Raw genomic sequence first — 231,943 nt, 5'->3', positions numbered from 1 at the left:
AGATATCAATGATATATTAATATTAAGCATTTTAAATCAGGATGATACCATTTATTGGGTAACGTAAAAGAATAAACATAAGTAAGCTTTCGGCTTTGCAGCCTTCGTCGGGGTTACAATCATGTATGCTTGCAAGCTGATGATACAGACCTTTATGTAGCCCTAGCATCTTCAGTGGCATTGTATAAAAGCATACAGGGTATAACAATACAAAATAAACAATACAGCAGTTAATACAAGACAAAGGTGGATTACCGCTGATGCAGTCAACAAATCAACTACAGATTTTTACACGGGGAGGAAGATACGCACACACATTACACAGCATTGTGAGACAAAAGGGGAAGAGAGCCCTGGCCAAAAAGCCTTACAGTCTAAAGTGTACCTGAGACGAAGGGGGACTAAAAGTTTTATACATACCTAGGGCTCTCTCCAGCCCCCTCCACGCAGATCACTCCCATGCCGGCGCCTAAATCCTCCCAGCAGCCACATTTTCCGTGACAAGTCGGGGCCAGTAGGCGAAGACGCAGTGCAGCTAAGCGCACTCCCCCGGCTGGGTACGTTCTGTGCAGACGCCAATGGGCCAGGGAGAACGGGGCTGCTACCAGAGCATCTCGGAGGATTTAGATGCCAGCGTGGGATCGATCTGCGCGGAGGGGGCTGGAGGAAGCCCCAGCTATGTATAAAACTTTTATACCCACTTGTCTCAGGGTCTCTTTAAGGGACAGGATTGTCACGGAACAGCCGTGAGAAACGCGGGCGAATTGGAAGGATCCGCACAGTCCAATTTCTGATCGCTCTCTGGCTAAATTTGTGCAGCCATTGCAGTAATCAGAAAACGGCATCCCTGGTTTTTCTTTCTTTTTTAAATAAAGACAGTCCTTTCCCTCCTACCACCAAAAGGCACAAGCCTGCTGCAGAGTGTCCCTGGCTTCAAGCTGTGCTGATGGCCCATCCATCAGGTATCGTTGATAAGCACGATGGCAGAAGCAATTTAGTTGCGGAAAAGTCAGACATTCTGGCTCCCTCCCAGCAGGGGAGCTGACACGTAGCTTGCTGCCACAAGCTTGAAAGAACAGTCACCTAGGAATGACCTGCTGTAAATCCCAGAGGTATATCATATTCCATAAACTGCTATATATGTCATATTTTCTGTGTTGCCAGGCTGGCAGACCCTCCAAACTAACAGAACATGATGGGCCCTGGCTGGCGCTGGTTCTGAGGAAAATTTCAGAACATTCTGAGGTAAAGACTTCCAGTTAGGCAGTTCGAAAGTGCCCTGATGATACCACAGGGGTCCCACCCCTCATGTTTGGTATCAGGCTGCTGGGTAAATCGAGACAGACCTGAAAATGTGAGTAAATCTGCCCTGACCTGTACGGTTCTGTGAGATAGAGCCCATATAGGGTTAGATATGATTTCTGGTCCCCAGGACAAGGGGAGGACTCATCTCATATTCTAAGGGGGTGTGTGGCTCCCGCCCTCACTCCCTCCTACTGGATCAGGGGCATAAGAATGGCAGAGGAGACAAACTCAGTGTCCTCCACCCTGAAACATCATCCTGATTTCGTCTGTGCCAGCTTGAGGATATGCTGGCATCCACCTGGTCTGAACTCTGAACTTTGAACTGAAACAAAGGAACTCTACAAGTTTTTCCCACAATAGGACATCTTTCCACAAATCCTAAGTATTTTCTCCCTTTTATTTCACACTGGCTATTAATGTTTCAATAATTGTTGATTTTAATAATTTTCTGTATATATTAATTATTTATATTGCTTTCAATAAACCAATGCTATCGTCAGTTGTTGTTCCAGCTACCCTATTATTCAGCATACACAGGAACTGAACTCAGATCTCTGAAGAGACGCTACTATTGTTGATATCTACACAGAATAGAGTGTGTTTAACCGGTTTATTCGCAGGACTAGTCAGTCAGTCGGGTCCACTGGCCCATACCAGTGGTGGTGGCAGTTATACCCTGAAATCGTGTGTACGTTGTATTTCCGTAACCCCACAGGCTCCCTTCTGGTCGGGCTGCTGCCCAAATTTCTGTCGGTTTCTGCGCAAAGATCGCGCCCAAAGCTTGCATGGTCTGTGTGCTGAAACCGATTGGAAGGCAATTTGCGGTCTGATCACTAGGGCTCCTGTGACAAGGACATTAGGTAAAGGGAAGCTGTGTATGAGATGGTAGAAATGGTGGTCAGAGGCCGAAGTGTTTATTAGCCTAGCACTTTTGGAATTACTGGCAATTCCTAGAAAAAACAAATTGGTACTGAAATCTTGTGGGCCCCGATCCTCAGGGCTGTTTCGAACCAAAAAGTGCCAGTGATTTTTCTCAAACAATTTTCACAGTGCTTTTGTTATTCAGTACTTGTTACAAGATCACAATAACTCTAATGCTGGGTACACACGATGCAATTTCCCATGCGTTCGCAGAGGGCCCAACCGTCTCGATCTCGTCGGGACTGTCACGATTTGGGGGGGCTCTCCCGCTGTCACGGTATGAGCCCCCCAAGTCCCGGCGGCAGTGGGCAGCAGTAAAAAAAAAAATGATCGAGGCGCCAGCCGCGCCTAAGTGATATGCGGGATGCCGGCCATAGCATTACTACCTCCCTCCCTCCTTCCCTTGAGATCTGCCCCCCCTGTGTCCCCGTTAGCAGAGTGCGCAGCGAGCGGAGCGGGCTGTCATTACCTGCGTCCATGCACGCATACCGATGTCCGGCTTCACTCTGCTTCCTGTGACGTCACAGGAAGCAGGAAGCTGGAGAAAGACATCGGTATGCGTGCATGGACGGAGGTAAGATGACAGCCCGCTCCGCTCGCTGCGCACTCTGCTAACGGGGACACGGGGGCAGATCTCAAGGGAGGGAGGTAGTAATGATATGGCCGCATCCCGCATACCACGCGTGGCTGGCGCCTCGATCATTTTTTGGCACCCATCCTCACCCTCCTCCCCACCCACGGGCACCCTTACCCTCCTCCCCACCCACGGGCAGGGTGTATGAGGGTATATTTAATAAAAAAAAAAAAGAATAAGGGCATAAATATTAATAAAAAAAAATATTAAAAAAACGATGGTAGGCGTGTCTTGGGGGTGTGGTTGGGGGTGTGGTTAGGGGTGTGGCCAGTGTCCCGGTTTCTTAGTTTAAAATGTTGGGAGGTATGCGTTCGACAGGTGATCGGACTGGAAGTTGCATCGTGTGTACATGTCGAAAGTGCGCCCAATCGATAAAGCGATAGATTTTCCAATTATAAGTGCGCAAAATCGATCACTTTTTCGAATGGGATCCGATCAGACATGACGGAAATAATCGCACCGATTCCCATCTCTCGGACGGGAAATTGCATGTGTGTACCCAGCATAAAAAGTGTTACATGCAGGTTTTGCAATTTTAATAAAAACTATTCCGTGTGGTGTGAAATAGCCTCTGAAAAGAAAACAGATTTTTTGACATGTTCTACCTGGAGTTCCCTTTCGGGTAGTAGAGAACAATCCTAGAAATCCCTTACCAGTAACACATATACAGCAGTCATAAAACCCCAGAAAACCTCCTATATTGCTAAAGCTTTCGGGCACGAAACCAGCTGCCCCAATGTTTTATTAGACTATAATATATGTTACTACCACCTTCCACTGTAGATGAACCGACCCAAACAAATGCCCACAACAAATATGGCCGCTGATGAACTCCGCGCGATGACGTCATTGACAAGTGCCGACCGGGGAGGGGTTGCGGAGGGGCAGTACGAGTCGGTTCAGTGGACAATTCTTGGCGGTGACGTTCATTTCCTGGGACGCCAGGATCACAACATGCTGGACAAGCAGATTATCTTCGTAAGTGGGTCGTTTGATTTGCTGTATGCTCAGGTTGTCACTCAGGAGCTGCTGGGAGTTGTAGTGCAGTAGTTTCCAGCGGGTCACACTGTATGATGTCTGCTTCCCCTGCAATAAAGCTAGTCCTGACCAACTCAAACGAGGGGATGCTGGTTGTTGTAGTTCCACTACACTTGAGGCATATATGTTTCCTTACAGACAGAGGCAGAGCTTGTTCTGTCACCTGTGAAACGTTATGTGATTAGATAATGAGAAATACAACTTCTGCCTTCCTCAGACACTTCCTACACCAGTGGCTTTCAGAGCTGCAGCTATCCTAAAAGTCTAGTCTGTGGCCCAGAGTTTGTGGTCTGAACAATATGGTGATGGCTAAACCCCACTTCCAGGAATTAATGATATGTTAGGTTTCAGTAGTTTTCTCTTGAATACTTTTATTGTCCTTTGCCATTGTCTATCATTTTCTGTATATACCTGAAGAAGGAATGGTATTGCTTGTAACACACACAAAATAGATAACTGACCACAAATGCAAATGTATCCATATGATCACTTATCAGGCTAGGTCCCCAGTATGGCAGATTGGCTCCCGATCTGATGTGCGGTTCACTGTGTCCATTGTATATATTTTCGTTTTCCTTGGGTATCTGTTGTAGTGTATTCGTTTTGATGGTCAATGAGACGGCTCTCGGTCACTAGGGTTCCGTGGCTGTGCTGGGGATCACAGTCACATACCCACCTGAGCCTAGACTGCTAGAGGGGGAGAAGGTGAGGAGGGGGAACACTTTTGTTGAAAGAAGCTTGAACAGAGGTACCAGAATAGAGTAAAACTGTTTAAAAAAACGTTTAAAAGGGCAGCAGTGGTGGGCTTACCTCCCCAAACACAGACTGTTGATTAAAGTTCAACAAATTTACCATTTATTTAAAGGGATACTGTAGGGGGGTCGGGGGAAAATGAGTTGAAGTTACCCGGGGCTTCTAATGGTCCCCCACAGACATCCTGTGCCCATGCAGCCACTCACCGATGCTCCGGCCCCGCCTCCGGTTCACTTATGGAATTTTAGACTTTAAAGTCGGAAAACCACTGCGCCTGCATTGCCATGTCCTCGCTTCCCCTGATGTCAACAGGAGCGCACGGTGCAGGCACAGACCATACTGGGCCTGCATAGTACGCTCCTGGTGCCATCAGCGGGAGTGAGGACACGGCAATGCAGGCGCAGTGGTTTTCAGACTTTAAAGTCTGAAATTCCAGAAATGAACCAGAGGCAGGGCCGGAGCATTGGGGAGTGGCTACGCGGGCACAGGATGTCTGTGGGGGACCATTAGAAGCCCCAGGTAACTTCAACTCATTTTCCCCTGAGCCCCCTACAGTGTCCCTTTAAGTACCCCACAATGCAACGCATTTCGCAGGTTATATCCCACTTCGTCAGGGGAGCAAAAACAAATCTGGGTCCAAGCCAAACTACTGCTGCTCTTTTTAAAGTTTTTTTTTTTTTTAAATGTTTTTACTCTATTCTGGCGCCTCTGTTCAAGCTTCTCTTCATATTGCTAAGTCGACCTCTGGTGGAGGGGTGTTGCTGTGTTTTCCTTACTTCCTATGCATAAGTTTAGGTCCTCTTCTTCTCCTCCCTCCTCCTCCTCCCAAAATGGAAGCCTAGTTTAACCTCTACCGTACAGGATTGCTAACCTCCCCCTTTACAAGCTTACCTATCAATCAAGGGCACAATTTAGTAAGTTCTCCAAAGTTTTTGGTATATGGGTTGATTCTCATGATGCGGGGATTTCTCACCTTGATAATAATGCCTCAGTTCGTGATCTTCAAGATTATCTGCTTTTGCTATGAGATAAGACACTACAATATCTACCTTATGTGTCCCCCCATCCTTTAGATTGTAAGCCTTGGCAGGGCATCCCCCCTCCCTTAGTGTGTCCTTCTTAATTTTACTACCCCAGCAATTACTCCCTTCTCATGGACTAACTCGTACTTGTTTTTCCGGGTCTCTGTAAACCGCATTTTATACCCTGATTGTATGTATAACCTTGTGCTATGTTGTATAACCATTTGCTACCTCTCTGTCTGTCACCCCTTGTTGCAATGTATGTATCCCTATTTATTGTCCAGCGCTGCGTAATATGTTGGCGCTTTAAATACAATAAATAATAATAATACAATGTTATAATGTTATACAGTGTAATATACTCCTGTATATTTCACTGCTAATTATGCACCTATGCTTTCTGCATTACCTTTGATATGTATTATGGATTTTATTGTAATGTTTATTACCCTCTGGACCCTCTACATGATGTTTAGTTTGTCTTGTTTTATTTTTTCATTGTTGAAATATCAATAAAAAAAATTCTTTAAAAAAAACAACAAAAAAAACAAAACACCTGACCACTGCGGATTACATGCTTCTTCATAAATGTCTGTAGAATAAACTGATCTTCTGCAGCAGTTATGCATACCGACCAAGCTTGTTTATTGTACACACAGGAGGATGATGATTTGCAGTATGAGGAGGAGATCCTGCGGAACCCCTACTCTGTCAAGTGCTGGATGCGATATATTGAATACAAGCAGTCTGGCTCAGCACATGCACTGAATCTTATATATGAGAGGGCACTGAAGGAGCTGCCAGGAAGGTGAGTGAAAAAGCTTATGTGAAACCCATGTCTCTTTTGTAGGATAGAAGATACAGCCTTTGCTACTTCTGGCTGAATAGTGCACTGGTTAAGGGCTCTGCCTCTGACACAGCAGACCAGGCTTCAAATCTCAGCTCTTCCTGTTCAGTAAGGAGTTCTTGTGTGAGACTCCCTAACACTGCTACTGTCTATTGAGCACACCCCCTAGTGGCTGCAGCTCAAGTGCTTTGAGTCCGCCAGGAGAAAAGCACAATATAAATGTTCGGTGTCTTGACTTGGTACTGCAGGTGCAATTGCACTTCCTGTGCCTTTAACCACTTCACCACTGAGGGGTTTTACCCCTTGAGCACCAGAGCAATTTTCACCTTTCAGCGCTCCTTCCATTCATTCATCTATAACTTTATCATTACTTATCACAATGAAATGAACTATATCTTGTTTTTTCCGCCACCAATTAGGCTTTCTTTAGGTGGGACATTATGCCAAGAATTATTTTATTCTAAATATGTTTTAATGGGAAAATAGGAAAAATGTGGGAAAAAATTATTTTTCAGTTTTCGGCCATTATAGTTTTTAAATAATGCATGCTACTGTAATTAAAACCCATGAAATGTATTTGCCCATTTGTCCCGGTAATAAAACTGTTTAAATTATGTCCCTATCACAATGTTTGGCGCCAATATTTTATTTGGAAATAAAAAAATTTTTTTCAGTTTTGCGTCCATCCCTAATTACAAGCCCATAGTTTACAAAGTAACAGTGTTGTACCCTCCTGACATAAATATTTAAAAAGTTCAGTCCCTAAGGTAACTATTTATTTATTTTTTTTAAATTGTAAATTTTTTATTTTTTTTTTTAATTACAAAAAAAAAAAAAAATGAGTGTGGGAGGTAATGAGTTAATTTTTTGTGTATAAGTAATGTATTTGTATGTGAAAATGCTTTAGGGTGTAGTTTTACTATTTGGCCACAAGATGGCCACAGTAACATTTTGTTTATGCGACCTGCAAGTGTCCGGAAGGACGCTTGCAGGAAGTACAAAGAGGCTGGGAACTGTTTTTTTTTTCTTTACAATGATCGCTGCTTCTCGTAGAAGCAGCGGATCATTGCGGGGCTTAGATCAACGAACGGGAATTGATATTCCCGTTCATTGATCTCCGGGCGAGCGGGCGGCGGTGTGCATGCGAGCGGGAGTGCGCGCATAAGCGAGCGGGAGCGCGGGAAGTACGGATTTCTCCGTCCCTGGTGGTAAAAGGATGGAAAAAGGGACGGAGAAATCCGTACGGGTGGGGGTAAAGTGGTTAAATTTGCCGACAGGCTTGCGTGGCAGACCATTTTAAAGCCAGGTGGTGCTGGCCCAATTTCGGCTAGTAGAATATCGGGAAATGTATAGATATTCTAAGAATTGAAAATGTAAATTACAATAGTAAAATATTGGTAAATGGCACAGATATTTTACTAAAACTAAACCTAACCCTATTTTCACACAGAACCCTCCCTCTACTGATGCCTAACCCTAACCACCCCCTTCCAATGCCTAACCTTAACCCCCACCACCACCACCACACCTTAGACACCCATGCCTAGCCTTAAAAACACCCTCATGTCAGTCTAACCTTAAAGAGGGATTGTCAGCCACAAAATCAAATTCCATTTACCCTCGGCTCTGTGTTTAATATGCAGCCTGCAACCTTACCCTGCATTGCAAGCACTCCAATCTATTCAGAAATGTTTCTTATGTAATCTAGTCAGCCTGCCTCTATTTTTGCCATTGCCAACGTGAAAGAAGGTTGTCATCACCCCTCCCACATTCCTGCTCCTCACTGGTTGGCTGAGGGCAGAAAAAAAGGGTGATGGATTGGGTTCAGTTAAAAAAAATCAAAACGCAAAAAATAACTATCAAACCCTCAAAAACGTATATCGGCGCCCCCATAAGGGCCTATACAAATGATTGTTTATAGTGTGAAATTTGGGTACCGAAGGCTCCCAATAAATAATGGGTGCCAGGGCCGTTCGCTATAAAAACGATCATTTGTATGGGTGCCTATAGGGCAGCCAAATTTCTGCTAATAGCAGCCACCCACATTTCCTGCTTTTGATTCCAGAGCATTACAAAGGACTGTGGACTTTACCATACACTTTACCAGGATTAAATTACAATTTATGACTAGTGAAAATTTTCACTAATCTTTGTGTGTGTTTTGGTGGGAAAGGGTGAAGATGCAAAAAAACATTGGGAAACTGCATACTGTTCTTTAGCTTTTGCCCTCTGCTTTTCTTGTCACTGTTTGTACTAATCTCGTCCATCTCGTTGCTTCAGCTACAAATTATGGTATGCATACCTGAAGCAGCGCAGGAGGCAGGTGAAGAGGAGATGCGTCACTGATCCGGGCTTCGAGGAAGTGAATAACTGTCACGAGAGAGCCTTGGTCTTCATGCACAAGGTGAGAACACAGACAGGGGAACCGCCCACAAGGACATAGCGCCCACCACCCTCATACTGCTCACCTCTCCTGCCCATTTCTATCATTCCATCTGTGCAGTGTTCAGCATGTAGCAGCTTAATAGCTTCCAATAGTTATCAGCCTCCTTTCAGTATTGAGTAATTGGATACAGCTTAGTGTTATTAGTAAGCCTGGTAGAGGACCCTCAGCAGACAGTAGAAAGGTGCCTTGTCAGATTGGAGTTGGATTCCAGACCTTTGAATGGTCAAACAATCCAAAAATGGTGTGTCCAGGTTTTTGGTTGAAACAGGGCTGTGGAGTCGGAGCAATTTTCGGCACCTGGAGTCGGAGCAATTTTCGGCACCTGGAGTCGGAGCAATTTTCGGCACCTGGAGTCGGAGCAATTTTCGGCACCTGGAGTCTGAGTCGGTGGTTCTAGTAAACTGGGGAGTCAGATGATTTTTTTTAACCAAATCCATAGCCTTTGTAAAAATTAGACTTAAAGAAAACCCAAGGTGGGTTCTAACAATGCTATCAGCATACAGAGGCTGAGTCTGCATATACTGCCCAGCCTCTGTTGCTATACCGATCCCCTGCGCTCTGCTATGCCCCCATAAATCATCAGCCGAGCTGTCAAAACACAGCATGTCCCAGCCGGCTGTTTACCTCTGCATCTGTCACTCTCGCCGCTCCCCCGCCTCCTCCATAGCTCCGGTCTCCGCCCGCGTCCCTTCCCTCTCCGCTGATTGGAGGGAAGGGATGCAGGCGGAGACCGGAGCTATGGAGGAGGCAGGGAAGCGGCGAGACTGACACTTACAGAGGTAAACAGCCAGCTTCGACTCGCTGTGTGTCGACAGCACGGCTGGGTGATTTATGGGGGCATAGCAGAGCGCAAGGGGGAGCTTAGGGGGATCGGTATAGCAACAGAGGCTGGACAGTATATGCAGACCCAGCCTCTGTATGCTGATGGCATTGTTAGAACCCACCTCGGGTTCTCTTTAACCTCCTCAGCGGTATGGACGACTATACACGTCCATCACCGCCGGAGGTCGCCGCTCAGGCCCTGCTGGGCCGATTTGAGCGAAATAAAAAGCAGCACACGCAGCCGGCACTTTGCCAGCCGCGTGTGCTGCCTGATCGCCGCCGCTCTGCGGCGATCCGCCGCGAGTAGCGGCGAAAGAGGGTCCCCCCAGCCGCCCGAGCCCTGCGCAGCCGGAACAAAAGTTCCGGCCAGCGCTAAGGGCTGGATCGGAGGCGGCTGACGTCAGGACGTCGGCTGACGTCCATGACGTCACTCCGCTCGTCGCTATCGCGACGATGTAAGCAAAACAAGGAAGGCTGCTCATTGCGGCCTTCCTTGTTTATTCTGGGCGCCGAAGGCGATCGGAAGAACGCCTCCGGAGCGCCCTCTAGTGGGCTTTCATGCAGCCAACTTTCAGTTGGCTGCATGAAACAGTTTTTTTTTATTAAAAAAAAACCCTCCCGCAGCCGCCCTGGCGATCTTAATAGACCGCCAGGGAGGTTAAGGTGGCCACATGCGATACAATAAAAAGATCAGATTTTACGGCAATTCGGTAAATATGATCAGATCTCCTGAAAAAAATTGAAAGCTTTTTTTTTTTTTTTCCATTCGACTGAAAAATCCGATCGGATTTCCATTTTTTTTTATGATTTTTATCGATCCGGAATGCTAGAAATTATTCTTTAATTTTTCTAAAGATTGTATGGTGTGTGTTAGTTTGTCAATTTATTAATATACACACCCTAGCAATTTTCTCAGTTTCCAATCATTTTTATCATAATTGGGAGAAAATTGTGTATGTGTGTGTTACATTGGTCATATGTTTGAAATGTTAAAATCAGTCAGAAAAATTGATTGCAGTTCTTGAATTGAACAGATATTTAAAAAATTGTATGGTGTGTGGCCACCGTAAGGAGTCGGAGTTGAGGAGTCAGAGCAATTTTGGGTATCTAGAGTCAGTCAGAGTTGGAGGTTCCATAAATTGAGGAGTCTTGAGTCAGATGATTTTTGTACTGACTCCATAGCCCTGGGCATCTATTTAGACTTAAAGAGGCATTGTAACGACGAATGTTTGTTGTTGTTTTTTTCTTTTTTTTTTTTTTTCTTTTTCTTGAATCTTTTGAATCTCTAACTTAACAAATCCTTTACATAAGTAGTATGTTAGATTTGGGGTATACTATTCTAGGTCTAACTACTATTCTTACACAGATCACACAATTCTTATGTACAGGATACGTTAGATTTGAGAATCTTTTTGGATTCACGGAAATTTGGGATTTGTCCCATCTCTAGTAACATATAGTAGAATGCTATAAATTATACTGGATACCCACTTTAAGTGCATTTTCCTGGATTCAGTGTCAAAATGTCAAAATCACTTGCTATAACTATATATTGGTGTATAACCCCTCCCAGTGATGTCAAGCCTAAGCTGATTAGCTACTCCCCCTTCTTCTCCCGTTTTTTTCTATTCTCTTCTCCTTTTTTATTCTCCCTCCTTGAGTATCCTACCTAATTATCAAGAAGTTTTATATCAGGATGATACCATTTATTGGCTAACTAAAAATGAATAAAAATAAGCAAGCTTTCGGCCTTGCAGCCTTCATCTGGCTTATATCCTTACAGGATATAAGCCAGACTAAGGCTGCAAGGCCGAAAGCTTAAGGATATAAGCCAGACTAAGGCTGCAAGGCCGAAAGCTTGCTTATTTTTATTCATTTTTAGTTAGCCAATAAATGGTATCATCCTGATATAAAACTTCTTGCTTTTACTGATGGCTAACACGGTACAATACCCTACTGCTGCTACTACCTAATTATGCATCCTGTTCCCAGAATAACATGAACTTACTTGTACTACTACTCCAGTGTATGTATCTGACATTGTTTGTCTTACTGCATATTACCTGTATTGCGTTGTCTGTCACCCCCTGTTATTGTCAGTAACCTTATTTATTGTCCAGCGCTGTGTAATAGGTTGGCTCTACATAAATCCAATAAATAATAAAATAATAATCGGCTCAGAACACTCAACACCTAACCATTCCTCAGCAAAGTGTGTTGCCAACACTAAAGATGTTACCACCTGTGATAAATGTCTGCTGCTCTAGTTAGATGCAAGAAAGTACGACCGATGGCGAATGAGTGGGCTGTGCCCTGCAGTGCGGGGGAGAAAATTATTATTTATCGTATTTATAAAGTGCCAACATATTACGCAGCGCTGCACAATAGATAGATTGGTTAACATACAAGGAGTTACAACAAAACAAGTTCATGCAAACGTAGTTGAGTGTCTTTGGTCACAATAGTCTGTACTAGTCCGCAAGAGGGGTGTCAGACAGCGAGAAAAGAACAGAACACAGCCTCAATTCTGGTAGGGTTATCAAGCAAATTACCTCATGTGAGGTAATTTACCTCATGAGGTAATGACATTTAGCAATTCTGGTAGGTTTTAGTCATGTTTTACCTCATGCGGTAAATTATGAGGTAATTTGCATTAATTTTACCGACAATAGCTATTCTCATGGAAATTAGGGGCATTTTAGCACATAATTTACCAAACAGTTCAAGACCTGCCTGTACCTGGAGGTAAAGACAATTTGTGTGCATTTTGCAGTTTTTATTGGAGTTCCAATTGGTGTTTTGGGTGTGAAGATCATGGGTGTGAAGATCGTGATGACCACACTTGTTCTATGACCCTCCTGTGATGGGCCTCAAGGCTGTGAGGGTCACAAGGGGAAGGCAAGGGAAAGGGTGTGAACATCGGGGGGCCCTATCAAAGTTTTGCTGAGGGGCCCCATGAATTGTAGTAGCACCACTGCTGCAGCAGCCATTCAGGTCAGAACATTTGCTTGTGATGTCATTTTTCCCGTTGCTATAGAATTTTCTTTCCCACATTTCCCTACTTGCTTCATTTTTTATTTGTATTCATTCTCCCCTTCTGGCAGATGCCCAGGATTTGGTTGGATTACTGCCAGTTTCTCATGGATCAGTGTAAAATCACCCGCACCAGGAGGACGTTTGACCGGGCCCTCCGTGCGCTCCCCATCACACAGCACCATCGCATCTGGCCACTCTATCTGAGATTTGTGCGCTTGCACACTCTCCCGGAGACGGCAGTGCGGGTCTACAGGCGCTACCTGAAGGTAAGCCGCTGTCAGGCTGTACCTGCTGGGGATGTAAGGAAATGATTGTGCCATGTGATGTCATAGTAATGCCGGTCTGTATTACAGCTCTCACCGGAGAATGCAGAGGAGTACATCGAGTATTTACTCTCTATAGAGAGACTGGATGAAGCAGCATCTAGGCTAGCAGCTATAGTCAACCAAGAGGACTTTGTGTCAAAGGAGGGAAAATCCAACTACCAGGTAAGCAAAGAGTATGTGCAGGGGGGTCCTAGCACCCATGCATCCGCTACACTCCCCCATGCATCCGCTACTCCCTTCCATGCATCCACTACACACCCCCATGCATCACTCCCATGCATCCACTACACTCTTTCAGGCGTCTGCTACACACTTCTGTGTGTCCCTTGCACACTCCCAGGCACACGTTAGCTGTCCAGCACTAAGTGGGTAAGCTTATGATCCTGGTGAAAGCAATCACATCCACAGAACAATATGAGTCGCCAACCACTGACATAAATGTATAGCTACACTCCTCCACTGATGTCCGCACACACAACACGCCGTTCCTAGCTGGCTCAGGAAGTCCACTGTCCATTAAAGGATACCCGAGGTGACATGATGAGATAGAAACGTGTATGTACAGTGCCTAGCACACACATAACTATGCTGTGTTCCTTTTTTTTCTTTCTCTGCCTGAAAGAGTTAAATATCAGGTATGTAAGTGGCTGAGTCAGTACTGACTCAGTACTGACTCAGACAGGAAGTGACTGCAGTGTGACCCTCACTGATAAGAAATTCCAACTATAAAACACTTTCCTGGTAGAAAATGGCTTCTGAGAGCAAGAAAGAGATAAAAAGGGTCAATAGTTCATAGATTTTAGTTCTGGCATACTTCAATGAATGTGTCATTGAGCAAAAACAATAAAACAGTTATAACTTTAAAAAGTAAAACAAAACAGTGGAATATCTTAAAAAGTAATTTTTAGGAGAAGAAAGATAAATACAAACGCTTTCTTCATTCGTTTATTTTCACCTCGGGTGTCCTTTATTGGAGGGCAGTGTGTGACATCACCCCATGTGCGAGCAAAGTACGAAGCACACGCATCTGTATACTGAATACCAGGCTAGCCTGTGAGTTGTATGGCAGATCTCCTGCTAGGAATGGCGTGTTGAGTGTCCACAGCTGGCTGTGTGTTAATTGTTTGATTGCAATATCGCTGTTGTTTCATGTTTTTAAAGGATACCACAGCCCACAGGCTGTGGTAAAATAAATGCAGCATGTGTAGGGGAAAAAAAAGGACATACTCACCGCTCCCCTCGCTCCCAGCCGCCGGGTCCCGCTCGTCTGCTACAGCTCCCGGTACCGGCCGACTCACCTGACCCCTGACCCGGACATACTGCACTGCGCATGCGCAGTATGTCCAATCATCTTCCCTTCTGCCGTCGCATCATGACGGCAGAAGATCGGACACTCCCCCGCCTCCTTCCTGCCCAGCGTGTGCGCTCCACTAATAAAGCTAGCGTGACATGCTAGCTGGAGTCACGCTGGGAGCGGCGATTTGGAGAGAGAGTGGAGGGGGAGTGAGTTGGGATGGACGGGAAGCGGGCACTTTCATAATAAGTGCCCGCTTCCCGTCCATCCCAACTCACTCCCCCTCCACTCTCTCTCCAAATCGCCGCTCCCAGCGTGACTCCAGCTAGCATGTCACGCTAGCTTTATTAGTGGAGCGCACACGCTGGGCAGGAAGGAGGCGGGGGAGTGTCCGATCTTCTGCCGTCATGATGCGACGGCAGAAGGGAAGATGATTGGACATACTGCGCATGCGCAGTGCAGTATGTCCGGGTCAGGGGTCAGATGAGTCGGCCGGTACCGGGAGCTGTAGCAGACGAGCGGGACCCGGCGGCTGGGAGCGAGGGGAGCGGTGAGTATGTCCTTTTTTTTCCCCTACACATGCTGCATTTATTTTACCACAGCCTGTGGGCTGTGGTATCCTTTAAGGGGGGGGGGGGGGGGATTATGGTGGTGATGCATGTATCTGCAGTATTGCCAAAGCACGGCAATATTGCACTTACTTTCACCAGTAAATAGCTTGAGTTACGCTATTAGCACAACTTGCGGTACTCGAGTACGAGTAGCATGACAGTTGTAATGGTAAAGTGCGTTAGTAATGGTAACGCTTGTTAGCAACTCTCGTTACCGTAGCACTGGTTGCGTTACTTTAGTACCGTATGTAGCGGAAATGGCGTAACTTGCAGTACTGCAGGTGTAATGCCGGGCATACACGGCACGTTTTATGCGCCGGATCGCGCGCATCCCTACTCGTCCGCGCGATCGATTGCCGCTCGTCCCCGCCGGCGCTTCCTTATCAGCGCTCGATTCCCTGCCATTGTCCGCCGGCGGGAATCGAGCGGGTGCGGGTCGAGCGGCATGATCAGGCCTGCTGAATATTATCAGCTGGCCGGATCAGCTGGTCGATACACGGTACAGAAACGTACCGTGTATCCCCAGCATAAGTTAGGGTAATAATTGATTACTGCAGGTGCGTTCATCAACCCATTTGCATCTCATCATTTGTACAGTACAGTTAACTGTGTTTAAGACACCTGTTTTATAGTTTGGTATGTTGACTGTTAGTTGATTCCACCTCATCTTTAAATAATCACAAGTGTAATTCGATCTCTCAGCTGTGTCAGCACAGAAATTCAGCAGTCTTCCGCAGACAGCTATTATGTAAACAAAGGATGTTAACCGTTTGTCTGCTTCCATGAAAGCAGGAAGTAGACACACAGCATATTTATTGCAGGAGTTCTGTAAGCTGTAACAAAGAAATGTTTTTCTTTAAAGGTTATTATGTTGCTGCTTATCTTGTAGAGCAGAGAGAAAGTTCTGAGTTCAGGTCCGCTTTAAACCCTTTTTATATAACTGACCATGGTTTTGTTCTTTACAGCTGTGGCAGGAGCTTTGTACACTTCTTTCCCAGAATCCCAGCTCTATCCGCACTCTGGACTCTGGAGCCATTATCCGTGGTGGTCTCACCCGCTTCACAGACCAGAGGGGGAAGCTGTGGTGTGCCCTGGCGGAGTACCACACCCGCAGCGGCCATTTTGAAAAGGTATTTACTACACAGCATTTCAATCCATGCTATCTCTAGACCATTAGCCTTGGCGTAGCCTGTAGAATGTGGTGCCATTTCCAGTGATCTCATTATTTATATCCTGACGTGAGAACTCTCAGCCTACATATCTGCTCCTGTGGAGAAAATAACAAAGGCAATTCCTATATATTTGTCCTGACTGGGTGGTGTTGATTCATTAAGATTAATGTGAGCAGAGCGAGTTGTGTGCATGCTACGCACGGTAGCTCAAGTGACAGGCAGCCTATTGGGCCAGTCAAAGTGCAGGGATCCACATGAAGCCACTGGACAGGGCTCAGGGCAGGATCAGTGGAGCGACCGTTATGTGAATGGAGTGTGCGTAAGTTACCAGCGCATGCAACGCAGCACTACCATGCACACAACTCGCGCTGCTCACATTAGCAGCTTAATGAATCAACCCCTATATGTTTATAGGCTGCATCACTGTAGAATTGAGGCAGGGTCATGCCATCTGTAACATGGTAAAGCTGAACTCTGGATTGTGGATATGTGGAGTCCAGATTACCTCACATTCTCTGGCTACTGCTGTCAAGTGTGTAAATACATGGAGATCCTATGTGTATAATATGTATGCACATGACCACTGGTGCAGCTAATGTAACAGTTGCTGCTCTGTGGCACTGGGAAGCCACACAGTGATATGGGTGCAGGCTTATGCAAATCCATGACGAAAGAAACACTTTCTGCATTTTGATATGCCCCATATAACTGACTATAAAGTAATTGCAGTATTAGCTGAGCCCTCCCCACCTGAGATAACAAGTAGAAGGGTTGACTTGGCTATAAGCCAAAGAGGCATTTGCCCTCACACCACACTGGGTTCATCCTACTACTCCAGCATTTACTTTTGTCCCCTGGCTGGTCCTGCGGTCAGATGCAGAATGTGTGAAATGTGTGCCTGAAAGATAGGTGTATCTTTTTTTATTTTCTTCTTATTCTTTCCGTCAGATGTAGTCCTCCTCCAGTTGCTTACAGTCACTAGCCCTCTGCACCCAAACCCTTAGAACAAGTTTGGACTCTAATGATAACAACTTGAATACAAGTATTCAATTCCACTGATGGACGATACTCAGCTCCACAATGGTTTTCATGCAAAAAGCATTCTGAATTAAACCCTTTCACCAGCGTTGAGGTTCCCTCTAGGTGTAAAGGGTCCCCACTCTACCTACACCAGTCAGTAAGCAAGCATTACATGCTCACAAGCCTGAGATTCATGCAGAGGCATTCCAGGTTCTACTATTCGATGGAACACATTCATACACATAAATCAGTCTAAAATCTCCAGGGAGTGACAAACTGCACTACTTACACCATTATATAAATGGCCTGTGCTGGAGCAGGAGCAGAAGAGCTGCAGCCTGCTGCCAGACCACATTGGCTGCTGAAATATACACACAAGCGAGGGAAGCTGTGCTCATCCTTTTGAGGGCCCATAATTTAAATGGGAAAGGAGGTGCTTAGGGGAGTGGTCAAAAAATTTCCACGGGAAATAACCCATATACCGTGTGCAGTTAGCATGTCCCTTTCAGTATGCAGGCATAGTGTTACTGGCTGCTAATCAGTGGCTGTTCCTGCAGCTGGCATAGTGGCAGCTGCTAAGCAGTGGCTGCCACTGCTACAATGGTGGCTGGTAGCATACAGGCAAGCAAAGGGGAGGCAGAGCGATGGTACAAGGTGGCCCCTGCATGTGGCACTGCAAATACGGCCTGCCGGCCACTTGGAATTAACAACTGTAGAGTCCTTTGGGGCCACCAGAAAAGGCTTGGCGGGCCACATTTGGCCCCCGGGCCGTACTTTGCTCATGCCTGTTGTAAGAGGACCCTCACTCCAACACACAGATCTCATATGAATTAGTAGCAAGGAGGATCTCCAGTTTAGGTTTGAGCTGCTGGTCCCCAGTTCTGTACAGCTGCAGTCCTCTCCTCCGTACCTTGCTGCTTCTTTATCTCTCTATGTACAGCAGCTATAGCTTGCTGACATGCTGTTTATTGCGTCTGGCAGGCTCGGGATGTCTATGAAGAGGCCATTCAGACAGTCACCACTGTACGGGATTTCACCCAGGTGTTTGACAGCTACGCTCAGTTTGAAGAGAGCGTCATTGCAGCCAAGATGGAGACTGTCAGTGAGATGGGAAAGGAGGAGGAGGGTGAGCTTCAGTCTGAGGTTACGGATCTCTCCTTTAGTCTGTTTTTACTGTTTTTCTCATTGTCATCCTGTTTTGTCAGATGACCTAGACCTGGAACTGCGATTGGCTCGTTTCGAGCAGCTCATGGAGAGGAGACCTCTGTTACTGAATGGAGTGTTACTGCGACAGAACCCACATAATGTACACGAGTGGCACAAGAGGGTGCAGCTATATGAAGGCAAGCCACGGGAGGTGAGTACTCTACATGCAGGCTCTGTCTGGTTGAGAGGCCTTGTTCAGAAGATTCTAGTTCTGTATAGCTCAGGCAGCATCAATGCTGTATTTACTCATCTGTAGTGCTATAGAAAAGCATACAACTGCTTTCTATGGATTATGCTCTTGTAAAACTCCTATAAGGATACTTGACTGAAGGTGTACACATGTTTTTACAATTGATACTGTTACTATTTGTCATCACTCATTTATGTACCCATCTTTTATTATTGTCTTTATATATGTAACCCTTGGATTTCTGTCCCTTTGTTTCCCCCCCCCCCCCCCCCCCCCCGTTACCTGCCCCCCTCCCCCTTCCTATTTATACAGGCTTACACACCCAAATAATCATCAAGTGTGTACATAGGTCTCTATAGACGCACACATTGTACCTAGTTATTCAAATCTCAACCACTGGGTGGCACTAACCCACCATCACACGAATTAGTAACTTAACTTTACAGATTCACGTAGCCTTTTGCTTATACATTTTTAACTAGCTTCAATCCGTATTTTCTCTCTTTCCCCTCATTCTCTTATATCCCCCTTCATTTTCCAACTAATACGCCGTTTATATTCTCTCTTTTACACGCCCTATTCTTTCATGGGCATATTGCCCACGTCCAACATGTCGTACTCATACTTCTGCACATGCGCATACAGCGCTAGAGATCCCCACCACCCGCCCAGTTTTGTCCTGACGCACACAGGAGCGCCTGAGCCAGGGTTGTCTAGACGCTCCCTGTACACTGTTCCACCCACCCAGTGCGCAGCTGCAACGCGGCCTCTGAGTCGCACGCAGCGTTGTCCATCAGCCCATCTCCGCCTCCCACATAATCGGATTGGCCAATCGTCACCCCCCAGATTGACCCCGGAAATGCACGCTACGGCTATTAAACAGGTTCCACGCTGGCACACAGCACAGGGGTGCCAAGCGTGGTTTGGACAACTAGCCGGTGAGTTCTAATGATTTTTATATGTACTCCCCACTCACTCCTCTATATATGATCTTTACTATAGTACCTTCCTATACCTACCAGTCCATACATTCTACCTTTTCTCCCCTCCCCCACTCTTTCTATACTAGTTCATTGGTTTCTTCCCCCCGTATTTGATTATCTGGCCTCTACAGACTTATTTCTGCATCATATTACACATAATGCCCACAATCTTACAGCTATCAATTTACACAAACGAAGTTTTGTTCCCCCATCTACCGCATCACACTCTATTGACACTTTCCAGACACACATATACCCCCATCTACCTGGCCACTATCAATTACCCATACCAAACCTATCAACCTTCTTGCATTATCCCTCTCCACCTCATCACCTATGTTACCCATGTCAATTTTGTATGCATATCACATTATGTACGTGCTCACTCAGAATAATCATGTACCACTATTATCTGTACAACTAGATGTACATTGCATGTTGCTGACATGCTTCCATCTCTGTCATTTTTTATAGTGATACTCCGTATGTCTATTGCCTGATGAAGCGGGATTGTGCCCGTGAAACGCGTTGCGAATTAATTGTGGAGTATTAAATTAAATTGTCTGTTTCTCAAGTGACAAAACTTCGTGTCCTTTTTGGAGTGACCGGTCCACCGCCGCCACCCAAATGTTTTAAACTTTTTAGCATACTTTTATTCTTTTGGCGCCTCTGCACAGCTTACTACTTGACTGAAGGAGCACACGTTAACTTCAAGGTCCCTCCTCTCCGAAGACCTTATTTGTAATGTAGTGATAACATTTATGTATAATTTTTCTCCTGTCGGATTCAAAGCACTTCAGAGCTGTAGCCAGTAAGGGTGCACTCAGGCCACCCTAGAGCATTAGGGAGTCTTGCCCAATGGCTCCTTACTTAATTGGTGTTGGCCCTAGCCAGTATTCACACCCTGGTCTCCTTTGTCAGAGGTGGTGTCTTTCATTATTCTTTAGTCTTTAGTATGAAGGTTCTCGGTGGTGACTTTCTCTGTGTTCTTTTGTTCTAAGATCATCAACACGTTCACGGAAGCTGTTCAGACTGTGGATCCAGCAAAGGCCACGGGGAAGCCACACACACTCTGGGTGGCTTTTGCCAAGTTTTATGAAGACAACAAACAAATAGCTGATGTAAGTAGAATCTCTAATTATTTATAGGCACAAACTGCAGTTTTTGTTTTTTACTGTATTTTGTTTTTAGCTATGAATTGTATTAAACATTTACCTTAAAAGAATACTGTAGGGGGGTTGGGGGAAAATTAGTTGAACTTACCCGGGGCTTGTAATGGTCCCCCGCAGACATCCTGTGCCCGCGCAGCCACTCACCAATGCTCCGGCCCCGCCTCCGGTTCACTTCTGGAATTTCAGACTTTAAAGCGCCTGCGCTGCTGTGTCCTTGCTCCCACTGATGTCACCAGGAGTGTACTGCGCAGACCCAGTATGGTCTGTGCCTGCGCAGTACGCTTCTGGTGACATCAGCAGGAGCGAGGACACGGGAACGCAGTCACAGTGGTTTTCAGACTTAAGTCTGAAATTCCAGAAGTGATCCGGAGGCGGGGCCAGAGCATCGGTGAGTGGCTGCACGGGCACAGGATGTCTGCGGGGGACCATTAGAAGCCCCGGGTAAGTTCAACTAATTTTCCCCCCGACCCCCCTACAGTATTCCTTTAAATGGATAGGAATTCCTAGAGAGGGATCTATCAAAAGGTTCATACATCATTATTTATGTTGCCATTCAGTGATTGGGACCCCATCTTCTAGGGCGACATCGCTGGCCGGCCTGTACACACGCGTGTCAGCTTTATACCTGACAACGTCTTCTGTTGCTATGCGAAGGGGGAGGTGGAGGGACGACGGAGCAGCGCATAGGTGAAGTCTCATGGGGATACAGTCAAACAATGCGATTGGCCATCATGGGTGCTGAGTTGATCCGCCAGGGAGATCGCTCGTGGGTTGGGGTTCCGTGGCCGTTGTAGACACGCCTATCGTCTCAAACAGTCGTTTTTAGCAGGCGTGCGTACGGGCCTTAACAGACGATCTGGTGGCACATCGAGTGATGTATGGCCATCTTATCTTTTCCTTCCTCCCCACTTCAGATGTGCATCTATCAGCAGTGTCAGGTTACAGGTACCGACTGCCCTGACTGCTTTATTTGTTGGATAAGGCAATTTTGTTTCAGGCTCTGTTCCCACTATACTTCTGCATCACATGTGCCAAGTGGGAGCGGACAGTATAATGTGGTCCGCAGTGATGTTGTTGGAGCCCGGGGCAGTTGTGCTCTACCATTGGCTATATGGGGGAACACATCCTGGCAAGGGATTATCGCAGAAGCCACAGAAGTGGGGTCCGCTTCCTGCAGTGAATCCCGTGGATCTGGTGCAGTATGACAAGTGTTAACAGCTCTTATGTAGCTCCTATGTAAGCCGTTCACTGACCGCTTACCAATGAGCGGAGAACGGACAAAGAATGTCCACACTCCGCTCTAGTGGGAACAGAGCCTAATGCTTGTCTAGCTGAATCTCAGACTTGTTTTCCCTGGACTCATTGTTGGTATGTAGGATTGTGCAGGTAGTAATAAGGAGGTGATGCATTTCTTTTTTATGTGTTTCAGGCCCGGGCCATACTGCAGAGGGCCACCCAGGTTCAGTACACACATGTGGACGACTTGGCCTCAGTCTGGTGCCAGTTTGGTGAGATGGAGCTGAGGCATGAGAACTACGACGAGGCTCTCTCCATCCTCAGAGTAAGTGAACAAGTGACTGGATAATGGTGAATAATACATGTTTTACTGACAAATGCTTGACCGTCTTCTCTCTGTTCTATAGAAAGCCACAGCAGTTCCCGCCCGCAAGGCAGAGTACTTTGACGCCTCTGAACCTGTGCAGAACAGACTGTACAAATCCCTGAAGGTGTGGTCCATGCTGGCGGATCTGGAGGAAAGTTTAGGTACCTTTAAGGTAAGCTGCTTGTGATGCCATCACTTCCTGATTTCCAAGTCTATTGTAGAACTAGGGTATGTTGTTCCCAGTAGTAGAACAAGAACAGTTTTACCTGTGGATGGACTCCAATCAAATCTAACATTTTAGTTCCAGCCACCGTGTCAGACTTCAGACAAACTGCACTCGCCCCGTGGAAAGACCAGAAACAATTGGTGCATCATGTGTGGCACAGTAGCATAGCAGATAAAGCCTCATAGTCATGCCACACTAAACTTAGCAGAGGTCATGGCATCTTTGCTGAGGATCTAGCATGCATACTGCCATCCTGATATGTCCTCTAAAGATCCAGAGTGTCATCATCCTGTGCCAGTGTATTGTTCCTCACCGTACTCCTCCTGCTGGAAGCCCGAGTCTCCCCCCTGCCCCTCCATAGCAACAAAACCCCTCCCTAGGCTGTAGTTTAACAAAGTGTCTGTACAGCTCTCAGCCCCGAACTGTCGCCAAGGGTATCGCGTCGCCATCCCTACGGTTCAGTTTTGTGTGTATGCATGGTTACAGTTTAGCTGTACTGTACTAAGACCACTGGTTCAGATCTGGGCCAGAATACTATAAGCATGGAATTTTCACATCAGTCCCGTGTTTACATGCATTTCCTCCAGTCTCCGTGGTTTCCTCTCAATTCTCAAAAGCATACTGCAAAATAAAAAAGGCACTGTCGTGACATATAGTAGAATGCAGTAAATTATTCTGGATACCCACTCTGAGTTTTCTGGTTTAGCATCAGAAACCCTCCCGACATTTATATATTGCCTGTAGTCTAGGCTGATTAGCTATTCTACCCAACACCCACCCCCGAGCATTCTGGGAGGTCAGGTTTTGTATTTGCTTCAGATCTTTGGTGTTTGAGAGAGCAACAAAAGTACAGTGTATACATGATTCCCTGCTTGTGCTGTGACATGTTGTGATGAATCTGTGTTCATTACCTGTCTGATCTCACATTTTTGTCTTCAGTCCACCAAAGCTGTGTACGATCGGATCATTGATCTCCGCATCGCCACGCCGCAGATCATCATAAACTACGCCATGTTCCTGGAGGAGCACAACTACTTTGAGGAAAGTTTCAAGGTGAGTGGCAGTTTGTTTGCACTTAGTATCTCTTATGCCTGGTACACACTATAACTATGAGCTTTTCTGGCAGATTTACTATCAGATCTATTATTTCCAACATGTCCGATCCGATTTTCGATTGATTTCCCACTGTTTTTTGTTCACTCGTAATGGAAATCGATCGGACATGTTGGAAATAGTCGATCTGACAGTAAATCTGCCAGAAAATATCATAGTGTGTACCTAGGGTTAAAGTGAATGGGAACCGCTGTTTAAAATAGAAAGCCAGATACTTGCCTAAGGAGAAGGAAGGCTCTGGGTCCTAATGAGCCTTCACTCTCCTCTCCCGGTGCCCTCGGTGCAGCGCTGTCCCCGGGAGCAGTATTTGACTAAATTAGTCAAATACTGCTCCATCTGCCAGGCGAAGATGTCTTCGGAAAGTCTTCGGGAGCCGGGGTACTCCTGAACACGGGACGCTCCACACTGCGCACGCACAAGCGCCCTCTCACACGCGCAGTAAGGAGCCGCCTGTCTTCGGGAGGACTCGGTCCCGTAGTCTTCTGAAGTCCCCCACGGTGGGGGATTCAAACGGGGGATCCTGCGCTGCATCAAGGGCACCGGGAGAGTAGAGGGAAGGTTCATTAGGACCCAGAGCCTTCCCTCTCCATAGGTAAGTATCTATCTGGCTTTTTATTTTAACCCCCGGTTCCCATTGGCTTTAAAGCAAACCTGCAGCAAAAAAAACCCTTTAAGATAAAATGAATTGTATGTGTAATACGGATAAGGAATAGAACATTAGTAGCAAAGGAAAGTCTCATTTTTTATTTTAAGTTATATAGCTTTTTTGTTGTTATAATATTGCATCATTCTGTCATCTTTTCAGTTTAGAAACCCCATTGTCTTTTGAGCTGTAAAACAAAGCAGAAATAATGACCCTTTGAGCTTTCCTGCAGTAAAACCTTACTGCAGTGTTTCATGGCTGGTTAACTGCTTCACAAAATAGTTCTGTATTCGACCCATGTTGGGTCAGAGAGCTCAGAGAAGCTCTTTTGCATAGATAACTGACGTTTAACTCTTCCTGTACTGAAAATGCAATATTTGCTACTAATGCAATATTTCTTAGCTGTACTACACATACAAATCATTATATCATAAGTTTATTTTCGCTTCAGGTTTACTTTAAGACAAGTCAAGCTATTTATTATAATACATGACATTACCATTTATTTCCTCACCTTGTATTTTGTATTTTCTCAGGCTTATGAGCGTGGCATTGCCTTGTTCCGCTGGCCGAATGTGTACGATATCTGGAGCACTTACCTGTCTAAATTCATTGCCCGCTACGGAGGGAAGAAGCTGGAGCGCGCCCGTGATCTCTTTGAACAAGCTCTGGATGGCTGTCCTAGGAAATTTACAAAAAGTGTGTAATGGGAACTGCATAGTGGAGATGGGTGGAGATCGGGAATGGGTATTAGTAGCTGTATATCTCTATTTTTCTTTCCTCCCTGCAGACATCTTCCTCCTGTATGCCAAGCTGGAGGAGGAGCATGGACTCGCGCGGCATGCTATGGCATTATATGAGCGAGCCACTCAGGCCGTAGAGCCAGCAGAGCAATACGAGATGTTCAACATCTACATCAAGAGAGCAGCGGAAATCTACGGAGTCACCCACACTCGCAGCATTTATGAGAAGGCTATTGAGGTAATGGCTTCTGAGGGCTTTACTTTGTGTCATTATTATTATTATTTTTTCCTTTTGAAAATGGTATTGTCATCAAATGTCATCTATAGTCTAAAGCACATGTGTTGAACTCCAGGCCTAGAGGGCCGGATCCATGCCAGTGTTTAGAATGGACTGAGAAAGAGAGGAATGTGTTCTGCCTGATTGACCACACCTTTCCTTATTCAGACCCACCAATTGATTTGAGCTGTATCAAAAATGTGTGAGGATCTCGGCCCTCGTAGGACCAGTTTGACATACCTGGTCTAAAGCATAAAATTAACAGCTAAAACCATTTACATGCTTTACACTTTATTTAGCTGCTAATTGATAAGCCTGCTTTTGCAGAATCATCAGATTGCGCTGGAAGTATATGCACTGTGTAAACAAGGCAGAAACATTGCTGCTGTTGGGGGCGGGGGGAATTACTTTGTTTGGAGTACATCTGCTAATTTGTCCTGCAGCTGGCAATGATATCAGTCAGCTTCTCTCTGTACAGACAGTTAGATTACATGCTAATTACGCGTTTTGTTGTAATGCAGTGGGGCGGAGGGCTGACAGGGCGGCGTCGGTGTCACGTCATGTTGTAAGAACAGAGCTTTTGGCTGTCGCTTGGCTAAGTTGATCCGCTTGCCGGATTGCTGGCTGAGCGTCGGTCGAGGGCTGCTGTACATACGTTGGATTAACGGCTGAGGTGGTCGTTATCCGCCACCTCAGCCGTGTGTGTGTGTACAGTGTGTGTGTGTACAGTGTGTGTGTGTGTGTACAGTGTGTGTGTGTGTGTGTACGTATGGGCTTAAAAATGCATCTGAGGGGAGTATCTCATATGTAGATGTTGCAATAGTGGGCTGTACTTGCGGAGGTGAGATCTGGGTGAGCTGCTATTAGTCATCGACTACTCATCTGCATTTTACAAGTAAATCCTCTATCAGACCCACTCCTGTTTTGATTGGTCAGATGTGAGTTGCTGGCTGCTCATTGGCTAAAATAATGATGATCATTTGCTGTATTAGATGACCCTGTGTTTTACTAGACATCAAACAAGTGACAACACTCAAGTCTACAACTAAAATGAAAACCAACAGACACATGCAGAGCCCTATATTATTATTATTATTATTTATTGTATTTATAAAGCGCCAACATATTACGCAGCGCTGATATTATTTATACTGAAGTTAACGCCCTCCTTTGCTGTACCTGTTTGGAATGCAAGTTGTGTAATTTTGTCCATATTCTGGAGCTCTGCACATCTTTGCAGGTAGCTAATTCTTGTACAGCCTCTGTCTGGAAGCGCTGCCAATTTCTCCTGCGGTGTGATACTAGGTCTGTTAGGAAGTGGCTAGACTTCAGAATGGGGTTGTGGCATCTGCACCGCTAGTTTACTTTAGGGCACCCAGCAGGAAACCTCATATGGAAATTCCAGTACCGTGATTAAGTGGACTCACCCCCTGTAACTTCTTGGTTTCAGATCGGTTTTAGTAAACGGTGCCCACACTAGTCAGCCGATCACAACTGCTTTGAGCTGTATGTATGAGGTGTCCTGCTGGGTCCCCTAAACTAGACTAGTGCTTCATCTGCTCTGAAATGCCCCCAGCTATCTATCATCCACTTTCCCAACAATAAAAAGAGCATCATTACTATGTGGTGGTGCTGGCAGCCTTCTTTCTGGATGTTACAATAAGTGAGAGATGAGGGCCTGTGTAAATTGAATATAAAGTATCTAGACCTGTGTGTAAATTTATACCTAATCTCATCAGGCATTTGCCTAGAATGGTGCTTATGACGTGTGTATTTCCCCAGCTGCTGGCGGACGAGCAGTCTCGGGAGATGTGCTTGCGTTTTGCAGACATGGAGTGTAAGCTGGGAGAGATAGACCGAGCCCGTGCCGTGTATTCCTACTGCTCTCAGATATGTGATCCTCGGGTAAGTGCCTCTATAGATGGGACTATACAATCCACTTCCTGTGCTTTTGTGCTGTGTCTGCGTGTCGTGTGTGCAGCTTACAGATTCCCCTTCCTGTCTCTCTTCCCAGCTAACAGCCGGCTTCTGGCAGACATGGAGAGACTTTGAGGTGCGTCATGGTAACGAGGACACAATCCGAGAGATGCTGCGGGTGAAGCGGAGTGTACAGGCCAAATACAACACGCAGGGCACTTTCCTTGTGTCCCAGAGACTTCGGGCCGAGGGAGTAGCCGGCCAGGAGAAAGGTAAAGCACTAAGGGAAATAAAACTTACTGCACCTTTGGGGAAACCGATGGTGATACGTTCTAGTAGAATTCCAGAATTAAAAAAAATAAAATCAAACCTTTTTTGACTGAAGCCCGCATTAGAAGCACTCCTGAAGTGTTGGGTAACATTCGATAGAAAAACATGATGGGCTACAGAGTAGGGATGATCAATGACATGCAAATACTTCAGTTTATGCAAATGTATATGCAAATATATGCAGCTTGAAAATGGACCAATCAGTTTAGACCTGGGTGGGACTTGATTGGTACATTTTCAAGCTGCATATATTTGCATACAAATTTACATAAATTATTTACATGATATTTGCATATCATTGTTCATCCCTTCTACAGAGCACCATTATTATATGATTACGCTCCTGCTGTTTGTCTGGGGTCTTTCCCGTTCCAGGATCATTTCCCTTTCCACAGCCTCCCAGATGAACAAGCTGTTCTGCATTGGGAGTGTACGACTTCCGAATCGCGCATGCCCAGAGAGCAAGAAACGATCGTGCACTTTTTTTTTTTTGGTTAAAAAGTGCTTCATGTAGAGTATTTGACTGCGGGACCAGTCAAATAGTAAAGATATGGGGAACGAGAGGGACCCCAAAGTCAACAAGCAGCAGGATGGTCAAGAGCAGGCAGTCTAGCTCACCATTGGCTTAAGTGAAAGTTTTTACTTACCTGTGGCTTCTTCAAGCACGCCGCAGTCTATCGGGTCCCTCATACAAAATGGGGGGGGGGGAGAGGGGGGGGAGAGTGGGGGGGGGGAGAGTGGAGGGGGGCCAAACAAAAGTTAAAGTGCATCAAAGATAAACTTTTACTTATTGCATAGTTGTGTTCCTTTCATATCGTTTATAGGGCATTCCTCGAGCCAAATACTTTTTTTTGTTTGTTTTAATACTCTAATTCCCTATAAACTAAACAAGCCACGCCCACAGCTCCTCCAGTGCCTTCGCACTCTGAGACCCATGTAGCAAGGGCTTATGGGAGCTCAGTCTGGGCAGAAGAAGGTTACTACCGTAGCCAGATTTTAGAGGCAGAGGGGAGTAAAGTTTCACAGGCTGAGGGGTGGAGATGCAGAGCTGCTTGCCTGTGTGTAATTATCACAGGCAGAAAATGGCTGCTGTCATTTTATCACAGGAAGTAGTAATCAAATACTCTTGAAGCTGTTTGCAGCTAGATTTGCTGTGTAAACTACCTAAGCTTCAGATAAGATATATCGGACAAGTTACTTGCTATAGTTAGTTTTTCATCTCGGATCCGGTTTAAAGAAATACATTTGACACACAAAGGACAATGGCCTCAATTCACTAAGCTTTATCAAACACTTTATCAAACGTTTGATAATTTACCTCATGGGTAAAATCTAGTTTTGAATTCACTAAGGTGTTATAGATTTATTGAACATTTTATCGATAAAACATTCAATAAATATACAGTGGTGTGAAAAACGATTTGCCCCCTTCCTGATTTCTTATTCTTTTGCATGTTTGGCACACTGAAATGTTTCTGCTCATCAAAAACCGTTAACTATTAGTCAAAGATAACATAATTGAACACAAAATGCAGTTTTAAATGATGGTTTTTATTATTTAGTGAGAAAAAACACTCAAAACCTACATGGTCCTGTGTGAAAAAGTGATTGCCCCCCTTGTTAAAAAATAACTTAACTGTGGATTATCACACCTGAGTTCAATTTCTGTAGTCAGCCTCAGGCCTAATTACTGCCACACCTGTTTCAATCAAGAAATTACTTAAATAGGCGATATCTGACACAGAGAAGTAGACCAAAAGCACCTCAAAAGCTAGACATCATGCCAAGATCCAAAGAAATTCAGGAACAAATGAGAACAAAAGTGCTGTAATTGAGATCTATCAGTCTGGTAAAGGTTATATAGCCATTTCTAAAGCTTTGGGACTCCAGCGAACCACAGTGAGAGCCATTATCCACAAATGGCAAAAACATGGAACAGTGATGAACCTTCCCAGGAGTGGCCGACCGACCAAAATTACCCCAAAAGCGCGGAGAAAACTCATCCGAGAGGCCACAAAAGACCCCAGGACAACATCTAAAGAGCTGCAGGCCTCACTTGCCTCAATTAAGGTCAGTGTTCACGACTCCACCATAAGAAAGAGACTGGGCAAAAACGGCCTGCATGGCAGATATCCAAGGCGCAAACCACTTTTAAGCAAAAAGAACATTAAGACTCGTCTCAATTTTGCTAAAAACATCTCAATGATTGCCAAGACCTTTTGGAAAATACCTTGTGGACCGACGAGACAAAAGTTGAACTTTTTGGAAGGTGCGTGTCCCATTACATCTGGCGTAGAAGTAACACAGCATTTCAGCAAAAGAACATCATACCAACAGTAAAATATGGTGGTGGTAGTGTGATGGTCTGGGGTTGTTTTGCTGCTTCAGGACCTGGAAGGCTTGCTGTGATAGATGGAACCATGAATTCTACTGTCTACCAAAAAATCCTGAAGGAGAATGTCCGGCCACCTGTTCGTCAACTCAAGCTGAAGCGATCTTGGGTGCTGCAGCAGGACAATGACCCAAAACACACCAGTAAATCCACCTCTGAATGGCTGAAGAAAAACAAAATGAAGACTTTGGAGTGGCCTAGTCAAAGTCCTGACCTGAATCCTATTGAGATGTTGTGGCATGACCTTAAAAAGGCGGTTCATGCTAGAAAACCCTCAAATAAAGCTGAATTACAACAATTCTGCAAAGATGAGTGGGCCAAAATTCCCCCAGAGCGCTGTAAAAGACTCGTTGCAAGTTATCGCAAACGCTTGATTGCAGTTATTGCTGCTAAGGGTGGCCCAACCAGTTATTAGGTTCAGGGGGCAATTTCTTTTTCACACAGGGCCATGTAGGTTTTGAGTTTTTTTTCTCACTAAATAATAAAAACCATCATTTAAAACTGCATTTTGTGTTCAATTATGTTATCTTTGACTAATAGTTAACGGTTTTTGATGAGCAGAAACATTTAAGTGTGACAAACATGCAAAAGAATAAGAAATCAGGAAGGGGGCAAATAGTTTTTCACACCACTGTATAACACCCTAGGGAATTCAAAATTAGATTTTATCCATGAGGTAAATTATCAAACGTTTGATAAAGCTTGGTGGATTGAGGCCAATGTGTTTTTTGTGGGACCTGCCCCTTTAGATTTATAGAACAGCTGCACGCATGGACTTGGAGGGTCCGGTTAGGCACTTGAAGTCAGTGCGCACAACTGTGGCAGTGAGCGTTCTGTGCTTCTGCAGTTACAAGTTATATGAATGCTCCTGGCCATTGGAGCGTGATTGAGGAGGCATGAGCAGCCAAGACCGGGTATGGGGTGACAGCAGCATGGATCAGAACCACAGTGAGGGACCAGATAAACTGTAGGGGGCTTGGAGAAGCCCCAGGTAAGGAAAAATCATTTTTTTTTTTTCAATGAAGGTTCCCTTTAACTTGGGTATTGAAAACATGAAATTGCAAAGCCTGAGTAGAGGGCGGTGGAGCAGCGGGTAACGGGTCTCTTTGTTTTCCACAGAACCAGCGGATGAGATGCAGGCGCTGGAGCAGAAGGCAGCAGTGGTGGCAGCAGAAGCCGCCAGAGATAAGCCGCAGATGAAAGAGAAGATCCTCTTTGTCAGGTTTGTGGATTACTGGAAATTGTCACACCCATTGTGTGTCCTGTAACAAAGAAGTGACATTGTGTGGTCGTGTGTCACACCCGTTATGTGTCCTGTAACAGAGACGTGACATTGTGTGATCGTGTCACGCTTGTTGTGTGTCCTGTAACAGAGAAGTGACATTGTGTGATCGTGTCACGCTCGTTGTGTGTCCTGTAACAGAGAAGTGACATTGTGTGATCGTGTCACGCTCGTTGTGTGTCCTGTAACAGAGAAGTGACATTGTGTGATCGTGTCACGCTCGTTGTGTGTCCTGTAACAGAGAAGTGACATTGTGTGATCGTGTCACGCTCGTTGTGTGTCCTGTAACAGAGAAGTGACATTGTGTGATCGTGTCACGCTCGTTGTGTGTCCTGTAACAGAGAAGTGACATTGTGTGATCGTGTCACGTTCGTTGTGTGTCCTGTAACAGAGAAGTGACATTGTGTGGTCGTGTCTCACCCATTGTGTGTTCTGCACCAGAGAAGTGACATTGGGCTCTATTCTCAAAGACTTCCCGCATGTGGTAAAGTACATGCGGGAAGTTTGCGACCAAAATACCGTCAAGTTGACATTCTCAAAATGTTTCACATGTTTTTTCCACATGCGGAAAAAGTGTGGGATTCATGCGGAAAAATTTCCGCAAAAGTCAGTATTTTTCGCAATAAAAAATCAATTCTCAAAAATGTTCAGGCGCATTATTTCGGCGTTATTTACCGATTTTTATTTTTTTGTTTTTTTTTTTATCACCTACAAGTAGTAGGTGATATATTTCGCATCCCATTGACTTTAATGAAGTCTGGAGGCTTATGGGCTGTGCTTGCTGGACTTTAACATTTTTTTTTTAAACACTTTTTCATGCGACCTTTTTACCGCATGATTCCCACATGAATAATGGCTGTTTCCGCATCTTTTTTCCCGCATGCGGAAAACATGCGGAAAATATTAGTGAATGTGGAAAAAATGCGGAGTTTACCGCTGACGGAAATATAGCGGTAAAATGTTGCTGTGTTTTGTCATCTTTGTGAATAGAGCCCATTGTGTGGTTTTGTGTCACACCCGTTGTGTGTGACATTGTGTGTCCTGTAACAGAGAAGTGACATTGTGGTCTTGTGCGCAGGTCTGATGCTTCCAAGACTGAACTGGCAGAGATGGCGCTGCAGGCCAATCCAGATGAGATCAATATCGGGGATGAGGACGAGTCAGAAGAGGAGATGGAGCCTGATGGTGAGTGACGAAAAACTGCCGCAGCCAAATTTCGGCACAGGGTGAAGCAGAAAGATGGCTCACCCTGCGCCTGGTGAAAGTCCAAGGTGGCATTAATGCTGTTCCCCCTCCCAGTTCTCGGGGGGGGGGGGGGGCTATTGCCGGTGGCCGAATTACTGCTCTTCCCCCCCCCCCCCTCCTAATTTGAGCTCCGGCTATTGCCGGCACCCAAATTAGTCACTGAGTGCCGCTATAGCCGTAATTCTCATGACTGAACCCAAATTATCGGTGCAGCGCTGTCTGTCTCGAGAAATATATGGAGGCTGCCATATTTATTTCCTATTATACAATACCAGTTGCCTGGCAGTCCTGTTGGTCTATTAGGATGCAGTAGTGTCTAATGTCAGAAACAAGCATGAAGCTAAACTTTCAGATCTGACAATGTCAGAAACACCTGATCTGCTGCATGCTTGTTCAGGGGCTATTGCTAAAAGTATTAGAGGCAGAGGATTAGCAGGATAGCCAGGCAACTGGTATTGCTTAGAAGGTAATAAATATGGCAGCCTCAATATCTCTCACTTCAGTTGCCCTTTAATGACTAACTGTACAAGACTTCCTTTCAAGCTTTCAAAACAAACGATAAGTTGCTTCTTCAGGCAAGATACAGAACTGTAATGACATGACTTTATATGGTTCTGATTCAGTTCTGTATCATGCCTGAAGAAGAAACGTAGTTTGTTTTGAAAGCTGGAAAGGAAATTTTCTACAGTTAGTCATTAAAGTGAACCAGAGACGAAGCACCCTCATGTATTTTACCATATATATCAGTGGGAACATTAGAGAAAACACTTACCCTGCTCTCTGTTTCATCCTCACTGCTAAAAGTGTCTGTTATCAGCTGTGATAGGAATCCCGGACTGAGCATTCAGTCTAGCTTTGCAGGGAATAAATTATAGCTGAGTCATTATAGCAGAGCCACAAGGGGGCAGGCTTGGGCTTGAAAAGACACCAGAGAAGACAGACTGAGCTATAATCATTCCGTAGCAAAGCTAGACTGAATGCTCAGTTGGGGATTCTTATCAGAGGTGATAACAGTCAGATTAAACGGAGAACAATGAAACAAAGAGCAGATTAGGTGTTTACTGTCATGTTCCCACTGATTTATAAGGTAAAATACATGCGGGTGCTTAGTCTCTGGTTCTTTTTAAAGGTATCACCTAAACAACTTTTATTGGTATGTCTTCAGAATGAATTAATCAGAATTGGACTTTTCCATCGCTGAAAACTTGCATGGCAAACGCACTGAAAACAATAGCATGTTTGCGATATGTTTTGGAAACGCCGCAGGAACGGCTTTGAACAACTCCCCTGACTCGGCAGTGGCAGGGCTTGTGTGTGTCTGTCAGATAATGCCTAATGATTTGTGAAATACCCCTTGAGGACCTCCCACTTCATGGCCATTTCCTGTACTATAGGCTGTAATCTACAGATCCAGTGTGTGCCATTCCCCCTTACAGTGTGAACAGTGGGCTGTAAAGTGTTAGTGACTCTTCTGTGAGAATGATCAAACACACTTCTGCTCTGAAATAACATTCCCAGCTGCTTGGTTTTCTGTAGAGCTGATTGAGGGCTCGTTTCCACTATCGCGAATCTGCATGCGTCCAACGCATGCAGATCCGCACATGTAATGCAAGTGGATGGGCCTGTTTCCACTGTAGCGTTGTTGAGGTTCGTTTTTTTCAGCGGTAAAAAAACGCACAAAAGAGCCAACGAATTTGCCTGCGAGTGGAATGCATGCGAATCGCCGCTAATGTATTTAATAGTAAAAACGCATGCGTTTGTTACATGCGTTTTTACCCGCGATTTCGCACCTTTTTCAATTTTATTTTGCCCTGGCAGTGTCATGGTTAATTTCGCATGGCATCCTGCCATGCGAAATCGCACGCGAAATCGCGGGTAAAAACGCATGCGTTTTTACAAGCGTCGGAATGCCGGCGAAATCGCGTCGCAACAGTGGAAACAAGCCCTAAAGAACTGCATGTTTTTCTAAGACAATGCAATCTTTGTTGGAGTTTGAAATGGGTGGTGTATTGGTCAGCACTATCTGCACTGAGTATGTGCTTTCTGTGTGGGTTTCCTCCATGCACACAGGTTCTCTCCCATCCCAAAAAACATACAGAGAAGTTAATGAGATTGCCCCTTGAAACTGCTGCTCGTTTGAATTGGTCAAGTTCTGCATACAGATTGCCTCAAAATTAGCATTAAGTCAGAAAAATGTGCAGTTCATTGACCATCTCTGGTTCTGGGCTCCTAGATTGTAACTCAAGCAATCACCTGAGTTTCTCTCAGTTACTAAACCATCTGTCTGTAGCTGTTTATCAGCCTTCCTTGGAAAAGAAGTAGAAAGAGGTGGAAATTCAGAGTAGGTTATGGAGATATTATATATAAACATAAACCTTTTACTTCCTTTGAAAAGTAGCATCTTTGTGTAATTTGACTGTAAGGGTGTGTACACTCATCCAATTTTGATTGGCCAGTTTAACCACTTTCATGTTATGTGGGAGGGACAGCAGATTGTGTAGGTAAGCTCCCATGTGTGGGAGTGGTAAGATTAACCAATCAAAATTGGATGTGTTGATGTACCCTAAAGCTTGGTACACACTTTAAATTAGGATTGGCCAATCACTGACCAATTTTACCACCTATGTTTACCTACACAATCTGCTCATAATATTCAATATTTGTTGACTCTTACTACATGGAGGTGGTAAAATTATTCAGTGATTGGCCAATCATAATTGAAAGTGTGTAACAGGCTTTACTCAGTCAGTCGATTGAACTTATTAATTGAATTAAGTTAGGCAGGTTCTATAGTGTAAGGTTAGATGAGCACTGATGAACATTTCTCTACTTTATTCACAGAAGTACAACTGGAGCAGAAATCGGTCCCTGCCTCCGTCTTTTCTGGCCTTGGTGATGACTGAAGCCAGCCAGCCCGCCCCCCATCTGGTAGTAGGTTTCTATCTGAAATGAACTTTTATCTTACAATAAAATACAACACACATTTTTCATTCTCATTGATTCTTTTTATATACAAATAATTGCAAAATCATTTAATATAGATATTTATAATAAATCTGTATGTATATTATAAATACAACAGCGGTGGGCAGCTTGTCATCAGCTATGGAGTCCAGACTCGCTGAGACCGCACCACCTACGATTCATCCTCGTTATTAGCTGTAGCATACTTATAAATAGTGTATTATGCATCACTTGTGTTCAGTGGGGGTGTGGCCTTGCTCCTCGGGGGCATGGCTAAGCACCCAGTAAGTTCTCATATTGAGTGTAGAAATGAAAAGCAATACATACACACCCACCCCCTTATTCAGGGCCCAAAGATGCAAAGCTGCTGTTGCCTTTTAAGTTAATCAAACTCAAGTATATAAAACAAAAGGAAAGTGGGGGGGAAGTGCTCTTATTGGATTTCCCACTCCGGTCAGAGGTAAATTCATTTCTGCTATTTCAGAGGCAATAGTAACAGCTGTGACATTTCACCAACCAGAATAAAGTGTGCTTTAGCAGCAAAGGGCAGATATGAAGCTATCCAGATTCCCTGAACTGCTATTCTGGATTTTGTGCGGATAAGTATCCAGTATTAAATAACATTTCTGTAGAGACTGTGGATCTAGGTGCCAAGCATTGAATTACCAGCTTGCTTACTAGACTACTTTACTCTGCAATAATATCACTGGGAAGCCTAAAGACTAATGCTGGGAATACACGGTTTGTACAGCTCGATTATGCCGCTGGATCGATTCCCGCTTGTCCCCACGGGCGATTCTCTTATCTTCTGCTCGTGTTCCTTATCTTTTTCCATTGTCCCGCCCACGGTCTCAAGCGCGGAATCGATCCAGCGGGTGATCGGACATGTCGGAAATTATCAATCGAGCCGTACAAACCGTACTGTGTATTCCCAGAACCACTGCATGTTTTAGATGACAGAGTGATTTTTTTTTTTTTGCTGCCACATATCCTGCATCTATGGGAGTTTCCCATACTTCCTGTTACACAGGAAGTAGGTACTTCTTTTGCAAGATTGCAGACACAAGGCAGCATGTCTGCACAACGATCATTCACCAAAAGTGTGTATCCAGTTTAAAGTCCTGGTAATGGAGAGCCCAATAAGTGGCATTGTTCAGGGCGATTACTTCAGTCGCAATAGATTAAACTTCATAACTATAAATGTAATTACAATCCAAGCAAATATGTTTTCCTCCCTTCTCAGGCTTCTAAGCTAATGTAGGACAGATTCCCTGTACTGTAGGGAAACCACGACCCTCCTACCTGTCTTGTATCTCCCAATTAAGCTGAAGAAAGTTTTCTCCATGGTGTGGGACTGATCATGTTTTTCCCCACCATGCTGCTTGGAGTGGCTTTGCCAGGCAGCAGGAGCAACCTTAGAAAGAGGAGGGGAGGTCCTTTGGACCAGCTTTCTGGAGGAAATAAACTTACAAGCATTTTAAAGGACCACTTATGCAAAATGTAAAGATGCATGATTATGCATTTGTTCCAGAGTAAAATGCACTATAAATTGTATTCCTATGTCACTTACAGTAGGCAATAACGAGATAACAGTTCTGGTTTTGTACTACTGTATATACTCGAGTATAAGTCTAGAAATGTAGGTCTGATTCACTTCATAAAAGTATGGGAGATTACTTATACACAAGTCATTGCCAACACTGAGTTATATGTACTAATAGTGACATTTCCATTTGCTGCCATTTACCCAGGAGTAAGTGATACTTTGAGGAAAGGAAATGCCAAGACAACACAGGTCTGAAAGTCCTGGCCACAACAATTAACAAGGAAGAGAGGCAAGGGGGAAAATACTGGGCTGCAGGAAGGGGAGTGAATAATTGCAGCACTTGGCCTGGAGGAGGTATTGGCTGCACATACGGGACAGGAGGGGTTAATGGCTGCAATACTGTATGCAGTGCAATCATTAACCCCTCCTGAGCCCCAAGTGCAGCCAATAACGTTACTGGGTAGACTTAAGCTGGATTTTTTTATTGACTCCAGTATAAGAGGGTTGAATATTGGAGTTGACTTATCGAGTATACAGTAGTCTGGTTGGACTTGATGGACGAATGTCTTTTTCAACCAAACTAACTATATGTATAGTCCATCTCCTCATGGGTAATTCTTACAGTTTTCTTTATTTTTAAAGCGCTAATTGAATGGCAGTTGCACAATCAAACTGTCAAAACAGTGTGCAAACGAGTAGTTAGGCAGGCCAGCATCTTTATTTAAATCCATTTCATGGAGTGCTTTTGTAAAGAAAAAAGAAAATATTGCAACTCCCCCATGAAGCGTTGGACTAGTCCAAAACCGGTCAGCTTACTGTAAGCGACCGCACCCTCGGAGAAAAATAATTTATAGTGTATTTGACTCTGGAAAAGTAATATTAAATATATTTTCTAATTTTTTTTGCTATAGTGGTCCTTTCAGTTAAGATTACTGTTATATTTCCATTACACTCTTATCCTTGTTAGTAGGCGTTTGTGAGCCAACCACTACTAACACCAGGTCCACATAAAGCAGGTGTTAGGGCAGATAACCTTGCCTATGCAGAGTCAGGATCTAAATAGTCTCATAGATGTGGATAATCTAGTATGGCTAGCTGCAAAGCATCCACTGTTAGCAATACAAGGTGACCAGTTTGGGGAAATGTTGCACTGAGGATTATCACCAATTACAGCAGGACAGGCATCCCTGCTCCAACATCTTCATTGAAGTGCAACTTTGTTTATAAATACAACTAGGAACAGGCATAACAGGTCCACTTGAACCAGAATCTGCTTACCTTCCAATTAGTTAAACTTATTAACTACTATCACTTTGGTATTCTATTCAGTTCACCATAAACACTGATAGCCTTACACTGTACATAGCCTTATAGGAACATTGTAGTGTTTTCAAATAAGACATCACTGGGGCACCCATAAAACATCCTAACTTCAGAAATAGGTACCATATATGTGAAAGATATTTATAAATTATAAAATAACTTCAACCCACTACTGAATAATCCCCCCCACCACACTTCATACATATAAACATCCATCCAGGCTGAATATACACATCTTATATCTACATTTACAAGTGAGAAAGAGATACTGAGTGATTCTTACAGCTCCATCCAGTGGCAAAACATGTAAACTGCACCAAGACCATGTCATGCCTCACCAGAGAAGTCAGGGCCACCCAGGCTACTAGGATCCAGCCCCTGTAACATAGGCTTTGTTTAACATAAAACAAAGATGAATAATCAACAAATGCAAAGGCCAGACTGAAAAGCTAAGTCTGTACTGTAAAAATTATCCACACCAGGCACTCCAAAAAACAGGAGCAGGTTCTTGTGCTTAATGTCCACTACAGAGCATGATCTAAGCAAGCACAGTGACAAAACACAAGGGCAGTTCTCTGTAAATACAAAGCTAAGCATGCAGGATTAGAGATGGAGCAGGTAGAAAGGCAGTGGTGGCGTATGCATGCATGGGGGCAGGCAGGTAGGGAGGCAGTGGTGGCGCATGTCTAGGCGGAGAGGCAGTTGATGACAGTGTAGATGGCAGGAAGTTAATATTCTATAGGCTGCAGCTTGTGATAACAGGCATTTAGAAAAACAGCTTTGATTTATAGGTTTTCCTAATGGCTACATTGTTTTGGCTAGTGTGTTAAAATGTGTAGATCCCCTCTTTTTTGTGTGGGGGAGGGGGGGGGGGGATCTCCCAAGGAGCAGTATTGCAAGTTTTTGCATGCATGGCTACAGTATTATACTAGTTTTGCTTAGCTCAGCTGGCAGCAGAGATGCACTAGTGTAAACTGAAGCTATAATCACATGTCTACGAACAGACACTTGGGATTCTGATACCCCTCTAGATGTGACCACTCCTACTCACATCAATGACTCATTCATAGCTCAGAATCTGTGTTTCACAGATAATGCAAACATGAGAATTTGGTAATGATATATCCACCAAATTGTGGACTGCTGTCATGATCCAAGTAAGCATAATTTAAAGCCCAGCTAATCCTGATTAAGGCAAATTCTAATTGCAATGCATATAGGTATAATAGACTGTGTATAGCGTTAAAGTGCTCTATGGACCAAATGTGATTTCAACCAACACCATTCCTTCTCTCGTCCAATGCTCCCTGGATACAGCTAGTGGGTGGGCCAATCACATGTGACACTCAAAGTAGGAGGAGCAATAGATGCGCCAGAGTAAATCTCCCAGAATGCCTGAAATACAGACAGTGCAGAAGGTGGTGACAAAGGACAGTCATGAGGTGAGTGACTGAGCATAAAGATAACACCTCCACCTTGTCATTTCGTGTTGGAGAGGGGAGCAGAGCTTACATGTGCTGTTCTTAATACTTCTGCAGTCCCACAATGTAGGTTTGGAAACTCACAGATGGGGTGGCCACATGAGAGGTGGGAGGAGAAGACAACTGGTATGGTGGAATAATGACAGTGAGTTCACACGAGACCTCAGTGCGCTCACAGGAAACTACTCAGGTTCTAAAGCTCTCACATCCATATGCAAAGGTACAAATGCAGCTTCACAAAGGGTTTTCGAACTTGAAAACTTCAACTCCAAAAGGTAACACTTTGAGAATTTGCCTTGTTCAACTTCTGGATTTAGTTGTGCTTTAAATCTTTTTTTTTTGCAGGTCCTGAAATTACAGGCAGCTGCATATTCTAAGCGGTCATATTAAGAATATTAATTTACAAAATGATGTATCTAACACCATATGTAATGTCATGCTGACAAAGGTGGAGGTTACACTTTATAATGGAAGGTAGCTATTGGAATATTGCGTTTTGGTGGAGTGGGGTAAGAGGCTGGGACTCTGGCAGCGATAGCAAGTGACAGATCTTCCTCTGGAATATACAGGCCTGAGCAATTCTCTTACAGAATACAAAAGTTAAAAGTGGTGGGTGAAAACTGATCAGTCTTGAAGATTAAAGCCTTCTCCACTATTGCTAAAGCTATTCTGTAACCCCATGGAGGAGGAGGAGGATGATGATGATGATGATGATGGGAACTGGGAAGCATCCTGCACCCAAATGCTGTGTTGACATTTTGGCTACAAAATAAGCAATCTGACTTTTCTGCCAATTTTTTGAAATCCATGCCCCCCACACACAGACTCACAGCAGGCAAGCTCTGTGCTCCACCAGTCAGGCAGAAGCAGCAGACGGGGAAACCTGTAATGGGCAGCATCAGCTCTACACTCGGCTGATCTTTTTCAGTCTTCTGCCCTGAATCATGTGATTCAGTCCATTTCATGGTAGGGCCGGCCCTGCTTATAACCAAATGTTTGCTCTCAGGTCTGAAACACGGCAAGGAGAGGATGAACATTAGAGCTAACGCTACAGAGAGGTCAGAACTGGCAGACTCCACAAGGGTAATTCATTAGAGATGCTGTGAAGGTTCACATGCACCATTTCAAGAAGTCAAGAGTAGAATAAATGATACAGCCAGTTAAGGTTCATTTCATGGTGATCACATCAGAGCGTCTAATAAATTAAAGACGCTTCAGGAAAGATTCAATTCATGAGATTAGTTTTCTTTTACGATAAACTGTCACAACAGCGAGTATCTCATGCAAAACGCAGAGTTGGGACAAACATTTAAAAGCCATTGAAGAGGTGCATTTGGTAATTGTGTAAGGACACCAGTCCATTTGAGGAAGTACGTACTCGCCACCCACCTGGTTCACTTTCCATGGACCTGATCCCACCAGCCCACCGTAGTTCAGACTCTGTTATATGGACACTCCATTTATCACTGCAAACCTGTACAACAGTTTTTTATGGGTTTTTTTTTCCCACTTAAGAGCTGCTTCTATATGTTGGACTTAACTCTACTTTTTATGTCTGAGCCTTATTAATTTGACAATATTGTAACAAGAAGGCTAATCTTACAAACGAACTCTTTTCTGAGACAATGTTTTTGATCGGTCATGAGGTTGGACGCCTGAAACCCCCTGCCCCCGGGACAGGACGCCTGAAACCCCCTGCCCCCGGGACAGGACGCCTGAAACCCCCTGCCCCCGGGACAGGACGCCTGAAACCCCCTGCCCCCGGGACAGGACGCCTGAAACCCCCTGCCCCCGGGACAGGACGCCTGAAACCCCCTGCCCCCGGGACAGGACGCCTGAAACCCCCTGCACTGGGATTGTAGGTCATTGAAAGGCATCTTCACTACATCTGTGTTGATAGAGCCTGTGTTGAACCTCCATATTGTCTTCTTACCAGCATTACTTTAAAGGGGACTTAGACCAGCAAGGCAAAATAGGGTGGCAATCTAATTTAAAGGTGTAGATTTTTCCCTTAGAATGGAAACCCATTTTCCATGCTTGTCTTCTCTAGGAATGCTATGAAATGAAAACTCTTTTTAGTAGTTGCTGTTTTCAGTAGCTGCCAGTTGAGATGAGAGAGCAGATTTATAATTACCTGTGCAGATTTATTTAGCATGTGTTACTATACAACTTACAGAAGTGAGGCGAAGCTTGGGAGGTGGCACCGTGATAGTGAAAGGCAGCTGCATTGCATTAATGGGCAGTGGGTGGTAGCTTGGCACATGTTACAGTGGGGCAGTGAAAAGAAAATAAATATATCCCACCTGAGATCGGGACTTCTGCTAGAGCTAAACTAAAATTAGACATAAGGCAATTTTCCACTGATAAGGTTACAAAAAAGACAAACAAGCCAGTTCAAAAAGTTGCATACAAGTGTCAAGATAGCCAATCACCTCCAGAGAGTAAGCGGTGACCACTTGTTCTGCCTACGTTGCAGAACGGCCACCACTCCATGTACCAGACAACATCTAGAGTACAACAGTCTCAGTGGGCCAGGGTAGAAGCAGTGTGGCTCCTAGAATGGATGACCCAGGCTTAGCATCCAAGGGGTTGGAACGGAACACAAAAATCCCAACACAGATGGAAATGAGCCATCTGACTAGTGCCATGCTGGAAACCGCAGGCGGCCCTTCATTTGGGCGTGCTGGCTTTTTTGGGTGTGGTGGGTCTCTTGGTCTGCCACAGATGGCCCTGGATGGTGAAGGCGTCAACGCTCATGGACATGGTTTTGCTGGGGATCTGGGTGAAGCGCTTCCTGTCGGAACTGTACTTGAAGATCTCTTCCACCATGGACAGGGTAATTGTGCGAGGGCCGTAGCCCGCCAGCCGGTTCAGTTCATCTGTCTCTGGTGAAAAAGCGTAGACCGCTCTAAACTGGCAACTGCTGTCACGGAACAGGATGAGGAAGTGGTTGGACTGGCTCTTCTCCATGTCCTAATGGGAAATAAAGAGGATTGAGCTTCAAAACCAAAAAAACTGTTATGGAATAATACAGAATTTTTAATGTACAGGTTCATTCACATGCAATAAAATCAGCTGTTCTCTCAGCCTCTAGAGCAGTGTTTCTCAACATTTTACTGTTATGTACCCCTTTTAAAACCCTGTACTCACCAAGTACCCCCTAGCATAGTAAACGTTATCACAAGTACCCCTTGACAAATATATATTTGATGGTAGTACATTATAATTGGTTCTAAACACTTTCCAAGCATGTACTATTGCTTTTAATTAGCAAAAATATTCATTTGGTATTGTTTAAATAAGATTTATCATTTTCTTAAACTCTAAATTTGTTATTATTGGTAACGTTTATCAAGCCGAGTAACCCATGGAACCATCAGAAGTACCCCCTGGGGTACGCGTACCACATGTTGAGAACCTAGGCTCTAGAGCATACATGTCAAACTCTGGCCCACAAGCCAAATCTGACTTGCAGACCTATCAGATTTGGCCCAAAAGAAGATTCCCCACTTTGCATTAGGTTTGGCCCTCTCCAGATCACCAGGAAAGCTATATTGGAGGTGAAACCCAGATCACCAGGGAAGACATATGGGGAGGGAAGGGGAAACGCTAGACACCAGGGAAGTGTATATGGGAGGGAAGTTGGACCACTAGACAACAGGGAACTGTTTAGGGGTGGAAGGGGGACCATTGCACACCAGGGAACTGTATAGGGGAGGTAAGGAGGGCTAGTAGAACCAAGGAACTTTATAGGGGAGGAAGGGGGGGCATTAGACACCAGGGAACTGTATAGTGGAAAAAGGAGGCCATTAGACATCAGGGAACCTTATAAGGGAGGGCATGGCCATTAGACATTAAGTTTGGCCAGATACTTGGTCCCAGTGTTCATTTTTTCCCACTTTGTATTTGCGTTTGACACCCCTACTTTAGAGGCATATTCTGGAGATGGGAGAATCCTCCATCTCTTGCTCTGAAAATATAAGTACAAGACCAGGGAAGCTTGCAACACCTTACTCCCCAATGCAAAAAAGTCACAAAGCCCCACCTAAGTCTAGTCCCCATCTATCTGATGATGTTGCTGCTGGAAAGAAGGTTTATGTTCCTCTGATGATGCAGCTAGGGTACCAGGCTGTGATTGGGTGCTGTGGGCAGATCACTGTGAGCTCCAAGACAAGGATGGCCAATCAAATGCGAACAGTTCCAAGATGATGCATTTTATGCTAGTTTTATATGCATTTATGACGCTTGAAAGTGGACCAGTGCATATTAAAGTTGCAAAACATTTGCATTAACTGAATTATAAGCATCCCATTGACCATCCCTACTCCAAGGCAAGTACTTCCAATTAGGTTTTTTGCTAAACTAAAACATAACAGTGTTATAGCTTCAGCTTTTCATGAGAGGATAGCAGAGGCCAAATCAATATGATTTCTGCCCCTCTGATCCTCCTAAATGCCCTCCGGCACCCTCTTACTGGTCGACCAGGTTGGGAATCATTGCCCCTGCACTGGCCCAGCTGCATGCGTCCTACAGAGCCAGATCGTGACAGGGAGCGCTCTGCGCATGCATATGACATCATACACATGCATAGAGTACTCCTGGCTGCAGTCGCTCGTGTAGGCGCTGTGATGCCCGTCCCAGCCAACCAGGAAGAGGGTGCCGGAGGGCATTTAGGAGGATCAGAAGGATAGAATGGAGAATGGGGGGGGGGGGGGGGGAGGGACTAGCGGTGAGCATCAGGACAGCTCACCATACATGCCTAAGTCGCCCCCTCCCCCCTATATTGATTTGGGCCCTTTAAGCTAATAAAATGAACATCCTTTCGCGAATAAAAAAAAAAAAAAAAAAAAGACTTAAAAAGGTGACATTGAGACAAGGCACAGCACTAACTGACCTCTAGAACTTTATTCTTCTGCGTTTCGTTGACTTTGCCTGCCAGGCAGCAGTGAGATAGTGCGTTGTGTATGATGAATTTGTTGGACTTTGCACTTGGTTCCTTGTACAATTTGGGCCCTGAAACAGAAACAAATACTTGATATAAATCACAAGGAAAGACACCTGCGTACATGGCCACTATATCTAATGCCTAGGCACATCACCTCAGAAACAGCTGAAACTGGTGCAGGGGAAGACAGGCTGTGGGCATTTTGTATAACTCACACATTATTAGAAAACTGAACATCATGAGGTATCCCTGAGAGAGTTGGAGGAGGCGGGGTCACATGGGGCATTCAGGTAATATTGGATTTATAAACAAAGGTGGATTTCAGCCTGATCACGCTGCACCATCCCGGTGATTGTGCTTTACAATAAACTGTCACAAACTATTACAGAGTACTGTACTGCGCTTGTGCTTAATAAACGGAGTGTATAGAGCCTGGGCTCTATAGGACTCAGGCTCTATAGGCTCTGGGTCCTATAGAGCCTTCCTGCTCCTCTCCCAGTCCCTGTTGTAGCGCTGGCTCCACCGTAGCAGCATTCAACAAATTTGGTCAAATACTGCTGTCCCCGCTGCCGAAGGGAGGCTTTGGAAGTCTTCGGGTGCTCCAGACTGCACCTGCGCAAACGCTCTCTCTCGCGCACTTGCGCTGTTCTTAATATGAAGCCACCTGTCTTCGGGAGAACTCCCGTAGACTTCTGAAGTCCCCCGGGGCGGGGGATTTGAACAGAGGAGCTGCTGCAGCCAATGAGGGGACCAGGAGAGGAAAGGGAATTCTCATTAGGACCCAGAGCCTTCCCTCTCAGAGTATCATCTGGTTTTTTTTGTGTGTGTTTTTTTTAAACTTGGTACAGGGCCAGTTCTAGACTTTTTGCTGCCTGAGGCAAACTTCTGCAGATGCGCCATTATTCAAACAATGCCGCAATTGCTCAACGTTCATTTTTTGTTGCTCTATGTGTATGAAGAAATTACAGCCAGTGATTAAAGAGCTATGCTATACACCCTCTCTGAGTGGAAGACACAGGGCAGAGCAGTGAGAGATTACCGGTGTATTCTGGGATGGAGGCTGGAGAGGACGCTGTAGATCCCGTCTCCCAATCCTTATCTCCGTTCTGTGCAAACACACCACGGCTGGGAGACATCAGTCCAGAGGGAGACAGTGCTCTGTGAGAGAAAACAAGATGCAGCACATTTTGTTACAAGTTTAATATGTGGTCATACATCAGTATAGTAACATTAATTCCCCTTTGACAATTTAAACTCAACCCCCCCCTCCTCTTTTCCACTGTGCCTTGACGCAAACATGTTTCTTCCTAATTTCCATGGCTGCAATTCCACTGCCATCAGGATGTACAGTGGGATTGCAGTGCGTTTTTTACCAAAAAAAAAAAAAAACCCTGAATACGAAATTAGAAAATCGTGAAGGGGATAAAAAAAAAATGGCATAGCGGTGCAATTAGTATGCAATTTTCCTGCACTCCTATACAAAGTATAAGAGCTGAATTGCACAGAAAACACAGCAGAAAGATGATTGTGCTCAGGAGACAATCGCAAGGCAAATGGATTGCACTAATAAACTAGTAGGAGGGAAGTCTGCTCAACTCAAGGATTAAAAATCTAATCTTTATTTCTAAAAGGTTGTAGACAAAGGCATATCAGCTACATACGTACTTCGGAGCATACGTGCGATCCTTACACATAGCTGAGTGTATGCTCCGATACATTTCAGTTGATAGTCCTTTGTCTAGAACCTTTTTGAAATAAAAATTAGACATGTAATTCTTAAATTGAGTGGACTTCCCTCCTACTACCCGTTAAATATACGGTACTTGGCTGCTATTGGAAAACACGAAGCAAGCTTTCTCCTGTAGGAGCTGTAACAGGAGGTGGACTTTATCCCAGGCAATATTGGGAAGTGAATGAAGTGTGCACTGAGCTGCCTCTACTGTACATTATGTTATATCGGGTTTCAACTGGGGGCTCAGCTATGTGTTGTCCTTCCACAGAGAGACTTTACCTTGGCGATCTGGGAGATCTCTTCAGTGTTCCGCTACCATTCTCATTCCCCACTGTGGACAGGGACATGGTGGACTGAGAATACACTTTACTCAGCTTGGAACCTGAAATTAGACCACAAAACCATCAAATTCTGAAGCACAGCAGAAGCCAAGCAGAACTTGTAGAAGACATGAGTGCCTGTTTAGGGAAGCAATAATGTTTTTTGACTCACAAAGTGAGAGGATTTCACTTTGGCTTCAATTCATCAAGGGCTGTTCGATAATAACCAAGTCCTTAAAATACCGCATTCAGTCATTTAGACTTGTGTGTGCGAATTCATCAATATTTTCACACATGTGGTAGATGTTCAGTAAGGCCCAGTGCACACCGAGCGGTTTTTGGAGCGATCCGCCGGCCGCATCCGCCTGGAAAAATGCTTGGCTAATGTATTGCAATGGGATGGTGCACATCGGCGGTTTGAGGTTTTTGCCAAGCCGCAAACGCGCCTCCTGCTGCGCGTTTGCGGTTTGCTAAAAAACCTCAAACCGCCGGTGTGCACCACACATTGAAATACAATAGCCAAGCGTTTTCACTGGCTGATGCGCCTGGTGGATCGCATACAAAATCCGCTTGGTGTGCACCCGGACAAATATCTGCCCTCTGCTCCCAAAACCGCTAGCATTTTGACGATCTGCTAGCAGTTTTGGTGTGCACTGGGCCTAAGTTACCGAAGAGGTCCAGGCAGTTACAATAGGAAAGAGGCATCCCCGACATCCCAATAGATGTGTATGTTATGTTATACGGCTTCTGCTCGTGCTGAATCTGTCTTATTAGTCTTAACATTCTATTACTTGCCACAGCTTAGATGAACTGCCAAGAAACATTACACATTCCCTGCTTAGGTCATTTTGCCACGAGCTCCCACTAGCATCTCTGCATATTCAAACAGGCACTCAAGGGGTTACACTACCGAAGGGTGCCTGGAAAATTTCTGTTATTCTTTTCTCTCTGCTCGCTGCCTGGGGGGGGGTCTAAAAGCTTGTTCCACCAGAGAAGCCTGTGCAACCTATCAGCGGCACTTGCAGGGGACAGGGGTCGTTTCTATTGGTCGTTCCATGCTCATCCCTGCCAATAGCTTAATCACTACTAATCACAATGAAATGATCTATATCTTGTTTTTTTTCACCACCAATTGGGCTTTTTGGGGTTGATATTTGTTTTCAGTAATTACTTGATTTTTTATGCATTTTAAAGGGAAATACAAGGAAAAAATACACTATTTCTCCAATTTCATCCCCTATGGATTTAATATAAAACACTGCTACTGTGCATAAAACCCACACATTTTAGCTGCCTATTTGTCCTGGTTACCACAAGATTTTAATTATGTTCCTAGTACAAAGTATGGTGACAATATATTTGGAAATAAAGGTGTATTTTTTCTTTGGAGTTATTTTTTTTTCCATGTGCACGGGAATGCATGTGCGGGAACGCGCACGTGCACAGCGGCAGCTGCACTGTCTGACTTATAAAAACGTCCTGGAGCCATTAAGAGGCTCTAGCAGGACACTTCTATAAGTCAGCATATCATTAAAGGGAACCTTAACTGAACGGGGGGTTAAGAGTTTTACTTACCTGGGGCTATTACCAGCCCCCTGCAGCAGTCACTTAGTTTCGTTTTTGACGACTCACCAGTCGCCGGCCGCCATGCGTATTATTGGACGCATTCTCCAATGCAATTAGCGCATTCCGCACGCGTAGATATGCGGCAACGCGTATTTTTGTACACGTTGCGGTCCGCAATAGCGCTAATTGCATTGGTGAATGCGTCCAATAATACGCATGGCGGCCGGCGACTGGTGAGTCGTCAAAAACGAAACTAAGTGACAGCGGGGGACCAGAGGATTCCAGAGCGTCGCCGAGGGCACAGGACTGCTGCAGGGGGCTGGTAATAGCCCCAGGTAAGTAAAACTCTTTACCCCCCGTTCAGTTAAGGTTCCCTTTAAGTGGTTAAACTGTACTTTTATTGCTTTATTCTTAGTTAAAAAAGATGTATGTATCAGGGCCCTTAGATTTTTCTCACTTTCTCCACAGAATACCTTTTTGAGCATCTACCACTGATAATTAACTACTAAGGAGGCTAATGCTGGGAATACACGTTAAGTTTTTACTTTAGATAGATGGGTTCGATAGATAAATTCCAACCTGTCGGATCTGGTCGATTCTACTTTCGATTCGATTCTCCTCATTCAAGTGAATGTAATTGATAAGAAAAGATAAGGAATCGAAAGGGGAATCGAGCAGTGAATCGAGAGTAGAATCTATCGAAAGCGAAAACGACGGCAAAAATGAACGCAAAAACGCATCGTGTATTCCCAGCATAAGGATCAACCTTCACTAAATGTTTATTTCCATTTTTTGCAAGTTTTGAATACTGCAGAAAGAGTATAAATACTGGGAAGGATTGGGCGGGGCTGAAGTGCCCTCCTACAGCTGGACACTCCTGCTCCGCTATAAACCCCGGTATTACCCAGCAATCCTCTGACAGGGCTCCGGGCAATCATGGAGTCATCATGGAAGACAGTCTTGGGTCGAGGTTTTTTAACAGCCCGGACGGTCATGGGTTTCTGCCGAAGAACCTTATCCAAGTCTTCCATGATCTTCAGCTGGTGGCGGCGCTGGTACTCCTGCCTTGTGAAGTCCCCACGGCGGAGGATCACATCATCCTCTTTCCGCTGCTGCTGTTTTTGTTGCTGCTGCTGCTGTTGTGGTTGTTGTTGCTCCTCTTGCACCCGACTGTAGTAAAGCAAAAAGGAAATGTTCATGCCAAAGCAAACATGCCAAGAGAGTAAAAACTCTTCTGTGCTGTCTATTGCAAGCCCACACTCAGCGAAAGCCTGCAGACGCCCAGTGTTCAGTAGTAAGGACAGCAACTGTCACCAGAAATATACGCGTTGGAGTCAATTTCCAATAAAAGAAAGTAAAACTTACATCGTGGGTCCATGCACACTGGACCCCTTTGCATAAAAATGATTGAACACAATTGCACAGTATCCAGTAAAGTGGTAGTGCTCGGTCATCACCAGATTATAGGTCATAAGAGATGCCTGTTCCCGACAAGGTGAATTGTACAGAGTATATACACAGTTTCTATTTTTACAGCAAAGTCCCAGTTCTCCAGAACTCAACCAACCAGAACAAATCTTCGGCAGTACTCAGTGGTGAAGGCCAACTTTTTAGGCTGTGTATGGGCTCTGCTGTGCTTAAAGACGGGATTTCCATGGCCCTCACAAGGTTAATATACTTTCAATTACTGTATTTTAACCACTTAAGCCCTCAGTCGTTTTCACTTTATGCATCCGAGCAATGTTCACCTCCCATTCATTAGCCTATAACTTTATCGCTACTTATCACAATGAACTGATCTATATCTTGTTTTTTTCCGCCACCAATTAGGCTTTCTTTGGGTGGTACATTTTGCTAAGAGCTACCTTACTGTAATTGCACTTTAACAGCAAGAATAAGAAAAAAAAACTGAAAAAAATTCATTTCTCAGTTTTTGGCCACTATAGTTTTAAAATAATACATGCCTCCATAATTAAAACCCACGTATTGTATTTGCCCATTTGTCCCGGTTATTACACCGTTTAAATTATGTCCCTATTACAATGTATGGCAACAATATTTTTGGGGGAAATAAGAGCATTTTTTCCGTTTTGAATCCATCACCATTTACAAGCTTATATAAAAAATAAATAAAAAAAAATAAAAAAATTTCATCTTTACATAGATCTTTAAAAAGTTTAGACCCTTATGCCTCGTTTACATCATCACATGCAGATGGCCATGCTATGGGAACGCAGTGTGTACAATCGCACGCCATCTGCGTTTCCGTGCATTGTGTGGCTGATCCCATTCACGGTAGGGAATGGGTCAGCCACACGTTTTGCCAAAATATGCATGCAGCGTGCGTTTGCGCACCATACTGGAACAGAACACATGCAGTGTGAACAGCAGACAGTGCAGTCTATGCACTTCTGATATCCGTGTGTGTCTGCCTCCTACATGCGAAATACGGACAGCAATGCGTGTAATGTGAACGGGGCCTTAGGTAAATATTTATGTGGGTTTTTTTATTATAGTATTTTTTTTTTATTATTAAACATTTTGTGGGTGTTTTTGGGAGGGTGGGATGTAAATAGTATTTTATTTGGGTAAATATATGGGTATTTAATTTTTTTTTACATTTAGATGTAGTTTTACTTTTTGGCCACAAGATGGTAACCTTGAGTTTGTTTACATGACGTCTAGGAGTCAGAAAAAGCGAAGCTTCCGAGAGAAGCTGTCGCTTTTTCTGCGGGGGGGGGGGTTAGAGGAATCAGTGATCGGGCACCATAGCCCGATTCACTGATTACCTGGCTAACGAACCGCGGGCCGGTATACATACCATGAACTCTATATAAAAGGAGGACAAAGTGGTTAATATTTTATATAGAGTTCATGGTATGTATATAGAGTCAGGGATTGTACTGTATTAGTTAGGCCCATTTTTAACATTCAGTCTCAAGCAACCAGAAAGCACACTTATCCGGCATTAGCCAATCCCTGTTGGTGCTGGATAACGAGGACTTTGCTCTACATTGTTTTTACACAAATAAAGTTACGTTTTATCAGGCTAACCAAGCCAACTAGATACATACTAGGCTCACTCCTGTGGGACCTTGTGTACCAATATATTTCCTTGTATTGCTTCTTGAAGTTTTTGTTGGTCAATGAGGTCATCATACAAGGACGGCAGGCATCTTTACATGCTGCTCTCATAGACCATGAAAACAGGATCATCAATGAAGGTAAAACAATCTAGCATCAGCTACTGTGATTCATTCAGCCCTTATGGACAACGTACCTGGCCTCCTCTTTCTTTTCTTTTTCTTCCTCTTGCCACTGTTTCCTCTTCTTGGCCTCCTCCACCCTCTGCTGCTGCTTCTCCAACAAGGCTGCTCTCCTCTTGGCCATCTCCCCCTCTGTCCTCTCCTCACCCTGAGGAAACAAAACAGACGGAACCTCATCTCTCTCCTCCATCTCCAATATCCTAATCGCCTACAGAAGCAAAATGTGCACATGGGAGATGCTAATGGATTTAAATATTTAAAAAGTAAACAGACAGGAAGTGATTTACTTTTGTTGGCATTTTAAGGCTTGTAGAATGTAAAGGACAACTGAAGCGAGAGAGATATGGTGGCTGCCATATTTACTTTGTTTTAAACAATGCATATAGCCTGGTTGCCCTGCTAATCCACTGCCTCTAATGCCTGGTACACTCCTTGCAATTTCCCATCAGATAGATGGGTCGATAGATAATTTCTGACAGATCGGATTTATAATCATTTTTCTGATCACTTCTATGCAAAACGATCATAAATCAGATCAGACCTGTCGGAATTTTTTTATTCGACCCATCTGATGGGAAATTGCATGTTGTGTACCAGGCTTAAAGAGACTCTGTAACAAATTTTTCAGCCTTAGTTCTTCTATCCTATAAGTTCCTATGCCTGTTCTAATCTGCTCTGGCTTACTGCAGTCTTTCCTAACTGCACTGTCTCTGTAATAAATCAATGTATCTTTCCTCTGTCCTGTTTGTCGGGCTAAGGCTTGATTGTGTGGAATGTGCAGGGCTGCTTGTGATTGGTAGAAGCGATACACACCCTCTGCAGGCCCCCTGCACACTCTGAATGACTCACACACTATGCTTAGCGGAGCCTATTAGAAGCTGGTTAGTTTGTTTGTAAACACTGCCTAAAACTGTTAATTACAAGCCAGGATTGCAGCAGAGAGTGGCAGAAACAGCACAGAGGGGCACAGGAGAAAATAATGAATAGAATGGTATGCTTTTTATTGTAAGAATATTAGAGTACAGATTCTCTTTAATACTTTTAGCCATAGCCCCGAAACAAGCATGCAGATCAGATGCTTCTGACAAAAATCTGGCAAGATTAGCCACATGCTTGTTTCAGGTGTGGAATTCAGACACAACTGCAGCCAAACAGATCAGCAGGACTGCCAGGCAACTGGTATTGTTTAAAAGAAAAGCTATATATGGCAGCCTCCATATCCCTCTCACCTCTGTTTTCCTTTAAAGTGAACCAGTTGCAGTGTACAAAAAGAAAACCAACTGCCTCACCATCACAGTCACTACAGCAGGATGGCCAAAAGTAACAAACAAACAAAACAACAACAGCACAGACATCCCTGGTATGTTTACCAAGACAAAGGTCCGACAGTTTATGAACCAGTACAGAGGTGATATAAGGTGAAGAATTAACCAGTTACCACCTTTTGATTTCGGCATAAATCATCATCAATCTTGCACATTTTTCTTATGTGCCTGAGCACGTAGTTCCACTAAAGCCACTTCGTCATGCACCACGCCTCGTCTCTCCTCGCCGTTCCATAGTAACAGACATGTCGCTAGCCTCCAGGCTAGTGATGCATCTGTACAGAAGTTGGCCTCAAACTGTTGCCCAAAGGAATAGTCCCTTCGGGCAACAGTAAAGCCGGACGGCCACTGGGAGTACCACTTCAGCTTGCTGAAGTACAAATTCTTTGTTTATAATTTTCAGTCATGATTTGTGGCACGATTCGCGCCCTGTTCTTTCTAATAAAGTAACCTACATGGCGGGTCCTTGTGCGCCACCTTCCGGAGTGTCACCCCGACCCTTTGCACATAATGTCATTGCTTCTGTGCAAGAGGGCAGGCTACTGGCACACAGACCCGGCATGCTGGTAAAATGTTATTCAACCACAATCACGGCACAAAAAACACTGCAAAATCACTTTAGATCAGCAGGGTTGCCCTCATTGATGATTGGCGATTCCAAAGCGCAGCTAAAGCACTCTAGTGGGCCATTGTCCTAATTTGCAGCATGTGTGTAGCTGTAGGAAGGACAGTTTTATCTCTACAGATAACTAGCTGGGTCGTTCTAGAGGACAGTCAGCCAAGGCAGCCATTCAGGATCACCTTGGATGTGAACCAAATGTGTGAACCGGTGTCCCCTGACATCCTTTAAAGTTCCGACAAGCTGGATCCTGAGTGACAGCGACACCCGACTGCCATCCCAGCCCGCTATTCTCCTCGTCCTCTGGAAGCCATGTGCGATACTTTCTGCCAAGCAGAATAGCTGCATGAATCAGGCGCTAAACTGCTAGTGCAAGATTTACAAGTGAAAAGAATAACAAAGCTTGTTAAAGGGAATAAATTCTATTAAAACACTTTTTCCGTGCAGTGAGCATTATCACAGAATGATGCACCAAACCGCTGCATAAACGCTTGCCTTGAGGACAGAATCGGCAGTAATGACAAATGTTCCACAGAAAACTATTTATACCACCCTTAACCACTTGACGACCAGTGGATTTCTGTCTGATCTGTGCTGCGTGGGCTCTCCAGCCCGCAGCACAGATCAGGATTATGCCAGGGCGATCAGACTTACCCCCTATTTTCCCCACTAGGGGGATGTCCTGCTGGGGGGGTCTGATCGTCGACGGCTTGCTGCGCTTTGCGGGGGGGGGGCTCTTTAAAGCCCCCTTCCGCAGCGTTCTCTGCGCTCCGTCCCTCTCCCTCCCTCTGTGAGCTGCGCAGGACGGATATCCGTCCTGTGCATTGAAGGATAGGCTTCAGCCTATCGTAGGCTGCCGATCACCGGCCAATCAGAGGCCGGGGATCGCCGATCTGCCTTACGGCGCTGCTGCGCAACAGCGCCATATGATGTAAACAGCGGGGATTTCTTCCCCGCGTGTTTACATTTTGCTGGCGAGCCATGACCGGCGGCTCTCCGGCTGTTCACAAAGACACTCTCTGTGAACGGACATGGAAACCCGCAGATGACCAGTTTACGCCAATCGGCGTTAGCTGGTCGTCAAGAGGTTAAAGTGAACCTTAAGTCTCATAAAAAAAAATGAGTTTTACTCACCTGGGGCTTCCCTCTGCCCCCTGAAGCCGATCGGTGCCCTCACCGTGTCTCTGCGATGCTCCCGTCCCTGCCAGCGACCACTTTCGGTTTCGCCATCAGGACCAGACAGGCATGGGAACGCGAGTGATTATTCGCGCTCCCAGCCACAATATTGCCCCCTATGCTGCTATTGCTATTACTCATTTTTTTTAGAAGACTTAAGTGCCTCTTTAAAGGATACCCGAGGTGACATGTGACATGATGAGATAGACATGTGTACAGTGCCAAGCACATAAATAACTATGCTGTATTCCTTTTTTTCTATGTAAACACCAGGTATGTAAGTGGCAGTTCCTGTCTGAGTCAGGACTGGGTCAGACTACAGTGTGATCCTCACTTTTTAAAAAAAATTACAACTCTAAAACACTTTCCTAGCAGAAAATGGCTTCTGAGAGCAGGGAAGAGATAAAAAGGTTCAACAGTTAATAGATTTTAGCTCTGGCATACTTCAATGTGTTCATTGAGCAAAAACAATAAAACAGTAAAAACTAAAAAGTAGATTTAAATAAAAAATAAAACTGGAACATTTAAAAAAGTAATTTTTAGGAGGAGGATAGAAACCATTGTTTATTTCATTCGTTTATTTTCACCTAGGGTGTCCTTTAAGCCAGGTACACACTTTCAATTATGATTGACCAATCCCAGACTGATTTTACCACCTCCGTGTAGTATAAGGGTTTACTTACACAATCTGCTCATACCGTAGCATTCCATATCTGTTGACCCTAATGCTACATGGAGGTGGTAAAATTGGTCAGTCTTTACAGTCAGGCTCATCTTATTAGGGACAGCTGAATCTCATTATATGGTAACTCTGCTTTCATTCAGAGGCAACAGACAAGACTCCTGCAGATGCGTTACGGATTTCTTTTTATTTACTTTTTAGGTCATCGATGTATTATCCATGCCTTTTTCAATCTCTTATTTATGTGTCCTTTGATGTATAAAAGAGTACGTTTGGACATTTCAATGACACTCAGTTCCAGCCAGTTAGCTCCCTCAAATATGGTTTAGTTAATGGTCTTACCTTAAAGAAGAACCCAAGTCCTTTCTGCGTTCCGCCTTCGTCCCCAGGAGTTCCCTCAAGTGAGTCCATTCCATCTACCTCTGCATCTTCTGTGGGCTGAAGATCAGACAAAGGGATCTCTATAAGGCTACTTCTCTTTCCATCCCTCTCCTCCCCAGTGAATGGCCCGATGCCACTACTCTGGGGAACTACAGAGGCTACTGGCCTTGAATTGTTTCCATGCATTTCATAGGTTATCTGAGCCTCCTCATTTTCACTCTCTCCTTCCACATCGTGTGAAAAAAGTATAGAGGACCGTGTCTGAACCGGAACTTTGCTTGGTGAGAATTTGCGTAGGTGAGGTATAGTGTCCACATTGTGGGGAGGGGTCAGTACTCTGGCAACAGGTGGAATCTTAAGTTCAACAGGGCGGGTATTTTTGGGGCTCTTAGGTGTTATAGGAACAGGTTGCAAAGACCTCCTAGTGTTGGGTTGGGGAGATTTTGGAGCCATTCTTGAGGGCGACTGAGAAGGAGATACAGGTGTGGAACGAGGAGTTTGGATTTCCCGTGTAAGCCTAGTAGGAGGTGAGGACTTCGGTCGATGAGGTGGAGGGGAAGACTTTGGAGCTGGGATGACCCAAGTCTTGCTCTCTTTCTTCATTAGCTTCTCCTGCTGATCAGACAACCTTTTCATATCTGTTTGCAGGGAGGATAGTGCAGAATTTAACTTCGCTACTGCTTTATTATAATCTCCTAGATTGTTATCTAGTCCAGCTTTTGTAACCTCAGGAGAAAAGCTTACTTGCTTTTCTACCCGTGGTTTCACCGACCCATCATTTACTTTCCCGCTGTCTTTCTCTTCTTCATTTTGGTCATGCTCTCTTTCGGCTTCTATCTCCTTAGGAAGTCCCTCATCTGGAGAAAATTTCAAATCATTTTCTTCATCATCTTCCTCTCCTTTTTTTAATTGGAGAAAGGCATTCTTTCCAAGACGCTGACGATGCTTTGTAAAAATTGCTTCAATCCTCTTCTTCTGAGCTTCAATAGCCCTTCTCTTCTCTTCAAGCCTAGCACCAAGTTGGTTCATCTCAGAGTTCAAGGCTGGGCTCTTAACAGGGGATTCCTCTGCTTTCTGTGCCCATGTGGTCGTATTGGGCGAACTATTAGACAGTGGAGACGGGAAACTATCGGGGTTCACTTTGGCATCTAATTTCTTCTTGCGTTCTGCAAAACTGGTCATCTTTGTACCCGATCCCGTAGAAGAGTCAGCCTGTGAGCTTAATGAGCTTCGACTGGACTCCTGAGTAACTTTGTTCTCATCTGCATCAGAGTCCAGACTATTATCCCTTAGCACAGAGTCATCATCTCTTGACAGTCGTCTAGAAGTATCATGTGTTCTATACACACCTAGATCAGGGACTAGATCATCCTCTACTTTAGATGGCTTGGACTCTTCTGGAGAGTGGAGGTAAAATCCATCTGGTGCTCCCTCTGGGTGGAGACGTGTTTCTGAACTGTGAATGATCTGCAGAGCTTCTTCAATGGTAGGCAATTCCATTGGTGTTCCTTGTCCACCACCTGGTTTCTCCTGAACCTGCAGGTCTGTGTTGCCCTTCCCAGTCAAAGGGACCTTCTTGAAGGTGCGTGGTTGAGTTGGAATCTCAGCTGCATCCTCAGGAGGTGTGTAGGTAGCTCGAGTAATGCATTTTGGTGATTTGGGGGAAGAGGGAGCATACACCGGAGGTGTAAGGCTATCTGAGCTGACAGAACGAAGAATGTTCACAGGGTTCCCCATAACAATGTCAACATCACTGTCAAGGCCAAATGGTATACTGAAGGAAACTGCTTGGGACAGTGGAGAGCTGTGGAATAGAAAGAAATAGGTTTAAGATGTAATTCAGCCCACCTGTACAGTACATTCAGAGCAACATGACTGCAAACAAATAAAACACCCTAAACAGACCTACCTTAAAGGATTTTTTGCCCAGGACTTTCCAAATCCATCCATGTGGGACATTGATGAAGAATGAGGAAGAGATCCTACCATAAAGAAAGAAGAAGGAAAAAATGAAAAATTAATAGAAAACTCGGTAGCTGCATTTAAAACCTTCAAGTCAGTAAGTCTATGAACAATTTCCCTACATTTTGTCCACTCCTGCACCCCTATCCACTGCATCACATACATACAAAGAAATTCAAGGAAAAATCACAGAAAACTCTTACTTTATGGCCCAAATCACTGTTCTATAACCTCCAGCAAAGCTTTTGTCTTGGGAAGGAAAGGGGGGGGGGGTCATTTGTGTCCATCAATACAGGATTCTCCACTGCTACCCTTTTCAAACATCTTAAATCAGAAGGCAATAGGTAAACAAAGTCAGACTAACAAGGAAGGGACACTGAACTGGAGGAGGGCTGTCACAATTTACCTATTCAGTGTGTTATTTAGTTAGTAAAATAATTGCAGGATGTTTCGGAAACTATTTCTCAAAGTTACTGGATTTTTAGCCTGAGCAAGCTGAATGTGGCATTATTCCATTTCTGCCAACGGGGTTACTCTTTAAAATGTCAGTGTATGTATAAAAGAGGTCCATTGGGGATCCAATTTCTCAAACGATCTGTGCTATTCGATCACGGCCATAAAAAGGAACCGATCGGGGACTCAAATGGAGGGGAAAATCACAAGCAAACTGATCAAACCAAAATATGTAACTGTTCCGAAATTTGGATTGATGGAACAAAATCGATAGAAGGATAGTTTGTCGCTAATCGGCACCATTAATGGTAGTCTATCCATCATACAGTTGATCGCTCAGGTGATTGTACAGTTAGTGGGCACCTTTAGTATGCGTGAATGATTTAAAATACGATACTGAATAATAATAATAATTAGAATTAGTTTTTACTAATGTAAGTACTAATAAAAATGTAAGTTGGAAAAAAAAACGTAATAATTAAAGATAACAATTTTAGATCTCCTTCATAACCCTACCGCCTACCTCCACCATGTACAATATAAGTTATTACTCTATGCCTATACTGATTTATAACTAGTTACAGTGGGTGTTGATCCCGGTTTGAAAAATATCCCTCTAAGGCCCGGTTCACATCTGTGTTTTGAGCCAAGTGGATCCGGTGTCCGCTTCACCGGATCTGAATGACTCGTCCGTGGCCTTGTTCACATTAGTGGAAACGGATCTGATCAATGATCGATCGGATCAGTTTTCACTCGGCAATACATACCTTATCTTCATAGGCAGTCGGCGGTAGAGGCTTCCGTCTTCTTCCGCGTCATGTGACTACACAGCGCGTCATGTGACTAGTCACATGAAGCGGAAGAAGACTGAAGCCTCTACCGCCGGCTGCCCATGAAGATAAGGTATGTATAAAGCCTCCCTAGCCCACCCACCCGGCTGCTGCACCCTCCCATCGCTAGATTCACGTCGGCCCATACCCCCATCCCCCGTGGAATGGTCCATTTCTTCACTAGTGTGTGCCGCCAATGCTGTAGTATTTTTTGTCCGGATCCATTCCTCTAGGCAGAACGGTCAGGAAAATTAGGCATTTTTCAGATCCGGGCACCGGAACGTATCCGTACCAACCGACGCATGTGAATGGATCCATAGGTTAACGTTGGATCCATTCACATTCGTTCCGTTTGTACAGTATACGTTCCGGTTACGTTCTGGAAAAAAAACGCTAATGTGAACCGGGCCTTAAGCTGGGTACACACGATGCAATTTCTGGTCCCATTGATGGGAATCAAACGATTATTTACATCAGGTCCGAACTGTTTCTGATCGATAAAGGGAACGATTTTGCAAAGTTATCATTGGAAAATCGATTGGAAGCAGTTTGGACCTGCACACATGCAACTTCCTGTCAGATTGCCCGTTGATCGGACGGGAAATAGCATCGTGTGTTCCCAGCATTACATCTTCCCCAATGTTCTTCCTTCCTTTCCTTCTGTTAATTTGAACTGCTTATCACCCCTCTACAGATCTTATTGGCACTTCAGCAAACAAAGTATGGAATAAAGAGAAGTCATTTGTTAGTGTATGAGTCCCATGCCAATATTTTAAAACAAAGCTAAAAAAAAAACTGAAGAAAGAGCACTGCATTAGAGAGTTATTTTCAAACATTTAACCCTGCTTGTATACAAGTACAGTAGTGTTTTATCATACATGCTGCAAAAGATACAAAACAACTCTTAAAGAGAAACTCCAACCAAGAATTGAACTTTATCCCAATCAGTAGCTGATACCCCCTTTTACATGAGAAATAGAATGATTTTCACAAACAGACCATCAGGGGGCGCTGTGTGACTAATTTTGTGCTGAAACCCCTCCCACAAGAGGCTCTGAATACCGTGGTACTCTGGGCAAACTGCCACAATGTAACAATGTTCACAGACAGGAAATGGCTGTTTAAAGCTGTCTGTAACAGCCAGAGCAGCTAGAAACAGCTACATAACTTGCCCACAGTAACAATGTCACCATGTAATACATGTCAGAATGTGAATCTGGGAGAGGAAAGATTTTACAATGAGCAAACACTGACTAAATCATTTATACATAATTATTGTAAAAATTAAGCAGTTTTTTTTATTAAATTATTTTCACTGGAGTTCCTCTTTAAATCCTTATTAGTGTTGGAAATTGAATCTCACCTGTGGTTCCAGGTCTAAATGTGAAGATAGGGGAGCCCCTAAGGGAAGCATAAAGGAGAACAGAGGTGAAATTAGCTCCATAAAACATTGGCATCCAAAAAATGGTGTGCAAAAAAAATGTGTGTGTGGTATCGTGCTCACAAGTGCGAGCCTAGCCTAAGGCCCCTTTCACACCAAAAACGGCAATCTGCATCGCAAACGCAATCCAGTCTCAATTTTCTTTATTCACACAGTGTGCACTGATTAATGTGCAATCGGGTGCAGGTGATTTACCTGGCAGGAGCCTATAGACACAGATGTCCTGGCACCCAAAAATGAACCATGTATTCCCAGCATAATACTAAGTAGCTAGAGGTGCCCTCAAGTATTAGGTAGCTAGAGGAACCCTGACTGAAGGGAGATCTGGTTAGTGGAATGCCGAGAGCAGAGTGAGTAACCTCTCATTTACACTCATCAGGACACTGCATAGGGAGGGAGGGAGGGAGGTACTAGGTGAGGGAGGGAAGGAAGGAGGGAGGGGGGGGTACTGGGGGAGAGGAGTGAGCCGCCTTTCCATCAGGTGCCTGTAGTCACGTGTTTACAGTGCCTTATGGTAATTCCGGCACCGATCGGGTGAGTTTAACACAATGCCCTTACGATAGGCAAATTGTGGCTGGTCCACGAATCCCAACACAGTTGAAGTGAAAGGGCCCTTCCACTAGCTGCTATCTACTTTAAAAAAAAAGTGGATCGCAGCAGTTTTGCAGATTGCCAAGGCACCGCGATTTACATTTCCCACTAGTGCTCGCTGTTTTTTTCCCAGAATGCATTCGGCTGCATGCGTGATTCTCGTTGCAATCGTGCTCCGTTCCTGACGGCTATCGCAAAAAGCATCTTGCGTGATGGCAAGTGCAGGCGATTGTGCTTGCGATCGCACTTGCTAGTGGAAAAGGGCCTTCTGTGAACCTTTGGCAGGATTTGCAGGTGGGAGACAATTAGTGCTTACTGAGCGGCACCTGAGAGCATCTCAGAACATCATGTAGGACACAATTAGATCCTCTTGGGTTTTTGGTTTCAGCTCTCGTCAGATACAGTATATGGCCATATTACATTACCTTGTGTTTATTGGTAAACTACATTGATCTAGGAAGCATTTTATTGTCCTTGTGGTGCTGTAAATAAAATAGATTTGAAGCTCTTTATAGTGGCCACTGAAATGTAAATAAAGCATTGATTTTTTTTTCTTTTTGTACATACTCTGCATTCAGTTCTGCGTTTTAGTGCGCTATGATGGCCACACTAATTGTATGACCCTTGTATAATAAAGAGTTGTGAACATTAAGGACTCATCAAAGTTTTGCTAGTGGCCCTTTGATTTGTAGTTACGCCCCTGCATTCGGGGAAGGTAACTTTGTAGTTACGCCCCTGCATTCGGGGAACGTAACTTTGTAGTTACGCCCCTGCATTCGGGGAAGGTAACTTTGTAGTTACACCCCTGCATTCGGGGAAGGTAACTTAGCCCCATGGTCAGAAGGACAATAGTTTTGGGGACAGCTGTAAACTCTTTATATTTCCAGCTGAAACAATCAGGAGTGATTGTTTCTGCAAAGGAAAGTCTGTAGTTGCAAGTGAGGCCTACATGGACTAGACTTGGTGTATTGGACCTTGAAATTCCCCAGACATCAGTGCAATGAATGCTGCTGATCAAAATTGCCATTCTAATATGTTCCAGAATGTTTTTTTGCTGGTGCAGGTTAAACCAGATGAGCAGACATTGATATTAGCCACAGGCCAAGGGGGTGAGGGGAATCAACCAAGAGAAATTGTTGCCGAGAAAAAAAGGCCACCGATTGGCGACTACTCAATCGTTATACGTACCCTCCGCTGTGAGCACTTGATGGTGTGGGGGTGCTACTCTCAGTGCCCGACTGCAAATCTGAAAGAGAAGAAACCAAAAAGTTCAATCTCTGTTGCACAAGCATCATAATTCTATGGACTGATTGGTGCAATGTCCACAGACTCACTTGATAAACACAGAGGGACTTGCCTTTAGGTTGTACAAACTCTGGTTTGGCGACTTCGAAGCAGTAATACAGGTCAGCCAAGAGTCCAACAAGATTTACCTGATGACCAAAAAGAAGCAATTTAGCATACGTTTACTGTTCAAGGTACCTGGGCAGTCGGGTCACTAGGTAGGTGTGGACCACACCAGGTGTCAATAGCAGAGGGGGTAACATCAAGCTCCAGGCTAAGGGAGCGTGGAGTAAGACTATATACCAGGATATTGCTTGATGTACTTCTCACTCCTGCTTTTCTCTCTTCTGGCTGCTAATGGAGATCAGAGGCCACCAGAGCCATGTGGTGATAACCTTAATATCTCAACGTGTGGACAGTATAACAATCCCCATCTCTTTTCTCTTCCCATAGCTAGGGTATCCAGTGTGGTACTTCTTTTATCCCCCATAGCAACCATCAACACCCCGCACACACATACAGAGCAAAGTGTGTCCAGTGTAGTACTGCACCCTCACCCCCACAGCAAGCATGGCCAGAACTTCCCACCCCCAAAGTGTGGCCAGTATAACAATCCTTAACCCCAACATCTCTCTCCTCTTGTAGTGAATGGGTCCAGTATAACCCCTTCCAAACCCCATTCTCAACAAATGTTAGTAACACGCAACGTCAAATATAATTATATATATATTTGAGTCTGGTGAGAATGGAGGATAATGTGGTGAGAGAGGGTGACACCAACCCTAGGGACGCCTCTGCACCTGGGTGAAGGCGGTACACATGGGGGGCCTTCTGCTTCTTACCCGCAGGGTGGAGGGCACATACAGCAGGTCTTCCAGGGTAAGTGGGCACGATGGAGGTAGATGCTCGACATAGAAATCTCGCAGGAGCTGCAGATTGTACAGACTGTCAGCCACAGACATGGTATCCTTCAAACAGACATCTGCAAAACGAGAGAGACATGCATGAGGCTTGGTGAGACTGCTGCACTCGGGATCCCCATTACCAAACAAAAAGAAATGCCGTTATCTGCCAATATTGTGGTGACTGTAGTGCAATTTTACTAGACCATTTGCTGCCCAGTCTCCACCCCTCCTACCCATTATCAGCCACAAGGTAGAGGTACTCTGACTGGCGGGGAACCAGCCTGTATTTCCTTGTCTGCATATATAACCTGATCCCTCCCATCTCCACCTACTACTGATAAGAGATTAACTCCTTGTGCTCCACAACAGCAGGGTCTTATAATTATACCAATGTGCTGAGCTGCAGTGCTGGACAAAGAGTTGATCTCTAAGCCGGAAAAAGCAGCTAATCTTTTTGATTTCTGTCAGAACCCTCCTACTAATACACTCCTCTCTGATAAAGGGTTCCAGCCTCCAGACCAGGTGTTTTTGCGACTACACTTGTTATAGATGTAGAGATTTCGATGTCTACACTTGTTTTAGGACCATAGCAAGATGGCCCCCGGACTGAGGGTCACCAGGGGTATGCAAGAGAAAGGGTGTGAATATTGGGGGCCTTCTTTAAAGTTATGCCCCGGTCTATGGGAAAAATATTAGCGGCAGAGGTTCAGCAGGCCAGCCAGGCAATGTGCATTGTTTAAAAGGAAACACATATGTCAGCCTCAATTTGTCTCTCACCTTGGGTTCCCTTTAAAGGGGAACTGAAGAGAGAGGTATATGGAGGCTGCCATGTTTATTTCCTTTTAAGCAATACCAGTTGCCTGGCAACCCTGCTGATCCTCTGCCTCTAATACTATTAGCCATAGCCCCTGAACAAGCATGCAGCAGATCAGGTGTTTCAGACTTTAAAGTCAGATCTGACAAGACTAGCTGCATGCTTGTTTCTGGTGTTATTCAGATACTACTGCAGAGAAATAGACCAGCAGGGCTGCCAGGCAACTGGTATTGATTAAAAGGAAATAAATATGGCAGCCTCCGTATACCTCTTACTTCAGTTCTCCTTTAAGCAGCTTAGGTATTAGTTCAGGTAGTGGTAATGTGCAGGCAAAAGTGTTGCGGACACATCTTTTATTATAACACTATTCCAGCCCTCCGCCTCAATTGCTCTTGCGCAACCTACTCTACCTAATTACTAGGAATATTATAAGGGAATGCTTTGCATACAGCAGAAACGGTGCATTATGGGAGTCCCTGCTTGCTCACAGAAAGCTGAATAATTACAGACATCTTTTTGTTTTTAGAAGGCAATTTTATGTACCTGATCATCATTATTGCTTTACCAGAACATCAAAGAACTCCTACTGCTAGATGTCCCTCAGCAGGGCTCACGGTTTAATGTACCTACAGCCAAGTCTCCACAGACTTCAAAGGAACCTACAAGCTTCTAGCGCGCTCCGAGCATTTCTCTCTCATTGCCTTATCGTGAGCTTAGCCACACAGCTCTACAACTTCAAAAACTCCAGCCTATCACAGAAGGAAAATCCTTGCCGGAACGCTGAGCAAATGCCCGACATTTTTATGGGAGCTGAAAGCCGAGTACATTCTGTATATTGAGGTGAACGGACACAAGTCATTGCTGCATGCCACACTGAGACCAATGCGAAGCAACACACCACTTTCTTGGAGTAAATCAAACTTCTGTGATGCTGAATTTCGTATGTTTTGTGCATTTTTAAAGGAGGCAGGTCCACCACTGCCTCCTCAGCAATTTTTAACCTTTTTAGCTACTTTTTATCATTTTGGCGCCTCTGTTTTTCCTCGTACAGTACCACCCTTGGTGGAGGGGTGTTACCCCTTTTTTCTGATCTACAGAGAGCGACTTCTTACTCCTGAGTGGGGACAGGTCTAATCTCCCCACCTGCCTTTACAGTGGTTGCCTTAGTGGTAACCCAGATTTGTGTGTATTCATTACTTACCATACACTACCCATCCTCATACCAATACTTACTATACTATAGAGGGCTCTCGTTGTCTCTCCCCTCCCCCCCCCCTTTGCAATTTAAAATACATATGTACATTAACAGATGAAATATACCTATATGACTACTAGGTATGTGAAACCAAGTTAAAACTTCATTTATTTATTATTTTAAGATTTCCATAACTTGTAATAAAGAACAATCCCCCCTTTAGGTTATCATGCTGTAGCTAAGCATTTAGAGCAGAGAAGTAGTTCTGAGTTTAGGTCCACTTAAAAAAAGATAGTACATGATGCATTTTCTAATTTACCTGCTAGTCTCTGCCTCAGAGCAGTCAGCCCGTGATCCTGGCACATTACAGTACAGAATGCATATAATATTCCATCCCATGTGTGGTTGTGTACTCACCCTGCAGTCGGAGCTCGGCTGGGCAGTAGTAGTGGATGGTGGCAGCCAGAGCACTCCCATTAGACAGGTCTCTTATGGAGGACACTGAGGTGAAGCAGGGCGTCTGCCTAGAGAGCGCCTTGTCCTTCCGATAGCGGATCTAGCAGAAAACAGGAAATGGATTTATTATCAATGTCGTGCTACCTGCACATCTACTGTGTGGCTCTCTATAAACACTAGCGTGCTATCTAGGCACTAATGAAGGGCTGTGGTACCGCCATTCTCTATCCCTCTCCAGCAACGACAGACAAAGCGTCCCTGTAACCTAGAGAGTGCAGTGTGCAGAACCTCACTATTCCCTCCACATGGTGTATGCTGCGTGCTGCTCTGCAGACAGGCCAGAGTATGAACAGGACATGCAGCCACTACAATACAGATATACATTCAGCAAGCCGCCAATACACAATGCAAAGGTGACAATGCATTACAAAATAAATAAATCAAAAAGTTAATTTGTTAAAACGGGTTTTAAGTGACGTCCACAGAAATAATAGATACATCCAACAAATCTGATTTTCTTCCCTTTACACGGTTATAAAAAATGACCGATAATCCTGGTCCTATGGCATAAATTGTCCACACAGAAGGGTGCCCATTGTGACTGGCAGGGAGGCGATATGGTGAGGAGAGCACACAGTGACTAGATAGTATTATTCCTGATGTGCTATCGGTCTTCAGTACAGCTGGCTGGAAATCTACACTGAGATTCAGAGCAATTAGAGCAGTGTGTGGTATAGCCATAATACAGTACAGTGTATTGGTGAGCAGCAAAATGTAAGGTATAAGGAATAGTGTAGGATATATTGTAGAGAAATGTACAGCATAGTATAGATAGTGTAGGATATATTGTAGAGAAATGTACAGCATAGTATAGATAGTGTAGGGTATATTGTAGAGAAATGTACAGCATAGTATAGATAGTGTAGGGTATATTGTAGAGAAATGTACAGCATAGTATAGATAGTGTAGGGTATATTGTAGAGAAATGTACAGCATAGTATAGATAGTGTAGGGTATATTGTAGAGAAATGTACAGCATAGTACAGATAGTGTAGGGTATATATATATTGTATACATTATGGGACTGTAAGGTACAGCATAGTATTATAGTAGCGAAGTGTAGGTTATACATTATACATTTTGGGGCTGTATGCAGAAAAGAATGGAGATGAAATGGGGTCCTAGGCAAGAGAGCATGGTATTTTCTGTAAAATTTAGAGGGGGTTAGCATCCACCAGGCCCCTAGACTGACTCCAGGCATATGTATGAAATTGCTGCCGGGAGACTTAGGCACAGGATACAGCTGGTATGGCTTATGCTGCTGCTGCACAAGTCCTGGCGGCGTTAATTACTGTTCCCCCTTTAGGTCCACGTGGATAGTGGGGAATGATGTAATTCGGCTGCCAGCTATTGTCGTCTGACGGCGCAGAAGTTACTCACTGTGCGCCGCTACAGCCGTAATTCCTTTCTCACAAGAAAAGATAACCATGACTGCAAAAAACCTATGCACACAGATCACAAGTTATGTAATAATGAATAAGTTTATTAAGGACGTATCCCAAAGATAAAAATAAAAACAATCCACATTGCCAGACTCGGCTGAAGTGTAAAGTGCAAAAAATACAGTGCTAAATAACAACAGAGGGCAGTGTTACAGCATCAATACAGTACACGAGATCTGTGACACCCGCCTGTTTAAAAAAAGACCCATCTCCAAATATAAGGTCCACAGTCAATTGCAAATATATTGACAAGCGTTGTGTAAGTAAAAAAATTTTAGCCAAGAAAGCGCTGCTTACCACTGTAACCCGCTGGCACTGCTCCGTCTGGCAAGGGAAAAGCTCACATGTATCACACCTCCACGGTGCTTCTTCGGAGATAAAAAATTGATAAAAACGGGAGCCTTAAATAAGTTAAAGTTAAGTTAAAGTTAAATTATTTAAGGCTCCCGTTATTATCAATTTTTTATCTCCGAAGAAGCACCGTGGAGGTGCGATACATGTGAGCTTTTCCCTTGCCAGACGGAGCAGTGCCAGCGGGTTACAGTGGTAAGCAGCGCTTTCTTGGCTAAAAATTTTTTACTTACACAACGCTTGTCAATATATTTGCAATTGACTGTGGACCTTATATTTGGAGATGGGTCTTTTGTTAGACAGGCGGGTGTCACAGATCTCGTGTACTGTATTGATGCTGTAACACTGCCCTCTGTTGTTATTTAGCACTGTATTTTTTGCACTTTACACTTCAGCCGAGTCTGGCAATGTGGATTGTTTTTATTTTTATCTTTGGGATACGTCCTTAATAAACTTATTCATTATTACATAACTTGTGATCTGTGTGCATAGGTTTTTTGCAGTCATGGTTATCTTTTCTTGTGAGAAATAGTCTTTTATATATCCATGACTATGATGTATATTTGGTTGCCCTATTTGTTGGTGCATGTACAGCCGTAATTCCTATCACGGCCTATGGTGGCACCGGCTGTGCCCAAATCTCCTGCACTGTTATTACAGCGCTCACTCTCCAGGCCCTAGGCAACTGCCTAGGTTTGCCTTGTGGATGATCCGGCTCTGGCTGTATGGTACTGCATAGGATACAGTATAGTATCATATAGAGCAGTGAAGTATAAAAAGTTATTTGTGGGTTTTTCTCTGCATCCTGAACAATTTTTATGGCATTTGTGGCTGAAATTTTAGCTGGTCTACCTGACCATGGTTTCAACAGAACCCATCATTTTCCACTTCTTACGTTCAGACTATACGCGCTGCCGTCCGCATTTTGGCAGCGCGTATAGTGTGCGACACGCAAGAACGGTAGAAGGGCATAGACAGCCCTTCTACTGTTCCCATCATATGCGCTGCGTGGCAGCGCGATTGCGCTATCGCGTGCTGCACGCATTTTTTGGGAATCGCAGCGCAGATCCCATTCATTGTAATGAATGGGATCTGCAACGCAGCGCATAGGAGCGCAGATGGCGTGCGATCGGACGCGTTGCGTTCCAATCGCACAGCCATCTGCGCTAAATGATGTGAACGAGGCCTTAGCGTTTGAACACTGCTGATTAGCCTTAGCAATTCCTTGGATTTTTTCATATCCCTTTCCTGTTTTATGGAGTTCAACTACCTTTTCGCCGCAGATTCTAATATTTTTTTATTTTTATAAATTTTTATTTTTTTTGCTTTTCCCATGACTTTGAATCCAAAAACATCAGAGCAGCTCAGAAATTAAGACAGAAGGGTCGGTCAGGAGTCCAGAAACTCATTGACCTTTTAATACACTTCACAAACTACAAGCAGACAGATAACAGGTGAAAAACGAGTTTGTGTCAAGTGGTGTGCATGTTACCAGGCCAAGTCACCAGGGTGTGTTAACTTTTGTACAGGGTCATTTGGGAAGTTTGTGTAGGGATTGTGATTTAAAAAGCGTAAACACAGCTGTTTGCTAATAAATGTCTTCAGCCAACCACTAACCATGAGTGAAAGAAAAGTTTTTGAGTCAATATTCATGAAAAATGGGTAAGAAATCAAATTCTGCCAGGGCATGTAAAACTTAAACTATGTTGTGAAGTGTGGGGTACCTACAGTATCTCACAAAAGTGAGTACACCGCTCACATTTTAGTAAATATTTATTACATCTTTACACAGGACAACAGCGTCATGTGCGTAAAGCTGGCCGTAGAGATCCCATAATATTCACTAGCACAAGGTGATCTGATTGTTAAACAGCTGAAGGAAATGGCTTGCAAAAATATGTTAAAGAATTTGGTGTGAAAATGGACCATTTTGGAGATCCAGAAAATGCCAGAACAGTTGAACCTGAATGCCCCTGATCTTTTGATCATATTTTTTGAAACATTGCTCATACATTCTTAAAGGACTAATCCCCATAGTCCTAGTGTAATGTCCCCAACATAGTCTTGGACTGTTTTTCTTTTAGCTAAAAACAAGCTCAGGTATTGTCTGCCTATTCAGATGAGCATGGAGTCTGCCTGTAATATTCCAGAAGATATACAATAAATTATGCTGTAACCCTATAATCACAAGACCTTTATGAGCACACCCGCTATTACAATTGTGGCCACTAGATGTCCTCGTTGCACCAGTTTTGTACAATAGATTAGAAAAACAAAAATCTGCTTTCTTAAGTTAGGGGGCTTTTTGGACCATTTTAGCCTCTTACCATGAACCAGCAAGCTCATGGTAAGAGGCTAAAATGGTCTAAAAAGCCCCCCATCTAAAGATTGCTGACAAATGATCACAAAAATTGTAATGGGACAGTGTTCTAATCTAATGCTACGCATTGACTTGCAGTTCAATGCGTAGCATTAGATTAGAACACTGTCCCATTACAATTTTTAGTGATAATTTGTCAGCAATCTTTAGATTGTAAGCCTTTGGCAGGGTCTTTGCACTCCTCCCCTTAGTGTGTCCTTAATATTGCAACCCCAGCAATGACACCCTTCCCATGGACTAACTCAGACTTGATTTGCTGGGGCTCTGTGGACCAACTGATTCGGCACTTTATCAAACCAATTTCAATCTGCATTCAAAAAGCTAGTAAAAATGTGCAAGAAACTGATTAGAGGCCCTCCTAAAATATTCCCCCTTAGTAAATCCCACAGCCAGAAGATCCATCTGCCAGGGATCATACAAGTAAGGCCACAACAACTGCTCTGCGGGGGCAGACCCAATGTTTGAAAGTGGGAGGGCAAGATGATCGGAACCCCACAGCTCTGGGTCTCAGTACAAGTGCAGAAACTGTACCTTTATAGTTACACCCCTGTCAAGGATCATCTAATGGGATGTGAGGATAATAAAATGCCCGATCCTTCATCCAACATCTATTTACACAACAACTCAGCGGCCTCAAGCGTACCGGATCCCTCAAACATAGCTCCCAACTGTTCCTCTTTTGGAGGGACAGTCCCTCTTTGGGAGCCCTGTACACTGTCCCTCTTTAATCCTCATTTGTCCTTCTTTCAGGACTTTGTCCCTCTTCTATGTAAATATATATATTTCTCTACTAAAAAAAAAGTGTTTGACTCTAAACTTTATTTCTATCCTTTAAATTGATATATTACTAATTTTAAAATGTTAATATGATGGAAAATGAACCAGGATAGAAAGGACCAGTGTGGTTTGAATTATAAAACAACATTTTTCTTATGAAATTTTTATGGTATGCGTGACAGGGGTGTGACGGTGGCGTAATCAGGGGCATGGCTTAAGTGTTCCTCTTTCTTATCTCAAAAAGTTGGGAGGTATGCCCTCATATAGTAGACCCTCCTCAGAGGAGATACAGACCGTTTCCCATTCATGTTATATATAAGCTACTGTCCCTTATCTCAACACTCCTTTCCTTCACACTCATAATATTCCCTTCAGGCTGCTCCAGTCAGCACAGCCTTTATCTCGAGGTGTTTAGCAAAACAAAAATCATTACATTATCTGGAGCGACCTTGTTTAAGGAATTTCAGTTCGCATGCTCCACTTTTAGCTGTTTACTTAATTTACATGAACTTGCTGCCCTAGTTTACGAGAGACAATTAGAGTTGCATATTTTAAAACCCAATTTAAGCCAGGTTTTTTCTTCCATTTGTATGCATTCAGCAGAACATGATTTCTTATACATAATGCATAAAACACAAGCTTGCAGAATGGAAAGGGAAGGAACCTGCTCTCTATCTCATTCCTGCTCAGCAATCTTTAGCTGCCTTCTACCTCCCTACCAATATAAACCCATGATAGGCTGTTTGTCAGTAGGGAGGTGTGGCTTCAGAAAAATCTCCACCTGCCATTCATGTTGCCCATGTGACAAAAAAAGGGAGCGTTTCAGGCTGTGTGTTGTCAAGCAAGTACTTGTTAGACACTGAGGGTCTATGCATTGGTTTCCGCTAACAAAAAAATATTGTGCACAATTAGTTTAAAATTACGCTTAATTAAATACATACTGAAAAAAAAAAAAAAAGAAAAAAAAAGTAGGCATGAATAGGTGCCAGAACACCAGCTACAAAATCCTGAACTACCCATACAGGACCCTTGAGATGTGTTTTATATCTATATACTGTAGTAGTAGCAATAGTAGGGTATTGTACCGTGTTAGCCATCAGTAAAAGCAAGAAGTTTTAAATCAGGATGATACCATTTATTGGCTAACTAAAAATGAATAAGAATAAGCAAGCTTTCGGCCTTGCAGCCTTCGTCGGGCTTACATCCTGTTAGTTTGCAGGCTGGTGGTACAGACCGCTCTATACATGCAACATCAAAAGGGAAAACAGATTTTTTTTTTCAAGCATAAATACGTGTCATTAAGATTCCTTAATGTAGGCATGGGTAGGGGCTATACCTGCTATTGCCAAAATTCTGTTTTGTCCCCATGTTTATTGCCTGATGAAGCGGGCTTGGCCTGCGAAACTCGTTGCACTGCACTTTTTGGGGAACTATATAATAAATGCGATTGCTACTATTCAGACAGCCTTTCGTGTCTGCTTTATGGAGGCAAGTCCACCGCTTCCTCCAAGCAAATTTTAAAGGTTTTATCCATTTTTATCCTGCTGGCGCCTCTGTTCTCCTACTGCTTTTCTGATTGGCCGGCCACGATCAGCCTAAACATGGCTACATGATCAGCCACGTACAAACAGATTAGAAATCTGGTAATTCCTCATGAATTTTTTTAGCAGAACAAATTTTCTCAGAGCTGATCATCTCTAAACTTGCAATCATATCTCCGTAAATTGTCCCAGCCACATACAGGACCACGGTTTGTGGAAGCCAGTAAACATCCATGTAGGTTTTTGGGTTGCAGAAGGACCAGTTACCTCAAGGAACCCCTAGCCCCCCTGTTTCTAACTATGTGGTAAGAGTTTGAAAGGTAGTAAATGGCTTGCTCAAAGCCAAATTATGCTTCCTAGAATCCTCCCCCCTTCAACTACATGAAACACGGCCCCGCCTCTCTCCCCATCCCCCACACCAATGCAGCAGAAAAAAAAAAATAATAGAAGATTACCCCTAACTCCACACTTACTCCACCCCCTCCCACCTCCATTTTACTCACTAGCAACATGAATTTCCAGTGAGGATGCTGGAAGAATCTGATTGGGCCTTCCTTTGCTCATGGATGGGAGCATCTGTGCAGGATTAGCAGCTGATTAAATGCACCACTCACCCCTCCCTACAGTGCCAAATGGAGGGGATGCATTACCACTAAACTACCCCCCCCCCCCCCAAAAGGAACTCCCCCAACATATTTGTTGATGGAGGTGTCATTCAGTGAGTGTTGCAAGGAAGGAGGGCTGAGAAGGTGGGACTGGTGTGTGGGCTGTTACTGGGAAACAGAATGAGCGCATTCTGGGAGGGGACTGGAAAAAGGATAGCATCGGCTATAGTCAAAGTGGCCCTTAGTGGCTTTGAAGTCTATAGCTGCCACACTCTGCTGGGGAAGGAAATTACAGCATTTGGTCATTTACAAGTTAACTAGTTAGAAGAAAATTAATCTTAGAAAGGAAGTTAAAGAGTTCCAAATATGTAGATGTAGAAAAATGTAGATGTAGAAAAACGACATCACCAGATTTGATCGATGTGGTGTTTCCTCATCCAGGTAAGGTTCAGCAATAGCCAATGGCCTCCTCTTCCTGCGCCAGGTAATTAAACCAAGTCTTTTTGCAGCAAGGACCCCACAATCGTATTTCTTTCTATTACCATAACTCTGCCATGATCCATCAGATGTATGGCATGATTGCGGTGCGTTTGTGATTTCCGATGGCAGGAAACAAAGTTAAAACAAGAGAAAAAGGCGAGCATGCATAAATGAGCAATTCATATTGCTTATTACGTATATTAATGGGGGAAAAGGGTCACAGACCCAACATGAGACATGTAAACAAAAAAGAAAAAAAAGCAATCCCTCTATATATAAAATAACAGTGAACACTAATTGGACCAGGATACCAGAGAAGTATAATATATATCTTTATTAAAGCCAAAAATTACCCCATATTTGCTGTACCCTTTATTATCTGCGAGGCCAACCGTACTATTGTTACTATTGGGGCCTTATATAGGCATGGATACGGCTTGCTTTGTTTTAGAGGTTTTTCATTTTTAAATGTTTGGCTTTAATAAAGACATAGATTATACTTCTCTGGTATCCTGGTCCAATTAGTGCTCACTGTTATTTTATATATAGAGGGGTTGCTTTTTTTCTTTTTTGTTGGCAGGAAACAAAGTTGGTGGCCAAACAAGCTGAAGTGCTGAATCGCGGGGAAAATTGCGTAGCTGCGTGATTGTTACACGGCAATATTCTTGTGCTCCTATAAATGTGTTACTTTATACTTAGGCACAGGAGAGCAAATGCAGCAGGCCAGCAATTGAGAACCTTTAAAAAGAAAAAAAAAAGCAAATCGCACTAGTGGAAAAACAGCAAGGTGATTTACATGCTAATGGCGGTGCCGATGCAATAAGCAACTGATCCGACGAAAATGCAGCAAGTGGAAATGAGCCCTAAAAGTTACGCTAAAGTCATATTTCTTGTTGTAGGCCAGGGGTGTCAAACTCAGTCACGTAAGGGGCCAAAATCTAAAACATAGTCTAAGTCGTAGGCCAAACTTTATCAGGATTTAACATTTATTGACTAAGTGTCATAACTATAGCAACCATGGGGAGCCTGCTCCTCCCCCTTCTGCAGAGTAGTGCAGTGGAGCTGTTTAATATTTACCTGCTCCAGCACTGCTTTGGGTTTCCTCCGATATTCTTGACGCTATGCTGCATACCTGAGGCATGTCACATGATTGGGAAAAGGAGGCGTGGGAGCACAGAATAACATGTGACTTCCAGGAAGAACAGAAGAGACACAATGGATCACTGAAACAGGTAGATTTTACACTGCTCTTCTATGCTATTCTGCTATGTGAGGAGATGGTGCTGGGGGGGGGGGGGGGGGGGGGGGGTTTACAAGCCACCAGGGATGGGCTCAAGAATACTCATGAGTCGAATTCGTAATTGAAATGAGCCGTAATTGCCGCAGCTGTGTGGCTGGATGATAAGGGGTATTTACCCACAATTCTCCCATACTGCCTGCGCTCCAAATAGCTTGCACGCGTCCTATTGCAAGCCCCACCACGGCACACTTCCTCCTTCCTGCTTGAAGGAGGAAGAGCGCGTAGAGAGGCTTGCAACGCGCCCAATAGGATGCTATTTTAACTATGAATTCGAGTCCTTACGGACTCGTGATTATTCCTGAGCCCATCCCTGCAAGGCACATGGGGATTTGAGGGGTTTGGATCTCCAGAGCTTGCCCCTGTGCTAATTTTGTTGGAGGTGTCTCGTGAGAAGATTTTGTCAGAACTGAAACATATCAGTTGGTGTCAGTTATAACTGAAGTGATGAGCAAGGTAATGTCCATGTTTCCCTATGGCTCAAGTGGGCGATATTACAGTTTAACAGTGTGCTGACCAGGAAGCCTTTTTTAAAATTGAGAACAGAGAATTCCATTGATCACAGTTGACAAACCAGGTACAGGAGAGGAGAGAAGATTGATGAGTAGACTACAAGGGAGGTAACTATGACACGTGTATGTTTATTTTGACTTTTAATCTTCAGTTCAGATTTGCGTTCACTGGACTTTGTTCTAAGGCCTCGTCCACACTATGGGCTTGATTCACTAAACAGTGATAACTCATAGCACAGCTGTGCTAGCGTTTTCGCGCGCAATTTCACGTTTTGCACGCATGTTCACTCGCAATCGTGAATTTTTGTGCGCAATTGTGGGTGCAAATTTGCAATTGTGCTTGAAAATTCGCGATTGCGCGCAAAACGTGAAATTATGCACAAAACCGCTAGCGTGGCCGTGATATGATATCACGGTTTAGTGAATCAAGCCCTTTACGTGTTGCCGTGTGCATTTTAGCAAATAGCCTGATATGCAAAGACCTCAGGGTTAGTGTAACACAATGCTGTATGCTTTTTTCTTTGCCCAAAGTAGAGAGAAATGGCAGCGCATCTAAAACAAAGCTGTGAGGTCATTCCTCTCTACTGTGTACAAAACTGTTCGCTTTATTTTTTGTTCAAACACAGAGATCAGCACCACAACAAAGAGCAAAGCAGAGGCTATCTGCATTGCATAGTGTGAACGAGGCCCACCGTAAATATTTTTTCTGTGTAAGCGGTAAAGGCCTAACTCATACCACACTGGGTGGCCCTGAACAGTTTCTAGCTAAAAAAAAGTAAATAATTCACCAATATGCAATTTTTTAGCGACACATATATAGAATATAATTTATTTTATAAAAAGCAATCTTTTTGGCTATTTAATGTAAAAGGAAGAATTTCAGATTTTTATTTTTTAAAGCAAAGGTACAAAAATGTGTTTATGCAAAAAAAGGAAAAAACAAAAACCAAAAACAACTGTAGAATTCTGGAAATGATGACGTGCACAATACTTTACCACAGGAGGCTTATTCCCAGACTCCTTTAAACAAAAAGCGATGGCATGCTAAACGCAACGGAAAAGAGCAACGGAGAAAGTCAGGGGGCAGCTTCATATCAGAGGGAATGACAAATAGACAGAGAGAGTCTGGACAGCAGGGCCTAGAGCAGAAGTGTCCTTATTTTCAGTCAGGTGTTACCACGACAGGAACATGTGTCTGCCTATAGAGCAGCAACCAAAATGGAGGCGTGTCAGATTAAGGCTAAGGCAAGCATGCTGAAGATATGTCTCAAATAGCTGCTTACGTCTTCACAAGGAAAAAAAGAAGCAGGTGGGCTTTATTATGCACTTATTGTGGTTCAATTCTGCTAATTTTTCACACACACTAGCGATTCAAAGTGTTGCTATATCATCACCAGAGCAAATGGCTAGTTTTTTTTCCTTGCATGGATGACATGCCTATTTGGAAGACCTAAACCCAAGCTTGGGAAACTAGACACAAAATTACTGCAATAATGTGGGCCTGACATTCTACACTGACCACAGTTCTGAATACCTATACAGGTTGCATGGTGTACTGACTGGGCAACCCACACACTGCAGGCAGCCAATGTGGAGCTGAATCAGGATTTGAGAGGATGCAGGCTTTAAGAGAAAAAAAAAAAAAAAAACTAAGTACAGGATATAAAAAAATGAAATAAGAAATCTAATAAGTGGCCATACGCATCACTAATACTTCTCACTTATAGTACTGTTAAAACCTACCCCCCTTTCCATGTCCAAGGGTGCATATACATCCAATTTTGATTGGCCAATCACTAGCGGATTTTACCACCTCCATGCGGTATGAGAGGCCCCCTACAAAGATTGTTCTTGGTATTCAAAACCTGTTGATTCTACCACTACACAGAAGTCGTAAAATTGCCAAATCAGTTGGGCAATCTAAATTGGACATGCGTACACACCCTAAAACCAACCTCCCCCCTCTCCAGGCCTAGCACTAACCTCTCCCTTCCCCATGCCCAACAACAACGCCCCCTCCACACCTAACACTAACCTCCTCTCTCCTGTGCCCAACACCAACCTCCCTCTACACACCTAACACTAACCATCAACCTCTCCATGCACAACACCAACCCCCCCCCCCCTCTCACACTTACATCCCCTCTGCCTAACACTAATCTCCAATCTCCTATGCCTAACACCAACCTCCACCCCCCCACGCATAACACCAACATCCCCCCCCCCCTCCACATTTAACACCACACCTAACACTAACCTCCCCTTCTCCTGTGCCTAACATCAACCTCCACCCCCCATGCATAACACTAACCTCCCCCCACCAAACCCAACACCACATCTAACACTAACCTCCCCTCTTCTGTGGCTAACACCAACCCCCCCTCCCCACACCTAACACTAATCTCCCCACTCCTGTGTCTAACTCCAACCTCCACTCCCCCCTCCATCATCCAATCATGCATAACACTAACTTCCCCCCCTCCACACCTAACACTAACCTCCTCTTTCCTGTGCCTAACACTAATCCCCCCACCCCTTCCCATGCCTAACATTAACCTTCCCCACTCTCCACTCCTAATGTTTGGTACACAGCATGCAATTTTCTGTCAGATTTTGTGTCTAAAGGATTATTTCTGACAGGTCCGATGGGATTTCCGATTTTTTTCTGATTGATTTTGTACAGAAGCGATCCGAAAATTCGATCAGAAACACAATCTAAAATCAGATCGGACCTTTCGGAAATGATCATCTTGACCCGAAATCTGATGGGAATTTGTACCAGGCATAGCTCTAGCCCACCCACCTCTCCATACCCAACAATAATGTTGATTCCTGCTACCTTGCGTCACCTAACATTGGCTAGATTATAGCTGAACCTTGGGCCCTATCCCCTCACACTAAACTGCCTGCCCTGTATCACAGCCAATCGCCTGTGCCAAAAATAAGCATCCGGTGCCCTATAGTTGCAAATTTGCAATGCAGTATATCGTGGCGCCAAGAGCCGGTGCAACAAAACAACATGCTTTGATCTTTATGTACTGTGACAGGTCCCTGATCTACTGTAAACACATTTCATTTATATTAAAGCTGCCACATACCTATATTCAATTATTTATCTGCACAGTAGTCCTGATCTTCATGCAGATAAGGCATCTAGGAGGCTGTGCAGCTAATAGGCAGGCCCTGCATCTCATTCAGTTTGTGAATAGGGTGGGGTTTTCAGGCTGCTGCATACTGTCAACACTGGCCTGTGGGTGGAGTTGCAGAGCTCTGACTCAAAAGAACCACCCACTGCTCTCCAGATACTCATACTTTGCATTCTAACAGCAAGCCTGACACCACGGTGGTAAATTCCAAAGCAAATTTTTTAGAAGTGTCCAGATTTTCAAGCACTGGGGAAAACTGAAGAAATTATTCAGAATTTCAGGAGTCATAAAAAACTACTTCATTTTGACAGATAAACATTTCTTATGTTTTGTTTCAGAAAAACACAGGCCCAGGAGCACCAACACTGGCTTCTAAACGATAAAGTGTGCCACGGTCACACCCCAGTACCAAGGGGCCACAGCAGTAAATGTCCTCAAAGACCGGCACCACGAGAGTATTGTAGCTCAATTACTTTATTCTGTCATCCAATCGCAACGACAGACTGCTGTTTCGGCCATAACAAGGCCATACATATGTTGTCTGCAACTTGATAAAGGCCTTGTTATGGCCGAAACAGCAGTCTGTCATTGCGATTGGATGACAGAATAAAGTAATTGAGCTACAATACTCTCTTGTGGTGCCGGTCTTTGAGGACATTTATGTTTTGTTTCAGTAACAAGCGCTTTACAATATTGCTATAAGAACTGTATACACACATATCAAAACAAAACGGTACGAGAAAGAGCCCAATAAAAACGTGGCCTAGTTTTCCTTTGTCGAAGACTGAGAACAGGCATCTGTCATACTGCAACAGTATACTGACTAATCTATACATACATTTGGTTCAAACTCGGCTTAAAAGGTCTTCTGTACATCCTGACCAGACACGCTAGCACCAGGACTTCCTGATCGCTGAATAAATGAAATTACTCTGTACAAAATCCTCTAAAAACAGGACATTGCTGCTTTAAGCACTGTACCATCACTCTCACAAAAACAAGGACTTATTACCAAAGAAAAAAAATACAAAAAATGACAGGCATGCCATGGATTTAATCAAACCGAGATATGGACTGGGTCTGTAAACGCATCACCTCTTAGCTGCGGCGTTCACTTTATAATGCTGAGGTGCTGCGAGACAGCTCAGAAAACTTCTACCACATTTTATTTCCACATAAATTGAGCATAGCCATACGCCATGGCCTAAGAGGACAGGCAGGCTGCAAAGGATTCTGGGATACCACAAAGAGGATTAAACTTGTAGAAAATAAATTATGATATTACAAAATCCATAAGGAGGGAAAAAATGGAAAGAAAAGTGGTAAAAAAAAAAAAAATATAAGAAAGAAAGAAAAAAAAAAAAAAAGGCGAGAATAAGGACCGGTTTACACAGATGTCTTTTAAAAGTAACCAGAGTTGAGAGACATATGGAGGCTACCATATGTATTCCTTTTTAAATAATACCAGTTGCCTGACTGTCATGCTGATCTTTCTGGTCAGTAGTGTTTGAATTCCAAACCTGAAACACGCATGCAGCTAATCTAGTCAGATTGTTGTCAGAAACATCTGATCTACATGCTTGTTCAGGCACTATGGCTAAATGTATTAAGCCCCGTCTACATGAGGCGATCCGGCGGCTCGTTTAGCCGCCGGATCGCCTTTTACGCATCCCCCACTCGCCCGTCGGATTCGATCCGCCGCTCATCTTCCGCTCGATTCCCTGCCATTGTCCCCTCGTGGGGAACGAGCAGGGAACTGGCGGTGGCGAGATCCAACCTGTCGGGTCTTATCAATAAAGCCGCATTAGCGGCTCGATTGATAAGTCACATCGTGGAAACCTCGCTCCGTGTAGATGGGGCTTAAGAGGCAGTGGATCAGCCAGACAGCAAAGCAAGGGAACCTAAACTGCAATGCAAGGGAACCTAAACTGAAAGGGATGTGGATTTTTCCTTGTAAACAATACTAGTTGCCTGGCAGCCCTGCTGATCTCATTAGCTGCAGTACTGGCTGAATAACACACCTGAAACAAGCATGCAGCTAATCCAGTCTTACTTCAGTCAGAGCAACTGATCTGCATACTTGTTCAGGGGATGTGGCTGAAAGTATTTAAGACACAGGATCAGAAGGAGAGCCGGGCAACCTGTAATATTTTAAAAGAAAAAATCCATATCCTTCTCAGTTTAGGTTCCCTTTAACTGCTTGCCGACCGTGTCACGCCGATGGGCAGGACCGCGGCGGCAGCCCCAGGACCGCCTAACGCCGATCGGCGTAAAGTCCTGGGGCTTCGTTTTGCAGGAGATCGTGCGCATCTCCTACTTGGTAGGCGGAGCTCGGCTCCGCCTTCAGTCTCCCAGCGGCGATCGCCGCTCGGAGACTGTTGGACGGCCAAACCGCAGACTATTTACCGTGTACAGCGCTGCGACCTACAAGCAGCACTGGACTGGGGACAGCCGGCTGTCCCCTCCAGAGTCTCAGCAGTGATCCGCTGTCATAGGCTGAAGCGTATGACAGCCCATCACAGTGATTGGCTGGCAGGAGGAGGGAGGGCGGGGATGTGATAAAATTAAAGGGGAACTGAAGTAAGAGGTATACGGAGGCTGCCATATATATTTCCTTTTAATCAATACCAGTTGCTTGGCAGCCCTGCTGGTCTATTTCTCTGCAGTAGTATCTGAATAACACCAGAAACAAGCATGCAGCTAGTCTTGTCAGACCTGACTTTAAAGTCTGAAACACCTGATCTGCTGCATGCTTGTTCAGGGGCTATGGGTAATATTAGAGGCAGAGGATCAGCAGGGCTGCCAGACAACTGGTATTGCTTAAAAGGAAATAAACATGGCAGCCTCCATATACTTCTCTCTTCAGTTCCCCTTAAAAAAAAAAAAATAGCACAATGTATTTAAAAATAAATAAAATATTTGTAGAAAAGTAAACAAACATCCCAACAGGGATGAGACCCCACCAACAGAGAGCGGTGTTGTGCGGTGGTGTGTGGCCCTGCAGCTTGGCCTTAAAGAGAGTCTGAAGCGAGAATAAATCTCGCTTCAGAGCTCATAGTTAACAGGGGCATGTGTGCCCCTGCTAAACCGCCGCTAAACGGAGGTCCCTTCACCCCCAAATCCCCTCGGTGCAGCGGGGGAGCGCTTCCTGGTTGGGGCAGGGCTAACCGCCGCAACCCTGCCACACGCGCGTCTGTCAGCGCGTATCTCCGCCTCTCCCCCACCCCTCTCAGTCTTCCTTCACTGAGAGGGGCGGGGGGGGGGGGGGCGGGGGAGAGGCGGCGATGCGCCGCTGATAGACGCGACTGGAGGCAGGGCTGCAGCCGTTAGCCCTGCCTCCAGGAACGACCAAGTCTTGCGGGGTTGGTTTGGGGGTGAAGGGACCCCCGTTTAGCAGCGCAATAGCGGCGGTTTAGCAGGGGCACACATGCCCCTGCTAATTATGAGCTCTGAAGCGAGATTTATTCTCGCTTCAGAGTCTCATTAAAGCTGCAGTGGTCTATTTTACAAAAAAATGGCCTGTCTTGTGTGGGGGGGGGGGGGGGGAGTGGTTAAAAGGACTATCAGACTCCATAAGTCTCTCACCTTGGGTTCCCTCTACAACAGCTGGAAAAGCGCATACCGTGTAAGTATGCATTTGTATCAGTTCAATCAGACATTTTTCAAGCATTTATCAGATGACATGAGGCACCTGGACACATTGGAAGGCATTCGGATGCGATGTATAGCCTGCTGTATGGTCCATAAAGCATGCTGCGTTTAATTGGCTGCCCTCAAGCACGGTGCACAGAAATGTCTCTGTGGTTTACCAGCACATTACCACAAGTTGAAAGCTAACCAAAAGGTTAAATTCTAGGGCACGGTCTGTGTAAATCAGGCCTAGAATGGCTGAACTACTGCAAAAGAGAGAGGAAGAACAAAAAAAAAATCTATGCCTTAAAATAAAATGATCATTCTAAAATAGGAGTAAGAATTAAAAGAAATAAATGTATAACATTTTATCCCACAACCCTTTGCTTACGACCCTGGTCTAGTTATGTCGCACATGCATTTGTAGCATAACAAAACAACTGCACAGGAACAGGCATGGACTAGTAGAAGAGGGACCACTGATATACCAAAATAAGAAGTATAACTGGCACTTAGGAGTTTAGGGAGAGGAAACGAGAAAAGCCACTTACAGGGACCAGCTTCCAGTACCAGCGGGAGGGGCACTGGAGAGAAAGAGAAAAATATGGAAGGGTGGAGTAACAAAGAGAAACATACAGGACAGAATAGAGCTGGGGTAGAACAAGAGCAAAATAAGAGGGGGTAGAGGATGCCCTGCAGCCTTCAACCACTGAGACGGCAGCCATTTTGCACTTTGAGTCTCTCAGAGACTTGGGTGGATTTATCAAGACACTTGCACAGACAACTGGAGGAAACAATGGCCTCAATTCACTAAGCTTATCGCCTGTCTTTAATAACGTTTTTAGAGTTATCACCATGGTGATAAGGCATGTAGTATTCAGGAAACATTTTACCTCAGGCAAACCTAAAGTTAACTCCTCTGTCTTTAAGTTAAGGTGAGATCGCTAAAGTTAACTCTTCAATCCTTAAATTAACTACAGAATTCTAAAGTTATGCTGGGCATACACGGCTCTATTTTGCCGTTCGATTCTCTCGCTTGATCGTTTCCCCGCTCAATTCCGCAGGCAATTCTCTTATCTTCCGCTCTTTTTTCGTATCTTTTTTGCATTGTCTTCAATGCAGAATCGTTATCTATAGAGCTGTGTATTTCCGGCATTAAAGACAGGCTGTTAATTAACTGCATGTGAATATAACTACAAAGGAAGTGATAAGATAACTTTCTAACTGTGAAAACTTATCTCTACACCTTAATAAGGCAAGATCGATGTGTGGTGGTAAGTTTTCTCTTGCCTTATTATCTCCAGCATGATCTTAGTGAATTGAGGCCAATGTCTTTGCCAAGAGTAAAAAAGTGGCCATACATTAATCTACTTGGCAACCAATCGACCTGATTCGATGATAATGAAATCAGATGAAAACCAGTGCCGCCAAGAGCATGCCCAATCGATGTTGGACATGCTGCAAGATGTCGGTCCGTTGTGGTCAATCGGGTGTGCAGCGGTAACATTGAGCAAACAACGAAACCTCCGGTGCTGTCCCCCCTAATGTCAAATGTGCCCCCTCAGTGCACCATATTTTGCCTGTCCGTGTCCACCGCTGGCTCCGTGCATACACACGCCCCATGCGATTGCCAGTGTGACATCACAAATGTGCCCAAGTAAATCTGCCAACCATGCGGGGGGGGGGGGGGGCACGTGTATGGACAGAGCGCAGAGCCATCGGAGGACATGGTTAGGTGAAGTATAGTGCACCGGGCTGGGCACATTGTGTGACATTAGGAGGGACAGTGTTGGGCTGGTGAGGTAGCGTCACAAGGCAGATTACAGATTGATTTCAGAATTAAATCGATCGAGAATCTTCTTATGGAGTATGGCCAACAGATCTCTCTCTAATCAGATTCAAATCGGAGAGAGATTTGTTGCTTGATTGAATCTGCCCATCATTGCTAGATGTATGGCTACCTTAACCAAATCAGAATCAGAGGTCTGAATGCATTCTTGTTCTAATTCTTCATGCAACGGTGTTGATGAATGTGCCATTTTGGACATAAGCTTTACGAAACTACGATCAAACAAAATGGAAGCCATCAAAATGGAGGCAGTTTATGTATACATCCAAAACCACGGCTAGAGAAAAATAAAGGATTATTTGTACAAACTGGTGTACAGGATACTTGCTGGGAAAAATATCACAACCCACCACGCCTATAGAAGTGATCTATTGTCTATCATTAGAGTCATTATTAAAGAAAAACAAAACAAATTGGATACAGTCACCTGGGCAACAACACCATTACCTGTACACCCTTTGTCAACATGACTATCCCACACAACAGGTGAATGAAAAGAGACGAGAACAAAATAACAAGTGACAAGAACTGACAAGGTGAGGTGGTTTTTCAGCAAAAAAAAAATCCTGGGATCATAAGGGGTCGTCCACTTTAAACAAAATATACACCACCAGCAACACAGAGTCCCCTGTGCCTTGTATTCCCCCACATAACGTACTCTCTGGCATGTTGTCCTCATACCTGCTGCAATGCTTAGAGAAGGCGTGGTAAGTTCTAGTGATGGTAGTGTCTAGGAGCACTCATGGAAAGGCATGTGATTTGTTTAATCAGCTGATAAATTTGCAAAGCTCTGATTTGCTGTTATCACATTCTGCTTTAGCACATGATCATGACTAGCAAATCAGAGACTTACATATCTATCACCTGACCAAACTGATCACCTGCTTCTCCATGAGTTCTCCTAGACACGACCACCACTGGTGGTAGCATTATAGGCCAGGAGAAGCACTAATGTTCAATCAGATGGGAATCTTGTTTTGCAGAGTACTGGAATTGTGTGAGGAGGCCCAGTTCTGAGAGACAGACGGGGTGCACTTTTTGACTGAAGTGTACAATCCCTTTCATGTAAATAAATAATAATAATAATAAAACCCAGAAACGAGGATGAAGGGTTATGGGTGGTATGGATGCCAGGAAAAGCTGGAGAAATAATATTTCATCGGAATATTGGGTAGGAAGGTGGCCATGGGGAGAGGAAGGAATGGGGTAGAGTGGAAAATGAATGAAATGAGAACATGTAGCAGAGACACACCTACAGACAAAAGAAAGAGGTAATCTAAGCGTATCTTATGATACATACTGTCCCTTGAGTCAGATATCTACAGAACCAGAGAAATAACAGAAATTAGCTTCATTAAGGCACTTTAAACACCTAACGTGAGGGAAGGAGAGAGGGTATGAAGACTGACACTGAGAACTGTACAGAACAGACTGTCTGCTAAACACACAGGACACGTACATACATAAACTGGACCACACGCTACATAATACACAGCCTGATACTTTGAGGTACAGGTGGAGGTGCTACAGGACATCCAGAATCACTCACACACATATATGCCTCTCTTGTACTTGAAGACACTTACCCCGGCCTGGTTTTGCCCCTCTGGAGCAGATAGCTGTTTGCGCCCTTGATCCCGCTCTGCTTCTTCCAGTAGCTGACTGTTTATCTAGCAGAGGTACAGGAAAAAAAATCTATGTTAAACTAGCAAACTCTACACAATGTTTTTTCACTGGTTGGATGTTTGACCCCATAAACTGTCATAGTATAACGAAAACTGATTAACCCATTAGCAGCTTTAATAGAGTGATCTTTAATAGAGTGATCTCGTTTGAGATAAGTGCACTGCTTTTGACTTCAGTCAGCAGAACTGGTTGTGCTGTAAATTCTTGGAATGCTTTGATCTCTCTCTGCAGAGCAGAGGATATAGAAACAGAAATCAGAAGTCCCCTGTTATTGTCTCACACTGCCCTCTAGTGACAAGTGGCCATAAATACACATTACAGCAGAAGCAGGAAAATGTAACAAATAAGAAATAAAAAAATGCAAATAAATAAATTGGCCTGGAGCACTTACAAATCTCTAAATAAATTGGCTGCTAAAGGGTGAAACAGATGCACCTGATTGAAAAAAATGAATGTTGAAAGGCAATATAGATTTACTACTGCCCAGTTATTTCTGATCAGTGATTCTTAATCAATTGCTTATCAGGCTACCAACGAAACACGTAGCATAGGAGAGTACATATATTCCAATATGACTTGAACCATCTAAAATAAAAAAAATAAAAAAAAAACTTTATTAATATGAGGGTCATCCGGAAAGTAGTAGAAGATTGCCTTTATCTGCTATGTAATGCATTCTTTCAGTGCAATTTAACTGTCTGTCGGGTTAGCCTTTTCTCTCCATGCACCGCCTGTCACATGATTGCAGAATGCCAGTAGCTTCTTGTACACTAGCATTAACATGACAACCCCCTCCGGTCAGTTCCTCTTACCTAAAAAGTAAAGCCGCGTGCTTATACCTGCCATGCAAAGACATTCTTTTTGTGCTATTTAACCACTTAAAGGACTTACGAGCCCAAATATAAAAAAAAAGACAAGTACCTTAAACACTTTTAAATGCACGGAGGACCCCGTCCGCGTCCTCCGTGCAGTTCCGCCGGGTCCCCGCAGTCTGATCGCCCCCCGTGCCGCTCCCGACCCCACAGACGGGGTCGGGCTCCTCTTCCTCTCATAAGATGGCCGCCGGAGCTGGCCGCGGCTGCGCAGTCCGCATACACGTTAGTGCGGCTGCGCAGCTCTAGGGCCCTCCCCCCGATCCACGCACAGTAGCGTGGATCTTCAACTCTTAACCACTTCTGTGCTTTGGGAGGTTCCAGCACTGAAGAACCATAGGTGCATCCTTCTGAATAGAGTTAGCGTAGGCGTGCATACAGTACGTAGGATAAACGTACAGAAGACACTCAGCTATAATGTATCATCATCTATTATTAACACTCCCCTTCAGGCCCAACACGCTACAAATGAGACTGGAAAATATGTACTGAACCTGTTCATAAGTCCTCAACAGCGTACAGCTGTCTGCTCACTTTGACCAGCTTCACTGTCATCTATGTTCCCATTTGTTCTGACTTCCTGTTGCTCAATTATTCATTGTGGCTTTAACCATTTCAGCCCGCAGGGATTTTTCACTTTATGCATCAGCGCAATTTTCACCTCCCATTCATTTTTCTAATAACTTTATCACTACTTATCACAATTTATTGATCTATATCAGTTTTTTTCCGCCATTAATTATGCTTTCTTTGGGTGGTACATTTTGTTAAGAATTATTTTTTTATAAATGCATTTTAACAGGATTAATAAGAAAAAAATTGAAAAAATTCATCATTTCTCAATTTTCGGCCATTGTAGCCTTAAAATAATCCACGCTACCATAATTAAAACCTATGTATTTTATTTGCCCGTTTGTCTCGGTTATTATTATTGATTTATAAAGCGCCAACATATTCCGTGGCGCTGTACAAAGTAAGAAACAAACATGGGGTACATAATAATACAGACAATGGTGTACACCAATATACAAGATACATAATTAGTGACAAAATACAAAGAATGATACAAAATACAAATTATAGAATTGGTAATGACAGTGATAAAATTAACATGATGAATAAAATGTATAATGGTTACCAAGACACAAAGGGGGGGGGGGGAAGCCCTGCCCTTGCGAGCTTACAATCTAAAGGGAATGGGGGAGGGGGGGGGGCAGGAGGAGGGGTGTTATGCAGCAAATATATAGAGGCTTTGTGTTTTAGGATACCTAGTAGGAGTGCAATTTGGTCTTAGTACAAAGGGAAGTGGCCTAAGGTAGCGCATATGTTATGTTATGTCATAGGTTATGACACCATTTACATTTTGTCCCTATCACAATGTATGGCGCCAATATTTTATTTGAAAATAAAGGTGCATTTTTTCTGTTTTGCGTCCATCATCATTTACAAGCTTATAATTTAAATTTTTTTTTAAAAAAGTATACCCCCTTCAAATGCATATTTAAAAAGTTCAGACCCTTAGGGCCCATTCACACTTGTGCGTTTTCAGAGCGATTTCAGCTTTGCTGAAAATCGCTAGCGATTTGAAAAACCTGTGCACAATGAAAGTGTATGTAAGTGTTCTCATCTAAGCGTTTAGCGATTTGCTGAAACGCAAACGCGTTGCATGCAGCATTTTCTGAGCGATTCTGGAGCGATTAGCGTTTCAATAAAAGTATTTGAAGTGAACTAGAAATCGCAAAACGCTAATCGCTGGAAAAACGCTCTCTATACAGTGAAAAATCGCTAGGAAAAAACGCCAGAAAAACGCTCAGCGTTTTGCGTTAGCGTTTAGGGCCCGTTCACACTTAAAACCGCAGAACGCCGGCGATTACCGCCGGCGTTCTGCGGGAGTGATTTTCCCGCGATTAGCGCGGAAAAAATCACTGGACACTGCGGCGGGTTTGGAGCGATCGCGATTAGCATGCTATGCACGCTAATCACAATCGCAAATCGCGGAACGCTCGTCGCCGGCAAACCGCTGCATGCAGCGCGGTTGCGGTTATCGCTAACCGCAACCGCGGCAGTGAGAACACTGCCACTCGCTACATTGTGTAGCGGTTCTTGCAGAACCGCTAGCGGTTTGCCGTGAGCGGGAATCGTGCGATTCCCGCTCAGGTGTGAATGGGCCCTTAGCGTTTTCTAGTGTGAATGGGCCCTTTAGGTAACTATTTGTCTTTCTTTTTTTTTCTTTTTTTTTAACCCATTCGCGTTCCGTCGTTTTCACTTGAGCAATGTTCACCTCCCATTGATTAGCCTATAACTTTATCACTACTTATCACAATGAACTGATCTATATCTTGTTTTTTCCGCCACCAATTAGGCTTTCTTTGGGGGGTACATTTGGCTAAGAGCCACTTTACTGTAAATGCATTTTAACAGGAAGAATAAGAAAAAAACTGAAAAAATTCATTATTTCTCAGTTTTCAGCCATTATAGTTTTAAAATAATACATGCCTCCATAATTAAAACTCACGTATTGTATTTGCCCATATGTCTCGGTTATTATACCGTTAAAATTATGTCCCAATCACAATGTATGGTGACAATATTTTATTTGGAAATAAAGGTGCATTTATTCCGTTTTCCATCTAGCACTATTTACAAGTTTAAAATAAAAAAAACATATAGAAATTTCATCTTTCCATTGATATTTAAAAAAAGTTTAGACCCTTAGGTAAATATTTACATTTTTTTTTTATTGTAATTTTTTTTATTTATATTAAACATTTTATTTGGGTATTTTTGGGAGGGTGGGATGTAAACCATAGTTTTATAATGTAAATGTGTGTTTATTTTTATTTTTTTTACTTTTAGTTGTAGTTTGACTTTTTGGCCACAAGTTGGCGGCCATGAGTTTACATGACGTCACTCTAAGCGTAACATACGCTTAGAGAGGAGCATGGGGGATGTTGCAGCCATAAAAAGCGCAGCTTCCGAAAGAAGCTGTCGCTTTTTCAGCGGGGGAGAGGAATCAGTGATCGGGCACCATAGCCCGATTCACTGATTGCCTGGCTAACGAACCGCGGGCCGGGAACACGCGTACACGCGCGCGATCGGCCGCAGGAGCGCGCATGGTTCCTGGACGTAGAAACTACGTCCAGGAACTAAAATAGGTTAATTGTATTTTTTTTTTCCATTACAAAATTTATATGGATATTTTGGTGTGGGAAATAAACAGTTAATTTTTAATGTTATTATATGTGGAAATTGTAATTTAAAAAATATGTAGATGTAGTTTTACTATTTGGCCACCTTGAGTTGTTTTTTTTTTCTCTCCTTGTGCTTCTCGCTAAGCGGAAGTACAAGGATGACGCAGAAAATTTTACATGCAGAAAGACTGAAGCCTCTTGTAAAAGCGCTTCGGTTTTTCTGCTGGGGACACGGATCGGTGATCGGGAACCATGTTCCCGTTCACTGATCCCAGGGCTCCTGGGGGACAGCACGGAGGCGCACCCACGATCACGTGCGGAAGTGCGCCAAAGCAGCCGCCCGGATGTGACCTTCACGTCCGGGCGGCAGAAATGGTTAAAGGACAACTGGAGTGAGCAGAAAAATGGAGGCTGCCATATTTATGTCCTTTTAAACAATACCAGTTGCCTGGCAGCCCTGCTAATCTATTTGGCTGCAGTAGTGTCTAATACTGGGCATACGCGGCGCGATAGTTGTTATCAATCGAGCCGCTGATGGCTCGATTGAGAATATTCAACCTGTCCGATCACTGTGGCGGATCGACTCCGTGTTTGATCCTCGCGGGCGGACAATGGAAGAAACGAGCGGCTGATAAGGAACTGCCCGTGGGGACGAGCGGGAATCGATCCACGCGCCCGCACACGCGAGCGGGGATGCACCGGCATCGAGCCTGCGGCTCGATTCCGGCGCAGACTTGCACAGTGTATGCCCAGCATTAGAGGCAGAAGATCAGCAGGGCTGCCAGGCAACTGATATTGCCCAAAAGGAAAATAAATATGGCAGCCTCCATACCCCACTCACTTTAGGTGTCCTTTAAAGGACAACTCAAGAGAGAGAGATATGGAGGCTGCCATGTTTATCTCCTTTTAAGCAATACCAGCTGCCTGGCAGCCCTGCTGACTCCCTGCCTCTAATACTTTCAGCCATAGCCCCTGAACAAGCATGCAGCAGATCAGGTGTTTCTGACATAGTCAGATCTGACAAGATTAGCTGCATGCTTGTTTCTGGTGTGATTCAGACACTTCTGCAGCCAAACAGATCAGCAGGGCTGCCAGGCAACTGGTATTGTTTAAACAGAAATAAACATGGCAGCCTCCATAGCCTTCTCACTTCAGTTGTCCTTTAAAATGATACAATGATTTTATTTGTTGCAAAGGAATACCCAGATAGCTCATGGTGTCCCACTACCACTTGCAAAGTATTAAGGGCTAAAGGAGACCAAAATACCCTCTACTAAAAAAACAAAAAACGGGGCTTTTTGGTTACTTTTAGCCCTTTATACATGACGGTTCTGGGTCACCGTGAGCTATCTGGGTAGCTTGTAGTACTACTGGTCAGTACCCTATACCATTGAGCCACATCAATACATACTATTGGAAGCAGTAGTGTCTGAATCACACCAGAAACAAGCATGTAGCTAATCTTGTCAGATCTGACAATAATGTCAGAAACACCCGATCTGCAGCATGCGTGTTCAGGGCCTATGCAGCTTTATGCATTACGTCATCTTCACTACAGTTCCTACAGCAAAATCCTATTTAGGAGGCAATAACTGTGACCACTGATGTAGCAGGGGGCAGTATTGGACAGCACTACTGACTAAAGAGACATTTGTAGCCTAACGCTTTTAAATGACAGGACGTGCTACACAAAACACAAACTGATTCTTATCAATAAACACAGAATTCATCCGTTTGAGAGGTAGTTCTATTTATAAAACATAACTTTTAATAATTTTGCATTAAAATTTCATACAACTGTTTATTCACTTCATGAGGTTAGGCTCCTATATTTGTGATAAAATATTACTGCCACTGGGTTCAGGTTGCATAAGACCAAACCTATTCCTCAACTAGATTGCTTTTTCTCTCCTATTCAAAAAAGATGAAACCCCCCCCCCCCCCATCCAACATGTTTCAACCCCTAAAAATTGAGCCGTCAGGGAAAAAGTGCTCAGTGCTAGGGTGCTAAATGCATTTGAGAAATTACATTGCAATCACAATATATGAAAAACAACAAAAATGAGAGCATGTGCTCTCCAGCTCAATCAGACATCAACTGAGCCTCTCATCCAAGCAGCCTTATATACTATCCAGGGAGGGCGGGTCATATCCATCCTGAACCGCCCTTCTTTCTACTCTTCCCATTGGCTGGTAAGCCTTTCAATCTTCAAACTTGGATAGCTATTGGCTGTACTATATTTTACCATTATTCATAAAAACACTTTCCAGGCAAGTATGTATTCCCAGAAACACTCAAAAGGAAGCACAATAGACAGATTTAAAATGTTATTCTTCAGATTAATACTCAACTGACGGCCCAGGAAGATGGATCCCAGCGACTTCCCCCAGCGACCACCCTTCCCTGATCCATTTTCCTGCAGGCGGGTACAAGCGACGGCACATGAGGGGCGCGAACGGGAAGTCAAGGAGTCGTTGGGGATCTTAAAGATCCAATCCATCATGACGGTTGTTTTCCCCGCGTGTCGGGAAATGTCGTCTGCGTAATCACGTCCCTGGACCTACATCGAGAGATTGCTGTTTATGATCGATCAACGCTATATACCAATCGCCTGAAAAATAAATCGCGTAGTGGTAGCCTTAACTCATCGCCCAATCCAGTCACACTTGGTAGAGTTCTCCCTTAACAACGTGTCCCAATTTCAGAAGGGCAGCTGTCATCTCCAGGCTTGGAAAGGGCAGGGCTTAGTAAGCAGGGTGTAGTTTTACCCAATTTGTTTTCTTTATCACAGCGTTGGCAGGTAAGCCTGAACAGAGAACAAGAAGATCTTTTATGACTTACCTTATCAACCCAGGCAAGCAGCTTACTCTCCACCACACCCAGGCCGGGCTCATCACTGGAAGGGAGGGACTCAGTGCAGTGACTGGAGTACACAATCATCAGAGAGTCGATGACCGCCACATGTGCAGCCTGCAGGAAAACAAACAGTACCAGATGCTCATTACTATACAGAACAGCCTTCACTATGCAGCCTGTCACCTTCTGTCTATTAATAATCGCTCTATCCCATTAATGCTACACACCATGAGTCAAACACCAAGAGCACATTGTTTATAGATAATCCGCTTCTATACTTTCCCATACATTGAAAGCAAATAATTTATTATGGATTAAAGTGGTATGAAACCCAGCATTCCCTCTTTGTTATAAAAGATTATTTACAGCATAAAATCTAATACCACAAAAAAAATGTGTAGCAGAAGAGCATTCAAAAAGTTAAACACAGCACTTTGTTCTTCAGTGGAAAGCTTTTGGCTGCATCAGAAGAGGTGATATCTTTTGTTTACATTCCTTTATCAGATACATTTAGTAAACATTAGCAAAGAGCTCTCTCTACTTCTAGTGTGTGTGCAACTGAGAAGCAATCACTAGATAGATTTTGTTTTTCAAGCAAGACAAAAATAAACAATATACATGACCTGTGATGGTCCATAGTATACAGAACATGGTGCATTTTTAGGGGTAACAAAAGTCATTTTAAGGCAAGGCTATTGTAGGTAATATGAATATTGTATAGTTTTCAACCTACCTATACATACATAAATAGACAAAAAGAGGGTAAAAAAATAATAAAATAAAAAAAAAAAACTTTTGAAGGTAGCAAAGGAGGCGTATTCACTGGCCTGTCCTTGAGGTGCCATATATACTTTAAAGATTTGAAGTGCAACGCTGATGTCTTTAGAGCAAGACATTGGATAAGCGGTATGAACGTTGCATATCATTAATTCACCCCACAAAAACCCAGCAGAACCACCCCCCCCCCCCCCCCCCCCCTCTGGTCGGATCCCCGCAGCAGCCTCCCACACATTGTGCACATAGTAGCCTGACGATCAGTGACCGTCATACACCTTAGTGCTATATTCTGAATTGGGGTATTTTCAGTACTATTTAAGGAGATGCAAATAATTCTGGAGGCAAATTTTTATACTACTTTGATGCAAATTTACACAGCTTGAGAGAGTGATCCGATCACATGACGCAGCAGGATTTGATTGGTCCGTTTTCAAGCTACATAATTTTGCACCAATCTGGGAGGATTCAGATCGAATTGCCAATACCTCTAGTAGCCATGACTGGAGGTGGTTAAAGTGAATGTTTACCGGATTTAAAAAGAAAAAGTCAGATACTCACCTAAGGAGAGGGAAGGCTCGGTCCTAATGAGCCTTCCCCCTCCTCTCCCGGTGCCCGGTCCCGCGCAGGATCCCACGTGGCAGTATTCGACCAGTTCGGTTAAATACTGCCACTTCCGCATGCCTTCGGGAGCTTTCGGAAGCCTTCGGGAGCACTCAGGCTCCCGATGACGCGGCCGCTCCATATTACGCATGCGCGAGCGCCCTCTATGAAGCACTCGCGCGTACGTAGTATGGAGCAGCCCGTCTTCGGAAGCCCGAGTGCTCCCGAAGACCTCAGAAGTCCCTGCGGCGGCGGACTCGAACGGGGGAGCCAGCGCAGCACCGAGGGAACCGGGAGAGGAGAGGGAAGGCTCATTAGGACCGAGCCTTCCCTCTCCTTAGGTGAGTATCTGACTTTTTCTTTTTTAATCCGATACCCATTGGCTTTAATGGAAATGCACATAATTTTAGCTAAAATGCATAATTTCATGGAAATGATGTGCAGTTTGAAACTAGACCAATCAGAAATAGCCAGGAAATGCATTCCAGTTTTACATTTACACTTCAGTTTTACATTTCCAGTCAGCCATGAACTGTTGTCTAGTGTATAGTCCCTCTGAAGTAGACCATGGGGCTGCTTCCAGCCAGCTAAATAGCTCGATTTTCCTAGTAGCCCACTTGTCTCTACACAGGCAGTGTGTACAGATACACTGTTTATTCAGGTGCCAAAAAGCACATCCGTACAAGGATCATTCCAAAAACCTAACCCTTAAAGCAGATCCGAGATGAAAAACTAACTAGAACAAGTAACTGGTCTATATATTTTATCTAGAGTTTAGATAGTTTACACAGCAAATCTAGCTGCATACAGCTTCAATAGGTTATGATTATTTATTCATGTGATACGAGGGCAGCCAGGTTCTGTTTGTCACAGGCTGAGGGCTGGAGATGCTATCAGCTTGCCTGTGTGTAATCCAGTAGTGGTAGGTAGTGTGGCACCCTTCCTTGCTTCCAGATGGATGTGCCTCGGTCAATCCACCAGCACTGCAGATGTAAACAACTTGAATGAAGATGACCGGCACCATCCGTAATTATAATGCTTTTTTATTAATCAAAGATATCATGTAGCCATCCAGCGACGTTTCAGAGTTTACCTCCTTTATCAAGCAAGGCTACACATGAACTTGCCTGTGTGTAATGTGACAAATTCAGTCCCCTCCTCCTCCCTCCTCCACTCTGCCTCTGAAATCTCTGGCTAGTAACCTCCTCCTCCTACCCAGACTGAGCTCCCATAAGCCCTTGCTGCAGTGCCAAGGCACTCTAAAAACCTGTGGGCAAGGCTTGTTTAGTTTATAGGGAATTAGAGTATTAAAAGAAAACAAAAAAAAAAAAAAAGTATTTGGCTTGAGGAATGCCCTATAAATTATATGAAAGCAAACTAACAACTATTCTGCCCAATAGCATTCTAATGCCAAAGTAATGTCACATTTTGCATTTCCTTTTGAATGCTACTGTATGTATATCTTTTTGGCAAATAAAAAACTAATGTTAAAAAAACAAAAACAAAAAACAATTATGCAATGAGTAAAAATGTATCTCGGATCCACTTTAAGGATGTGAAAAAGGTCCAAAGTGTGTATGGGTCTATATAGTATAGTGTAGTATAGTATAGTATAGAATAGTATAGAGGGCTGTGGAGTCGGTACAAAAATCTTCCGACTCCAACTCCTCAGTTTATGAAACCACCGACTCCAACTCCGGGTACCCAAAATGGCTCAGACTCCGACTCCTCGACTCCTTAGTCTAATACTTACCAGGGCTGTGGATTTTGTACAAAATCATCCGACTCGGACTCCCCAGTTTATGAAATCACCATCTCCGACTCCAACTCAGACTCCACAGCCCTGATGGTATAGCATAGCCGGTGTCTACCAATGCCCTTGAAACAGGAAAGTTAGTTTCCTTTCTTTGTAGCGTCCTCCTCCCCCATCCAAAAAAAAAAAAAAAGTTAAAATAAGTTGCCCTGGTGAAGTGAAGTTTGAATCTCACCTCACCAGTTGGGCTGGGAGCTCAAACCATTGTGTTGAGAACGTGAACAAATTATAGAAGAGCCCAGATACACTGGTCTCTTCCCAGGAGTTAACTCCCTGGTGTTCTCATGCTCACCTTATTTCTATGATAAATTTTAGCATCTAGCAAGCACAAAAAAGGTGAGAAAAGTAATATAACACTTTAATCAGAAGCAACTAATTTTGAGCATGACTGCCTGCTAACGCATCAGATTGTTAAAGCTGAACTGTGAGATTTAACTTTTGTCTTATACCTCTCTCCTATCTAGCCTAAAGATGTACCGCCGTACCCCCCCTCCCCCCCCCCCCATTACCTCTACTGACAGGGGCACTCAGGTTTGGCAGCTCAATGACGGCGCTCAACAAAGTGGACTGCATTATTCATCCAAATCCCTCAACCTCATCCTCACCATCCAAATATGCCGCCCCTACATAACTGGGCCATACTGGTCTTCCACAGGAAAGTGATTTGATAGGTCAGTTATACTCCCTCCCACAGGTAGGAAGAGTAGGGAAGAGAATTGTAGGAAACAAAAATCAAAATTGAGGATTTTAAGGCTCAGTAATGACAATCAGATAAAACATAACATTTAATTACAACTCTCGTTAATAGCCCGATAGGACAAACAATGTAAAAATCCATGAGTCACAACATTTTAGCATAGATGGCCTAATGTATATATCGCGGCTCTTAACATGGCCGTTTCTCAGAGGCATTTTGTTGTAGATCCCAGAGTTCATGACTATGGATGATTAAAGGGGCACTATGGCTAAAGATTGTGAAATGTAAAATATGTGTAAACATAGACAAATAGGAAAGTACATTTCTTCCAGAGTAAAATGAGCCTTAAATTACTTTTCTCCTATGTTGCTGTCACTTACAGTAAGTAGTAGAAATCTGACAGAAGCGACAGGTTTTGGACTAGTCCATCTCTTCATAGGGGATTCTCAGCAGGGCTTTTATTCTTTATAAAAGATATCCCTAAAAAGGATTTAAATAATAATGCAGGCCAGCTTCCCTGCTCGCTACACAGTTTACTGGCAGTTGGACAGAGCAACTGCCATTCACTAAGTGCTTTTGAAAATAAATAAACCCCTGAGAATCCCCCATGAAGAGATGGACTAGTCCAAAGCCTGTCGCTTCTGTCAGATTTCTACTACCTACTGTAAGTGACAGCAACATAGGAGAAAAGTCATTTATAGCTCATTTTACTCTGGAAAAAAATGTACTTTCCTATTTGTCTATGTTTACACATATTTTACATGTCACAATTTTTCGCCATAGTGCCCCTTTAAAAAACATCTACAGTATCAAACACAGAAACAAACTCAGTAGGTTGTCATTCCATAATCACGCAAGTCAGTATGACTTGATAGGCCAGCTTTACTCTCTCCCACGAGAAGAACAGTAGGGAAGAGAATTGATAGTTGGCTTTAAACCCTTCCACAGGGAAGAGAATTGATAGGCCAGATATACTCCATCCCACAGGGAAGAAGGGAAGAGAATTGATGGGCCAGCTACAATCCCTCCCACAGGAAACAGAATTGATGGACCAGCTATCCCTCCCACAGGGAAGAGAATTGATAGGCCAGATATACTCCATCCCACAGGGAAGAAGGGAAGAGAATTGATGGGCCAGCTACAATCCCTACCACAGGAAACAGAATTGATGGACCAGCTATCCCTCCCACAGGGAAGAGAATTGATAGGCCAGCTATACTCCATCCTCCTCCCACAGGAAAAAAAAAAAATTGATGGACCAGCTATAATCCCTCCCACAGGAAAGAATGGTAGGGAAGAGAATTGATAGGCTAGCTATAATCCCTCCCACATGGACGAAAGGTAGGTAAGTAAATACTGTAGACAAACCACCTGCAATCCCTCCCACAAGCTTTCATGGTGCATTCCAGAAACTATCACCCAATTAACCCTACGCACCCTACTGGGCAAAAGTGGGCAAAGTGGGAGAAAAGCTAATGTTATAGCCCCATTTACAGATGTTGGTAAAAGTCGGAATAGTGCATACAGACAGTATGCTCCCTCTAATGGTGGGAATACATGGTTTGTTTCCGCCACAGATAGATGGCTTCGATAGATAAATTCCGACATGTCCAATCTCCAGTTCGATCGTTTCGCCGCTCGATTTCTGATAGAAGTGAATGGAAAAAGATAAAAAAAACGAGCGGAAGATAAGAGAACCAACGACAGAATCGAGCGGCAAAAACGATTGAGCAGAAAAGAACGGTGTATTCCCAGTATAACAAATAACTGGGGACGGAGTGGCTGTTGAAATGTGGCTAGCCATGAACTGGGGGAAAGTAGCCAAGATAACTAATATGAAAACTGTTAAAACACACCAGAGCCAATGTCCCATCTTGTGACTGGAGCAATCATCCAAGCCGTGACAGGAATACTGTCCCATGTCCTTTGTGACTGTAAATCATCTGTAGAAAAATACACAGCAGCAGACTAGCGTGAGCAAACACTGCATGAACAATGTATCTGTACACACTGCCTGTATAGAGACAAGTGGGCTAATAGGAAAATCAAGCTATTTGGCTGGCTGGGAACAGCCCCACGGTCCACTTCAGAGGGACTATACACCAGACAACAGCAGCGGGTGGAGCAGTTCATGGCTGACTGGAAATGCAAAACTGTAATTCAAAATGGCATGAAGGGAAAGTGAGTGCCGGGCAGGAACAAGAATAAGAAAACCGCTTTTATTAGATGCAGAATTAAAGAGTTTGGGTCTTCTGCCAAATCTTTCTCTTTCATGGTGCGCGCAATACACAGACACCATTAAAATGGCTTCTGGTGCATCCTGGGATATCAGCAGACGGCTGCACCTTCCCTGCACAGAGAATGGGGCCTTTGTTCAAAGCTCACATATAAAATTACTTCAGTTCTCCTGCTTCAGGAGAAAAAGGCCGCTTTCTCCTTTCAGCTCCAGATTAACGGGCCATTAAACCTAAAGAGGCAGCTAATAACGTACGACCAGTTTCTGGGAGAGCTATAATCATCTATGAACAATATTAGCCTTCAGAACACAGAAACAATAACTAGTCAAGGAAAATTACAAATGCACCAGCATGCATTGCTTTTTAAAGTGGCTGTATTGGCACCACAAAAAATAAACAGTGTATAAAACTGCTTCTTAGGTAGCACCAGGGAACGCATTATTCTCAAAATAATTCCCCGTGCAGACCACAACTGTTGCACTATGCCGCTGTCTACAACTGCGCTTCTCACACTAAGCCACTGCTCACAACTGTGCCACCCACGGGCGCATCTGGCGCCTGCAGCTGTGCGCGCACACCACAACCACCGCACCAAGCCACTGCCAGTACTAAGACACCGCCTACAGGTGCGTACATGCTCCTGCAGCTGTGTGCGCACACCACAACAAGCCACTGCCAGTACTACGACACCACCTACAGGTGCGTACATGCTCCTGCAGCTGTGTGCACACACCACAACCACCGCACCAAGCCACTGCCAGTACTACGACACCGCCTACAGGTGCGTACATGCTCCTGCAGCTGTGCGAGCACACCACAACCACCGCACCAAGCCACTGCCAGTACTACGACACCGCCTATAGGTGCGTACATGCTCCTGCAGCTGTGCGAACACAACACAACCTCCGCACCAAGCCACTGCCAGTACTACGACACCGCCTACAGGTGCGTACATGCTCCTGCAGCTGTGCGCGCACACCACAACCACCGCACCAAGCCACTGCCAGTACTACGACACCGCCTACAGGTGCGTACATGCTCCTGCAGCTGTGCGCGCACACCAAGACTGCCACACTGAGCTGTCACTTCAAGGTCAGTGCATATTTACAACTCTCTGCTAATAGAGAGGTTTCCTAGCAGACCGGCTGTTGAATGAGCAGTTGCTGCTCTCCAACTGTGCAGTTTTACTGTGAACTGGCTGCAGTGTGTCCATGCATAATTACATCCTTTGTTTAGTATATATAGGATTACACACAGTGTAGAGGGATTGCTTTACCAAAATAGTGAGCCAGACACCTCCCAGCTGAACCTCGGCGTTTCTGACTAGGATCAGACTCCCTGCCCTATGTGATCATACTGTGGCCTCTGCATACTGCAAGGGAAGGTATGAAAGTTTGCAGAGGACACGACAGTAGGGATGGCAATGCTACAGAGAACTCATGGAGAGGCATGTGATCAGCTGATAGATGAGTAAGGCTCCGATTTGCTGGTCATGATCATGTGTTAAACCAGAAAGTCATCACAGCAAATCAGAACCTTACAAATCTATCAGCTGATCAAACTGATCACATGCTTCTCCACGAGTTCTCCTAAGCTTTGCCATCCGTACACAACAGTACTTTGTCTCATACACAATGGGGATAAGTCGGCATACAGGCATGCAGGGGGACAGCTTTCTACCTGGTGCAGCACCAGTTGGAACTTAATATTCTTAAGAACATGGAGATAATAGACCTTAGGAGAACTTCCTAAGCTGTAGTATAAAAACCCACAAGAACCAATCCGAAATAGCTATACAAAAAGAAGCCAGTACAAAAGGCATTCGGATTGGTTGCCGTAGTTTACTTGGGGACAGATTTTCATCCTGAAAATATTCAAAGGTTATACGAGACAACATTACAAACGTATCTTTTTCTTTTATTTCGCTACATTCTATAACATCAGTGACTCATCAGGTTTGTAAAACTGAGAAGTATCTGACAGCGGAACGTTAAACTATTTCTGCTGTATCCGGCACCAATGCAGATAAATGTCAGCGCTGTTTGCTTAGGTAATCAGAGCAGTGGAGTGGAAAGGGGACACGGTAGACACTTGAAAAGAAAGCCAGAAGGGTGTGTCTGCAATACTGACCAACCAATTTGCGCTCTCTGTCCTTTTCGAAAGACATGCCTTCTATACTGTATACAGGTAGTCCCCGACTTACAAACGACCCACCGATACGAACGGCATGGACTGTTTCCATGGGAACAAGTCAATTTTTTTTCCAAATTGGACTTGTAGTTTTTGATCAAATCGATTTTAAAAAAAATGCAAAGAAAAATGGCCTTTAAACTTGTATAAGCAGGTACAGAAGGCAGAGGTGACACAGAGGGTGACACAGGAGGCACAGGGGACAGAGATGGCAAAGTGTTCCGACTTAAAGAGACTCTGTAACAAAATTTTCATCCTCATTTCTTATATCCTATAAGTTCCTATGCCTGTTCTAATGTGGTCTGGCTTACTGCAGCCTTTCCACAGTGGCTGTGTTATCTCTGTTATATGATCTAATCTTCTATTCTCTGTCGGGCTGAGGCAGATTGGAATGTGCAGGGCTGCTTGTGATTGGCTAGAAGCGATACACACCCTCTCCAGGTCCCCTGCAGGCTCTGTATGACTCACACACTCTGCTTATGTGAGCCTATCACAAGCTGGTTAGTTTGTTTGTAAACACTGCCTAAAACTGGCAATTAAAAGCCAGGTTTACAGCAGAGAGTGGAAGAAACAGCACAGAGGGGCCCAGGAGAACATAATGAATAGAATGGTATGCTTTTTGCTGTAAAAATTTTAGAGTACAGATTCTCTTTAAGAACAAATTCAGGTTAAGAATAAACCTACAGTTCATATCTAGTTTGTAACGGGGGGGGGGGGGGGGGGGGGGGGTTGTCAGCGGCTACCTGTATACTCAAACTAAAGCAATCCACCATATACATAATATTGTCAACTCAGATGAAACAGTTGGTGGCTCAATGACAGACACAGGGGAGTAACTACTACAAATCATGGGGCCGCCAGCAAAGCTTAAATGAGCCCCCTTAATGGTCACACCCCTTCCCTTGCCTCCCCTTGGTGACCCTTGCAACATGGGGGTCCATCAAACAAGGGTCATAAAACAAGTGTGGCTATCAGGATCTTCACACCCATATCAAGTATAGCCACAAAAACACCTGATCTGGTGTATCGGAGGGAGGGAAGGTTAGTAGTTGGGGGGCACTTCCCCACCTTTCATCCCCCCCCCCCCCTCCTTGAAGTCGCAGGAGCTGCTCCCCTGTGGTTACGGCCTTGGACAGATGCCGAACCATTCCATATAGCTTTTCTGCAATTGCTTGTCTTTTCTCCTTTTTTTCATTTTCTGAATGCGGAACAGGTTTGTGCTGCTCTTCAACCGTGTTGATGCAAAGTAAATGATTTCCAGGCCCAAGCTGCCCACTCTGTATTTGCCCTCTAACTCTTCGGTTTAGTTCTGTCAGTGGCTCAGGCCAGCCCAGTTCCCACGACTATTGACAGCCAGCTGATGGCCTGGGGCCCACAGGAGTGATTTCTAATGTGGTTTGGAATCGACGAGGATTCCAAAAAGCGCTACATTAAGGGCTCGTTCACACTATGGGCATTTGACATTTTGTAAGCGCTGGCAATTTTCAAAATCACCCTGAAAGCGCTTGTGCCATGATTCTCTACGAGAGAGTTCACATCTGAGCGGTTCGTTTCCAATCCGCTCAGAAAATCGATGCATGGGCTAATTTTGAGGAGATTCCACCTCAATGGAAGGTATAGTAAAAACGCGAAACTATCACAAAATCGCTTTGTGCAGCGATTGCATGAGCGTTTTTAAGAATAAATACATTGTATTAATTATTTTCCGGATCAAAGAGTTTGAAAAAAAACTCAATCGCTCTGCAAAAGCGCTTAAACAAAACGTCCAACGCACAGAAATCGGGGGGGAAAAAAAAAGTGTCAAAAAATACCCAACGCGAACGTGATTGGAGCGCAATGTGAATGAGGCCTAATAAAAGTGGATAGAGGGGAACCCACAGGAGTGATTGCGATTAGGCCATATCTCAATTGTGGGTCCGGCAGCATCTTTGGAGTGTTTGAGCTCCAATGAAACGCTGCAAAATCGCTTTTGATTTGCTGTAAAAAAAAAATGATTTTACAATTAAAGATCCTCTTAACCACCTGCCGGGTCTGTAACCCCTCCACGAGTTCCAGCTATAACCGAATTTGCCTGCCTCCCCACCCCCAAAAACACAATCGCAAAAGCTGTATTGCTTGTAATTGCCAGCAGTAGATAGCACTGCGCTTCAAATCTCCTGAAAATCGGGTTGGAAAAAGCAGCAGAGATACACAAAAAGTGCCAGCTCTGATCACAGTGAGCCCCAGTCTGCAAGTTTCTGTGAAGGGTCTCATTCATCCAGGACAAGGTAGATCTCATCTCTGTGCCCAGCACCCACTGTCTGGTTCCATCTTCCACCGCTGCATTTTCTTCTGAACCGTCACAAACTTGTGTTTGTTTTTGCAGAATAAACTCGGCAAGCAACTTTTTCACAAAAAGCGCCAAGTGATTATTGCCTCTCCTCATACATGGTAAATCATTCTATAGCGCCATCTGGATACCATTTCATATTCACATATTCACACAAAAGGCTCTCCAGCTGAAGATACCAGATTTTCATTTTGGTTAGAATTTTTTCAGATAACTTTCAAAGGGCAAAGAAAATTGGAAAGGCATAAATTACAAGTGATCTTCTGCAATGCCTAATCTAGTAAAACATTCACAAAGCCTCTTTTTTAAAGTAAACCTGCATTGTGGGTGGGGTGCTGACCCTCTTACTGTAAATCACTGGCTGACAATGAATTACATAGGTCAAGTGTTCTGACTCATTTCTCTGAAGTTCCTTCTAATGCTGCAATCAAGGCAATCCTGGAGGATGATGGACTCTCAGTGGTAGAGCACGTTTTTTTGTCTGTGTAGAAGCTCTCCAATTAGCTTAGGTCACATAGATCACTTGTAAAGTAGGTGCTCAGGCAATGCCTACGTGTTGTAATGCCGCCGGTGAGCTGGGCGCAGGGCGTGCTGAAGGACTGCTCTCCCTGCTGCCACTGAAATCCCTGGCGGCGTTAAATTCTATTCCCCCTCCGAATAATAGCAATTCGGAAGGAGAAGTAATTTGGCCCAGCTTTGGTGCTAGGTTTCGCAGGCTATGGTCACTTTCTGCAGCAGTTTGTACATGCTATAGGTTGCAATCTTGTCTGAGAGATTCAGTCTGTTCCATCCTGCTTACAGTCTGAACAGCAGAATGATGTAATCCGACCAACCGCTGCCACACCCACTGAGCCCAGAACTGTGTGCCCTGGTCTTTTGTACGTTACACAATACGTAGAAAGACTCAGGACCAAGAGGAAGCAGGCAGCTGTAGCATAGGATGATCAATGGCAGACCTATCGCTGAGCTTCCCTGCTATAGGGAATCAATGGCAGACCTATCGCTGAGCTTCCCTGCTATAGGGAATCAATGGCAGACCTATCACTGAGCTTCCCTGCTAAATGGAAAATAAGTGGATAAAATGCAACTGCAAGGGAAGCACAGGACGGGAGAACCAGGAGGGAAGGGAGAAGTTCAGGTGCCCCTCCATGCGATGGCAGGGATTGCTTCTCCAGTACTTCTGCCACTGATCTCCACTGGTCAGACTGCAAGGGGACAAGGAAAGTCTGAATTTGTCTGAGAATATTGCAGCTTACAGCAGTGACAGTGATGCTGGAACTTTAAATGGTAGCGAAATCTGGTCAAGATTCTGAAAGAAACCCAGGGTGAGTGATAAATGGAGGCTGCCGCCTGCCACATTTATTTCCTTTAAAAAAATAAGGGCTTGCTCACATTTAGGGCGCCCTTTTTTAAGCGCCGGCGATTTTCAAAATTGCCCTAAAAGTGCTTGTGCAATGATTCGCTATGAGAGTGTTCACATCTGAGCGGTTAGTTTCCGATCCACTCAGCAAAGCGCTGTCTGTACCATTTTCTAAACGTGTTTGCTCAATGGAGGGGATAGGGAAATCGCAAAGCGCTTGAAAAAGCGATGGGTATAGCGATTTCCCACGGCGCTTTTAAGAATAAATACATTGCATTTATTATTTTCTGGGTCAAAAGAGCTCACTTCCTGACTTCAAAAAACAAAATCGCTCTGTAAACGCGCTTTGAAAAACACTTTACACAAAATAGAAGCGCGCAGGTAATCTCCGGGAATGGGTGGGGGGAGGGGGAGCGGGACATGCATGCAAAAAAAGAAATCGCTGCTGATTTTAGATGTGAATAAGCCCTAACAGTTGCCTGGCATCCTGCTCATCTTTCTGGTCAGTAGTGTCTGAATCGCACACCTGAATTCAGATTGTGTATATTAGCATTAATAGCTAATTATCTGTATTAGCATGCAGCTAATCTTGTCAGATTTTTGTGAGAAACATCTGATCTACATGTTTGTTCAGGGTCAATGGCTAAATGAGGCAGAGGATCATCAGAACAGCCAGGCAATGTGCATTGTTTAAAAGGAAGTAAATGTGTCAGCCTCCATAAGTCTTTCACCTCGGGTTCCCTTTGAGTGTGAACGGAATATTCTTGCCAGGAATTGGCATTTTAATTCAGCAACAGGTTTATCAAGACAAGTGCAAATAAATAACTGGAGGAGTTCCCCAGAGCAATTGTGCAAGTTTCAGCTGTAATCAATTAAGCTTTGTCTGGAATTTGTTCCACAAGTTTCTGTGTACATCTTGATAAGTCTGCCCAGGTATTTGTCAGACAATAAATACAACATGTAGCCAGTTTCCTCAGACCACCTAGAGTCCAGTCCCGCTACCCTGCACCCAGCATGGGGGAAATTTACTGTAATGCATTTCAATCAAGTGCTTCATTCACATTGCATTTACACAAGAATGGCAGATGCAAATGCTGCAAACAACAAAGGCTGTGCCTGGCCAGATGACCTATAGAGGCTTTGTATGAGCACAGATGTTCAGGGGATAAATCTGTAGTTATAAAACTCCTGATGGCTGATAGCACCAGACGGCATTCCAGCAAGCAACCAATCAGATCTATGGATGTGGATGCAGAAATGTGAAAGACTGGCATGAATACTCTACTCTGTATTAAAAGGAGACCTGGGGTGAACATAAATTGACGAGAAACAATTGCATCTATCCTCTTACTCCTGACTTTTTAGAATCATATACTGTAGTTTTCTTTTTAAAAGTGAAAAAAATAAGTTTAATGATGTATTGTATGCTATAAATGATCCAGTCTCACGCGCAGTCTGAGTCCCAGGGCTAAAATATATGAACTATTGGCTTTTTTTTTTAATCTATCATGCAGAAGATGTTCTCTGCCAGGCAAGAGTTTTATGACTGTGATTCCTTATCAGTGAGGACTATGTTACACTCAAACTGGGTCCCAACTGGAGAGAAAGAGACTTGCATAACCAAGTTAACACTTTCAGGCACAAAAAGGACACAACCTAGTTATTTGTAAGCTTGGCACTGTACATCCACATGTCTATCATGTCACCTCGGGTACGCTTCAAAGAGGAGCTGTCTGCCATACTATCTCAGAAAAAAAAAACCATATATAAGTAGATAAATACTTGCTCTATTTACATAACATATGTATTGCACTGTCCACGTTTTGATTTTAGTGATTTTTCTAAAGTAATCTGCCTGATTCGCCCGCCCTTCACTATAGAAAGTGCATTTTCTCAGCGTGAGAAATATTGGCCAATCAGAGAGGAACAGAGGTGTGGAAGGGGGAAACCAGGAGAGAAAGAGGCCTCAGCCAATCAGGCTGCATTAGTTAAGCTTGAGGAGAAGTACAGAAGCAAAAAAAAAAAAAAAAAGGATAACCCAGCATGCCCTGCAACTTCCTTTTTGTGTACTAAATTTTGTAGTTACCAAATAGTCAGGTAAACTGGGGAATAATAATTTATCATATGCATCAACTCACTGGACTAGGATCCAATTTGAAATATATAATATGTGAGCATAAAGCTCATCAAAATCAACTCACATGGGCCCAAAAACCAAAATACTAAAAACTTAAACAACACAGAGCAAAAAAAAAAAAAGTTTGAAAAAGGCCTCAAAGGGATCCAGAAAAATACAATAACCTTTATTATGGACCAATTCACAGTAATCAACACATAGTTAAAATCAATTGAAAATAAGGGTCCCCAGAGTGCCACAACCACCCCTCACACATACATCCGCACCCCACATTCAAACCACACTCCATTTCTTATATTAGTATGCTGCAGCAGTTGGAAATATGCGGGTGAATGTCAATGAAACTATGTAAATGTCCCCTTTAAGCGCTAATAGCTGCCCATAAAGTATGCTTCAACCTCCTGATAGAGGGAAGGAAGGCAAAAAAATTACTGGATAAATCAGATACTGAGTGCACTCAGAAAGAATGGCAAATTGAAAAGTTCTTTGGTAAAGAACAATTTGATGATTACTCAGTCCTAGTAATTGCAAACATATCTCTCCCTCACAGGTGGCATATAAATGACGATTTCACATAGGTAGCAAACAGTTCCCGCAGCTTACTTGCATCTCCTGGTGAGTCAGCGAGTTAGATACCACTTACGAAATGGAGACCGAGAGCCCAATATAGTGTAGTATATTATGTATAAATGGAAGAAATCTAAATTGTAAGTATTATACTTACAAACCTCAAGGCAACCACTGTATATGCAGGTGGGGAGATTAGGCCTGTCCCCACTCAGGACTAAGATGTCGCTCTCTGTAGACGGAAGAAAGGAGGGTGTGTCACCCTTCCACCAAGGGTGGACAACTTTATATGCAAAGATACAGAGGCGCCAATAGGATAAAATAAGATAAAATGTTTAAAAGGGTTTAGGTGGCGGTGGTGGACCGTCCACACACAAACAGACCAAATTGCTGTTGATTGTAGAAAAATAGTTTATTCACATACTCCTATGTGAATAGGAGTTTCACGGGCAACATCCCGCTTCATCAGGCAATGAACAATCGGAGTATCTCACAGCTCTGAGTCAAACGATAGCTTGGCACCTCTGTACACAGAGGTGCCAATACTTACGATTTAGATTTACACAGAGGTGCCAAGCTATCGTTTGACTCAGAGCTGTGAGATACTCCGATTGTTTATTGCCTGATGAAGCGGGATGTTGCCCGTGAAACGCGTTGCACTTTTATGTAGGAGTATGTGAATAAACTATATTTCTACAATCAACAGCAATTTGGTCTGTTTGTGTGTGGACGGTCCACCACCGCCACCTAAACCGTTTTAAACATTTTATCTTATCCTATTGGCGCCTCTGTATCTTTGCACATAGATACCACTTACAGCTGACGGGACTCGCAGGTCCTCGACACTCTGCGGTCATTGTGCGCTGGTACCAACAGAAATGCTGCTCCCATACATCACACTACTGCTCCTCCAATGAGTGGCGTGGTTTGGCGTCAGTGGTGAGCGCGATCAACCCGCCTCTTGCTCCTAGGCATCAGCGTCATGGCGGGGATCAAGCGCTCCTGTGTTCCTGGTAGTGGGCGAGACCTGCCTCCTGGGACTCCTCCCACTTACATGATTTGCCAATAGGCTTGGCTTCCTCAAAGTGACGTCAGGGGCACTCTGGGGACCCTTATTTTTAATTGATTATAACTGTGTGTTGATTACAGTGAATCGGTCCATAATAAAAGGTTTTTGTAATTTTCTGGATCCCTTTGAGGCCTTTTTTGCTCTGTGTTTGAATAATAATTTAACAACAAGAAAAGTAATAAGAGATTTTAACTTTTGGATTGCCTGGTTAGCATCCTTATTACTTGTTTACCTTGTTTCATATACACAGATGTTTGTCACCCAAAATAATGACTGATTTAGGGTGAGGATAGCCAGCAATGATGGTACAGAGAGGGTGCTTGGCTTTCTGTGGAGCAGCAGGCCCTGGCATGTTCTATGGGAAGGAGGAGGTGCAGCAAGAAAACAAATTAGCAATTTGCCAACTCAGCAGGTTTCCTAAAAGGAGAGAGGGGGCATATGATCATACAGATAATCTGCCTTTCAATGCTAAAGTGCTCTGTGTAAGCTCAGGGACCTCCTCCTGACACTACAGAGACTACGAGGAACATGATCAACCAGTCACACGGCCAGCAGCTTCAATGCTAATTTTACTAAAGATCTGTGCCTTTTTTCCTTAAAATAATGGTTATTGCCTAGCAGTTTGCTTTCTGATTGGAGTTCCACATTAAACAGACTTCAATTGTAAAACCATTAACTGTCCCTCCCATTGATTTGGGGCGTTAAATGTTAGGAGAATCCACTTGCCCTATGGAAAGTGCGGCTCATGATGCCACATAGCAGCCAGTCAATTTGCCAAAAGGCTAGATACTTGTACACGCAGTCTTAAAGCGGAGCTGAACTCTTGCACAGGAGACTAGGACAGCGATCTGCAAAACTTGGCTCTCCAGCTGTTAAGGAACTAAAAGTCCCACAATGCATCTGCCTTTATGAATCGTGGCTGTCAGACTCCTGCAATGCATTGTGGGACTTGCAGTTCCTTAACAGCTGGAGAGCCAAGTTTGCCTGGACTAGGAGAACACAGAAAAATCCATGCTGTGTTCACCCTGAGTGTGCTTAAAGAGAGCAGCCTGTCTAATTTTTCCTTCCCAGCAAATAATGAGCTAGTGTAATTAGAGCAGTCAGCTGAATTCTGAGTTAATTTGCAAACACTGGAGGTTAACCCTTTCTGTGCTCCCAGCAAACCAGGTAGGAACCACTCTGCAGAATCTCAAGAGTTCTATAAGTTGTAACAAGGAAAGGTTTTTCGTTAAAAGGTTATTATGCTGTTGCTTATCTTTTAGAAAAGAAAGGAAGTTCTGAGTTAAGGTCCACTTTAACTAAAGAGATTTCCCAAGTGGCAGAACTGGCCCATCAGCTCCTCCTCTTCAGCAGAGATAAAAGGATGAATGCTTAGGATTGGAGAACCACCTCTATTGGAATCAACAGAACAAAGAAAGAATCCATCCAGACGTATTAAATCTACAAGCCCTCAGCCAGAAAGTATCTGAACAGGTCAATTCACAGATAACAGGCAGGCCTTATAGAAGATCAGTTAAAGAGAACCTAAACCCAACGAAAAAAAGGAGTTTCACTTACCTGGGGCTTGTACCAGCCCCCTGCAGCCATCCTGTGCCCTTGTCATCACTCCTGGATCCCCTGGTCCCCCAGCTGGCAGCTCGTTTAGTTTTTGCCGACTTCCCACAGTAACAAGACGCTATAGCGTGTGTCAATGCGTACAAAGATACGTGTTGACACCCGCTATAGCGTCCTGTTACCGCGGTAATGTGTGCAATGATATGCGTGGTGGCCTGCCGACTCAAGAGTCAGCAAAAACAAAACTAGCTGCCAGCGGGGGACCAGGGGATCCAGGAGTGATGTCAAGGTCACAGGATGGCTGCAGGGGGCTGGTAAAAACCCCAGGTAAGTGAAACTCTTTTGTTGGGTTTAGGTTCCCTTTAAGGTGTGCAATGATCTCATATCTATGGGTAATTTGTGAAGAAACAGATCAGAGGTATCCATGGCATACACAACAAATGCTGAACTAAACAGAACATTCCTATCTCTGCTTGGGGAGGAAGTAAAGCCCTTCCCCAGAGCAAACAGTCATGATCCAGTGGACCTGAACTCTTGCACAGGACAAGGAACATGTAACAGAAACACACTCTGTATGTATTTAAAGAGTTTAGGCTGTCTAATTCCCCCTCATGTGTGTCTAATCACTAGTTGCAATTTGATCTCCCCCCCTGTGTCACATGACTGCCTATGGCAGATAAGCCCATTTGAAAGTACAGACTGTAAACAATATGCTTCCATGAATCAGGAAGTAGAAACAGTGCAGATTTTAGAAATTGTATCAGTTGTAACAAAGAAATGTGTTTTTGTTTAAAGGTTATTATGCTGTTGTGTATCTTTTAGAGCAGAAAGGAGTTCTGAGTTCAGGTCCACTTTAATTGAAAGATTCTGATTGCTCTTTCTCTGCAGCTTCTTCCCTTCTGCTCCAGTTCTCTTTGCCTTTGTTTTGATGAATATGCCCAATGTGTTTATATGGCATTAAGCAACCCCTGCCTCCTCGTCTACCACCATGACGACTTACCATACGAATGGGCTTCTCTCTCAGGTCACTGGTCTTCACCGGCTCCCCCTGGTGGACAGGAGGAGAGCCCTTCCGAGTCAGAAGTAGCAGCAGGGCAGCGTTGTCTCGAGGAGGGGAGTGGTCATGGGGCATCGCTTTGCGGTAGGCTTTGCAGTAAACATCCGCAGACAACAAGAGGCTGATCACGGCTGGCTTCACGTGTTCCTGTTCATACTGGTCTGTATAGCAGGGGGAGACCAGCTCCTCCGGGACCTCTGTAACAGATACACAAAAAACAAAGGCCAGGTTAGTTACCAATCATCTTACATCTTCACCGGATAGTTATGGGCACTTTAAGAAGACCTGATATGAGAAAAACCACTGTGGACTTCCCTATTTGCCCGACTGTTGTGCTGATGCTCTGAGTCTAATACATCCAGAATTATAGCCTCAGGAACAAGTATGCAGAACAGGGGATCTTTTTGCATGCTTGTTCCAGGTATGAGACTCTGCTGAAGTCAAAAGATCATCATGTCAACCAAGGAACTGACCTCTTCACAAGGAAATAGTATACAGTTTTCATTTGCCTTTCAATGCAGGTTTCCTTTAAAGCTACACAAAAGTTAAAGGTCACTTTTTTTTGTACACAACACTTTACATAAAACAGTAGAATAAATACACGGATAGCTTGATAAACATTTTTTGCTAGTCATGCAGTGTAGCTGTTCGGAAGATGTAGCCACTTCCTGTTTACAGTAGTTCCAAGGCATTAAGAGCAATCAAGAACTTTGCTACTGATTGGGATGAAGTTCAATCCATTGTTAGATACCTCCTTCCCATGGGAAATCTTTACCTTTTCTCTAATAGATCACCAATGGAGTCTGTGTATGGTAAAACTCCTCCCACAGTGTGATGTCATGACCATGGTCCTGACAGAGTCTATGACCCTCATGTAAATGGCCTCAATTCACTAAGATCATGCTGGAGATAATAAGGCAAGAGAAAACTTACCTCCACCAGTAAGAGAGTTATCTTAACTCTTCATTCCTTAAGTTACCTCCTCTGTAGTTAATTTACCTCCTCTGTAGTTAATTTACCTCCTCTGTAGTTAACCAGCCTGGCGGTATGGACGAGCTCAGCTCGTCCATCACCGCCGGAGGCTGCCGCTCAGGCCCTGCTGGGCCGATTTTCTTCAAATAAAGAGCAGCACACGCAGCCGGCACTTTGCCAGCCGCGTGTGCTGCCTGATCGCCACCGCTCTGCGGCGATCCGCCGCGAGCAGCGGCGAAAGAGGGTCCCCCCAGCCGCCTGAGCCCAGCGTAGCCGGAACAAAAAGTTCCGGCCAGTGCTAAGGGCTGGATCGGAGGCGGCTGACGTCAGCTGACGTCCATGACGTCACTCCGCTCGTCGCTATGGCGACGATCTAAGCAAAACAAGGAAGGCCGCTCATTGCGGCCTTCCTTGTTTATTCTGGGCGCCGGAGGCGATCGGAAGAACGCCTCCAGAGCGCCCTCTAGTGGGCTTTCATGCAGCCAACTTTAAGTTGGCTGCATGAAATAGTTTTTTTTTTATTAAAAAAAAAACCCTCCCGCAGCCTCCCTGGCGATCTTATCAGAACGCCAGGGTGGTTAATTTACCTCCTCTGTAGTTATTTTCACACGCAGTTAATTAACAGCCTGTCTTTAACTCTGGAGTTATTTAAAGGATTGAAGAGTTAACTTAAAGACAGAAGAGTTAACTTTAGGCTTGCCTGAGGTAAAAATGTTTCCTGAATACTACATGCCTTATCACCATGGTAACAACTCTAGAAGAGTTATTAAAGACAGGAGATAATCTTAGTGAATTGAGGCCAATTGTGGGAAATAACTTGTTTTTTTCCCCAAGCAAGCAGTATCTCCCTGTGTGCATAGAACTCTCAGTAACGAACATTCCATTCAGATCACTGGACAGAACTAAAGATGTAACCTCTAGTGACACCAGGTAGAGGAAAAAAATTTCAATGTGCAAACGCTGACTAAATATTTAAAAAAAATAATAATTTTATTCATTATGTCATTTTCACTACAGTCCCTCTTTAGGTAGAACAGGAAGTAAAAAATATTTCTGCAACGGACTACGATAAAAATGGAAGAAAAATCTCACAGAGGTTCAAACCCATCCACTTTTTTTCTTATTGTGGTATGTGTCCATGCCGAAGCTGTGCACATGTACCCTTATTTCCTGTACTTTAACACTTATTAGAGCAACTGGAAGCAGGCCCGTTTTTAGGCACATGCCTACAGTGCCTTATGGTAGATTTGGCCCTGACTGAAAGGCCATCAAATTGGATCACACTGGCAGTTGAATTGTGATTGAGACCAAACATGTGGAGGAATAGCTTTGCCAATTATGTCTGGTGGGCAACAGCAACCAGCTCAGAGAATATTGATGTTAGTCCAGCACTGTTCAAGTTGTGCAGGAAAAAAAAAAATGAAACACTGGAAAGTATGTCTATTACCTGAAGATAAGGATAGTGTCAGATTTGTCTGATGTGAAGGTTTGTCTCAAGTTACTTCTGGTTCACTTCCTTAAAGTAACCCTCACGCTGTACAAATCTCAAAAGTAAACCTGCTACTATAAACAAAGGCCTGCAATATACACAGTATAATCTATATACTACAGGTGTCCTTATATTAATAGCAGCAAATGACTAAATATTTGCAGGAGTCTTTAGCCCAATCGCTGCGTCTGAGACGTGCGCGGCTGACTGCAAGCGCCCCAGTGCCAATAACACTTCCGGAATTGTACGTTTGTACATTTCATAACAATGGCCAACAATCTATGTAGACAGATATAAAGACCTGACATATATGCCATCAGTACGCATCTGCTACATACAGTAAGGACTGCTCCTCAAGGTACCCATCAGTACACTGGGGGGGGGGCAATGTTCGCACACACACACAAAAAAATACTTACCTGAGCAAATTAGGCGCCAGCTCTTCATAGAATAGTGGTAGAAGCTGCTGTCCATCCCAGAAGGACTATCCTTGCCCAATCCTGATGGCCGAACGCGCCCACCCGCAAGCGCTTTGCTTCCTTTCCTCACTGGAGCTCAGGGCAGGGCAGAATGGGTAGAACAGCCTGGCACTCCCGGGTACTCCCCAGGATGACTTGTAAGATAACTTTGTCACATGGGAGAGACGCAGGGAACAGAGGGAGACTACACAAAACAGTCCCCTTAGAAGTAAGAGGCAGGCTAGTAATTTGAGAACAGCAAGGCTTCCCAGATGCAGCCTTGCTATACCCTCGAAATCCAATGAGGGGCAAAAAACCAGGGTGGATTCGTTGCTAAGTAGCTCTGGCCCAACTGAACACCATAGTGCCAAGTATTAGCAGGTTACCCATTTGTCAGTGCATGACAACATTAGCAGTAACACTACACATTAAGCCTGGCGGGCCAGCATGGCGCTAGCTAAATACCAGGAATTTATAATCTTGTCAGATCTCTACATTACAGAGCCGAGAACCACTGAAAGCAGATAATCTAAAACCTGATTTATAAACCTCATTAAAAGACCAAACCAACGGCAGCACAAAGGAGGATTTGTATAACATGATCAATCGTTCCCACCAGATTTCCCTCAGCACAGGGCACCCCCACCTGCAGCGAGGCGTTCAACATCCTCCCTAATGAGGGAAGGAGGGAAAAGGATTGGATGGCGGGAGTCAAACACTACCCAGAGTGCACTAGAAACTATCAGGCCTTTAAACATGAATGAAAATATAAACGCAGGCTGTGGCCTAAGCAAAGCAGGCTGACTGGAAAAACAAGTCTGTTAACATTCGTCAAAGATAATAACAGCTATGCTGTCAGTGGACTAAAACCTCCTTTTAAAGTGAGACGTTCAGACAGATTTCCTGTCACGCTCGGCCCACGACAGAATAATTACTATACAAATACAAGTTATTTTATTCATTAGCATGCTTTGCACTTCCCCAGACCACAGTTTATGTTAATAACGCGTTCTGAATGTCATTCCTGTCACAGCTTTGCAAGTTCACAGGTATAAGTGGTGACAATCTTACAAACAGGTCATCAAGTGTTCCTGTGCTCTGCAAAGTCTATCCTCCCATCCCCAGTGACCTTTCCCTTCCCCAATGACCCCTAACCGTGAATCCCAGCTTTGCAGTGCCACATAACCCTGCCCACTCTTTTAAAGTATACCTGCACTGAGAGGGTTACGGAAGCAGCCATATTTTTTCCTTTCAAACAATACCAGTTGCCTGGCAGCCTTGCTGATCTCTCTGGCATCAGTAGTGTCTGAGTCACACATGAAACAAGCATGCTGCATTGTTTTAAAGGAAATAAAGGTCAGCCTGAACATTGCTTTCAGTTCAGGTGTCCTTTAAATCTTCAAAACATTATGTTAGGCAGACACCACATAGGTCAGTGTAGAAATCTAGCACGGGAACCATAGTCTCTTAAAGTGAACCTCCAGACTGTAAATCTACTCAGCAGCACTGAAAAGGCTTGTTGCTCCTTTATCAGTTTCACAGCATCAGAATGTTTTTCTTACCCAAGCCTCATTTTTAGCTGCACAGAAGCTAAGCTACGCCCCATCAAAGAAAACTGCCTGGGCAGTTTTCCCCTGATGCTGTGCAAAGCATGATGGGATTTCTGATGATGTTGTTCTTGCTGTCTAGCGCGCGCAGCTGGGAGGGGTGATCAGGACACAGGACAGTTGGAACTGTGCCTCATGCTCCCAGTCACCTCCTTTCAACCAAAAAGATGGCTGCCCCCCATGAAATCACAAACATTTGCCTGTTCTTTTAAAACAGGGTGGGTAAGAGATTATATTACCTATCTATATAACTAATGTAACTTAATGACAGTATGTTTGTTTAGGCTGAAGTTCATCCTTAAAGGCGCGTACACACACCTGATCTCTTCAAACGACGGGTCGTTATCAGCCTGCCGACAGACTGTACACACGCGGAAACTGTCGGCAGAACGGCCGCCCCACAGGCAGGTCTGATGACCCGTCGTTTGAAGGGATCAGGCGTGTGTACACGCCTTAACAGGCGTGTGTACGAGCCTTTAAACAACACTGAAGTGGGGTGGGGGGGTTGGGGGGAACAGATACTCATCCTCTTTCAGCCTCCTCATTCCAGCGCTGTCCTCACAGTGAAATTGTTCAATCTGCAGGTCGAATAAGTCTTCAGCCCAAGTCCAGACTCATGCATGCACCAGTAATTAGAAGCATTGTGGGGCCCGGGACTCTCAAAGGGATAAAAATTTGAATGGGGGACAGCGGGGAAAAGAGGAGACATACCGAGGACCAGGAAGCTCTACAGGATGCAGAGCCTTCCTACTTCTTAGGCGAGTATCTAAGTGCCCTAGAATACCAGGAAAGCCATATGGGAAGGTATGGGGAAAGCACTAAACACTAGGGAACGGTACAGGGGGGTGGAGGCCTCTAGACACCACGGAGCTGTTTAGGTGTTTAGGGAAGCAGGAAACTGTACAGGGGAGGGTGGAAGCCCTCTAGGACACCAGGGAACTGTACAGGGATTGGAGAAGGGGCCACTAGACAACAGGGAACTTTATGAAAGGAGGAAGATGGCCTTTAGACAATGAATAGGTTCCAATGTACAATTTTGGCCCACTTTGGATTTTAATTTGACACCCTTGACCTAAAGTAACCATGCAAAGTACATTCAACAAGTTTTCCCTTCTACTAAATAGATTTGATAAGATTGTACAATCACGATTGGGTCATTGAAGGGCACCTATAGTGGAACCTAAACCAGTGAATGAAACATGAGGAAAACACACAATTTTCTACATTCCGGTAATGTGGAAAAGAAAAAACCCTGTTGATAATATTTTTTTTATGTGAATATTGCAAACAAGAAAAATCCAGGTTCCACGTGAATTTAATTCAGCTGGCAATTGGGCCAATCAAAGTTCAGTACTTCCTGCAGATTCTGATTGGCTCAAATCCAAGTTGCACACAATTTGCAATAAAACTGCATGCAAGCCAAAATGAACATCTTAATTATTTCTTCCCACTAGTGAACTGGAATATAGTTTGTGCTGTCCTTGTATGACCCACGTGGAGTCCTCGGTGACTGCCTGCAAACAGAAGGAGAAGCTGCTTTGTAACCCGGCCTCTAATATGGAAGCTTCTTCACACATGGCTGCAGCCTCTAATCATTTTAATAACTAAAACGTGAGGATTTTAGCCAATAATTACATTGCTATAAAGTGATTTAAACTGTTGTCTGTCACTGCCTGCAAATGATTATTATTCTTATGATTATAATTCTACTTAATCATTTTTTTAATGATCTTTCTCTTATTGAAGCATCAGCACTTTTCATTTAATTAATATATACCAGCAAGATAAAAGATACCGGCAAGATATCAGCCCTGAACGATAATGCTGTGTGTGTATAGCAGCCCGTGACACCCCCTACCCCCAACCAGCGATTTGCCAGGCGAATCAACTCGCTCGCCCTGCGACGTCAGATCTGAGCCCTCTACCCCTCACATTGCAACAGAGCATGTCGTTAGCCTACGGGCTAACTACGCGTCTGTACAGCCTTGGTCCAGTGATGTCAACCGAGTGATGATTTCTCAATCTAGCATGTGTTCGGGCCTTCAGACTTATGCAACTCACTTTTTCTCCCAAGTTTCCTTCCTCCTAGGACATCGATAGGCAAACTTGGCTCTCCCGCTGTTAAGACACTACAAGTCCCACAATGCATTTGCTTTTATGAATCATGACTGTCAGACTCCTGCAATGCATTGTGGGACTTGTAATTGCTTAACAGCTGAAGACCCAAGTTTGCCCATCACTGTCCTAGGAGATAACCTTTCAGCATCTGCGTAAAGTAACTTTTTAGCACTCTGCAATTGAAAAAGTACCAAAAAAGTAAGTGAAAAAAGTACTGTCAAAATTATTATAAGTATTTTCTTGCTTGCTGATGGCCTAAAGTGATTCAGAGCTGAAGCTTGGGATCAAAGTCAGATACAAACCTTGAGGCCGGAAACCCACTAGGATCGATTTCTAATCGCAGGCGATTTGAAAAAGCTCTTGCTAATGCATTGCTATGGGGGATTTTTATAAAATCAAATCGCTCAAGTGGGATCACACCCATAGCATTACATTAGCAAGAGTTTTCAAATCGCTCAGAAAATCGCTCCTAGTGGGTTTCTGGCCTAAGAGAGGTAAGCCTCAGGATCCTATTGAGGTTTTCCCTCACTGATCTAAAGCCCCCCATCGCCATCGGGGCAGCTCTTCTGCCTGAAGTAGGGCCGCGCAAATAACCGTTAGAGGCGACCCACCCATGAGCAGTAGCACGGAGCCCACAGCTCCAGCTTACTGCGCATGCACAGGTGGGCTGTATTGGCTATTGCGCAGCCACGCTGCTCTGCCCCGATAGGATTGGCGACAATGCATAGTTGCTAATCTCCCGGGGGGGCTGCGCTCAGCGACAACACAGCAGGGAGGGAAGCCTTAATAGGATCCTGAGCCTTCCCTCTCTTTAGGCAAGTATTTCATGCCTCTTTAAAAGGCATTTTATTGATAAAAAGAGTGAAAATACCACCTAGGTGAAGACTAATGAGAAAAAGTTAATTGAATAGGGGCCAAAGGTCCATTATCCTTTCTGCTGGTACAGCAATTTCAAAAATGTGCAGCTATTTGGCAGATTATTCCATGTTTTTTCTATCCCCTTTGCCGAGATCCATCCCTGATGCCTCCACAGCACATAAGGAGGAGGCCACTAGTCAGAAGAAACATTGAGGAAACATTGAGCAGCAGAGGGATTGACTCAGAGCTGCACAAGAGCCACCATTTTTAATAACCTCCTGAGCATTACACCGCTCTGGAGGTTTTGCTAGTTTGTGTCCCCCATGCTAAATGTATTTGATTAAATGGCTGCAAAACCTTTAGCTAGCACTAGGCTAGCTAGTACAGGTGGCCGGCACCCCCGCTTATACATTACCCAGCCTGGCTGCAATCAACGCAGCCTCCCCGCACAGCTCCGCTTTTCTCAATGGGGAGGATCGCACATGACGTAATGACTTCATGTGCAGGCCCGATCCTCCCCATAGAGCTGTGCGGGGAGGCTGCGCTGGAGCCAGGCTGGGTAATGTATAAGCGGGCGAATCGGGGGGTGCCGGCCACCTGTACTAGCTAGCCTAGGGCTAGCTAAAGGTTTTGCAGCCATTTGATCAAATAAATTAAGCATGGGGGACTCCTGAGGCCAGCAAGCGGTATGCCCAACACAGTGTCCGGCATAATGCTAAGGAGGTTAACAGCAGAAGCAGAGCAGGATCATCCACAAGGTGTCTAGGCAGGTGCCTGGGGGCTAGTGGACATCAGGGGGCCCAACTGCCAATTTCTCTGCCACGTCTCCCACTTCAGATTGCCAAAAGATGAAGCAAAGCTACTATCTTGCCTAGGGTCCTATTAATTAATCCATCACTGAGCAGAAAGATGTATTTCCCAATTGATAAAACTAAACTGGTCTATTGCAGGAAGTATACTGGAAGAGCAGCGAATCAGCAAGCTTGTTTGGCTCTGTGCAGCTGACTGTAGTCTCTGCTCTCTGGAATCCTGGGCAGAGGTAAAATACCAGAGAAATGTGACCTAGAAAGCACCTACAGATTATCCCTTTAATCTGATTCACCCTTTCACTGCACTGAAAGATGGGAAAACACACAAAGCTCGCTTCAAATTATGTGTCAGCATAAACCTGGTGCTGCCCCATTACTGGCCATCCAGTCACTCCAATGTATATACGGTACATTTACAGGCCGTACGTCGCTGCTGGCAAACTCGTCTGAAGCTGTTAATCACAGCAAGGGGCTGGCTTGTCATCCAAAATGACACTAAAGAGGGCTGATTTCTTATTAGGACAGACAGGTCTAGTTCTCAAAGCAAACTTGTGACAAAACTAAAAAGAAACGATACTTACCTCAGAGGGAAGCCTCTGGATTGCTGGGACCCTCTTCCCAGCCAAGCACCTGTCCATGCACAAGTGCAGCTGCACTGTGCAAGCGCAAGTACAGCCCACGCCTGCACAGTAACAAAGCAGACCTAAACCACGGACTTCCTTACTGCTCTAAAAGATAACAACAACAACAACATATATCCTTTACCGCCAGGGTGTCAAACCCAAATACTAAGTGGGACGAAATTGTACACTGGGGCCTAGTCGTGGGTCAAACTCAATGTCTACTGGCCACCTTCCACCCTTATAAAGTTCCTAGTAGTCTAATGCGCCCCCCCATACAATTCCCTGGTGTCTAGAGGTCCTCCCTCCCCATACAGTTTCCTGGCGTCTACAGTTCTCGATACGGTTTCCTAGTCCATAGTGCTTTCCCCCTACCTCCCCATATGGCTTTCGTGGTGTTCTAGGGCTTCACCTCCAATATAGCTTCCCCGGTGGTCTAGGGTGGGCAAAACATAATGCAAAGTTGAGGGTCAAATTCAATGGCTCTGAGGACCAGATTTGACCAACGGGATGGAGTCTGACATGTATGCTTTACAGAAAAAACATTTCCATGTAAAACAGCTTGTAGAGCTGCTGCAATGCAATCAGCTGTTATCTCTAAATACACACAGGGTGGGTTTCTCTGTGTTTTCCTTCACTTCTGTGGAAGAGTTTTAAGCTACTGCACAAGCGTGAAGCCGTTCAAGCACCTGCGCAGCAGGAAATAACTGAGTGCAATTATCAGACCCGATCTAGAGCTCATCTGTAAAGCAGGGGTCATATTTCAGCTTCAATTTAGCCAAATCTCACTTGGCTGCAAATTGAAATAGAAATGTACTTTTTTTAGTAATACAATATTAAATTATAAAAATTCTTGTAAAGCACAGATATAGGTTTGTACCAATTTTCAACGGAATCGGAGAAATGCCTGTCAGAGGACGTCTCTGTGATCCATCTACCTGCATAGTTAGGTGAGTATTCAGTTTTATTTCCTATAGACACACACGCTACTGAATGGGTTAAGAGCGACAAGAGGTATCACACACATGGCACACACCTGACCTACAGCAACCAACCAGATCCCAGCTCACCACAATCAGATCATCGCCATGTGCATTATTTAATGTGCTGAAGCAGCCAGGCCTTCTAATGAGAGCAGCCTATTCAGCAAGGTGCTTGGGCCACTAAGCCATGTGATCTCCCAGCTGCCCCCCTGTCACCCCGCCGTGTGGTCACTGCTCTCTGCCTGCCCCACCACCTGACTGGTATTAACATTTCATGAGCCAGACTCCCATGGTGGCTGCATGCCCCGGATTACAGAGGTGGCTTCTCGCACCAGCATCCTGCTGCCACAGTCACCATGGCAACCAAGTGGGCAAACTAGGTCAGCGCCGGCCTGTGTATCCCAGACCGCCCTCTCCTCACAGCCGTCTCAAGTTCAGCGCAGGATTTAGAGCATTCCTTCGGCCACAGGCTGGATGGATAATCACTATCTCCATTTCCTGGATGCAGCAGCGCTATTATTCCTCAGATAAACTGATTAGTGAGGAGATGCTGCCGGAAAGCAGAAGGGTCTGCACAGTGCTCTGCTGAGTCTGATGTCTGCTTCTGCAATCCTCAATGCAAGCCGGTGACACGTGGTCTCCTCTCCAATGATTGGCTGCACCAGAAAATCTCTGACAGATAACGGAGGAATTTTACATTTTTTTAAAGGGTCACATAAACAGCAATTGAACTTACTAGCAGATTTAAGTTGGCCACACACCATACAATAAAACTATCTGATTTTACAGTACAGTGTTGTGTCGTGTTAGCCATCAGTGAAAGCAAGAAGTTCTGAACCAGGATGAGACCATTTATTACCCATCTTGGATATAAATAAAAAAGTAACTATCTCCAAGTTAGCCAAATGGTATCATCCAGATTCAAAAATTGCAGATTTTACAGCAATTTAATAAAAATGATTGTTTCTACGGAAAAATCGATAGGTTTCTTTTTTTTTTTTTTTTTGAGTCAAAATCCAGATTGGATTTTCCTTTTTTATTTTTCTTGATCAAGAGTGGCGAAAATTTCTGATAAATTTTTTTGCAACATTGTATGGTGTGTGATAGATTGACAATTTTGTAATGTAGAGACAAGCAATTTTTTCAGAGTTTTCAATAGTTTTTCTTTCTTTCATAACTGGGGAAAAACATTTAACACACGTTAATACATGGGGCAATTGGGGGACATATGCGCTGCGACTGCCAATCGGCAAATCGCTAAAGTAGGGTGTTCCTGGGGGGGGGGGGGGGGGGGTAATTCACACTGTAGCACTACGATTTCAACATCACTGCTTGTACCAGGAACAAATCGCAATGTTATTCTGATTCCTGGAATGAGAATCGCAAATGCAGTTGCCGAAAGCGATATCGATTTTTCTGCATATTTTTGGTGTGAAAAGGCCCTAAGGGCTGTTTTTCCACACAAACACTCCGTTCAAAGCACAAGGACACTGGTTCTATTATGTGAATCACAGGTACAAGTTTCCATTAGCTCGATTAGATTTCAATCTGACTTAAGCTCAACACACACCATACAATCTTGGTTGTACAGATTTACCAAATCTATGTAGTATAAGGGCCAACAGATTGAAAATACCTTGAATGATTAATTGGATAAGCTTTTATACTACATGAAAGTGGTAAGATTAAACAACCAAGTTTGTATGGTGTGTGTTAAGCTTTAGCCTGATAATAAAACGTCTGTCCTGCTACTATTTCTTTTCAAGTGTCTGAGCTGGTTTAGAAAGTACACAGGTGCAGGAAGATAGCAGCCATATTGCTGTGCATTGAGATTTATTTTTGCAATATGCCTAAAAGAAAACAAAACAAACACTTTTAAAAACGCATTTTTTCTCTAGCTAATCTAGTAAAAATAAACGAATTGCAAAATGCAGCTGCAAACACAGGGTTGTTAAGTTTACATGAGGTTACACACAGACTAGTCCTTAACCCACTGCACGTTCGACTCACATTAATATCAGCACTGTTGTCATTTTTATCAGCTATGAATTAAAACGTTAAATTTACTCTCCTCCATATAATGTTAACTACTTGTGTAGTAGCAATAAATGATAAAAATTGCAGTGTTTTTTTTTTTGTTATTTTGAAATATTTTAGAACGTAAAAGGTGCAGTGATGCTTGCTGCTGCCATCCCCACCTTCTGTCGTGGTGGGTTGCCGGGGTGGGAGGAAGGGGATAATCAGTGGTCAGCCCCATGTGGGAAAGCCTTGTACTGCGAATGATTGCCAGCTTCTCTGCCTAGAGGTCAGTCCGACTCCCACCATAACAGCAGCAATCGGCAAGATTTTGCACTTTGCAGATCAGAGATGCCTAAATTCATCTGATGAACAATAACAAGCTCAACAAAAGACCAAGACGCAAGAAGCGGAACCTCTGTCATGTGCGATGACGAACCACGCCGAATACCAGAACGCCACTATTCCGAATACACGCAAAATGGATACTAGCAAAAGGAAAAATAAATACTTCAGATGTTGTCAATGTGAATGACCCATAATCAAGGCTTGCACCAGAGGTTGTCGCTGAATGTCAAGTTTTACGACGGGTGTGAGAATCCTGGCAGGCACCTGACCTCAAGGCGTTTTCTTTAAAGTAACAGGCACACCTACTGGAGGTAGCGAACGGTCTGTAATTAACAAGGAGTCAGCTGCGGAAACAAACCAGAACTGGGCATCGCTTGAAACAGACACAACAAGGCTGCGGCCCAATACATTATTAATTTTATTATGGAACATGAGATGAGCTGAGGAGCGGAGCATCTCTGCACAGCAGGCAGCTTCATGAATTCTACGGAAAGATCACTTCTGCTTATCCAGCTATAAATGAAACAAGCGGACCTTAAAGAGGAACTCCAGTGAAAATAATGTAATAAAAAAAGTGCTTCATTTTTACAATAATTATGTATAAATGATTTAGTCAGTGTTTGCTCATTGTAAAATCTTTAGTCTCCCCGATTTACATTCTGACATTTATTACATGGTGACATTTTTACTGTGGGCAGGTTATGTAGCTGCTGCTAGCTGTTTTGGCTGTTGGAGACAGCTGTAAACAGCCATTTCCTGTCTGTGAACCTTGTTACATTGTGGCAAACTGTCAAAAGTACCGCAGTCCTCAGAGCTTCTTGTGGGAGGGATTTCACCACAATATCAGTCATACAGCGCCCCCTGATGGTCTGTTTGTGAAAAGCAATAGATTTTTCATGTAAAAGGGGGTATCAGCTACTGATTGGGATAAAGTTAAATTCTTGGTTGGAGTTTCTCTTTAAAAAAAAATAAAAAAAATCCTATCCTATACAATAAAATGCAAGTGTCCCTGCATCATCAACTGAATGGTTGTGTGTCCCTGGCTTTTTTGTACTGAGCATGTGCGCAGCCAGGGCAGTTAGGACACGGGGCTGGATCTGACAGTTTGCTGTGTGTGGTTCACAGAGGTTCTCATTGCATTGTGGGAAATAACAGCCTTTTCCAACTGCCAAGCAAGCAGCTCCCTGTGTGCATATACTTCAGACAGTGGTGTGGAACGAGCAAGCGGGACGCGTATGTGCGCATTGCAGGGGGTAGCGGCTGTGACCTAGCGCTTGTTTAACGGGCGGGCCTTTTTACTAGTAAATAATATGGTCAGTTTCCAAGATTTTATGCACAAATACTGTACTACCCCTCTACCCATACGAGTTGCATAAAACACACCTGGACCCATATGCAATTAACTTTTTCTCCTGAGTTTTCTCCTAGGAGATAATTTTTCATCTTTAATTAAAATAAACTTTTAGCACTGGAGAAAGTACCAAAAAGTAGGTGAAAAAAAAATTACTGTAAAAATTTTGAGCATTTCTTTGCTTGCTGGTGGTTTAAAAAGCATTTTATTTTAAAGCTGGGAAAATATCACCAAGGGGAAAAACTTAGGTGAAAAAGTGAATTGCATATGGGCCCTGGAGACACAAATAGCAAGAACCTTATGTGTAAAGCACAAAATGCAGGTCATGTGACCTGTGAGCCCGCTTCCAAAACTCAGGCTCATCCCTGGACTCAAAGGGTAGAAATGAGAAAGAGCTGGAACCCACCAAAGCGTTTAGGGATCGCTTTAAAATCGCTAGTGATTTCCCTAAATACTCTGCCTTAATTGCAATTGCTCCAGTGGAAACCATCCCATCCACTTGCATTGGCAATCGCTGGCCATGTAGCATTTTGGGAGCATTTGCACTTCAATGTAAAGTATTGAAGTGACGTCACACACGCGCCCCCTTACTAGAAAACTACGTGGGGCCCGTGTGTATGCAGTGGAGGAATCCCGGAAGCCAGCAGAAGACAAGCACAGGCCATGGACAGGTAATGTATACTTTACACTGGGCATGGGGGACATTTTTCATTAGGGAATAGCATCTGGTGGCGAAGAGGCGGATGCGGCGCACAAGGCTAATTCCAGACTGGTTTGAGCATGAAATTGATCAGGATGAATAAGCCCGTGGTGTATGTGCAGATGACAGATCTCTCTCTAATCAGATTTGATTAGAGAGATTTGTCTCTTGGTCGAATCTGCTGATAGGGAGAGCAAGACAGCTGATAGGGAGAGCAAGACAGCCCTGCTTCTCACCCCATTTGATCCGATACTCTGGAGGGCGAGAGTTCAGAATGGCAGAGCAGGAGGAGAAGACATTTAAAAAGGCTTTTCTGTATCCCTTTAGATGTCTACATCTGTATACTGATACACAGAAGAGCTCTCTCTAGGTAGCAGAGATGCACATCTAAAGGGATGCACTGGACAGAAAATAGAATGGCTCATGCAGAGATTAACCATTTCAGCCCGCTGGGATTTTTCACCTTATGCATGAGAGCAATTTTCACCTCCCATTCATTCGCTAATAACTTTATCACTACTTATCACAATTTATTAATCTATATCTTGTTTTTTTTGCGACTAATTAGGCTTTCTTAGGGTGGTACATTTTGCTTAGAATTTTTTTTTTTATAAATGAATTTTAACAGGATTAAGAAAAAAAAATGGAAAAAATGCATCATTTCATTGGGGGATAGCATCTGGTGGCGAGGCGGCGGATGCGGCGCAAAAGGCCAATTCCAGACTGATTTCAGCAAGAAGTTGATCAGGCCCAAGGTGTATGTGCAGTTGACAGATCTCTCTCTAATCAGATTCGATTAGAGAGAGAGATTGGTCTCTTGGTCGAATCTGCCGATAGGGAGAGCAAGACAGCCCTGCTTCTCATCCCATTTGATCCGATACTCTGGAGGGCGAGAGTTCAGAATGGCAGAGTAGGAGGAGGAGACATTTAAAAAGGCTTTTCTGTATCCCTTTAGATGTGTACATCTGTATACTGATACACAGAAGAGCTCTCTCTAGGTAGCCGAGATACACATCTAAAGGGATGCACTGGACAGAAAATAGAGTGGCTTAGTGTTTGCCCAGTGTAAAATGCTTGGTCTCTAAACTTTTATAAATAAAAAAGCATGTTGATAATAAGCAAGGAGAGCAATATTCAGCCAATGGCTATCAGACCATTATCAGGGTATTAAATAAGGATCCGATCATTGTTCACTTTATAGAAACTCGATACACTTCAAGCTGTAAAGAGGAGGACCAAGACTTTCTTTTCAATATGGGAAAAAATAAATCCCCTAATGGGAAGATTTCTGTATTCTTCAAGGTACTGTGCGGAGGAAGCGGCAGACTCCCTGGGGAAATTCAAATCTAAAATCGTAAGGTTGCAATAATGTTGCAGAGTATGTCTGGAGAACGAATCCTATAGTGTGCCTTAGTTTTGTCTCACCGTAGCTTTGATAATACTGTACAATATGGGCCTTTATTGCCACAGCACAGATAGTGAAAAAGAGGGGGGGGGGGGCCTGGGAGCCTGAAATGGAGGAGTAAGACAATTACATGTAAAAAAAATAATAATAAAAAAAAAAAAAGCTTGGTGGAGTTTAAGGCCATATATGATGTTAGATGTGTAATAATGAAGTGTTACCGATATCCAGATCTGTCCAAGGTTCATGGATAATAATGCCCTTTACCCTTTGGGATGTTAATGTTGCTTTTTTTTTTTTAATCTGAAAATAATAAAATGATCTTGGGGGAAAAAGTACAGTCAGGTCACTTAGGCTGGATTCACAATAGCACCTGGAATGGATGCTGTGTTAAAGAGGACCTGTAGAGACAACAACAAATGAATACAATTGCTTATTTTTTACAATTTTAATTTATAGGTCATTTAGCCAGTGTAAAATCTTCCCTCTCCACGATTTACACTCTGAAATGTATCACTGGTGGTGACGTCTTTAGTTCTGCCAGATGATCTGTATGGAATGTTTGTTACTGAGAGTCCTGTGCACAGAGGGAAATGTTGCTTTGTGGCAGTTGAAAAAATATCTGTTATTTCCCACAATGCAATGAGGTCGACAGACAGCAAACTGGCAGGACCATGGACATGACATCACACTGTGGGAGGGGTTTCACCACAATATCAGCCATACAGACCCCCCCCCCCCCCCCCCGATGATCTATTCTAGAAAGTGTTCTAATTTGTCAGCTACTGACTGGAATTGGAATAAAGTTCAATCCTTGGTTAAAATTCCTCATTAACTTCGCTGCATACTCTATTACAAGATTAGTGAGGAGGTACAGTATGGTTTTCTGTTTTCCATGGCAATTGACCAAAACAGAAGATTGCCGTGGAATGCTTGTAAAACTGACCAAAGATGCTACAAGCAGCACCCTCTGAATGTGATGCCAATTAAATGCGGAGTATGAAGATCAGTGTTAATGCCACCACTGAACCCTTGCGTCTGTTTTCGTCGGTATTTCCCCATCACTACCTACGTGGCTGGGACACATCGGCATTTCCCCAATTCCCATCATTGTCCTACCGACTATGGAAGGTGACGTTGCAGATTCTCTTTGAACAGGCACCACTGACCTGGGTTCTTGTGCTGAAGCTCTGCCTCTAATTCTCTGTGCCACAGACCTTAGAACTAGTAGGCAGATCAGGTGGTCTGGCTCTGCTCTCGTCCTGGCTGCTTGCTCACTACAGGTATATAGGCCTCAGGACTTGCAGAAACCACACAATGCATGTGGCACACAGCCAACCGGCAATTTTTATAAGGGAACATGAATGGCAGCTTCTATATTCCCTTCAGTTAGGCAGGGCTGTCCGACTCCAGTCCTCAAGGGCCATATCCATGGCAGGATTTACGATGGACTGAGAAAATGTGTTCTACTTGAAGAAACACACCTTTCCTGATTCAGTCCCATCACTTCATTTGAGCAGTGCCAAAAATGTGTGAGGACCTCGGCCCTGAAGGACCGAGTTGGACAGCACTGAGTTAGGGGAACACTCTTCATGTCTGATTGGTGTATTCCCATAAACCACACCGCTGACCTATATTGGTAATTAGAGCATCTTGTTTGTTCCAATTTATTAATTCATGAACTTCACTGAGCTCCATGAATAAATACTACAAAAAAAAGAGAGAAGCCTACGGCATATCCGCTTTCTCTGGAAAACTGGTGAAAATTATACATAATCTCTGCTTCACATGAATTATTTAGACAGCCAGTTTGTATCAGATAAAACACATACTTCTGCTGAGAAATATAAAGCCACTAATCTTTGATTTGGGTTTTAGGCCTCTTTTCCACAGACAGTTGATAGGCAGTGAAATGCCTCTCAAACTCTTACAACTGCCTGTTGCTGCCTGGCAACGGCTCACTGCAGCCTGGCAACGGCTCACTGCAGCCTGGCAACGGCTCACTGCAGCCTGGCAACGGCTCACTGCAGCCTGGCAACGGCTCACTGCAGCCTGGCAACGGCTCACTGCAGCCTGGCAACGGCTCACTGCAGCCTGGCAACGGCTCACTGCAGCCTGGCAACGGCTCACTGCAGCCTGGCAACGGCTCACTGCAGCCTGGCAACGGCTCACTGCAGCCTGGCAACGGCTCACTGCAGCCTGGCAACTGCTCACTGCAGCCTGGCAACTGCTCACTGCAGCCTGGCAACTGCTCACTGCAGCCTGGCAACGCCAACGGCTCACTGCAGCCTGGCAACTGCTTGCTGAGCACACAGTTCAACTGCCGTGGAAAAGAGGCTTTAATATGACAATTAACAATTCCTTGTATTTACAGCCCAACTAGACCCACAATTCAAAGTGAATTGTGAAAGGAATCCAGTTGGTTGAGTTAAATTTAAAGTATTAACTTAGGAAACAAACTGCTCATAAATACGTAGTGTAGTTGTGCTTGCCTTTAGTCAAGACAAACCACATTTATATTGCGCTTTTCTCCTGGCGGACTCAAAGTGCCAGAGCTGCAGCCACAGGGGCGCGTTCCATGGGGAGAATCAGTGTTAGGGAGACTCGCTCAAGGTCTGCTACTGAATAGGTGCTGGCTTACTGAACAGGAAGAGCTGGGATTCAAACCCAGGTCGCTTAAAGTGAACTTGAGGTAAAAAAACAGGTACATACCTAAAAAAAAAAAAAAAAAAAAAAAAAAAAAAAAGGAGCAGCCTGTGGAAGTTCTTCCTCGCCATTATTGCTCCTACCGCTCCTTACTGGGACTCACATTGTGGGTCCTGAAAAAAACATAAAAAGCACAATTGCGCAAAGGTGGATCAGCGCATCACCATAATTTAGGATTAGTTAGTGTTAGGGCCCCTCCCATGGTGGATGACTTCTTCGCAGTGGGAGGGACGAGTACTTAATAAGTTGCATGCAAGCTATTACGGAAACCAACATCCTCCAATGGTAGACAGGTGCATTTTATTTGAATGCTGGGTGTGTATTTTATCCCACTAGTGGGGCTTGCACTCTCAAGCAGGTAGTGCTAAGGATGCAATCTGTTTTTAAGTAGCGCTGTTCCTTTCCTCGCCATGTACATAAAAAGCACAAGCAGTGCAATTGGTAAAATTAGATCGGAGTAGTGCTCACGCTCCAATGCCCGACCGGTTTCGGCGTAACGCTTGGTCACTTGTCCTGTGTGTTTGAGCACCAGAGTGGCTGCAGGTTAGCTAGTGCTGGGACAGCCAAGATATTGTCAATCATCTACACTGCCTATTTGTAGATTAAGATCTCAGGCTGCAAAATAGCACAGTTTTTTGGTAGAAGATGAGCGCTTGTACACGTTTCTACTAAGTGGAATCCTATTTTGCTTGCTACGTTTTTTACTCCAAGTATACAGAGGCATGCTGGAGGTTGTTTTTTTTATTTTTTTATTTCTTGCTGTACATAAAGCTTTCAACACCACAATGCAGTAAAACTCACAGGGAGAAGCTGATTGGATGTAGCCATGTGGACTTTGGAGTCAGACGCACACGGCTGCAACTCTCCATGACAAACCACAAAAACACGAGCGAGACTAATAAAAAGGGAACTTAATTACAGGGATAGTACGGTATATACTGCACAGCCTTTGCCGGCACTTGTGTAACACCAGGGAGTAGGGAAAATTTCACGTGTCTAACATTGGGGGAAAAAAAACAACTTGATTTCAGCCTGCCATAGAAAACAAAAATCGATGGTAAAAGCAAAACCACAAACGTAACTCAGCAGCATTTAATGGGTTAACTATAAAGGTCAGAAGACCATAGTGGCTGAACAAAAGCAAACAAAGCACCTGACCGCAGTGACAGTCACCTCAGAACCACAGGTCTCTGCAGAAAATACCACACCGCCATTTTACAGAGGACTTCCTGCATTTCCAGGGAGTAGAGATGCAGAGTTTACACTCAGTACCTTACGAAGGGACAAAGCCACATTCAGTTGTGCCTTTATGATTGCATACAGTTTATGTGTGATGGGTGTGAGGGAGGCAGCACTAGCCACACCCTAAAAATCTCCTCATCCATCAGGACTGGTTTGGAAAGTGTGCCATACTCACGTGCCACAACACAGGTTAAAGAGGCCCTTTAGTGGCATAGTAGAATGCAGTAAATTATTCAGGATACCCACTTTTATGTTAACTATCTTAGTTTCAACATCAGAAACACTTCCTACATCTATATATATATTGTGGTATATCGGTAAGTAGCCCCGCCTCCCAGTGATTCTTAGCCTGGGCTGTTTAGCTATGTGGAATTCTCCCAACAGAACATTCTGGTACACCAGGCATTATTGTCACTGGCTTCGGAATTCTCAGAAATAAACATGTTGCAGACATCACCTGCCAGCAGTAAAGAGGTTGCCATCTGTAGTAAATTTCAGAATGTAAATCAGGGAGAGGAAAGATTTCACAATGGACAAAACATTGACTAAATAACTTTAAAATGTATATTGTGAAAAAATAAGCAATTTTATTCATGAAGGTATTTTCACTACTGTTCCTGTTTAATGGGATGCAAATAATTTAGGAGGCACATTTTTATGCTACTTGACTGCAAATTTATACAACTTAAAGGAATACTTAAGTCATTTAAAAAAAATGACTTTTACTCACCTGGGGCTCCCCTCAGCCCCCTGCAGCTGAACGGTGCCCTCGCCGTGTCCCTCCGATGCGGCTGGTCTCGCCGGCGGCCACTTCCGGTTTGGCCGTCACCGGCCGACAGGCTGTGAACGCGGCTGATTATCCGCGTCCCCGGACGCAATAGCGCCTTCTACAATGCTATTGCGTCCGGGGACGCGGATAATCAGCCGCGTTCACAGCCTGTCGGCCGGTGACGGCCAAACCGGAAGGATAACTGTTAAAAAAGGTTTGGGGAGGCGCCCAGATTTTCTACTAATGGGTCTGAGTATATTACTGTACAGTATTATAAAAAGAGCTGTCTTACCTCCAAAGAAGACTCACTCGAATATAACGTAAGGAGTCTATCATCAAGTGGTTAATTGTAGACAACGCGTTTCACAGGTCTCAGCCCGCTTCCTCAGGTCAGTACAAACAAGTATCATTAAAGAGAACCTGAGGTGGGGTTCTAAGAATGATATCCGCACACATAGGCTGGGTCTGCCTATACAGCCCAGCCTCTGTTGCTATGTAGTGTCCCCCCAGGCCCCTCCCTGCGCTCTGCTATGCCCCCATAAATCACAGCCGCGCTGTCGACACGCAGCGTGTCGCAACGGGCTGTGTTTACTTATGTAGTGTCACTCTTGCCACTCCCCCGCCTCCTGCATAGCTCCGGTCCCCGCCCGCGTCCCTTCCCTCCCCGCTGATTGGAGGGAAGGGATGCGGGCGGGACCGGAGCTATGCAGGAGGTACGGTGAGTGTGACACTACATAGGTAAAGACAGCCCGCTGCGTGTCGGCAGCGTGGCTGTGATTTATGGGGGCAGAGCGCAGGGGGGGCCTGGAGGGACACTACATAGCAACAGAGGCTGGGCTGTATAGGCAGACACAGCCTTTGTGTGCGGATATCATTCTTAGAACCCCACCTCGGGTTCTCAACCCCCCCCCCCCCCCCCCACCGTTTAAGACCAGACGTTACTACACTATTGAGCTCCCGGTCTCTCCTCCTTTCTACAGGCCGAAGGATCTCCACTCCCATTGTGAAGGGACCTCCAGAGTCTTGCACCAATCCTGAACATAAGTGAGATGCAAATATTACCGAGTTCATGCAGGATTGTGTACATTTTTATGTATATGTATGCAGGTTGAAAATTGACCAATCAATTTAAAAATAGTGCGCAGGGCCCAAAGGCTGAGCGCAGGATTTAGTGACACGGCATCACGCAGCATAGACACTTTCCGGCAGATGGATTAAAGCCAATGGGAACCGCTTTGTTAAAAAAGAAACCAGATACTTGCCTAAGGAGAAGGAAGGCTCTGGGTCCTAATGAGCCTTCACTCTCCTCTCCCGGTGCCCTTGGTGCTGCGCTTTCCCCAGGAGCAGTATTTGACTAAATTGGAGAAATACTGCTCCTTCAGCCAGGCAAAGGTGACTTCGGAAAGTCTTTAGGAGCCCAAGTGCTCCCGAAGACGGGCCGCTCCATACTGCACACGCTCGAGCACCCTTTCTTGCACACATGCAGTAAGGAGCCGCCTGTCTTCAGAAGGACTCTGCTCCAGAAGACTTCTGAAGTCCCCTGCGTGGGGGATTCAAATGGGGAAGACAGCGCTGCGCTGAGGACACCGGGAGAGGAGTGGGAAGGCTCATTAGGACCCAGAGCCTTCCCTCTTCTTAGGCAAGCATCTGGTTTCTTTTTAACAAAGCGGTTCCCATTGGCTTTAAGGAGGAAAGGAACAATGTAATCAGCTGATATATCTACCGCCCCAGATCTTTTGATGAAACCACAGGTTGGCTGTACTCTCACTAGAATCTTGCCGGAGGACTGACTGTCCACCTTAGCCAAGAACGTCTTGCCTGTACTTTCAGTAAAATATATGTCAGTAATTTCCTGCACCCTAGATAGAAACAGAGGAGATAAGCCAGACAGTAGAGCAGAGGTTGCCATTAACTTGAACCATTAGTCTGCAGACGGTGGCCCGTCAAGCACCTTCAGCAGGCCGACCTTCTGCATAGAAGTCCATAGATGCTGCAGATCGGTTTCTGCTGAAACGTGGCCTTTCGCTAAGTGGTGGTCACGAAGCTTCAGCTGGCAGTGTACAGACACTGGTGGAAATGACTCCAGTACCTGTATGTGTGCAATCTTATAGGGTATTAGGACTTTTCTTTCTGTGCCAGGCGGGCAGTCATGTGAGGTGAGAGGGCGTGGCCATGGTGGTGTTTGTATCAGCTGCTATTGCCTCTCTCTCTGCAGCATCAGCAGATACAGAGCACAGAAACAAGAGGAAAGAGCATTAGAGGTAAATCACTTTTATTAGGCAAGTATGATTTTTTAGTTAAACCTTCCCCGGGTCTACTGCGTTTACCTATAAAACAGATACAAGTGAGCAGGCTAGGGATGGGTAAACGTAACAGTATTACAGAGCTGTATAGTAAATATTTAGGAGTGCAAGTTACAAATTTCCATACACAACAAGTACAAGCCAGCTTACAAACATTCCAGACGCTACAGGAGCTGAGCTGCAGAGCGATCTGCCTGTGAAATCTAAGATATCTATCATTTCCCTCACAACCCCACAGTTATAACTATTGGGACTGCTAATGCATTCAGAAGCGGAGCAGTGCTTTTCAGCCCTGCTAGAGTTGGGCGCAGCAGGCGCCACCATAGACTATAATAGGTACAGACTAACCAGCTAGCTCATGGTGACCCAGAACTCATTGGAGTGTGTGAAGGGCTACAATGGTCCTAAAAGCCCCCTTACTAAGATGCTAAGAAAAACAAAAAAGTTTGCCTTCTTAAAACAGAAAGAATTTGCGATAATTCAGGTTGGAGTAAGCTCCAAGATGTCTCCCACAATGCATCACTGCTGAATATATGCAAATTAACCATTGTTACCCTTAGAAGCTAAACACACCTCCAGAACCGCTGGAATGCAATGATGTGTCAGCTTGTTAATTTGTACAGAGCCATAATAATCCAACATGCATACAGACTGTTTCGGATTGTTTGATCCTCATCAGTGCATGGCATGGATCACATCTATAGCGGCGCTCCGTGAGTAACGTCGGCTCAGTCAGAAGACGGAGCCGAAGTTGCTGTTAAAACACAATAATTTGGCCTCCAGCAGTCGCTGGAAGACGAATTATATCATTCCCCCACTATCCATGGTGGCCTGGAGGGGGGAATAGTAATTAACGCCGACGGGAACTTGTGCAGCAGCAGGATCAGCCATACCGGCTGTGTCCTGTGCCCAAGTCTACCGGCGCCGATTTCAAATGTATGCTTCAGAAGTCCATGAAATGTTACTGGACCAGGCATGGAACAGAACTAACATCTGTAACTCATAGATTTGAAAAATGTTTTGTCTTTCAAGTTATCAGTTGCAGAACACACTCTCTCTCTCTCTCTCTCTCTCTCTCTCTCTCTCTCGCACTCTACAAGATAATAGATAAGCAGCAGCATAATAAAAACATTTCTTGTTACAGCTGATAGAAATCCCGCAATAAATCTGCAGTGTGTCTACTTCCTGCTTTCATGGAAGCAGATCTAGGGTTAAAATCGTGTGTTACAAAGTTAGCTGTTCAGCCAAGGCAGCCAACTGACAGAGCTGAGAAATCAAATTACACTTGTGATTAGTCACAGATGAGGGGGAATTAGACAAGCTAAACTCTCTAAATACATACAGGATGCATTTCTCTAGGTTTTCCTTCTGTCCTGTGCAAGAGTTTAGGTCCACTTTAAAATCTGAGGAAGCGCTGCAGTGCAGGGCTGACTGGTAGCCTCCTCCCACACACTTTGTGCACTGGGTGCGTCACCAGTAGGGATGATCAACGACATGCAAATAATTGTGAATTGATGCAGGATTTTGCAAATTTATGCAGATTGAAAATAGATCAATCGAATTCCCCTTGGCAGGATTTTTTTTGTTCCAGTTTTAAAGTGGACCCACATAAAAAATACAAGATTTCAGAAATAAAATCTATTTTCTAAATTATAATAATAAATAGCAGCCTTTTTCAGCTGCATGATGACAAATATAAAATATTTTACATTTATTGGAGCTACCCCTCCCTTCCTTTCATATTGCCGGGACAGAATCCAGCAGACTGGTGGAGGAGATAAAAAACAAAAACAAAACCCAGGCTGCTACTGATGATGTCACAGGGGAGGTGATCTCAGCTTGTGTGAGATTTCACATAGCCGAGGCCCCTGCGAGGGAGGGTAGCTGATGACTAACACACCCATGATCTAAAACCTCCTACTAAGCTTAGAAGTAATGGCTGCCACCTGTATAACCCTAGTTATGGAAAGAGAAGGGTGAAAAGCATGCACTGAAATGCTCATAGGCTTGAAGGAATGTTTATCTTTGTATGTGTCAGAGCGATGCAACTAAATATTTTTAATTAAAAAAATGTTTGGTTTGGGTCCGCTGTAAGCTGCATAAAATTTGCATAATCCTGCAGAAACTCATTATTTGCATGTCACTGACCATCCCTACTGGTGATGCACACAGTCCATAAACCTAGACTAATGCATGAAGAATATTCCCAGGTAATGCAGTCTGCCATTAAAGTATCACCATGATGTCGTGGTGGGATTACTACCCAGATCCACCCTTTAGAGAACTCACTCATCAGAAAGATGTCTTAATCTTCTTCAGGCATGCAGTAAAAAGCGAAAGATGGGTCATAATGTATACATTCCCTAAACAGGCCGACACACACATCTGCTGCACACAGCGCCATTCATTAGGAAAATATTGTATTTTTATTTACAACAATACAAGCTTTCATTAAAGCTTCAGTTTGGGATAATTATACGCCATCCCACCTCACATTAAGGCAGAGAACCGCAAGAACTTGTCCAAATATTTAGTGTTTGTCCCCGCCCTGATGTGTTTTCTGCATCACAAGTTAACACAAGAGACGCGGTCTGCAGATACGCCGCATGCTGACGGGAGTACAATGCTGAGCTTTCTGGGTAACAGATCCTGTTATCCTCCTGGCAAGGGAGCACATTGCATCAGCATCACAATATTTTCATGGCATTAATGACTTCTGTATTCATACGTTGGCCCTACCTAGAGAGATTGGAAACACCCACCCTAAACCCACAGCTGTGATGAGATCACTCACAAAAGGGGCCAGATATGAGGTTATTACACAGCATGTGCAGCAATCACCTATGTATGCCAATCGGATCATCCACAAGGCAGCCTAGGCAGGTGGCCTGAGGGCTAGTGGGTGTCAAGAGGCACAGTTGACCCTTATTTGACCCCACACATGTTACCAGAAAGACTATAATTGGAAGTGTAAGCTACTACCTTGCCTTGGGTCCCATTTAGTTTTGAAGTAAACCTGTAAGTTTAAAGAGACACTGAAGCGAAAAAATGATGATATAATGATTTGTATGTGTAGTACAGCTAAGAAATAAAACATTAGGAGCAGAGACATAAGTTTAATGTTTCCAGTACAGGAAGAATTAAGAAACTCCAGTTATCTATGCAAAAGAGCCATTGAGCTCCACCACTTTCAAAATCGCAGAGAGCTCTGTATTCTGAAGCTTATTATCTTAAGTGTCAGTCACTGTATTTTCTTTTTCTCTGCAGAGGACAGGTGAAACATTCACAAGACTGCTCTGTAAAATCATTTAGAATGCTGTGTAGTGTGTAAACTGCAAATATTAGAGAATGATGCAATGTTATAAAAAAAACAAAAACAAAAAAACACTATATAACTGAAAATAAAAATGAGAATATTTTCTTTGCTACTAATGTTCTAGTAATTATCTGTACTACACACATACAATTCATTAGATCAGAATTATTTTTTTTTCCGCTTCAGCGTCTCTTTAAAGAAAGCAAAAAAGTCAGATACTTCCGGTTTGGTGGTCCTCCTCGAGACCACAGATCCAGTGCTAGATCAACAAGCACAGTTGCACTGTGCAGGACTCCTTGAGCCTGCGCAGAAGCACAGTCGCTCAAGGTAGGTGGAAAAAGTGGAACCCAATTGCATGCTAATGCGCATGAGCAAGGGGTCCTGCGCCTGCACTGTGTGCCTGCGCTCGTGCATGGAAAGGAGCATAGCCACATGCTCTATTCAACAAGCCCTTGTCAAAGAGGTTTGGGGGTGGGGGTGTTACTCTACTTTTAGTGTTTTGGGGAGACCAGTTTTGGTTGGTTGAAACTAGACCTTAGACTTATTAGCCATCCAGCCAGTACAGTTAAGAACACAGATGGGGTTATATTACAGCAACACCCATATAAAATCCAGACTGCAGAACAAAACTTGAGGTACTTATACACAGAGAATGAGCATCTAACAATGCACCAGCTCTACTCATCACCCGTCTGATCACAGAAATCCAGTGGGACATAGGACGTTTTTGCCATGGTTTGTCATCACCTCAAACCATTCATCTGTGTGTGGTGAACCTGAGGACTTCGTACAGTGAAACTACCCCCAGTGTATGCTCTGGAGGTTGATAGGTTTTGGTATCTCAGGTGATAAAGGAGGTTTATACATCTACTAGTTTGGTCATAAGTTCGACAACCTGTTTCCCCCTTTGGCTGGGTGGACACTTAGCAGAAACACTAGAGTTGCAGAAAAGGCTGCATTTTTGCCCCTAATTAAAGTCTATGGGCCGCATGAAAAAAGGCAAACATATGCGTTTTGTATGCATTTTGAAACATGTTTTTTTTAAATGCTGGTTTTGTTGCATAATATTCAAAAACACACATAATAAAAGTCAATGGAAACGCCAAGTATTGAGTTTTTCATTTGTTTTTATATGCTTTTTTTTATTATTGTTTTCTGCTTCCTGTTGTCTGCCTAGTAATTTGCATACAACGCAATTAAAAATCGCATGGAAACGCATACAAAATGCATATGCGTTTTGTATATGCAAACCTCAAATGTGTAAAAACGCACGCAAAACGCATATGCGGGAAAAAATGCAAATTCACAAAAAAAAACGCACATGACGGAAAACGCAACCTTTCACACTCTTATGTGTGCACCCAGCCTCAATCTCCTTGACACTAAAATGACATACACATGACATTAGGCCGAGACAGCTGAGCATTTCAGCCAACAGGTGTCCCCCGAGGTTGCATAAAGATCCAGTACACCAGATCTTTAGCGGGAGTGGTGCCTGAGCCCAGTGTACCCCTCCTCACCCACCTCTTATCCTGAGGGTAACTGAGGGACCTGTAAGACTACAGGGGACTGGAAGACCCCCCCCCCCCCCCCCCAATATTTCAGGTATACTTTAAGTGAGCTTAAATCAAGTTAAAATGAAGCTTGAATCAATACTTGAATGTATTTTGATTATGGATTTTGTTCTAAAATGCAAGCTCATCTCTGTCAATGTTTACATTGCACTAAGCAGCCAGGAGCCGCCCTGCACCCCTACTCAGTGTTGTCAGATTTTATCAGCATGCCAACAAGCAATGCTAATTAGCTTAGTCAATTTAACCCTGTAGAATCAGGCTAGGAACACCCTAGGCAGAAACGCAAGTGTTACGGAAAATGCTAGCATTTTTGCCGCTTATGAAAGTCAATAGGCCGCATGTAAAACTGCATATACGTGGGTTTTTACATTGTGCATTTTCCAAAAAGTACAACTTGCTGCATAGTTTTCAAAAACGCACATAATGTATCTCAATAGAGATGCAGAAGAATATGTTTTTACATTTTTATTAGGTTACTGTATTTTACTCCAATGAGGGAAATTACAGGAGCTCTATTAAACCAAGTGTTCTAAAATGACAATGTACAAATAATGTCTAAGTAGCTGTGTAAACATTTTACTTTTCATGTTAAATATCAGAGGCAAAAGCTGTAATTCATGGTGTGTAGATTTTAGCTATGTTTGGCATGTCTCATTTGCAGAGGTCTGCAGTCTGACATGCTAAGAACAGTGTAATATTAAAGCAGTGTTACCTGACAGACTTTTGTTTTTATATATCAGGTGTCACACACACACACACACACACAATTAGACAATGTTTATGTTGCACATAAGATACATTTTCTCTGCTCTCTGTGAGAGAAAGCTCTGCCTGTCTCTGTGACTGAGCTCTCAGTCTCTCCCTGTGACTGAGCTCTCTGTACATACAGGGTTAACAGATGTACTGTGAGGGAATTCCCCCTCCCCTCATGGCTGGTTCTGGTCTCAGATTAGAGACTACTGCCTTCAGAAAAGTGTGAAAGGGATTAGATAACAGTAAACACAGAGATAAGGATTGAAATGTATACACTAGTATTTAGCAGCACTTCCCAAACATTTCCCATATCAATTGAAAAGAATATGTTAATCGATAGTCTTCCTTTAATAAAAAAAAATGCAAGTGCAAAACGCACAAACAACACATAAAAAAACACAATTGCAAGCGCATACAAAAACGCACAGGAAAAAAAAAATCAAAACCACACACTGCAGAAAACGCATGGTTTCCTGCACTGCCTATTGTGCTCTCAGCCTCAGTGGGAACAGCAGCAAAGTGCATAATTCAAGCAGAGATCAGCACAGACTGCAGCTGGTTTATCATTGGCATAGCCACCCTGCAAAAGCGTATACTGTGCATATAGTGTGTAAAAACATATCAACAGCAGAGGGAGGAGGGGAGTTTAGTCAGGTGATCGCCTAAGTGCTGGGGAAGCAATCACGTAAGGGGACAAAATGTAAAACCTAGTCGGCCCCGTTTCCACTATCGCGAATCCGCATGCGTCTTGCGTATGCGGATTCGCATAGACAATATAAGTGAATGGGCCTGTTTCCACTTATGCGTCTGCGGGAGCGTTTTATTGTGCAGAGAAAATCTGCACGGAACACCCTGCAGAATTCGCCTGCATGTGGAATGCAGGCGAATCGCACACAATGTATTTAATAGGGAAATCGCATGCGTTTTCCCCATGCGTTTTTTGCCGCGAATTCGCATAGGTACCAATGTAAATTCACACAGGCAGGGACATGGTTAAAATCGAATATACCCTCACCTATGCGAATTCGCATGCGAATTCGCGGCAAAAAACGCATGCGGAATCGCATCTGCATGCGATTTCATCAGCGGTGGAATCCAGGCGATTCCGCACCGCAATAGTGGAAACGAGCCCTAAGCCAAGCTCTAGCTGTTTATGAAGTTTAAACATTTATTGAACAGTCTCAAACGAAGTGGCGTAACTATGGCAAACATTGGGGCAGCTCCTCCCCCTTCTGCAGAGTAGCAGTACCTGCCGAAGTGCTGCTGGCAGAAAAGCATCAAGATAAAATGCGACTCAAGGCAAGATGCTAGCCTTCCCTTCGCCATAGTCTTTATGGTAATCTTGGGGGGGGGGGGTTATTCTTTGAGGGCTCGTTCCCACTAGGGGCGTTTTCACCATTTTTTAAAGCACAAAACGCTTGTGCAATGAATCTCTGAGAATTTCTGGGGTGATTTTCGTATAATGGAAGGTATAGGAAGAGCGCTAAATGCTCACAAAAGGGAGTGAATCTCAAAACCGCTCTCTGGCAAAGCACTTAGAAAAGCGCTTTTTTTCCAAAAAACGCAGCGTGCAGTGGAGCGCCAGTAAGGGAAAAAAGCGCACAAAAATGCAAAACGCTTGCGTTTTCACTTTTAGGTGTGAATGAGGCATTACTGCTTACAGTGATGCACATTAGAAGCTCTGGAGGGCCACATAAAATGGCAAGGAGGGCCTTCTGTTTGACACCTGTGGTTTACGGGCATCATTGATGGACACAGGGACATCAGCACAGGGAGGCTGGCATCCTCTGCATTCCCATGTAAAGTGGAAATACTCAAGTAGAGTCTGGTACATCTAAAGCTGAATATTCACCTAGCCACCCAGGAGGATGGATCTCAGCATCATCCCACAATGATGAGTGCTCCCCGATCCATCTTCCCGTCAGTGGGTATATGTGACGGCAAACCAACCAGAGTCCAAGTGATTGCGATACTTTGCACGGGAGTCATCGGGGATCTTAAAGATCCAGCATGGCGGTTGTTATTGCCAAGCGCCGCTAAAGGTGGCCATACACTTATAGATTTGCAGCAGATACGACCATTAGATGGATTTCTGTCAGGTTGAATCTAACAGGAATCTGATGTGTGCCACACACAATGAACAGATTTCCAATAGATTCCAGAATGAAATCTATTGGAAATCGATCTAAATACATTATTGGACCATTAGATCCAATGCAACTCTAAAGGTAGCCATACACTGGTCGATTTGCCATTAGATTGACCGGCTGACAGATCCCTATCTGATCGAATCTGATCAGAGAGGGATCGTATGGCTGCCTTTACTGCAAACAGATTGTGAATTGATTTCAGCCTGAAACCGATTCACCATCTGCTGAGCTGCTCCTGCCGCCTGTCCCCCCCCGTATACATTACCTGAGGCTGGCTCCCGGGCATCTTCTCCGCATTGCACGGCTCTGTTCCGGCTCCATTACGGCGCTTCCTGTGTCACTCCGTGACCAGGAAGTTCAAATAGAGCGCCCTCTATTTGAACTTCCTGGTCACGGAGTGACACAGGAAGCGCCGGGATGGAGCCGGAACAGAGCCGTGCAGCGCGGAGAAGATGCCCGGGAGCCAGCTTTAGGTAATGTATACCTGATCGGATCGTCCGCTGCTAGCGACGCGCTCCCTACCTGCGGGCGATCGAGGGTAATTTCCCGCACGGCGCAATCGACGGACCGATCCGATTTTGGGAGGAAATCGGATCGGCGGGTGCGTTTACCGCGAACGATTGGCAGCAGATTCGATCCCAGGATCGAATCTGCTGTCGAAACTGCCGCGAATCGGGCCAGTGTATGGCCACCTTAAGGGCCATAGATCTGCTGCCAGCAGCATATCGACCTAGATTTTCCATCCTGTCAGATCAATCAAGTCAATCGAAATCGGCCACAAATCGATCAAATGGGGAATTGGATAAAATCAATTTCTGATCGATCAATTCTATAGAATCGATTGATCGCTGAAATCGACCAGTGTATGAGCCCCTTAAGAGTCATTCAAGTAACTGTGTGCCTCTACCCACATTGCGAAATCACAGAAACATGGCTCAAAAAAAACAAACCAAAAAAAAAAAAAACCAAAAAAAAAACCACAACAACCACACAACACTGGTCATTGGAAAAGAATCTAATAGTGCGTATGGGCCTTAAAGAGACTCCGTAACAAAAATTGCATCCTGTTTTTTATCATCCTACAAGTTCCAAAAGCTATTCTAATGTGTTCTGGCTAACTGCAGCACTTTCTACTATCACAGTCTCTGTAATAAATCAATGTATCTTTCCCCTGTCAGACTTGTCGGCCTGTGTCTGGAAGGCTGCCAAGTTCTTCAGTGTTGTGGTTCTGCTATGAACTCCCCCTTCCAGGCCCCTCTATGCACACTGCCTGTGTATTATTTAGATTAGGGCAGCTTCTCTTCTCTCTTATCTTTTACAAGCTGGATAAATCGTCCTCTGAGCTGGCTGGCTTTCACATACTGAGGAATTACAAACAAGGGCAAAGCTGTTTGCAGGAAGAAAAGAGCAGCCTGAAACTTCAGTGCATGAGAACTGCAGGGGGAAAGAAACACACAAATGATCTCTTGAGATTCAAAAGGAAGGGTGTATACAGCCTGCTTGTGTATGGATGCATTTTTTCTATGTGTGGACATACTGTACATCAAACTACTTCCTGTTTTGGTGGCCATTTTGTTTATAAACAAACTTTTTAAAACTGTTTTTTAACCACTTTTAATGCGGCGAGGAGCGTCGAAATTGTGACAGAGGGTAATAGGAAATGTCCCCTAACGCACTGGTATGTTTACTTTTTAGCGATTTTAACAATGCAGATTCTCTTTAAAGGACCACGGTCACGAAAATCGTATAATTTAAAATGCATGTAAACACATACAAATAATGAGCAGGTTTCTTCTAGAGTTAAATGGGCCATGAATTACTTCTCTCCTATGTTGCTGCCACTTACAGTAGGTATTGGAAATCTGACATGTTTTGGACCAGTCCATCTCTCCATAGAGGATTCTTAGCATGGCCTTTATTCCTTATAAAAAGACACTCCTTGAAAAATATTTATAATAAGATGCTGGCCAGCCACCCTGCACACTTTTTTGGCAATTGGACGGAGCAACTGCCATTCACTAAATGCATTTGAAAATAAAGAAAATCGATGAGAATCACCCATGAGTAGATGGACTAGTCCAAAACCTGTCGGTTCTGTCAGATTTCTAGTACAGCAAGTGACAGCAACATAGAAGAAAAGTAATTTATGGCTCATTTTACTTTGGAAAAAAATGTACTTATCTGTATAGGATTATGTACATTTTAAATTTTAAGATTTTCGCGACAATGGTCCTTTAAGAGAAGATGGTGATGTTCTCCTGTGTAATGTTCAGTATATGAGTGTTAGAAGCTGCAGTATCTTTCCACTTTTATTACCAATCTCAATCACAAAAAAGTGAAGAATAAAATCTCTGGCAGTGTCTGAACAGATTCCTCCCACCACCCCCTACTGACTGAATCTCACCACCCACTGTAAACTTATACATCTCCGCAGTGCCGGCTTGTAGATTACACTTGTGAGGAGCTGCATCATTCTGTGTATACACAACAACCCGGAGCATGTGACACAGCTATGTATGGGTTTACTCTACTAACAGCACCTGCAGTGCCATACAAGGACAACCCGCTGCACCATTACTCTCAGTCTAAGTTTTCCCAACAGTGACTGAAATCCAGGCCTAGTCATATGCGGTCTCTGTTCTATACCTAGTATGGTTTAGTTACCTAAGGCATGGGTCACTCTAGAGTCCCCGGAAAACTGAAGTGTTTCAGTGAACCAATCTGCATTGTTGGCCACGCCAGCTGAGAGCATAAAGGAGAGACAAGTGAGGCACTGCATAAAGCAAACAGGGTACCTGTACCAGCAGAAAGCAGGCATGGTGGTTAGCAGTGGGGGTGGTGTGCTTTACTAGCCTCTGAGGAAGCGAATTTTTTGCACAAAACAACTGACAGGCTTTACAACCACCACTGCTAACCACCAGCTATATATCTTCCCAGGTAGCAAGGGGTCTACAAAAATTGGTCAAGGCATTTTAGAGTGATAAACTTATACACACGTCCAAATATATATACGGTACATACATATTAATATCATTTTATTATGGATGATTACCTTCATGTCTCACACTTAGGGCTCGTTTCCATCTGCCCAGTTGTAGCTGCGCTAAGCATAGACTGCTGAGGTTTTCATAACTGCATTGCGATTCCCCATGCAATCGTTCGCAATGCATAGATGCATGCATTTCGGTGTGTTTGCGCAGCGATCCCATTCATTACAAATTAATGGAATGCCTCTGGGGGAATCGTGGCACAACGCAGACCCGTGCGTCACCACAGCCACCTGAGTTGCTAGTGGAAGCCCTAGTATAATATGATAGCGTCAGACGAGACCTAAAGACTAGTATTTTGGACAGTCTGGTTTGGATGTAATCTAACGTCCGTTGTCCAGAAGGTAGGCAATGGTCTACAAAGAGAAGTACATGACCCATGGAGAAAGGTCCAGGGCGGTTCAGAAATATTGAAAGAAGGATAAGTGAAGCAATGTAATGGTGCACAGCTGGATTATTTTGTTGTAGATACTATTGCAGTCTGCTGCCACTGCCAGCTGTCTTTTTGATAAGACGTCACATGATGCCTTGTAGAGGAACTCATGTTTTGACTGGAAACCTTTCTTAGGCCTGTGTATGAGTGGATTAGCTCTAGTCATGCACTGCAGTGACCCAGACTTCCTTCTGCACCGGCAACAAACCCGCCCCCATCATCTCAATCATGAGCAAATACTTTGGATCACCTGCTTGTAGTGTCGGCACGGATGTTAATCTCCCTGTTTGTATTCCTGGCAAGATTTAACAGGCCCTTTGGTTATTACGAATAATTAAACGCTACTCCCTCCGGCAATATTAATTAATGTCTCTCACCACTCTGTGGCCGACACCTTAAAAACCACTAACGCCCTGCGTGATGTCACCGCCAGCCTACTAGAAGTCAGGAGATTAAAAAAACACGATGATTGACAACTACAGCCTCCTTGCCAGGTGTGAACGTAGGCACGCCCAACAGAGCTGACAATCCGATACAAGAGATATGCCAAGCTCTTCATTGGAGGAGAGGCTTCTATAAACAAGTCATCATGGAATCCCAGCCAAACCATTTCAGATTTAGATAGAATAAGCGATTGGCTGGCATCGTCCCCTGGCAGCACTAAAGTCTCAGGATCGAATCTTGGCCAAGACATTGTCTGCGAGGAAACAGGAGTGCCTGGAGGACACAATACAAAAAAGCGGGAGAATGTACAAACTACAGGAGCGGTAGTTCATTGATCAAATGCAACGCTATAATTTGATTGATTTTCAATAGTTTCTCTGCTAGAATATATTGATAATTGAGTGAGTGTGTTGTAGCAATCGATTACTTTCTGAAGAGAGACAACTATGAATCAGAAAGTTTAGAAGATGGAAACAAAGATAATAAAATGCCATAAACCTCCCTGTAGAAGACAACATAATTTAGATTTATTGCTGTTCGACTTTGCATAGACACCTGAACCTCCGGTAGTTACTAACACAATAGTAGATGATAATACATCTCCACCCAAATACAAAAGAAAAAATAAATGACAGCAATACAAACTAGATAAACGTATAAACATTCCCCACTCTGAAAAAACAAACAAAAAAAAAAACTACTTACATTGTCCGAAATGTTAGAAGACCAGTTGACCAATCTACAGCAAACAAAAAGGCAGAGCAGGTGGGAGCAGCCGACAGAATTAGGTAGGGGTGGAAGCGGCCATCAGAAGGAGGCAGGGGTGGGAGAGGGGCCATCAGAAGGAGGCAGGGGTGGGAGAGGGGCCGTCAGAAGGAGGCAGGGGTGGGAGAGGGGCCGTCAGAAGGAGGCAGGGGTGGGAGAGGGGCCGTCAGAAGGAGGCAGGGGTGGGAGAGGGGCCGTCAGAAGGAGGCAGGGGTGGAAGAGGGGCCGTCAGAAGGAGGCAGGGGTGGAAGAGGGGCCGTCAGAAGGAGGCAGGGGTGGAAGAGGGGCCGTCAGAAGGAGGCAGGGGTGGGAGAGGGGCCATCAGAAGGAGGCAGGGGTGGGAGAGGGGCCATCAGAAGGAGGCAGGGGTGGGAGAGGGGCCATCAGAAGGAGGCAGAGCAGATGGGAGTGGTCAACAGAAGGCAGCAGGGGGAGAAGCAGCTAACAGAAGATGGCAAGGGTGGTAGTGGCTGACAGGAGGCAGCCAGGGGGTGGGAACATCCAGCAGAAGGTGGCAAGGGTGGTAGTGGCCCACAGAAGGCAGGGGGTGGGAACAGCCAACAGAGGGAAGTGCGGTTGGGAATGTCTGACAAAAGGCGGAGAGACAGGCTGACCTGATTTCAAGCTGTTAAAAATGTTATGTTGATATTAAGCAGCTAGGAGTTCGGCCAATCAAATGCTGTAGATTTTCAAGCTGCATAAATTGGTATAATATGAACATAATACTAGCTCTCTGCTGATATCACACAATCAGACAAAGGGCGTTTTGTTTTTACTGGTCATTTTCCTTCACACATCTATAAATTGCCTGCAGTCTCACACACAACCGCGCACTGGAAATCCTTAGAGAGAGAATTTAATGGGAAGTCAGTACAAGGGGGATTTCAGGAAATTGCATTTGCTGAAGTGACATCTGAAGACAGACACGAGTGAACTGCAGGGGGTGTCACAGCTATGCCTCCAGTGGTTCTGTTCAGCTTGATCATTTTGCATGTACAGGCCCAAAGGGACAACTTCAGGAAAAAAACACCACTGTAGACATAGATGCACTGCAGATAATTGGAAAGCAATACATTATGCGCTCCGTGGTCAATGTACTGTACATACAATTAAACAGTTCATGCTGATCCTGTCAGAAAAGGGGAATAAAGCTTGGCGAGGATTGTACAAAACAAATTAGTGTTTTCTCTTGCCTTTGTGTGTCACCCCTCATATTTAGCAGTATTTGGTAGGGCCTGTTGCAGGGCAGATTTCATTTTTTTCAGGCATGCGACCAGAGGCCCCGTTCACATCACAGAACGCAGGCGCGTTCCGTTCAGAACACAACGCACAGGAACGCACGTCATGTGCGTCTCTGTGCATTGCGTGGCTTATCCCATCACTGAAAGTGAATAGGACAGCCACGCGTTTTTACAAAAAATGCGTGCAGCATGCGTTCCCGGACCGCACAGGTCCGGAACGCATGCAGTGTGAACATCAGACATTGCACTCTATGCAATGTCTGATGTCGTGCGTGTCGGCCACCTGCACGCGTTTCCAAAACGCGACTGGAAACGCGTGCAGTGTGAATCATCCTGTGAAGAGAGGCAGGATTGCCTACTACCCCCCCATAACAAACACACACACACACACACACTTCTAGAATAGTTGCGGCTTCTGTCGCAGAGGGATGAGAGGCCCCCCCACTGACAGATTGACCATTTTATACAATATTGTCTTATGTGACAAAGGGCACAATTTAGTTTACAAAAAAGTAAAACAAAAACAGTGATTTCTGTTGGCCAGCTTTGCCAGGATAAAAGGTTTTCAATGGGCATGAAGCAGTGGTGTATGTTACCACTGAATTTTCAAATGTGTTAAATTGTTGGCCAATACTTTTATTATTTTGCATTTATATAGCGCCGACCCTCTTCTGCAGTGCTGTACATAGAATATATACAGTAGTCTTGTCACAAACTGTCCCTTGCTGGGATACACTCTAATCCTACCATAATCATGTGTCCCTTGTAGTCTAGGGCCAATTCAAGAGGGGTGTCAATTAACGTATCTGGATATTCTTGGGATGTCGGAGGAGACCGGCGTACCGGAAGGAAACCCACACTTCAGCCCCCCTGTGCCTTCAGTGTCCCCCTCTGTGTCACCCATGTTCCCCTGTGCCTCCAGTGTCCCTTCTGTTCCTCCAGTGTCCCCCTCTGCCTCTGTGTCCATTTGTATGCATTTCTTTAGGAAAAGGACTTGTAAGAATACTATAATGTAATCTTGCAGTACTAAAACATGGAACAACTTTATTGGCACATGTACAATAGTACACGTATTCATAGTGTATATTTGTATTTTTGTACATGTGCCAATAAAGTTGTTCCAAGTTTCTGTACCGCAAGATTGCATTATAGTATTTTTACAAGTCCTTTTCCTAAAAAAAAAAAAAAAAAAAACTACATGCTGAAGTGGGTGTGGTGGATCACCAGTTAAGAGGACTGTACGTTTTTGCCCTTCCCTTTGAAAAGGCTGTACCCGATTATATATTAATCTGTGTCCCTTTGTGCCTTCTGTCTGTGTGCTAATTTCGCAGAACACTAAACTCACCATATAGTATAGCGCAGAAAAATGTTACCGAGTTTAAAAATTTTACAGAGTTTAACAATTTTCTTTGAATTATTTATTTTTTAACTTCACTTGTTCACACAATCACATTTTGCATTTTTTGGTTGGCATCGGTGGGTAGTTGGGGACTACCTGTACTGCACATCCACAGATTTCCTGCAAACAGCTTCCCAGCAAGCCCCATAGCCACGTGTGCAGGACTCTCTGTGGTGATGAGTGACTTGGGGAAAACTCTCTCACAGCACACCACAAGCATGTGGAGATACTGCCATGGATGAGTGCAGGCATGTTTGTTATGAATACTGAGGCAGAGCAGGAGAGAACAAATTAAGTTGGATTCATTCTTAAGGAAGCTGTTATTATGGCTGCGCATCACTCTCTATACACAACACCATAAGGACACCATACAATAAAGCAGCCCATACACTCAGCCGATTTTCTGGCCGACCGATCGATCCCGATCGATCGATCGATTGCAAATCGGTTGGCCAATCGACCGATCGATGGCCGATTTCGATCGATTTCGATGGATTTCCATCGAACTTGCAGGGTGGAAAATTTAGGTCGATCTGAAGAGATTGCTTATCAAACTGAAATCTGTTGGAATTCTATCCTGGTAAAAAATTTTCTAAAAACGCATCAGATAGACCATCAGATGCATTTCTTATCTATCTGCTGCCAATCTGACGAGTGTATGGGCACCTTAAGGCACCACACATGTAAATGAACACTTATTGGGTAATTATCCACTCCCCCTCACTTAATTGGACCAGCATTCCTGAACATTAAATCCAGGTCACCAGCTTTGCTAATTGCTTCATCAGTCCCCCTGCAATGTACTGCAGCACCCATATCCTGCAGAACATCTCTTCATTGGAAAGCATTGCCGAATCATGAACCTACGTAGCATGATGGCCTAAGCAAAGAGCAACCAGTGCTTGGCCAATCACGAGCCCTAAACACCACTGCACAGTTCTTTGTTACAGATTGTGGGGTTTTATTTTGCAGCTCTGTCTAACTCAAATACAAAGTGGGCAAAATAGTACACTGGAACCTAGTTGCGGGCTCAACCTCAATGTCTACTGGCCACCTTTCTCACTTATAAAAAGTTACCAGGGGTCTAATATCCCCCCCTTCAGCTCCTATACAGTTCCCTGGTGCCTAGTGATCCTCCCACCCCATACAGTTCCCTGGTGTCTAGAGGCCCACACCCTCCCCTATACAGATCCATAGTGTTTCATTATTTTGCCCATCTCCCCCATATGGCTTCTCTAGTCTTCTAGGGCTTCATCTCCAATATAGCTTCCCTGGTGGCCTAGAGTGGGCCATACATAATGCAAAGTAGGGAAACCCCTTGAGGGCCAAATTTAATGGCTCTGAGGGCCAGATTTGGCCCACGGGCCGGAGTTTGACATGTATGCTTCCAGAGATGAAAATAAACTAATGAGAAAAAATTGGATCTGTCCTTTTACTCCTAAAAAAAAAAATATGACTCTTTTAGATATCTCAAGGTTTTATTTTATGTTTGAACATTTGCAAAGCAGATTTAATGTTTAATAGTCTCTGCTAAATTGCAGTGTCTCAAGAGTCCCAGAGTGAAAATACATGAATTGACCTTTTTATAGTTTTATCTCACAGTAAAAAGCCCGGGAATCTGCTTCGGAAAGTGTTTTATAGCCGTAATGTGTTATCAGTGAGCTGACTGAGTCCTGACTGGAGAAAAACAGTTTCATAGCTAATTGTAAACTTTTTCAGGCAGGGAAACAAGAAAAAGGAGCACAGCATAAGTGTCTGTATGCTTGCCACTGTATATGCACGTTGATCTCACCATGTCGCAGGTCATCTTTAGTCTACTTTAAAGAAAATCTGTAACTAAAAAAAAAAAGTTCCCCTCGGGGGTACTCACCTTGGGTGGGGGAAGCCTCTGGTTCCTATCGAGGCTTCCCCTCCTCCTCCTGTGTCCCACAGCGGTCTCACTGTGCCCCTCCGAGCAGCGGGGAGGTAAATATTTACCTCCCCGTCTCCAGCGCAGTATCAGCTCTCCACTTGGAGATAGGCGGAAATACCCGATCGCTGTCGGGCCACTCTACTGTGCAGGCGCAAGTCTCCTGCGCTTGCGTAGTAGAGCGGACCCAACAGAGAATGGTTTAAACAGAAGAAAATACACTGATTGGGTGTGGCAGGGAGTTCCAAAGTGTATGGGCAGCATGACAGAAAGCTCTGTCTGAGACCAGGGCGGCTCAGGCTCAGAATCTCCCCTCTTCTTAGGTAAGCATCTAACCTGAAGAGAGTTTGCTATAAATCAATGGATCATACTCCAAGATATTGCCTTTACATTTTATTTATGCGATGTCACCATATTCTGCAATGCTCAATAGTAAACATACAGAGCGACAAGCACAAGGTATGAACACAGCCTGATAAAGCTTACAATGTAATAGTAGGACTAGAAGTGGTTAAACACTCAGGAAAAGTGAGAGGGAAAGGCCCAGCCATATAGAATACCCAGTCTATGCGTTTGTCTGCTCTGACAAGCAGGGAATAGACCCGTCACTCAGCTGGTAGGTGTGCGGAGCAGCTGAAGGAGCCTAGAGCTGGAGATGTCACCAAAGGACAAGCGAGTGAGTCCCAGACACAGAGGTAAGAGAGCCAGACGGACAGAGTATGAGGAGATGTGACAAATAAATGGAGTGGAGGGAATGAGGGAAGGAAGGCACAGAAGTGTGTGCACACTGGACGAGAATGGAAAGTGATCAAGGTAACAAGCGACTGGGGAATATGACAGGCTTCCCTATGAGGCGGATATCTAGGGAGTGCTCAGAGCATTCATCACCAGACAGTCTGACAAAAGGAGAGAAAAAATGTTCCAGGGTAAAGGTGTGGCGCGAGAGAAGTCTTGGATGGGGAAGGGTGATGAGGCAACAATGGGAGATGACAGAAGCAAATCACATCCAGATCTGAGGGCATGCTAGGAGCGCAAGTGACAGCCAGGCATAGCGATTACCAAGGATAGTCCAGGTACACATTACAAGTCTGCAGCTGAACATTCAAGCATTTACAGTAATCATCGATGCTTTAAAGGACCACTTTTGTGAAAATCTTAAAAAAAGTACCGTATATCCTAGAATAGAAGTCGAATCCAATATTCAACCCCCTTAAAGAGAACCCGAGGTGTGTTTAAAGAATGTTATCTGCATACAGAGGCTGGATCTGCCTATACAGCCCAGCCTCTGTTGCTATCCCAAACCCCACTAAGGTCCCCCTGCACTCTGCAATCCCTCATAAATCACAGCCGTGCTGTGAGGCTGTGTTTACATCTGTAGTGTCAAGTCTCAGCTGCTCCCCCGCCTCCTGCATAGCTCCGGTCCCTGCCCCTGTCCCTTCCCTCCAAACAGCAGGGAGGGAAGGGATGCAGGCGGGGACTGGAGTTCTGCAGGAGGCGGGGAGAGCAGCAGACTGACACTATAGAGATAAACACAGCCAGCTCTGACAAGCTGTTTGTCAGCAGCGTGGCTGTGATTTATGAGGGATTGCAGAGTGCAGGGGGACCTTAGGGGGGTTTGGGATAGCAACAGAGGCTGGGCTGTATAGGCAGATCCAGCCTCTGTATGCAGATAATATTCTTCAAACCCACCTCGGGTTCTCTTTAAGCTGGAATTTTTATTGACTCAAGTATAAGTCTACCCAGCAAAGTTATTGGATGCACATTGGTGACCAGGAGGCACTAAAGCAGGGGTCCCCAAACGTTTTGGGTCGAGGGCCAGGTCAACATACTTCAGACTGCTAGGGGGCCGGAATATACATAAAATGATGTCTTTGAGGGCCAGACAGTGAAGGATACCCAGGAGACAACCTGAAGTCCACTTGGACAGTTGCCGAGTTGATACATTTCTCCGTGTTCCGCTCTACTACAGCTGCCTGGGAGGTCTGTGTCTCCATTAACTTTTCATTGGTATCGCCACATCAGAGGGAGCGGTATTTCCCGTCCTCATACCCCTTGCGGTATTCTTTATGAATTTACATTTTGTTACATTTGTTCCGATAATCACCGCACAAGGCGGTGATTTATCACTCTGCTCGGTAGTGTCAGTTTTTCATGCGGAAAGAGGCTTTATGAATGCCGAACTTGCTGAGTGTTCGGTAAAGTCAGCCGTTTTAAGCATTTCCGCATGTGGAAATGCTTTATGAATGATAGCCATAGCGTGCTTGGAGGGCTCCATATAAAACTTGCATCTGGACCCAAAGTTCCTTAGCTACGCCACAGCCTCGAGGTAGTCTACCGCGTCTGCATGAAGTGCCACTGTCAATCAAGTCCACGTTGTCTGCAGTGTACTGCACAGGTGCAGAACTACTGCGCAGTACGCTGCGGACGTGAATTTGATTGACATCGGCACAGGCACAGTAGAAGAGGTCAGCCTCTGCAGACAGCGCAGACCCCAGGCTGACGGCTGCGATCGGAGATGCAGCGTGGGACATGTCGGCTTCAAGGGGCTGGAGAAAGCCACTGGTAAGTATATCATGGGGCAAAAAAATGTTGCTTAATGCTTCCTTTGACTGCTGCATTTAGTGACCAGGAAGGGTTAATGACTGCACTGCATAAAGTATTATAAGTGCTGCCAATAACTCCTCCAGGTCCCCAAGTGTAATTATCCATTTCCCCTCCATAGTACAGTCTTTCCCCGAAAATAAGACAGTGCCTTATATTAATTTTTGCTCTAAAAGATGTGCTAGGGCTTATTTTCAGGGATGTCTTATATTTCTATTAGAAAGTGTCTCTCAGCAGAACATTTCCTGTTTCTTTGTACTGTGATGTTCATGTATTTGAAAATATGCTACTGTACTGATCAGGCACCTGCTCTGTCTTCCCTGCACACAGCTGATAACCTTGTTGTGTGCTGGGATGACAGGATCAGTGCCCGATTGGCACTGCACCACTGTGTCCCCACTTACTGGCTGCCTCTTCCTCCTCTTTAACTTCCGTTAGGGCTTATTTTCGGGGTAGGGCTTATATTTCAAGCATGCACACAATTCCAGCTAGGGCTTATTTTCAGGGTAGGTCTTATTTTCAGGGAAAGAGGATAAGTAATGCAACCCAGTATCTTCCCCCTGCTCTTTCCTTAATAATTGTTGTGGCCAGGACTCTCAGACTCGTGTTTTCTTGCCACTTCATTTATCATTAAAGTGTCACATACCATTGGATACATTGCTGGGAATGGGAAGGGCCAGGAGTCAGACATTTAGGTCAAATTTAGGGAGTCCGACCAAAATTTCTAGACTTATAGTTGAGTATATACGGTATGTTTCTTCCAGAGTAAATTGAGTCATAAAATACTTTTTTCCTATGTTGCTGTCACTTACAATAAGTAGTAGAAATCTGACAGAACCGACACATTTTGGACTAGCCCATCTGCCCATGGGGGTTCTCAGAGTTTTCTTTATTTTCAAAAGCACTTAGTGAATGGCAGTTCGTCTGTCCAACTGCCAAAATAGTGTGAAGCCAGCAGGGAGGCTGACCAGCATCTTTGTATTAATCTTTTTCATGTAGTGTCTTCATAAAAGAATAAAGGCCATGCTGAGAATCCCCTGTGAGAGATGGGCTAGTCCAAAACCTGTTGGTAATGTCAGATTTCTACTACTTAGTATAAGTGATAGGGGCTTAAACTACATTTTTAAAAACATTTTTCATTAAAACATATGAAATGCTATACATTTGGACTAGATTGTGAGCCCCTCTGAGGGACAGTTAGTGACAAGACAATATATACTCTGTACAGCGCTGTGTAATATGTCAGCGCTATATAAATACTTAAATAAATAAATAGCAAAGCAGCGACCATTTATTGCTTTACCCACACCTGGTAATGGTATATCAGAAGTAGGGATAGCCAATGAGAGGTATAGAATGACAAGTTGATGCAGAAATATGCAAATGTATGGAACCTGGAAATGGACTAATCGGATCCCTCCAGCTAAAATTTTACTGGTACTTTAAGCTATGCTTTAAAATGTGTTTGATCCTGCATCAATATGGGGATTCTTTGCATCTCCATTTACATTCCTAGTCAGCAGAAGTATTGCTTTAATGTAAACAAGGCAACCAAGCACCTGTTATAGAAACTATATAAAATCGACCTCCTCCAAAGGGTGGTTTGTAAATGGGGGGTGGGGGAGGCAATTAAGGCCTGAACTGAACAACCCCTCCCCCCCCCCCCCCCCCCCCACACACACACAGACAGCGTAAAGGTGCCCAAAGAAAAAACAAACAGTTGAAGTCTAAAAATGTAAAAAAAACCAACCAAACAAACAAACAAACAAAAAAAAAAAAAAAACACCTTCTGCTTAAGGATAGGCGATACGCGGTAACTTACCTTCCTTCCTCCGCTTGCCGTGTGACTTCCTGAAATGCCACCCTCCAAAGTATAGATGGCGGCATTGCAGGAAGTCAAGCGGCGAGTGGTGGAACGCAAAGAAGGTAGGTAAGCTTCCCCTCTTGCTGCAGACATTGTATGAAAAACATTTGCGCAAATAGCTGGAGGGGGAGCGGGTGACAAAGACCCCCCCCCCTCTCCGTCGCACACCCCGTCCTGGCTGCTACCCCCTCCAGCATGGCGGCCCCACCACGGCCAGGCATACGTTTCAACGGACTGGAAACTTGTGCTGCAAAAATGACATTTTACAGAAAAACGGGGAGGAGAAAAAGAAAAATTAGAAAAACAGATCCGTTTGAAACAGGTCTGATCTGCAAGCGGACAAGTGTGGGCCTAGCCTAAAAGGAAAGAAATATGGCAGCCTCCATATCACTCTCTCCTCAGGTTCACTTTAAAGAAACTATGGTGTAAATTCAGTAAACCTAATGCGTGTAGGCAGTGTAGGTTTTATTCAAGTAACGGGTTATATAATATGGATAACTCACATCACATGGGCAATAATTATGTCGCCTGTTACACAAGCAGTGTAGGTGTTGCATAGGAGTACCAACCAAGTATCTCAGGAGCTACTGAAGCCAAACAGCCATGAATACAGGAGGCCAGGTAACTGGCATTATAAAAATGTCAGTGCCCATAATCGGCTCACTAGCAGGTTTCCTTTAAGAGAATGGAAGCTATGATTATTACCAATCCTCCCGCATTCAACTGAATTAACATGCAATTTAATCTTCATCTAAGACCTAATAATTCTTAATGCTAGCCTGATTCAATGCATGACACCTAATTACACCACACTTTTTATAGAACGTGTTCTTAAAATTCCACAGGATTAATGAGAGCCTGAAACCTACAGCATGTTCTTGTCAGAAGAGATTCCACCTGAGCAGCATGCAAAACGTCAGGCCAACAAAGGGATTTTCTATGCTGTGGGGAAACTGTTCAGTTTCAGCAAATGCCAGCATGATGAGTCACCCACCCACTGAGCCTGAGGTGGGCAATGCCAAGGCCACTCTAACCTCGGTCCTAGTCATCCCTACCTCACGGCATTGCCTGAGGGAATGAGTTTAGTGGGTGGGGCCTGAGAACCTCGATCAACAGATAGTAAAAGGCTGAGAGAGTAGTAGGCCCGGGAGCCCCAATCCACCTGCCACAGGTTTTACATGAACCTAAGGGCTCATTCACACCAGAGCTCATGTCCTGCTTTTTGACGCAAAGTCAATACTTTGCTTTAACCAAGGTAAAATGAAAGTCCACAGACATGCATTTTAGCTTTCACATCCGACGCTGCGCTTTGGTGCGTTACAGTTTGGCGCACCCGGGAGCTTTTAATCGCCCGGAGCCAGCGGTTTCCCATCGGGTGAATTGTACCTACCGCCGCTAATCAGCGTTGCACCGCAACATCCCGACGTCCACACCGCAGATCATAACGCTTGTAGGAAGTCGGCTCCTGCAAGCGTTATGTAATGTGAAAGTAGCCTAAACGTTTCTGAAAGGGACACAGCATTCAAGCTTATATGAATACGTACCTGTATCCCTTTACCGTGCCATGCATTTGCTATGGAGATTCAGATATAGTACCATACAGAAGACTGCAGCACGCACCATTTTTATTGGCCAGACGCTAAGCGGATGCAGCCTAGTAATTCCAATATGTTGCGATTCCACATTTCAAACCGTGTGGAAAACAACCGGGATTCTCAATTGGTGGAAATAAGCCCTTAGGCTGGTACCGCACTTATTCGAATCGCTTGCGTTCTGCCGCATTGCAAAAAACGTATGTAAAATCACAGTTAATATAAGACCTTGTTCACACTATACACGTTGCTGTGCACATTTCGCCGACGAGTATAGTGTGCGACTCTAGGAACATTAGAAGTGTATAGAGTGCACTGATTGATGTTCAGAAGACATGCGCTGCGCAGCACTGCTGAATGCTTTTTTCTGAAAAGCGCAGCGCTGACCCATTCACTAAGTGAATGAGATCGGCAGTGCAACGCACGGCAGTGCAGATGGCGTGTGATCGTGGGCATTGCATTCCGAAAGCACGGCCTTCTGTGCTGAGAAGTGTGAACGAGGCCTAACTATGGGCCTCACAAAAAGCACATTGATGTGCATTTTCCAATGCAATTTTAATTGCGTCAAATTTCTTCTGATTTACATTTTTTATTGGTTGCGGAACCAAAATGTATCATTTAGTTAAATGTTATGACTGTTGCTTGCCTGCCTGCAGGTGTACACCTATTCATACAGATGCAAGACCCATGCAGTTTCATGGCTTCCAGTTCAGAATGTGGGGTCAACCATGAGGCTACAGTGACTGACAAAAGCTTCCGCCCATCTCTGGCGCATAAATCTGAATACAGACATGGTGGGCAGGGAACTGTGCAGCTAAAGAAACAAATATGTAAACTATTCCTATGCTCCTCCCTCATCACTGCCCTTTGCAATCACATTTTATAACCACAGTGCTGAAAATATAGTCTACCCTCTGCAGTTCTTCCTAGTTCTCCTGATCTACCCACACATCAGCTAAAACTACAGAGGGCAGGAAGCAAGCTGTATTTCAGTTCCAAGCCAATTTCTTCCATGAAAAAGTTATTTCTACCACTTTGCATCTACCGGTATATACTGTACACTGTTTATATTCTTGTATCATCCATCTTGCGGATATAATTTGATTAATTCAGTTTAAGGCTACTTTCACACCAAGACATTGCGTTTTAGGGGACGTTAAGGTCGCATAACGTGCCCCTAACGCAACGCATGGTGGTGTTGAAGTTGGACGGCAGATTGAGCCGCGTTATGCGGCTCTCAAAGCAGCCACTCCAGGATAGTGATGGGAAGTCCAGATCTTTTTAAGGATTTGGATCATTCGAATCGGATCGTTGAAAAGATCCGGATCTTTGAACCGAATCATTTGAATCATTATACTAGGGAAGCAGACTGGGTGAAATGATTAGCAGGACAGGACTTTCCCTGCACTGTACATTCTGTATGTTCCTGTTTCTTCCGGACAGACATCCACTGTGAACCGAATCTTTCATTGTGATGATCCAGATGATTCGACTAACAAAATAGATCCGGATCAAATAACGATTCGTTCATGATCCGGACAACACTACAGTCTCACCACGAGTTACCACAGTGCAGTGAATATTAATTAGCCATGTGGCTAGTCACTGAGCATGTGCAAGCAGTCTAACTTATAGGGGTATAACGTACAGCAGGGGTCCCCAACCTTTTTGAGCCCGGGGCCCACTGTCCCGCCCAAAGTTTTCTCCGGGGCCCCCCTGGGGGGGGGGGGGGGGGGGGGGGGTTGGAGGGGCGTGGCTAGTGGCGGCGGCAGTTACCACAGTATAGCAAGTACAGTTAGCCCAGTATAGCAAGTACAGTTAGCCCAGTGTAGCAAGTACAGTTAGCCCAGTATAGCAAGTACAGTTAGCCCAGTGTAGCAAGTACAGTTAGCCCAGTGTAGCAAGTACAGTTAGCCCAGTGTAGCAAGTACAGTTAGCCCAGTGTAGCAAGTACAGTTAGCCCAGTGTAGCAAGTACAGTTACCCCGGTGTAGCAAGTACAGTTAGCCTGGTATAGCAAGTACAGTTAGCCTGGTATAGCAAGTACAGTTAGCCCGGTATAGCAAGTACAGTTAGCCCGGTATAGCAAGTACAGTTAGCCCGGTATAGCAAGTACAGTTAGCCCAGTATAGCAAGTACAGTTAGCCCAGTGTAGCAAGTACAGTTAGCCCAGTGTAGCAAGTACAGTTAGCCCAGTGTAGCAAGTACAGTTACCACAGTATAGCAAGTACAGTTAGCCTGGTATAGCAAGTACAGTTAGCCCAGTATAGCGAGTACAGTTAGCCCAGTATAGCAAGTACAGTTAGCCCAGTATAGCTAGTACAGTTAGCCCAGTATAGCAAGTACAGTTAGCCCAGTATAGCAAGTACAGTTACCACAGTATAGCAAGTACAGTTAGCCCAGTATAGCAAGTACAGTTAGCCCAGTATAGCAAGTATAGTTACCCCAGTATAGCCAGTAGTTACCACAGTATATCAAGTATAGTTAGCCTAGAATAGCAAGTACAGTTAGCCCAGTATAGCAAGCACAGTTAGCCCAGTATAGCAAGTACAGTTAGCCCAGTATAGCAAGTACAGTTAGCCCAGTATAGCAAGTACAGTTAGCCCAGTATAGCAAAGACAGTTAGCCTGGTATAGCAAGTACAGTTAGCCCGGTATAGCAAGTACAGTTAGCCCAGTATAGCAAGTACAGTTAGCCCAGTATAGCAAGTATAGCTAGCCCAGTATAGCCAGTAGTTACCACAGTATATCAAGTATAGTTAGCCTAGAATAGCAAGTACAGTTAGCCTAGTATAGCAAGTACAGTTAGCCCAGTATAGCTGCCCCAGTGTAGCCAGTAGTTACCCCAGTATAGTGCCCCAGTGTAGCTAGGATAGGTGCCCTCTCCCCCCCGCGGCCGCCGCTCCTGTTACCTTATGAGCGGGCGGTCGCTTCCTTCCTTATATTCCCCCAGGCGCTTCTCTCCTCGGTTGCAGCATCGCCATCTCGTAATACAGCAGCGCTTCCCGCGCGGCTGCTGTAAAGAAGGGAAGGAAACAGGGCAACGGCTTCCTGTAGCGGCGATCGCCGTTACCATGGGAACCGCTGCCCCGCCCCCTTCCCTCCTTACAGCAGCCACACAGGAAGCGCTGCTGTAATACGAGATAGGAGAGGGGCTATGGGGAATATAAGGGAGGAAGCGGCCGCCGCTCTTAAGGTAACAGAAATGGTGGCCGCAGGGGGGAGAGGAAGAAAGGCCAGATCCGCCGCGACCCCCCAGAAATTTGCCCACGGACCCCCAGGGGGCCGCGGCCCCCAGGTTGGGGACCTCTGACGTACAGCATGCTGCACTTTCATTTAACGTGCAGCGTTATACCCTAACTCAACGTGTGCACTATGAACAGCACATTGATTTTACAGTGCTGTGAGTTAGGCTGTGTTACTGGCTGCTGTAACGTGGGACTTTAACGTCCCACTGAAACCAGCCTTAAGCAAGGTAAATGTTCATAATCACTCAACACAAGTCTACATTAAAACAGGATACAAAATCCATTTTACGTACTTTGTAAATGATTATCAAGCACCACTATCAACAGCAGTTGTCACGTGGAATACCTGTGTGTAAAGGGCAGGGGGAAAACAAAAAAGATAAAGCAGATCTTTCCTTCTGATCGCTTGATAAGAAACAGACAAAATCTGATTGGTCGCTGTAAGAAATGCTTTTGACTAAAATGGGGGGGAAAAAAAAAAGTATCCAAACCTGTAATACTGGTTTCCACTACTGCATAGTAGGTGAAAACCCAACACTGGAAACTATTTATAAAACAAAGATGTTGTGTCTTTCATTTTACTTTAAGCTAAAAGTAGGACCAGTACCAAGAAAAAAACACAGCAGTATGTAAGTGCGGAGTGCATATTAGTGATCCTTACACATGCCATGCGAGATGTTAAAGGACACCGAAAGTGAGAAGGATATGGAGTCTGCCATATATACAGTATAATTTCGTTATAATAAACTCTGGTACAGTAAACATTCGGGTATAGTAAACTACCTCTCCAGGTCTTGGCCAATCTCCATTATAAGTCTATGGAAGGAACACCTGGTATATTAAAACTTTGGGTATCATAAACATGCTTTTTGGCCCCTACATGACTCGGTCTCTGGCTATAGTGAAAAAGTGGGCGGTGCATGAGTGTGAAACCATTAGTCGGCTGCTCTCTACACGATGGTTAAGGTAAGCTGATGATGTGTAAGATGTGTATGGCCAGCTGTGATTTGCGGTTGCTATGCGATGCAAGCATTACCTTTGCAGTACAACCCATGCAGAGTCGCACCCAAGGAGGTATCTGAGCCACCCACATTACAGAGGCAAGTGACTCATGATTGGCTGCATGATTGGCCAAGTGTGAGAGGAAAGTAAAGTCCATGCCACGGAGATATCGAAATGAGTGGCTACCTCTATTCAATAATGTGATTTGTCCAGCATGGGATTACCGGTAAGTGTTACCTGGCTAGGCAACTCTAAGGTATGCTCAACCTTGTAGTTTACCAAAGGTGCAAGTGCTTGTACCTCCAATGGCAGGTTGGATGTACTGTATGTGTGCAGCCCTCCAATACCACAAAAGGCTTTGCTGGCAGGTAGATCTAGGATTGGATGAACACATTAGGAATAGACAATGGGCTACTGCAGAGGGCCCTGGACATGCTGGGGCTTATGACTCCCAAACATTGCCTCTCTCTCTCTCTCTCTCTCTCCACCGCTTTCCGCGGAATTGTATTTTTGCGCATAAATGGTACATGCTAGGCTGGCTTCAGCATGTAGTGTTGGTGGTGGCAAGGCCATGCCTGGCTACATATCCTTAAGCAGTGGCTGGATAGGTGTAATGGTTAAGGGCTCTGCCTCTGACACAGGAGACCAGGGTTCGAATCACGGCTCTGTCTGCTCAGTAAGCAAGCACCTATTCAGTAGGAGACCTTAGGCAAGTCTTCCCAACACTGCTACTGCCTACAGAGTGTGCCCTAGTGGCTGCAGCTCTGGTGCTTTGAGTCTGCCAGGAGAAAAGCATGATATAAATGTTATTTTTCTTTTGGATTGAGCATAAATTGTACATGCTAGGCTAGCTTCAGCTAGAAGTGTTGGTTGTATAATGGATATGTTAGTTACCTATCATACACTGAGACCTGGGTTCAATCCCCAGCCGGGGTACATAAGCTGGCTTTTAAAATACTGGAATTCCCTGGCAGATGAGACCCTCCTCCCTCCGGTAGGAGGGAATAGGTAGAAGGGTTTTCTATCATTATTCCAGCCAGTAGAAATTTTTGTAAAATTTTGAAGTTCGCATCCCCATTGAAGTCTATTGCGGTTCGCGAACCGAACTTTCCGCGGAGGTTCGCGAACCAAAAATCTAATGGCAACCTCTATATCCCTCTCACTACAGTTGTACAATAAAGACAAAACTGGTTTTAGTGGAAAGGAGAGGGGACACTTATCCTCTCACTAAAATCGGAGGTTCAGAATTTCACTGTATAATGAAAAAAATAAATTAAAAACCCTGCAATAAAGATTAATAGGCTATTAGATTTTAGGCCAATCACACTGAGAGGAATACAGATGCACTTTAAATTGAAAGGTTTCCAAAAATGGCTTTTACATAATGGACACATCACCAGGTAGCTGGGCCAAGATATAATTAACACAACTTCTCAATAATAGGATATCCTATAAGTGGCATTTTTAGCAATGTCACAGAGAGGTGAAGTAGTAAGTGAGGTTCCCATTCAGTGTTACATCACAATAAACACAGCTGAAACAAATCTATGTGCAGTGTAACTACACTCCCAGAAACTGCACAGTACAGCTGAAGTCTTATTACATGTGAGGTTCTCAGTTCATCCTGCCACTGTCAGCCAAAAACTGCCTTAGGGTGGCGATACAGCTAACGACTTGGTGCCGATCGACCACCTGCTTCAAAAATTAATCGAATAAGAATTGGTGCTACCTAGAGCATGCGACCAATTTGGGGCCAAAATTGGCCACATGTATCAATTGGACATGCTGCAAGATGAGGAGCTATATCGGGAGCTCACGAAATCCCCGGCGCTGTCCCCCCTAATGTGAAATGTGACCCCCCCCCCCCCCTCCGGTGCACTACACTTTACCTGTCCATGTCCGCCACTGGCTCCATCCACAGTGCAATCCACCTACATGCGCCCCACACTTGACATTTGGGGGGGGGGGGGGGGGGGGGGGGGACGGACATCGGGCGGTAGGTGAGGCGGCAGATGTGGGAGAGAGAGAGAGAGAGAGAGAGAGAGAGAGAGAGAGAGAGAGAGAGAGAGAGAGATTTGTCTCTTGGTCAAATCTGCAAGCGCTGTTAGAGCATCGCAAGAAATTTGGGTGCAGCCGGCGCCACCATAGGCCGTAACAGGAACTATGACTATAGCAGCGCACCGTGAGTAGCTTCAGTGCCGTCAGAAGACAGAGCTCGAGTTACTTTTAAAACACTGTAATTTGGCCGCCAGCAATAGCTGGCAGCCGAATTACATCATTACCCACCATCCATGGCAGCCTGGAGGGGGAATAGTTATTAAAGCTGCCGGGACTTGCGCATGAGCAGGATAAGCCATATATCGGCTGTATCCTGCGCCTACGTCTCCGGGCACCAGAATCATAGCCAGATGTATTGCTACCTTTACACGAGCAGGTCACAGGAACAACCGTTGCCTCAGATCTCATCCATACAAGGCTCGGGGCACACTGGGGCCGGACTGGAAACGGCAAATCAGAGCGGACAATACAAGATCAGTTCCCGTGGTCTGTTGAGGTACTTTATAGATACCGGAAGGGATAAGTTTCTACCCTAGACTTCTATGGGAAACGCATGCACTTATCCGGAAAAATTGTGCAGGATTTGTTAAGCTAAACAAATGTAAACAGTTCCTATACTTGATATAGGATCACCGTCTATACTGATCTCTGATCCATAAATCAGTGCATTTTTGGCTGTGTGTGTGAACCAAACCTAAGGGTGCATACATATCCAATTTTGATTGACCAATTTTACCACTTTCGTTCAGTATGAGAGCTTACCTACACAATCTGTTCATAGTATTCAAAATCTGTTAGCACTCACGCTACATGGAGGTGGTAAAATTGGTCATTCAATATTGGATATGTATCCTGGGCTTTAGCCTCTTGTGGAGGGGGAGGAGCTTTCCTTCGCCTACCCAGAGAGTTAAAGGGGAACTTCAGCCTAAACAAACATACTGTCATTAATGCCTAGTACACACTAGCAATTTTGATGGATCAATCATTGGTCAATTTTACCACCTCCATGTAGTATGACCATTTACCTATATAATCTGCATAGAATTGAAAATCTGTTTGGCCCTCATACTACATGGAGGTGGTAAAATTGATCAATGATTGATCCATCAAAATTGCTAGTGTGTACTAGGCTTTAGTTACATTAGTTATGTTAATTAGAATAGATAGGTAATATAATCTCTTACCTACCCTGTTTTAAAAGAACAGGCAAATGTTTGTGATTCATGGGGGCTGCCATCTTTGTCATTGGGTAGCCATCTTTTTGGTTGAAAGGAGGTGACAAGGAGCAGGAGACACAGTTCCAACTATCCTGTGTCCTGATAACCCCTCCCAGCGGCACACGCTAGGCTTCAAATGTCAAATTCAAAATGTAAAAAAAAAAATTTGCACCAAAACAGCAGAACGAGAGCAACATCATCAGAAATCCCATCATGCTTTGCACAGCATCAGGGGAAAAAAGCCCGGGCAGTTTTCTTCTGTGCAGCTAAAAATGAGGCTTGGATAAGAGAAACAAAGTTCTGATGCTGTGATACTGTTAAAGAAACACCAAGCCTTTTCAGTGCTGCTGAGTCGATTTTTAGTCCGGAGGTTCACTTTAACAACCTGAAATGCCGACATAGGTGGGCCCAAGGCTGGTGGAGGGAGATCATGCAGAGCTGGGAGAGGGGAAGGGAAACATCCCGCATCGAGTACATAGGAATTCAGCGCGGCTCCCAGTAAAGAGTATCATCAGCATTTTGATTTGCTGCCCTCCACTAGAGGAAGCAGCTGGAGACATGGGAGGCTAAAGAGTGCATATTTTCGGACAGTCCAGCCACAAGTGCCTATCGGATGCAATTTCATGCGTTATCGTGTTACCCAGCGGCAAAAAAAGTGACCTCACATCTGAGCATGGCCACTGAGATGCGACTCCATAGAGGTCCCCGTCCCGCCTCTCAATCGCCCATGTCAAACATTAGCTAGCGCCTAACCATTGCGTAGGAGCAGCAGAGAGGTGGGGAATTCACCTCCATCAGCCTCCCGTGTGAAAGAGGCCTTGGGGCAGTTTTATACTACAAAATGCAATAAAAACTACAAAAGACAGCACGATGTTACAGTGTTTCTGCAATTGTTACTGGCTGCTATGAAAACAAGGAGAAACGCAGACAAAACAAGACACAAAACATTTAAATCATGCTTTTCTCCTGGTGGGCTCAGTAGGGAGTAGCAAGATTAGGGAGTCTTGCCCAAGGTCTCCTTACTGAATAGGAAGAGCTGCAATTGGAACCCTGGTCTCTTGTGTCAGAGGCAGAGCTCTTTACCAGTACACTATCCAGCTTTGTAGCATTCAGGACATTTGCCATCTGATCGCACTAGTATGATGTTCACTCGTGAGGAGGATGTAGAACCTGCTTACGTAATCAGCAAACACAGCTGCCCTTAACTTCTATAACTACCAACTAGCTATACATAATAGTTATACAGTTTATCAGTTTCATATATTTAGCTATAAATAAAAACGCAACTACGGTATGTTTACAATTTAATATGTTCTTGAACTCTGGATGCCCTTTTTTTGTTTTTAAATAGAAGGTATTTCTATACTCTGCCCTGAAGGATAATTAGCTACATACCTTCCCTTTGTATCTGTGTAGTCCCATTTCTCAAATATCCCCCTGCTTTACCTGTTCATTTGCCATCAGGGAGTTGTAATATCTGAAGAATGGGGGCTTCCTGTCACCTAATTTAAAGGGTTTTAGCTCACACATGCTTAACCTTCTGTCCCGGTCTCCCTACGATCCGAATTGCCCCACTGCAGTCAGTCATGAATGCGGCAGCCAGAATTATCCACTCCTCCCATTGCTCCACCACAGCGGCTCACTTCTGTGAATCCCTCCACTGGCTTCCTATCCAGTCCAGAATCAGATTCAAGGTACTGTGTCTGGCTTTTAAATCTGTCCACAAAACCTGCCCAACCTACATTTCCAATCTTACCCAGAGTTAGGCCCAGTGCACACCGAGCGGTTTTTGGAGCGATCCGCCGGCCGCATCCGCCTGGAAAAATGCTTGGCTAATGTATTGCAATGGGATGGTGCACACCGGCGGTTTGAGGTTTTTGCCAAGCCGCAAACGCGCCTCCTGCTGTGCGTTTGCGGTTTGCTAAAAAACCTCAAACCGCCGGTGTGCACCACACATTGAAATACAATAGCCAAGCGTTTTCACTGGCTGATGCAGCTGGTGGATCGCATACAAAATCCGCTTGGTGTGCACTCGGCCAAATATCTGCTCTCTGCTCCCAAAACCGCTAGCGTTTTGACGATATGCTAGCGGTTTTGGTGTGCACTGGGCCTTACACACAAAGCCACTCACTCCGCTCCTCCAATAAACTTCACCTGACTTCCCCCCGCATCACCCAATCCCATGCACACCTTCAGGACTTCTCAAGAGCTGCTCCAACAATATGGAATTCCCCACCTCCCCCATTAGGGTTTCCCCCTCCAACAACTTCACGAAAGGCCCTAAAAAAAACAAAAAAAAAAACCTTACCTTTTTACTCTGTCCTAACCCCCCCCCCCCCCCTAGTGCTCTAAACCCACAGCTGAACTCTGGTCCCCTACCTTTCATGTCCCCGCCTCTCCCTCTAGATTGTAAGCCTTCAGGCAGAGTCTCCTACATGTTCACGCAACTCCATTACCGTACACCCATCCTATGAATCTAAGTGAACTCTTGAGTGAACTCGACTTGCCTAATCTCCATGCTCCCATCCAGTGACTGACTAAGCCTTACCTTGTACTCCTGTGTGATCTTGTTTGCATGTACTCCTGTATTGTCTTATTGCTGTATGTCTCCCCTAAATATTGTCTGTAACCTTAACTAATGTAGAGCACTGCGTAATATGTTGACGCTTTATAAATACAATGAATAAAAAAATAATGAATTAAACCTCCCTGGCGGTATTGATGGTTATACACGTCAATACAAAACATGCTGTGAACAGTATTGACGTGTATACATGTCAATACTCTCCTGCACTTTATACTAGACCCTTACCTGGGGTTTCCACCAGCCCCCTGGAGACATCCTGTGCCCACGCCGTCACTCACCAATAATACGGTCCCCCGCCACGGCTCAGCTACATTCTCGGCAACTGGCGTGCTCCCGCCGCTGAGAGCTTCCTGCGCATGCGCAGTACGTGTACTGCATATGTTCGGACACGTACTGCACATGCATAGGAATCTCCCGGCGGCAGGAGCGTGCTCAAATACGCAAGCCGCCAAGAAAACAAAACTGAGCCACGATGGGGGACCGGATGATAGTTGAGTGACAGCAGCGGGCTGGTGGAAGCTCAAGGCAAGTGAAATTTTTCCTTTTCTTTTTTCCATTTTATTTCAGTGAAGGTTCACTTTAACAGCAGAAATGAACTATTTAGAGTCTGCACATGATTATCTCTTGCAGCTAATGCCATTTTCACCATCTGCAGTAAGCAAGATGGAGGATGCGGCGTCACAAGGCCGAAGGGCAGGCAATAGATCTCTCTCCAATCAGATAGCGATCTGTCTCTTGGTCCATCTGCCTGTACATTGTCTGATGTATGGGCCCCTTAAGAATACAAATAGGTAAGAAGCCTTTGCTTCCAATAGGGATAATAATAAGAACATAATACAGAGAACACATTCTGTAGTTCTGACCTGCAAGGTTAGAGGGCAATAGATCTATGAGAGCGTGCTGATTAGTTCCTGATTTGAGCCTGAAACCAAGGAACAGTTAAAGGAATTGCACCACAGAGGGTTTCCATAGCTGAATCAGTTCCGCACCCAGAAATTGGGAAAAAAAAAAAAATCTTGTTGGTGGACTACTTACCTCGGGGGCTCTGGTATCAGACAGAACTCTGCTACCCTCCCGGACCAGCTGAAGGAAGCGACTAAGATGAAACATCGTGGAAAGTGCACCAAAGGTATCCTTTTTTTTTTTTGCAGGACAATACACCTGTGCATACGGTCAATGTTGTGGCTGCCAAATTGCACACCCTGGGATTCCAATTGGTCAACCATCCCCCCTACTCGCCTGGCTCCTTCGGACTATTATCTGTTCCCAAACTTGAAGAAACACCTGAAGCGGCAATGTTTTGAGGACATTTTGGATGTCACATGCTCCTGAGAGCTAGTTTGAGGCCCAACCAAATGACTTATTTTAACGGTCTAGAAAATCTGCACCTACACTGTACCAAGTGCATCAGTCTCAGGGGGGATATGTTGAACAAACATGTTATTTCATAGCTCTGGCTTTCTTCTTTCTGGGCAAAGCCTGGAACTTATCAGCACCCCTCATGTAATGTTATTTGTGTATGAGAAACTTGACAGAGCAGAGAAAAAGTGAAAGAATGTTTAAATCAGCTTTTCTGATCTTCTAGGCAGCCCTCCATATATCATGAATGTAGTGTATGCATGCACACGTATCCACCTCCTGCAGCACTTAGCAAACACTTTGTCCTGTATTCAAAGTCCATGAAAATTCCTGTATGTTTGTTCTACTTCCGTATACTCAGGAAAGGACTTTGTATGACTGTACAGACCAGAGTGTTCACCTGTGCTCTGTGTGAGTCTGTGACAAGGGACACCGGCATTCAGATACCTCACACTGCTCCCGAGCACTGCATGTCTGCTCTGTGTGATTTTGACAAGGGACACCGGCATACAAACACCTCACACAGGTCCTCAGCACAGCATGTCTGCTGCCTCAGACCCTCCACATGACAATATGACAGTATGTAGGTCATGTTACACCAGAGAGAACAGATACTGCACGCTCTGTAAAGGACACGCAGAGCCTTGGAACTGGAATGTCTCACACTTTGTATCTTTTCAGACAATGGGCTGTTTGTCACCAGAATCCTGAGATTTACCTCACGCTTCTGTTTACTAGGCAAATTTTATTTGGGTTATTTCAGGCATGCTGTTGAGGTGTGTAGGTAAGAAGCTTTTGCTTCCTATAGGGATAGCAATTCTTATCACCACCAGTTTATTGCCCCCCAGGCAACGCTGCAGACATAAGGTGAAACTGAACAAGGATAGCAATACAATGACCTATCCCAGCACTGATCATCCTGCTGGGGGCATCAACTTTTAACCCTCCTGGCGGTCTATTAAAAGCCGCCAGGGGGCAGCGCAGCCTTTTTTTGTAATTTTTTTTTTTTTGTGCAGCGGCATCCCCCTGGCCTCTTCGATCGCCTCCGGCGATCAGGAAATGCCGTTCAAAGAACCGGATTTCCTGGAGGGCTTCCCCCGTCGCCATGGCGACGGGGCGGGATGATGTCACTGACGTCATCGGGAGTCCCGATCAACCCCTCAGCGCTGCCTGGCGCTGATAGGCCGGGCTGTGCAAGGGGTCTAAGGGGGGGTGGCGGCGCACGAATCGGCGCGGGGGCGGCGGCGATTGTGTGCTCACGCAGCAAAAAAAAAGCAGGGCCTGAGAAAACCTCCTGCGCGGCTTACCCCGACCACCAGGAAGGTTAAGAAAGTCCAAGCTCTGCCATATCACACAGTGGTGTGGGCTGCAACGTAACAAGCATAATGTAAAACATACTGGGTTGCAGGTGCCCATTGTGGGGGAAAAAAAAAAAAAAAAAAAAAACAGACCATGCATTTCACAGGTCTTCATCGGTTTCCTCAGGTCAGTTCAACAAAAACTGTATTTTAGGTATCACTAGCTGTGAACGAGTGGCGCTCACAACCGGTGATACCTAATGCAAAGTTTTTGTTGAACTGACCTGAGGAAGCGTACAAAGACCTGTGAAATGCATTGTCTGTCCAATTTTGTGCTTTAATAAATATTTTTCCAGTTGAACTGGTGTCTTCTCATCTAGAGCATTAAGCAATTTGCCCAGTGGTGTAGCTAAGGAGCAGTGGGCCCCGATGGAAGTTTTACAATGGGGCCCCCCCAAGCACTCTATACATAGCAATTCATATGGTGCACCAAAACCTGCCAATGGCAACTACAGTGTCAGAGGTGCAAGAAGGGGATGGGAAACAGTTTGTTAATGATTACCACTATTCAAAGTATATATAAAAGTGATTATTATGAGCAAAGGACCAAAAGAGAGCTAAAACTGTAATTGAGGGAGGGCCCATCGGGGCCCCTCTGGTCCAAGGACCCTGATGTGGTCGCAACCTCTGCAACCCCTATTGCTACGCTCCTGAATTTGCCTCTCTCATTTGTATTATATTTTTATCTGTATTAGATCTCTAGAATAGATTTTTTTCCCCCAACAGGCTCCTGCAACCCATTACGTTTACTTTACTAGACCTCCATAGGAGGTACCATCTTTATAGTTTTTTTTTTTTGTTTTTTTTTAATAAAACTGAAAGACCTGAAGGAAAGCGACCATCCAGTTTCCTGATTATCCTAGAGCACCGAGCAGGGATGATGGTTTGCTCACAGGCTTATACATTGGTTGCAGGGTTCTGCAACCCATCTTTGTGAGTATATATGACAATTTGCTAAATTTGACCCACTAACGGTACTGCACCATGGGGCTCCCGGTCTCTCTGTATTTACCTAGGTGACCTTGGGCTATTCAGCAGGCTAAGGAATCACCTACATCCTTACATAATATAAACATCCATTTGGCCCTGTAACACAATACAGTATTAAACAAAATACTGAAGCCCAACTCAACCCAATACTGAGCAAGACAAACCCTAAAAGCATCAAAGCGGATTTGTGTAAAAGTGACCATACATAACTCGATTTTCCGTTACCATTTCATTCAATCATTTTATCAGAATGGGGGAAAAACAATTACCATATATACTCGAGTATAAGTCTAGAAATTTAGGTCTGATTCACTTCATAAAAGTATAGGGGTCGACTTATACATGAGTCACCGGCAACACTGAGCACACTGAGTAATGGGTGTACTAATAGTGACATTTCCATTTGCAGCAATTTGCCCTGTGGTAAGTGATACTTTGAGAAAAGGAAATGCCAAGAAAATACAGGTCTGAAAGTCCTGGATCAAGAATTAACAAGGAAAGGGGCGGGGAAAATACTGGGCTGCATAAAAGGGAGTGAATAATTGCAGCACTCGGGGGCCTGGAGGAGGTATTGGTTGCACTTAAGGGACAGGAGGGGTTAATGGCTGCAATACTGTATGCAGTGCAGTCATTAACCCCTCCTGAGCCCCAAGTGCACCCATTACCTTTGCTGAGTAGACTTATACTTGAGTCAATAAAAAATTCCAGCTTAAGAGGGTTGAATATTGGAGTCGACTTATTCACGAGGTCGACTCGTATTCGAGTATATACGGGTAATTATGTTCCACTCTGCTCAGTTGATGGAAATTGGTCAATATCAGGTCAAATCAACCAATATACTCAGTCGGCCAAGTTGGAAAATATCGGTCGCCAGTAAAGGAATCTGCTACTGTTCACATGATTTCAATCAACACAGAATCGATTTGTGGTTTCAGAGCACGGAGGCTCAAAATCGTTCAGCTCGAATAGTGAAGGAGAATCGCATAGGATCTCGCTTGCAGGGTGTGTGCCACTAGTCAATAGACCTTTCAATCAACCATACAACAGTTGATCACGCAATAAAGCTGATCACTTTAGCGGTATTGACAGATTATCCATCCATACAAAACATGCTGTGAACAGTATAAACATGCATACACATCAATACTCTCCTGCACTGTATGCTAGACCCTTGCTTGACACATTTTGGCAAGTTACAGGAAAAAAAAAAATCAAGTTATAAAAATTAATTGTATCACTTTTTGCACAGAAATCCTGGGGAAATTGAACACCAGGGAGGTTAATTGATCAATGGAAAAAAAAAAAAAAAAAAAAAAAAAAAAAAAATCAGGTAATGTATGGGTACCTTCAATTAGAAGCATTGTATTTTTAAGAAATTATTTTTTTTCCATTGAAGCAATACACTGAATTTAGTAGCGCTTTTATAGCCAGGCTGGGGACATACTGCAGGGGCCTTACAGAGCTAGAACACAAGGTGACAAGGATGGTGAGACCCAGTTTGGGGGCCACCAGGAATCACTAGGAAGCTGCAATTCCTCCCCAGCCTCCTTATCTCGCAGGCTCAGCCCTGTCTGGAAGTTCCTAAGAATAAAAAAAATAGTAATGAGAGAAGTTTCCATTCAAAGAGGTTGCAGGTGCTCCGAGATGCCAGGCAGTACAGGAGGAGGGAGAAGGAGGCCTATATCAAATCAAGAACTGGAAGAATAAGAGAAAGATGTCCATTCACAGTGGTTGCAGGTGTGCTGGGATGCTGGGCAGCACAGGAGGAGGGAGAAGGGAGGCCTATACCAAATGAAGAGCTAGAAGAGAAAGAGAAAGAGGTCCATTCACCGAGGTTGCAGGAGTGCAGGGAATCTGGACAGCACAGGTGCGCCGGGATGCTAGGCAGTGCAGGTGTGCAGAGATGGCGGAAAGCACAGGAGAGGGTGAGAAGCAGGGTTGTGGATTTGGTACAAAAATCGTCCAACTCCAACGCCAGGTACTCCCAATTGCTCCAAATCCAACTCCTTAGTTTAATACTTACCAGCATGGATGAGCTCACAAGAAGTTCACTACTCAAATTTGTGATTAAAATGAGGCTTAATTGCCTCAACTGTGCAACTGGGAGAGGGGGGGTTAATTACTTACCCATAAGTCCGCTGTCTTCTATGCGTGCCAAACGTCTTGCACGTGTCCTATGGGACGCGTTGCAAGACTCACTACCACGCACTTCCTGCTTCCGGCACTCCCTCTCTCCCAGCCGCACAGCTGAGGTAATTAAGCCTCATTTTAATCACAAATTTGAGTAGTGAACTACTTGTGAGCTCATCCCTGCATGACCAGGGCAGTGGATTTTGTACAAAAATCATCTGACTCCAACTCCTCAGTTTATGAAATCACCGACTCCAGGTACTCCAAATTGCTCCGACTCTGAAGGCCTGGTGAGAAGGGAGGCCTATACCAAATGCAGAACTAGGAGGAAATCTAAGGAAATCAGGTGTGCAGGGCTGGGATGCTGGGCGGCACAGATTCGCCAGGATGCTGGGCAGAGCAGGAGGGGAGAAGGGACGTGGACCCCAGAGCAGATCGGGCATGTCGGAAATTCAACAGGAAATTGCATCGCATTTACCTAGCATACCAGGAGAGCAGTGCAATTGTTTATCTAGTCTGATACCTGCTACATTACAGATATCAGGTGGTGCCTCTACTGGGGTGTAATCAATTTGCTACCAGAATTGGACCATTACTGACCAAATCTGCCCTGTACACTTTACCCTGGGACCCGTGGATCTGTGGCCTAAACACTGGTTCCTATGGGTGAAACAGGTTTTATAAAGGTTAGCGCCTACATTGATCTTCCTAATAAAAATCTATAACCCATATGTCACACAGGCCAGGCATTCTGGATACAATACAACCATGTACTACAACTGACTGCAGCCACAGAGCAGCAATGGAGTCTGACGCCACATTTATCTCTTCTGGCCTCAGAGAAAGAAAGAGAAAGCCAGCAAGAAGTGAGCTCAGCGAAATCACCTCCCAGCATCCTCTCCCATCTGCAATGTTTAATTCATGGCCACAGAACAAAGGCGGGCAGAGCAGAGAGGAGCCCTGCACACACGTGAGAGCCATTGCTCCTCAGCATGGAGATTGGGCAGTCTGCTCTTTACCAGACACACACAGCTCCACACAGAGCCTGCCTACACACTACCGGGGCGAGCACTGCAGCGTGCAATGACATCACACCAGCTACACACGCTATAGGCCCAGGCGACAAAGAAAGAACCGCCGCAGCACATTATACATTGGTCACATCCCAGGGCTTATACCGGGCCTGCAAAACAAGCTCATTAGGCATTCTGACTAAAAACAGTGATGTCACATCCCATCAGCTGCTGCAATTCACAGGCAGGCTCGGGCGACGCAGACCAGACATTCAAGGCTCATAAAATAAATCCATGCTAGACGTTTCAAGCTTTTAGAATCAATAACTGCTGTGTTGCTCACATTCATCACGAGTATTGTAATTAGTGTAATCAGCGCAATTAGGCAATTAGGCCCTGCCCCAGTGAAGATCAGGATTTAATACTCACACACAGGGATACCTGGAGGACTCCCAGTATACAGTGAATAATAGATGCCCTAAGCTTGGGACTGAGTCCAGGCCACCAGTGCGACAGCACAGCAGCACTAACCCCTGTGCTGGCTCTTCTCACTCCTCAGTACAGCCATAGCCCTTCTCAGCGATGACAGTGACAGATGGCGTGACAGCATGCATGCACAATATGACACTGACTGACACGTGCCCTGGAGTTGTGGCATGTTCGCTGCAATTAACACAACTGTCTGTCCGATTTGATCACTGAGATTATCAATGATTGCTATGGCCAAAAGAATGCAGAAAAGAATCGATTGCCATACACGAGGCGATATTTATCAGGCAGTTTGATCACTTTCATTAAATCTGCCAGCACTGACAGATGAACTTTTAAATGATTGAGGGCTGGAACCCACTAGAGCAATTTTTTGAGCGTTTAGTGAACGATTCAAAACGCTAGCGATTTCCCTAAATGCTCAGCTAATGTTAATGGATGGGCCAAATTCCACTAGAGCGATTGCGATTAGCAAAAATCGCTATCGCAGGACATGCAACATTTTGGTGGCATTAGCATTTCTGCAATGTAAAGTATATATAGACGCTGGCGTAATCGCTCTTGAATCGCAACACATAGCGATTTTGAGTGCGATTTTAAATTAATGCAATCTGTAAAAAAATGATACACTGAAAGGACCAATGAGAATTAAAAAAAAAAAAAAAAAAAAAAAAAAAAATCGCTAATCACAAATCACTACACAGTAACTGGCAAAAAGCTTACATGAAAATGCTTACAAAATGCTCATTAAAAATACTAGCAATTGCGATTCGCGATTTGTAGTGGGTTCCAGGCCTTAGAGCAGCTTACACACTGAAAGTTTGATTGTGCGCAATAGAAAACCATCGCGAGCAGGTGGAGAACAGCCAGCAGAATAACGTTGTACTGCTTTAAAAAGTACCAGAAACGGGGGGTGGGTATATAAAAAGTGTATACATACCTGGGGCTTCCTCCGGCTTGATCGCTCCCACGCCGCCATCCTCCAGTGCTTGCAGCCTCCGCAGCTGGCCCCAGCAAGACGTCCAGTCAGCGTAGGTGCAGTCAGGCTGTGCGCGCTCCCTTGTCTCGCTCTTGTGGCAGGGAGCGTTCTGCACTTAAACAGTACTACTGCTCAGAACACTCCCGTCCATGGGAGCACGCACAGCCCGATTGCGCCAGCGCAGTATGCCCCAGACTAGAGGACTTTCCGAAGCAATTTGTGGAGGCTCAATGAAGCAGAGGACAGCAGCTTGGGAGCGACGTGAGAGTGACTAGGAGGCCGTCATACCTAAATCCTTTCAAACAATACCAGTTGCCTGGCAGTCCTGCTGATCTCTTTGGCTTCAGGTGTGCGATTCAGACACTACTGCAAAGAGCAGGTAGCTATTCCGTCAGGCACACCGGATCTGCATGCTTATTCAGTCCTGGAACCCACTAGCAGCGCTTTTCTAAGCCCTTGTGATTTATAAAGCTCTTGCTAATGTAATGTTATGGGTGATAAAAAAAAAAAAAAAAAAAAAAAATCACATCCCTCAAGTGAGATCACATTTAAAGAGACACTGAAGCGGAAAAAAAAAAATGATATAGTGAATTGGTTGTGTACTATGAATAATTACTAGAAGATTAGCAGCAAAGAAAATATTCTCATATTTTTATTTTCAGGTATATAGTGTTTTTTCTAACATTGCATCATTCTCTAATATGTGCAGATTACACAACACTCAGCATTCAAAACGATTCTTTCAGAGCAGTCTGAACTAATGACCTCTCCTCTGGCAGAGAAAAAGTAAATAGTTCAGGAACAGTTGAGATAATAAAAGTCAGATAACAGCCCTCTCCAAGACTTTGAAAGTCGTAGAGATTAATGGCTTTTTTGCATAGAGATAACAACTGGAGTTTCTTAAAGAGACTCCGTAACAAAAATTGCATCCTGTTTTTTATCATCCTACAAGTTCCAAAAGCTATTCTAATGTGTTCTGGCTTACTGCAGCACTTTCTACTATAACAGTCTCTGTAATAAATCAATGTATCTTTCCCCTGTCAGACTTGTGAGCCTGTGTCTGGAAGGCTGCCAAGTTCTTCAGTGTTGTGGTTCTGTGATGAATCTCCCCTCTCCAGGCCCCTCTCTGCACACTGCCTGTGTGTTATTTAGATTATAGCAGATTCTCTCTTCTCTCTTATCTTTTACAAGCTGGATAAATCGTCCTCTGAGCTGGCTGGGCTTTCACATACTGAGGATTACAGACAAGGGCAAAGCTGTTTGCAAGAAGAAAAGAGCAGCCTGAAACTTCAGTGCATGAGAGCAGAAGGGGGAAAGAAACACACAATGATCTCTTGAGATACAAAAGGAAGGGTGTATACAGCCTGCTTGTGTATGGATGTATTTTCTTTGTGTGGACATGCTGTACATCAACCTACTTCCTGTTTTGGTGGCCATTTTGTTTGTTTATAAACAAACTTTTTAAAACTGTTTTTAACCACTTTTAATGCGGCGGGGAGCGGCAAAATTGTGACAGAGGGTAATAGGAGATGTCCCCTAACGCACTGGTATGTTTACTTTTGTGCGATTTTAACAATACAGATTCTCTTTAACTCTTCCTGTAATGGAAACAATTAGACTGATGTATCTGATCTTAATGTTTTATTTCTTAGCTGTACTATACATACAAATCATAATATTTTTTTTTTTCGCTTCAGTGTCTCTTTAAGGCATTACATTAGCAAAAGCTTTTCAAATAACAAGCTCTTAGAAAAGCACTACTAGTGGGTACCAGGCCTCAGGGTCTATTGATAAAAGCACTTTTGTGTAGCAATGTTTTTTTTAACTTCCTGGCATCGATCAGGAAGTGAACTTGGAAATAAATAAATACAATGTATTTATTCATTAAAGTGCTCAGCAAGCGCTCAGCGATTTTGCTATACTTTCTATTGAATCACAAACGCTCTGGAAATCGTGCAGGAGCCACGTTTGCAATTGGATAGAAAGCTCATCGTTTATGTGAGAACACTCACATAAGCTAACATCGCACTAGCGCTTTTAAGAATAAGTGAAGTCGCTTATAATGTAAACAAGCCCTTAGAGGACCACTTTCAAAAAAAAAAAAAAAATTAAAATTTTTTTTTTTTTTAAAAACAAATAAGTAAATTTCTCCCAGGTTAAAATGAGCCATAAATTACTTTTCTCCTATGTTGCTGTCACTTACAGTAGGTAGTAGACATCTGACATTACTGACAGGTTTTGGGCTAGTCCATCTCTCCATAGGGGATTCTCAGCATAGCCTTTATTCTTTATAAAGACACTCCCTGAAAAAGATTTGTACAAAGATGCTGGCCAGCTTGCCTGCTCACCGTACACTTTTTTTTTTAGCAGCTCCAACGGCCATTCACAAAGTGCTTTAGAAAATAACGAACACCCTAAGAATCCCCCATGAGGAGATGGCCTAGCCCAAAACCTGTCGGTTCTGTCAGTTTTCTATTACCTACTGTAAGTGACAGCAACATAGGAGAAAAGTAATTTATAGCTCATTTTACTCTGGGAGAAATGTACTTTGTATTTGTATGTGTTTACAATTATTTAAAATTCAATGATTTTCACAATAGTGTTCCTTTAAATCTGACAGGATTAGCTACATGCTTGTTTCAGGTGTGTGATTCAGACACTACTGATCAGGGATGCTCTCAAATTCGAATTTGGATGAAATTCGAATAGGGTTATTCGCATTTCATCCTGCTAATTACTGCAGCTGTGCGGGTGACCGAGGAAGGTGGGGGGGGGGGGTTTAATCTTACCCATCAGAAGTCTTCTTGCTCCGTCCCTCGGCGCCTCCCACGCTGCGTTCCATTCTGGCGTCCTGTGATTACATACACTTCCTCCTTCCGGGTTGAAGAAAGAAGTGTATAGTCACGTGACGCCAGAATAGAACGCAGCGTGGGAGGCGCCGAGGGACGGAGCAAGAAGACTCCTGATGGGTAAGATTAACCGCCCCCCTTCCTCGGCCACCCGCACAGCTGCAGTAATTAGCAGGATGAATTGCGAATAACCCTATTCGCATTGAATTTGAAATTTGAGAGCATCCCTGCTACTGATGCCATCATGCCAGGAAGATCAGTAGAACAGCCAGGCAACTAGTATTGTTAAAAAAAAAAATGGCAGCCTCCAGATAATTCTCAATTCAGGTATCCATTAAATGGAGAATAGTATGAGGCAGGGGCTAGAATATAATTACTTTGTGCTTGGATTTAAACACACAGCAAGCTCTCACAAGCAAGGCAAGTCCTCCCCCATGAGTCAGTCTGCAATGATACTTCTTGTTACATGGGGTTGGTTATTGTCCTACATGCATTGCCTATTACACAGTGATGTGCCACATAGCAACATTCTGTGATGTAAAGAACCTTCTCCAGAGCTTCCTTCTAGCCAGTGTTACCTAATGCAATATAAACACAAACTGCAGCTAATGTCTGGGTGTCCAGTCATCTGGGATCAGGACATTGTGGTTATTTAAATCAAAACTTAGGTATATAAACTGAGCGCGATGATTTATTTTTCATAAACGTATATTATATACAGTATAATCTAATTATAGTAAACTCTACTATAGTAAACATTTGGATATAGTAAACTAAATGTCCAGGCCAAACCCCATTATAAGTATATGGGAGTAATGCCTGGTATAGTAAACTCTGATATAATAGAAATTCTGTTCTAGTAAACCTGTTTATTTTTGGCCCCTTCGGTATTCTGTATATGGTTATAGTGGAAAGTGGGTGCATGCATCATAAGTCTGTCAGAGACCCATGTGCCGTGGACAGCGTGTTGGCTGGCAGCCACTTGTAGACGGCTCGCTATCTGCTCACTATTCTAGGCTTGTGTGAATTACCTCAAGAGCACCGGCCGGTGGGACCTAGGCTTCCTGTGTAAGCTGCTGCCTGGTTACTGAGGGGATTGCCTATCATCTGTGACCAGAGCTGGGACAAGGTCCTTCAGCACCCAAGGCTGATACACCAAAGTGCGCCCCTCCATCCCTCCGCCCCAGCCATCACACACTGATTGCTATTAGACTAAGAGGCGCCCCAGGGCCCCCAACCTCCTCAATACCTTAATCTCTAGTTATCTGACTTGCAGTCACTGCCATGTATCCCCTTTTCCTATTTCTTTCTGCTTCAAACACAATTGGGAATGACAACTGAATGAATTGTGCGTCCCCTCCTACAATGCGCCCTGAGGCTGGAGCCTCTCCAGCCTCTGCCTCGGCCCGGCCCTGTCTGTGACTAGCTTGTGCATGGCTGCAATGCTACAGCATCATCCAGGCTGCACAGAAATGTGGACAGAGGAGCACACTATCAGTGCTGTACCTGCATTAACTGGTGAGACCTAAGCTTCCTTTGTAAACTGCTGCCTGATTACTGAGAGAATAGCCTGTTATATATGACTTTCTGCATGGCTGCAAAACAACCGTATCATCCAGGCGGCACAGAGATGTGGACAGAGGAGCACACTATCCGTACTGTAGCTGCATTAACTAGCGACACCTATGCTTCCTATGCAAGCCGTTGCATGATTATTGCATGCAAATCACTTCATAACACTTTGCAATTTGATCTAGCTTGAACATTGTCTGGGTTTGCTTGCTGAAGCATTGAAAAGAAAAAAAAATAACTTTATTATTGACTGAATTAAGATACCGTACTATAGTATACTTCATGTGCTTGAGTATGGCAATTTCTGATACAGTAAACCACTTTTCCCAGTCCCTTGGAGTTTACTATAAGGGGATTCTACTGTGTTTTCAGACAGAAGGCTGACATGATTAGCTGCATGTTTGTTTCAGGTGTGCAATTCAGACACTACTGCAAGAGATCAGCAGTGCTGCCAGACAACTGGCATCGTTTCAGTGAAAATAAATATGGCAGCCCCCACATCCTTCAATTCAGACGTACTTACAGTGGGTTGCAAAAGTATTCGGCCCCCTTGAAGTTTTCCACATTTTGTCATATTACTGCCACAAACATGAATCAATTTTATTGGAATTCCACATGAAAGACCAATACAAAGTGGTGTACACGTGAGAAGTGGAATGAAAATCACACATGATTCCAAACATTTTTTACAAATAAATAACTGCAAAGTAAGGTGTGCGCGTAATTATTCAGCCCCCTTTGGTCTGAGTGTAGTCAGTTGCCCATAGTTGCACATTGCCTGATGAGTGCTAATGACTAAATAGAGTGCACCTGTGTGTAATCTAATGTCAGTACAAATACAGCTGTTCTGTGACAGCCTCAGAGGTATCTTGGGAGAATTTGGGGAGCAACAACACCATGAAGTCCAAAGAACACACCAGAGAGGTCAGGGATAAAGTTATTGAAAAATTTAAAGCAGGCTTAGGCTGCAAAAAGATTTCCAAAGCCTTGAACATCCCACGGAGCACTGTTCAAGCGATCATTCAGAAATAGTAGGAGTATGGCACAACTGTAAACTTACCAAGACAAGGCCATCCACCTAAACTCACAGGCCGAACAAAGAGAGCGCTGATCAGAAATGCAGTCAGGAGGCCCATGGTGACTCTGGACGAGCTACAGAGATCTACAGCTCAGGTGGCGGAATCTGTCCATAGGACAACTATTAGTCATGCACTACACAAAGTTGGCCTCTATGGAAGAGTGACAAGAAGAAAGCCATTGTTAACAGAAAAGCATAAGAAGTCCTGTTTGCAGTTTGCCACAAGCCATGGAGGACACAGCAACCATGTGGAAGGAGGTGCTCTGGACAGATGACACCAAAATGGAACTTTTTGGCCAAAATGCAAAACGCTATGTGTAGCAGAAAACTAACACTGCACATCACTCTGAACACACCATCCCCACTGTCAAATATGGTGGTGGCAGCATCATGCTCTGGGGGGCTTCTCTTCAGCAGGGACAGGGAAGCTGGTCAAAGTTAATGGGAAGATGGATGAAGTCAAATACAGGGCAATCTTGGAAGAAAACCTCTTGAAGTCTGCAAAAGACTTGAGACTGGGGTGGAGGTTCACCTTCCAGCAGGACAATGAAACTAAACATAAAGCCAGGGCAACAATGGAATGGTTTAAAACAAAACATATCCATGTGTTAAAATGGCCCAGTCAAAGTCCAGATCTAAATCCAATCGAGAATCTGTGGCAATATCTGAAAACTGCTGTTCACAAACGCTGTCCATCTAATCTGACTAAGCTGGAGCTGTTTTGCAAAGAAGAATGGGCAAGGATTTCAGTCTCTAGATGTGCAAAGCTGGTAGAGACATACCCTAAAAGACTGGCAGCTGTAATTGCAGAAAAAGGTGGTTCTAAAAGTATTGACTCAGGGGGCTGAATAATTACGCACACCCCACTTTGCAGTTATTTATGTGAAAAATTTTTTGGAATAATGTATGATTTTCGTTCCACTTCTCACGTGTACGCCACTTTGTATTGGTCTTTCACGTGGAATTCCAATAAAATTGATTCATGTTTGTGGCAGTAATGTGACAAAATGTGGAAAACTTCAAGGGGGCCGAATACTTTTGCAAGGCACTGTAAATCTATGGAACCTCAGTACTGCAAATGGGTCCAGCAGCAATGAGGAGCATTGTCAGGTGCTGTGTCTATGGACCCCCCATAAGGCCCTTCAACCCCCCCCTGTCTGGCTCCTCCCATAAATGATGTCACTATGGTTGTGGGTGAGGCCGACACTGTACAGTAGCTCGCCTGCAGGGAGGAGGGCTGATGGAGAGGGGCACAAGGAGTGTGAGGGGCGGGGGAAGGTTGAGTGGGAAGAACAATGCACTTGGTAAGCCAAACCGATCTGCCAGGCTGACTGCTGTACACGCACAGGATTCTCAGCAGTCTTTATCCGCCTCTGCCAAGTTTCATACAGCATTTATATACAGTACATAGTTCATTGATGCTAATGCTGGGAATACACACTGCGTTTTTGAAGCAGATAGATGGTTCGATAGATGATTTTCGACATGTTCCATCTCCCGTTCCAAAAAGATAGGAAAAATGAGTGGAAGATAAGAGAATCAAGTGGAGAATCGATCAGCAAAAACGCTTGAGCGGAGAATCGAATGGCAGAAACGCATCATGTATTCCCAGGATTAAGGGGCCCATACACTCAGCCGATTAGCGGTCGATCGGAAATCGATTGCCCGATCGATTTCAATCGATCTGACATGCTGGAAAATCCAGGTCGATCTGATGAGATTGCTTATTAATTTGCATTGGACCTAATGGAAATCTGATGGCAAAAAAAAATGCCATCAGATCGATTTTCAATAGATATACTAAAATCTATTGGAAATCTGTTCCTAGTAAAAAAATGTTCCTAAACATCAGATAGATCAGAAAATCTATCTGATGATCGATCTGCTGCTAATCTAACGAGTGTATGGCCACCTTTAACCTCCTTAGCGGTATGCCCAACACTGTGTCAGCTTCAGTCTCTCTATGGGGAGGATCGGGTTTGCGCATTTGACGTCATGTGTGATCCTCCACATAGAGAAGCCCGGAACTGTACGGGGATGCAGCGCCGATCGCTGGATCCAGGCTGGGTAACGTATTAACGGGGGAGCGTCGGAGATCGGGGGGTGCCGGGCATTTATATTAGCTAGCCTAGTGCTAGCTAGAGGGTTATCAGGCATGAGATCTCTAGGGGGGGGGGGGGGGGGACTGGTAGGCACAAATTTGCAAAACCTCCTGGAGCTTAAAGAGACTCTGTAACATCAAAAAGATCCCCTGGGGGGTACTCACCTCGGGTGGTGGGAAGCCTCGGGATCCTAATGAGGCTTCCCACGCCGTCCTCTGTCCCACGGGGGTCTCGCTGCAGCCCTACGAACAGCTGGCGACAGACCCGACTGTCAGTTCAATATTTACCTTTGCAGGCTCCAGCGGGGGCGCTGTGGCTGCTTTCGGCTCTGAACTAGACGGACATACCCGATCTCCGTCGGGTCCGCTCTACTGCGCAGGCGCCGGAGACTTGCTCCTGCGCAGTAGAGCAGACCCAACGATGATCGGGTATTTCCGCCTACTTCGGAGCCGACAGCCACCAGAGCACCTGCGCAGGAGCCGGGAAGGTAAATATTTACGTCGCCACTGTACGGAGGGCTGCAGCGAGACCCCCGAGGGACGGAGGACGGCGTGGGAAGCCTCATTAGGATCCGGAGGCTTCCCCCACCCGAGGTGAGTACCCCCCAGGGGCCATTTTGAAGTTACAGTTGCTCTTTAAGGTGCGTACACAACCACTAAAGAGGACAGGTCCATCAGACGTTCCCGCTGGGCGGTCGTTCTCCCGACAGTAGTGCGTGTGTACAGTCTGCAGACTGATAAGGCTGTTTCTGAACAATCCGCTCAGATCATTCAGAAACAGCCTTATCAGTCTGCAGACAGACTGTACACACGCTGGACTGTCGGGAGAACGACCGCCCAGCGGGAGGGTCTGACGGACCCGTCGTTCTCTGCAGTAGTGCATGTGTATGCACCTTGAAGGTCCGTACACACGCTAGACAGGCTGGAATAACGGGTCCGTCAGACCCTCCCACGGGGCGGGCGTTCCAGCGACAGTCCAGCGTGTGTACAGTCTGTCTGCAGACTGATAAGGCTGTTTCTGAGCGATCCGTGCAGCCTTTTTAATCAGGTTGGCTAATCTATTTATGACCAGCTTAACAGTAACTGATAACCCTTCATTAACTGAAGCCATCAGTACTCACCTCCCCTAACCTAACTCACCTAACCCTACCCTGCCACAACCCCTGCTACTATAGATGACTACCTCCCAGCTGAGTCAGCAGGCTCTGCGCCAACACAACCTGGTGTCACACTGAAAGTGCCCCTACTGCTATCAATACAAGATTGAAATCACATTTTCAGTCAGGCACCATGGATGTGGCAAGAGCCTGCGCAAACACCATAAGGAAACAGAAAACAATTAATTTACATTAGCAATCACTTCTCTGTATTGCTTCACTCCAGCAATGTCACCAAAATATATGTGGGTCCACTTAGATTTGCATACTGTACTGGCAGTAAGCTTGTGACCTCTGCAGCCCAAGATTTGGGGAGAGAAGGGGGGGGGGGGCAAAGAAGCTGGCAGGGCCCCAGTGTGTCCTTATGAAAGCACCAGCCCCTGAATACAGGCCAGTGTACTCAAAATGGTTAAATTCACCTAATAGTTTTTAATATCAGCGCTGCGTAATATGTTGGCGCTTTATAAATACAATAAATAAATAAATAAAATAAATAAATATCTCTGAAAAGCCCATATTCAGTTCAAAATAAGTTTGGAATTACTTTTCACCTACTTTTTAGTTCTTTTTTCAATTGCTAAGTGCAGAAAAGTTTTTTGTTTTTTTGAGGAAAAAAAAAAAAAAAAAAAAAAAAAAATAAGGATAAACTATAATGGCCAAGGACTCCACTTCAGAGGCCTGCATACTTGTCACAGCCGTTTGAGCACCATTGCTTTATGGCACCTGATGTGAATTGGAGGTTTGTTTTGGCCTGGCTCCTATCAGTTCAATAAAAGTTTGCAAGCTTGGTTTGAGGTTAAGGTTATTAGGAATAGTTTCTCTGAGACTGCTTAAAAAACACAGTTTAGGGCATAGTTTCCATTTACATGGTTGTTTTCAGAATTCACTTAGTTCAATTTTATATTAAAGTGCAAGTGAGGAGAGAGGGATATGGAGGCTGCCATATTTATTACCTTTTAAGCAATACCAGTTGCCTGATTATCCGGCTGATCCTCTGCCTCTAATACTTTTAGCCATAGCCCCTGAACAAGCATGCAGCAGATCAGGTGTCTCTGACATCACTGTCAGTTCTGACAAGATTAGCTGCATGCTTGTTTCAACCTTCAGTTCTGCCAAGTGATCTACAGAATGTTCATTACTGAGAGTTCTGTGCACAGAGGGAGGTACTACTTGCTTGGCAGTTGGAAAAGCTGTTATTTCCCACAGGTATACAGACAGCAAACTGTCAGCGCCATGGTCAAGACATCACAAAGTGGGAGGGTATTCTCACAGTATCAGCCATACATAGATTATCCCTAATAATCTGATATAAAAAAAAAGTGTAAAGATTTATTGTGGGAAAGGGGGCATCAGCTACTGATTGGGATGTAGTTTAATCCTGGGTTATTGGGCTGGACACGGTGGGGTAGTCTTTTTATAAAGCAAAGCAGTAAGAAAGGAGAACATAAGCACCAGGACATTTGTATGCCGGCATTCCAGTTCTCTGGTAAATCAGGAATCAAGCTGGCAGCATGGACTCTAGCGCCAGGCTATCACCATGGAAACATGAGACTGTAGTAACACACATTAGAATGGAATGAGGATACGGCATATTGGAGAGGGTGTGTCCTGTATGAGGGTGTGTCCTGTATGAATGAGGGCCCTTTTCCACTAGCAATCGCTAGCGTTCACGCTGAACGCTAGCGATTGCTGAATCGCAATTACCGGCGATTCCCCGACGTTCGCGGCCGCGATTTTGCTATGCTATGCACTGCATAGCAAAATCGCGGCAATAATCGCTCCGCCGCGCGATCGCGATCCGGTCAAAAACGAATCGCGGTAGTGGAAATGACCTACCGCGATTCCTATGCTAAAAGCAAACTGTAGCGATTTGACAAATCACTAGCGGTTTGCGGTTTTGCGATTAAGCAATCGCAAACGCTGTAGTGGAAAAGGGCCCTCAATGAGATTTGCTTTCTTTACTCGTTAGGGGATCTTATGAAAGGTTATTCGCAGGTTGCCAAGGTTACACATGATCAGGACTGACAAGCTGTAGAAACTATGAAAAGTGGTTATTTTAATACTAGACCACTTAACAAGACCTTGTACAAGGATCAGACCATCCGGTACTCATTATGTACAAGACAACTCAATACAGAGGTCCAGGCTCCTCCTACTGCTACAAACACAAGCTAAATGGACCACCACTGAGAGGGCCATTCAAGGCGGTCTCCGCTGTGACTCCAGCATGTGCAGGAGTGTCCTTCAAGCTAGTTTAAAGTGGACCTGCATAGGACAGAAGGAAATCAGAAAGAAATGCACCCTGTATGTATTTAGAGAGTTTAGCCTGTCTAATTCCCATTCATCTGTGACAAATCACAACTGTAATTTGAGCTCAGCTGTGTCAGCTGACTGCCTCAGCAGAGCAGCTAATTTGTAAACACAGGATGTTAACCCGTTGTCTGCTTCCATGAAAGCCTGAATTAGACACACTGCATATTTATTGGAGGAGTTCTGTAAGCTGTAACGGAAAATGTTTTTCTTTAAAAGGTTACTTCTAGAGCAGAGAGGAAGTCATGAGTTCAGGTCCACTTTAAAGGTGCAGCGATCCGCCAGGTGCATTGCGCCACTCCTTAGCCCACCCGCCATGATGTCATTCCTACTATCCTCCCCATAGCAACAGTAAGCATCACATAGCTTTATAAACTCGGGAACACAACTGACGCTCTATTGATCGAGTCCCTCTGGGCAACAATAGCGCGTGTGTACACACCTTTAAACAAAGCACAAAACGCTGAGTAAAAAATCTTCAAAAACTAACAACAAAAAACGACAAGTTACAAATTTATAAGCTCACCACACATTCAAATTACATCTACTGCTGAGGAACGACAGATCTCGGGCAAAAGGACCGATCCAAGCTGCCAATATAGGTGCATGGAACACAGTGTGTACAAAACTTGTTAGATTTTGATAATGTATGGTGTAAACCAGAGCAAGATCATCCACCAAGCAACCTAAGCCAGTGCTTGGGGCCTAGTAGGTGTCAGGGGCGTAAATAGACTTAACAGCCCCCCCCCCCCCCCCTGCAAAAATAATAGCATTGGGTCCCCCTTGGTCCTCGAGTCCCATGCAGGTCAAGTGATCAGGAGTCGGTGAATTGCAGCAGTGGGTATTCTGCCGTAAAGCAGTGTTTGGAAGCAGGAAAAAAATTACACACTGCTGCATACTGAATCGCATAGCAAAGTTGCCTGCATTTCGGAAAGGGATCGGGGATGGGGGGGGGGGGGGGGGGGGAAGGGAATTGCGCCCGCAATCCTATGCATTATAATAAAATGAAATTGTAAGCTCCGCCCCTGAGAGTGACGTGCACCACAGTTGCAATGGAAACGAGTCCTTAAGGATACCCGAGGTGACGTGACATGATGGGATAGACCTGTGTATATACAGTGCCAAGCACACAAATAACTATGCTGTCTTGCTTTTTCCCCCCTTTTTGTGCCTGTAAGAGTTAAAATCCGGTATGCAAGAGAAAGTTTCTGTCTGGGTTGGACTATGGTGTAACCCTCACTTATAAGGAATTAGAACCATAAAACATTTTCCTGGAAGAAAAATGTCTTCTGAGAGCAGGAAAGAGATTAAAAAAAAAAAAAAAAGGTCAGTAGTTCATAGATTTGAACTCTGGCATACTTCAATGCATGTGTCACTGACCAAAGACAAGGAAACCGAAAAAGCTTGAAAGCAGATTTAAAAATAAAATTGTGGGATATTTTAAAACGCCATTTTTAGGAGTAGGAGGATAGATACAATTGTTTATATCATCAGTTTGTTTTCACCTTGTGTTTCCTTTGATGGGTTTCTATCAATCATGCCAGTGGTTCTTAGTGTGGTAGTTAAGGGCTCTGCCTCTGACGCAGAAGACCAGGGTTCAAACCTTGGCTCTTTCAGTAAGGGCCCGTTTCCACTTGTTCGGTGCGGAAACCACGTTAACGAACTTGCATGCGGATACGAATTAGCGTTTGTATGCGAATTTTACCACAAATTCACATACGATTTTGCATATGTTTGTATGTATGCGCATTTAACCTTGTCAGTGACTGTGTGCTTTTACATTAGTTGTATGCGAAATCGTATGCGAAATCGCATGAAAATTCTCATACCGGATCCACATGCGAATTTCCTATTAAATACACTGTATGTGAATCGCCTAGAAGTGTGCGGCGAGCAAATTCTGATGGCTCTGCTGTGCAGATTTTTCCTGCACACAAAACCGCAAATAAATCCTGACAAGTGGAAACAACCCCAAGTCTGCACATATTCAGGAAGGAGACCTTGGGCAAGACTCCCTAACATTGCTACTGCGTGTGCCATAGTACCTCTGGCGCTTTGAGTCTGCCAGGAGAAAAGTGCAATATAAATGTTCTGTGTCTGGTCTTCTTAGCATTACTTTGGTATGTAGCCCTTATGAAAGCCTTTGCTCACCAAGCACCCCCTGGTATTGGTAACATCGTCACGAGTACCCCCTAGGTACCCCTTTAAACATATACATTAACCAAATACTTTTCTGTGAACAAATAGTTTCCAAGCGTTCCCTGCGGTTTTTAAATCATCTAAACTGTATATTCATTTGTTTATATATAGTTTTCCAAAATACAATATTTCTTACATTTATTTAGCTTATCAAGCCCAAGTACCCCCGTGTATCCATTAGAAGTAGCCCCAGGGGTACGCGCACCACTTGTTGAGAACCAGGGTTGTGGAGTCGGTACAAAAAACATCCAACTTCAAAGTTTATGAAACCACCGACTCCATCTCCAGGTACCCAAAATTGCTCCGACTCCTCGACTCTGACTCCAACTCCACAGCCCTGTTGAGAACCTAGGTATTATGCAACACTTCTATATGTAGAAGTGAGCAAGGTGTTAATCATTGGTACATTATGTACAACAAACTCAGTCAAATAATTTACAGCTCTCACTGCTGTCAGAAGGAAGATTTACAGACATTGCAACTCAAGATAAAGCTGACCTAAAACACGCAGGAACAACCAATCATTACACTGATCACATGGGGGGATGCAGGAACAACCAATCATTACACTGGCCATGTGAGGGGAGGGAACAACCAATCATTACACTGACCACATAGGGGGATGCAGGAACAACCAATCATTACACTGGCCATGTGAGGGGAGGGGGGGGGGGGGGAGGGAACAGTAACAGTCAATGATTACACTGACCACATGGGGGATCACAGGCAGGTGACATGAGAACAGCTACTCATTATACTGACCACATAGGTGGGGCACAGGAACAGCCAATGTCTGTACCATGGTATGTGGTCAGTGTATATGAACCTATTATGCTGGGCATACTATCTTACAGATGGTGCGCCAGTATCGAGCCAGCGGCTCGATGCCGGCGCATCACCTCTCGTCCGCGCAGATCGATTCCCGCTCGTCCCCGCGGGCGCTGCTAATCAGCCGCTCGTTTCTTCCCGCCGGTATCGAGCGCAGTATCGATCCGGCAGAGTATCGGACAGGTTGAATATTATCAATCGAGCCATCAGCGGCTCGATTGATAATATAAAATGTGCCGTGTATGCCCAGCATTAGATGCACATCAAACTGGCCACACACAGGCAGAAGGCTGGCTAATCCCACTAAAAAAATTCTGCTAGCGCATAGTAATACGATGTACGGATTGATGCATCCCACTGCAGGCTCAATCCCAACCGGATTTCAGTAGGGATTGAATACAGCCCAGTTGACCCTGCACTATGCCCCTTCTCTATTGCTCCATGCAAAACAACTAATCCACATTAGCATAATCAAGGTTTTCTGCGAGTGGAGCTCTCGTCATTGCCAATTAGCAGGCATACGTTCGTAGCGCTTGCTATGCTACTCTGATAAGGCATGTTAACTCTGATAAGGCATGTTATTTGTCTTAGTGAATCATGCCCATTGTATTCATCAAAGTACTTTTGTCACTGTCATTACCAATTATGTATTTTGTATAGATTCAGTATTTTGTATATGATTGTATGATGTACCCCATGTTTGTTTATAACTTTGTAACGCACCATGAAAAATTTTGGCGCTTTACAAATAATAATAATAATAATAATAATAATAAACTCATTATGGAGAGGAAAATGTCAAATATGAGAATAAAACGTCCGGGAGATTAAAACTATGATGACATAGGACTCATTACTGCAGACATACAGGAATAGCCTGAAAAACAAACACATAAGGCAGGTATAGGTATGTGTAAAACTCCCAAACTTTCCAGGTGTTGCCAGGGCACAACCAGAACGCTGTGCGCAGTGACAGAAGCATTACGTCAGCAGGTGGAACACACCGAGGGCTCAGAGGATGACAGTGAGCAGCAAGACGCCACACATCTGTGACAGGTGACATCAACTTACACCTGCTACAGCCTGCAGGCCGTACTCCCAGTGACTCAGTACAGTCACCCTGACAGGAGGGGGGAGGAGCCTGCAGGCCGCAGCCTGGCGTACACACTACACAGTATATAGGAAATACAGCTAGTGCATTCTCACAGAACATAATAAATTCCTCTTCTCACACATACATATTTAATGGGTTTATGACTGCAATCCAATGCATTATGACTGGAAAACATTTTCAGTCACACCGCCAATTAACCCTTATGAGGCTAATTGTGAACATCTGCATAGATGCCTATGGATAACTCAACATGACAGCTTTCAACATCTAACCTATTAAAAGAAGACAAGACAGTACCCCGTTTTCTCTGACACACCCTAATGCCCAGACAAAAGCAGGCCCCATCCCCAACCCATACAAAGAGGTGGGTGGATTAAAACAAAAAACAAAATCCCCTATTTTAACTGTGGCTTCTGCAAACAACCCTGGAGGTGTTGTGGGAGAAGGGAGAGGCCAAATAAATCTCATATAGCCTAAACTGCGCTTCCACACCCCCTATAAATACACGCGGCCCTAGACATGGGTGTGAGAAGCAGTTATCCTTCTTTATAATGAGGATGGGGGCTTTAGAACTTCAGCTAGCCTGTCTCGTGTAAAAGGGATTTGACAGGAAGAGGGCTAGAGGGAAAAAAAGAAGACATAAAATAGCATAAAATGCTATTAAATTCCCCTAATATAATACATATCACAAAAGAACAGGATAAGGCTTATGTGTGTGCGCATTATAGATGTGACTATACAGGTTATATAATAACTCTCAATCTTTTATTAAGCTCGTGATTGAAAAAAATAAATAAAAAGTGTGGCACAGGCATCCAGCATCTTGGGGTTAACATATCTCCTGCCCTCATTCTAAATGAATTCCCATTAACCAAGTCACTAATGATCTATGTGAATTTAACCCTGTCCTCACAGGAAGGAGTTGGAGGCTGCACAGCACAAGGGATTATGGATGTTAACCGCTCCTCTTAAATAGGGTCAAATACCAACGGGGGATTGGGCAGGGTAGGATCTGGTGTGGGGAGAAAAATAACTCATCAGTTAATACAGGTGATCCATGGGAAACTGGGCAATCAGTGACTGTGGGAGAATGGTAATTGTGAGAGGATGATAATTAGAGCTCTGTGACAAGACAACATTATTTAGATATCAGGGATGATGATAAGGAAGGCAGAAGGGAAGGTAGACAGACAGACAGACAGACAGACGAGTGATTTCCTGATCTTGCCCTTGTACAACATCACAGCTAAGCACATTTTTTTAAATTTATAATAGTGGGAGTGTTAAAGACCCTCTAAACCACCAGTGAGCTATTGTTCTGGGGTCCAAAGAGAGGCTAGGACTCTTATGCTGGCCACATACATGGCAATCTTCTTAAATGAATGATTTTAAAACTAATTGGAAAAGAATCTAATAATCATCAGAAAGGATCCATTCAATTATGTCTAAAATGTTCTTGCTGTCTCAATTAATCATTTTATCAGAAGTGATTGCAATTAAATCTGCCATTCCTAACTCACCGCTTTGATTCTGTATAGAGGATCATTTTATCAAGGAACTGATCGACCATTTGATTCTAACTGTGAAGGAGAATTACATAGGATCTTGTTGGTAGTGTGTGGGCCACTACTCAATTGACTTTCGATAAAACCAAACTGTAGTCCATCGCCTAATAAAGTCGATCTCAATCGCTCAATGGAAAAAAAAATAAAAATCAAGCAATGTGTGGGTACCTTTTCCACAATGTCATCAAATGATTACAAATAAAATGATTTGTTTCTATAGTGATACTGGATCCACCCAAACAAAAAACATTACAGCCCATCAAATGTCCAGGTGGGCACCATGCATATGTTATGGAAGGGCCTTCACCCTACAGCAAACCACACCTGATGTAGAATTTCAGTGCAGCTCCCATACTCTTCCCCACACATACAATCCAGTGTGTGTAATATACCTAACCCATGACATAATGAGAGCTGTAGGAGAACACTGTAATCATGGCATACAATGCTTACCTCTGCCATAGCATTTGTAGATGAGCCAGCTGAGAGAGGCAGAGATCCTGGCCTGCTGTGCATCATATACATCCAAAGGTTTAATCTCTGGCACCAAAAAGCTCTTTTTCATCCTGATGCTGCTGGCTGGGGGTCTTGGCTAGTGCAGAAGATCCATGGGGGGTGTGGATGGAATGGGAGAGGGGGGGTCGTGCAGGGCACAAGGAAGGTCGCAGCGCTGGGTGATCCCCCCTCGTCCAGTGCTAGTAGTGGGGTTCAGGCTCAGCGCTGTCCCTTCAGCACCACATGGAGGGGGAGACGGGGGGCGCCGGTGATCCGGGAGGGTCTTGCAGTCGGTCGCCTGTAGTCCTTCCAGCTGTCTCAGGTGCACTGGCTGTCTCTCTCCTCCCTTCCCCCTTGCCCGTCTCTCCTTCCCTCTCGCTATGTGACCTCACTGCAGGGAGGAGTCTCTCCCGCTTCCTAACAGGTAATTCAGAACGGACAAAGGAGGAAGTCAGTCCATGCCCCGCAATGATCACAGTAATGAGCCTGATCTCACCGGGTGATTCATAGCAGCATCCTATTATGTGCGCCTATATGACATATGCGATATGGCAGTCACGTGAGGGTGTCATTGTGTGTGGCAGAGGTGTGTGTGTGTGGTGTACATTGTGTGTGGCAGAGGGGTCTGTGGTATGCAGTGTGACAGTGTGTGGCAGAGGGGTCTGTGGTATGCAGTGTGACATTGTGTGGCAGAGGTGTGTGGTGTACATTGTGTGTGGCAGAGGGGTCTGTGGTATGCAGTGTGGCAGAGGTGTGTGGTGTACATTGTGTGTGGCAGAGGGGTCTGTGGTATGCAGTGTGGCAGAGGTGTGTGTGTGGCGTACGTTAAAAAGGGGCACTGGGAAAAAAAGGGCGCCGGATTTTTAACGATAAGCATGGATAACGTTTAAAAAAATATTGTACTGTTTTTCGTTTAAAATTAATGGTTTTTAAAGTTATAAATCATTAAATAATGTGCATTAAATCGGCAATTGTAAAAACGTTAATCTTTCGTTTAAATAGTGAAACGTATAATAACGTTTAAAAAAAAAATTACTAAGTAACCCTCCCTGTACCTACCCCTAACCCCTAGACACCCCTGTTGATGCCTAAACCTAAGACCCCCCCTGTTGGTGCCTAAGTAACCCTCCCTGTACCTACCCCTAACCCCTAGACCCCCCTGTTAGTGCCTAAACCTAAGACCCCCCTGTTGGTGCCTAAACCTAAGACCCCCCTGTTAGTGCCTAAACCTAAGACCCCCCTGTTAGTGCCTAAACCTAAGACCCCCCTGTTGGTGCCTAAACCTAAGACCCCCCTGTTGGTGCCTAAACCTAAGACCCCCTGTTGGTGCCTAAACCTAAGACCCCCCTGTTGGTGCCTAAACCTAAGACCCCCCTTTTGGTGCCTAAACCTAAGACCCCCTGTTGGTGCCTAAACCTAAGACCCCCCTGTTGGTGCCTAAACCTAAGACCCCCCTGTTGGTTTTTTCGTTTAAAAATAATGTTTAAAAAAAATTGTACTGTTTTTCGTTTAAAAATAATGTTTGAAAAAAAATATTGTACTGTTTTTCGTTTAAAAATAAAATTTAAAAATGTATAAATCATTAAATAATGTGTAATCATGAGAAACAGTAATAAAACATTAAGTCTCCGGGTGCCGCTTTTAAAACGTTATTTTTCTCCGGCGCCCTTTTTTCCTATCGGGCGCCCATTAAACGATATTTATTATAGGAGTGAATGGCGGCGCCCGATTTGTCCACTAGCCTCAGGCGCCCGAATTTACTGTTTCCGTGTGTGTGTGTGTGTGTGTGTGGTAGAGGGGTCTGTGGTATGCAGTGTGACAGTGTGTGGCAGAGGTGTGTGTGTGTGTGGTAGAGGGGATCTGTGGTATGCACTGTGACAGTGTGTGGCAGAGGTGTGTGTGTGTGTGGTAGAGGGGTCTGTGGTATGCAGTGTGACAGTGTGTGGCAGAGGTGTGTGTGTGTGTGGCAGAGGGGTCTGTGGTATGCAATGTGACAGTGTGTGGCAGAGGTGTGTGGTGTACATTGTGTGTGGCAGAGGGGTCTGTGGTATTCAGTGTGACATTGTGTGGCAGAGGTGTGTGGTGTACATTGTGTGTGGCAGAGGGGTCTGTGGTATGCAGTGTGACAGTGTGTGGCAGAGGTGTGTGTGTGTGTGTGTGTGTGTGTGTGTGTGTGTGTGTGTGTGTGTGTGTTTGGCAGAGGGGTCTGTGGTATGCAGGGCCGGGCCAAGGCATAGGCTGGAGAGGCTCCAGCCTCAGGGCGCAGTGTAGGAGGGGGCGCACAATTCATTCAGCTGTCATTCCTAATTGTGTATTAAGCAGAAAGAAATAAGAAAAGGGGATCCATGGCAGTGACTGCAAGCCAGATAACTAGATATTAAGGTGTTGGGGAGGTTGTGGGCCCTGTGGCCCTCTTAGTCTAATAGCAATCAGTGTGTGATGGCTGGGGTGGGAGGGATGGAGGGGCGCACATTGGTGTCTCAGCCTTGGGTGCTGGAGGGCCTTGTCCCTGCTCTGGTGGTATGCAGTGTGACATTGTGTGGCAGAGGTGTGTGATGTACATTGTGTGTGGCAGAGGGGTCTGTGGTATTCAGTGTGACATTGTGTGGCAGAGGTGTGTGGTGTACATTGTGTGTGGCAGAGTGGTCTGTGGTATGCAGTGTGACAGTGTGTGGCAGAGGTGTGTGTGTGTGGCAGAGGGGTCTGTGGTATGCAGTGTGACATTGTGTGGCAGAGGTGTGTGTGTGTGGTGTACATTGTGTGTGGCAGAGAGGTCTGCGGTATGCAGTGTGACAGTGTGTGGCAGAGGGGTCTGTGGTATGCAGTGTGACGTGTGGCAGAGGTGTGTGGTGTACATTGTGTGTGGCAGAGGGGTTTGTGGTATGCAGTGTGACAGTGTGTGGCAGAGGTGTGTGTGTGTGGCAGAGGGGTCTGTGGTATGCAGTGTGACATTGTGTGGCAGAGGTGTGTGGTGTACATTGTGTGTGGCAGAGGGGTCTGTGGTATTCATTGTGACATTGTGTGGCAGAGGTGTGTGGTGTACATTGTGTGTGGCAGAGAGGTCTGTGGTATGCAGTGTGACAGTGTGTGGCAGAGGTGTGTGGTGTACATTGTGTGTGGCAGTGGGGTTTGTGCTATGCAGTGTGACATTGTGTGGCAGAGGTGTGTTGTGTACAGTGTGTGTGGCAGAGGGGTCTGTGGTATGCAGTGTGACGGTGTGTGGCAGAGGTGTGTGGTGTACATTGTGTGTGGCAGAGGGGTCTGTGGTATGCAGTGTGACAGTGTGTGGCAGAGGTGTGTGGTGTACATTGTGTGTGGCAGTGGGGTCTGTGGTATGCAGTGTGACATTGTGTGGCAGAGGTGTGTGGTGTACATTGTGTGTGGCAGAGGAGTCTGTGGTATGCAGTGTGACAGTGTGTGGCAGAGGTGTGTGGTGTATAGTGTGTGTGGCAGAAGGGTCTGTGGTATGCAGTGTGACATTGTGTGGCAGAGGTGTGTGGTGTACATTGTGTGTGGCAGAGGGGCCTGTGGTATGCAGTGTGACAATGTGTGGCAGAGGTGTATGGTGTACATTGTGTGTGTGGCAGAGGTGTCTGTGGTATGCAGTGTGACATTGTGTGGCAGAGGGGTCTGTGGTATGCAGTGTGACGGTGTGTGGCAGAGGTGTGTGGTGTACATTGTGTGTGGAAGAGAGGTCTGTAGTATACAGTGTGACATTGTGTGGCAGAGGTGTGTGGTGTACATTGTGTGTGGCAGAGGGGTCTGTAGTATGCAGTGTGACATTGTGTGGCAGAGGTGTGTGGTGTACATTGTGTGTGGCAGAGGGGTCTGTAGTATGCAGTGTGACATTGTGTGGCAGAGGTGTGTGGTGTACATTGTGTGTGGCAGAGGGGTCTGTAGTATGCAGTGTGACATTGTGTGGTAGAGGGGTCTGTGGTATGCAGTGTGACAGTGTGTGGCAGAGGTGTGTGGTGTACATTGTGTGTGGAAGAGAGGTCTGTAGTATACAGTGTGACATTGTGTGGCAGAGGTGTGTGGTGTACATTGTGTGTGGCAGAGGGGTCTGTAGTATGCAGTGTGACATTGTGTGGTAGAGGGGTCTGTGGTATGCAGTGTGACTTTGTGTGGCAGAGGTGTGTGGTGTAGGTTGTGTGTGGCAGAGGGATCTGTGGTATGCAGTGTGACATTGTGTGGTAGAGGGGTCTGTGGTATGCAGTGTGACATTTTGTGGCAGAGGTGTGTGGTGTACATTGTGTGTGGCAGAGGGGTCTGTGGTATGCAGTGTGACATTGTGTGGTAGAGGGGTCTGTGGTATGCAGTGTGACATTGTGTGGCAGAGGTGTGTGGTGTACATTGTGTGTGGCAGAGAGGTCTGTGGTATGCAGTGTGACAGTGTGTGGTAGAGGGGTCTGTGGTATGCTGTGTGACATTGTGTGGCAGAGGTGTGTGGTGTACATTGTGTGTGGCAGAGGGGTCTGTGGTATGCAGTGTGACAGTGTGTGGCAGAGGTGTGTGGTGTACATTGTGTGTGGCAGAGGGGTCTGTAGTATGCAGTGTTACATTGTGTGGCAGAGGTGTGTGGTGTACATTGTGTGTGGCAGAGGGGTCTGTAGTATGCAGTGTGACATTGTGTGGTAGAGGGGTCTGTGGTATGCAGTGTGACTTTGTGTGGCAGAGGTGTGTGGTGTACATTGTGTGTGGCAGAGAGGTCTGTGGGATGCAGTGTGACAGTGTGTGGTAGAGGGGTCTGTGGTATGCAGTGTGACATTGTGTGGCAGAGGTGTGTGGTGTACATTGTGTGTGGCAGAGAGGTCTGTGGTATGCAGTGTGACAGTGTGTGGTAGAGGGGTCTGTGGTATGCAGTGTGACATTGTGTGGCAGAGGTGTGTGGTGTACATTGTGTGTGGCAGAGAGGTCTGTGGTATGCAGTGTGACAGTGTGTGGCAGAGGTGTGTGGTGTATAGTGTGTGTGGCAGAGGGGTCTGTGGTATGCAGTGTGGCAGAGGTGTGTGGTGTACATTGTGTGTGGCAGAGAGGTCTGCGGTATGCAGTGTGGCAGAGGTGTGTGGTGTACATTGTGTGTGGCAGAGGGGTCTGTGGTATGCAGTGTGACATTGTGTGGTAGAGGGGTCTGTGGTATGCAGTGTGACATTGTGTGGCAGAGGTGTGTGGTGTACATTGTGTGTGGCAGAGAGGTCTGTGGTATGCAGTGTGACAATGTGTGGCAGAGGTGTGTGGTGTACATTGGGTGTGGCAGAGGGGTCTGTGGTATGCAGTGTGGCAGAGGTGTGTGGTGTACATTGTGTGTGGCAGAGGGGTCTGTGGTATGCAGTGTGACATTGTGTGGCAAAGGTGTGTGGTGTACATTGTGTGTGGCAGAGGGGTCTGTGGTATGCAGTGTGACAGTGTGTGGCAGAGGGGTCTGTGGTATGCAGTGTGACGTGTGGCAGAGGTGTGTGGTGTACATTGTGTGTGGCAGAGAGGTCTGTGGTATGCAGTGTGACATTGTGTGGCAGAGGTGTGTGGTGTACATTGTGTGTGGCAGAGGGGTCTGTGGTATGCAGTGTGGCAGAGGTGTGTGGTGTACATTGTGTGTGGCAGAGGAGTCTGTGGTATGCAGTGTGACAGTGTGTGGCAGAGGTGTGTGGTGTATAGTGTGTGTGGCAGAAGGGTCTGTGGTATGCAGTGTGACATTGTGTGGCAGAGGTGTGTGGTGTACATTGTGTGTGGCAGAGGGGCCTGTGGTATGCAGTGTGACAATGTGTGGCAGAGGTGTGTGGTGTACATTGTGTGTGTGGCAGAGGTGTCTGTGGTATGCAGTGTGACATTGTGTGGTAGAGGGGTCTGTGGTATGCTGCGTGACATTGTGTGGCAGAGGTGTGTGGTGTACATTGTGTGTGTGGCGGAGAGGTCTGTGGTATGCAGTGTGACAGTGTGTGGTAGAGGGGTCTGTGGTATGCAGTGTGACATTGTGTGGCAGAGGTGTGTGGTGTACATTGTGTGTGGCAGAGAGGTCTGTGGTATGCAGTGTGACAGTGTGTGGCAGAGGTGTGTGGTGTACATTGGGTGTGGCAGAGGGGTCTGTGGTATGCAGTGTGGCAGAGGTGTGTGGTGTACATTGTGTGTGGCAGAGGGGTCTGCGGTATGCAGTGTGGCAGAGGTGTGTGGTGTACATTGTGTGTGGCAGAGGGGTCTGTGGTATGCAGTGTGACATTGTGTGGCAGAGGTGTGTGGTGTACATTGTGTGTGGCAGAGGGGTCTGTGGTATGCAGTGCGACATTGTGTAGTAGAGGGGTCTGTGGTATGCAGTGTGACATTGTGTGGCAGAGGTGTGTGTGGTGTACATTGTGTGTGGCAGAGAGGTCTGTGGTATGCAGTGTGACAGTGTGTGGCAGAGGTGTGTGGTGTACATTGTGTGTGGCAGAGGGGTCTGTGGTATGCAGTGTGACATTGTGTGGCAGAGGTGTGTGGTGTACATTGTGTGTGGCAGAGGGGTCTGTGGTATGCAATGTGACAGTGTGTGTTGCAGAGGTGTGTTTTGTACAGTGCGACATTTTGTGTGTGTGTTGTACAGTATGACATTGTGTGTGCGGTGTACACTGTGTGTGGCAGAGGGGTGTGTGGTGTACAGTGTGACATTGTGTGTTTGTATGTGTTGTACAGTATAACATTGTGTGTTCTACAGTATGGCGTGTGTGTGGTGTACAGTATGAGTGTGGCAGAGGTGTGTGTGTGTGTGTGGTGTACAGTGTGACGTGTATAGCAGAGGTGTGTGTGTGTGTGTGGTGTACAGTGTGACGTGTGTAGCAGAGGTGTGTGTGGTGTGCAGTGTGACATTATGTGTGGTGTATAATGTGACAGAGGTGTATGTGTTGTACAGTGTTACACTGTGTGGCAGAGGCGTGTGGTGTATAATTTAACATTTTGTGTGACAGAAGTGTGTGTATGTGGATACGGTGTGCATTGTGGCATTGTGAGTGGCAGAGGTGTGTGGTGTACATTGTGTGTGGCATAGGTGTGTGTGGTGTACAGTGTGACACTGTGTGGGAGAAGTGTGTGGTGTATAATGTGACATTTTGTGTAACAGAGGTGCATGTGGTGTACAGTGTTACACTGTGTGGCAGAGGCTTGTGGTGTATAATTTGACATTTTGTGTGACAGAGGGGTGTGTGTGTGGATATGGTGTGCGTTGTGATTGGCAGAGATGTGTGTAAGGTGTGCAGTGTGATACCGTGTGTTGTAGATGGGTGTGTGGTGTACAGTGTGACAATTTGTGTGGGAGTGGTGTTTACAATGTGACATTATGTGTGACAGAGGTGTATGTGTGTGTGTTGTACATTGTGTGTGGCAGAAGTGTGCATGGTGTACAGTGTGACATTGTGTATGGCAGAGCAGTGTGTGTGGTGTGCAGTGTGACATTGTGTATGGCAGAGCAGTGTGTGTGGTGTGCAGTGTGACATTGTGCGTGGCAGAGTGGTGTACAGTGTGACTTTGTGTTTGGTGTGTAGTGTGACATTGTGTATGGCAGAGCAGTGTGTGTGGTGTGCAGTGTGACATTGTGCGTGGCAGAGTGGTGTACAGTGTGACTTTGTGTTTGGTGTGTAGTGTGACATTGTGTATGGCAGAGCAGTGTGTGTGGTGTGCAGTGTGACATTGTGCGTGGCACAGTGGTGTACAGTGTGACTTTGTGTTTGGTGTGTAGTGTGACATTGTGTATGGCAGAGCAGTGTGTGATTGTGCGTGGCAGAGGTGTGTGGTGTGCAGTGTGACATTGGCAGCAGTGTTTGTGATGTACAGCGTGACATTGTGTGTGGCAGAGGTGTGTGTGATGTACAGTGTGACATTGTGGTATGTGTGTGATGTACAGTGTTAAATTAGGTGTGGCGGATGTGTGTGTATAGTGTGCAATGTGTGTGGCAGAGGTGTGTGTGATGTAGAGAGTTATGTGTGACAAAGATGTGCGTAGTGTACAGTGTCGCATTGTTGTGCTGCTTCATTGTGCTGGTTGGAATTTACATCTCTAAGTGACTCCTTGTATGTGCAAAGTTAATGGCACAACAATAGGCACCATTATTACCCTCTGTAACTTTTTGTGTGGTGTATTGTGTTCTTTTCATTGAGGTGCCCATCTGCAGCATGACAAACGTCTCAGGCATGCATGGGATGCATGGCTGCAGCAAGGACACCTTAGTAGAGATGAGTATTAAGGAAAGATAGTATGAAACTTCTGATGATTGATTGTTCCGCATTGCGATCTGAAATATTTTCAAAGACTATGAATGAAACGCTGAATAATCAAATCATTATTAATGGTAGATCAAGGGGAAGTGCTGTAGACTTCACGGACACATCCTATACAATAAAATGCAAGTGTCCCTGCGTCATCAACTGAATGGTTGTGTGTCCCTGGCTTTTTTGTACTGAGCATGTGCGCAGCCAGGGCAGTTAGGACACAGGGCCGGATCTGACAGTTTGCTGTGTGTGGTTCACAGAGGTTCTCATTGCATTGTGGGAAATAACAGCTTTTTCCAACTGCCAAGCAAGCAGCTCCCTGTGTGCATATACTTCAGACAGTGGTGGGGAATGAGCATGAGGAACAAGTATGTGCGCGCATTGCGGGGGGTAGCGGCTGTGACCTAGCGCCCGTTTTTTAACGGGCGGGCCTTTTTACTAGTTGTTTAACCACTTCTGTGTCAGGGCTTTTTTTTGCTGATCGGTGCTGTGTGGGCTCTCCAGCCCGCAGCACCGATCAGATAGCAGCCAGGGCGATCAGACTTCCCCCCCTTTTTTCCCCACTAGGGGGATGTCCTGCTGGGGGGGTCTGATAGCCGCCGGCTCTTCAAAGCCCCCCTCCGCAGCCCTTTTTGGCCTCCTTCCCCTTCCCTCCCTCTCCCTCCTCCTGTGAGCGGCGCAGGATGGATTTCCGTCCTTGCGCCTGATGGGATAGGCTTCAGCCTATCAGATGCCAGCGATCCCCGGCCAATCAGAGGCCGGGGATCGCCGATCTCCTCTACGGCGCTGCTGCGCAGCAGCGCCGTATGTATGTAAACAGCGGGGAAGATCTTCCCCGTGTGTTTACATTTACCCTGCGAGCCGCGATCGGAGGCTCGCAGGGTGTTCACGGAGACTCCCTCCGTGAACTGACATGGAACGGCTACTCGTATGGAATCCACTTCAGGATTCAGGGGCGTACTTAAAGAGAGTCTGAAGCGAGAATAAATCTCGCTTCAGACCTAGATAGCAGGGGCATGTGTGCCCCTGCTAAACAGCCGCTATCCTGCGGCTTAACGGGGGTCCCTTCACCTCCAAATCCCCCTCCGTGCAGCGGGGGAGCGCTTCCTGGTTGGGGCAGGGCTAACCGCCACAGCCCTGCCCCACGCGCGTCTGTCAGCGCGTATCTCCGCCTCTTCCCCGCCCCTCTCAGTCTTCCTTCACTGAGAGGGGCGGGGGAGAGGCGGCGATGCGCGGCTGATAGACGCGACTGGAGGCAAGGCTGCAGCCGTTAGCCCTGCCTCCAGGAGCGACCAAGTCTGCGACCAAGTGTCGCAGTGGGGGGTTTAGGGGTGAAGGGACCCCCGTTTAGCGGCGCGTATGCGGCGGTTTAGCAGGGGCACACGTGCCCCTGCTAACTATGAGCTCTGAAGCGAGATTTATTCTCGCTTCAGAGTCTCTTTAAGCGTACGCAGAATCCTGAAGTGGTTAATAATCGTTCATAGCCCTGTACACACTACTGACAATCAACAACTGACTGCAGAATTGATCTGCCATGTTGGTCATTCAAAGTGCACAAGAATCATTGTGGGGCATTCATTAAAACTGCCAATTATTTCCTGAATGATATCGTTCCTTTTGGGGGATTTTTTTTAATTCCCACCTGTACTACGCCTGTGTGCAAATCCGATCTGTTGTTGTACTGCGCCCGCGCACTGTCTGAAAAATCCAATCACAACTGATCGGTCGTGACGCACCTACTCGCTGTGAGCAAATCCGATCTGTCGTACTGCACTTGACACTTTGAGCACATCCAGTATGTTGTTGTACTGCGCCTCTGCACTGCGAGCACATCTGATCTTCTGTTGTTGTACTGCACCCGCTTGCTGTGCTATATAACAAATGTGACCTTCCATAACTTCACATTAACAAGTGTAGCCACAACAACACCCGAGTCTAAAGGGGGACCTGTTTTGAAAGGAGAGAAGGTTGTATGTTGCCCCCCCCCCATGGCTCAAAACTCAAAAAGGACGCCACCTGATTGTCTAGAATACCATCCTCCACCCCTTGCTTGTCTTCAGTCTCGTTCTTAGTAGGAGAAACAAATGTCCAGCCAGGTAAGAGCAAATCCAGGAATGTGCTAAGCCCCTGATCCCTAGTGACAGGAGGTTCTGGAGAAACAGAGACTGATCGACAATGTCAAAGGCCGAGGAAAGGTTACGTAGTAACATAGTTGGGTTAATAAAAGACTTTCGTCCATCGAGTTGAACCAGAAAGTATGGTACTAGCACTGCATGAACACTAGCCTGCACCCTTCCATATTCCACCTGATCCAGAGGAAGCCAAAAAACCTTGCAAGGCTTGGACCAATTAGCTGTAACAAAAATCTCCTTCCTGATGGCAGTCAGATGAAATCACTAGATCAACACCACCAGGAATTGCCTGGTAATTATGGCCATGGATGTCCTTCAATGCAAGGAAAGTATACAAGCCCCCTTTAACCACTTGAGGACCACAGTGTTAAACCCCCCTAAAGACCAGGCCATTTTTCTGAAATTGGGCCACTGCAGCTTTAAGGCCTCGCTGCAAGGCATACAACTCAGCACACAAGTGATTCCCCCCTTTTCTCCCCACTAACAGAGCTGTCTGTTGGTGGGGTCTGGTCTCCCTCCAGATGTTTGTTTATTTTTCCACGAATTTTCCACGAATTAACAACGCTACGTCGCAGCCCGCATGCGCAGAAGCTTATTTTTACAATACGCTTCCGTGCACTTCCACATACCCCGAAGCAGGAAGTGACAGCAAGCGCGTATCACTTCCTGCTTGTACTAATGCCAGATGGGGAATACCGCGTAGTAATGCTTTATTCCCCAAAGTCCTGTTTCTGGCGGTGTGATGCCGTGTGGCAGAAGCAATGCACCGCATCGCTCCCGCCAGTTTACAGTGTGAAACCAGCCTTACTGTAAAGAAAGGTGGCATTTTCTCCATACGCAAGTTGTGTCCCCTTATCCTTTCCACTTGCCTAGGGACAAAAAGCTAAAAAGCCAGTTTATCTAACCTTTCCTGGAAAGTTAGACATTCCAACCTTGTGATCAATCTTCTGATCATCTGTGCATCTGCACTAAAACTGCCATGTCCTTCCTCTAATGTGGTACTAAGAACTGTATTCCATATTCCAGATGTGGCCTCACAAGAGAGCAAAACTATCAGTATTATGCTAAAATCCCGAGTTTTATTTCCCTTTTAATGCATTCCAAAATGTTATTTATAATAATATATTTGCTTTAGCTGCAGCGGCTTGGCATTGAATACAATTATTTGACTTGTTGTCAACCACTAATCCTAAGTCCTTCTCCAAGTTTGATGCCTCCATCTGTATCCCATTTATGGTGTATGGTGCTAGACAATCGGTATGACCAAGATGCATAACTTTACATTTTTTTAACATTGAATTTCATCTGCCATATATGTGCCCATGTAGCCATCCCATCCGGATCCCTCTGTAATATGTCACTATTTTCCTGAGTGTTGCTACTTCTGCACAACTTTGTATTATCTGCAAAAATAGCAACATTACTTTCTACTTCATCTACTAGGTCATTAATAAATTAATTGAAGAGAACTGAACTTACGACGGACCCCTGTGGGACCCCTCTGCTAACTTTCACCCATTTTGCATACGATCCATTGACCACAACTCTTTGCTTTCTGTCCATTACCTAGTTCCTTATCCATGCACAAAGACTCTTCTGTAGACCACCCTTTTATATTGCACTCCTTATAATTGCTTCATGCAGCCTCGGCCCCCTCCTGTTTTAAGGCCTTAAAAGCATTGAGCATTATGAGTACTAACCATTGGCCTTTGGATTTGGATTTTCAACCAGGAGGTCATTTGCAACTTTAGTAAGGAGTGTTTTAGTGGAATAATAAGATCAGAAGCCAAACTGCAGGGGGTCTAACAAGGAGTTAGTGGAGAGAAAGTCAGACTGTCCTGAATGGATGTGCCATACCAGCAGTTTGGAAGCAAAGGGAAGAAGTGAGATGGGGCTACAGAGAAATTTGGGGCCAATGGCCCGCAGCACATTTATCTGATACACTATAGGGGGAACAGTCCAGCATTCCTTTTGGAGTGGTCTGATGGAGAACAGATAGATAGCCACTTAGACTCTGCTCTCTACAGGTGGCAGTTGCTAAGTGTGGTGATGATCAGTGAGATACTTACTTTTCACACTTGATGCACATTTTGTTGTAGTTTTACCTGCAAGTAACTTAACACTAGAGTAGAACTCTAAAGTCTCATTCGCACACTAAAATGCATGTTTATGCATTTTTGAACACGCGTTTCCCGACACATACCATGTGTGTTCATATAACCTTGGCATTGAGTGTAACTTAGTTTGAGAGCGCTTTACAAGACAAGCAAAACATTTTTGTGAAATTCTGACGTAATTAGCAAGCAACATCTTGATATACAAGCACAGAATGTATACCTGTGTGGCAGATGGTTCTTCCGCCTTTGATGCAGACATCAAACCAACAATCGTTGATTCTGTTGATACCGTTAATGACTAAGGGCTGGTGCACACCGAGCGGCTTTTTGGGCGTTTTCAGATCCGCTTGCGGCTGCGGATCTGCTTGGTCAATGTATCTCAATGGGGTGGTGCACACCAGAGCGGCAGGCGTTTTGCAGAAACGAAAAATGCCTGGGTGAGGCATTTTTTGGATTGCGGATGCGTTTCTGCCTCAATGTTAAGTATAGGAAAAACGCAAACCGCTCTGAAAAACGGCACTTCAGAGCGGTTTTGCAGGCGTTTTTGTTACAGAAGCTGTTCAGTAACAGCTTTACTGTAACAATATATGAAATCTACTATACTGAAAACCGCAGCAGCAATCCGCAAAACGCTAGCAAACCGCCTCATAAAAATAAAAAAAAGCGTTTAAAAATCTGCTAGCGTTTTGCGGATCTGCTAGCGGGTTTTGGTGTGCACCAGCCCTAACTGTGCATTGTTTATGGCCAGCTTTTGAAACATTAAGTTTCTTCTTCAGGCATTCTACAGAACTGGATCAGAACCGTACAATAAAATGTATTGTAGGCTGGATGATGTAATGGTTAAGGGCTCTGCCTCTGACACAGGAGACCTGGGTTCGAATCTCGGCTCTGCCTGTTCAGTAAGCCAGCACCTATTCAGTAGGAGACCTTAGGCAAGTCTTCCTAACACCGCTACTGCCTATAGAGCGCGCCCTAGTGGCTGCTGCTCTGGCGCTTTGAGTCCGTCAGGAGAAAAGCGCGATATAAATGTTATTTGTCTTGTCTATTGTATGGTTCTGATCCAGTTCTGTATAATGCCTGAAGAAGAAACTTAACATTTTTCAAAAGCTTGCAATAAACCATTTATTATTTTTTGCGGGACAAACTAAGCTTTCTTTGGGCAGTACTTTTTGCTAAGAATTATTTTATTTTATATGAATTTTACAGGGAAGATGAAGAAAAAAAATTGCAAAAATTAATCATTTCTCAGCTTTCAACCATTGTAGTTTAAAAATAAAATGTGCTGTTGTAGAGAAAACAGACACATTTTATTTGCCCATTTGTCCCGGTTATTACAACGTTTAAATTGTGTCCCTAGTACAATGTATGGCGATAATATTGTAATTGGCAATAAAGGTATATTTTTTTCAGTTTAGTGTTTTTTTATACTATAAAAATAATTAAAAGCCTTTATTTACAAAAGTAACAGTAATATACCCTCATGACATACATATTTAAAAAGTCCCTAAGGTAACTATTTAGTTTTTTTTTAATGTTGTAATTTGGGACTCCAGGCTATATTTATATTTACCCTGGACTTCTTCCAGCCCCATGAGGCTTGTGGGCTCCCTCACTGTACTCCTGGACGGCGCCGTTCTGTTCTAATTCTCCCTGGTAATCCGACCAGCCATGCTCTACTGCGCATGCCCAGCCACCTGCGCACCCCGGTCGCGCTCCTGTAGCCGGGAGCGTTCTGCAGCTACAGCAGGTACGGGAGCGTGCAGGGAGTGCGCATACAGCCGGGCCGTGCAGGAGCGGGAGAAAGGCCGCATTAGCGGCTATTATTAGAAGAGAACGGTGCCACCTGGGAGTTCAGCGAGGGAGCCCACGAGCCTCATGGGGCTGGAGGAAGCCCCAGGTAAGTATAAATATACAGTAGCCTGGAGTACCATCTCAGGTAACCTTTAACCTCTTTAGCGGTAATCCTGAGTCAGACTCAGGCGGAAATCTGCAGCTCAGAGCAGTAATCTCATACCTGAGTGAGTTATAAGCAGGAGCTTCTGCAGATCTCTCTGTGGTATGTTTTTTTTCTTGTTTTTAGGGTCTAAGGCCTGGTGCACACCAGAGGAGTTTTTCTGAGCGTTTTGAGTTTTTAAATCTGCTGCTAATGTTATCCTATGTGTCTGTGCACACTGGAGCAATGAGGTTTTGTAAAAAACCCATAGCATTACATTGGGAAGAGCTTTTAGAGGTTTCAAAAGCTCTTCCCAATGTAATGCTATGGGTTTTTTTACAAAACCTCATTGCTCCAGTGTGTACAGACACATACGATAACATTAGCAGCAGATTTAAAAACTCAAAACGCTCAGAAAAACTCCTCTGGTGTGCAACAGGCCTAAGGCCCAGTGCACACCAAAACCGCTAGCAGATCCGCAATACGCTAGCGGTTTTGGGAGCTGATTTCAGAGCGATTCTAGGTATGTTTAGAGAGGTTTTCTAAACATACCTAGCGGTTTTGCGTGCGTTTTTGTGTAGCAGAGTACACATATTGTTACAGTAAAAGCTGTTACTGAACAGCTACTGTAACAAAAATGCCTGGCAAACCGCTCTGAACTAGCGTTTTTCAGAGCGGTTTGCGTTTTTCCTATACTTTACATTGAGGACGAAACGCTTCCGAAAACCGCAAACGCGCAGCAGGAGGCGCGTTTGCGGCTTGGCAAAAACCACAAACCGCCGGTGTGCACCATCCCTTTGCAATACATTAGACAAGCGTTTTTAGAGGCGGATGCGGCCGGCGGATCGCTCCAAAAACCGCTCGCTGTGCACTGGGCCTAAAAGCTTGTGAAAAAAATCACGGCTTTTAGACCCAAAATCAGGAAATAATCATAACGGCAGGGAGGTTAATCTGAGTGTAGAGACTGTACAATGTCACATTTCCATGAAATCCTCAAAAGTTGGCCAAAGCAACTTTCACTGGATAAGTTCCACACAAAAAAAGGTTGAAGTGAGCCAACAGATAGCAATGATTATGCTGTTAGTTATACTGTAGTGAAAGTCGTTTTTTTAGTTATAGTGAAAGTCTTTTTTTATTTTATACAGTATAACATTTTTTCTGTAACTGTTTTTTAATTGAGGAAAGAATCACCTGAGTTTCCATTCATCCTTATGGGGAAATTTGCTTTGATATAAGAGTGCTTTGGATTCCAAGCATGTTTCTGGAACAAATTATGCTCACAAACCAAGGCTCCACTGTACATTTCCCATGCATTTTTGGTGATTAATAATGGATTTTAATACAAAAATGTGGATGGACATGCGAAAAAAAAAAAAACAGCTCCAAAAGGAAAAACAGCTCCAAGCTCAGCTCATCCATCCCCCATGTTCAGCAGTGGCCTTAGGCCAGAGGTGTCAAACTCCAGTCCTCAAGGGCCATATCCATGCCAGTGTTTAGGATGGACAGAGAAATGTGTTCTACTTGATGAACTCACATCTTTCCTGATTCAGTCCCATCAATTCACTTGAGCTGTCCCAAAACCGTGTGAGGGCCTCGTCCCTTGAGGACTGGAGTCTGACATCACTGCCTTAGGCCATGGCTAGTGTGGAGTTTGCAGAAATTCAGGCTTGTAGTCAGGTCACCGTGGGACCTTTGCTTATTGTCGCTGGCCTTTATAGACTTGCCACTTACATTCCTCAAAATTATCATTGCAGACCTTTTCCATTTCCCTTTCCAAGTGTGTACAGGTGTCCACCAATGTCTGCTGAGAAATTGTTAGCAATCAGAAATTATAGAAAACCAAGCCAGATCACTATTGCCATTTACCGCCAGGAGCACCGCAGTTCACTCCTGCTCCAGCTCCCCCTCCTCTTTAGGTCGAGTAGAACAAAGGGCCTGAGCAGTAGCCAAACAGCGCACTTGTAGAATAATCAGTCCAAAACCTTCAACGTAATAGTCCAAAAGATTGTTTTGGGTGCCGGAGGTTTAGCGGCCTATGTTTTCACCACTCTGTCTTCACCATTGATGAGTGCAGTCATTAAACACTTGGGCATGGACAGGCGCCGTATTCAGAGGCTCTTGCTAAAGGCCTGCAGCTTTGTGGTGATCTCATCTGCTTAGACCAGAGATCCCCAAACTTTTTCGGTCAAGGGCCGGGTTAACATACTTTAGACTGCTGGGGGGCTGGAGTATACATAATAGCCCCAGGCTATGAATAAGGACATTGCTGTCTGAAACATGTCAGCCTTTTTTATTTATCTTGTTGTTCAATACAGTCGTTTGGATGTCACCCGTTGAAGTGTGCAGATACTACTTCTAAACCAATTGGACAGCAGTGTCACCTGATACGGAATTGGATTGGAAGGCAGCGAATGACTGCTCGCTGGCTTCCCTGTGGATTGATGGTACCAGCACTGCTATTCTATATGCAAGCCACTGGTATGTAAAGATGCAGTGGACTGCATCTATAAGTAATACATTTTGTGAGTGGGGGCCGGTGAAAAAGCCTCAGGGGGCCGCATTTGGCCCGCGAACCATAGTTTGAGGACCACTGGCTTAGAGCCAACATGATGACATAACACTGGGATGCCTGTGGTAATGGAACTTGTACACTCCTCAGTTGCATTTTGTGTTTATGCTTTGTGTGTACACAAGGTCAGGCCCGGATTTACATCACAGGAGCCTATAGGCACAGATGTCCTGGCACCTTAGACTCCGCCCTCCATGAACCTACAAACCCCCACCAAACTGCACCACAAGTGCGCTGGCTGGCCCAGCTGTCACTACTTCCTTACTTCCCTTGCCCATCATAGCGACAGGTGTCCCATAGCATTAGGTAGCCAGACCTCAGTATTAAGTAGCTAGTGGTGCCCCCGACTGAAAAGAGATCTTGTCAGTGGAATGACGAGAGCTGGATGAGTAACCTCTCATTAACCTCTGCATAGGAAAGGAGGGAGGGAGGCGCTAAGGGAGGGGAGTGAGCCGCCTTTCCATCATCAGGTGCCTGTAGGCACGTGCCTACAGTGCCTTATGGTAAATCCGGCCCTGCACAAGGTAATTGCAAAGTACAGAATATGCACACTGTTGTTCACGATATCATTACTATTCCATGTTCAGACTTGTAATGAATATGAAACTCATCTCAGGAACTGATCTCTGTCAGATATGCCTTAAAGTGAATTCAAGATCAGAGTTATATGGAGGCTGCCATATTTATTTCCTTTTAAGCAATACCAGTTGCCTGGTTGTCCTGCTGATCCTCTGCCTCTAATACTTTTAGCCGTAGACCCTGAACAAGCATGCAGCAGATCAGGTGATTCTGACATTATTGTCAGATCTGAAAGATTAGCTGCAGACACTACTGCAGCCAAATAGATCAGCAGGGCCGTTTTTTCGTAGGTTTCCAGCAAAAATAGTTTTTTATTTATTTATTTTGTGTTTTACTTGTATTAGAAAGTTATAGCCCCTGCAGACTACAGCCCCTTACACAGGTTAGCAAACCAGAGATAAACCAGTACCTCCCTCTGTGCATAAAACTCTCAGTGAGGGCTGGTGCACACCGGGCGGCTTTTTGGGCGTTTTCAGATCCGCTTGCGGCTGCGGATCTGCTTGGTCAATGTATCTCAATGGGGTGGTGCACACCAGAGCGGGAGGCGTTTTGCGGAAACGAAAAATGCCTGGGTGAGGCATTTTTTGGATTGCGGATGCGTTTCTGCCTCAATGTTAAGTATAGGAAAAACGCAAACCGCTCTGAAAAACGGCACTTCAGAGCGGTTTTGCAGGCGTTTTTGTTACAGAAGCTGTTCAGTAACAGCTTTACTGTAACAATATATGAAATCTACTATACTGAAAACCGCAGCAGCAATCCGCAAAACGCTAGCAAAACGCCTCATAAAAATAAAAAAAAGCGTTTAAAAATCTGCTAGCATTTTGCGGATCTGCTAGCGGGTTTTGGTGTGCACCAGCCCTAAGGCCTGGTGCACACCAGAGGAGTTTTTCTGAGCGTTTTGAGTTTTTAAATCTGCTGCTAATGTTATCCTATGTGTCTGTGCACACTGGAGCAATGAGGTTTTGTAAAAAACCCCATAGCATTACATTGGGAAGAGCTTTTGAAACCCCTAAAAGCTCTTCCCAATGTAATGCTATGGGTTTTTTTTACAAAACCTCATTGCTCCAGTGTGCACAGACACATAGGAGAACATTAGCAGCAGATATAAAAACTCAAAACGCTCAGAAAAAACTCCTCTGGTGTGCACCAGGCCTCAGGGCTGGTGCACACCAAGAGCGGTTCTGAGCGTTTTTAAAAACGCTTGCGGGCTGAAAACTTCTTGGCTAATGTATTGCAATGGGATGGTGCACACCAGAGCAAACTAAGGTCCTGCAGCATTTTTACTGATTTCTGAGGCGATTCTGCCTCAATGTGAAGTATAGGAAATTGGAAAACCGCTCTGAAAAACACTAGATCAGCATTCTTGTTACAGAAGCTGTTTAGTTACAGCTTTACTGTAACAAAATATAAAAAACGCTACACAAAAACTCTCAAAAAAATGCTAGGCATGTTCAGAAAATCCATCCAACCATGCCTAGAATCGCTCTGAAAAACCGATTCAAAAACCACTAGCGTTTGTGGATACGCTAGTGGTTTTTGGTGTGCACTGGCCTTAAATAAACATCACCTGAAGATCACGTGACAGAACTAAAAGTGATACATTTTCAGAATGTAAATCAGGGTGAGGAAAGATTTAAGGTGGCCACACACGATACAATAAAATTGTCCGATTTTACGGCAATTCGATAAATATGATCGGATCTCCAGAAAAAAATCGAAAGCTTTTTTTTTTCATTCAAATGAACAATCCGATCGGATTTCTCATTTTTCTATTTTTATCGATCCGGAATGTTTAAAATTTTTCTAAATATTGTATGGTGTGTGTTAGATTGACAATTTATTAATGTACACACCCAAGCAATTTTCTCAGTTTCCAATCATTTTTATTATAATTGGGGAAAAATGTAACGTGTGTGGTGCATTAGTCATATTTTTGAAATGTTACAAATCAGTCAGAAAAATTGATTGCAATTCTTGAATTGAACAGATATTTAAAAAAATTGTATGGTGTGTGGCCACCTTTACAGTGGGCAAACACTGAGTAAATAATCTATAAATGAATATTGGAAAAAAATATAAACAATTTTACTCATGATGCTATTTTCAGTACAGTTCCTGTAAATACTACACAGACACCCTGCACACAGCACAGGTGCTCTTTGCTCCAGTGCATCCTGTCCCCTGCTGCTCAGTTACCCTCATTACTGGGTGGAATCATTTATTCTACTAAGGCTCTGTAATAATGAACACCTTGAATCTGTGTCACTATGAATGAGATTAATGCATACAAACTGGGACTGGCTGGCTCCATGCAGGTGAATCACTCAAAACAGCCGCATGTCATTATGTCATTGTGGACAAACAAGGCAAACCTGAACATCTGGCCAGTCTCCCCCTAGGGGCTGCTGAAGGGAGCACGTGGCTCTCTGACCAGATGATTATGACACTGAGTAACTGATATGTAATAGATACAGGAGGTCACTGATGGCCCTTTCTCTAAATACAGCACATATCTGTAACAATGTTGCAGCGTGCTCTGCTGAACTCTTTTCTGCTGTTGAAGGACACGGACAGCGTCAGCGTATGGAGGGATAGTGGAGTCCTTGGCAGGAAACAATGCAAGGTGCTTTTTATGACTTCTCATAGGAAAACGACCAGCACACAGTTGCAGCTGAAACTGTTTTAGTGCCCACAGCAACCAAACTGTGCTACTGCTGATAACCACATCAATTGCAAGACACTTAAAACAGGGGTGGAGGCACCCAATTCATAAAAGATAGGCTAATATGCTGTTGATCTTATAAACAGAGAGGTCATTTGGACCAGCTTATTGAAAAAGGTCTTTTATTTTGAGCACATAAAATTGACAAGTTTTGCGGGTGCTTGCCTGCTTCCTCAGGTCAGTGAAAAAAACAGGTGCCTTAAGTGCTATGGCCGTGTAGTAAGTAAGCTTGAGCGCCTCTATTGTCAATTCAACATTCCATCAATTGCAACATTTGTGTCAGAAAAAGTAACAGGCACAAGTTAGGTCCCCGATGGAGAGTGCTCCTCCCAACCTTACAGCTGTTTCTCAGGTAAAAACCCCCTTATTAAGTAAGTATGTGATTTTGTGTCCAAACTTTGCCTCAGGTACACTTTAAAGGACAAGAGGGAGAGAAGCAGATTACATTGGCACTGTGGTCCATGAAGCCCGGAGCATGCAACTAGGTACTGGCTGGCAGATGCTGCCGGTAAGCTGCTTCAGCGTGCTCAGACCATTTGTAGAGTATATCTTGCAATGGTAGAGAACGAACACGGTGGGTCGGCACTGCTGTGCAAGCTGTTTATTCATGTGTACATCAACATATAAAATCACATGTCCAGTAAGATGTGACATCATACATACCCGGTGCATAGATGGAGGCTTGTGGTGGGTTAGGTGGACAAATAGAACTTCCTGTAGTCTTGAGCAAGCCCTGGCCATTAGGCAAAACATGGAAGGAGGCTGAACCGGCTGTATCCCAGGACCCATGTGCTTTGGAGTTACGGAGTTACGTCACTCAGTGTGTGCATGTGTGTCCGCGCTGCACCGATTCTAACTATACCATCACCACAGCAGTGACCACACCACCCTGGCTTTGCACTTCTGACAGTAGTCACTGGCAGTTACAGCAGCAGTGAGTGTGTCGTATCTGTACAGCATTCGGTGTACCCAGCGCTGGAAATGGAAATACAGCTGGGCTCAGCGTATTTAAGACTCCTATATATATTACTGTGTGTTGAATGTAGCCAGTGGCTTAGCTAAAGAGTTGTGGGCCCCGATGCAAGTTTTACAATGGGGCACCCCAAGCACTCTATACATAACAATAGATACGGTGTACCAAAACCTGCCAATGGCAAATACAGTGTCAGAGGTGCAAGAAGGGGATGGGGAACAGTTTGTTAATGATTACCACTAGTTAAAGTATCTATAGAAGTGATTATTATGAGCACAGGACCAATAGAGAGCTATATACTGTAGTTGAGGGAGGGCCCCTATGGCCCAAGGGCCCCGATGCAGTGGCTACCTCTACAACCCCTATTGCTACGCCCCTGAATGTAGCCCTGTCTCCCAGTGATGGTTAGCCTAGGCTGATTAGTTATGCAGAATTCTCCCCCACAGAGCATTCTGAGAGACCATGTATATTTTCTACTGACTTTTGAACTCTGAGTAAACATTCCACCGAGATAACCTGGCAGGACTAAAGATGTCACTACCTGTGATACGTTTCAGAATATAAATTAGTGTGAGGAAAGATTTTACAATGGCCAAACATTGACTAAATAATCAATTAATTAATGTTGTAAAAAAATTAACTAAAAATGTAATCTAAGTGAACCCGAGGTGAAAATAAACTGATGAGTTAAACAATTGTATTTATCCTCCTACTCCTAAAAATGACATTTTTTTTAGATATCCCATTGTTTTATTTTATCTTTAAACATTTATAAAGTAGATTGAATGTTTATTGTTTCCAGTGCTGGTCGTAATGGAAAAATCTACGCTTACGGATCATTTCGCGTAATTTTACGCTATTACGCATTACGCAATTACGGTTACGGCGTAGGAGATTATCTACGGTACATCGCTGTAATTACGCGTAAACTTACGACGTTACGCGTAAGAATACCGTAAACTGTTCATTGCACTTCGCATCTCCGCGTAGCTATCGTAGCCGTATACGTAACATTATGCTCGCATGCGGATTTTCTTTACGCGTTACCCGTGATTGTACCGCGCATGCGCTTACCGGATTGCCAACGATGCGTATGTTGTAGGCGGCAAGCGTACAACCATACGTATCCGTTCCGTAGCAACTGCGCACGCGCATGCGTACTTTGCCTCCGCAGGCGTACGTACACGCGTACGTCACAAGCGGAAGTTTTGATTGGCTGATGCGTAGAGACAGGAAGTTGGCCAGAGCAGGCGCCGGCAAACGCGTGGAGAGGACGCATCACAGGAATCAGAGACACAGCACTGCCATCAACCATCCACCATGCCTCCTAAGATTCCCCTCAGGATGAAAGAGATGATAATTGAGGTAACTTAAGCAATCTATTAACAGAATGTATAGTTTTTGGCTACTGTTTCTGACTGCATTTCTCTAATCTTTATATGTCCCATCATGTAAAAGGATATCATAGGTGTTAGTGTAGTAGAGAATTGTTTTTAGTTTATCTCTGTAACTTTGCATTTGTAGCAGTACTGTTAATAGTAGAGTGAGACATATTCACTACAGTGACCTGTTTTTTCTGGTTCCAACCTGGGACAAGTGAAGGTGGGGGGTGGGCTGTGGACGGCTGGGGAGGGGGTCGCAGCGCGCCGGAAAACGGGCCTGGGGGGCGCGTGCGGCGCGCATAGTGCGGGGCGCACTATGCGCGCCGCACACGCCCCCCAGGCCCGTTTGTTTTCTGCTAAAATGTGGCCTAAATTGCGTTTGTTTTCTGCTAAAATTTGGCCTAAATTGCGTTTGTTTTCTGCTAAAATGTCTATATTTGCTGCTTTGGGGTTGCGGTTACGCTCCGCCCATACAATGTCATGACCACGCCCATTTTTTGGCGCCCCGCCAAAAAATGGGTGTGGTCATGACATTGTATGGGTGGAGCGTAACCGTAACCCCAAAGCAGCAAATATAGACATTTTAGCAGAAAACAAACGCAATTTAGGCCAAATTTTAGCAGAAAACAAACGCAATTTAGGCCACATTTTAGCAGAAAACAAACGCACTTTGGGCCACATTTCAGCAGAAAATGAACGCACTTTGGGCTGCATTTCAGCAGAAAATAAACGCAATTTGGGCCACATTTCAGCAGAAAGTAAACGCAATTTGGGCCATATTTTAGCAGAAAACAAACTCAATTTAGGCCACATTTTAGCAGGGAAAAAAATCGCAATTTGGGCCACATTTCAGGCAAGCATCACGCAAGGCCTTTCAGCCCGCACGTCATCCCCAATCCAACCAAAAACAGTATTGCCAGGCACAACAGCCAGTAGAGGAGAATTGAGAATCCAGGTGAGAGGTGTCTACCATATTAAGGGGGCATTCTGCCTATTTATGTGAAATCCTGTCTATTTATGTGCCTCATGACTGCTGAATTTGTCTTGTTGGGTGCCTCATGATTGCTGAATTCGTCTTGTTGAAGGCCTCACGATTTTTTGGGGGCCTCAAGATTGCTGAATGTCTTGTTGGGGGCCTCATGATTTGTTGGGGGCCTCATGATTGCTGAATTTGTCTTGTTGGGGGCAACATGATTGCTGAATTTGTCTTGTTGGGGGTCTCAAGATTGCTGAATGTGTCTTGTTGGGAGCCTGATGATTTCTTGGGGGCCTCATGATTGCTACATTTGTCTTGTTGGGGGCCTCTGGGAAAAGCTGAATCATTATCCTATGAGACAATAGCATTAAACCTACATTTTTGCTTTTTAAAACGGAAAATAAAACTGTGAGGTTCTAAAAAACGAATACATTTTTCAGGAGTAGGATGAAAGAAATTGTTTATCTTCACAGTTTATTTGCAACTTGGATTTTCAATAATGTTCATGTATGAGTTAAAACGTTTGTATGAAGTTTTAAATTGCTGTTGCCACTTTGCGATAGATAAATTGACTTTTGGGTTGCAGTTTGGGCAGTCGGCCTCCAAAAGTTTCGCCACCACTGTCCTAATCTAATGTCCCACATTGCTAAGTAAACGAAAATTTGTCGCCACCCATGGCCACACCCACATTCTGGTCCATGGCCGCACCCATTTTTGGGGGCGGCGCGTACGTGCGCCGCACAACATAACCCTCAGGTTTTTCGGCGTACACATCTTCTCTAAAATTTGCGGCGCACCACTTCTTCCCTGCCTTTTTGCACCCCCCCCCCCTGGAAAATTTTGTGCGGACGCCCATGGCTATGAACTGGCACAAAGTCTATAGACGCCGCGGCCAGTTCATGGAATCCATTCAATTATATATTTGATGCTTGCTGTCACAGGATCTTCTCTGTCAGTCCAATCACACATGAAATGAAATGATGTAGTTATTATGGCTAGCAATGTCAGCAGTTATAGGTGGCACTAGTCATCGTTGATCCCTAGTATCTGCCCGAAGTCATAGTTGGTTGCTTCCCACAATTTTTGAAAACTGTCATTATGAATAATATTATAATCTTTTACATTATGCTGTAAGTAAGAAGATTCTTAATTAATGAAGGTATAATACAGTGGTCATTAATACTGTAATATTTCTTTTCCAGGAATTTACAAGAGGCCGGTACGACCTCACCACCGCGAGGGAGAAGCGGGACGTGGTGAGAAGGGTGCAGGGGATCCTGAGGGCCGAGTACCGGCGGGACCTCACCACCAAGCAGGTCCAAATGCTCTGGAGCGACCTAAAGAGGAGGGACCAGGACCTGCTCAGGCGGGTGGTTGCTCAAATTGGATGTAAGTCAGCAAACTATTAGTTTATGTATGTCTATTTTGGGGTTTATATGCTGTATGTATTTATCCTAAAAAATAATTCCATGGGCTGAATACTATAGAGTTGTGCAGTATGTACAGTTAAAGTATATATCCGTAAGGTATTCACAGTGCAGCACTTTTCCCACATTTTGTTTTGTTAGGGGCTTATTCCAAAATGGGTTAAAACATATTATTTTGTGCTCCTGTGTGGGCATAGTGATGATATTTGTGCAATATGTACTGATTATACTGCATTCATGCAAATAAAGTTATTAAAAAAAAATGGGCCCCTAGGCTTAACATTGGTTTTTGATAACCACTGATGATCAATTAACTTTTTTTTTTTTTTAGAAAAATTTGATAGGTGCTGTCGTCCATCTGGACCCTATATCCTCTCCAGGCACTAGGCAAGTGGCTAGGTTTGCCTTGTGGATGGTCCGGCTTTGTTGCACAGCAATTTTTTTTAAAGATCTCTCCAGAGCTATTCAATCGTATTGAAGCCTAAGCTCTTGCTGGGCCACTCAAGGACATACACAGAGTTGTCTCGGAGCCACACCATTGATATCTTGACTGTGTGCCCAGGGTCGTATTCCTACTACAAGATGAACCATTGCCCCAGTCTGCGTTCCAAGTGCTCTCTTTAAAGTGATCCTTAAGCCTGTAAAAAAAAAAAAGATTTTGACTCAACTGTGGCTTCCCTGAGCCCCCTGCAGTCGATCGGTGCCCTCGCCGCCTCGCTCAGATCCTCCTGGACCCCACGACGACCACTTCCGGTTTCGCTGTCAGGAACCGACAGGCATTGGGAACGCGAGTGATTCTTCGTGTTCCCAGCAAAAATATCGCCCCCTATGCTACTATTACGTCCCGGAGGCCGCAATAGCCGCAAAGGATCACTTTAAAGCCTATCCTAGTTTTATTTTACTGTATTGAAGAGTCATATTCTTTCATGTATAATAAATACATTAAAGGAATAAGAATATGATTTTTTGTTCTGTGTTTACAGTAAGGTCCTTATCAAAGTTCACTTGAAAATAGAAATAAAAGTAATTGTAGTTCAAACAATAAAGTTATTACTTTTTATCCATTTTATCATATATTTTGATTAAATTGTATTATTCATTACTCCTTACTACAGCTGCAAGTGGTGCCCGCACTGCCCGGCCCCGGGGATCCTCTGCACCCAGGCCTCCTTCTTCGTCAAGGGCCTCCTCACCTGGCCCCAGCCATCACAGCCAGAGGGCTTATCGTAGTCGAGCCAGGACACCGCTTTATGGTAAAATTCTCTTACTGTATGATTAACATTGCATACTATGGAAAAGCAAGTAAATGCTATGTTATATGTATTACATTACAGGTTCTTAATTTTAGGGATGATCAATGAGATTGAAATATGTACAAGTTGATGGATTGCTGGGTTTACCTATTTTGCACATTTTTTTCTACAGTTCCTCTATCAACATATACAAGGCTGAGCGGCCAGGTGAGGAGGCTGACGAAGACGAAGAGGAGGCATGAGCGGGAAATCCGCTTACTAAAGCAGCAGATGCTGGAGATGCGCCAGCATATGGCGAATGTGGAGGAGGAGGTCCGCCAGTTGAAGGGGACAGGGGGTAGGGTGGACTGAGGGGTTTTTTTTGGTTGTTTTTTTTGTTTATTTTTGTTGAACATTTTTACTGCTGGCAGGTGATGTAGCTGCTGCATGGTTTTTTGGCAGTTGGAAACAGCTGTAAACAGCTATTTCCCACAATGCAGCAAGGTTCACAGACAGGAAACTGCCAGGAGTACGTACTTTTCTTGTTTCTTGTGGGAGGGGTTTCACCACAATATCAGTCATACAGCGCCCCCTGATGGTCTGTTATTAAAAAGGAATAGATTTCTCATGTAAAAGGGGGTATCAGCTACTGATTGGGATACAGTTCAATTCTTGGTCAGAGTTTCTTTTAAAGAGACTCGGTAACAAAATAGCACAAACAGAGGAAAGAGGCGCCCTGGGATAATACAAGCGTTTAAAAACGGCTAAAAACAGTAGTTAATTTGAGGTAGCTTACCTCAATGACGAAATCTCTGCAAAGTATTACAAAAGATTTTATTAGCACAAGCGGCAACGCGTTTCACGGGTCACAGCCCGCTTCATCAGGCCAATTGCAGTGCCTATAACAGCAACATGCTGTTATAGGCACTGCAATTGGCCTGATGAAGCGGGCTGTGACCCGTGAAACGCGTTGCCGCTTGTGCTAATAAAATCTTTGGTAATACTTTGCAGAGATTTCGTCATTGAGGTAAGCTACCTCAAATTAACTACTGTTTTTAGCCGTTTTTAAAGAAAACCTGAACTGAAAATTAAAAGTCAAAATAAGCATACACAAGTCATACTTACCTTCCATGAAGTCTACTCCTCAGTGTCTTTCTCCTGTCCCGCGTCCTGTTTGTTCATTGTGATCAGGGGAATTTTCCGTCCTCCATTTTGAAAATGGCCATTACCCATAACAGCTTTCTGGTCAGCACACAGTTAAACTGTAACATCGCCCACTTGAGCCATGGAGAAACATAGACATTACCTGGTACATCAGTTTTCCTCTCAGCTATAACTGACAACAACTGATATTTTACTGACAGCAACTGATATATTTCAGATCTGACAAAATGTTGTCAGAACTGGAAGGGATTATTGTCAGAAGAAAATGGTGAGCTTCTGAGCGGAACTGATGGCAAGGTAACTATGTAATGTTCATTTGAAGTTACCTCATGTGTTTATTTTAAATATTTTTACTCAGTACAGGTTCTCTTTAAACGCTTTTATTATCCCAGGGCGCCTCTTTCCTCTGTTTGTGCTAAGTATACCCCCGAACAGACTCTGTTCGAGGGGTGGTGACACGCCACTAGTGGGTTCCCACAGTGGTGGTCTCATCCTTTTTTTCCACTAAGAGAGCGACCGTTCATCTGGTCCTGGCCAGGACCACCCCGAGTGGAGTCGGGTTTATTGTCTCCACCTGCTTCCTGTGGTTGGTTGCCCCCAGCAACCCTCCTTTGTGAGTAGTGCCTTTACTTCTCTCATCATATTGGTGTTATAAACATATTGCACTACTGGGCTCCCGTTTTGTCTCCTGTGTCTTTTCCTATAGGGTGCTGCATCACCCCTACCACTTTCGGTAACAAAATGTTCAGCAATACTTCTTCTATCCTATAAGTTCCTATACCTGTTCTAATGTGCTCTGTCTTACTGCAGCCTTTCCTAGTTACACAGTGGCTGTATTTTCTCTTTAAGAAAAAAAAAAGGAAAAAAAAAAAAGAAAAGAAAAACTTTTTACAAAAAATAAATGTTTTTCTTAAAAAAGGATAAGTTTCTTCTCTTTTGTTGTACGATCTCTGACACTGACACATTGTGTTGGACTAAATAATCGCAAAAGAAATGCAATGACATTGTTAATACAATGCATTTCTAAAACATATATTTATGCAGAATACTTAGTTGTATGTGTCACATTGCTTGTGTGATGCAATCCCTTAATTTTGTAGATCTTCTGTGTCCAACACAAAGCACCAGTGTGCAAAATAGACATTTAAAGTGTAAAGAGTATATGTAGCAATTATTCATTGCTTTTTAGTTCTCTTTTACAGCGCATGCAGGTTCAGGCTACTCTACTTTCTTCCTCCCCTCCTCTCTGTGGCACGCGTCATAGTGCACGGAACTATGATGCGATGCAGAGAGTCGGAAAATAATTCGAGGAGACAGAGACTGCGCATGCGCTGTAAGGACCCACAGACATCATTTTTCATGTTTCAGCTCTACTTTCTGTAGGAGCCATGTTTTCAATAGCATTGAGAGTGGGCATACCGGGATGGAGAGGGATTAAGAGAGGAAGTGTATACACTTCATATACACTTGGGTATACTTAAAGGGACTCCGAGCTCAAATTAAACACAAAATGAGAACCGGCGGATCCTGGCGACACTCGGGCCGAGTGTCGGGCTCCATCTTCCGCATACATCACGCGAAACGTCATTACGGCGTCCGGCGTCACAGTACGGCGCATGCGTGGTTTAATCGCGCATGCGCCGTACTGTCACGCCGGCCACCGTGATGACGCGAGGCGGCCGGCGTAATGACGTTACGCGTGATGTATGCGGAAGAAGGAGCCCGACACTCGGCCCAAGTGTCGCCAGGATCCGCCGGCCAACTACAGACCAACACTGGGCTACAGCAAAGCCCGGGTAAGTTCATATTTTGCGTTTCATTTGATCTTGGAGTCCCTTTAAAAACATACCCTGTGCCCCTGCTCAGTGTCCCTTTCAGGGGTTCTTTCTTTAGGGTGGGGGAGAAGAATTTGGGCCTGGTTTGCAGGCATTACAAAATACTTACCGAGCCTCCAGCGGCGTTTTGTAGCCTTCCTGAAGCTCCTAGCATGCTCCTATTGGCTTTCCGACGTACTCTGTTCACGGCAGCAGGCGTATCACTCGACTCTAGGCAGGTCAGGTAACACGCCGGCTTCCATGCAAGGAGGATTGCAGAAAGCCGCTAGGAGTTTCAGGAGGGCTGAAAGATTTTGCTGGAGGTTTCAGTGAATATTTTGGAGCAGGTTTGCGTTTTTTTCTGCTGGTGGTTCAAGTAAGCAACCGACAAGCACATGAATACGGCTTCAAGTGATCACAGCTGGTGGATATTGGGGACATATGTATATACAGTATATGTATAAATAAAATATATATATCTATATATATATATAGATATATATATATATATATATATATATGCATCTGATAATAAATCTCCATGCATGTATATCTGATACACATATAAATAGAGGTAGCCAGACCTCTCCATCCAGTTAAATATAGGTAGCCAGACCTAATCCCCCACCCTCCCAAGTAATTCATAGGTACCCAGACCTCTCCCATCTCCCCCCAGTAATCCATAGGTAACCAGACCTGAACCCCTTCCACCCTCCCCCCAGGAAATCATAGGTAACCAGACCTCTCCTCTTCCCCCCAGTAATCCATAGGTAACCAGACCTGAACCCCTTCCACCCTCCCCCCAGTAAATCATAGGTAACCAGACCTGAACCCCTTCCACCCTCCCCCCAGTAGTTCATAGGTAGCCAGACCTCTCCTCTTCCCCCCAGTAATCCATAGGTAACCAGACCTGAACCCCTTCCACCCTCCCCCCAGTAAATCATAGGTAACCAGACCTGAACCCCTTCCACCCTCCCCCCAGTAGTTCATAGGTAGCCAGACCTCTCCTCTTCCCCCCAGTAATCCATAGGTAACCAGACCTGAACCCCTTCCACCCTCCCCCCAATAATTCATAGGTAACCAGACCTGAACCCCTTCCACCCTGTCCCCAGTAAATCATAGGTAACCAGACCTGAACCCCTTCCACCCTCCCCCCAGTAGTTCATAGGTAGCCAGACCTCTCCTCTTCCCCCCAGTAATCCATAGGTAACCAGACCTGAACCCCTTCCACCCTCCCCCCAGTAAATCATAGGTAACCAGACCTGAACCCCTTCCACCCTCCCCCCAGAAATTCATAGGTAACCAGACCTGAACCCCTTCCACCCTCCCCCCAATAATTCATAGGTAACCAGACCTGAACCCCTTCCACCCTCCCCCCAGTAGTTCATAGGTAGCCAGACCTCTCCTCTTCCCCCCAGTAATCCATAGGTAACCAGACCTGAACCCCTTCCACCCTCCCCCCAGTAAATCATAGGTAACCAGACCTGAACCCCTTCCACCCTCCCCCCAGTAGTTCATAGGTAGCCAGACCTCTCCTCTTCCCCCCAGTAATCCATAGGTAACCAGACCTGAACCCCTTCCACCCTCCCCCCAGTAAATCATAGGTAACCAGACCTGAACCCCTTCCACCCTCCCCCCAGTAGTTCATAGGTAGCCAGACCTCTCCTCTTCCCCCCAGTAATCCATAGGTAACCAGACCTGAACCCCTTCCACCCTCCCCCCAGAAATTCATAGGTAACCAGACCTGAACCCCTTCCACCCTCCCCCCAATAATTCATAGGTAACCAGACCTGAACCCCTTCCACCCTCCCCCCAATAATTCATAGGTAACCAGACCTGAACCCCTTCCACCCTCCCTGAAGGAAATCATAGGTAACCAGACCTGAACCCCTTCCACCCTCCCCCCAGAAATTTATAGGTAACCAGACCTGAACCCCTTTCACCCTCCCCACAGTAGTTCATAGGTAGCCAGACCTCTCCTCTTCCCCCCAGTAATCCATAGGTAACCAGACCTGAACCCCTTCCACCCTCCCCCCAGTAAATCATAGGTAACCAGACCTGAACCCCTTCCACCCTCCCCCCAGAAATTCATAGGTAACCAGACCTGAACCCCTTCCACCCTCCCCCCAATAATTCATAGGTAACCAGACCTGAACCCCTTCCACCCTCCCCCCAGTAAATCATAGGTAACCAGACCTGAACCCCTTCCACCCTCCCCCCAGTAGTTCATAGGTAGCCAGACCTCTCCTCTTCCCCCCAGTAATCCATAGGTAACCAGACCTGAACCCCTTCCACCCTCCCCCCAATAATTCATAGGTAACCAGACCTGAACCCCTTCCACCCTGTCCCCAGTAAATCATAGGTAACCAGACCTGAACCCCTTCCACCCTCCCCCCAGTAGTTCATAGGTAGCCAGACCTCTCCTCTTCCCCCCAGTAATCCATAGGTAACCAGACCTGAACCCCTTCCACCCTCCCCCCAGTAAATCATAGGTAACCAGACCTGAACCCCTTCCACCCTCCCCCCAGAAATTCATAGGTAACCAGACCTGAACCCCTTCCACCCTCCCCCCAATAATTCATAGGTAACCAGACCTGAACCCCTTCCACCCTCCCCCCAGTAGTTCATAGGTAGCCAGACCTCTCCTCTTCCCCCCAGTAATCCATAGGTAACCAGACCTGAACCCCTTCCACCCTCCCCCCAGTAAATCATAGGTAACCAGACCTGAACCCCTTCCACCCTCCCCCCAGTAGTTCATAGGTAGCCAGACCTCTCCTCTTCCCCCCAGTAATCCATAGGTAACCAGACCTGAACCCCTTCCACCCTCCCCCCAGTAAATCATAGGTAACCAGACCTGAACCCCTTCCACCCTCCCCCCAGTAGTTCATAGGTAGCCAGACCTCTCCTCTTCCCCCCAGTAATCCATAGGTAACCAGACCTGAACCCCTTCCACCCTCCCCCCAGAAATTCATAGGTAACCAGACCTGAACCCCTTCCACCCTCCCCCCAATAATTCATAGGTAACCAGACCTGAACCCCTTCCACCCTCCCCCCAATAATTCATAGGTAACCAGACCTGAACCCCTTCCACCCTCCCTGAAGGAAATCATAGGTAACCAGACCTGAACCCCTTCCACCCTCCCCCCAGAAATTCATAGGTAACCAGACCTGAACCCCTTCCACCCTCCCCACAGTAGTTCATAGGTAGCCAGACCTCTCCTCTTCCCCCCAGTAATCCATAGGTAACCAGACCTGAACCCCTTCCACCCTCCCCCCAGTAAATCATAGGTAACCAGACCTGAACCCCTTCCACCCTCCCCCCAGAAATTCATAGGTAACCAGACCTGAACCCCTTCCACCCTCCCCCCAATAATTCATAGGTAACCAGACCTGAACCCCTTCCACCCTCCCCCCAGTAAATCATAGGTAACCAGACCTGAACCCCTTCCACCCTCCCCCCAGTAGTTCATAGGTAGCCAGACCTCTCCTCTTCCCCCCAGTAATCCATAGGTAACCAGACCTGAACCCCTTCCACCCTCCCCCCAATAATTCATAGGTAACCAGACCTGAACCCCTTCCACCCTGTCCCCAGTAAATCATAGGTAACCAGACCTGAACCCCTTCCACCCTCCCCCCAGTAGTTCATAGGTAGCCAGACCTCTCCTCTTCCCCCCAGTAATCCATAGGTAACCAGACCTGAACCCCTTCCACCCTCCCCCCAGTAAATCATAGGTAACCAGACCTGAACCCCTTCCACCCTCCCCCCAGTAGTTCATAGGTAGCCAGACCTCTCCTCTTCCCCCCAGTAATCCATAGGTAACCAGACCTGAACCCCTTCCACCCTCCCCCCAGTAAATCATAGGTAACCAGACCTGAACCCCTTCCACCCTCCCCCCAGTAGTTCATAGGTAGCCAGACCTCTCCTCTTCCCCCCAGTAATCCATAGGTAACCAGACCTGAACCCCTTCCACCCTCCCCCCAGAAATTCATAGGTAACCAGACCTGAACCCCTTCCACCCTCCCCCCAATAATTCATAGGTAACCAGACCTGAACCCCTTCCACCCTCCCCCCAATAATTCATAGGTAACCAGACCTGAACCCCTTCCACCCTCCCTGAAGGAAATCATAGGTAACCAGACCTGAACCCCTTCCACCCTCCCCCCAGAAATTCATAGGTAACCAGACCTGAACCCCTTCCACCCTCCCCACAGTAGTTCATAGGTAGCCAGACCTCTCCTCTTCCCCCCAGTAATCCATAGGTAACCAGACCTGAACCCCTTCCACCCTCCCCCCAGTAAATCATAGGTAACCAGACCTGAACCCCTTCCACCCTCCCCCCAGAAATTCATAGGTAACCAGACCTGAACCCCTTCCACCCTCCCCCCAATAATTCATAGGTAACCAGACCTGAACCCCTTCCACCCTCCCCCCAGTAAATCATAGGTAACCAGACCTGAACCCCTTCCACCCTCCCCCCAGTAGTTCATAGGTAGCCAGACCTCTCCTCTTCCCCCCAGTAATCCATAGGTAACCAGACCTGAACCCCTTCCACCCTCCCCCCAATAATTCATAGGTAACCAGACCTGAACCCCTTCCACCCTGTCCCCAGTAAATCATAGGTAACCAGACCTGAACCCCTTCCACCCTCCCCCCAGTAGTTCATAGGTAGCCAGACCTCTCCTCTTCCCCCCAGTAATCCATAGGTAACCAGACCTGAACCCCTTCCACCCTCCCCCCAGTAAATCATAGGTAACCAGACCTGAACCCCTTCCACCCTCCCCCCAGAAATTCATAGGTAACCAGACCTGAACCCCTTCCACCCTCCCCCCAATAATTCATAGGTAACCAGACCTGAACCCCTTCCACCCTCCCCCCAGTAGTTCATAGGTAGCCAGACCTCTCCTCTTCCCCCCAGTAATCCATAGGTAACCAGACCTGAACCCCTTCCACCCTCCCCCCAGTAAATCATAGGTAACCAGACCTGAACCCCTTCCACCCTCCCCCCAGTAGTTCATAGGTAGCCAGACCTCTCCTCTTCCCCCCAGTAATCCATAGGTAACCAGACCTGAACCCCTTCCACCCTCCCCCCAGTAAATCATAGGTAACCAGACCTGAACCCCTTCCACCCTCCCCCCAGTAGTTCATAGGTAGCCAGACCTCTCCTCTTCCCCCCAGTAATCCATAGGTAACCAGACCTGAACCCCTTCCACCCTCCCCCCAGAAATTCATAGGTAACCAGACCTGAACCCCTTCCACCCTCCCCCCAATAATTCATAGGTAACCAGACCTGAACCCCTTCCACCCTCCCCCCAATAATTCATAGGTAACCAGACCTGAACCCCTTCCACCCTCCCTGAAGGAAATCATAGGTAACCAGACCTGAACCCCTTCCACCCTCCCCCCAGAAATTCATAGGTAACCAGACCTGAACCCCTTCCACCCTCCCCACAGTAGTTCATAGGTAGCCAGACCTCTCCTCTTCCCCCCAGTAATCCATAGGTAACCAGACCTGAACCCCTTCCACCCTCCCCCCAGAAATTCAGTTTCAGTATATTTTATTTTTTTTGGGAGTGCTCCATGACAGTGGGAACACTACTATCTATAATCAAAAGAAGGTGGTACATTATAATAAAAAGTGTGGAGTACCCTAACGGTGGGGACACCCAAGAAATTGAACAGGAACAGGTGAGTTTTTTGTTTTTGTTTTTTTTTTTTTTGTGTGGAGTGCTCCCTGACAGTGGGAACACTGCTATCTATAATCAAAAGAAGGTGGTACATTATAATAAAAAGTGTGGAGTACCCTAACGGTGGGGACACCCAAGAAATTGAACAGGAACAGGTGAGTTTTTTTTTTTTTTTTTGTGTGGAGTGCTCCCTGACAGTGGGAACGCTGCTATCTATAATCAAAAGAAGGTGGTACATTATAATAAAAAGTGTGGAGTACCCTAACGGTGGGGACACCCAAGAAATTGAACAGGAACAGGTGAGTTTTTTTTTTTTTTTTGTGTGGAGTGCTCCCTGACAGTGGGAACACTGCTATCTATAATCAAAAGAAGGTGGTACATTATAATAAAAAGTGTGGAGTACCCTAACGGTGGGGACACCCAAGAAATTGAACAGGAACAGGTGAGGTTTTTTTTTTTTTTTTTTTTTTTTTGTGTGGAGTGCTCCCTGACAGTGGGAACACTGCTATCTATAATCAAAAGAAGGTGGTACATTATAATAAAAAGTGTGGAGTACCCTAACGGTGGGGACACCCAAGGAATTGAACAGGAACAGGTGAGTTTTTTTTTTTTTTTTTTTGTGTGGAGTGCTCCCTGACAGTGGGAACACTGCTATCTATAATCAAAAGAAGGTGGTACATTATAATAAAAAGTGTGGAGTACCCTAACGGTGGGGACACCCAAGAAATTGAACAGGAACAGGTGAGTTTTTTTTTTTTTTTTTGTGTGGAGTGCTCCCTGACAGTGGGAACGCTGCTATCTATAATCAAAAGAAGGTGGTACATTATAATAAAAAGTGTGGAGTACCCTAACGGTGGGGACACCCAAGAAATTGAACAGGAACAGGTGAGTTTTTTTTTTTTTTTTTTTTTGTGGAGTGCTCCCTGACAGTGGGAACACAGCTATCTATAATCAAGAGAAGGTGGTAAATTATTTAAAAAAGTGCGGTGCACCCTAACGGTGGGGACACCAAGAAACTGAAAAAGAAAAAGGTGAGTTTTTTTTTTTAAGTCAGCAGAAGCCTTTTTGGTGGCAGGTAGTAGGCATTAGGCAAAGTCCTAGCTTGTGGCCCTGAGAGGAGCAGCGGCTCAGTCATATAGTAAGTTGACCATCACCCTCAGTAAGCCCAAGCCATTTTGGTGGCAGGTAGTAGGCAAAGTCCTAGCTTGTGGCCCTGAGAGGAGCATCGGCTCAGTCATATAGTAAGTTGACCATCACCCTCAGTAAGCCCAAGCCATTTTGGTGGCAGGTAGTAGGCAAAGTCCTAGCTTGTGGCCCTGAGAGGAGCATCGGCTCAGTCATATAGTAAGTTGACCATCACCCTCAGTAAGCCCAAGCCATTTTGGTGGCAGGTAGTAGGCAAAGTCCTAGCTTGTGGCCCTGAGAGGAGCATCGGCTCAGTCATATAGTAAGTTGACCATCACCCTCAGTAAGCCCAAGCCATTTTGGTGGCAGGTAGGAGGCAAAGTCCTAGCTTGTGGCCCTGAGAGGAGCATCGGCTCAGTCATATAGTAAGTTGACCATCACCCTCAGTAAACCCAAGCCATTTTGGTGGCAGGTAGTAGGCAAAGTCCTAGCTTGTGGCCCTGAGAGGAGCAGCGGCTCAGTCATATAGTAAGTTGACCATCACCCTCAGTAAACCCAAGCCATTTTGGTGGCAGGTAGTAGGCAAAGTCCTAGCTTGTGGCCCTGAGAGGAGCATCGGCTCAGTCATATAGTAAGTTGACCATCACCCTCAGTAAACCCAAGCCATTTTGGTGGCAGGTAGTAGGCAAAGTCCTAGCTTGTGGCCCTGAGAGGAGCAGCGGCTCAGTCATATAGTAAGTTGACCATCACCCTCAGTAAGCCCAAGCCATTTTGGTGGCAGGTAGGAGGCAAAGTCACCCGAAAGGTGGAAGACCAATAAACAAAACAGCAGCAACATCAGGGACACCAGTAAACATAGCAGGACATAGCAGTGCTCCATGAAAGTAGGAACACTGAAATACTTTTGCAGCAGGAGCAGAAAAAAAATGAAATTGTGCAGTGCACTCTAACGGTGTGAGCAACGATATCAATAACATTTTTTTTTATTTTTTTATTTTTTTTTTTAACCCTAGGGCTCCATAAGAGTGGGAAGACTGCTGTACCTTTGAATCAAATTGTGCAGTGCACCCTAATGTTGGGAACACAACTGAACATTAAATATTTAATGTTATCTTACAGACATATAGGTATATCAGAGGGAGTTTAAAGCGATCTCATTCAGTTTCTGTCTCTGAGGGCAGGGGCTGAGTATTCACCATCAATCCAGGACTGATTCATTTTTAAGAAGGTCAGTCTGTTCACTGAATCTGTAGACAAACAGGATCGCTTTTCAGTAACCACCCCACCTGCCGCACTGAATGCACGCTCAGAAATGACGCTGGAAGCCGGGCATGCCAGAAGTTGAAGCGCATACTGCGCCAGCTCGGGACAGGTTTCCAGTCTGGCGGACCAAAATTCCATAGGGTCCTCTGTACGCATACTGTCAGATGCACCAAGTGACCCCATGTAATCACTGACCATGCGGCTCAGCCGCTGGTGAAAACTTCCTTCTACTGTTCTTGTTGTTATTGTTGGACGCTCAGAGAAGTAAAAGTTTCTCATTGCTCCAAAAAGGTCTCCAGGAAGAATGGGTCTGCTTGGCTCAGCTACTTGCTGGGTGCGATGAGTGGGGATAGGTGTGATCTCAGACTGTGGAAAGGCCTCCTGCACATGACGTATTAGGGCCTGCTGCAGCTCCCGCATCCTCTCCTCCTGCCGGCTTGCTGGAATGAACTGACCCAGTTTCCCCTTGCATCGAGGGTCTAAAAGGGCGGCCAACCAGTAGTCATCCCTCTCCTTAATGTTTTGGATCCGGGGATCTCTGCGTAAGCATTTCAACATATGAACAGCCATGGGGAAGAGATGAGCCTGCGCCTCCAAATCATCCGGTCTGCTCAACACATCAAAATCCTCTGACTGCTGCTGCTGCTCGTCCTGCCTTCCAATGTCTACCCACCCATGAACCACAGATGCCGCACTGGCCTGCTCTCCCTCCTCACAATGGTCAGGCACCTCAAGTAAGTCCCGCGTGAAAGTAAGCTCCTCCTCCTCCTCCTCATGTGCCTGAGTTTGGGTGGCTTGGAGCAAGCTTTGTTGTTCAAGCTCATCAAGCGCATCCTCCCCAGCTGCCATCAGGCTACTCAGACTCTCGTCCAGCATGTACACGAGAGGGATCACTTCGCTGATACAGACTTGTGCCCCACTTACGAATGTTGTAGCCTGATCGAATGGGGACAAGACACGGCAGACTTGATACATCAGCCGCCACTCTTCCTGGGTGAATCGGGCAGGTGCGCCCTGGGTGCCATGTCCTCCTCGGAGGTACTCTGCAACCGCCTTTTTCTGCTCGCACAACCTATTCAGCATGCGAAGTGTGGAGTTCCACCGTGTTGCACTGTCTGCAATGAGCCTATGGGGGGGCAGGCCATGTTTCTCCTGCAATTTAGACAGCGAATCTTTGGCATTTGAAGAATAACGTAACTTCGATACAACTCTTCTTGCATGCTGCACCACATCACTCAAACCTGGGTAGGTGCGTAAAAAGCGCTGCACCACCAGGTTGAGTATGTGGGCAAAACATGGCACATGGGGGATGTTGCCCTGATTCAGGGCGGCAATCAGATTTGCTGCGTTGTCACATACAACATGACCAGCCTGGAGTCTTCTTGGGGTCAGCCACTTCTGCACCTGTCCGTTGATAATGGCCAGGACATTTGGTGCAGTAAGTCTCTGCTGCTCAACGCTGACTAAACCCAGAACCGCCTGACAGCGTCGATGTACCACTCTGCTGTGGCCAGCCCCACGGGCACGCTTACTGGGGGCCTCAGCTGTAGCGGTTGCGACATGACTAGAGGCAAGTGTGGAACTGTTCCCCTTGACACCACGGGGCGGCGCAACCAGCTCATTGGCCGCCCCAGGACTGGAACCCTCCTGTTGACATTGGAGGGTGACCCAATGTGCCGTAAAGGACATATAACGTCCCTGGCCATGACTGCTGGTCCAGCAATCCGTCGTGAGATGTACCCTGTTGCCTACAGAATAGTCAAGGGACAGAGTCACATTATCCACAGTGTGGCGATACAGATCAGGTATTGCTGTCCTAGCAAAATAATGGCGGCTGGGGATCCGCCATTCTGGTATGCCAAACCTCAGCAGCTCGCGAATGGCTGTACCCTCCTCTACAAGACTGTAGGGCAATAACTGCTGGACCATAGCCTGTGACAGCAGCCCATTCAACCTCCGGATCCTGCTGTGATGGGAAGGCAGTGGCTTTGTCGACCTTATCGACTCAGTAATTAAGGGCTGGGTGCTGTGAGCCACTGACGAGAAACGTGCAATTGAGGTAGCTGACATGTGGCCTCTACTGCCAGACTGTGTTGCGGAGTGAAGGCAGGGGGAAGGGGTGCCGATGTCAGAACCTGAATGGGAAGAAGGATGGGGCACTGTGCGGGGTATTTTACCCATTGCTTCCTGAACA

General features: G+C 44.9%; 2 protein-coding genes across 4 annotated transcripts; one reads left to right on the top strand and one right to left on the bottom strand.

The window, feature by feature from the left end:
* Positions 1–3,741: 3,741 nt before the first annotated feature.
* Positions 3,742–35,565, top strand: XAB2 (XPA binding protein 2). The gene is made up of 19 exons (XM_068274586.1): positions 3,742–3,838; positions 6,333–6,481; positions 8,801–8,924; positions 12,893–13,090; positions 13,178–13,312; positions 16,021–16,185; positions 18,229–18,373; positions 18,453–18,604; positions 20,628–20,747; positions 22,228–22,359; positions 22,442–22,573; positions 23,567–23,680; positions 24,920–25,082; positions 25,174–25,364; positions 27,186–27,308; positions 27,418–27,592; positions 31,162–31,264; positions 32,403–32,509; positions 35,411–35,565. The coding sequence occupies exons 1-19, from the start codon at positions 3,815–3,817 to the stop codon at positions 35,470–35,472; spliced, it is 2,514 nt and encodes an 837-aa protein (XP_068130687.1). The 5' UTR covers positions 3,742–3,814; the 3' UTR covers positions 35,473–35,565.
* A 6,067-nt stretch (positions 35,566–41,632) lies between these two features.
* On the bottom strand, positions 41,633–192,827 carry CAMSAP3 (calmodulin regulated spectrin associated protein family member 3). 3 transcript variants are annotated; one of them, XM_068274584.1, is made up of 17 exons: positions 113,770–114,923; positions 110,833–111,086; positions 92,488–92,616; positions 85,483–85,566; positions 65,788–65,926; positions 63,299–63,438; positions 62,530–62,605; positions 62,361–62,418; positions 60,504–60,541; positions 57,805–57,877; positions 55,857–57,699; positions 51,727–51,860; positions 49,351–49,616; positions 46,840–46,942; positions 45,868–45,986; positions 44,778–44,896; positions 41,633–42,856 (listed from the first exon to the last, which is right to left on the bottom strand). In XM_068274584.1, exons 1-17 carry the CDS (start codon positions 113,822–113,824, stop codon positions 42,554–42,556), a joined length of 3,933 nt encoding a protein of 1,310 aa, XP_068130685.1. In that variant the 5' UTR covers positions 113,825–114,923; the 3' UTR covers positions 41,633–42,553. The 3 variants fall into 3 exon arrangements, with proteins under 3 accessions (XP_068130685.1, XP_068130684.1, XP_068130686.1); XM_068274583.1 differs by lacking the exon at positions 113,770–114,923 and adding an exon at positions 192,383–192,827 and having other exon boundaries at positions 41,634–42,856; XM_068274585.1 differs by lacking the exon at positions 113,770–114,923 and adding an exon at positions 121,136–121,395 and having other exon boundaries at positions 41,634–42,856.
* Positions 192,828–231,943: the final 39,116 nt, after the last annotated feature.

This window comes from Hyperolius riggenbachi, chromosome 3, assembly GCF_040937935.1.
Source record: "Hyperolius riggenbachi isolate aHypRig1 chromosome 3, aHypRig1.pri, whole genome shotgun sequence".
Lineage (NCBI taxonomy): Eukaryota > Metazoa > Chordata > Amphibia > Anura > Hyperoliidae > Hyperolius > Hyperolius riggenbachi.
The sequence above is the reverse complement of the archived record's forward strand: the minus strand, read 5'-3'. Positions and strand labels throughout refer to the sequence as shown.

What these genes read in the sequence shown, in the direction of transcription:
- XAB2 (XM_068274586.1), top strand. Translation starts at nt 3,815, where the DNA reads ATGCTGGACAAGCAGATTATCTTC. An exon ending in CTGAAGGAGCTGCCAGGAAG is followed by an intron (nt 6,482 to 8,800) that starts GTGAGTGAAAAA and finishes TCGTTGCTTCAG; the next exon opens with CTACAAATTATGGTATGCAT. An exon ending in TCCTAGGAAATTTACAAAAA is followed by an intron (nt 25,083 to 25,173) that starts GTGTGTAATGGG and finishes TCCTCCCTGCAG; the next exon opens with ACATCTTCCTCCTGTATGCC.
- CAMSAP3 (XM_068274583.1), bottom strand. Translation starts at nt 192,494, where the DNA reads ATGAAAAAGAGCTTTTTGGTGCCAGAGATTAAACCTTTGGATGTATAT. An exon ending in AGCCGAGCTCCGACTGCAGG is followed by an intron (nt 63,439 to 65,787) that starts GTGAGTACACAA and finishes CTCGTTTTGCAG; the next exon opens with ATGTCTGTTTGAAGGATACC. An exon ending in AGAGTTTGTACAACCTAAAG is followed by an intron (nt 62,419 to 62,529) that starts GCAAGTCCCTCT and finishes CTTCTCTTTCAG; the next exon opens with ATTTGCAGTCGGGCACTGAG.